The 288,358-nt window shown below is 37.1% G+C and overlaps 3 protein-coding genes and 1 pseudogene across 32 annotated transcripts; 2 read left to right on the forward strand and 2 right to left on the reverse strand.

Annotated features, from left to right (window-relative positions):
- The first annotated feature begins 5,858 nt into the window (after positions 1–5,858).
- Positions 5,859–67,266, forward strand: Mfsd6 (major facilitator superfamily domain containing 6). 7 transcript variants are annotated; one of them, XM_078017730.1, is made up of 8 exons: positions 5,859–6,162; positions 23,712–25,323; positions 47,583–47,680; positions 60,079–60,240; positions 61,129–61,227; positions 62,866–63,146; positions 64,952–64,976; positions 65,112–65,255. In XM_078017730.1, the coding sequence occupies exons 2-8, from the start codon at positions 23,765–23,767 to the stop codon at positions 65,120–65,122; spliced, it is 2,235 nt and encodes a 744-aa protein (XP_077873856.1). In that variant the 5' UTR covers positions 5,859–6,162; positions 23,712–23,764; the 3' UTR covers positions 65,123–65,255. The 7 variants fall into 7 exon arrangements, with proteins under 7 accessions (XP_077873856.1, XP_077873853.1, XP_077873858.1 ...); XM_078017729.1 differs by lacking the exon at positions 64,952–64,976 and adding an exon at positions 20,589–20,688 and having other exon boundaries at positions 6,045–6,162; positions 65,112–67,266; XM_078017728.1 differs by lacking the exons at positions 5,859–6,162; positions 64,952–64,976 and adding exons at positions 6,319–6,725; positions 20,589–20,688 and having other exon boundaries at positions 65,112–67,266.
- A 3,402-nt stretch (positions 67,267–70,668) lies between these two features.
- On the reverse strand, positions 70,669–191,724 carry Nemp2 (nuclear envelope integral membrane protein 2). 22 transcript variants are annotated; one of them, XM_078017742.1, is made up of 14 exons: positions 190,472–190,630; positions 173,466–173,501; positions 163,290–163,440; positions 161,225–161,385; positions 160,361–160,424; positions 158,405–158,473; positions 84,507–84,622; positions 81,345–81,576; positions 81,152–81,224; positions 79,922–80,015; positions 78,976–79,090; positions 77,051–77,276; positions 73,625–73,801; positions 70,669–72,826 (listed from the first exon to the last, which is right to left on the reverse strand). In XM_078017742.1, exons 5-14 carry the CDS (start codon positions 160,395–160,397, stop codon positions 72,688–72,690), a joined length of 1,278 nt encoding a protein of 425 aa, XP_077873868.1. In that variant the 5' UTR covers positions 160,398–160,424; positions 161,225–161,385; positions 163,290–163,440; positions 173,466–173,501; positions 190,472–190,630; the 3' UTR covers positions 70,669–72,687. The 22 variants fall into 22 exon arrangements, with proteins under 22 accessions (XP_077873868.1, XP_077873867.1, XP_077873862.1 ...); XM_078017741.1 differs by having other exon boundaries at positions 161,193–161,385; XM_078017736.1 differs by lacking the exons at positions 161,225–161,385; positions 190,472–190,630 and adding an exon at positions 191,594–191,724.
- Positions 191,448–236,914, forward strand: Nab1 (NGFI-A binding protein 1). 3 transcript variants are annotated; one of them, XM_005324370.5, is made up of 8 exons: positions 191,448–191,585; positions 201,180–202,017; positions 212,955–213,088; positions 215,969–216,020; positions 227,592–227,681; positions 229,502–229,664; positions 231,032–231,148; positions 233,526–236,914. In XM_005324370.5, exons 2-8 carry the CDS (start codon positions 201,199–201,201, stop codon positions 233,612–233,614), a joined length of 1,464 nt encoding a protein of 487 aa, XP_005324427.1. In that variant the 5' UTR covers positions 191,448–191,585; positions 201,180–201,198; the 3' UTR covers positions 233,615–236,914. The 3 variants fall into 3 exon arrangements, with proteins under 3 accessions (XP_005324427.1, XP_005324428.1, XP_077873881.1); XM_005324371.5 differs by having other exon boundaries at positions 229,505–229,664; XM_078017755.1 differs by lacking the exon at positions 191,448–191,585 and adding an exon at positions 192,780–192,914.
- A 17,185-nt stretch (positions 236,915–254,099) lies between these two features.
- On the reverse strand, positions 254,100–254,356 carry LOC106144861 (cytochrome c oxidase subunit NDUFA4 pseudogene; annotated as a pseudogene).
- Positions 254,357–288,358: the final 34,002 nt, after the last annotated feature.

Raw genomic sequence — 288,358 nt, forward strand, 5'->3', positions numbered from 1 at the left:
TATCCTGGACCAGAGATGGAATTCCTGTGTTATGTGGACTATTCATCTACTTCAGGAGTAAATGAGGAAAAAAATCTCTAGTTCTATTTAACTACTGGAACTTTGAGTCTCCTTGTTATAATAAATGAGGTCTTGGATGTGTTTTAAGAAGAGGAAGCAAGGTCTGCTGGTAGCATATTCCAGACACACCTTACAATGTGAAGGGTGCCCCATGGTGTTACACAACCCTGAAGAATGGCAAAGAGATTACATGGCCAGATGTTTTTAAAAATTACTTTGGTTGCGGATTGCCGCAGTCTGGCTGGGCACAAATCACGAGCCACTGAAGCAAGAACAAACTTTACTTTTGAACTGCAAGAAAACACTTCACACACACTCCCAGGGAATTCTCCCGAACGCCAAGCAGCTCGTCCAGGAACCCGCAGCTGGAAATATCTCTCCTGGAAATCCCTCCTCCTGCACTTCCCCAACCAATGGGAACTCCCCAGGAATCCCCACGAGAACTCCAAAGTAGCACAAGAACTCAAAAGTAGTGGTGGAGGTGGATAGTAATGACTCGCCTGTCAACCAATACTGTTGGCAAAATGCCAGAGGGAGTGGTTTGTGAAGTAACTCCAGCGAGCCATTAAGTGTGGAGATTTCTTATTGGTTGACTGCTGTATCTAGTTTATGTTAATTAAGATAAGCTGTGTGGAATGTATAAACACCTCTGTTGTCCTACAATAAACGGCTCCCATTCCTGCTGTATCAATCTACACAAGTTGCTCGTCACCCCCCAGTTATTTTGGGGCAGCCGGGCTGCGGCAGCAGATGGAAAATTAATTGAATGGATGAGCACAATGAAGCAGATAGGTCAGAGAAATGGTTGTCACAAGGAAGAGGTGAGATAACCTCATGGGTTAGAATAGCACAGGGATAGAGAGAGGAGGATGGGCTCCAGAGATTTCAAAAGATGGATCTGGGAGAGTTTGGCGTTTGACTTGGTGTGGTCAGAGCACCCAGTGATGTCCAAATCTCAACCTCAGGCACCTATGAATATGCTACTCCATGGCAAAAAGGGACTTTGCAGATGTGATTAAGGCTCTGGAAAGGAGGAGATTATCCTGGGTCATTAGGGTGAGCCCAGTGAAATCATGAGGTTCTTAATAAGAGGGTAAAGGGGTCAGAGTCAAAAAAGGCACCATGAAAACTGAAGCAGAAATTAGAATGGTGTGCTTTGGAAGTGGAGGAAGGGGTCATATGAGGCAAGGAATGTGCCTAGCTTCTAGAAGTGGGAAAAGTCTAAGTTATTGATTCTCCTGTATAGTGTACAGAAATGAAGCTATTATAGACTAGATCAGAAATGTCCCCCAAAAGCTTATGTGTTAAAGCCTTGGCCCCCTGTGCAGTAATGCTCAGAGGCGGGGGCTTTTGGAAAGTGATTGAGGGCTCTAATCTCATCAATGAATTAATCTACTGATGGGTTCACAGTTGGACTGACTATTGGGAGGCAGTGGAAATTGTAGGAGGTGGGCCTCAGTGGAGGAAGTAGGTCACTTGCATCATATCCCAGGAAGAGCATATCTTAACCCCAGCCCCTTTCTTCTCCTCTCTCCTCTCCACTTCTCTGCCCCACATTCCCAGCCAACATCTTGAGGTTGTGCCTTCACAAAGGCCCATAGCAATAGGGCCAACTGACCGTGGACTGAAACGTCTGAAACCATGAGCTAAAATAAATTTTCTTCCTTTTAAGTTGTTTACCTCCAGTATTTTGTCACAGTAACAAAAAGCTAACTAACACAGCAGCCCTGCAGTCACTAAAACTCATTTTGGACTTCTGTCTCCAAAATTAAGATAATATGGTAACTTGTTTCAGCAGCAATAGGAGATAAATATACTGTGTATGGGGGTACTGGAGAGGGGGAAAGATGGATGGTATTTGAAGTAAGAACAGGGGAGGAGAGTGGGGGAGAACAGAAGATAATGAAGCATTGATGTGGGACTTAGTGAGGTTGGGATGCCTGTGACGCATTCCACTGGACAATGGCCATATGGATCTGGTCCTCAGGAGAGAAGCTGCCTCAGAGAGAAGGATGTTAAGTTATGTTCAAACATTCTGTGATTGAAGCTAACAGAATGAGAAGGAGCATTCACCAAAATAACAACAGCAGCAGTTAGGAGAAAGAAAGATCTAGAACAAAATCCAAGGAATTAAAAAAAAAAACAACCCACATGGATCATACAAAGGGGAGTGGCCTGAGGGAAAGGGGAAACACAAGGCTTATGGGTCAAGGAAGTTAGAGGAGGAGTGAGTTTCAAGGAAGAAAGTTTTAAAAAGGAAACACCAGGGGCTGGAGTTGTAGCTCAGTGGTAGAGTGCTCACCTAGCACAGGTGAGACCCTGGGTTCAATTCTCAGCACCATATAATTTATATAAATAAATAAATTAAATAAATAAAGGTCCATTGACAACTTGAAAAAAAAAAAAAAAGAAAAAGAAACCATCAACAGTGTCCAATGTTCCTGACAGGTGAAGAAAGAAGTGGTTGAGTGGTTGACACTCTGGGGTTGTGGCTCAGTGATTGAATACTTGCCTCGAATGTGCGAAGCACTAGGTTCAATCCTCAGCACCACATAAAAATAAATAAACAAAATAAAGGTATTTGTTCATCTACAACTAAAAAAAATTTTTAAAAACTCCAACCCCTCTGTATGATTAGACATGTTTTGAAGTATTTAAATGAGCAAGGAGGAATGAATAAGAGCCAGAATTTGAAGCCAGACTATGTGGGATCGAATAAAGATTCTATCACTCACTAGTGGTGTGACCTTGGTCAAGCTGTTTCACTTTTATATGAAACAGTTGGTAAAATCATGTGATTACTGTGAGGGTTTTCTGAATAAATATATTGCAAATTGCAGTGAGCCTTGCCTGGCTCATGGTGAGTCCTATATAAATGTTATTTGTTATTATTATTGCCCAGTGTAATGTGTTTATTTTCTTATTTAAGAATAAACAATTCTGTCAAAGGAAATACAAGAAAAAACATTATGAGGAAGGTAAATGAAGCAGAAGAAAGTAGTTTGTGAGAAAAAGTAGTGAATATATGAGTTGGACATAAAGAGGAAAGAGGAAAGGTTGGAAGGACCAAGTAGGCATCATTTTTTTTTTTTTTTGGTACCCAGGATTGAACACAGGGGTGCTTAACCACTGAGCCACGTCCTCAGCTTTTACTTTTTGAAACAGGATCTCACGAAGTTGCTTAGGGCCTCGCAAAGTTGATGAAGCTGGCTTTGTGATCCTCCTGCCTCAGCCTCCCAAGCAGCTGAGATTACAGGCATGCGCCACTGAACCTGGCCAAATATTCTTTTTTTTAAAAAAAAAAAAGCTAATTCTCCAAGATTTACCATTAGTCTTGTTTTTTTAAAATATTTTATTTTTTAGTTGTGGTTGGACACAATACCTTTTACTTATTTATTTTTATGTGGCGCTGAGGATCGAACCCAGGTCCCCGCACGTGCTAGGCAAGCACACTACAGCTGAGCCACAACCCCAGTCCCCAAATATTCTTGATATACTAAATATTCATAAGTCAATCAATATCCAGGAAGTCTTAAAAGGACCACCCACTGGTGATACCCTTGCAGGCTGCACTCCTCTCTGCCTGAGAAATGTAGATAAAATCCATAGCAACTACCAGATTAATTGGTGAGCTAGAACTAGAGCCAGGCATACTTGTTCCTATGTCTCCTGGAGCAAGTAAGTATGTGTTGGGTCTGGCACCAGGCACCTTTTGTCTACCAAGCCTCTTTGTTTAACCTCCACTCTGATCCTTGTAACTATTCTATCAGCGGGAAAGAATGATGTAGCTGAGACTGGAAAAAGAGTATGAAGCTATGCACATTTCATAAATATATCACCCATTTGTACTCCATCCTCTCTCTCTTGGCTTTCATGCTGTGCATTCTTCCAATAGCCTTGTGATTTCAACATCTGAAGTCTCTCTGTGCAATGACCTCTGGGTTAGCCTGACTGGTTGTGTACTTGGAGGCTAATTTCCCACACCACACCTACTGGTTAGCTCAGAGACAGTGGGAAGGTGGGAAGGAATAGCAGATCACTATTTCTTCATCCATATTTGTGTGTTCTCCTTATATTGATTTATTTGTGAGTTTTAAAAATTAAGAAAATTTAAAATTTTGTGATCTTTAGTATGTGTATGAGTTGAATAATGACCTACTAGACAGAGCCAAAAACCCTGACATATTTAAAGGATTGTGGCCGTCAGGAAAAAATTCTTTCCTTAACAAGGTCAACTGGAACAACACCTTTTCCCTGTGCTGACCCTTGAGCCTACCCTGTCCTATTTGAAATACAAACACCAGCTTTGATCTCTGGGATGACATGGCTTCACTTTTCAACATGGGGCTGACTTTATAGATCAAGATCTATCTAATATTTCTCCAAGTTTTTTTTCTGTTGTCTTTTCTCATAAAGGAAAGGACCTGAAAGAAGAGAGTCTGCTTTTTTCCCTTATGTTCTCTTTTAAAAAGTTGTTTATTTACTAGTTTGATAGATCAGAAAAATGAGAATTCTCTTGTGACAGCTACCAACTGTGCACTCTATGAACCATTTAGTTTAAAATAATGCAGTAGTAAGCAGGTATCTCCAGGCCACATCAAACAACAATCTGTCATTCTTAGAACAATAATCTCCTTCATCATTTTCATTTAAAACTTTAGCACTCACTACCTTTTGCTTTTATGTGTCGATATTGTAAATGGATCTATCAAGAGGCTGTGTTGTAGGCTTCAGGCACATTTCATGGGTTCCTGGAGAGGGTCTAGCAACTTAGTATTTCTTATTGTTTTAATTCTCCCCCAAAAGGGACTCCAAATTCTGAAGCTCCAAGACCTAAAAAGTTCTCATGAGTATGGTTTCATGGTTAGGAGGTTAACAACTGGATCTAAAAGAAGTCATCTTTTTCTTTTACTACCAGTAATTTTGGATAGATTACATTAACTTTCAGCCTCAGTTTTCTTAGTTGTAAAATGGGAATATCATTACCTATACCCATAAGATCATGAAAAAGCTTAAATAGTACTTCATATATAATAAACATTCATAAATGTTAGCTTCCATTATTTTCTGCTCTTGCCAGAATAAACGCTGAGACCAGGATATGGCATCCCCTAGAGCCAGTCACAAGCTCACAAAAATTCTTGTTGAATGAATACTTTATGCAATCGACTACACTCTCCGCCCTCGCTGTACGTTTAACCAGAAATACAATTTAAATTGCATTCTTAGTGGGATACCCAGGATCTCTTCAGCAAAGCGCCAGATACCCCGCAGTGCCTTGCTAGGAGGGTGTTTTAGCCTCTGTGAGTTGGTGAAACTCACCACGTTCTTTCCCTCCCTTCTCTCCCAAGTCAACTGAGGACAGTCGATCAAGACTGTGACTTGAGACACTGTGATAGAGCCTTTATAGTGTTAGCCTTGTGTCTGGCTCTTAATAAGCGCTCAATAAATGATGGCTAGTACTATCTTCAGATCAGACGTCCCTCTACTCCCCATCTCAAGTCTTCTTCCTCGCCGTGGCCTGAATTTTTTGCATGGGGAGAAGGGGTCTCGGTCGGAAGCCTGTGTGGGTGGGTGGGTAGGTGCTGGTGGTGGTGATAATGGCCGGGCGGGCTGGAACCTCGACCTCCGCTTTCCCCTTCTTAGTGCGCTTCCCAGCCGGGTCGGGTCCCGGGTCCCCCGGGGCCGCCAGGGCGGGCGGGAGGCCGGGAGGAGGAGGCCGACGCATCCGCCGCCGCCGCAGGAGGCGGAGCGCTGCACCTGGCGGACGGTCCTCGGCGCTCGGCCCTGAATCGGGTCCAGCCGGTAGTGAACGACTGCAGCGACCGTGAGGACCCAGCACCAAGAAGAGCAGCTGCTGGAGAAGGTCGCCCCGGCGGGCGCGCTCGGCCCCGGCTGTCGGTCGCCCCACCCAGCCGGCATCCCTCAGCCCCGCCGCGCCCCGCCCCACCCCGCCCGCCGCAGCCCCCAGGAACGAGCGACTCGCCAGAGATGGTGCGCACCGCCCCGACAGCCGCCGCCCCGGCGCCCGGAGCTGCCGCCCCGCGCCCCGGGGACAGGGCTCCCCGCGCCCCGCGCAGCTGAGCGCCGCCGCCGAGGCAGGTGAGTCGGTGCCGGGTGCGCGGGGAGGGGGCGCGCTCGGCGGGGGAGGCCCCGCAGCCCCGCCCTGGCCTCCCCCGCCGGGGACGCGCCGCGCGGGAGGGCGGGGACCCTTCGCCGCGCACACCTGCTGTCGGGGAGGGGGCTTGGGAAGGGGCCCGAGGGAGCGCGCGTGGGCGTTTCCGCGCCCACCACGGTCGCCAGCCGCTCGCTCCCCCCCTCCCCTGGGCTCGGGTGTCTGTTGTCATCTTTGTAGGGTGCTGGGGGAGGCTGCCGTCAGCGCCCCCCGTGTGCCGGGCGCCGGCAGCACTTCCGCAAACGTAATTGGAGTCGGGAAAACAAAGGCGCTGCCCAGGGAGCCCTCGCCCGACGCCAGTTGCCGCCGGAGAAGGGGGATGAGGGATGGGCCCGGGTGTCCAGGCCCTTCTCGGCCCAGCCCCACTTGCGTCCTTGGCACAAACGTCTCTGGGAGAAAGGCGGAGATGAGAACCTCCACACAGTCCCAGTGACAAGGACATGGCCCTGCTTTGGCAGAAGGAGGAAATTGATATTGTCAGTCTCCCCAGGTGAATATATACGGGGGAAAAAGCCTTTTCTCAGGCCTGCTACCTAGGAGAAATTCTACCCTTCGCGCTTCCTTCTGTACTTGAATTTAGTGATATGTCCCTGAAGCCCTTTTGAGATGGTAATGGGGGTTGCTAGTTCTTGTGAGTCTTATTTATTCCATACCCAGTAATTTACCTGTAAATTTAAGTAGTAAACAATTCCAAATGCACCTCCCCCTTTCTTTTATCCCCTCCTCACGTGGACACACACAGGTGGATTAATAACCCTTCAAGCAGGCACACGATGCATTTTGCTACTCCCACATGCATTAGGAACAGCAAACATTTCCTTTAATCAAAAAATGTTTAATAAGTATCACACAGTACAACTGGAACCTATGATACCTGGCCTATGAATAATAGAAAATAATCTTTAAGAGTGAAGGCTCAAATCCAAATAGTTTGATGCCCTTGGGTTCTGGGTCCCAGTTTTCTCTCACTTGTGGAAAAAAAAAAAAAAAAGATGGTTGGGTAGTGTAGTGACTAAATTTTCCTTTGCCTTTTCTAGAAGTTTAGTGATAATCTAACCTTTTTAGTGTAGATGGATGTGAAGAGTAGGTGGACATATATATAGTTGACTAACAGCATGTTATGAAAAGAGATGACTATTTGGTAGGTCCCAGATGTGAGCAGAACATCTCTTCCCCAAGACCTGTGCATTAGCCAACTAAAGGTGTAGTATCTCTGACTGCCTTGTTAAACAAAAGGAGAGGTTAGAGTTTTCAATGGGAAGCTTGACTTTTGATACTTGGTCACTGGCAGACAAGGGGAGTGTTTTCAGTTATTTCGTGGTAGTTGATTGGATGGTATTTATCACAACTTATAAGTAAAATTCAGCATTGCTTGGGAAAAGGTTGGAACATTAATGAGCCCAGTGCAACAAGATGCTCTGGGGGAATAGACTATTTCAAAAAAATTTAAATAATAGTGACTAAGGGTGTTTATAATAATTTATTTTTAAGGTACCTTCTGTGTACAAATAAGGTAAGTATAAAACCATGAAGGCATACTGAAACAAAAAGACAAAATAGTAAGGTTTTCAGGTATTTGGTCATGTGAATATTGGACTGTGAGTTTCATCATGTATAATTACTGGATTATTAACAGTAGTAAGGCACTTTTTTTTTTCCCAGACCCAGGATTGAACCCAGAGGTGCTTAACCACTATGCTACATCCCCAACCCTTTTACTTTTCATTTTTAGGCAGGGTCTCACTAAGTTGCTTAAGATCTCACTAAGTTTCTGAGGCTGGCTTTGAACTTGTGATACTCCTGCTTCAGCCTCCTGAGTTGCAGGGATTGCAGGCATGCGCCACCACACCTGGCAATAAGACACTTTTGAGTATTGATATTCAACACACCATCTTAACACCATTTATTTTTAAATATCTGAAAATATTTTTCTCTAATTAAAAGGAAGCTCAAAAAATTTAAGTAATTCTATACTAACCACAATCAGGAAGAGATGCAATTAGGTTTGGACCCTGTGTGTCCTGGCTCCAAAGTGTGGGAAATTTCCACTTGGTGTCTCTCCCTACTCAGGATCATTAAACCTTACTACCTAGGCAAATGCTTTCCTTTTCTTTTTGCCTTTGAAAATTAACTTTATTTCAACATACATATATTACATATGGTAACATCCATGTAGGATAATCTACGTATTTATAATGGAAATATCTATATCTATATATATAAATATATAGAGATATATATCAGAACATGAATATTTTACCATTTGTTCTAGTTTTAGACTTCAGTCAATGTAAAAACTAATTTGTCAGAGAAAAATTTAGTATTAGACCAGTAGGGTTTTTTCTTGCTTCTTTTGATATTCATTAATTCTTTTAAAATTTTATTTATTTATTTATTTTTTTTATTAATTCTTTTTTGGGGGAAGGGTACTGGGGATTGATCAGGGGCATTCAGCCACTGAGCCACATCCCCATCCTATTTTGTATTTTATTTAGAGAAAGGGTCTCACTGAGTTGCTTAGTGCCTTGCTTTTGCTGAGGGTGGCTTTGAACTCAAGATCCTCCTGCCTCAGCCTCCTGAACCGCTGGGATCACAGGAGTGTGCCACTGCACCCACCTTTTTCATTAAATCTTGATAGAATGTTCTCATTATGGGGAAAGGGAGAAATACAATAAATGCATAGTCAAATGCTAGTCACTTTGGTACATTGGCATGGGAAAAATCAAGATATATTAAGTGAACAAAGCAACTTGCCGAAGAGATTTGTATACATTTACTTAAACCTGCTTACAGGTACATACATATCTCCTTGTCCCCAAACTGTCAAGAGTGGCTATCTTAAGCAAGTGGGATGGGGTGGAATAAAAGGATGTTTTCCCCTTTTTACTTATAAAGTTAGGTTTGGGCTTTAAAATTTTAAAATAATCATATGTTCTTTTATTATGTAAACTAAAAAGGGAAACAAAGAATAGCATCAGTTCACTTTATAAAAATCCAAAGTGAGAGGAAATTGAGTGTGCCTAAATTCTATAATTTAAGCAAGTGAAATGAATCTCAGGAGATCAAAGTGGAAGACAGTGGTCTTGGAACTGCAGATGTGGGAGCAAAGAGTGAAGAGTCTTATAACTGATTTTTACTTTTTCTAAAGTGTAGCATATTCTGCAGCTCCCCAGTTTTCCTCCTCTGTATGAATGCTCTGGTGCATACCACAGTTCATCTGTTTAAGACTAGAGGGTAAGAATTCCTTTCTTCCTGGTCTTGCTGGTGGCTACAACCATGGGAGCATTATTGTTCCCTACAGAACAACCTGCTTGAAGCGGGAGTTGGAGGAATCAGTTTACCTGTTGTGTCATCTTATGAGATTGACACTCCAGATGACTTTAGATGTAATTTTACTAACAACTTCAGGAGCAGCAAGTTATCAAGTTAATTTAATCTGATGCATACATATTTATTTAATACAATCCCATAATTCTGCTCAGTTCTATGTAAAATTAATAAAAATTAATGCTTAGAATCTTTAAAAATTCATAGAACCAAATATATTCAGACTTTCCAGAACCAAGAAAACACATGCTTCTTATATTTTATATGTGAAAGAAATCTGAATAAACTTGGTTCATTATAAACATAGTAGAAGTCCTGAGAAAGATAATTATAAAGTTATTTTGCAGAGGAGATATTGACAATTTGAGGTGATATTGAACATTTTAAGGTTTTTCTTGATTCAGGAAACTCTAGGTCTAGTGTACAATTCAACCCTAGCACAGATTCCATTTGTGTAAAACTTTATTCCTCAAAGCAAAACTACCAAGGCATTTCCCAGGGCACAACATTTTGGATTCCTAGGAGAAACATATATACAACTGACATGAATTCTCTGTGGGACAAAGAAATAACCTTAGTGCCTTCACCAAGAGTGTTCGATTTGGATTTAAAATCCCTCCATGGTTAGTTTTCCAACATTGCTGTCTATGGGAATTTACTATACTGGCATTTTTGGGGTGAAAGGGATTTGTATCAGCTTGACTTATTCTCCTAAATCTTGAATGACAAGTTATCCAGTACTTAGCTCCATTGTTGGATTGAGTAACCTTTGCTTTGTAGCTGTGTTTGGATTTTTATATTTGGAAAATATCAATTGTTTTGTAAAGTGACACTGTCTCAAGTTCATTGGCTGGGCAACTTAGTCATTTGCTAAGACACATGATGTTTGATTTGTTGGTACAGAGATCAAAACAAAACTTTCTTTTAAAAAAATGTGGAAAAACTAAATCCGGAGTTTAGGTGATATGTATTAATATGTGTCTGCTATAGATATTGCGACTCTGATTGCTAGTTTGTGTCTCTAAAGAGCACATGTACATCCTCTACTTCAGCACCAACAGAAACTAAGCCTGACAGCCAGTTGTTTTGTACATTCAGAGGAGCAGCCATCTGCCTTGGTCCAGTATGTAAGTGTAACTGAGCCATGGATATGCTGACAATTGTGTTGAAAGCAGGTTAACATTTGAAAATGTAAACGAGAGCTCTCTGTTACCTCATGACCTTGTGGTCCTGCTGCATTTTAGATGCGGGGGCCAGGGTGGAATGAGAGAGAATTCCAAAGATAGAAGAAATTCAGACTAGTAGAAAAGCCATATTTAAAGAGGTGAAAAGGATTGAGTTAAGGAGGTCAGGGACACCTTTCTTGACACTTGTTGGAGGAATCCAAAACAAGGAATCCTTGACACTTGAGAATGGGAGACTAATTCAGGAAACATTCTGCAAATAGAAAATAGGAAAGTCCAACTTTGAATGACGCTGACAAACTGTTTAATAGTGTTTTGATCTGAGACCAAGAGTGAGACTAGGGAAACAGACAGAGAGATGGGAGCACCATGAGTCAGCTGTGGGCAGAGGAAGCTCTGGTGTGGCTTTGTGGAGGATAAAAAGGAGAATTAGAAAGAGGAACTGGTGCTGTCTGAACAAGCCTGATTTGCGGGTTAACCATGCCAAGGGAAAGTGAGTAACGAGTCTGGACTAGTAGTTGGCTGCCTGTGTAGGGTTACTAGAGCGAAGTCAGGTGCCCTCTACTTTCCACATGGCTAGCAGCATCAGCTTCAGTAAACCTATGCACTGAATGCACCCTGAGCCCCTCTGCCATGGTGGGTAAAGAGGGAAGAATTACCTTGGAGGAGTGGGTCCTTGTGACTCGTGTTGCCCATTCTTTTCTCATAACTGTTCTGGACACTTTTAGGGACAGAGGTTCAGATAGACTGTAGTAGGTTCATTGAAAAATGAGGTTCCATTCATATAGAGCAAAGCAGGAAGCCCCCATACTAAACAAATAAAGCCAGACCATACAAAGTGGCATGCACACTACTTGGAACTTTTAAGAAATGCACTGCTTTGATAAGCAGGACTTGATCCGGAGAGTCACACTTCGTTAGCTATTATGAGGGCCTTTAATTCTGTTTAAAATAATGTCTGTGGAATTGTGTTTCATGAAAAATCGTGTTCCTTTATAAGAAAGGAACCTTTATAACCCAATTCACCTTTTAAGAAAGCTTAAATAAAAGACTTTGTGATATTTTCAAAAGGATAAAAATGACACACATTTTATTATTCATATAATGAGTCTCCCTATCACAGGTGTAAGATCTTTGCAAAGTTCAGAGCCTTTGTAACTGTCCCTTTCAGTCATTTCTACTAAGAACCACAAGGCATTGGTGAGTAATCACACTTTAGCCAGAACTCCAGGATAAATGATGTCCCAGATGTCACTAAGATGTCTCATATTTAACAATGACTTTTTAAATATGCATTTTAAAAGAGAGAAGTGCTCACTGAAGAAAAATCCAACCCAGTATAAAAAATATTAACATAAATTCTAGTTTTAATATACAGAGTTAACACCTAGTAACATTTTTATATTATTTCTTCAAGTTTTTTTTTAAAAAAACATATTTCATTTGCAGTGCATAAATTTACAGGTATAAACTCTCACTTTACATGGAGGATTGTGTTCTGCTTTTTTCACTTAGTGTGATACATTTTCTTGTGTAATTAAGTTATATTTTCCCATCATATAGATATGATTTTAATTTTTCTCTAATATGGATCTACCAAGATTCATTTAACTTCCCCTATTATTAATTGCTTACTTTGTTTCAGTTTTGATTATTATACAGGTCTGTAACCTTAAGGTTCTTAAGGTAAATATGGTTACCTTGAATCTTTGCTTCCTAGAAAGTTTATACTTCTATTCTTAGTGAATGAAGGTGCCTATCAATCCTCAACCTCATTAGCACTGAATACTTTTATTTTAAAAAGTACCAATATAGCATGTATGTTGAAGTATATTTTTTATTTAGTAGGCTACATAATAAAACATTTTTCTGAAAGTAATTATGTCATTAGAATTGATGGCACATTTCAGCTCTCAATTTATCAGAACTCTAATAGCATAATAAACAAAATTAAACAATGTTAGATTACACATATGGAATGTTCTAAGGATATAAATTATTCTCTTAGACTGTTGTGTATTTAGGGAGTGAAGGTAAAGATCATTGACAGTAGCTTCTTATCTATAGGAAAATGTTTTTAAACTTTGAAGTCTATATTCTGATTTAAATGGTGAACTCAAAACAGTTGTGTCTTTCTTCTAAAGCTCCTGTACATTTCTATATAAAATGTCTTGTCCTATGAGTAGATTATGCTTTCCTTAAGCCTCTTAACTTCCTCAGTGTCTGGTATCAGAAGAATCAAGTGATAAGACCTGTCTTTTATTGAACAAGCATTTATTAAGGACCCATCATAAATACAGTGTTATAATAATATGTAGGGTAGTACTATAACCTAGTGTTATGTTACTAATACTTAGAATTATGTTTTTATTTCTCATTATAATTTTTATTTTTTTACAGTCTGAATTTTCTATGTTCCTAGTATTTCGTGTTCCTGGACCCATAGTCTTATAGTAATTGTATTTACTGAAGTCAGTCCTTTTCTGAAGAGATTTGAGGAAAAAAATTGTGTGTTTGTGTATGAAAGAGGGATTCACATAACTGAGTTTAAAAACAGTCCCTAAAATCATTCAATTGAATTGTAATTTGTCTTTTTTAAAAACAGATATACATTCTATATAAATTGTTTTCACTTTTAAGATATAACAAACTTATTGAGGAAGGTATTCCTGTAAAACTTTAAATAATGTTTTTCAATTTCAATGCCAATCTTTAAAAAACCCTTTGTTTTATATTATGAAAAGACAAGAGGTGCTGGGGCAGTAGCTCACATGGCTTGCATGTGTGAGGCACTGGGTTTGACCCTCAGCACCACATAAAAATTAACAAAGATATTGGGTCCATCTCCAACTAAAAAAAATATTAAAAAAAAAGACAAGAAATCTAAGGTTTTCCATGTCAGTTTACTAGCAAAGAAAGAAATTTATATTCATTAAAATAACAAATAATTTGGTAATAGAGACAACTTTCAGATGGTCCTTGTAAACTTGCTGGGCTCCTGGTTTTGCTGTGGCCTGTGATGGTGCTGATCAGGTTTCATCCTTCCCCTTCCTCTCCCAACCTCTTGCCTGTCTGATTACCTGTGAGAAGTTTGAAGACAGCATCCTGTGGATTTTCCATGTGATCATAGTTGCTCTCCTAGGATCCCCTGAGAAAGTACATGATGGTAGAAAGATAATAAGATTTGCATTAACATTTATTAGAGAAATAAATATATGAAGGTAGCATGAATAAACATTTGAAAACAAATAGAACGTGAACACGAGATATGCTTTTTTAGGGCTTTCAGAGATCCCTGGTAATAATTCATGGCTGCCACAGGTTGGTATTGTCGTCCTGGGGGAAGCAAGTGGCTGGTGACCCCAGGCTCATTGCTGTGACTCCTGGCTGGAAAGGAAGGAGTAGAATCTCAAGCTCTGGGTGGAGATGCCTTGGAGAGATGTGTTGGTAGCATCCCAGATGGAAAAGTGAAAGAATTTCCCCTTAAAAATTATGTAGACTTTAGGTTCTTAACACTGTTAATTCAGTAACCTGAGCACTCCTATTATTTGTAATATTGGTTCAATGGGGAAATGGTTTCTAAGCTTCAATAATTGAAGTACAATGAGTTTTTGAAACCCTGCCTGTTCATTTAGTTACCATGAAAAGCCATTTCATTGCCCACCTGGCTATTGATCTGTGTTTAGGAACAGATGATGAAAATACATTGCTTCTACATTCACAAAGGCCTCTGTGTGCCCCTTAAATCCCTACATTGTTTTCCATCTTCAACAAATGCATGCACAGTATCAACTGCAAATTCAATTTACTATCTTGAACATCTGTTGAATTTTTTTGGCTAGAGAAACTCACAAGATATAAATACTTTCCCTTTTTTGTGGTGGTGGTGATTGAACCCAGGGTGTGTGCTAGGCAAGTGCTCTACCACTGAGCTACATCCCCAGCCTCAATAGAGGTATCTTTTGTAAAACATTTTTTTTTTCATGTTATAATAGGAACTGTTTCTTGTTCCTCAGGCTGGTCTTGTTTTAAGACAGGAAGTTTATTTGAAAGTACAAAGAAATGTGATTCTGGGGCCTATTTCAGATTTATGTATTTTTTGGTGGGGGTACCTGGGGTTGAATTCAGGGGTACTCAACTGAGCCACATCCCCAGCCTTATTTTGTATTTTATTTAAAGACAGGGTTTCTCTGAGTTGCTTAGCACCTTGCTTTTGCTGGGGCTGGCTTTGAACTTATTATCCTTCTTCCTGAGCTTCCCAAGCCGCAGGGATTACAGGCATGTGCCACCTTGCCTGGCCAGATTTATGTTTTAAACTGTGGTATATTGATACAATATTTAATCAGAAGCCTAAAATAAATAAATAGGAGTCTGTTTCCATGATGATTAATTAAGTCTAAAGGGCCCAAGTTGTAATTTTTAACATTGGCATTTGATTATTTTTTTCAACAAAGTTAAAGTGAAAATCCACTTGACTTTTATTCCTAAAGCCACCATTACACTTAAAAGCTATCTTTCAGCCTTAAGAGATCAAAACAGTTCATTCCTTTTTACTCTCTCAGCAGATTGAAGGGAAATGTTAGGGAGGGTTTCAACTCCTTTCTTGCAGATTTGTGATGTTACAAATGTAAGTAAAATGCTTCTACAGACGTTTATATTTTAAATGAGTAGTTATTTCTGGCCCAGAGGTACTCAACTATAATTCCAATTAATAACACAACAGTGTGTTTTCTAGCAAGCAGTGACCTCACCTTACACTGGGCTGTGGACTGGGAGATAGACAAGAGCACAAATCTGTGAGCATTGACAGGTCAGATGCTAGATGGTGCCAAAGAATTTTAGAATACTTCCTTGGGAGAACACTTTTGGAATAATTGCAAAATAAATAGCATATCCTGGAATAAAACCACAGTGACGACTACCACTACCAAATGTTCATATGTTGCTTTTGAATTAACAAAACACTTTTTCATATATTATTTCATTTAAGCCCAGAATTTCTCTGTGGGTCAATTCACTTAGTTTTGTGTTTTTTAATCACCATTTTATGATGAGGAAAATGGAGCTTGAAGTGGCACTGATCTGTCAAGACCAGGAGAAATACTGAAACTTCTTTCTCCTCTATTTCCTAAAATTACTCTCTGATCACATTAAACTTTAATAAAAATCCTATATTTTCATCAAATGCTTACCAAAAATAACCAATATTTGCAAGAGCTTACAGAAGTAAATGGAAATATGCAAAGCACTAGATTCCTCTCTCAAGGAGTTTATAATCTTTTTGGTTGGATAAAAGATATCCATAAAATGGCCAAGTGTGGTGGCCCGTGCCTATAATCCCAGCGACTCAGGAGGCTAAGGCAGGAGGATCACGAGTTCAAAGCCAGCCTCAGTAAAAGCAAGGTGCTAAGCAACTCAGACCCTATCTCTAAATAAAATACAAAATAAGGCTGGTAATGTGGCTCTGTGGCTGAGTGCCCCTGAATTACAAAGTTCTGGAAGTTTTTCTTGCCTTTAGAATTAAGGCCACACACTTAAATAAGAATTTGAATGTCAGGGAATTCTTAGTAGGTGTTGCAGTAGCAAAACCCTGCGGTCTGTTTTCTGTAAATGTGGTCATGCTCTTCTCCTGCTTCATTCACATCAGTGGCTCCCCATTGCTCTCAAAATAAAGAATACCTAGAGGTTCTCAGTGTTTATCAAGCACTGTGCTAAGAGTCCAACATGCATGATATGCTTTCACCCTCACAGCTGTCGAGAAGGAAAGGTGTTCTGATGAGCCTCACCTGTAGGTGAGGAAACTGAGATGTTAAAAGCTTTTCCAGAACCTCAAAGCTAGTCAGTGATTCCTGTCTCTGCCAGTCTCTTCCACTTCTCAGGAACCCCTTGGCATTTACACAGGTCTCTGGATCAGCACCCTATTCTTCTTCTGGGTTGCTCTACACATCCTGTAAGGCTTCCTCAAGATCCCACCCCAGGGACTTCTGCATTACAGTGTCCGTTTCTGGTTTAACACATGGCATGGTATGTTGTGGTTCTTTGCCTTCAAGTCTCTCACCATTGGGCTTGAGAGTAGGAATTGCATGGTCTTTGCCCTGTGAACTGTGGGTCACCAACAGCATATGCCATCTAATGGTTATTGCTACATTTATAGCTGTTGGGTTAAAAAAAAATCTTCATTTTCAGTGTAAGTTACTAACTTTGTGCTTTGTGTTGAATCCTCTTTCAGCCTGACAGTCAGACCCTCTGTCATCTGTGGCTGTCTGGTGGTCTCAGAGGTCCACAATCCTAATATAAATCTTTTAAAGAAGCACTATTTCTTCTTCATTTCCCATCTTGGAATAATTTCCCCACTCCTACTTGCCTAAGGAAAACCCTTTCCATCTTTCAAGGTCAGTCTAAGTCCCTCTTTCTGTTGCCACCCCCTGTTTGAAGTATGGACTCTTCACTCAAGTCCAGAAGTTCCCACGGTCTGAAGCACCTTTTTTTCTGTTGTTCATTACACAGTGCTAAGTGGCTGGCTTCTTTCATTATTCCTCTGATTCTAGTGATTTAACTTTTTCCACATCATTAAATGTTTCCTTCTATTTTGGATTCATCTTGTCTACTATAAAGCAAGTCATTGGGACCTCAGACCAAGTATTTTGCATCTCTGCCTAATAACTGTGTAGTGCATAGAGAGGTAGTATCTTTTAAAAGCATAGGCTATATGGGTTTGAATCCCAGCTCTTCTACTTGTTTCCAGTGTAAACATAGGCTAGTTATTTGCCTTTTCTGTACCTCTATTTCCTCACCTGTAATGAAGCACAGTAATCATATCTACCCTGGGGAACTGCCGTGAGAATTAAATGAGTTAACATCTGTTAAGCCCATGGTGTTAAGTGTTATGCTGTAGTTAGTAATAATAATGATGGCAAAATAGTGCACTAAATCCTTATTCAAATACAAATATTATGAAAATGGAGCAACATTATATTTGTCATCTGTTTGTCATCTAGCAGACAAGTTTGACTAGGAGCTTAGGAAAGGTCCTCCAGGAGTGACAAGTGTGACAGGTTCTGTTTCTGGGAGGAGTTTCAGTCCCAGTTCAATGCTATTGGTAGCAGTTAGGGAGAGTCTGGGGGCAGCACCAAGTGCCTGGAGGGCTCAGGCTGAAAACTGGACTGACAGAAGTAGGACCAGTTCTGCCCTTCACAGTTTCTCTCAGCCATAAAGAAGCCTTGTCACAATGCCTGGGAGGAAGAGGAAGATTCCAAAATAGCCACTTGTACACTTTGATGTCTTTGTACCCTGTGTGACTGTTATAAAGCCAATTTTTAATTTTTTTTTTCATGACATCAGCCAAATGTCTAGCAGATGCTAAAGCAATCCTGATTTAAATAAAGATCTGTGGGGTTGATATTGCATTCTGTACCTCTGAAGAAAGCTCTGTTCTAGAAAATGCTAGGGGTTGAACTGAATGTTCAGGAGTGTTGTGTGTAAGTGCCAGGACTCTTACAGTGATTTCTCATAGTCTGTGCTGATAATAAATTACAGTGGTTGTTAGAGTCCTGCTCTGGGACTCACACTGCTCCTAGACATTGAGAATGGTCAGTAATGGTTGGCAAGGTAGAGCTAGCTCCTAGGGTTCAAGAAATACTCTTCCCTGTGTTGCAGCTTCAGTTATGGGCAACATTTGAGTTATGATGGTAGGGGCACAGGAAGAATGCCCCTTGCCTGTTCCCCATGGATTGTGTCCTTTATATCACTGTTATCTCATTGCTATATCATAGCACATGTTATCATTATGTTTGTAAATCTGATCTTTGCAATTATTACTTTAAATAACATATTCAGGTCTAAGGGGTTTTTTTTCCTTTCAAAGATTTAATCCATTTCTATACTCATATATTTATGGATCACAATACATGTTCAAGTCATTTTTAATTTAAATACCTAATGAAGAAAGCTATCAATCTGAACAAGAATGGTTTTATTGTCTCTCATCAATAATTCAAAAATACTTGCTAATTGAATGATTCACAATAGGTACTGGTAGGATGACTTTTCAGGTTTTAAAAGGCTGTGTTCTATTTTCACAGTGGTGGTGTTGATGAATATCATTCAAGTTTGCTGGATGAGAAAACTTTTCAGGTTATCTAGAAAATAAACCAAAGTCCCTGTTACCAATTAGGATCAACTGCAAATTGGCAATAGCGATTTCCCAGAGAGATTCATAGATTTCTGAATATTTGAAATGTCTTCTATTTTTAAGGCCTTATTTTTTTTAAGCTTCATGATTAGAAGTTTAAAATACAAGCTGAATGGATTCATGTTTATTGAATCAGTCTGCTCAAGCTGCTCTAACAAAACACCATACATGGTCTAGGTGGCTTAAACAACAATTTGTTCTCAGAGTGCTAGGAGGGACTAAGAAGTTAAAGATCAAAGTGCCAGTTACTTAGTTCCTGGTAAAGGCCTATTTCCTGACTTGTTAGATGTCTCTCTCTCACTGTCCTCACATGGCCTTTTCTTATCAAATGATGTGGAAAAGAGAGATCTGTCTGTCTTCCAGTTCTATAATTGCACTAATTCCATCATGAGGATCCCACCTCCAAGACCATTTTTAAAATCTAAGGTCCTATATCTCCATATAAAGTCACCTTGGTATACTTATAAATTTGGGGGGACATGGACATTCAGCCTATATCAGCCTCTTAATCTGCCCCCATTTTGTAAACATGTGAAGGATCTTGTTCAGAATATAAATATTTTACCATTCCTTATACTTGCTTTATCTGTACTTGACATGACGAGTTAAATTTTATGATTAAATTCAGCAAAAGATAAACTACTTTGGAACATATTTTAGTCTCATTAAAATACAGAAATGTTTTTGGTTTGTTTCTTTTGTCCTTGGTCCTGTGATTATATGGGTGACTATAATTACTCTTTATTTTATTACTATTTAAATATGATTTCCCCATGTTTTGATTCCTTTTCATTAAAATCTAAATGTGAAAATATCAAGTCTAAAAATTAATGTCCTGAATTTAAACTCAAGAGTTTTTGTTTGTATTTTTGGATTTGAAATTAATATAAAAGTTACCAAGTGTGACTTTCATATAAAAAGTACTGAACATTATGTTAGGGGACATTACTTTGCAATTGTTGATACTTTGAGAACTAACTTAACATCTGGACTTCTGTAACCAAAGAAACCTGAATAACTCTGTGATGGCCAAATTGAAGAAAGTAGAGAGGAAAGACTGTTTGAGAGAATGTCATTTGTCAAGGTATAAACTGACTTCCTAATGTAAGGTATCTTGCAGCTTCAGATGAACATTTGGGCCTCAGTTCTTCATCACCACTTGAACTGTTTAAGGAATTATGCCTCTTACGAGAACTTTGTGTCCTTCTCTGACCTACTTGGTAAAGTCTCAACAGTTGATTGATGAGGGATAAATAAAGGCCACCAAAGGGCCCCTGATTAGAATTCATGTAGTCAGATATTTTGTGCAATTCTGAAAAATATTTTTAGTCACTTTTGGAAAGGTTTTCTTGTCTCTTGCAGGGCCAAAGCTCATATAACTGGAGATTTCTTTTTCTTTTTTAAATTAAATTTATTTTTAACTGACCCTTAACAACACAAATGTTTACATATCAATGAGTACTTTGGGTCACTTGATACCTGTGTACATTGCCTAGTTCAAGCATATATATCTCATTTATCATTTCGTTTATTTTTTCCTTTTTCTTTTCTTTCTTTCTTTCTTTTTTTTTTTTTTTTTGTACTAGGGATTCAACTCAGGCACACCCAATCACTGAGCCACATTCCTGTACCTATTTTGTATTTTATTTAGAGACAGGGTCTCACAGAGTTGCTTAGCACCTTGCCATTGCTGAGACTGGCTTTGAACTCATGATCCTTCTGTTTCAACCTCCGGAACCCCTGGATTACAGGTGTGTATCACTGTGCCCGGTTCATTTATCATTTCTTTATGGTGAAAACTTTCGTTATATTTCTACTTTTTTAAAATGTACAATTCATTGACTTTTATATTTTAAATGGGAGTTATTCATGCACAAAAGTTTAAAAAAATGAACCAGTTTACAAAGTTTGATTTTTTTTTTTTTAAACTTTGACTCAAACCAGTCATGAAAAACAAAAAGCCCTTCAGACTTATGTGCCTTCCCTTCTGGTTTATCCTTCCAGGAGCTGCTTTCTACCTGTTTGGGGATTGTCTTTATATTCCTGTTTCTCAACTTTTGGATGTGAGGATTATCTGTTCTTGCTGTGGAAGGTTGTGAAGTTGACTCCCTTCCTGCCCTTAGAGCTTTATCTGCCCAGCCATCTCATTTCCTGCCTCTCCAGTGTAGTTGTGTGGCAGATTTGGGTTGTTTAGTATTCACTGTTTACATAGTGTGACTATAATCACAGTGGGAGATGTGTAGTAAACTATGATTGTTTTTTCTGTGCAATTTTTTTGTTTTCTTGTGCAACTTTTTTTTTTAACTTTATTTACCACTGATTCATCCTTGAATGCATCAATTGTCTAAATTGTCTAAATTACCCTCTAGGACCTGCTCAGGTGTGTTGGTGTTCCACACCAGTGTTATTCAGCTGAGGGTCTGTCCTGGGCCCCAGTTAGATTCATTGTCTCTCATGTCTGGCACATAGTTGTCATCTGGGATCTTCAATCACCATCATCCCTATTCTCCCTTTGCTTGTCTTCCTGTTTCTAGCTCTTATTTGCTGCATTCTGTTTCTTACTCTCTTGATTTATCCCATTGGTGTGCTAGAACATAACCTTGAGAAAGGGAAAAACAAGAGATCCGTTTTGTGAGAAATCACTTGTATAAAATATCTCTATTTCATTGATGTTATGTGCTCCTTAACTCTTCCTAGCTTAGGTTATGATTATAATGTAGGTATAGGTGTGCACCTGCACATTTTCCTTTCAGTGGGTTTAGGGAAGGAGCCAAATTAGATGTGTTTAATCTGCCCAGTTCACCCAGAAATGCCATATAACTGTATAAATTTGAAACACAACAAACATTTCTTTTGGTTCCGAGCTCAAGAAATAAAATAAACTAGGAAATAGTTCAAAGGGGAATTACTTCTCATTTTGAGGTAACAAAGTGGAATTGGAGCTGATGAACTGGGAAGGTAGAGGCACTGATGATGGAAGCCAAGTCACCTTAGAGTGTGGAAGAACTCGTCTTTCATAGCTGTGCAGCAGAAGCTGGACTTTGCTTTTCTTCATGTCTTCTCAGGGTGGGGAACTTTTCCTTTTACCATAAAGAAAATCAAGATTTGGAAACTAGGTAGAAGTGGTGGCTGTACAATACTGTGAATAGACCAAATGCCCCTGAATTGTTTATTTTAAAATGGTTGAGTTTATGTTATGTGAATTTTACCTCAATTTAAAAAAAAAAACTACCAAAATGCAAGAAAATTTTCAAAGCTAGAAACTATTTGACAACTCACTTCTGAGAATAAGATAAATGGACTTAATTATACAGACCTCATTAACTTGTGTTTCTGTTGTCTGCTGAAGGGCTTTGTAGACATTAAAAATGTTTACATGCATTATTCTGGAATATTTTCAGAATGTTAATTCATTTGAGAAAATAGAAGGCAAGATATTACAAGGATTGTCAAGTAAAATTGGTATTTCTCTATCAGAGAAAGTAAAAGGAGTTAACAAAACTTTAGTGGATATGCCTTTTAACTTCAGAAGTGTTCATTGAACTAGAGGACACAACTTGTGAGGCAAGACCTCTTGACTCTTTGACCATTTGTCTATCAGAAGAAAGTGGAAATTTTGGTGTAATATGATGCAGTTCCTATAAATTTATACCACTGTACATTGCTGATCTTTCATATGAAACAACTGTGTCCTAAAAAGGTTTAATAATATTATCTAAAATGTGTCATTGAGCATTTTGGCATTTTGGGCACACTAGATCATGTGACCTGAAGCCATAATCTCAAGGTTCAAATCCTGGCCTTGCCAATTATTAATTAACTCCTCAGGTTTTATTTTTCTCATCTGTAAAACAGACAGAATGATAGGCCTGTTAGGATGAATGTGAATTAATGCATTTAAAGATCTTAAAATGTTACCTGGCACAGAGAAAGTACCCAATAAATGTTCCTTTTTAAACATTAGCAGATTGAATTTGCTATGGTTGGTTGAGTGATTGACTGATGGTGGTAAGGTCTAAACCCAGGGCCTGATGCATATTAGGCAAGCACTCTGCTACTGAACCAGCCTTCAATAAATGTCTGCTACTGGCCCACAATGAATGTTATTACCTATTTTTGATGATGTTCCCTTAAACTGCAAACCCTAAAAGCATATCGGGACTGATGTCTGTAACATTAGCAATGCTTCCTTACTGCTTACTGCTTCCTTACTGCTTACCACTTCCTTACTGGGATGTCTTCTCATGGTCCTTATAACCAACTCCCATTACAGAACACAGTTGGCTTCTTTGTTCTCATTGTGTTTGTCCTGGTGATTAAACACTTGTTTGTTTTTCTCTGAAAACTGAAGGTTTTTAACTCTCTTTAATTACTAAAGATTTTTAGACTCCATAATGCAGTGGTTTTGTAAATCAAGTGATTGTAAAACCAAGAAACTATAAATAGTGTTTATTTTCAGCTCCCTGTATTAGGTTTAAACATAATCCCTATTACTTGTACACTTTCCCTGGGAATCTGTGAAAAGATTGAGAATGATCCTGAGCTATAAACCTGCCACTGAAAGATGTAATGAGTCAGTAGCCATGAAGGGTATTTAAAATTTTAAAGCTATCTTTCTGTACCAGTATTATATGGCTGTAAGTAATAAATGCTAGTTCTCTCTCCAGTTATTTTGTTAGCTCTAATGTGAAACTCATCTTCCTGCATGATGAAGTCCTAAGCTTCCATGTTATGATTTTCATGACTAAGCTGTCTTTAACATTTTGCTTTACAGATCAACAGTCAAGATTTTAAAAGTCATAAGCCTTCTGATGGTGGTGGTGAGCCATGGCGGCAGATGATAAAGTTGCTATCTTAACTGATGATGAGGAGGAGCAGAAGAGAAAATATGTGCTTGCTGATCCCTTCAATGGAATTTCCAGGGAACCAGAACCACCTTCAAATGAAACGCCCTCGTCCACAGAAACATCTGCTATTCCTGAGGAGGAAATAGACTGGATAGAAAAACATTGTGTTAAAATAAACAACGATCTTCTCATTTCCAAGGTTTTTTATTTTTTCTTTTACTCTGCCTATGGTTCTCTTTACCCACTTTTGCCTGTGTATTATAAACAGCTGGGAATGTCGCCAAGCCAGAGTGGACTGTTGGTTGGTATTAGATACTTCATTGAATTCTGTAGTGCCCCCTTTTGGGGTGTGGTTGCAGACCGCTTCAAAAAAGGCAAAATTGTCCTTCTCTTTTCTCTTTTGTGTTGGGTTTTATTCAACCTGGGCATTGGGTTTGTCAAACCTGCTACCTTGAGATGTGTACCAAAGATTCCCCCAACAGCTCACCCCACCAATGCAAGTCACCTGTTAACCGTCTTGCCAACAAATTCTTCTGCTATCTCTTTCCTTACTATATCACCAAAAACGCGTGAGAAAAGGGACTTGTTTCCTCCCAGTGGGCCCCCAGTGTTAGAAACGGGGCCCAACATCTTAGATGCTGATATCCTTACGACAGCTTCAACCAAGGTCCATGAACCCACTCTGCAGCCCCAGATAGATGAAATCACTGACCTTGTGGTGGACTTGAGTCTGAATACAAGCACAGCAACCCTTACCCCCACGGGGAATGTAACCAGGGAGACAACCACTGCTATTGTCACTACCACCAAACCTTTACCTTCTGACCAAGTCACTCTTGTTTATGATCAGCAAGAGGTTGAAGCTATATTCTTGGTGATCTTGGTAGTTGTCATAATCGGAGAATTTTTCAGTGCCTCTTCTGTCACGATTGTAGACACAGTAACCCTCCAGTATCTGGGAAAGCACCGAGACCGCTATGGACTGCAGCGCATGTGGGGCTCCCTGGGCTGGGGCCTGGCGATGCTGTCCGTGGGCATCGGGATTGACTACACCCACATGGAAGTTCTGGTGGATGGCAAGGGGTGTAAGCCCCCTGAGTACCGGAACTACCAGATCGTCTTCATCGTCTTCGGAGTTCTCATGACGATGGCCTTGATTGTGGCCACCCAGTTCCGTTTCCGATACAACCACTTCGCAAACAGTGACAGCAAGGGGAAAGAGGTGGAGATCCCTCAGGTGGAAAGGAACAACTCCACCGAGTCCTCCGAGGAGACACCCACCACCACGAGCCACTCGCAGACCTTCAACTTTTGGGACTTAATCAAACTGCTCTGCAGCGTGCAGTATGGCTCAGTGTTGTTTGTGGCTTGGTTCATGGGTTTTGGATATGGCTTCGTGTTCACCTTTCTCTACTGGCATTTGGAAGACCTGAATGGAACTACGACCCTCTTTGGGGTCTGTTCAGTCCTGAGTCACGTGTCTGAGCTGACAGCTTATTTTTTTAGTCACAAGCTTATTGAATTGATTGGCCACATCAGGTAAGAAAATGCTTACTGTTGATGCCCTCAGCAGTGGAGCTTTGTCATTTTATAGTCTAGAGCTCCTTTTAACATATTTAAGGTATTCTGATTTGGTGTGGGGGTAGGGTTGGGTTGGCAAGGAAGCTATCTTTTGCTCTTTCTCTTTAAAATGGAAACCAAAGGAAGCCAGGAAGGAATAACCTAGATGGATTATTATAGACAAGCAGGCAAACAAAAAATGGCTGCCTCCCCTTGCCCACCACTCTGGAAAGATCAGTAGGCTGTTTATCTGTGTGCTAAGAGATGCTCAAAATAAGTGTTTTCAGGCGTGGGAGCTTAGTGAGCTATATTGTTCCATGGACTTTGAGGAGTCTACCTGAATCAAACATTTATATAGGAAAGTTTCTGTAGATTATTTTTCCAGCCTCCATTTATTCTGAATCAGTTAATGACAATAGGTAAAGCTTGAATATGTGGTGTGTAAAGATGACCACAAGGCTGGGGCTGTAGCCCAGGGGCAGAGCACTTGCCTAGCACTTATGAGGCCCTGGGTTCAATAAAAATAAATAAATAAATAAAAGTATTGTGTCCAACTACAATTAAAAAATATTTTTTAAAATAGACAAAATAAAGGCATTCAGTCCTACTACAATGACAAAACAAAACAAAACAAAACAAACAAACAAAAAACAGGGGCCAGGAATGTAGCTCAGTGATAGAGCGATTACCTAGCATGCTGAGGTTTAGTGCTGTTAAAAAAAAAAACAACAACAACATTATATTTAATAAAGTATGACATGACCCACCATAATCCCTAATCCATGATGTTCCACAGAGTAAATCTTTATGTAACTTTTTTCCTAATTGTTACATGGATCTTTGTATCTTTGCCACGAAGACATGGACTATTTAAAAATCTTTCATAATTTCCTTTTATTCAAACAAACAAAAGCTTTGAATTCCTCTAGTTTCTTTGTTTTGTAGCGTTTGTCACCATTGATGTTTACCTAAAGCTGATCAAATCACACCTTGCTATCTATAGGTTCTTCTGCTCTATTATTGACTCCAAAATATGGAACCAGCTGCATTGAACCACTGCCTTGTAGAAAAGTATGACATGTCTCTCCCTAAACTTTAAAGTTACCATAATCAAAAGAAAGCAACTGTATGTGTTTGTGTGTCCATGATGGTCTTGAAACCTGCTCTTTCTGTAAGAAATTAAAAAGAAACAGTGACAAGATTTAGAAAATATTAATCTTTACTCCTTTCATTTCCTTTCTAACTGAAGAAAATATTTTCTAATTTAAAGTTCCAACCTAGAATCATTCTTTCCCCCAAACAATTGTGAATATTTTCCCTTGTGTGGTTTGGTTTTGTCCCTTCTTTCTCAAATCCTTTGATGCCTTTCTTGTCACTAAACAAAGGCACAGTGTGGATGATTCTCTGACCTATAGAGTCCCTGAGGCACAACCAGTGGGACCTTTTTGTAAAAGAGCCTTATAACATTAAGGACTTGGAATGTCCTTTAGCCTTTTCTAGGCCATGTTTACATTCTCTGAGCTATGTGGATTGACCATGATGATTAGATACTTCTCTGCAGCCTATGGATCTTACCTCTAATAGGATTTTAAAAATCTACCAGGCATGGTGGTACACACCTGTAATCCCAGCAACACAGGAGGTTAAGGTAGGAGGATTACAAATTCCAGGCCAGTCTGGGTAATTTAGCAAGACAGTACTTTAAGGAAAAAAAAGATGCTGGGGTTATAGCTCTACACTATAGCTCAGTGGTAGAGCACTCTAGTATCCCTCCTCAAACAATCAGGGGTTTGTTCCTTAAAAAGTGCCCATTTAGGTGTTACCAAGAAAGGGAGTTCCTAGATAGCATATTATTTAATCAGTCAATAGCATCAATTGAGCACAGACTCAGTACAGAATATACAGATAGGTTCTACTTTCAGAGATATTAAGTTTTTCTCATGCCTACAAAAGACAATTCTTTTCCTCCTTTGCGTTTTTTTTGTTTGTTTGTTTGTTTTTGGTAATGGGGATTGAACCTACGGGTGCTTAACCACTGAGCCACATCCCCAGTTCAGCAGCCTTTGCCTTTTGTCTGAGGTGTATTTTCATGACAAATCCCTAGTAGCTTCACTACTATTTATGTTAGTGAGTTTACATTTCTGTCTTCCTTTCCTGAGTAGTATTAGTCACTCTTACTTAAAAACCTATAGTGCACATAACCTTAATTATTTGGTATTATGTTCACACACACACACACACACATACACACACACACACACACACACATGCATGCGCGCAAAAGCATCTCTCTTTTTTTCTTACTCAATGATGTGATGACAGGAGGTGGCCCCTGTGGTCACCTTGTTGCTTCCAAGAGCCTGCCAGGATTTCATCAATATGTGGTCATTTGCCTCTTTCAAATATTCTGTTCACTAAAGTAATATTAATTATTTTAAATATATTTAAAAGATTCTGGTTGCTAAAGTAAGATTATTCCTGCATTTGTACTCAGGCAAAACAGATATGCTTCTCTTGATAACAATTTTGGGAGCCCAGTCAGGTGGTGATTGTTGAGATTTGGTGGCTTAAATATGTAGTGGTGACAGTTTAAACTCAAAAAAAATTTTTTTGTGAGTTGTTTGTGGACAGAATAGTCAGAAATCTATTTTCACAAAAATTTTTAATATAGATTTAGAATGAAGAAAAGTCCACATCATAAAACAGTTTTTAACACAACATGTACACTTTTGAACCATTTAGTATTTCAGGCCCAGTTTTTCAGAGAATAACTTTTCAGTCTAAACACACACATACACACACACAGTCAATGGTTTCTGATTTTGACTTTGGCTTTTGTCCCTCTCTAAACAATGACTTTTTCTAGCAAATAGGATAGTATATATTTACCCTAAAAAACTAAATTTCTTGTATTTGAAATCACAATATTTGGGGATTTATAGCAAGTTTATTTTTAGGTCCATATATGTCAGGATGGTTAACTAGAGATATAAATGTGTCTTAAGGGTGCATTCACCTTGCAGAACATTTCAATAACTGTGAGTAGGGTCATGACCAAAACAAATTGCAATAGACAATCTGTAAACTTATAAATTGTTATTATCTAAGATTAGGCCATGACTTAAGTTATTTGATTTAAAATTATTTCCATTTTAAGGGACACACATAAATCTAACACACATAAATCTACTCAATCTAACACTGAAGTTCTTACATTTAAGGTCAGTTTTGCCTACAGCTGTTATCCAGAGAGAGTAATATATTTATTATCCATTGTTAGCCATAAGTTACTACTTAATAGTACCTATGTATCCAAACTAGCTAGTCATTTTGGGAAAGAGGGAAATACATGATGCAAATAGCAAGAAGAGGAGGAGCAACAGGCTCTGCTGAGAGGACGTTGCAGGCAGACCCAGAGCAGAGTCAGCTGCTGGGCTACAGCTCAGCTGAGCATACGCTTTGGAGAAATAGCAAAAAGCATTAGAAGAAGGAGGAAACCCCACAGCTGGAGTGATCAGTTTGAGCTGGGTGGCCCTGAAAGACCCAGAGAAGATCATGTCTGAGTTTTTGTGGTGGTGGTGGAGGTGGTGGTGGTGTTTGGAGCTTCCCAGGATTTGGTCTCCTGGGCTCAGCTAATGTAGTTTCGTCAGCAGTGCTTTGGAGGCTCCTGATGCCCAGGCTGTACCCAGACCAATTACGTCACACTCTCCAGGCAGCTGCACTTTTTAAAGCTCCCTAGTTGATTCCTGTGCCCAGCCTAGGTTGAGAAACACCAACTAATAAGCGGCGTAGGCGAAAAGAGGAGTAGAGGGAGGGAGATGGGAAAACCGAGGGCATTTTTCTCTTTCTAGCTCATGCAGCATATTTGTATGAGTTTCAGAGACAGCTCCCTCTCATCCTTCCAGGTGATTCTTTCCTTGATCTCTGGTACAGTTTCCTCACATCCATGTGTTGATTAGTACCCACCTGGAGGCTCCAAGGGAACCCCCTGCAGATCTCTGCAGCTCTCTCTTCGGATCTCTCCACTACAGTACTCTTTCCAGCTTCCCAGACTCTCTACCCTGACTCTTCAACTCAGGAGACCTCTCAGCCTCATTAGGCAAAGCCTCTGTGAGCTGCCACATCTTGCTTGTGGATCCACCACTGTGGATCATCATCTCCTCCCAGTGTCCTGCTAACTTGTGTCATAGAGAGGCTGTTGAGTAGTACCCTGGCTTCTCCACTTTTTTGTCACTTCTTTAACAAGTCCCTGAATTGAGACAGATTGGTGACTATTTCCCTGTTTAGATGCTGACTTGGGCACCAACACTTACTTGTTTAGGAAGACTTCTGATGGCAGTTGCCACAGTGACACCCCAGCATAGAAATAGAATAACTCAATTATTTATTGGGGAACAAAACGAGCTAGGGGTGGTGTTGCATGCTTGAAATCTCAGCTACTTGGAAGGCTGAGGCAGAGGGATTGCAAATTCCAGGCAAGCCTGGGTAATTTATTGATACCCTGTCTCAAAATAAACTAAAAAAGGGCTAGAGATATAGCTCAGTGGTAGAGTGCTTGCCTAGCATGTGGGAGGTCTTGGGTTCAAAACTTAGCACTGCAAGGAAAATAAAACAATGGTGGACCTTAAACAACTTTTTCCCTTCTGATTTCTTAAAGGAGAATTAGTTCTTTAAAAATATTTTCATCCCATTAGAAAAATGTTTTGAAAGAGTTCATTTTCATAGTAAATTTTAAATTACATGTGCTCTAGAGACACAAATATTATTCCACATTATTTAAAATCAAAACCCTCCATATTTGTTCAATTTTGTTGAACAGTTACTTAGACCTAGAGAATCCCAGGTTAATAGGATGCAGAGAATAGGCACTAAAGAAAAGGACAATAGAAAATACAGGAGATGTTGAAATCTAGATGGATGCTAGGATCAGTGAACTTTCTCTGGAGGCAGTAGGGAGTCATAGCAAGGCTCAAAGCAGGGTAGGGCCATTGATTTTCATATGGGATGGTCACTCATGTGCAGTGTGCAGGGTAACTTTGAAGCTGGGAGCCCATTCAGAATATTCTTTATATATACATAAATTTCTTTTTTTTAGGTGTAGATGGACACAACACAGTGCCTTTATTTTTATGTGGTGCTGAGGATCAAACCCGGATCCCGCCCATGCTAGGCGAGCGCTCTACCACTGAGCCACAATCCCAGCCCCTCAGAATATTCTTAAAATAGTTCAAGTGACATGTGGTACAGGCCTGAACAATAGCAGTAACAGCAGAAATTGAGGGAAAGGATATATTTGGGAGTTAAAATTCATAGAATAGTTTGGATATAGGAGATGAGGTAGAGACTTCCACATTTCCGACTTAGGTATGGTAGTTTCATTATTCCATAGGAAATTCAGAAAAGAGATGTAGATTAGGAAGAAGGGGCACATAATGATTTGTATTTAGTGTTAGGTTAATCTGAAGTTGAAACATTTAGAGAGGTCAGATGGGGGATGTCTGGCAGACAGTTGGCATGTACTGACATAAGCCTGAAGCTTAATGGAGAGGTCAGATTGGGGGTACATATTTGGGACAGTTAGAACTGCAAACATGTATAGGATCAGCAAGGAACTTTTGTGGGCTAAGAAGAGCAGTGGGTTGAGGGAAATCAATTATAGTTATCTCCAAAATAGCATTCTAAGTTTCTGATCTTATTGAAATATTGGTCTGTACTTTATTACTCAAAGCATATCACTATGCTCCAGAATATTGAGTGTTAATGGGGGATTGCGTTGTTTGTCCACCAGTATGGGTTGAGAGCTGGCTTTCCTGGTTCTGGGTCCATATCTGTACCTTGGAACCATGTGGCCATCAACAATTTACAGAACATTTTGTATCTCTGTTTTGTCATCTGCAAATAGGCATAGTATTAATACCTGTCTCTTACCTTTTTTTTATGAAGACTAAATGAGATAAAATGTGGCAATTGTTGTGACTGGCATATATTAGGAATTTAGCTAATTTTTGTTATTTTATGTTAATCTTCTGATATATTACATTGCTCATAACTTAAGATCCATTGAATCTAATAAAGATACAAAATGACAGCAATATCATAAGTATATAAATCATTAAGGCTGCCAAGTCAAGTCATTTGAGGTTTTCAAAATACCCAGCATTCCCCCTCAACAAACATCTTGTGCAAATTGAGATCCCACTCCAACAATTTATAATGCTTTTCAAATGTAGATTGACCAATTAAATGAGATTATATTTAATTGGAATCATGCTACCTGGTGTAGCCTTTGTATTAGAGAATGTTTTATTCTCCTTAAAACATAAGATGGTCTTAAAGATTAATCTAGTCTAGTTAATCAGTACTTGTATCATTTGAATTTGTATGGTATGTATCTAAAACTGGTGATTTGATGTACTCTGGCTAGTTAGTGAAATGGTATGTGAAGACTCTTAGCACTGGTGAAATGAGGCGCACTGGCCCCTATCTGCTCTGCCAGAGTGGTATGTGTCATTGGTCGTGGCTTCAAACTCAGTATGTGATTGTTCTTGTCATATATAATACAGTGGAGCCACAGCATCAGCTCTACAGTGTCACCAGTCTGGGTTTTTAGGATGTGAATGAATGCGTGCTCTCTTGCAGCAGGTTGGGAGTTAACTCGAAAGACCTCAGGAGGGTGATTGCAGACCAACAGAGACTGTGTCTTTGTTTTTCGTGTAAGGGACACTTCATGGTTCTTTGAAGTTGCCATTATACACAACTCAGTTTTCTTATTTCTGGCATATTTTTCATTCATTATATAAAATGTACGAGGAACCATAAATAAAGAAGTAAAGCCACAATACTAGTCCTAAAATTGGTTATCAGCCAGGTATTTCTATAGAAGTTAACAATTATATTGTTATGTATTAACTCTGTATTTTAATTTTGAAAGGGAATATTCAGGTATGATAAGTAGGTCATCTTTCAAAAGAGTTGTATGATAAAAGACAGTGTTTTGTGTTCTGTTTTAAGTTCTGATCTTTTTGTACAAAATCATATAGTGGAAAGAGGTGATATCCATGGTTTCTCTCTCTTTTCTATACTATGTATTTTGATAAATACATGCTAATTTGAAATAAGATTCAGAGAGACTATAGTTCAGACCCTCATTTTAAGCCTTCCACCCTTCAGGGTTGGTCTTGGAGCCTTGACCTGGCTTCTGTCCTCCCTTTGCTTTTTTACTTAATTGGGCAGTCTTGCTAGAGAGAGTTCAAGAGAATTTATGAAAGCTCGGTGGAATCAGGCATTAGCAAAGATGCAGGAAGCAATAGGAGCCACTGCTGCTGTTTTTGGTGGTGGTGGTATTGGTATTCCATAACCCTGACAACCCTGAATGCAAGTTATTTTAAATTCATCAGAATATTTGAGAGAATGTAGACTCTATGTATTTCACGTATTGAAAGTAGACTCCAATATGTTCTATGTTCCTTCAACACATTATGCCCCATTTAAAGGAGTAGAATTTTTTTTCTTTTGTGCCGCCAGACTTTCTCAACTGATATTTCTCAGAACCATAGAATACAGAGAACGGTTTGAGTAACTGGTTCTTCAAGTCTTCCAAGGATGGTACATAACTAGTACCATGTGGATGCATGAAAGAGAAAATAGTTCATTTCCTATGGTGGATGACTTGGAATGTAAGGTCTGACTCTTCTCCTGGTGTCTTGGTTTTGAAATTTTATTTGCAGAGTCAGTTGGGAAAAAAATGATAAATCCTTCTCTTTTCCATCAGGATAACTTACAATTATTCATAACATGGTAGTACGGAAGGAGTTAATGCTTCCTATAACTGATTGACTGTGTGGACGAAAGAAAGATTGTTTTTCCTCTTTCCCTTTGAACTGTAAGGATTAGAACTGATATTTCAAAACAACCTGCTTTTTCAAGTGGGTAAGTAATTAGCCAAAGGAGATAGAGCACATATTAAGCACTGGTGCCAGGGAAAAAATAAAGTTATCCTGCCTCCCTCTTGATCAATCAAAGGGTATGAATTTTAATATTTTTAAAATTTCTTTGTGACTTAAGTTAAAATAAAAACACCCACACAATAACACTCTCCAGAAGTAGTACTGCTTTTGCCACTATCCAATGACCAAGATTTTCCTGTCCTGTGACAAGATCTACTTCCTGAGATCAGGCTGAGATTAACATCACGAAGCTTCATCTGAGTTCTAATCATCACAGAATTGTTATAAACTCTAAAGAATATGCTGTTGTATCAATAGGGAAAGCCAGGTTGAGCCACAGCTTTAGTTTAAGGGGTGCTTCTAGAACTCTAGACTCTTGAGCAGAGTATTCTGCCCTTCAGAAAGACATAGACATTGAACTTTGTTTACTGCTATAGGTATAGTTTGGCTCCTTAGCTTCCTGAAAAAAAACAACCCAGCTAGATGGTGGAGCTAACTGGGAGACGTAGGTATCAGTAGTAAAATATTCCCAGTGGCTCTTTGGGATATAAGTTTGAAAGAAAATGATTTGGCAATGCCAATGATGTTTCAAAGTTGAGGAGGGGTGAGGGTACATTCCATTTATAAAGAAGCTAATGAAATAGACTATGAACTGGAAATTCCAAGTTGGCCAAAGATAGGAAAGCTATAGCGGCAGGACATTTATTGATGCTTCTGGGTCTGCCCAACCCGCTGACATTGGTGGGAGTATAAGAGAGAAATAATTGGTTCTGGTCTATTTGGCATTTATAGAGCGACATGAAGACTGTACTGGTTCAAATTTAAAATGAGCCAGGTTTTAGGAGATGAGAAACTTTGGAACCCAGGAGTCTTAGGTGGGTGGGGATTTAGGGACTCCCCCTGCACTGCTCTCTGAACATATGGCTGGCCTGTGTGAGCCACTAAGGCAGGTTGTGAGCCATCACCACAAGCGTGAAGAGACCTCCTGTTTAATGCAGTCCTGAAAACTTCAGAAGAAACTACACAGATGTTCACTCACTCTCTCCCTGATTTACAGGCACAGTAAAAAATAACTCAAAAGGATGTCTTGACATACAAAGTATAAAAATTATCCTGCATTTAGAGGGCTCTGAGGTGGAATTATTATGTCAACACAATGACTATTATAGAGTGGAGCTGATTAGAGCTTTTCTAGTTACAGAACATGAAGCTGGTGACAAAATCTTTTTTTTTTTTTTTTTTAAAGCTCAAAGTGCAATGGGCAGCCTTCTCTTAGACATGAATGATTGGTTGAGAACATAAGAATAGGCCAGTGTGAGCTCATCACCACTGGATTTTGTTTTTCATTTTGTACAAACTGGCAAACTTCAGAGTTGTTAAAATATAAGCAATTATGGATTATTTTTGTCTCAGTTAATACCTGTAGGACATATCTCACACATGTAGTCTATATCATAGCGCTTACCAAAACAAAATCAAGAAAACATCTGTTGATAAAAATAAGCCATATAAAAAGCAAACTGTTGGAGCTGGGTTTGTAGCTTAGTGGTAGAGCACTTGCCTACCACATGTGAGGCATGGGGTTCCATCCTCAGCACCACATGAAAATAAATAAATAAAATAAAGATATTGTGTTCATTTAAAACTAAAAAAAAAAAATCTTAAACTCTTTATATATTCCTTAATGCCATTTCTTAGGGCTTGGTGACTGTAAACTTCCATCTATCATTGCTTACATGCAAAATAATTGTAATTGTAGCTATTATTATTTATATGTGGGTAGATTACTACTTTTCTATTTCCCACTTGACCTTCAAAGATGTTGATACCCATTTTCATAGGAAAAGCCTCTTAGAATTATTTCAAGTATAGATTCTTATTATTGAATTATAAATTACAGAATATAAAAAATAGATGAATTTATGATCAGGAGTTAAGTGAGTAATTTGGTCTTTGTAGTTCCTTGAAAGAACAGTTTTGCAAAGAAATTCATTACCATATAATATCATAGCTACCAGGATGACTTATAACAACACTACCTATAATCGAGTTATTCATAGCTCAGAACAAAAGGCCATTGTTGCCAGGCAGTACAACTGCATCCAGGGCTTTTAGTTAGTTGTGTCACTTTTGGTTTCTCTTTATCTTCAATTTCTGGGTCAATGAGGCAACTCCCTTGGTTAAAAAGAGCAGGACTAACTTCACCTGTGTCCTCATTTTTGTGGTTGCAGACTGCCCCAAGAATACTAACAAGGGCCCCTAACAGGCCAAGGTGATGGTCAAGGTGTGCACTGGACAAGAGCAAAGATGCTCTGACACATTCATTACCTAGGTGGTCACTGTAGAGGCCAATTTAGCAGTCTGTATTGATTCTGAAGTTGGGTGTTACTTGTGGCCTGAAAATTGCATTTGAAGATAAAGACTCTGTGTGGGAGATCAACCTTGCATGTGACTGAGTCACACTCCCCAGCTGGGTGGTGAGGTGCTCAGTCACAGAAATGTGGCAGAGCTTTCCCCACCCTTCTTGGGTTCAAGGGTCAGTGTCTCATGCATGGGTGTGTCTTGCTACAGCCCCAAGGGTGAAGCTATGCTCACCTGTTCCTTTGTAATATAACCCCTTGCCCTGTTTAGGATAGAATCTTCCATGGAAGTGCCTTGTGTGTGTCCCCTTCTCTTACTGTGCCCTTAGGTGTGGCCTACCCAGGTGTCAGTCAACCTGCTGACAGTGGACATCATGAAGATAGACTGAAACCTGACCCCTTGCCTCACTTGAATAGCTTCTCCTCAATAAAAGGGGTCAGCGCGTGTGCTCTTGCTTTCTCTCTTCCTGCAGACCCTTAAGGTCAGAGGAGCCTTCACAGTGACCCCCCAAGAAAAAAGTATTTGTGTCTCTTGTGTAGTTATTTCATGCAGCCCAGTCAGCTCAGTTCAACTGGAGTAAACCCTGAGCCTTTTAGTCTCGAGAACAGAAACCCAGGAGACTAGAGGAACTCTCACACACCTGCAGTAAGGCATGCACTTGGCTTACTCTGCTTTTCTTATGGTAAAAAACAGAAACCATTTTAGCACCCTGTTGTCTGGTTTTCAGGCTCCAGAAAATTTGGGAAATAATTGTTGTTTAAGCCACCCAGTCTATGGTTTCTTGCTGTGGCAGCCCAAGCAAACTAATATACATCTCTAAACAGAGAGTCAGCAAGAAGAGGCTAAAGTGGGTGTAGAGCCTTTGGATTCTCAAATATTCTTAGAGTCAAAGGTCACTAGCATAGGAACCTGTGGCTTAACCCAGTAGGAGTGAATCCAGGACCACCCTTAATTGTTCCTGCATGTGTGTGCATTTCTGGTAGCATGCACCTTGGTTGGGCACATCCACCCTGCAAGCCTAAGAAAGAACCAATTTACTATAATTTGTCCAAAATTTACCTTTCTGAGAGGAAAGTGGGATATCGGCTCAGGTTCTCTGGCTTACAAATCTCATGGTCTTTTATAGGTATCAGACACTTATATTAGTGTCATTGAAGTACATGGAGACTAGTATCATTATTATTTAATTACTATTAGTTGAATTAATATTAATTGCTATTAATTCATTACTATTAATTATTTTATTCTTGGCTCTGTTAATGATTTTTTGTAAAAATATAATATGTTTCAAATATAGGTAGAATATTATAGCAAATCTAAGTGAAACAAGATTTTAAGGTAAAGTGATCATTAATGTATAAGAAAAAGATCACCTTTTAAATTTCCCTAAAGGCTTGTGATCAGGATGGGAAGGCTTTGCCAGTGGTGGAGAGGCCTGGGACAAGGCAGCAGAAGACCCAGCTGTGCTGTTCTGTGATGTTTAGCTACATGACTCTGGAAATTTGGTTCACTTTTCAGGACCTTAATTTCCTCTGCAATAAAACTTCCAGGAGATTCCACAGGAATAAATAGGGAACTAACTGGGAAAATGCTTTTAAAAAAAGGAGAATATGATAGAAGATTGAAATATTGGTATGAGGGGTATAATTCTGTAATGTTACAAAAAGAGGGACAGGAATGCTTTGAACAAAATTTATTCAGTTGGAGTTCCTATTTAAAAAAAAATAAAAGCAGAATTTCTTACAAAAGTTTACTAATTGACAGGCTTAGGGTAGGAGTTTATTATGTTATTTTTTTTCCTACTTGAAAAATGCACACCTTAAATTGTACCTCAGACAGAATATGTTTAGCATAGTTAGGATTGCATTAAGTTTGAAAACTAGAGCAAGTTCAAGAAAAAGAGGAGGTGACTCAATACCCAGTGTGGCCTTTGGGGAGTTAAGACTCTTCACAGTGAGTCATGTGGAACTGCATCAGGAATCAGGGAATGGAAGAGATCAGGACTCCTTTCAGTCCCCTGATGGAATGAGGGGTGAGCCCAGCTCAAGCTACTTCCCAGCCTGCTATAGAGGCCTATAAGACCTAGATGATGGATGCAGCCTGCACCTGTGGTTAGGGAGACTCCTATCAGACCCTGCCTCTGCCACTCTTAATACAAATGCACAGCTGTGTCCAGAAGTATATCCACACTAATGCTGCCAGTCTTCTGCATAGGGCCTTACCTTAGAGAAGAAAAATACTCTTCCCTTGGCTATGTGTATGTAAGCAGTGTCCCTGGTTTCTGCTTCTTTCCCAGCCACGCAGTCAACTCTGATTATTTCATCTCAAAGTTCACCTGCTAGATGCAGCCCCCATTTGGCCTGCAGGTAGGGGTGGAAACCCTGGCCCACCCTTTATTCTGGCTCAGCATTGACACCTGTGATTTCTGTGGATACTTCAGCAGAAATGGTCTTTTGGCCCATTTCATCTCATAACACATAATTTTGCCTTTGGGTAAGGTTTTCTTTTAAGATCCAGGATATTAGACAGCTGCTGCATGGCACTTGCTTTTCTAATTTCCTCTTAGCCCAGTCTTTGCAATGATTCATCAAAGTTTAAAATGTTAGCCATGTTCTAAAGCCAACACAAACATCCAGCCAGCATCCTTAATCCAAATGCACAGCTGTGTCCAGAAGTATATCCACACTAATGCTGCCAGTCTTCTGCAATAGGGCCCTACCTTAGAGAAGAAAAATAGCACATTGCTATTACCTCCAATAGAGTGCTGTGATACAAGGGGGACAGGGACCTGGATCTTCCACTGGTCTAACACTGTGGCCTCTCTTTTCTTGAGCTATGAAATGAGAGGATTGGAGGTAATGCTACGGCTTCTTTTAGTTCTGTCTCCAGTAATCTAATTTTCTGCTTTATTTGATTTTAGTATGTGAAAAACCATCCATCAGACCTTCCCACTCCCTGCCTACTTTCACCCTTTACCCCAGTACTCAGACTTCAAATGGTTTTTGCTGTTAAATCAAAAATGTGCACAAAGCCATCCATGCAAACTTATCTATGCCATGCTGTGACAGCAATCTAGCCAGTGACAGGGGATGTGATTTATCATAGCAGTGCTTGGATTGCTGTACAATTTTTTTTTTTTAATTAATTGACCTGAATGGAAGTTGGGGCCTCCAAATCTTAGGCACTTCTCTATGTACTGGCTCAGGCAGAACTTGTAAAAGGCATGATTGCTCTTGCTGAAATAGCTGTATTTTATTTAATGGTAGCTTATGCATTTGTACAAGGCTTTGTAATTTTTCTTTGCGTGCTAACTTGAACTTTTCATAAGCAGAAAAGCTATAACCACTTCTAAGCGAAGCCCACTTCAAGGGTGCCTTGAATTCCACCACCTCGGCCCAATGCAGCAATGTCACAGTGCTGCTCATTGTGAAAAGGCATTCATTAGTCATGTTTGTACAAGCCTTTTGTTTTGTATCAACCACTGGAAAAGTAAATAGCAATCCCCCAGATAAAATAAATGAGTAAATGTGACTAGATTAGGTTGTGCAAAATCCTAAACAAGCCTCCACTAAAGATATAGCTTCAGCTGACTGCAGAGGCCCAGGGAAGGTACCATTGCTATCACATCCTTGATGGGTAGTCCATGGAGTAAATAGCTCTTTACTAAATTTTGCTCTATGTTGGGGTCAAAAGTGACCTTGGGGAACATTTTATGGGCTGAATTTTGTCACCTGAAAATTCTTATGGTGGAGTCCTTACTCCTAGAACCTCAGAGTATGGCTGTATTTGGAGTTATGGCCTTTAAGGAAATGTTTAAGTTAAAATGAGGTAATTAGGTGGGACCTTAATCCATGATGACTGATGACCTTATGAGAAGAGGAGATAGGGCACAGACAAGCATAGAGGGAAGACTTTGTGATGACAGGGAAAAGATGGCCATCTTCAAGCCAAGGAAGGAGGCCTCAGAAGAAACCAACCCTGCTAACACCCTGATCTTGCACTTCTAGCCCCAGAACTGTGAGACAATAAATTCCTGTTGTTCAAATCACTCAGTGAATGCTATTTGTTATGGCAGCCCTAGCAAACTCATGTAGTCATGCAGGACTAGCTCCATTCCTATTTATCTTCCCTTCTCTCTAATCCTTGACTCATGGTTACCTAGCCTTTGCTTGGCTACTTCTGGTGATATTGAACTTGCTACCTCTCAAGGCAACCAGGATTTTGTATCATTTAGGACTCTCGGTTGAAGTGGCAGAAAACCTTACTCAAAGTGGATTAAACAAAACAGGGAATATATTGTCTAATTGAGAAATGCAGCACATGGCCTTAGGTGCAGCTTTAACCAGGTCTCAAGTGACATAACCAGACCCTGGGTTCTTCCTTCTAATAACCTCATCTCCTGTAGGACAGGCCAGTGCTGCAGGTCCCAGGAATCTCCAGGCTCAAGTTCAGCTGAAAAGAGAGGCAGCTAAGATAGTAGCTTCTACCGTATTGCCTGCTCCCAGGTGTGACTGTGGGCCCAACTTATCTTTAGCAGGAAGGCCCCTCACTATCTTGAAGGTCCCAGTTCCCTCAGGGATTTCTTCTAGATCATCTTATTCAGCACCTCTGTTGTCTTTCCCCTCCATATTCTGGCTTTTTTCTTTTCTCTCTCTCTTTCTTTTTGTCAGTGATCTCTTAAAATCTGGTGCCTTTAATTGTATTCACTTCTGCCATGGTCTGGCCAAAGTCAGGATGGTGGGATTATTGTCACTTTTTGATTTGGTCATGATATTCTTTCAGCTTGAATTGTTTTTTTTTTTAAATAGATTTTAGTTGTAGATAAACACAATACCTTTACTTTTATTTATTTATTTATTTTTATTTGGTGCTGAGGATCCAACCCAGTGCCTTATCCGTTCTAGGCAAACACTCTACCACTGGGCCACAACCCCAGCCCCCTTCAGCCTGAATTTTAATGAATTTATTTAGTTCCCTCAGATTTAGTTTAGGAGCAGCTGAAACTCTTGAGGCCTTCTTCAAATTAATTGCTATGCCAAGTGTCCATGTATGTGTACTTAGGCCTTATCATGAACAATTTTTAAAGAAAATTGGGGGGGGGAGTTATGTTTTTAGTCATTCAGCTTTCACCTAATTGAAAAATATAACAATGAAATAGCATATTCTGTCTTCCAAGTGGTTCTGTTCCATTAGTCAAGGTTTTATTTGTTTTTCAACATCATTAATTTTATACCAGGATGATGGACACACCCTAAGAAAACAGATAAATTAAAAGAATAATGGAGAGATGTAACTATGTCAGGGAACCAGCAATGACCATGCCGATGGTGACAATAATTATATTCTTAGTTTGTCAATCATTTAGAGAGGAGATTTCTGAAGGTAGCAAAATAAAGAATGAGTTAAGAGCATCAGAGACTCAGGCTTCACTTTTACCTTTTCAGTTTCTAGTAGGAACAATAGAGGGAGCGATTAATAGATACAAAAAACACACATAGCTAAATGGCTGTTGTGTCTTTCCCTTTTACTCTTTTGTAGACCTTGTGGTTCTTATGCTCAGTTTTACAAGGGTGGTTCAGTGGCCAGCAATACCTGTTGGTAATAGAAGCTTGATGGCCTCTGAGGACTCTAGTGGAGATCCCTTCAGTTGTGCCAGGGGCATGCCATTGACTCTATGCTTTGTGGCTTGTATGCTAGTTTTTCTTCTTTTGGTGAGATAGGCCTGTGGGGAGCAGAACTCTGTTATCTGCTTTTTGCACATTGCATGGAACTTCAGGATGCTCCAAAAAAGTAAACCATAGCCAGCTCTTCTTTGAATTACTACAATGTTTATCTTCAACAAAGCCTATTAACTTTAGTCAAAAATGTTGCCAATTGTATACATCTGTTTTTTTTAATGAATTAAGTCAATTCATTCTTTCACAAACTCATAACTTATTCCTGTACCATAACTAGGAATCTTAAAATAAACACACACGTGTAATTGTAAGTACAATATGTGTATAGTATATATCTTTTCCACCACTGTATCCCTAGCACTTAGCACAGATTGTGTTTGTTACATATTTGTTAATTGGTGTTTTATTTAGAGCATTCATATTTTCCCTCTAGATCATGAATATTTTATTGACTGCCTGCTGTGTGTCAGGCACTGGGGATAAAATGGATATAACATAGCACCCTCCATGGAAATGCTTTCAGGTTGTGGATGTGTAGTCACAATGGAGATAAGTGTTATGTGGCAAACCTGTGATGCAGTGATCACAGGTAAAGGACATAGAACTGGTATGAGATGGAGCTGAGTGATGGCTGGAGGAGGATTAGGACACTGTATGCCAGTGGGTCCTTTTGGCATTCCCTTAGGCCAGAGGACAGGTTGCTAGGCAGAGCATTGTGCCAGATAGATTGCAAGGAAGGATGATTTAGAATAGAATCTTGTGTGTATCAGCAGTTGTTTTTTTAAATCCAGATGCCCCATTGTATTACATATGCTTTCTAATGATCTGTGTGGCAAACAAGTGCTTTCCTTAAGCTATCTCCAAAGGCCATCAGTTTCTTTGTCTAGAATGAAAATGATTAAGGCATCACTGGTTATGTCATGTGCCTTTTAAAACTACTTGGATAACCACGGTTTACTCACATCCATCCTCCTAATGTATTATTTTGTTTATTTTATGTGGTGCTGAGGATCGAACCCAGTGCCTCACATGTGCTTGGCAAGTGCTCTACCACTGAACCACAACCCCAGTTCCCTCCTAATGTATTATTAATACAGGAATGATATTAAATATGAATTTAGTTGGATGTTGCACAATTTTAAAGACAAAGTAGAAACTCAGATAATAATCCTACTGGGTTGGAGAGCCATAGGGCCAGCATCATTCCTTATTTACTTGTCTGCTTATTGAAACACAGTGATGGACCTCTGTTCCTTCCCTGAGAACGGAAAGAGGCAGATGAGCAGTGTAGGGAGGCCTGCTTAGGCCTTTCTTTGCTGCTTACACCCTGTGCTGTCTCTGGAATAATTTCCAGAATGGGCCTGGACTAGAATCATTCACTGGTACCTCTTCTTCAGTCCTTAGCTTAGGACCCCTTTTGTATCTTTGAAACACCCCTCTAGCTGTAGACCCAGGTGGCTTTATAGTTAACCTCTGTTCACTTTGTTTACACTTCCCTGGGGCATTCCCCATCTTCTGTCTCTAGCTGCTCCTACCCTGGGTGTCCCTGAACTCCTGTAAGCTAAGGGCCTGATCTTTGTGTTCCCATGTACTCTTAGAATATTTTATTTTGTATTTATTTTTTAGTTACACAATACCTTCATTTTATTTATTTATTTTTATATGTTGCTGAGGATCGAACCCAGGGCCGCCGCACATGGGTGAGGAGAGCGCTCTACCACTGAGCCACAACCCCACCCCCTCTTAGCATATTTTATTTTACTTGTATTTAACTTTCCTGCTTATGTGTCTTTTTCCCCCAGTAGACTGTTTCTTCTGGCAAGGAAGATTTCTTCTTCATTTTTATTCCTCTTGGGTCCAGTACAATGTGTACTAGCACATAGTGGTGTCTCAATAAATGTTTTTTGAGGAAATTCATACACATTATAGTTTTGTATGGTTCCTATGGGGCATTCAGCCACACTATAGTTGGTTAAATTTAGAAAAATAGGGCATTATGTCTAATCTACATTCTGTAAGAAATTCCAGAGTGACTTCACAATTAATTGTTATCTACTTCTTGAAGACTGTTTTTAAAAGTATCAGTTTTATTATCAGATTATTACCAACCAACATGTACTGCTAATACTGTGAACTGTGGTTGTATAAGAAATTAGAATTTCATAAGTACCTTTTCTCATACTTTTATACTTTGCACAAATATAGAATCAAGATATCTAACAAGCGATTTAGGTTTTCCATGGTGTAGTTATATATCCCCTCTTACTAGTTGTGTTCCTCTTTGTAGATAACTTCACTTATACCAACCACCTGTTTTAAAATCGCCTTTGTTTCTTGCCTACTTTTATTACTGACTTCCTGTTATGAAAAAGGAAAAGAGTGACGTTATTACTGACCTTTATCACTATAGATGTTTAATAGGTATCTGTGTCTTATCGAGAAGCATTTTTTAGGTTGTTCATCTGTGTTTCCAGACCTTAGAGCCCAGGGATATTCTGGGACTCTGAACATGTGCTCTACACCACACATAAAGAAGCATTTGGTGATCTATAAGATGATCTAGTAAAACACATTATAAATTTCATTTTATCAGCAAATCCTTAATTTTGTGAGAGTGAATGTATTAGTTTTCTAGGGCTGCCATAACAAAATCCACAGACTTGTTGGCCTAAAAAAACAGAAATTTATTTCCTTATGGATCTGGAGTCTCAAAGTCCAAGATGAAGGTGTCATCAGGGTTGATTTCTTTTGAAGGCCCCTCCCTGTGGCTCATTTTCCAGTGTCTTCACAGCTTTCCCCCATGCCTGTCTCCTACTCTCTTCTTCTAAAGACATGAGTCACATTGAATTAGGACCCACCAATACAACCTCATTTCACCTTACCTCTTCAAAACCTTTATCTCCAAATATAGTCATATTCAGAGATTCTAGAGGTTAGGAATTATGAATTCTGGGCAAAATTCAGTCTATAAAATGGAATAAAATGGCAGCTTAAGTTCAGATATTAAAAAAATTCTTTAGTTGCACTTTTCAATGACTATTGAATAAATATATATATTTTTTATCTTTGCCTTTTCATAGATCCAAATGCTGCCTTTCTTTATGCTCATAATTTTATCTGTGCTAGTTTCTTGAAACCATGGTCTCCCCAAAATAGTTGGTGAGGAAGAATGCTGGGCTCTATATTCGTCAGCTTTCTGTCACTGCAACAAAATACCTGAGATAACAAATCAAAAGATGAAAGTTTGGACTGGGGATATAACTCAGTGGTAGAACATTGACTTAGCATTATAAGGCTCTGGGTTCAGTCCCCAACATTGAAGGGGACAAGGTGCGGGTGGGAGATTGGGCAGATAGATTTGCTTTGGCTCACAGTTTTCAAGATATCAGTCCATGTTGTCCTTGTTGCTTTGGCCTGCAGCAAAGCAGTCATGGTAGGGAGCAGGCCACGGAGTAAAAGTGTTTATCTCATGGCAATCAGAAAGCAAAGAAAATATGGAAGGGGCCAGGGTCCTAATATTCCCTTCAAGGGCAGGTCCTCAATGACCTAACTTCCTTCCACTTGACCCTATCTCCTAAAGGTTTCACCACCTCCCAACAGGGCTATCACTGGGGACCACACCTTCAACATATGAGACTTTAAGGGACATTTGCGATTCAAATACTAACAGGTTCCTCTTTTGCAATTCTGGGATAGAGTTCTTTTAGAAAACCAAAGGGAATTTCTTGGATACTTTCCTCTAAAATAATGAAAATACTATCATTAATTGAGTGATTATTTTGGGTGAATCATTGTATTATAAGTGTCTCCACAAATTTGCAGAAGAGATACTGTTATTCTACTTGAGATATGAGGAAACTGAGTGTCAGAGAGAGAGTACCTTGCTGTGGATACTTCTTATTTTGCTTTTCTTTTTTAGGGCACCTGTTTGGTGCTAAAGGAATATTAGTTTTGACATTAGAAATGTGGGAAAGAAGTGAAGTCTATAGCAAGCTCTTGGTGGCAGTCTGAGACCTAAGAGTCCCAGAAGCTATGGATCAGTAGCTCTAATGAGTGAATTGCACATGGGTAGAGGTTTGAAGGCATAGCATCCTCTACTTCCTAAAATGGGTTAATTGACTTTGGGTTACTTTAGCCAGGAGCTTTGTATTATGGCCCACATTGGATTGCATAGCAGTTGTCATGGCAACTCTGATTCAGAGTCAGGCTTGAAAGAAAGGTTGAAGACAGGCAATGTGAACCTTAGGAAGGTGGATTACCAAATATACTGTATGATAGGATTATGGGAAAGTGTTACTGAAGACAGGGTGGAATGAGTTACACCAGTGATTCTCCTGGCTGACTCGGTTATCAGAACCACCTGGGGAGCTTTCAGAAGCACCACACCTGCATTTCAGCCTAGAGATCTTTATTGAGATGGGTAGGCCTTGACATCTGTGGTTTTAAACAATTACCAGAGTAAACCTGATACATAGCTAAAGTTAAGAATTAACAACTTAGGCCAGGGGTTAGGTCTATGGCCTAAGGGCCAAATCTGGCCTGCTGCCTCTTTTTGTATGACTCATGAACTAGGAATCATTTCTACATTTTGAAATGACTGAAAAAAGTCATAAGGAGAATAATATTTTTTGACACATAAAAGTTATATGAATTTAAATTTCAATGTTCATAATTAAATTTTACTAGAGTGTAGACAGGCTTATTTACTTACGTATTATCCGCTCTCCTTTCACACCAGCAGAGCAGAGTTGAGTGGTTGTTATAAAGACCATGTGGCCCAGGAAACCTAAACTATAGAGGTTATGACCCTTAACAGAAAATGTTGCTGGCCCCTGAGTTAGGCTAAGTAGAGGCTATCCTCTTACCCTAACTTAGAGTTGGTTTAGAACTTTAAAAAGAAGCAAAAAGAGGTTCCTGGATCTTGTTTTGTGTTTCTGTAGTGCATTTTGCATTTTAATTTCCTGTGAGCTTTTTTCCTGCCTAGTTGAGGGAGTTTGATAGATGGATCAGTAGCAAGCATGTTCAACAAAATTTTTATGAAACAGAACTGAAATATACTTATTTCATCAAATCACACAAGTATAAACAAGTATAAAGAATATAATATTCATAGAACTAAGTGACCCAGGCCTTTTTAATAATTCACGGAGGATCTCCTAAGTTTTTTCTAATATCCATTTCCTAGCCCTCCTCAAACCCAATCCTTTTTTTTTCTTTTGTCTTTTTCCCATCCTTTTGTTCTACATTTAATTAAAATCAGTCCCAGCTGGGCACCTGAGAGCATAGTCTATCTTGTGATTGATTCAAGGATGGGAAAAAGAGGACAATTTTTATAGAAATGATTGTAATATAAAAAGTTAGCGGAGAAAGATTAGGAAAATACCACTGATTGTCATGTTGGCATCAGAAAACAAGAAAAGCATTAAGGTTAGGAAAATGAAAAATGACTGAGAAAGAGAAATTCCTCATCAGGCTGTTTGTTTAGTACTGAGAAGCAGGAACCATTTGCTTCCAAACCAGCCTGCCCAGTTCAGAATGGGAGAGAGTGTAATTTTATGCTTGGGTGCACCACTTTAGTCCTTTGCTTATTTTGTTTTTACTTATATTTTTTGTAGTAATAATGAATGGGGGTGGGGGAGTCAAGAGATTAATATATATTAGTTTTGTAAGTGTGTGATGTCATGGATATTTTTTAAAATAGTGAACGTCTATCACTTGAACTGACAGGAAAAATATTTGATTTCCAAATAGTTTATTATCCATCATTAGATGATCATTTTTAGTGACCTTAAGAGTCTCCCTGTGACACTGCTTGATGTCCTGGGTATTATAAGTGAGACCACAATCATGTTCACATGTTCTGATTTTTATCCTGCTCTTTCTCCGTCCTTGTGAAGTGGCTACAATCCCAGGCATATTTACCCTCCAGCCACCTGGAAGGAAGCCAGTAATGTCATTACAGATGGGAGTGTGCCCAGGCTATCTTAAAAAAACATTGTCTCTGTTACTAATTAAAGTTTTAGGAAGGGCGATGTTCGCTTTTATATTAAGCATTTGGGAAAGGCTGAGGGCAGATATATTAGAAGCAGTATTCTTGTTCCTAAATCATGGGTAAATTTAATTGTCCTATAGCTTACCTTCCCCTAGGTTTGGAACCTTATCTGTTCAATGACGGAGGGTAAAAAGTAGGTAATATTTGTAGATTTTGTGTTTAGTCTTTGGGGCTTAATTAACTTTCCTTTGCTTTTTATAGGGTTCTGTACATTGGCCTGGCCTGCAATACAGCTCGCTATATTTATATTTCCTACCTGGAAAATGCCTGGACTGTCCTCCCCATGGAAGTTCTTCAAGGTAAGTTAACTGCTATAATTAGAATTATTTCTCTACTTAACCAAGCAATGTGGCCTTCAGCATCTGACTCTACAAAGGAAGGGTGGACCTGCTGTTTTGAAGTGATTGTTAAGGAAGAGATGACGTCAAAGGGCTGGCTTTTCAGTTACCCTGAGTGCAGTGCTGCATTGAGTCAAACAGATCTGGATTTGACCCACACCCTTGTGACTAAACAAAGAAAGAAGAACTCTAGAAAATAATCCTATATATAATTGTTAGGCACAGGCATCTAAAGGTGGTTTTAAAATGTAAAAGTATTCATTTTTCAAAAATTTAGGTGTCTTTGTTTTTTTAAGTTAACTATGTTTATTGAAAAAATATTGTCATAATTACTTATCTCTTCCATTATTTTTATTATATCTAGTGGTTTATGTCTAAAGCTTTATAGTCACATTATTGTTTTTCCATGAACCTCCTAAGTCTTTGCTCAGATATCCTGACCTGAGTTCCTCCCTGGCTTCACTACACTGTTTCCTATCAAGATAGAACTGAAAAAATTTCTAGGAGACTCATTGTCATGTTAGCTCATATAACTGGATTCTGAAAACCACTGTTAGTACCTTGGCTGTCCTATTTATTGATTGGCATTGTGATTAAAATACAGGCTCAAGACAAGATCATTTGGAGTTGAGTCTGCTGTGACAGCCCAGGTTCCTAAATCAGTAATTGGACCAGACAGCATGGGGTTATATATAATTTCGTTAGCTTTATTAAAGATTTCCATTATCTTTTTTCCTAACTTGAAGGATGTAAATGCATTTTAATATAATTAATTTCTTCTCATGATTTTGATCTTTTAAGATGAAAGATTTACAACTATATGTCTAAATAGAATGTATAAAATGGGCTGGGCATGGTGGTGCCTACCTGTAATCCCAGCTACTCAGGAGGTAGAGGCAGGAGATCTCAAATTCCAAGCCAGCCTCAGCAACTTAGTGAGGCCCTAAGCAACTCAGTGAGACCCTGCCTCTAAATAAAAACATTAAAGGGCTGGGGATGTGACTCAGTGGTTAAGAGCTCCTGGATTCAATCCCTGGTACCAAAAAAAAAAAAAAAAAGTAAGCTCACTCATTCATCAGATTACACCATAGCAATGAGAAAAGAACATCCCAATTTAAATGAGATATAATTTATATTTATATTAAAATTATAAAATTTAAAAATATATATATTAAGGATAGGGAATGTAGCTCAGTGGTATAGTGCTTGCCTAGCAAGCATGAGGACCTGGGTACAATCCCCAGTACTGTACCACCAAAAAAAAAAAAAAAATTTTAAAGGTGCTTTTAACTCAGGAAATTATACTTCTATGGTATAATTGGTAAAAGGAGATTTATATATAAATATATAGAAAATTGAGCATATAAGGAATTATCATATATAATCACTAGAATTCTAGAAGGGTCTTGAGGCATACTTGTATTATATCATTGAAGAATAACAAAGAGCTAAACATGAGCTACAGGAAGGAATCTTGCAATAATAAGCCATATGCAACCCAGTTCTTAGTATCTCACTTCTATTTCCTGTTCTCTCCTTGTCTGGCTTAATTGCTTTGTTTATTGGTATGTCACAGTGTACAGACTCTATAAAAAAGATCTGTGTGCCTATGAAAATATATTTTGCAATAACTATGTATATACTTTCTTTCTCCTTTTAATTTAACATGAATTAGATAGAAAAGTTTACATAAGATACTGAAGAGAAAAGAGCATTCATGAAATGGTTTAAGGAGCAACGGAAGAATTTTATAAGAAGGAAAAACAAATGCTATTTTGAACTTAAAACCTCTTTTCCTGTTAATTTATCAGATGTATTAAATGGCTACTAGGAACCAGGCAGCATGTGGGGTACTAGGAATGTAATAAAAAAAAAATTAACTCATGCCCCAAGGTCTCACCATCTGTTCTGGAAGCCAGATGTGTAAACATATAATTACTACACAGTGTGTTAGATGGAATCATAGAAAAATGTGCTAGGTAACAGACAAGGAGCTTGGTGGAGGAAATAATTGGCTTTGTGAAGTCGAGAGTGGGTGGATGAGGATTTTATTGAAAAATTCCCTAAGGAAATCACATACAAGCTGGGGATTGAAGAGCTAGTAGGAATCCACGCGGTAGCCTAAAGAAAGCCAGCATTCTGGGATAGGGAAGAGTGCTGTATGCCAAAACACAGAAGTAGAAAGCACAGCAGGACCTCAGGAGCACAGGTGGTGTGCCACAGCTAGGGCTCCATGGAGTTATCATCCCAAACTGTGGACCTGGGCTGTGTTTTTACAATGCCTGTATATACCTCGGGGTGTATCATCCCAGGATTTGGGGGCCTGGCCATGTTCTGAATCTAAATAGGAATTCTGCTTCGTGTCACCAGCTACAGTTTATACTTAAATATTTCATTTTATTCTCTCTTGTTCCAGGAGAAACTTAGTTACTGATTGAAGCAAGAGAAAAAGGGAGATCTGTAAATGCATAGTTTCCTCCTCCAACAGAGGGCTCTGTGACCAGTTTCCACAGAGCTCATTGTTTCTAAAACTGGAGGAGATCATTTCATTCCTTGGCAGACTGAATACTGAGTATTTGGCTGTACAACAAAACCAAAATTCCTTCCTTTATTTGACCCATGCGCACCCCACGGAAAGCAGTGGATCATCCCTGTGGAGTCAGTCTTGCATCACAGGATACAGTTTGGGCTGAAAAGATTTGTTTGAGTGGTCTTGATTATGTTGCCTTTACATTGTTTGTCCAAATGACATTAAAGTCCCCAAAACAACATGGAAACTAATACTGCCTAATGCGCAGCTGAAGTGGAGAAGACAAAAGCTGTACTGTGTTCTGTATCACCAGCTACCCATCTATTCCTCTTTGGAGTTGCATGAAACTCATGGTAGAAAAATCCCTTGTTTTCCTTGATTTCTTGAAGTTCTTAATCATCCTGTCAACATTCTCTCATTGGGCTATATTAACATTAATTAGCATTTGGGATGCAGAAAAAGGGAAATTTCTCCTCTTTAGACCCATAGGGAAGAGGCTGCGCAGATCTATTTGGGGATCAAGGTATGACCATTATGGAAATGTGAGGTCATTTCTTTCTCTAATCTTTCTCACATTCAGTGGCCAGTGTTATCTTGCAGCCTTATCCTTTTAGCAATTCAGCTAACATGTTATTCAGTAGGCAACTAGTGGCATAAGGCATATTTCCTGCCCATAAGGAGTCTATATTTTTGTTTTTTAAGTTGGATCTAAGTACCATCCCAGAGGTGGCAGGATTAGTTTTTTATTTCTCCAGATCTTATTTTAAAAATTCATGGAAATTTTACCTTTACTTTTGCATAAGAAACATTTGAACATTTATGGTTATGATCAGGAATGTAAACATTTGATAAAAATAAAGCTCAAATTTGTTATACTTCTTTCCTATGTGGGTACTGATTTTATAGTAAATCTTTGCAAAACTCAGAAAAGAATGTGATCAAAATTATTCTGGTTATTAAAATATATTTAAGGAGAGTAAGTCCACCCCAGGGAGCTGCTATAACTAAAAGGTTACTTTGAATTACTTGAATTAATGACTTTAGTGTTGACAGAAATGAAGTCCAGGTCATCTCCTCTCTGTAGGATATTTTCCCAGTAGGGGTTGGGTTACATTTTTTATGAAAGATGGTTTTTTAATGTCACCAGTAGGAGGGCCTGAGCTGACATTTATGAAGCTTTATTCTGTTTATATAGCATGCCTCTTCTGCTAAGTAAGACCCATGTTTTCCTTCCTCTTAGGTTCTTGAAGAACATAGAAAATTATAAGAGGATTACTATGTAGTCCTTATCTAACAGTAGGAATTCTAGACATGATCCAATCTGTTATTATCAGGTTGAAAATTTTCTGTGTGGCTTAACCCTTAAAACACAGTAGTTTGCTACATGAACACCTAAGATAGACAAATATTCTAAGTTAAGCATTTCAATTGATAATTGGCACACAAAAGTCGTTGGTATGACTGTTAAAATTAACTTTTAATCAGAATAGTTTTAATGATTTTTTTGGTATCAAGGAGTGAATGCAGCAATGCTTAACCACTGAGCCATCCCCTAGCCCCTATATATAATAAAAATATAATTTTTATGACATTATATATATATGTACATATATATGGATATATTTTTAATTTTGAGAGAGCACTTGCTAAGTTACTCAGGGCCCTGCTAAGTTGCTGAGGCTGGCTTTGAACTTGAGATCCTCCTGCCTCAGCCTCCTGAGCCACTTGGATTACAGGCATGTGCCACCACACTCAGCTAATAATTTTATTCTTTGTTGCCCTTGTTTTATAGTTGATAAAACTAAAACAGTTACAAAAACATTTTCTTCAAAAAGAAGTTATTTTTTCCATTTAGTATTCATTTGATGAAATGTCTTTTGGTCCAATCATCCTTTTCTGGCATCTGTATGCCCCACTGAGCTCTCTTTTTCTGAATTGTTCTCACATTTATGGACTATGTTGTGTAAGTTAGCACTTAATAGCACTCAAGTCGTTTTGCAAATACTAGTTTTGTTGCCTTGTTTAACCCCTTAAATACAAAGTCCACGCCTTACACTTTATTTCTCCTAAGAGTTATGCTTATACAAAGATATGTTATAATTGCTTGTGATTTATTGCCCCTGTATCTGGTACTGTACTTGATATTTTCCAGTTTTTAACCCTTGTGAATAATGAAGTTCTATCTGAAAATTTACAAATATCTGAAGAGATTTTGAAAACAAAACTTAAATCCTATATTTTCAATATCATATTTCTTTCTAGAATAACATCTTGCCATCTGTGGCATATCTGTAAAAACACTGGTATATTTTAATCATTTACTCACTTACACTCCCACCTCATTCCATAGGCTTGTTGAGGCAGTTTACAAAAATATACAATAACCTGGAAACCATAAAGTACTTAGGCTTGAATTAGACCATCTGGGTTTGAATTCCAGCTCCCTGACTGTAAGTTCCATGTCTTTGGCAAGCTGCTTAATCTCTCTAAGCTTAAGACTTGAATTATAGAAAAGATTAATATGAGTACTAAATAAACTAATTTATGCAAAGTATTTAGCACAGTATTTGACACATAGAGTACAGTGAATGTTAGATAAAAAACAATAACAATAAGGTAAGTTAGAAACAAACAAACCCAAGTACCAGAAGAAATATAATTGAAAAGATTCTATCCTAGGAGGTTAATCTGCAATTATACATGAAAGTCTGGCTATAAATTAGAACCTGAGGCCTGATGACCAAAACATAGTGGAATCAGGACCATCTTTGGGGAAGGGATATATTTTACTGGCTTTGATATAAAATTAGCCCCTGTGTGCAGCTTCATGTGGAAAAGCATGAGGATGTAATATACAGTGCTGCCAAGTCTTGACATTAAACACACTCAGCGTTAGGTGGTAGTCTCCTTAAACTTGTTTGAAATGTGCCAAAGGCATAATATAAAATTCATGAGGGCTCCAAAAACAATGTTACATTAGATATAGACTTTTCTAGAAACTCACTTTTTTTAAACATGCAAACTAAAGTTTATAGAAGAGATCTGTTTCTTCTCTATTTTTACACAACATGGGATTTGGAAATTCTCTCCAACCTTATCTAGAATACCTTTTATCCATAAATGCCTTCTTTCTCATATGCCAGCATACAGACCACTTCCTGCCTAGTTTGAATTAATCATCCTTTTATTCAGCTGCCATTAGATGTCAGGCTTTGTGCTGGATGCTGGGTAGGTCTGTTCTCCACAAGGAGCTCAGTCTGCTCCTTCTTCAGGTAAATCTTGACCCTTTTGACCCACTGGACATTTCTTAGATATCATCCATATTCTTCGAACCTACCAGGTATCTGGCCCATAGTATAGACATCAACATTATCAACAGATAGTGCTAAGTGGAGGCATGAAGGAGATTCTTGCAGTGCTGTGTACTGGTAGAAGTGGAAATGTTTGGCCTATAATAATAATTGTTGCCTGTCCTATATAAAATCTCTTTTAAGTTCCATGCCACCTCTGCTAAGTACATTACTCTGTCAGATTCTCTGCTATTTTTGGAAAGTCTAAGAGGGATAATAACAAGCCAGGCTCCCTGCTATAGTTCATCTGCTATCTGGCTTTCTTCTTGCACAAACAGCTAGAGCTAGATTATATTTTCCAATATCCCTTGCAGTTAGGTATGACTGGATAACTGGTTCTGACCAGTGAGATAGGAGCAAAAAAAATGATGTATATCCCTTCTAAACTTGACCCATAAAATTTCCTGTGTGCTTTGATTGCCTCTCCTCCTTCCCCTGGGTATTGAAACCTAGGGTACCAGGCATTGAAGAGTGGAGAGTCTTTGCAGCCTGGATCCCTGAATGAGTGTATGGAACAGAGCTGCTACTCCTCCCGCCTCCTGCTAGTTGGACTTCATTTATGATCAAGAAAGTATCTACTGTGTGAAATCAGTATTATTTTGAGGCTTATCTATTACAACAGCTAGCATTACCTTAACTGATAGAGACTCCTCTTACTGCCTATCCAGTGGAGGCCTTTACTTAGGGAGAGCAGTCTTATGGATGTTCACAAGTTTTATCTTTCAGAAGCTTCTTTCATCCCTGCATGAGAAGTACAATGAAGTAATTGAAATGTAAACTTTGGTCTGTACTCGGAAAAGGTTTGTGACAGCTAATTCTGTGTGCTGGTGCTAAAGGGATAATTTATATTTTGTTTGGTAAGCAATACATCAGTGGTAGAAACAAGAAAAACAAAACAATTCTAGTTCTCAGTACTTTGTCAGTTCTCTCTCCTCCCAGCCATTATGATGTGATTTCCCCAAGCCAAGCAACATTTAACAAAGAATAGCTGTCTTCTTGAGAAGAAAGGATTTTTTTTTTCTTGCTCATACATGCCATTTATTGCAATAGAGCACTCTTGTGGGCCAGGACTGAACAGTTTTGAAATACATATTGCAGAATGAGATACCGGTGTTGAATATTATAAGGTAAAGAGTCATTTAGGGTATATGAAAGACTTGATGCTATATGTAATAAATCAGCTTTTAGGGAATGAGGGGGAAAAGGCAGAGGAATAGGAATTTTTTTTCAAGAAGGTAGATTGTTGGGCATGTTTGGAAATACCAGCAAAACCTCTCAAAGCTGACAACTACATTTTCTGAGGAATACTGAAATAGTTGTTATGAGGACATACAGTGCAACACATAAGCACTGAAGTTCTGAATGTGGATATCCACGATTCATACTATGTCCTACTACTGCCTGTCTCTGTGACCTTGAACATGGCACTCTAATCTCTTAGTGCCTTAGTTTCCTTTTTGGAAAATGAAGAAAAACATACTACCCAAGAATAAAGGAAATAATCTGTGCAAAATAGCACAATTCCTTGTGGAATAATTTGCTGTGATGATACTATATTATTAATAAAAATTTTATTATTAATCACAATTATTTTTAGTGATTCAAGGTTATCCAAACAGTATATTGGCACTATATATTCCATCCTCATGCTTTCCCACATTCAAAGCTAATGCTGATGAACCTCACTAGAAGTAAGGGAGGACTGAGACACTAAGTTTATGTGACCTGTTTGGTCTTTGTGAGTCATGCAGTATTCGTTGAGCACCTAGTGAGTTGGTGATGAATTACTACTGAAGGCATCTCGATAGATTTATGACAAGTGACTAAGGAAGGGTTAACAGGTGTGGCTAGGTGTCAATTTGTGTGTTCACTGTTAGCAGTCAGGGGTAACATCTTTTGATTTTCACCGTTGGCTCTTCCAACATAATTATCTCATACTTAAGGGTTTGAAATTTTGTACCTCTGCTGTACACATTTACCCATGTCACAAAATAAATGTTCTTATTTCATCACATAAAGAATAATCATCTACTCTTTTGCACAGATCTCTAATAAAAAGTAAAGAAAGTAGAAATATTTTCTTTTCCTAGTTTATGATAGTATTTTACCTCCTAAATTTTACAGGAGAGTTGTTTTAGGTAGCACAATTGCTAAGGCTTCTTCAATCTTGTCATATAAATATGGAAAATGGTGGAAAGTTTTTAGATTTCTAAGGTAGCTTTTTATATTATTCTGAAATTAGAAGACCAGAACACAATTGTAATAAAAATATTGGCCAGAGTTTGAGATTACTAATAAGATTACTGGAGAGTTGTGTATTCAAATTTAAGCATAAGAACCATAGCTCTACAAATGCCTTTAAGGTGATATTACTAACCGGTCCCTTCTATGGATTGCTTAGTTTTGCTAGTTTATTTTCTAGGAAGTGGGGTAGGCTTAATTGATTCTTCCATTGCCATGATGTTTAGAAATAGTTTTTTGTTGTTGTTGTTTGTTTTTTTGAGAGAAATCAATTCGTCTTCCCTAGAAAATGTTGGCTTTCCTTCTTCTATCTTTAGTACCAGAGAAGACATTTTTATTGTACACTTTACTGTTTTTCTCTTCAGCTAATGCCATTAGTTACTTTACAGGCTGTAGTTCCCAATTATCTAATCAAAAACAATAAGGAGACTCTAGAAATCTAACTCAGGAGAATTTCAGAACTGCCACATAATACTAGCCAGCCAGCTCTAAAAATAGTTTAAAAGCCTTCAGACTGGAGTCACCCTGGTGGAAAATGGTTTGATTACCTTAGATTACCTTGTTGTCTAAGTTTTAGACAACACCTAGAATTTTGAAGTGGTGTAAAGAGAGAGGCCCTATTATTGCAAGATTTTGTGTATGCCAAAGCCTTCACACTTGAGAGTAACTTCAAGAATTATATTTAATCTAAAATATCAATGAGATCAAATACATTTGATCTAAATTATAACCAAAAAGCATATTTTAATACAGTCCCATACACAAAGAGGCTCATCTTTGTCTACTTGTAAATCCTGCAATTGATTGCAGTTAACGTGCAACCATGTGATGTGGTTTCAGGTCTTGGGAAACCACTTCTTAAAGATGGATCACTAATTTGGATTTTGTTATTGAATCAAATCAATTTTGAATGAATTAATTGTATGTGTTGGAATACTTTCGAATTTTATTTTAGTGTTAGTGGAATTCTAGCGTACATCTTGAAAAGAAATAGAAGTAACATCACCTTTAACGATATAAATGAAACTCTTCCCATTGTGTACCTCTGTATCAACATTCACAATGAAGACTCTATCCAGACATGATTCATTTCTGAGAAATGTGGCACTATCTAGAGAGCATTGCAATTGTTTAGCTAAAGTAAATACTTTATTTGACTTCTTTGGAAATTAATTAAGTGTGCATGCTACCACTGATGATCTAGTCTGACTTTTTAGTTGAAAAATAGTCTGGTTAGGGCTAGGATATAGCTTAGTGGCAGAGTGTTTGCCAAGCTTGTGGGAGGCCTGGGTTGGATCTGCAGCACTAGGAAAACAAAACGAACAAAAAAAACAGTTAAAATGATGACTGAGGCATATATAAGGGATAGGAAAATTGTTTAGATGTTTCTTAGTCAATTATGAGACATGTGAGATAATGTGCCCAGTAAAAATGACATTTATTGCATTATGGATCTACGTAAGTAAGGTTATCCCAGTGATTTTTTTATTATATGGCATACTTGTGACTTTTCCCTTTTTGAGTGCTGGATATTTTCATATTCCTAGAAACAAACTTGAGCTTTGTTCTGGGACATAGCTCAGTTACTTGGAAATAGTATCATCTTTTGGGGTCTTGCTTTTAAGATTACTCAGGTGAGACTAGAGTAGTGTTTAGGGATTATTACTAACACAAGACCCTCTTGAGTACTTGACAAGTCCCAGAAATCCTGAGGTTTTCCATCTTGGCTGGTGGAAGCAGGTACTATTTCCAATCTCATATGGTTTCCAGAATTGTTCTCTATCACACTCTTGGGTGGTTCTTTCCTTGGCTTTGAAAAATTTCTATACATGCATTTGTTGAACAGTTAGTTCTCTGCTGGGAGCCCTCTGTAGATCTCTGGAGTTTTCTCTTTGAAGGCTGTCTTCTCTCTGGTGTTTTGCCCCAACACACCAGCCACCTTGTCTCTTTAGACTCCTGGCTAGAATCTTCAACTCAGTGATTCTTCTCTGTGCCTGTACCTCTCAGAATATCTCAGGCTTTGAGCTGGGGCTACTCATTTATTTCTCATGTCTCAGGTATTACTGGTTTTGTTGATGATGCACAGTTTCTCAAAAACCATCGATTTATATATGTTGTATAGCTTTTCAGTTATTTCAGTAAAGAGAGTAAGTCTACACCCTGTTGATCCATTCTGGTCAGAAGCAGACAAAAGTTAGATCAAATCTTAAAGGAATATTGACTCTGTAGTTTAGTAGTCTAAAACTTAGGGTGAGTTTCTGAAGATATTATCTCCAAAAGAGATCATTTTTTAGGGAAGGAGCTCCTGACTTAATCAAGGCAGAACCAGCTGATTTCTTAATCTCTCTAGCTATAAAATCTGTTGTGATAATATATTTTTTAAAATAATGCAAAGTTACCATGTATTAAAATAATTACTTTTAAAAAACCTGTTACTTCTCTCTCCCTCCAACAGATAATGAAGATAAAATACAGTTGTTATGAGGCATTGTAAGTTGTCTCTACACTCTTTTGGAAAACTAAAACTGTATATTCACAAGCATAAAAATTGTCATCTCCAGCCAGGTGTGGTAGTGCACAACTGTAATCCCAGTGACTGGGGAGAAGGATCACAAGTTCAGAGCCAGCCTTTGCAACAGTAAGGCACTAAAGCAACTCAGTGAGACCCTGTCTCTAAATAAAACACAAAATAAGACTGAGAAATCAATGTAGTTCAGTGGTTGAGAGCCCCTGAATTCAATCCTTGGTACTCCCCTCCCCCAAATTGTCATATCCTCTGAACCATTAACCTCAATTGTGGAATTATAGCCAGTGTAAATAATCTAAGGTACATAAAAAGCTTTATCTCCAGCTTTGTAAATTATGGTGCTAATCATAATGGGGAAAAATGGAAATAATCTTAATGACAGAGTAGGTGCTCACTAAGATATGAATACACAGAACATATAAAGAACACTTCCAACTCAACAGCAGAAATCAACTTAATTTAAAAATGGGCAAAGGACTCAAATAGCCATTTCTCCAAAGAAGATACACAAATGGTTAAAAAGCATCACTAGTGCTCAGCATCATTAGTATTTAGGGGAATGCAAATCAGAAACACAAAATAATACTTCACACTCATTAGAATTGCTATTATTTAAGAGGAAAAAAATTTCAAAAATAAGTGGTAGAGAAATTGGATCTCTTGTTCTTATCTGATGGGAATGTAAATGGTACAACTACTGTGTAAAATAGTTCAGTGGTTCCTCAAAATGTTAAGCATGTGACCATGTAACCCAGAAGCTCTGCTTTGAGCTGTGTATATCCAGAATAATTGAAATCAGGGATACAAACAGGTACTTGTATACCAATGTTCATAGTAGCATTATTCACACTAGCCTTTAAAAGGTGAACATATCTGGGTGTGGTGGTGTACCCCTGTAATTCCAGTAACTGGGGAGGCGGAGGCAGGAGGATCATGAGTTCAAAGCCAGCCTCAGCAATTTATCGATGTCCTAAGCAACTTTGTGAGACCCTGTCTCCCAAACGAGAGAAAACTAAGAAATAAAAAGGGTTGGGTATGTGCCTCAGTGGTTAAATGACCCTTATTATTTCAAACTCCAGTACCCAAAACGAAAAAACAAAATAGGTGGACACAACTCAGATGTCTACCAATAGAAGAATATATGAGCAAATGTGATATATACATATATTGGAGTATTATTCAGCCTTTAAAAGGAAGGAAATTCTGAAACTTGCTACAACATGGATGAACCTTTAAGACATTATGTTAAGTGAAATAAGCCAGATACAAAGAGGACAAATATTGTATGATTCTAGTTATGAGATACCCAGAGTAATGACCTTCATGGAAATAGAAAAGGGGTTGCCAAGGCCTGAAGGGGAGGGGTTATAGAATGGTACAGTTTTTGTTTCAGGTGAAAAAGTTCTGGAAATGGGTGTTGTTGATGGTTGCAGAACGGTGTGAGTGTACATAATTCCATTGAACCTAATGTATAAAAATGGTTAAAGTGGTGAACTTTTTGCTATGGATACTTTACCAATGTACGTGTGTGTGTGTGTGTGTGTGTGTGTGTGTGTGTGTGTGAGAGAGAGAGAGAGAGAGAGAGAGAGAGAGAGAGAGAGAGAATGCATATGTTTAAAATTTAAATAATTCACTTTCTAAATGGGGTAACTGAAGGAGTTCTAAGCAGACATTTGATGCCTCCTGTTTCTCTGTTTCTTTCCTTCTCCAGGAGTGACACACGCGGCCATCTGGGCAGCATGTATTTCTTACCTCAGTGCAGCTGTTCCCCCGGAGCTGAGGACGTCTGCACAGGGCATCCTGCAGGGCCTTCACCTGGGATTGGGGAGAGGATGTGGTGCCATGATTGGAGGAGTGTTAGTCAATTATTTTGGTAAAAAGGACTTTCTTTTTTCCTTTGGTGAAAACATAATTTTTCAACAATACTTCATGAACACTCACATTATTACTGAATATTGCCAGAAGCTAAATTCTAGTATTTGTATTCTGTTTCTAAATTTCAGGTTAGTTTTAATTCTAAAGCATGTGGTTAGGTTGTTAAGATGATTAAAGGCAGCCTATAATTGTGCACACTCCTCTGACTAACAGTTTAATGAGATGCTACATAGATTCTTCAAAGGAGCCAAAAAAAAATGAATAAGCACATATGTTTTTGGTTTACAGTGTGGTACCCCAAACCTGATGATGATAAAGCTAAAGAAAAGAAAATTCATCATTTGAACCAGGAGAGACTAACTAACTGTATACTGACTTTGATCATGTTAGTACATCTGTATTAACACAGCCTGTCTGCCTCATCAGATCTCCTTTATTGGAAATATAGAGGCCAGGGTGGAAATGAGATTATTCTGCTCTAGGGACTGTGACTGCTCAGTAATGGTGAGTTGGGTTCAGAGACATGTGAGTTTATAACACTATATAAGCTCTGCCATCCCACTACAGATTTATAGGGCTGTTAGTAAAAAGGTAGGTAAATGATGTTTACAAAGAAGAGAATGCCATTGAATATTAGATGTTACAATGGAAGGCAGTGAAAAACAATCCCTTATAATCCTTTAAAAATGCAGTTTTATAATTGACAAACAACAGAACCAGTGCCAGCGCCAGGGGCACCTTTAGGGAAAGCTAGCGGAAGGGCACTGTCCTCTGATTAACTGAAAGTAGTGCTTTCTGTGCCTGAACTTTAGAACATTGACAGTTTGGGAGGAGGGCTATCTGCTTTTCCTGGAATTCTTCTACGGTCCTCTGATTGTTTTCACAGGGGCTGCTGCAACCTTCCGAGGCATTGGCATGGCCTGCCTGGTGATCCTCCTGCTCTTTGCCCTGATCCAGTGGCTGGCAGTGCCAGATGAGGAAGAAGGTAAACATTTCCATTCTTTCTTGATGTTGCTAATGGTCCAGACCATGAGGAATTCCACAGGTGCCCCTCAGAAACCTGGAAGTAGTCATGGTATACAATGGGCCTACCTGGGTGGATTTCCTCAGTGGTGTACCGATGCACTCGTGTGTGCCATGTTAGAGAGAAGCCTCCTTCTCTGCTAAAAAGAATTATATTAGGAAGCTTGAACATTCTTGTTTTGTTTTATGGTACTGGTTTAAATTTCCCTGGTATTCTGGAGGGATTTCAATAGTCAAATACATATAAGACTATAGTAATTTTACTTTTAGGGGTAGGGAGTGGTATTACTATCTATGCCTTTATCTTCATTTGAAGAAAATGAAAGTCTAAACCTGAAATTTGAAGTTTTCCCTGAACTGGATATGGCCTTTAGTAAAATTGTTTTGTCAAGTATAATGTATAGATGAGAATTTAAATCAATCTTTTTGGCAGGGACAAGGATTTGGCAGTACTGGAGATTGTACTGGGAATTGAAACTAGGGGCACTCTACCACTGATCTGTCCTCAGCTCTTTTTATTTTGAGATAAGGTCTGCTAAATGGCCCAGGCTGACCTGGAATTTATGATCCTCCTTCCTCAGCCTCCTATGTCACTGGGATTACAGGCATGCACCACTTGTTAAAGCATTTTTTTTTTTTTTTTTTTTTTTTGGCGGTGGAAGGACCAGGAATTGAACTCAGGGGCACTTGATCACTGAACCATATCCTCAGCCCTGTTTTGGATTTTATTTAGAAACAGGGTCTCACTGAGTTGCTTTTGCTGAGGCTGGCTTTGAACTTGTGATCCTTCTGTCTCAGCCTCCTGAGCCACTGGGATTACAGGTTTGTGCCACCACACCCAGCTTAAATCAACTTTTTAATGAAAAGGGTCAACCAGTAGAATACAAATAACTCTTGCTCAGCTCCTTGGTCCCTGTGCAGGGATAGTCTTCTTTGGCTGTCCTATCCTTCCATGAGCCCTGGCTTCAATATCCAAAGTACTTCTGTCAGGACAAAAACTTACTTATTACAGAAACCTCATAGGTTGATTTTAATCTCTTTGAGTTATTCAGAAAAAAGGAGCAATATTGGGTTTCTTACTTTTGTTCTTTATAATCTCATGTGGATCATACCTCTTACAAGTCTCAGTTTGAGCCTTCAGTAAAAGGCTTCCAGATAGCTTTTGCTGTTTTGATGCTACCTTTAAAATTGCAATCCTACAAGGGGACCTAAAGCACATTAACTGTAACCTATGCTCCATACAATGTTATATCTAAGTTAAATTGAAAACTAGATTTCTTAAATAAATATAAGTTAATATCTATTAAGTCCTATGAGGAGACCAAGCAAAGAAGTTGTGCACCACATAAAGAAATCCTTGGTAAACAAAAATTTATTAATGTTGCTAAACAAATTAGAATGGGTTTATAGAATTGTCAGTATACTTATTTAGTTGAGCCAGAGTCTCACTCTGTTGCCCAAGCTGGTCTCAACCCCCTGGGCTCAAGGCAGCCATTCAAGTAGCTGGGATTATAGTTGTGCACCACTGCACCTGGCTTATTTGCCTTTATTTAAATATGTAGAAAACTGAAAAATAATTTAAACATTATTTTCTCTCCAGACAAGACAATGTTGGCAGAAAGGATTCCTGTTCCCTCCAGTCCTGTTCCCATAGCAACCATCGACTTGGTACAGCAACAGACAGAAGATGTCATGCCACGCATTGAGCCCAGACTTCCACCCAAGAAAACCAAGCACCAGGAAGAACAAGAAGATGTGAACAAACCAGCCTGGGGGGTCAGCTCCTCCCCCTGGGTGACTTTGGTCTATGCACTCTACCAAATTAAAGAGATGATGCAACTGACAAGAGACAACCGTGCTTCTGAGATACAGCCTTTACAGGTATTGTTCCTCCAGTGGGCTAGCAATGTCACCTTCACTGGAGACACTTCAAGTGGGCTCACTCATTTTAATTATTCATTTTACATTCATTAAGATTTATCGAAAAATTGGTGGGAAACAAGAGACATGCAAACAATTTCAATACTCTGATAGCTGTTATGGCATATTTACATGGTCTCGTAGAAGGAAAATTCTGCCTTATGAAGTTTAGGAAGGCTTTACAAAGGGGATGATAATTCTTAATAAATTCCAATCTTATATACTCCTTTAAAATTTCAGTGTTGATGGATAGCAGTTACAGCAAGAGTATTGTTCTTTCATTCAGGGACTGTATTTACTAAGCTCTATAGTTCCAACATTCTAGTGGTCATGCCATATCATAGGAATGCAATAAATATCTGTTGAATTAATTAACTAATAACTGAGCCACTATATGGGTCTGACAGGACCCCCAACTCAGGGGATGATGGTTCTGCAGTGGCCTCACCTGAAAAATAGAAAGTGCAATTATTCTTATCCCTAGATAATCTCTAGTGTTTCTCCTGAGAAAAGTCAAACCATGCTGATAAAGTTAATAGCTGTGTAACTAAAAGCTGTTTCCAGACTTTGGAAAATGAGTATGACTTCTACAAACAGTTTGACCAAAGGAATGAATTTTCTTCCCTTTTTTATATTCATCTCTCCCACTTACTTGATAAGTTGTGTCAGCTCCATATTTAGAGTAGCTTCAGAGGACCCAGAAAAAACAAAGAAATAAAGGAGAAAGACTTAAGGATAATTTGGGTATTTTCTTTTTATAAAATCTGTTGAATTACCTTCATTAAATGTATCTTGACTTTGTAAACCTAAAATCTTTATATAATTTATGCAAATCTGATTCTTGACTGATAACCATATGCATGCCAGTTTGTGCATGATCCTCCTTAAGATAATAAATCTTCTGCTAGGTCTGAACTCGACATTGGGGTGGGAGGAGCACAGGGAGGATTTTGTACCTTACAGCAGGGAGGGGAGTGGGAGAGCAGGTGAGTCTGCCGCCAAGGAAGTAGCATTTTCATGTCTGTGCTCACAGAAGCCCATGAGGGTTACGCAGCACTAATTTTTTTTTTTTCTGGTGTCTGTTGAGATCAAGAACTAGCAGGTTTGGTGTAGTTCTTATGAAAAAGTCATTATGCTAAGGGTTTTTTTTCCCATATATTTTAAAATTAACAAAAATGAAACTTTTTTTTTATTATTCAGCTATTAGAAGTAACCCTTTTTAAAAATCATGTTTCCTGGGCTGGGGTTCGATCCTCAGCACCACATAAAAATAAACAAACAAAATAAAGGCATTCTGTCCATCTATAACTACAAAAAAAAAATCATGTTTCCTGACCTGAAAACTAATATGGAATTTTACCAAAACATACTGGAGTGAGTACACATACTTATTGCTACCCACCACTGGTTACATAAGTACACATCCCTTTTTTATGTAGAAGTTCTTTCTCATTTAACTTTTAGTGATTATTTTTATTTTGAAATTGCAAATATACATTAAGATTTTTCATTACAGAAAAATCCCTCATTAACTTAATATTGACAAAACATCTTCTAGCTCTTGAACACCCTGGTCTTGGCAAGTGGCCTGCATTTCACTTATTCCTTGGTACTCATCCAGTGATTTACAGTGACTGGGGAGTCATTAAAATATTTGATGATATAAATTGTTTACCTAGTAGTGATGGGTATTTTGGTAAAAATGTTCCTTTATCCACAAGATATGTCTGCTTATAGTGTTTGTGTTTTTCATGCGGCTCTGGCAGTTGCACATAGGAAAAGAAATGAAAGGTAAGACATTCTATACTTATTCCTCTATTACTTGGTCCCTGGGCACTTCACGATGATCTCCCCACGTTTGCTGTGTCTTACTTGAAAACATATATAAAGGGTTGGTTTCACATTCTTTCTGTTTTTTCCTCCCAGGGGACCAGTGAGAATCAAGAAAATTCTCCAGCTAGTGGAGTCCAACCTGTCCCTAGTGAGACTCACCCTGACCCACCTAGAAACCAGCCATCCCCTGACGCAGCAGCATCTCAGACGCAGATTAGCTCTGTTCACCCCAGTGTGGACCCACGTGCGGAGGAGAGTGGGGAGCAGCACACTCGGCCTGCCACTGGAGGATGCTGAGGGACCGTGTCTTGCTCATCTCACACCCTGCATGGAATTGGGTTCCTTGGCCAGACCCCATCACAACTCCTGCGGAGGAGCCAGCACCGCATACGCTTCTAAATATCTAAACTCATTAACATGGAAAACACACACACATAAACACACACACACCTGAGCTACAGTACATATGGCAAGAGAAGGTGAACTTCCATAGTCCCATTGGAGTCACAGAAAGATAATAGCATTCAGTGAGGACTTCCGTTCTTGGTTGGTTAGGTGAATGACCACAGAACATTTTTGCCAATGCAGGAAGGCTGGAAACCAGCTGTTACACTAAGTAGAGGGAACACAAGTATTTCAAGGTGAATATTGGTATAATTTCCCTCTTCTGATTATTTATTCTAATTATTGTGTTCTTAATGCCCACTGTAAAGAAATAGAGAACATCTATAATTTTTTTCTCTAGAAGAGAACCATTTAAAAAAATTGTAAGATATATTAAAAGGTAATCACATGAAAGTAGTACTTATACTTTTTTGTTTAAAATTTTAAAAAGTTAAGTTTCATCATAAGTTTTGCATATCTCCAACAAAATATATTTTTATATACGTATGGTATATATTGAAAATAGTACTGAGCAGCAAAAGCTGTCATTGACTACTGCAAGCTAAATTGAGCTTTAAAATGCCTTTTGTTTTAAATGGGCTTTGAGAATGACTAGAAATGAGGGAATATTTCAAAGAAACTGACCAAGTCAGTGTCCTATGGCTTAACAGGTAAGGGTTTACTAAATATATTATACTGGAAATAGCTTCCATCACTATTTACTATTTTAGAGGGATTTGGGCTCTAGTTAGCTTATATAATAAAACAAAAATCACTGGATTCCTAAGGTTCCTTTAATTACACAGTACTATTTACAAAGAACAGTATAAGATTTAAGTGCCTGGGAGAGGGATACAATTTTTAAAACTTACCTAGTAGGTCAGTTTTGTTTGTGAGGTGGTAAATAAGAAATTGGGAATAGAAAGGGTGTAACAAGAGGTACTTTCTAAAGAATAAAGAAACAAATCTCAGTGTGCTCTTTCCCAAGAAGATATAGTCAGACACTGGACAATTAGATCTGGGTATGGGACTGTACATATTCAGCTATCTTCAGAACAATGGTTTGGTGAATCATGCATAACGCTTGCTGCTAAAAATGAAAGTGGAGGACTAGGGAGAGAGAGCCACTGCTTCAGCTGAATGAAAGGCAATTGGGAGAGAGGAAGGAACAATTAGAAGCCAGCTCCCACCTTAGCCTCTGGTCATACAGGATCACGGTAAATCCAGGGCCTCCCCATGACACAGCTCTGCCCAGTACTTTATCTGGGAGAAGAAATTGTACACTTGGATATCTAGCTTCACCACAAAACATAGCTTAAAAAGAAATAGAGTTAAGCAAATAGTTATTTTTGCACTTGAACTGAAACGTACTGTACTGTAAATTATCATGACTCATTTTAAGTGACCTTTAAAATCAGATGTATTTATTATGCTTGTGTAATTACAGAAATAAAGAAGTGGGTGACAGGCTGAACCTCGCCTATGAATGTACAGTATGTAGATTTGTGAAACTGACTGTAGGAAGTCAAAAACTTATATTGTATCTTGTGTTTACAGTTCTGATTTATTTCTTTGAAAAGCCTGCTGTTTTGGAAATGCACAGTGAACATGTTGAAGTAAAAATAAAACACATTTTTAAATATTTCTTAAATGATAAAGATGTGACCAAACAAGTAAAAGTCCTTTACTCTGTAATGAATGAGACCAAATGCAACACACCTTTGTCATGAAATGTTTACTGTGGGAATTGATCCAATAATGCAGTAATTTCCAGCCTTTTGAGCTGACACCTTCATGAGTCTGTGGACTTTGTGACTTTTTCTTGTCTTCAAAGTGCCATACATTAAAGTGAATTCAAATTAAATCTTGATTTGAGAATTTTATAACCCCCCCTTGAGATCCCTAGAAATACTCAGGGGTGTCACAAAACCCAGGCTGGTAATCACTGCCTTAATGACTTATTTTCTACTTTTTCCCCTATGATCATAGAAATAGCAGATTACCCCAGGGTGCTGAGTTCGTCTGGATGCAAAGAGGCTGGTTGCTAATTATTAAACTAGTCCTCAAAGCCTTAAACAGAATAATAACTTATAATACATCTCAATGGCAGTCACTTCCTGAAAAACTTAAGGACTCATAGGGAGGACAGTGCTCCTCTACTGGCCTGTGAATTTTGCCATGGCCCCAAGAAGCAGTTAGCTGAAAACTTCCGACGGTTTTCCTTTTAGTACTTCTAGTGCTGCTGGGGCCACTGTTTAAGCAATATTCCTCTCAGCCAATCTGAGGTTAAGCTGCCAATCTGGGAAAAGAGGAGCCACATCCATGGTGATTGGGTGCTTGTTATGTGCTAAAGAAATTATTATTTTGTCCTTACAAAATTCCTCTGTGGTACATATCACTGGCCTCATTTTAAATATGAGAATTCTGAAGCTAACAGAGCTTAAATTATAGGATTACAGTCACAAAACTAGGATTCAAAGTCAGATCCTCCTAATGTCAAAGTCCTGGTCCACCCAGCACCTTCCTCCATCCCAAGGGGTTGGGAGGCCATTCCCCACCTAATGTTATGGTAGAGCAAGCCTAAAGCAGCCCTGGCCTGAACCATTCCACATGTGCCTGAAACATACATGTGTGTGGTTTTATTTCTATTTAAGGATTTCTAGATATTTCCAGATAACCAGAAATCTAGCATCTTCAAACTCCTGGTGCTAATTATGAGAACACAAGGTCCTTTACACTCTAGATGGTTTGTCAATGACAGAGAAAACCCAGATGTTGGTAGGAACTCTCCAGACCAGAGCCGTGGGAGCCAGTAAGGGCAGATACATACATAGATCAACATCCTGAGACAGTGGTATTGTACAATGGCTCTGTCCAGTAGAACTTACTAGGAAGATGATAAATTCTCTATTTGTGCAGTCTAGTGTGGTGACTGTGAACTTCATGTGGCTATTAAGCAGGTGGAATGTGGCTATGCATTTGAGGAATTAGATTTATACCATATTGGACAGTACAGGAAGAAATCACCTTTGGGAGATACATGGGCCTCAGTTTCCTCAACTTCTGCATGAGAGGCTGACCCTAAAGTTATGTTATTCTGTGAGGATGAGGCTTGTGACAGAGATGAGCATATGGATTAAAAAAAAAAAAGGTGATTTTCCATTTAGGAATTCTTCAGCCTTATGATGCACTAGAAAAAGACAAAGGCTATCTGAAGCCCTAAACCACTTCTGTGTTATTTCAGTGAAGCTTTAAGAATACCTGATTCAAGAATTCTGAATCATTAGGCACTTGGGAGAAAGACCAATGCTTGGATGGGGACAAAATCAGAGAAAAGGGGCATGTTTCCTTAAATTGGAAAGTAATGTACTTTATACAAGAACAAGCTGTGGCTTCTGATAAGTGTGTAACTGAAAGCGTACTGTTTGTCCTGGATGGGAAATGTGAAGCAGTAAACACCCACTCTGGACCCAACTCACTTGGCTCCTCTCTACTTTGGGCAGCTAATTAACACAGGACTACTTGCTCCCCAGGGCTCTAAGAAAGTCCCAGTTTTTACATGGCAATTCAGGGACCTTAAAATGCTACAGTTGGGAATATGGACTCTGGATCCAGAATGACTGGAATTAAGTCCCAGTTCTGCCAATGAGGACTTAACATATATAATACACACACACACACACACATATACATACAATACATAAGTTCTCTGGGCCCCAGGGCCCTCCTCTGTAAAACTGGGGTCATTTTAATTAGTCTGCTTTATAGATGGTTCCAATATTTAAAAGAGATCCCTGACACAATGTATGTTCCATGACAACACCATTATGACTGTGTGACGAACAGCCTGGGAAAGAGGAGTACTGTCTCCTTCTCTAGGGCCTTGCTTTTAGTATTTTGTTGACATTTAAATCTATAATCATTATGTTCCTTCAAACAATATATAGTACCATGCTAAATATATTTACCTGCATGTAGTAAGCTGTACAATAAAGCTTTCAGTTCTGATATACATCATAAACACTAAATGTCAAAGATATGACTTAGTTAAAAGATAAAATTAACTAAAACACAAGTTGAAGAGGATGGGAAAATGACAGGTAATGACACTGCATAATATGCAAGGTCTGCAGAAAGGAGTAGGTTATAATACATTTGCTCCATAATTTCCATTTTTTTCTTAAGAGGTATCAACAAAATAAACAAAAACTGTATAATCACTTAAAAAGTTATGTACCATGTTTTCTCCACTAGTCATCTGAGGATGCTACTCTTTTATAATGTAAACTTATATTTCAAAAAGGTAAGGAATTTTTTGTTAATGGAAAACATCAATGGGATCTCAGAAAAATAACATCTAGACCAGTGCTAGGGATGATGTTACATCTGAAGTATTGCTGGAATGTGACAAAACAGAATTGAAGCTTTAATGGTTTGGAGATGAAGTGTCCCCAAAAAGCTACTTTCTATATTAATGAGATGAAATTGTGAGAGCTGTGGCCTAATCAGTCCAGATTGGTGTTTACTGTAGGTAGGTGGGGCATGGCTGGAGGAGGTAGGTCACTGGGGTTATTCCCTGGAAGGGTGATTCTTACCGTGGCTCCATTTTTCTCCTTACTCTCTGCTTCCTAGTCACCATGAGGTGAGTTGCTTTTCTCCACTGCACCCTTTGGCCCTGATGTCCTGCTTCAACTTAGGCCTAGAACAATGGACTCTGCTGTCTATAGATTGATACCCCTGAAACCATGAGCCCCAAATAAACTTCCCTTCCTCTAAGCTGTTCTTGTTAGGAACTTTGGTCACAGTGATGCAAAGCTGACTAAAATAAAATCATTTCAAAATATGTATAGCAATTTGAGATTATCATGACAGCCTGGCACTTGGTTGTTGGCCTCATATTTTATGTCTTTTTAAAAAGATTATTTCATTTTTCTAATAACTTATTTTTGGTGGATCTTACATAAGTATTACTTACGATGAACTGGGCAGACACTTTGAGAAGCACCAAGTTGAATCATAGTCTACAGTATACATAGCTACAAAGGACAAAAATTGGCAAATTCAGAACATCAACAGATATAGTCATTGCTCAACTGCATTATCCTTAGGGACATTTCCTAAGAAACAAGAGGAGGGGAGATACGACAGGAAAAGGAGGAAGGAAGGCAAGGAGAGAAAAACCTGTACATTGCTTTATGGGAATTAAAATTGTGATCATTACTATAAAACACCAAAGTAAAAGAAAAAAAAATAAATACACCAAAAATATCATGAGTAATACTTTTAATTGTTTAGCTTCTCACAGTATTCACATAACAGAAATTGACAAATCCATAATTTCCTCTAAAAGTGAACATGAAGAACAATATCCTGAAGATTATTGGTTTTTTTTTTCTCTTTTGTTAGTAGTTTTTTATTGTGATGGTTACACAGGCTTGTTGGCCCACTTGGAGCTGCTTCTTTCCAGTGAAGCCTCTCTCCAACCTGGCTCAGGAAGGGCCCAGCAGCTGTCCAGCTGAGACGTGCCCTGGCAGCCCCAGCAGATGTTCGTGATTCATACACACATTTCTGTACTATAAAAACTGCCTCTTGGGAGGTGAACTAAGTGAGCACAAGAATTGATACATCTGATATATTTGTAATACATCATCAATAAAATATAATTATAAAAAATAAGATTAAACTAACAAAAAATATTTTTATCCCTTATTAATACTTATAAAATAGTTATCATAAAACAGAATGGATATGTTTTTTAGTTTTTAAAAAATCAAAGTCTATATAAAGGCACAAGTTGAATCTAGTTTTCTTTTTCTTTATTTCTTTTTTCTTTTTTAAGAGACAGTTCTTAATATTTTAAGATGTCTGGCAAAAACAGACCTGTAAACACTGACATACTGCCTCACAGAGGAAATATCATTTGAAAATTGATCTAGAAAATTCCAAATAGATAGCTACATTCTTACTTGATAATTTAGAAAAGCTTTACTAAAGTTACAGTAACAAAATTCTCTGTCTCTTCCCTGTTATCCTTTTCCTGATAATCTCATCACAGTAAAAATGGCCAAAGTTTGATTTTAAGAGAATCAACTTAACAACATCTTAACCCATAAATTATTTTGCTGTGTTCAAATCTCAAACTTGTTTTGGCATCATTCTGCTAGGGTCAAGGGTTAGTTAGTTAGTTGCTCATTTCACTCATGAATCAAGAAACAAACATTTGCTCACTGTAAAAAATATTACAAATCTGTTTGTACAAAATTATTACAAATGTATACAGCTGAACAATTTTTAAAAATGAATCTCAAATTTCACAAAAGGTTTTCTTCAACTTCAACATACAAAAAATACAGAAAGTAATTCTAATTTCTAATCCACACATATCTAAATCTTATCAAAACTTTAAATGTTTATCTTTATCACAGTTATTAAATAGATACATTATTTAAAAATAAAAAAGATGTCAACATTGTGAGAACTAGACTGTAGGCCCCTGAGTTTGTGTCTGAAGAAGTCTTCTGAGTCAGGACATACTGGGGCTGGAGCTCTACCAGCACTGCCTCAAATAGCTTTGTGGTCTTGGATGAGTTATATAACCTCCTCAAACCTCAATTCTACCATCATTAGCATTTTACAAATATGTGTTCTAAGGAATATTAGTCTCATAAAAAAGGGTTCTGTGACCAAATTAAGGCAGAAACTGCTACACAATTTCTCCTTGTTTAGGAGATTCACAATGTGCATTAGTATTATTAAAGGCCCTGGAGAAGCCCTACAATATATTTGTCTAACTTTGTATCAATCTTAGTTAACCTCAGAATCCTTTCACTGACTAAAACACTTGTTGCTATCCTGTGGATCACACTTTAGAAAGCACAGGCCCAGTATATTTCAGGTCTCTTCCATCACTGGTATTGATAGAATGCAGGAAGAACAATAGTCTTTTGGCCCAGGTTGAGGGGAATAAGGATTTAGTGCCTTGGTTTTGACAAGTCACCTGTTCATACTTGCTGGTCCCTTGAAGAACAACATGATTCCCTTGTTCCTAATGAAAGACTTCAAGGTAAGTGGCAATGAACTGTCACAGAATCTTGCTGGCTACCTACCGTACAATAAGTAGCAGAACTTACTAGGAAAATAAGTTCCCTTTAATATAGATAGGTTAGTCTTCCTTTCCAGCATGGCTTTCCTCCACAACACATGCTTTTTCCACTGTTCCTTAAAACCCTTTTGCCCAACTTTAACTGCATCTTTGCCCTTTACTCACTTCCTTGCCAAAATGAAGTCAACTTGCAGGTAGACTGTCAGTCTGTAGGTTAAAGAGCTGCTCTTCCAAGAAAGCACCGCCAAGGCCATATTCTTCTTCATGCAGACGGATTTCTTCAGGTGACAGGTGGCTTGCTCCAAGAACAAACTCTGCAAATCTAGTAAGTGTTTTATGTTGTAAATAAAGTTAGTGGTATAACAAACAGAAAGGTTTATTTCTAAAATAACATGCACCCTTGCCTCTTATCCCTTTAATTAAATTGGACTCTGTGTCACTAGAGGATGGCATTTACACTCTTGGTATAAACAGGGAGATGGCTTATGCAATCCTCCTAGAGACAGCTATCCAGGGAAACAGTGGAGAAGTAGACAGAATTATGAGCACCCAGGGCAGTCAAATGCAACCAACCACTCCTGTTGCTAATTCCATCTGTTGTTCTTCTTATTATTATTTTTGTAGTTCTGAGGATCGAACCTGGGGCCTTATGCATCCTGGGCAAGTGTTCTATGACTGAGCTATATATCCCCGACCTTTTTCCTATTTTTTTGTAAGTTTAAATTTATTATTCATTATTTTAATGTCAATACCTCTCATCAAATCAATATTTATTCAGACAATAGCAGCTCTATTGCAAAGTCATAGTACTGAGGAAAGAGAACTGCTACCAACTTCATCATCTGTGATCCAGGGAAGTAGTCTGTTTCTAAACTAAAGTGCCTCTCTCAAAAAGGCTTTTTTATTTTTTAAACCAGAGATTGAACCAAGGGCAAGGGCACTTAATCACTGAGTCAAATCTCTAGTCCTTTTTATATTTTATTTGGAGACAAGGTCTCACTAAGTTGGTGAATCTGGCTTTAAACTTGCCTTCTGCCTCAGTCTCCCAAGATGCTGACAACCTTATGATTTTAAAATAATTTGGACCAAGCTGTGGCCAAAGCAGCTGAGCAGAGCTTACTTTTTAGGAGCCTGGAGTCTGGAGATGGCTATCCAGGATGGGAAGTCAGGCCGGCGACAGGCTCTGCGCAGTTCCTCCAGGGCACTGGTTGTTTCAGCATCAGCTTGTTCCCTATATTCCTCTTCAGTAAGACACTTAACCACTGGCTGTCCTGGTGTAAACCACGGCTTCATTTTCCTAAAACATGTGGCATTTGGTTGCTAGATTCCTGCCCAAGTCAATTCTCAGGATTTAGAAAACTATATATCTTAGGAATAGTAATCCCTCTCTTAAAGCCCTGTAGACCATACCTATGCTCTTCACTGTCCTTAATGATTGAGGTATACAGAACATGTGGTTTGGGCCTGATGTTTGCTTTTTTGCTTCCTGAACTATCCAATAACGTCCTAAGACCCTTCAGAAGCAATTTCTGACACAGAATGTTAATTGTCCTTTTCTTCCTTGGTGAATTCTACTTACACAATCAGACAATTACAAGTCGGACTTATTTATGCTTGGCCTGCTGATTTTCTTGCACACTGACAGAAGCCAGCCTTTGAGATGTCCTTTTAAGGAGACCCAATGGTCTCCTTTAGTCTTTAGACAAAGAAGCTGCATTTGTGGGTTATCACTTCCACCTAGTGGTGGTAATTCTCACTAAACCTAGAGAAAGAGCATATATCGCACAAAGGTCTTTTATGTACAATAATTTATATTAGTTCTTTCACAACATGCCAAGAGGCTCATGACTGGAATTTTCTTTTTCCAACCAGGAAAGTCCCAAATCTCATAAAATGTAGTCATATAAACACTTACATATCTAATAATCTCATAAAAAGGACAATGATATTTATCAATTAGTTTTTAAAAATGTTTTGAGGTGCTTTTAAATTTAATTTAATCAGGGGTTTCCAAATCTAAATGAACATCAGAATTATCAGGAAGTTTTAAAAAACATATTTTAAGGGTTGAGATCTCAAAAATCTTTTACCATTTAAAAATCATCTGATAGTGAATGAGCTAGATTGAGGAACCACTGACATTATTTCCTTCTCCTTTTCTGAAGCCCTGGCCTGGTTTCCCAAAGGAAAAACCCTGGATTCAGCCAGAAGACTGGGGCAGATTCCTGGCTTTGAGGTTACTCACTGCATGAACCTGGGCAATTCCTTACCAATTCTGAGTCTACTTTGCTCATATAAAAATAATAAGAGCGGTAACATCTACCTCATGAAGTCACTACAGACTAAATGACTATTTGGGGTAGTAAAGAACTTAACATAGTAAGTGGCCTATAGTAGTATTCAATAAAGATAATCAAAAGAGTAGTATCATTTATCATTAAACTATATGGAAACAACTCTGGAAACTAAAAAGTACTATTAAAAAATCAGGGTATTATTTCTGGTTTATTTAACCTGAAATCCACTAATTTTTCATATAATAATTTACTAGGAGAATTTAAAGTTGAGAGTCTGTTGTACATTTTTATCATTATTGAACACACAGTAAGTGTATAAAAGAAGCATTGTGCAGGGACACACTTTGCTCTTGGCAGGTGGGTGGACAGTTACAGGGAAGGAAGAAGGAATTTCATCCTGGGTTCCTTAGGCCACAAGCCCGACAAAGGGCCAGGGATCTGGAAGCTATAGAGTGACAGAGGGACCTCTGGTCATCCCAGACACTATCTGCCTTGGGCAGATGGGCCGAGAGAGCCACTCAGTGTCAACCCCTCCACTGGCACTGCTGCCTTTTGGCCTCCACCACTCTATACAGGCAGCCTGTCCTGTCACTGGAGCATTTTAACCCTGTGACACTGCCACACATGCAGTCACCACATATATAAACTAAGTATCACCATAGAGTCCCCTTCCTTGTGGCCAATTTGGTAAACATCTATTAACTTCCTCTTCCAGTCCAGTCTCACTTCCTACTCCTTGTCCTCATCAGTGCATGCCTAGCCACTGTGATACCTGAGGACGGGTTTCCTACCACAGAGTCCTCCCCTTTTATCTACCCTCTGTCCCAGAAGATACATGGGCCACATCCCACTAACACACGAGTACATTCTGGTTATTTATATATATATAGTATTTATTTTTTAGTTATAGGTGGACACAATATCTTTATTTTATTTTCATGTGGTGCTGAGGATCGAACCCAGTGCCTCACACATGCTAGGCAGTGCTCTACCTCTGAGCCACAACCCCAGCCCTGTTGAATATATTTTTAATTAGATTAACTGCCAACATTTAAAAATCCTAAGAAGTCACATTTAAATCCCAAACAACACTTCTAGTATTTCTAGAAGTGTTCTATTATTTCTAGAATATCTTCAATGTAGAATCCATATTTTCACAAGGCAACAATCAGCTCAAGCTGAGTGGTAACTGTGTACCCTTTTTGATAAGGGTACACTGCAGAATTTCCCACCATCTTCAGGGTTACCCTACTGCCTCACCTCTGTCTGGCACAGTATCTCCCTAGCCTCAAGCATTTAACTTATAACTCCTGGTTAGGCAACAGAGATTAACTAAACCACATATCAGTAAACCCTTCCACAATGTACAGAACCAGACTAGATTCCTTGGCATGGCTTGCTGATGCCCCTTAATCTGGCCCTTGCCCACCTCACTAACTACCCTGATAGCTACTGCCTCATGATGACACCAAATGGGACTTTCTCTATGTCAGGAAAGCCCTGCACATTTATTCACTGAGCTATTTTGGCTCATTATTTAAGATTTAGTTTAGTGATATTTCCTGCAGGAAAGCATTCCTGAACTTTCTTTATATCCCATTAGTCCTTGGGCAAGCTCTATTTTGTCACTTAAAAGGCACAGAGACATACATCTATAAAGGGACCATCCCCATCTGTGCACCTGACATGAAAACAGATCTCAGACTCTATGACTGAAGACAGACATAACAAAAGCTTTGACAACAGAATTTGCCATGTCTTTCCTTCTATACTTTGAAAAGCCTTAAGCCTTAACTTAAAACCTAAGAAAGTCCTTAATGCAATCAACTGAATAACACCTTTCAATTATTTACAATTCATTTCTTTTTCCTAACTCTTATCTCACAAGCACAAATAATACATTAAAACAGTCTTTGGCTTTAATGAAAAGAAATGCAGAATAAAAGTAGAAATCTTTAGTAACCCAGAGCCCAAGTAATTTTGCCAATGATTTTAGTAAATTTCAAGTGAGCTCTAATTACTTTGTAAGTGGTGGTGCATCTCTGAAAGATTAATGAAGACAAGAAATGGATATGGGATGAGATGATTAGAGCTCTCTATCCTTCTCCTCTCTCAAAGTGTTATCTCCAGAGTAAATGTAGTTAATTATGAAATAAAATATCACATGTTATAAAAACAAATCCCCCCAAACAACAAAACCAGAACTCAATTTGTCAAATTTATGGGGGGAAAAAAAAAAGATTACACACCACTTCACATAACTGAATACTTTCATTAGGTAGTGCAGACTCCCAGAGGACATAAGAAGGATCATGACTACATAAGCAAATTGAGGCACGGCCACACCAGCATAGATTAGAACCAGGGAGAGAAGCCGTAGGGTCCACATGAGAAGACTTCTGCTCTTGTCATCAACAAGGGGTCCATGTTTGTAGCAGGCAGCAAAACTGAAAAATCCAACTACCAAAACATAGCCTGGAAAAGCAGAGGAAGGTATAATAATGTAAATCTGAATTTGAAATCTTATGTAAAAATATTGGCAAAGCCTTGACTTAAAAGTAAAATCTGTGAGATTTTAATTTTATTTTTTCCATTAAAGGTTGGGGCAGGGCAGGGGTGGAGTATACAGCTAGTTATTAGCCTTTTTTTTGCAGTGCTGAACCCATGGCCTCATACATGCTAGGCAAGCATGCTACCACTGAGTTAAATCCCCAGCCCTTAGGTTGACTTTTAAAATAATACAGGATGTATGGTCATTATAATAGTGATATATTAAGCATGTTTTATTTTAGCCCAATGTCATAGATGGGTAAATGTTATCATGGTTGCTTTGGTCAGAAATAAGTTACAGTAGAATTCAGACTGCTATAAACCCTATTTTTAATCTTCAAGTCACAAAAGGAAAATGTGATTTTTTGGTGAAGGGATCAGATGATCACTCGACTAATCTAGTGCTCAGTCCATCATTGCCTATGTGTAACTATATAATACTATGTTTCCAGTTATGATCCAATGTGAAGTGTATATTGCCTCTTATGTATCCCACCAAAAGCATTTAATTTGTATGTAACCAAACATTCACATCTAACTTCTAGTTTACAGGAAATATGGGAGAAGAAGTACAAGTTAAATTATGCCTCACAGGAGTCATTAGATAAATCCAGAAAGTGGACATTCTATTGGACAACTAGCTTGCTCTCTTCAGCACACCACTGTGATGAAAACAGGAATTGCTATGAATTAAGAGATTTATAAACATAACTGATACAAACTGTGGTTCTGGACTATATCCTGGCTTATACAAACCAGCCATCAAGGTGACTGGGCAATTTTAACATGGCCTGAGTAATAGATGACTTTTTGTAATTATTAATTTTTTTAAAAAACCCATAGTAGAACTAAGAGTAGAGTTCAGTTTTAGCCTGCATAAGGCCCTGGGTTCAATCCCCAGCAACTCACCCCAAAATGCCCTTTGTTTTTAGAGATGAATAGAAAAGAATTTAGAGGAGCCTACCATGTTATCTGTAATTTACTTTTTAAAATATCTTATTATGTTAACAAAGAAAATGAGCTAAAAACATAAATTTCAAGTAAAACAAAATATTAATTGCTTTTTTCTTAGGGGTGATAAACATGTGAGAAATTTGATGCTAAGGGTTCTCCTACTGTCCATTATTTCCTAATAAAAACAAACAAAACGGGGTTTTTTTTTGTACAATGAATAAAGAAAATAAATGTTGTTTTTAGCTTTTGTTTCCAAAAAGTCCATTTTTTATTCGTCATTTATATTAAGGATTTCTCACCTTTCACATTAATACATTAAGAAAAAGTGTACACAGTCAAAAGGGACACTTTGTGTGTGTGTGCATGTGTGTGTTTGAGTGTGTGTGCGCATATTTTTTTAAATTTGTACTTTTTAGTTACTTTTTTTACTCTTTCGATCATTAGCATAGAAAATTAAGAAAGATTATAGGAAAAACTATTTAATATGGGATCCAAATGAATTTCAATTACCAACTATGGGAATAAAATAAACAAAATATTATTTTTAATGGTACCTCCTTTAGTTCAAAACGAAAATTCTGATGCTGGAAAGAAACATAGGTTAAAAGAAGGCTTCTAGTAATTACAGATTCACCAGTAAGAGAAAGTGCTGTTTTTAATTCTTACATACCAAACATATATGTTCTGTTTTCATACCACAGCCACTTGAGATCTTCCATCAGTTGGCACACAACATAAACTGAAGCAAACCAACAACCAACCATTAGAGCCCCAAAGGTGCTATACTGTGTGTGGAAGAAAATAATAACACATTTTTTGGTTCATTCATTCTTGTAAAAATAGAAGAAAACAAACGCTTTGTATTACATCTATATCAAACTGAGATAAAACCAATCTCAAGATTCTCTCTAGAGTCTTGCTACTCAATATGGTTCACAAAACAGCGTAATTGGCATGACATGGGAATTTATGGGAAATTTAGGCTCTCAGACTGCTGAAACTGAATCTGCAATTTAACAAGGTCCCCAAGTGGTTTTGCACATAAAATTAGAGAAACACTATTAAAAAGAACAAATTTATCTCAAAATACAGCTGTTATTACAAACTTTAACCAGAGTAATAGCAACATTACCATCATGGATTATTATTTACTTATCCTCAACTAAGTTCAGGGCAGTATGCTTTTGAAGGTGTGCTGTAGAAATAATAATAAAGAATAAATCCCCAGATGCAGCAATGCTATTAACAAGGCCCCCAAGATTCAGCATCATGAGAGTCCTAAGTTTGGCCAAGATAAAATTTTCTCTCAATATAGAATCATAGAATCAGTCTCCTGTCACTCAGAAAGCCAACCAACCAACCACATACATACTACCTAGAAAAAAAAAAAAAGGTCTCAAAAGACATATTGCCATAACCTAATACTTAGGTAAATCTATATAAAATAATAAATAAAATGAACTCTCCAGAAATATTATATTTTAAAGTCAGGTAATATAGTGAAGAAACATTGTTTGAATTAGGAACTGTCAATAACATAAATAAATTGATTAGTATTTTACACCTATCAGATTACAGTTTCCATTTTTTTATTTATTGACACATATCATGCCTACCTTTGGAATGTATCTTTTCACCAACAGCAGTATAAAGACTAAAGTCATTACAACACCCAGCATAGTCCCCGAAGAGTAATAGAAAACAGGGCTTCTGTCAAGACAAGCAGATAAAAGTCAGTTTAAATGCCAAGAGCACTTTCAATATGAAAAAAAAACATGTTCAACATGACAACAGTAGCCATGAAGAATATCAAGAAAAAAAAACTCAGAGGGCAACTCTAATTAAATCCTGTTCTTACAGTCTTGTAATTTATAGTAAATAGCTTGAAATCAGTCTTCCAATTTATAGTATATAGCTTTCCATTAACTCAAAACAGGATGTCTGAGTTATCTTATGTATTTAGAATGTGATCTGACAACAGTAATTGAGCACCTGTCAGGTAGCAGGCACTTATCTTAGAGTTTACATGTATTTTTAGTTATCTATGTCTAAGTTTTATAGAGGAGGAAAGGCATCAGGAAGTTAGAAGACCTTCCCAAATATACACTAACTGGAGGATTCAGGATTGCAGCCCAGCTCCTTGGAGTCCAAGCTTTACTCTTCCTGCTCTATACGAGTTGTCTGGTTTATAAAGCTTGTAGATGACATTAAGCCTATTTAATTGAACCAAGGATAAGCTCAAAAATGAACAATGTTAAGAATGCTTGAAAATGTTGGATATTAACTAGCATGAGAAACTTAAAAAGTGCAATATTGGAAAGAGATTGATTTTTGCACAAATGAAATTGCAAGAAATGAAAATGTCAGAATAATATGCTTATTCAAGAGTCAGATATTTGTTATATTCAACTTTATATATCTGAGCCACAAATCTAGGAGGCAGCTCTAATGAAATAGAGTGAGGCACTTGGCATCAGAAAACCTGAGTATGAATCTGGGCCCTGATAAGAACCAGTTGTACGATGATGGATGTTGTTTTTCTCATTGATAAAATGAGAATATACAGAGTTTACATAGCTGTTATGAAAATCTAATAAAATATGTTAACACATAAAATAATGCATATAAAAGCACTTTGTACTTTACACATACCATGCTATACAAATAACTGTTGCTGTCTTTAAAGATCTTTCAAACACTATGTTCAGACCTACTGTTTGCAAAACCTAAAGCAAGAACAAAAATGCACAATGGTGTAAAAATATTTACAATAGGGTCGAAAATGACCATTAAATAAAATAACCCATTTAAGTCACAAAGCCAAGAATGTAAAAATGAATACTCACTGACTCAAGGTCTTTGCATAAAAGAAAAGGAAAATGCCTGCCACAAATACAAGGAAAAGTTTGAAATCCACAACTGAAATAAAAAAAGACAAACACACAAAAAACATTTCGTGACAATATACTTTTGTTGTTAAAAGAAGAGACATGTCACTTAAACTGAATCCAAAAAGTCAAATGTAACTAACAAACTTACTCTTTCGATTCACTCTTATTGTATAAATAAATATTTCCCTGACAGGATTCACAGAGAAGCACTTGGTTTCCTCGTATGGACTGATGATTATAGTTATTTCATTAGATTCTTTTGGTGCCCAAAACTTATGAATAACACATTTGATAAAAGTCAGAATTGTTTCTGGATACTGGCAATTACGCATTTCTGTGATATATACAATACTGAGCAGGCCCGGACTGGTAATTTTCACCTATAAAACAAAAGCAAAGAAATTCATAAATACAGAAGTAAAAACTTCTCATAAACTTCCTAAAAACATTAGCAGAGGAGTAAGAAGAACCCAACACTTGTTTAAGGAAGAACACACAGATGCACATGGTCATGTACTGAGCCCAGGATCCAAATGATGGATCCTACACATCTGCATTTAATCCAAACACACGTTGGCATTTTTGAAAGTGGATATTTCTTCCTCTCTTCTAGCAAGTCTTTGTGATCAAGAGACACATAAGGGACCTTAAAGGCTCCTGGAACCCTATTTTATGTATACTGTTGTCCTCCACCCTACCTCAGCTAATCACTTTTATAGTCACACCCTGGTTCTGTCTGTACCAAACTGTAGCCCCTCCATGTGCTACATTTCATGCTTCTTTCAATGCCCTGACTATAATACAGACCAGAACATCTTTCTCCTGATCCTTACACCTTGGATGTACTCAAGTCCCTTCTTACCCAGCAAAATTCCATGCATAAGCCATTCCCTTCCATGTATCCTTAACTCCTTTGTATCCCTCTTGATTTATCATACTCATCTGGAAAATCCAACTCTGCATCTATTCCACTCTTGCATTTGTGCCACAAAATATGCTATGGAAAGGCACAGTGGTCTTGATTTGAATACATGACAGTGAACTTGAAGTAGGACCTAAAAGCTACAGTCATTCATACACACATCCCTCTGCCTTCACATCACCCTCCTCAATTTTCCAACACCTCTTCCCCATGCTCATTCTCAGATGATGATCCTTCCTACTTCACTAAAAATGGAAGAAATCAGCAGTGAATGTCAATCAGCTCCTATTCCCCTATCTACCCATCTGTCAGCATCTGTGGGCACATGCTCTGTTTCTCACCAGTTGGGAGAAAATTTCTGTCAGAGGAAATTAATACACTCACTTAACGGCAAGCCCCTGACTTGTGCACTAGATCCTATCTATCCTTTCCCTACTCAAGTACACCTCACGAGCACTTCTTCCCTCTTTACTAGGTCATTTCTATGAACATGCCACATGCTGCTATTTTTTCCATTTAAAGTAGAAAAACAACTTCCTATGGACTCCACTTTTCCCTTTAGCAATCCATTATTTTGCCTCTCACTGCAATAAAATTCCTTTAAAAAGTTGCTTATGCCTGCAGTCTCCAGTTCTTCTCTTCCCATTCTCTCTTTAACCCACATCAACCGGCTTTCACCCTAACAGGTTGTCCTAATTACGTCACTAGTGCCCTCATATGTCTCAACTGCTTACCAATTGACTTGTAGCCCTCTTATTGGACCCACCATTGGCACTTGGTGCTGCTTATCATTCCCTCTCCCTATTTCACTTTCTTAGGGCTTTCAAGACACTTCTTCTTCACTTATTGTTCCTTCTTTCCCCTCTGCTAGCTCCCTTCTTCTTTCTGACCTCCTAATATAAGACTGGCCCAGGCTCATCTCTTGGTCCTTGCTACCGTCTGGATATGGCTTGAGTGTATTTACTAGAGTTCATGTTTTGGGGGCTGGGCCCCTAGTGTGGCAGTGCTGAGAAACAGTGGGACCTTTAAGGGATGGGGCCTAATAGGAGCTCAGTGAGAGAGAAGCTCTGTATGGGGTTAAGCTAGATGTCTTGTGGGACCCCTGAGTTCTCTCCAGAGCAAGTTTTTATAAGAACAAACCTAACCCCTGAATCACTCACATGAGTTCTGATATCTCCATGTTTTATATTTTATAGTTTTAAGTAGATCGGTAGATAGAAACAGATTTATGTGCAGGGATATAGGTGTGGATGCATACACATGATGGTGATATTCTAGTAGTAATGGACACACCTAGTGCTGAATGCACCCTGGAAAAAATTATGACTGCAGGGTTGGGTCTAGGAAACTACAACATGAGCCTGAAACATTTTTGTTTGCTAGAAAATATGTAGTACTTGGGCTGGGTTGTAGCTCAGTGGTGGAGTACTTGCCTGCTGTGTGTGAGGCACTGGGTTTGATCCTAAGCATCCCATAAAAGTAAATTAATAAAATAAAGGTATTGTGTCCATCTACAATTAAAAATATTTTTAAAAGAAAAAGAAATATGTAGTACTCAAAGAGATGATAGGCACAAGTTAAAAAAAAACACTGAGATGGTTTGAAAGAGCACCATATTCACCAAATCTAGGACAATTTGAGTATCAAAAGAGGTAATGGATTATAGTCTATTGAATGAATTTGACACTTTATGAGAATACCTGGATATAAATAAATTAATAAATAGAAGGAGGAAAAACTCTTCCCTAGTAGAATGACAATGAATGTAAAAAGAATAATGGAATTAGAAAATCATCTGATAAATATGATGATGATAGGCAAGCATCCCTAGAGGCTAGAAAGTTGATGAGGAACAGAATATACACACAGTCTCAAATTATCTCTTCGAAAAACTCGTTCATTAATAAAAGAAAAACAGTAAATTTAAAGTGGAAGGTCTTGGCAGATACCACCTTAAACAAGTGATCAAAGTGTTGTATATATTTGTAGTATAAATCAATATCATGTGCCTCCTGATAAGAATTTTCCAGTTATCTCCTCAGTCTAGAACATTCTTTTCTCAGATACCCTCTTGGTAACTCACTTCACTGAAATCTTTCTTAATGATACCTTCTCAATAAAACTATTCTGATGACTCCCTTTAATATCATAGCTTCAACACTATATTCGCTTGGATGGTATATTCACTGAGAGTGGTCTAGAAAGGGGCTGGAGAAGTAGGCAGAGGAGTTAACATACTCTTTCCACACCACTGCTCCTTGAGCGGCTCTATGTGATCTTCGAATCAGCCTCATCCTAACACTCGGCTACATGCCATACAAAATGTACTTTTTATTCTTACATTTTAACACCCTGTCCTTAAGACATGATTTAAAAGTAGGCTCCTACCTGCACAGATGACCACAGAGATGTCCACTCCATTTGGGAATTCTGATTGTAGCAATAACATTTTGACTCAGAAGTTTGAATAAAATCCATCTCTTTCAAAGCTTTACATCTTGGAACTAAGAGAGGAAAAAAATGTAATTTCTTAAATATTTAATTGCCCAGAATCTTTTTTTTTAATTATTCGAAGAGAGATAGTAACAGTTTTAACATTCTGTGACTAATAAATTTTTCTATAAGGTAATTTTAGTCCTTTGGTCTTCATGACCTAGCAGGACACAGAAAATATCCTAGTCCAGTATAAAGGCTCTTATGACATGGAGGGCACTACACAGGCATAGAGAGTAACCATGTCTTCAGTCCTGAAGCAGAGGCCAGCAGTTAAGGGTGGCTTCCCAGAAAAAGTGAAATACAAATGGATGATTGGAAGCAACAAGACAGTCAGGGGTTGAGGGTGGCAAATATGTAGGAAATCATGGGAGTAGTTCAGTTGAGGGATATCTAACTGATATATTGGCATAGGAACAAGAATCCTGTGGAGGGATACATGGAAACATCTCAACATTTGCTGTTGGAGAGGCGAGCAGTGCTTACTTCACACAAAGAATGTGAATTGGGCTGGGGATGTGGCTCAAGTGGTAGCGCGCTCGCCTGGCATGCGTGCGGCCCAGGTTCGATCCTCAGCACCACGTACAAACAAAGATGTTGTGTCCGCCAATAACTAAAAAGAAATAAATATTTTTTAAAAAAAGAATGTGAATTCATCCTGAAAGCAGAGCACTGAAAGATTTTAGGAAATATCAGAGTCTCAGCAGGAAACTGCTGGCAATCAAAAGGAATTAAACAGTTCAGTAAGGGTTAGGTAGTGTTAAGGCACCAATCATAAGGCATGTGAAGTTTCCAGGCACCAACAACAGCAGGAAGCACCTGATACAGCAAAGAAGAGCCCATGTTACTGGAGCTCTGAACTAAGTGAGGAGGGAGAAATAACAGATTCAACAGCTCTTAGGAAATGAAACCAACAGGCTTTGGAGGTTCATTGGGTGAAGAAGTAAGATAATATGAAGGTATCTTGTGACTGGAAAGATAGTGAAGCCCTTTCAACAGAAAACAAATACTAGAAAAGAAGCAAAGTTTGTGAGAGGATTGTGGGATGAGTTCAATTCTAGACACATATGTACCCAGTTTTCACTGGTGGAATTAAGTGAAAATGGGCAGATCCATAGCATAAGTGAAATTTGTCTGGAGATGGCTATAGATACAAAAATATGAGTATGCATGTACACAAATATATGTTGCATACCACATATAATAATTACACACTTATGATACTACATAACTATACGAGAGAGGGGAGGGGGAAATAAGTGCTATAATTATTGAAAGTTAATGTGGTAAATGCTAAAATAAATAAATAAATAAATAAATGGGGGTCATTCTTCTGTGACCACTGCTGTTTGGATGTGAAATTTAGTAAGTTCTTCTGAATCCAAGACAGAGTATCAAACAGGAAATATCTCCCAAATAGGAAACAGCTATAGGAAATATTCTTGGTTCCCCAGAGAAATGGGTCTGATATCCAATACCTAACTCCTCTGAGGAAAGTATGGTCTGCTATTTCTACAGAAAAACCTAAAATGAAGCTAGAACATCCTGCTATATCAAAGCTGGCGAAGGAGTGGTTAACCAGCAATAACTAGTCAACAATTATACCTATTTAGGGAGTAATCTTGAATAAGCTCTGATAGTTTTCTGTTCTGGTTTGAAATATCCTTGGCATTAAAATTTGGACCATCAAGTTGGGGAAGACAGACTTGGGGAAAGGACCCTGAGAAGGTCCTGCCTCCTGAAACAATAGCATGAATGTCAGAGTTCTTAGGAAGATACATGAAATGGTAAAATTGTATGAGGACCCACGATATTCCCCTGTGACAGTTATGTTCTTTCATTTTATTCTTAAATTTATGATGAAATGCATGGATCTTAAAATTTATCAATGAATTTTGGAGTTTAAGAGCCTGAGATGTAAACTCAGGAATCCATGTTAAGAGCTGTTTTAAAGCAGCACAAGAAGGAAGCTCAAGAAGCTCTCTGTTAAATACAGGAAAATAAAATAAAAATACATTCTTGTATGGTCTATCTGTGCACAAGAGCCCAAAGGACAATACTAGAACACTCAGAGCAGCCTATGCTGAAACATTCTTGAGCATGTCTGAGATGTACTCATCTCCTGGCCAAGGGCAGTGGCAGGGGAAGAGCAGATTGGGGCAGGGAAGGGCTGACAGTTGGGTATAGGCAGGAAGACAGCGCAAAACTGCAAGAACTTAAGCCGTCAGGTGAGCAGCAGAGGAGGGAGAGGGAGGTTTCTGGACTGGCCTTCCCCATCCCACATTCTGCCTCTGCACAGCATCCTATGGGGTCTTTTAGCCAGAACCAGGGTTAAATGGGGAAGCTAGAGTTAAGAACTTTGTATTGGGAATCATCAAAAGATAAGAGAGGATCTACTGATGTTGGAAAAAGTATGTTCAGCGAGGGAAATGAAGGAACTGAGGTCTCAGGAAACCCGGAACATTACAGAAATATTCACTTCTAGCCAGTTATTTCAACATCACATGTACTCAATGCTAGGGGCACTTTTCTTAGGGATGCCTCCAGGACCCTCCCTATAACTCCTCTCTTAGTGAAGCCTACTACTTCAAGGGCTGAATCAATTCCCATAGAAAAGTTCCCTTTTTTTAGAGGCCTGAAAAAATACTCATTGTGGGACCTAAGCTTTGTAAATAAGTGCTACCTTAAAATGGAGTTTTTTGCATTTGATCCTAAGACTATCTTCTAAATCATTTGATACCTGTAGCTCTTTAACCAAGAGCAACATAATGCTATTCAAATTTAATGCAATAGTTTGAATTTGGGAGTAAATATTTCTGTTATCCATGTCACATTTTATCTTGCATTTGGATTACAGTAGCAGCCTCCTGCTTCCAGAAGGAGCCCTACTATTTCCTCCACAAACTATTCTACAAACAGCATAAAGATCTTTTATCTCCTATTACATGATAATAAAATTTAACCTCCCTTCCAGGGACAAAAGTACCCCTATGACCTTCTCTCCTCCACCTCTCTCCCACTCAACTGCTCCAGCCACATCAACCCACTGATCCTCCTCTAGGTGCTAGTTCACCCTGCTTCAATTTTCATTTGCAACCAACCTTCTTTCTCCAGATATTGGCAGAGCTTGTACTTTCCAATAACTGATGTATTTGTTCCAATATCACATTCTTAGGAAGGACCTCTCTGATCCACTGTCTAATCTTGCACATCCAAGCACTTTTACCTGCAGTCTTCTGATTCTGCTTTGTTTTCATAATACAAATAGACTTATTGGCTCACACTGTCTTCCTGTGGACTTTGGGACAGCATGCATTTCATTACTATATCCCACAGCACTTAAGATATTTGTTGTGTGAGTATGTGTGTGTGTGTAGCAATTTAAGAGGATAAGAGGATTATTTGAATGGGTATAGTCCAGCCCCAGAAAGTCCGACCAGTTTTGGTTAAGAGCTTGGCCAGTGCCAGTTAGCACTCCTGATGCAGCAGGACACCCTCTCCAGCCTTGTTGGAAGCCACAGGCTACACCTCCCTCTACCTACTTTATTATTGGTGTACCCTTAAGGAGAGGGTTGAGCCTATAACTCTTAATAGCCTCTGGTTAGGGAACATCTTCTTGCTCCTCATCAGATACTTGAGGGTAGAGGAAGCAAGAAGTGGCATTAATCTTGGCTTTGTTTTCTTCATATGCTGTCCATCAGTGTACTCTGTGTAAGGGACCTCCTGGTTAGAATAAAAGAACTTGCTCTGAATTTTCCTTCCACCTCCAGATTAAGAAATGTACATTACTTAAAAGTATGTTGCCTCCCCAGAAATTCTCAGGTACCCTCTGGCCATAGAGATGAAGCTGATGTGGAATTCACACAATGCCCAAAAGAGTAGAGACAAAGTGTCAGTATTTCATGGTGTCCTTTGGCTGCCCTCCATTCTTATCACAGGTCTCCTGAGGTGAATGTACCTTAGTCAACCCACACAGAATGTCTAAACATCTAAGCGACCAGAAACTCAGCCACAAGAAGCTACAAACCTAGCCTGAAGTGAGTTCACCCATGTGAACCATAGGCATGGGCTAACCAGTCAAGACATGAAATGGGGGCTGTGACAAGTTTACTTTCATAGCTGGTCCACTGCCTTCCTAGAGAGACCAGATTCTTCCACCTTAGATTGATTATAAAGGTCATATCTTTCTTAGGCTTCTCTTCCCTTCTGTAAACATCTTCTAGAGAAATTTCATTGTTTGATGATATGAAATAGAAAAAACAGCCAGTTTGATTTATTTGAACTCTATTACCAATTAAGCCCTAACACTGAAGATTATGGTGCTGCTGCAGGTGCCTTCATTAGCACAGCCCTAACCTTTGCTGGTTTATTTTGCTAAAACAGAACCTCCTGAGAGCAAATATATACAGTCAGATCATAAAAACAATCCCTTTATAATGAGATCCAGGAAAAGAAAAAGAATTTCTAGGAATTTAAATATAAAATGTGATGATAATCATTTAATCAGAAGGGAACAATATGTGCCTCTGACAGCCACTGATTACACTTGAGATTGAAATACATTCTCACTCTGGAGGGTGCCCCATTACCGAGATATTCATTTCCTCAAACCTGATTCAGATCAGGAGAAAGATATGGCAGCATGGGCCAACCCAGCTCTGCCACATCTTCCAAGCACTTGGGAAGGTCTGTTGAACCAACACTGAAGGTCATCCTTCCTATGGCAAGGCTGGTCTCTACACCCTGGAATGAGCACCATCTTCCTTAACTCCCTGCAGTTCTCAGCAGGTTCTCTAGGGATTAGTTATCTACATTAGCACAGCATTCAAGTCAGGATTACCAGAACCAATGAGATAGATCCCTCAGTTCATTTTAAATACCACTCAATTTATAAACATCCAACGAATATAATTTTAGGACATTAATGGTTCCCCTTCACCTGTGGTTTCACTTTCAAGTCTCAGTTACCTATGATCAACTGTAATCCAAAAATATTAAATAGAAAATTCCAGAAATAATTCATAGGTTTTAAGTAATTTTTGTTATAATATAGTTATAATTTTTCTATTTTTCTTAGAAGCTATTGTTATTAATCTCTGTGCCTAATTCATAAATTAAACTTTACTGTTAATATTATGTATGAGGGAATATTATGTATGAGCACATATGGGTTTTAGTACTCTTTGCAGTTCCAGGCATCCACTGGGAGACTTGGAACAGTATATTCTCCCTCTGGATAAGGGGGTACTATTATACATATCTGATATTAAAAAGGGACAGCTACATATACCCCATTTTTTAAAATATTTTTTTAGTTGTAGTTGGACACAATATCTTTCTTTTATTTATTTATTTTTATGTGGTGCTGAGGATTAAACCCAGTGCATCACATGTGCAAGGTGAGCATTCTATATTCTATCTCTGAGCCACAGCCACAGTCCCAATATCCCCCATTGTAACAAGTTAAATTTCAAATTACTCCTTAATACTTTTGTCCTTTATTAGTTTTTCTAAACAACTACATATATATTTAAGTTAAAGAGTTTGTCCATACATAATGGTAAAAATATTCATTTGAATCTTGAGAAAAAAACAAAGTGTACTTAAGCCTACTTACAGAATATTCTAAGAATAAAAAACACAAACACTTCTCAAATCTTAGTGGATCTTAAACCGCCTCCCATATAAAAAATATTTCACCAATGTTTCTCCTAACTTAACCTTCCATGGTTCTCATATGGAAAAAAAAAAACTATCCTCAAATGCAATTACAGCAGAATAATAATATATATAAATGTACTTGTCACATTATGCTGCCATTTTCTCCATTTTACCTGAAATTATTGAGGGGGGGGGGTGCTAGCAAAGAAGGAGAGGGAGAAGAGCAGAAAAAACAAAAAGTAAAAAGTTCAAATGTGAGCTAGGGTGTAGCTCAGTTGGTAGAATGCTTGCCTAGCAAACCCAGAGGCACTGGGTTTGATCCTCAATGTTTTTTTAAAAAAAGTGTGCATTTACTATAAAAAAAAAAAGTTCAAATGCAAACAGTTACAGATGGAGCTGGGGATTTTTTGCTTAGCTTTTTATTTTTAAATTTTTTAAATTTTTAATTTTAATTTTTTAAAATTCACATTTTCAAAGGTGTTAGTTGAAAAGGTAACTTCTCTATTCTATTAACCCAGTTTGTTTTTCAAACATGAAACTGAAAATAAGAGTTGATGATAACGTACATTCAGGTTTGGTTTTAACTGCCAGGTACAGATTTTCCTTTGCATGGATGAATGTGGAAGCTGTGACTATGAAGAGACTTACTGGTATAATCTAGGCCTGGGGAGCCATTTCTATGACCTGAACTTCATTTCAGGAAACACATGGTTTCTTGTGACCTCACCCACTGGTTATAAATTACGGATGACTGTTAGCTTGAAGTTTTTTTCCTTCTCAGCCAGACAACTACCTACCTATGCTTCCTGTGCCAACTGCCTCTTTCTTCCAAATGGGGTGACAGAAAGCTGGTTTTAGTCCAAATGTTCTCCATTTCATAGATGGGTGTGTGTGTGCAGACAGAATTTTACAATAGGAAGGAATCTTAAGTATCATCGAATACAAGCTTCTTGTGTTATAGATAGGCCCTACTTTACAGAAGAAAGTACAGTAGTCCTCCCTTATCTGCAGTTTCACTTATTGAGGCGTCAGTTACCTGTAGTCAACTGTGATCTGAAATTATGAAATGGTATAAATGGAAAATTCCAGAAGTAAACAATTCATAAGTTCAGATAACTTTTATTACAGTATATTGCTATAATAATCTATTTTATTAGTTACTATTGTTATTCTCTTTCTGTGCCTAATTGTATAACTTAAACCTTATCATAGGTATGTATATATAGAAAAAAAAACACAGTACATAGGGTTCAGTACTGTTTCGAGTTTTAGTTATCCACTAGGGTTTTGGACCATATCCCCCATGAACAAGGGTGTTTACTATACCAACTATTTCGTCTTGATGTTCCTCATAAAACCAAAGTCTTTTAGAAAAGCAAGGTTGTTTTTTTTTTAAGTTGTAGATGGACATAATACCTTTATTTATTTATTTTTTTATGTGGTGCTGAGGATCAACCCAGTGCGCCTCCTACATGTGAGGCAAGTGCTCAATCACTGAGCTACAGCCCCTGGAGCAGCAGTGATTCTTAGACTTAGTCTAATGCAGCACAGGACAGTGGATGCTTCTTTATTCACATTGAAAGCCTATTTGCAAAGACAAGCCTCACTAGATAGCAACAGAAGTAGCCAATTTTCTTAGTTGCAGATTAAAATTTAACCAACTCAGTGGGCATCCTGAAAGTTGAAGGTAGAATAGAAGCCTTGGTAACCCTTTATGTATGTCTTTGATTAGTAAAATTAAGAACCCTTACCACCAAGTATGACAACACAAGAACTTCAAAAACATTGGTTTCATTGAGGCAAATAAAAGTGAAGAAAATACTGAAACTCTCCAGCAATAAAACAACTTCATTTTACTGTTGAGAAAACTGTATAAAGACCATGTGCCTGGATCAAGACAACACACCACAATTGTTGCATGAAATGTAATAACTCAATTAGAGCTCAAGGTTCTGGGTGTTGGTCTAGAGCTACTTCTAATTTTCTAGCTGCTGCCATAACAAGAAACTCTCCTCCTTAGACAGAAGTTTTATTTTTTTTCATTTCCTAATCTGTAAAATGGGTATATAAATGGCAACTACCCAAGGGGACTTCTATGGGTATTAAATATGGTAGACAATGCAGTTTAAGCACTTTTAACACTATCTAGCACAAAGAGAACTGGTATATATAGTTCCCCAAGGTGTAACTCACTGAAAGATACCTACCTACCGTTAGACAGCTGTGAAAGATGCTAATAAATACATAAATAACCCTGATCTTGAGTGGTTGGAGTTCAGCTAAGAGAACATACTTGGCAGCCTCCCTTGCAATCAGGAATGGCCCCAACGCAATGAGGGGAAGTTGGTGGACAGTACATCCAGGAAATCTTTTCAAGGATGTTAAATGAAACAAACATTGAGCTCAGGGCAAATTACTAGTTATAGAGACAGAATTCGAGTTTCTAACTTCTGTGCCAGGATCCTCAGAGCACTGTAACAACACTGCGTGCTGCTGTCAGTTCTTTCTCCCATTCGCCAGGCATACATTAAACACTACCATGGGCTGTCATCGTCCGTGATCCAGGGTCACAACAGTCAGGGCAGGGGGATTTCGGCCCCATTCTAAAGCTGAAGCTCTTTGCTTCTCTAGTCTTTTGAGTGTTAAAGAAATGGCTATAACTATAACAAGATTTTAGACATAAATTGAAGTACTGTACAAAAAGCCCCGTATTGAAAATAAGGAGTCTAGGGCCAGCAGTGCCAGTGAGTAGCTGTGTGACCCTGGACAAAACATCTCTGAGTTTCGTTGCTTCTGTAAAATGAAGACCTGAGCCAGGCTTTGAACCGCGCGGCTGCTTCTATTCCTCAAATCACAAAATGTCCAAATGGCAGCAGAGAGGGCAGGGGAACCCAATACGGCGGGAAGGCAGCCCCGCCCTAGTGTAGGCCGCGCCCGGGAGTGACCCGGAGGCCGAGGGAGGAGCGTCCACCCGGCCAGGCGAGAGCGCGCCCTTGAGCCGGAAGCGTGCGCCCGCCTCGTGTGCCCGCGGTTACCTGACAACGCCGCGTCCTCGGCGCCCGCAGGCAGCGTGGCTAGGGGCGGCAGCCACAGCAGCAGCCACCATCGCCCCGACGGCGGCCGCATCCCGCCGCGGCCCCGGCTCCGCGCGGCCCTAGCCCTTGGGGGCCGGTTCCGCCCAAGGCGGTGGAGACGGCGCGCGCCCCTTAGGAGCCCGAAGGGGCCAAGGAGGGGGCCGGAAAGGGGGCGGGGCCGGAGAGGGGGCGGGAAGTCGGCAAGGGGCGGCGGCAGAGCCCCGCCTCCTCGGGTTCTCGCGAAGCCAGCCACCTCTCCCTTCGCCCCAGGCGGTGTCGCCTCGGCGTCTAGTACCCGGAAGCAGGCTGCAAAAAGGGAGCCGGTTGTCCGTGAGTGTTTCCTAGGACATGACTGATCCATGAACTGTGGAATTTGGGGGCCCAGGTCTCCAAGAGCTCATGCGTGACAACCCAGAAAAGAGAAGGCCCTAGCAATCCTCTTTTTATAAATAAAAGCCAATTTATTTTGTTTTACCTTTCAACGTGTTAAAAAAAAGTATATATATATATATATATATATATATATATATATATATATATATATATAAATTGTGATTGGTCTTTAAGAACAGACCTTCAAGGCCCTAGAAACCCACTAATGTAATTTAATATCCCACACAAGTAGAACAAGAAGTCATTTTCTCTTTAATTCTGGCCTACTGCTGAGATTCCTTAGAGAACCCAGTGTGTCAGAAATCATCTTCTTAAAAACACTTAAAGCTTCATTTTTTCTAAAGGTCTGAATAGGGTAGATTAGGCTTCCCTGGCCTAAAGGAAGGTTAAGCCAACTGCCCTTAAACGTTTCCTTGGCACCATGTGTATACTATATATGACGTTCAAAAAGTTCAGAAATTTTCTTGTAAAGGACTCTTCCAGGGATGATTTTTTTTTTTTTTTTAAGCCATCATTACTTGAATTCTCAGTGTCTGGCCCTTAGGATCTGCCTCCAGATAAACACCAGAGACCATATCCAGTTCTTAAATCCTAAAGTTCCCTAGTAAGGTATGCACTTGGCTCATGCAAGACAGCGCTTTGACCTAACCACATTCATTCTGATTTGGCTTAATTTTGTATGGCACTATGCAAAGTGATTAAAATACCATTGATCCAGAATTCTGTACCCAGCTACAATATCTTTTTAAAAAACAAACAACAAAAAAGATAAATGTTGCTTTTCTCCCATGCCCAGAAGACATTCAATACAAGAAATGTTAAAAGAAGTCATTTCCACAGAAGGAATATGATGGCAGATGGAAATTTGGATTTATAAACAGAAATAAATAGCTCTAGAAATGACAAAAATGAAAAGAAATAAAACTTTGAAATTATTTTAATCATTTTCAAAGACAACTATCTAAAGCAAAAGTAGTTGCAATGTGTTGAGATTTATATCTTTAGGATTAAAATGTATGACAACAATACTTCAAAGGATGAAAGAGAAATGTATGTACTATATATAGTAAGGTTCTTATACATGAAATAATTTTATAGTACATGAAACTATATTATAATAAGTAAAAGATTTATATTGTAAACCTTAGACCAGCTCTCTCTGCTTCCAGTTGCCATGAGCTGAGCAGTTTCCTCTGCCATGCTCTTCTGCCATGATGTTCTTCCTCACCTGTGCCCCAAAGGAATGGAGCCAGCCAACCATGAACTGAATGCTTTGAAACCATAAGCCAAAACACACTTTTTCTTCTTATTTGTTCTTATTAGGTATTTTGGTCAAAGTGATGAAAAGCATGGAAGTAGTCTTTATTTTCTATAATACTATTAAATAAATTGTGTTTTAAATATTTTATAAAAACCTAGACCAAACACTACACTATCTTAAAAAGCAATGTAATTCATCAATTAATAGTGAAGATAAAATGGAATAATAAAATGACCTAAAAGGAAGCAAGAATACAGGGGGTGAAGGTTAGAGAATAAATTGACAAATAGAAAACAATTAAAAAGATGGTAAATTTAAATTCTACTATATTTATAATCACATCAAATGTAAACGGCCTCAATACCCCAATTAAAAGGCAGACGTTGTCAACTAAGTGTATTTATGCAATCTACCAAAAAAAAAAAAAAAAAGGTCTACAAGAAACCCTGAAATATAAGGATTTAGACAAGTTAAAAAGAAAGGATTGGGGAAAGATATGCCATATGAATACCAATTAAAAGAAAGATTAATTATTATATTAATATCTAAAGGTAGATGCTGATGCCAAGATAAGGAATATTATTTATAAATCAGTGGATCAAGGTGGGACCTGAGAGTCTGTGTTTCTAATAAACGTCTGGTCCAAGGATCAATCATAACTTGGTCAGCAAGTCCTTAAAATCCTAGGTGGATATATAAATTGGCAGCATAAAAACAGATGGAAGGACTTTAAGTTAGAGTTTGAAAAGTATAACTTACTGCACTATGCCCCATAGATGTTTACAATGGTAAACTACATATTAAATACAGTCATATGATGCAGAGTGATGTTTTAGTCAATGATAAACTGCATAAACAAAGGTATATAGATATAGCCTAGATGTGTAGTAGGCTCTACCATCTATATTTGTATAAATACACTCTTAAGATGCTCACACAATGACAAAATTACCAAATGATACATTTCTCAGAACATGTCCCAATTAAGTGACACATGACTGTATTTTAAAATTCCTACAGTAAAGAAACATTATAAGGCAGCCTCTAAGATGGCTTTCAGTGATCCTCTCCACCTCTTGGTTATCGTGCCCTTATATAAGTCCCTCCCCTTAAGTGTAGGCTGGAAATATTGACTCACTCCTAATGAATAGTATGTGGAAGAAATGATTAAATGTCACTTCCAAGATTAGATTATAAAAGATTGTGGCTTCCAACTTCAATATACGCGCTCTCTCTCTCTCTCTCTCTCTCTCTCTCTCTCTCTCTCTCTCTCTCTCTCTCACACACACACACACACACACACACACACACAATTTCTTGCACTGAGGAAAGCCTGCTAACATGCTGGGAGGGGCATCCCGGTGGCAAAACCTAAATGTGCAAGTGGGTTTTCCCCAATAAGAGCCTTGAGATGATTTCAGCCCTGGCTGACACATGGGTTGCATCCTTGTAAGAGACCCTAAGACAAAACAACCTATTTTATCTGCTCCTAGATTCCTAACCCTCAAAAAGTGTGAGAAAATATGTTTATCATTTTTACCTAAGACTTAATTCGTTATGCAGCAATAGCTAGCTAATACAAAACTAGTATAACTTTCCCAACCCAGTGTTTAAAACCAAGGATTGGCTTGTTTTACCCTTCTAATTCTGTATCATTTCCACTAATAATCTTTCTTGGGTATTGAGAAATTATAGGTGAAACATTTGGCTTTTGTTTGTACTCCATCAACGTTTAAGCCATAATAATTATTTTTCCCAAATAAAATCTCTGAACATCCTATGCACACAGTTTAGAAAAACACTATACTTAATCTTTAATAAAGATTTTGAAGTCAAATTTCAGCTATATAAAGAGTTACAGAGTGCTTAGGCCAGAATATCAGAGGTGTTAATAGGTGTGCAATATGTCTAAGCTTTGTGTTGACAATGGCAATGACATAAAAAAGACACTGAGGAGGAGGAGAAATACAGGAAGAAAGAATCGAAAATGTAGTCAGCTTTAGGGAGGCTCTGGGGTCCATTGACACCATCATGTATAGTTGCTTCCTTCCCATAAAAAATTCATTCTTGCTGTTTATTGTTTTTAAGCTATACTGAAATTCATGTACCTTTTTCTAGGTGATAAACTATAGTGATTAAAACTAAATTTTAAAAAATCTACATAAACAGGGCACCTGCAGAATCTTCTGTTCAGAGTCTTCTGGGGTATTATTACAGGCTTTCTTATCTCCATTAGAAAACATAAAAATTTGTCCATCAGTGATTCAATATGGTAATTGCTGGAATAATCACTAAATTTTCCAGGATGATGTAAAACAATTGTGAGTGGATACTGTCACTAGCTCATACATTTCTACACCAAAGAGATGGTTTTAAAAGGATAGAATTCATCCCTTCTTTAAAGCAGTTGCTTACTTGTGCTTATGGATTCTAACTGTTGACTCTAATAAATTCCAAGAAAGGATGAAATATGGCATCTTGGAGCATCTGCATCTCATAGCTAGTGAAGACCTTGGCATCCTTGTCAGAATGCTGGCAGCAGTGTACAGTAATAAATGTTCAGCAAAGTACAGATTCCTAGGATATGTTCTCCAGAGATTGAGTCCCCAAGTAATTCAAAAGTATTAGGACCATGGACTAAACTTTGAACTTTTACAAGTTTCATGCTTGACAACATGTAGCAGTTTGGGCAAACTTGTAATCAGAAATAAAACATTATATGTACAGGTTAATATAATTCATATTGTAATATGAATTATAGATATTGATGAGAAAACCATGTATAATAAAGATACTCTTAAAATATTATTTTAGTGACCTAATTTCTTTAGTTTTGTCAGACTATATTCATGCAGTATAAAAAGATGACAATTCAATTTTCAGCCTCTGCATTTTTATTTCTAGAGTTCTTGTTCTTTATAACTAATTAATTTTCTATAACTGCTGTAGGGTTATAATCAGTCATTATGAATCAGAAGAAAAATCCAGTTCATGTCAGAAATTATTTAGGAGCTTTCACTTGGTTTCTAGATAGAACATTTAATTAAATGAGTTGAAACAAAATAGGAAAAGTTCTACTATTTTTGTGTCCTTTCATAAAGATTTAATCTATAACTGCAATGGTACTGGCTAATGCCATACAGATTATAGAGGCTGTATGTTATCATTTCTTCCTAAACAAACAAATACAACCAATAATAGACTGCCAAGTCTTCTAAATAAAAGGAAAGAATAAAAGAATGAAAATAGACATTGACTTGTTGAATCATGTTTTTCTTAACATATTTCATTTAGGAAATGTTTTAGCATTGACTTATTATATAGTAATTGTCTAATTTTAATAACAACTAAGTCATATTAAAACTAAAATAATTTTTCAGCATGAATGAATAATATTGAGGAGTAAAATAAATATGATTTATTAAGAAACAAGTACTATAAAGTTGTGAATGGTGGTACGTGCCTGTAATCCCAGCTACTCAGGAGCGTGAGACAAGGTTCACAATGTTGAGGCTAGCCTGGGGAACTCAGTGAAACCCTGTCTTCAAAAAAAAAGCCTGGAGATGTAGCTGCATGGTAGAATATCCTGGGTTCAATCCCCAGTACTGAAAAATATATACATATGGAATGTATGTAACATGTATGGTAATATATTGTATAAATCACATATAACACTCACATATATCTATATATATGTGTGTGTGTGTATATATATATATATATATATATCCTCTATAATAAATTGCTAGAGCCCTTGGTAAAATAATAATAATAATAATAATAATAATTGGTAACATCTGTAATTTGAGAGTTGGAGAATTCTTTAAAACAGTAGTTCAAATTTTGTTTTGGACAGGAGTTCTATTTCTAAACATTTTTATTCAGTGGGTCTCATATGTGGCCTAAGAATCTATATCTATGATAAGGCAGTCTTCTGATTACTTAGTGATGGGGAAAAAAATTCAAGTGACAAGTAACTGGTGACTAGTGGCTAAAAATATGGTATCAATGAGAATAGAAAGGTATAATTTGTTAATCTGAAAAAACCAAAAGGTTGAATAGTTACAGCTTTGAATGAATATACTTAAAGAATTAGGATACAGAATATTGGTCATTAGTTATCTGTTAAGTTTTCAAAATTTAAAAACTAGAGAAAGAAATAGGGTTAAATTGAAGTAAGTTTAAGATTGCACTATAAATACATTTTTCCAGCATTAGAACCCTCATTTATTCCTTGCCTGGACACCATCCAATCCTGCTCTTTCACCTCATTTAATTCTTATGGAGCTTCTGCCAAATTTTCTTTGCATCCAGCACACCCTTAGGAAGTATTTTTCTTAATCAGCCATTCTGCATAATCTATGCTGCTGCTGCTTATGGTTTTGTTTTTTGTTTTGTTTTTTTTTACACTGGGGAAATTTCTGTTAAAGAGATTTATATAGACAGAAGGTGAATCATAATGTAAAGTTTTTTTCTTCTTTCAGAGAAAGCTAAAAATAACAGATATCCATTTAATTTACATTCTTTAACTGTCTTTATTGACGTTTATTTAAAATGAAAAATATTTATGTATGATTCAGGAGATCTTCAATTTAGTTACAAAATAGGAGTTTTTTCTTCTAGTTTTCAGTTCCTGTTCATGCACGTCAGAGTATCCCTAATGGTCACATTCTATCCAGAAAATTCTTCAATCTACTTTCACTCACATGGTTTTGAAAATAACTCAGATTTTTTTAAAAGGGATGGGGGGAGCTTGGTAAATGCAGATAAATACAAGTTTCACATTTTCTTATATGTTCCCTCTCTCTTCCTTTTCCTTTCTTTTTTTTTAAGTTTAGCCTTTATTTCCAGTTTTACGTCACTTTGTATTCTATATCTGGCTAGATCCAAGCATATCTTAGAGTTGTTGTATGGATTTTCTCTCCTTATATTTCTAGGATGTTAGTATTGATCATAGGAGTGCAATGTCCAAGAAAATGTAAGAAGCCTTTGGGAAGAAATTTATAACCTGGATGTACCAAATATTTTTTTTTATGAAGAAAACTGACACAAGAGAGTCTATCTGTTGAACTGTTTCTATAACAAAATCATAATTTCTAGATTAGTCATGTCTCAAAACAGGTCATGGGAAGTGAAATGTATAAATAATTCTCTTAATATATTTCTAATTTTTGCTAATGTGATTAATCACATTTTGCCTATTAAGTATATCTGTCTACTTGAAATTAGATATATTTTTGCCCACACTAAAATTAGGTGAAAAGAATAATAATTATTATTTAGTACATTTCAGTTACTTTTCATCTCCTACTATGACCTATCAACAGTCAATAATTCTACCTGTATTACTAGGATATGTATTGTTAGGATGTTTCCAGTTACAAGTCACAGAACGTACAACTAAAAATATCTTAAGCAATGAAACATTTATTAGTCACATGGAGGTTAAGTCCCAAAAGAAATTGATCTAGTAATTTAAGCATGTCACCATGAACTCTGGCTCTTTTTAGTTTTCTATTTCATTATTCTCAGTTTGTTGAACTTTGTCCTTCAGGTTTTCTGTTTGTAATTTAAAAAGTGTGTCATGGGACTGACACTGGGTCCTCATACAACTGTGACCAAATGTGGGGGTCTACCTCTGCTTCCATATCTTGCATATAAAAGTGAAGCCTTTCTTGGAAATTCTCGCCTTCATCATCCCAGCAGACTACTTTGCTGGTCCCACTGGCAGGTTATTAGCCCATCAGTACCTTTACTCAGTGATGGAGTGAGTTATCTGGCATATGGTGGGAAGAGCTTTCATAAAAAAACAAAAACTGGAATAGCAATAGATGGGGGAGGGGGAAATCACTATGGTGATATTTTTGACAGATCCCAAAAGACTTCATAAATATGTGAAAATAGTAATCTGAAATTTGATGGTGATTTAACAAATGAGTTTTATTCATTATTCTAAACTCTGATAAATGTGTTTTCAATTTTGAAATTTACACATTGACTCAAGAAGGGAATTGTCTCTGCACCATTTATGTATTTTTCTTCTATGGATCTTCTTTAGTAGATTGGCAGAACATCTTTATTTTGAATCATTCCATTTCCTAAGTAGCAAATATTTTCTACTCTTACAATGAAAGAGAAGAAAAATTAGACAAAGGAGAGTGGGTAATAACGAAAGAAAAGGAAAGGGAATAGGATTTGCTGAAAGAGAAAAAGGAGGGGTGGAGTAGAATGAACAGTGACTAATCTGGATGGTCTGATGTGAGGAGTTCAGCTAACTAGGTCACTTGCCACTTGGAGTGATGGGCAGGATAAGCTCAAAAAGCAGAAAAGAGGGAGGAAGCAGAATCCTTTTCAGAGCATACGTTTTGCAGGTTAGAATCTGTTCCTCTTAATCATGGGGCAGGAAATGCATGTTCATAGAGCTTGGCATTAGGATTCTGGTGGCACTCCTTTCCCCCCACACACTTAGAGATAATTTACCCAACAATGACACTTAAACAAGCCATCTAAATATTTGGTTCTTATCTTTCCTTGGCAATAAATGAGGTTAGAATAGGCCAAGGAAATTTGTTGTTGTTGTTGCTGCTGCTGATTGAACTTAGGGCCCTCCACATGTTGAGCACATATGCTACTACTCTCCCACAGAGCTATGCCCCAGCCCTAAAGTTGGACACTTTTTTTTTTTTTTTTTAAGGGCTGGGATTGAACCCTGGGCTGCATGGCAGGTAAACATCCTGCCACTACATCTCTAGAAGGGACATTTTTATGCCCTGAGTTTCAAAAGGACCAGACCTTCCAAGTAATGGGAGTTTTATAAAACTTTATTCCTCTGGATAAAATATAAGCACATTTTAGAGCAAATAGCTTACCAAATGCACTGAAGATTCCTTGGATTTGTGTTAGGATTTAAAGGCTATTCTTTCTTCCTTCCATTTCACTATTTCACCTGGTTCTTTATTACCTTTTCTTAGTTTCTTCTCTAGTACTTTTTGTAGATACTGGAAATATTATCGGTACTTACTTTTCAGTACTTTCAATCTTGAGTGATAGACATGAGAGAATCTTGTTGAAATTCTCCCTTTGTTGTGACAGCTATCATTTATGTTTAATAGATTTTTATTCCTTTTAATCTTTACATCTACTATGAATAAGTATATTTGGAAAGCTGTACAAAATAAATGTATACTCTAATAACTTATTACACAGCAAACATTCTCTTAGCACTTAAATCAAGAAACAGAATTTTCTAGCTGCTCCAGAAACCCTCCATGTGCCTAGTCCTAATGCCATACCTCTCCTTTATCACAACTGGTTTTATCCCTTTGGATGAAACTATAGGTTGGATGTGTTCTTTCCTCAGGATGCATATCACATCTGGCTGTTTTTGTGATTGTTGATGTCTAGATCCTTTAATTCATTAAAGGTTGCAAGATGGCAATAATAAAATTCTACTATTTCTTTTTCACTTATTAGTTGGAGTATTTTTATAAGAAGGCATATCTCCCCATCCACCATTCAGTCATCTAGTGATACAGTTCAAATAGAAAAGGCAAGATACTGCTAAGTTCATTTCCCTTATTCACCGGTTCTCAAGATAATGAATTGGTTCCTTATCCCCTGAAGCTAAACAATACTCTATATTTTCAGAAATATTATTGTGAGCCAAGTGTGGTGGCACATGTGTATAATCCCTGCTACTCAGGAGGTTGAGGCAGGAGATTGACAAGTTTGAGACCAGCCTGGACAACTTAGTGAGACTCTGTCTCAAAATTAAAAGAAAATAAATAAAAAGGACTAGGAATATAGCTCAGAGGTAGAGTGTACCTGGGTTCAATTCCCAGTACTACCAAAAAAAAAAAAAAAGAATAATCATGAACTCATGGATTTTGACATACTTAGTAAGGTTTCAACTTATTACTTTTTTTTTTTTTTTTTTTTTAGTTCAAACTGTTTTCTTTGGCCAGTAGGGTTTTCTTCAAGTTGGCCTCTGAGTCCTTTTGGCATGGTTTAGTAATTTTTACTAACTTTCTAAATATCTGACATTCTAGGCTTATTGTATGCCTCCTGACCCAGACATGGAATTGGTCATGTTTCCAAATGTCTTGATTTATGTTAGTGGGAAATAAAACTTCAAGACCACAATCTGGGTACTATTGCTTAGTGCTACTAAATTGGTTAATGTTTCTGGAACTTTTAGTAGCAGAGTTGGGAAATCTATCAATTGATAAGTATACATATAATTTTACAGGAAAAATTCCTAATCACAATATTAAAATTAAAATTCAGGATTATGGTTTTGTTTTCTTTTGCTTTTTTATACTACCTCTGAATCTCTTTGCCTCCTTATTTAGATTCCTAATTACAAAAGATATAGGAGATTACAGTATTTTAGTTCATTCAGACTGCTATAATAAAATACCAAATACCACAAACTGAGTAGTTTATAAATAACAGAAAGCTTTTTCTCATAATTCTGGAGGGTGGAAAGTCCAAGATCAAGGTGTTAGTAGATTCAGTTTTGACTGAGGTCCACTTACTGGTTCACAGATGGCTCCTTCTCACTGTGTCCCCACATGGTGGGAGAAATGAGTGAGCTCCATTGGGCACTAATCCCATGAGGGTAGAACTCTCAAGACCTAATCACCGCCCCCTCCAAAGGCTCTGCCTCCCAACAGCATCACCTGAGGGGTTAAGAATTCAACATATGAATTTTAAAGAAACAAAAACATTCAAACCATAGTAAATGGAATATCCCATAATTGCTCATTTACTTTATTCCACATTATGTACAAAACAGGTTTAGAATAATAATACACATAATATCACCAACAACATAATTACAAAGAACACCTTGAAATATTTTTCATATGTTCTTACCTCTCTCACCTCATTTTTTTTATAGCTATACAATTATGTGAGAACATTGCCTTTAGGTATTATGCTCTTTTAACTGTCATTCCGTATTAGTTCTGAATGACACAATGACACTGTGTTGTGGTTTTAACCTGGAATGTTCCTCAGAGGATCATGTTTTGAAGGGCTTGATCCCCAATGCAGCAGTGTTCAGAGTTGGGGCTATCAGAAGGTAATTGGATCATGAGGGATCTGACCTCATCAATGACTAATCCAAATGATAGATTCATGATTTGATGGCATTATTGGGAGGTGACTGGAACTGTAGGAGGTGGGCCTACTTGGAGGATCTCTATTTATACCTCCCTACTTCCTGGCTGCCATGAGATAAGTAGGTCTGCTCTTCCACATCCTCTGTATCATAATGCTCTACCTCAGCAAAGGCCCATAGCAATGGAGACAGCTGACTGTGGACTAAAACTTTTGAAACTATGAGCCAAAATAAATCATTCCTCTGTTGTTTTTCTCAAGTATTTTGTCACAGTAATGAAAAGCTGACTAATACAACCTATCTTTAATATATACCAACAGTTTTTATATTTGATATCTGATCATTCTAATTATTTGAAATTCATTCACTAGTCAATTCTTCAGGAAGGACTAATAACAACAATATTCTCTGAGTTCTTGCATATTCACAACTATTGTTATGTGCCTTTTGTATTAACCTTTTAAAGTTGGTTTATATTTTATTCCTTGAGTCTCTTAAATCTGTTACTACATTTTCTTCTGGCCTAAAACATTGTTGTAAAAGAAATCTGATGATAATTGAATTTTCTTACCCTTACAAATTGCTTGCTCAGTTTGACTTGATATCCAATGAAATACTTGCTTTTTCCTTAACGTTTATTCATTTTTACTGGAAATATATCTTAATTTTGGTTGTTCTGTAGTATTCTCAGCTACACAGTATGTTTTTTCAACATGTAGTTTCATTTTTTTTTAATTTAAGGAAAAAATTTAATATATTTTGGTATCTTTTTGTCTCTTTGTTTTTCTTCTTCAGGGATTCCAGTTTTTTTGTGGCTGAATCTCTTTGTCTTCGATATATTCACTTTCTCTCAAATTTTTGTCTTTATCTTTTATTGAAAAATTTCCTCCATTTTATCTTCTATTTCTCTTATGGGGTAATCTGTCTTATTTTGTTTACTTTTCTGTTCCTTCCAGCATATTTTTATATTTCATATTTTCCGAAATGATTTTTCTTTTATCTCTAATTACTTACAAGTTCTATAACCTTATTTCTGAGTTTTTAAAATTTAGATTATTATTTTCATATCATGTATCATTTTCCTAATGTATTTTAGGTTCTTTTGAAGTAAAGAGTTATGGTTTTATTTTTGTGATCACGTCTTTCTAGTGTAGGGATGTTTTAGTGCCTTGTTTTTTCTCTTAGAAATGACTTTGTAAGAGAGTTGGTCTCAATGTTTTTCTGTTTCTCATTTTTATGTGAAAATTATTTTCCTGAATTTTTATTTAGTTTTGAAACTTTTAAGTTCCAAAACATGTGTTTTGGGATAGCTCTTCTTGAGAAACTAATGTGACTCCATTTTTGAGAAACCAGCCTCTACCTCAGAGCAAAGCCTGTCCAAGGAAGGGGGCATGACTCTTGTCCTTGGAAAAACCCACAGAGCACTCCTAGGTACATACCCATCCTGCTGAGTTGTTTGTCTGGAAATAACAGGAGAGGTCTGTGGCACCAGGTATCCCTGACTCAGTTAGGCTAGGTGAAGATCCATAGCAACCCCCCTAGCAACCTCCAATCAGCATGACACAGGGAAAATACCTGGAATGCCAGATGACCCCCAAGTAGTTTATGGTTGTTGATAACTTGTTGGGAAACCATGTAGTTTAGCACGTACATCCCTCGTGGCCTAAACCAATCAGTTCAAACGAATCCCCCTATTGTACTAACCAATCACCCCTACCCAACTTGTTCTCCGCAGTGAATGTGCTAATCCATCTTAAGAGTTGTTGTTTGATTTTCCCGTGGTATGGAATGATTTGTTGTGTGATGTTGTGACGCAAATAGTATCCCCCCAAAACCTATAAAATCTCAGTGAACAAAGGACGGGGACTCATTCCCTGGGACCGCTGCATCGGGAACGGTTGTGAGTCCAGGTTCGAGCTTGCAATAAAGACTCTTGTGTGCTTGCATCAGATTCAGCTCCTGGAGGTGTATTGGGGTCCCACGAATCTGGCATAACATTCTGACTTCACAAACTCCCTCTTCTGTTGTTTTTATGTTCAGAAAGGTCAGGTTGCTTTATGAGACTTTAAGGGTTCTATTCTCTCCCCCTACCTTCTCCCTACACACCCCCCTGCCAAACCCCTTCCCCCAGTGCTGGAGATTGAAATTGAACTCAGGACTCTGCATATGCTAGGAACTTTTGGTCTTCACAACAGGCCCCTTGTACTCAAGACCTATGACTCGGGCAGAACCTACCCACATGCTTTGCAGTGATTAGCCATTGCTATTTGGGGCTTCTCCCTTGCTCAAGTCTGTTAAGCTTGCTTCTTTCTCTTTGCTTTCTCCTGCTTAGATACAGATATGGGTACAATTCAGGGCTGGTTGTTTGTTTTTGCTTTTGTTTTATTTTTCATACTCCCATATATTTTGAAGTTTGTGTAGATGCCTTGTTCCTAGTGTCATTGCAAATGTTGTCTATGGGCTTTGGTTTTGCTATGTATTTACTTTGTGTTTTTATGGCAAGATTTGGATTTTAAAATATTAAAGATGATGCTGCCACCATCATCTTCCTAGAACCCACTAAATAAATCTGAAATGTTCTTGAAATAGAATCTCCATTGTTATAAGAATTGGAAATGGCAAGTTGCTATTAACTTCTTAGGTGTTGATAGTTTTATATAACTCCATCCAGCCTCAGGGAACACATTCTCAATGTTACAAAATCTTCTAAAAACTGTATGACAGTGTATTCTTTTCAGCTTAGTTCTGGTATGATTAAAGAGATAATATTTGTGTGTCCTATAACTAGTTTAAAGATATTAGATGTTCCAGGCACTAACAGAAACCAGCTTTTTATTTTTTAAAAAAGAAAACTTTGTATAAAGCTGTTTATAATGTAAATATTACAAAAGTAATATTATTGTTCATATAAGAGGAGGTCTATTTACACAGTGTTTTCACATACATTAGCTCACTTAATCCTCAAAATAACCCTCTTGGGATTATTGTTATTATGAGTCTCATTATTCAGAATAAGAAGTTGAGCCTGGAGGACATAAGTGACTAAGGTTTACTGTATCTACAAGAGACAGTCTTATTGTCTTTATCTGTAAGGATTTACCACAGTATGCTTAGCTTTGGTGATATCTCTGTGAGGTGTGGAGGAAGTATAAACCTGCCTACGTAGCTCCACACTCCCTGAAGTCCCATGGAGTGACAGGCTCTGTGGGAGGATCACTCTCAGGGTGTAGTGAAGTACCTTAAAGACTAAGGGACAGAAGTATCATCTGAACCTAGGTTTCCTGATGCTGGCTCCTGTGGTCTGATTTGTCTTGCGATAACAGCTAGTAAAGCATGGAGCTGCCAAATTTCCATGGGGCCTGTGGCTCTGTGTGGCCCCCATGATGCCTGCATGTTTTGGGGACACAAGGACTCCCATGCACAGTGGATGTAGGAGGAGGGTGTCAGAACATTTCTGGTGATGGTGGCAGTGCTTCTCATATGTCTACTCCTTAATGCTCTGTGAAGCAGAGAGAAGCCTGTCTTCTATCTCCAGGGAATCTTTTACCACATTTTAATACTTTACCTTCAGATTCACACAAATTTTAAATTCTATTTTGTGTTTCTGTGCTATTTGAATACAAAAAGAATATTTTTGCACTATTTACCAGCAGATAAAATTGTCGTAGGGAGAGAAAACGTTTATCCAGGGCTCTTCATACTTTTTGATGTATCATTTAGCCCTAAAAGATTCTTCATTTGAAGGCATGAGAGGAAGTGGAGAGGGGTAGGTTGCAGCCACATGAGCAGAATTTGACGTCTCTGATAAACATTTGGAATTTAGAAACAGATGAGCCCATGAAATGGTTCAAGAGCAAAGGAAATGGATCACTTGTGTATTTTAGAGTAATAGTTTTTGAACTTCTTTGTGAAATATATTCCACATGACAATTCAGATACAGATTATGTATACAAATATATATGTGTTTGCACGTGAATGTATATATGAAGTGAATAGATGAAATTTCACTCACCCTTGTATTTTTCATTCTAATCTATTGCATCTAGAAAAGATAATGCAACCCATTAAATTGTTTGAACAACTCTTAAAGGGATGCGCCTCATTTTTTTTTATTACTTTGGAGCCAGTATGAAGAAAAGATGGTGGAAGGGAGACATTAAGACCACTCAAAGTATAGACATACAAGAATATTTAGAATATACAGAAAGACAGTGGCAGTAGTGTAGAGCTAAAATCCACAGGAACTTGTTACCAATTGCCCATGAAGATGACTGCTTTTCTGGCATGAATGAATGCTTATTATATTTACTGATAGAAGGAATGCAGAAAATACACATTTGAAAAGGAATTCCAGTTGGAAGTGACTTTGTAGGATATGTAAGACATCTACTAGGTAGCTGGATAGAAGAGTAGTTGGAGGTCAGAAAAATGTGAACAGGAGAAAGTTAGGACTTAAGCATATGGGTCCTAACTGAAGACAAAGGAATGAAGATAAGGTTGCCAGCATGAGTGTTCTAAAGAATATGTTCATTTAAGAGGAGGCAGAAAAAGAAGAGCCTACAACAGAAACTGAGAAGCAAACCAGGAGAGTAGAGTCATGTAAGCCAGTGGAGACCTTCCCAAGGAGGGAGTAGTCAGCACTGTCCAATGCTAGAGAACGTTCTAGTAAGATAAGACTTAGCAATTAGGAGGATATCATGTCCTGGGAGTTATCAACAAAAAGAAGTGGTAGTTGAGACAAGCAGTTGTGGGGAGAAGGTCATGGAAAGTCACAGTTGTGTCTGGGAGGTGGTAAGAGATGAGTAACCTAACACCTGACAGAGCACTCAGGAGCAGGGAAGGTTTGGGTGTCCCAAGGAGGTAGGTGGCACCCAGGAAATCTGTCAGCATTTCGCAATTGCAAACTTTACTCAGCTTCAGAACAGGTCTGCCATTTCTGTAGTGGAGGATGGTGAGAGTGAGCTGGGAGCTCCATCCTAAGGTGGTGGCAGTTCTAGCCAGATCTTCAAAGCTGCGCTCTCATGGCACAAGGATTAAAGCCGGTACCAACTCTGGTATGCAAAGAGCAAAACAGACTCCGGACATAAGGCAGAGTGCCACTTATGTGAACAGGTAAGATGCTGCAGTTCCTACTGCTGAGACAGGAATGCTTCAAAGAGTTTGGATGACTGCAATAGTCTACAGGCCAATAGCCACCACCAAATTACAACTCTCCTTCCTTTTTCTAAAGTGCCTCTACCCACTCCCTCCATGGCTTCTCACAGGCTCACTGAACTAGTTTTGATGTCTTACTCTTCTTTCACTTTCAATGCATTGAAAAAAATCTTTATACATTTTCATTTTTGTTTGCTTGTTAGTCATTTTAGCCTTTTTGAAAATTAAACGCTTGCAGTATTTATATTTCAAAATTAAAGAAAATGTGATGCTTGCCCTAATCATTGATTGCCTTCCCCCCCCCCCCTCTCTCTCTCTCTCTATATATATATATATATGGCTATCTGAATTAAATCTTTGAACTTCTGGATAAATATGTCACTTGATTTTAGGCTAAAAATTATTTATTGAGTGCCTACTTTGGGCAAGGAGTTTATAGCCATTAACTTCCCTATGAAAAGAATGTGAAATGTGTCTGTTGTTTAATAGTGTCATAAATTTATTGTAAATTCAGTTCATTGGCATAAATAATCCCCAAGATGTGTAGGAAGTTTAGTCACTTTGACTTAATCCTGTAAACTCTAAGCTTAATGGGCTGAGTTCTGAGTAGAATTAGGAAAAATGAAATAGCAATACCTAAATACTATATTTGTTGGAGATAATTTATACACTGCATTAATATTTCAAATGGAGCAGAGGGATACTCACTAAAAAGCTTTTTAATCTTCTTTCTGGAGAATAAAAGATGATATTGGGCAACCAGAGGAAGGGGAGTTTCTTAGATTCTATTACCCTTACTCCCCCAGGAGCCTGCCTACTCCTTTCTCTGTACTCGAGCCTCTCTGCTCCCCTCAGGACTATCCATTCCTCTGGCCTGCCCCTCCTTCCATAGGACAATTTATTTCAAATAGGACCCTCTTCTCCAATTATCCTGCCTGAGAAGACTCAAAAAGTGAGAGAGGGAAATCTTTTATCTTGGCTGAACTTTCTCTCAGAGAGCAACTGAAGGCATTGTGTAGCAAATTAATAAAAGTGTGCATTATTCTGCTTAGGCTGCCAATAAAAAGAGCCACAAAACTGGTGGCTTTAACAACAGACACCAATTCTCACAATTCCAGAAGCTAGGAGTCCAAGATCAAAGTGTCAGCAGGTTTAGTTTCTTCTTAGACATCTCTCTTTGGCTTATAGATGGCTCTTTTCTCTCTCCACCTTCACATGGTGTTTTCCAAGCACTCTGTTTCTGTTTTGTTGCTATGATCAAAATACTTGACACAAACAACTTAAAGGAGAAAAAGATTTTTTGGTTCATGTTTTCAGAGGTTTCAGCCCATGGCTGGCTCGCTCCATCTCTTTGGGCCTGAGGTGAGGCAGAACATGATGATAAAAGAGTGTGGCAGAGGGAATGTTGCTCAGCTCATGGCGCCGGAAAGGAGAGAGAAAGTCAGGAGAGAGAAAGGAGAGAGAAGATATAGTCACCAAGGGCACACCATCAGTGATCTACTTTCTCTGACCATGCCCCACCTGCCTATAGTCCATTCTATTATTAATCCATCAAATGGATTAATCCACTGATGAGGTTAGGGCCATCATGATCCAATCATTTCCTGAAAGGCCCAGCTCTGAGCATTACTGCATTGAGACCAAGCAGACTTTATGGGATATTCCAGAAACAAACCATAACAGTGTCCTATTTTAATTAACATCACAGATATTTTCATAACATCATGAATTCAGTTACTTAATTGTACTGAGAGCAGAAAAATTTTGTATTTCAGTGGCCCCTGGAAGAGTCTCAGAGGCTACCAACATTTTTTTTTTTAATAAGAGCATCTTAGTTTTTATTTTACTGTGTAGTTACTGCTGTCTGTTTGAAACACCCTTGACTGGGTGTACTCAATGCCCAGAAAACGTTTACATACATAGTTTTAATAGGGTAAAGAAAGTTGGTAAAAGAGGAAAAACAAGAAATCTTTGATTCATTTAGCTGACAGAAAAGAGAAAATCTAAATATTCCTTTCCTTCTTTTGAGTAAGAAGCAAGCTCCATACATTTGAATTAGCTCAAAGAGAAAGACTGCTTGAGACTGACAGAAACTGAATAGGAGCCACTTTAGCTCCTATTCTGGTCTCATAAGGCTATTTCCCAGCCAGGAAGCTCTCAGAGTTACACAGAGGACTAGGGGTCCCCAGCCCCCTTCCCAGCTGTCTGCGGCTTTCAACAGTAGTGCCAGAGTAGGGCTCTTTGTATTCTGAGTCCAGCTGTGCCTGCCCAGGAGGGACTCGCTTCTCTATGGGGTCAGCAACACTATCCAGTTCTGCTTCCAAGCTTCCCCCACATCCCTTTTATCCCAGGAGGCTGCTGTGGATGAGGACCGGTACCCTTACATTTATTTCATCCGTGGTTGCTTTACCATTGATTGATTGATTGCTCTATCAAGCTGTTCTAGACTTCCCAACTGCACTCCTTGGCCAAGTCCATTTATGCTCTCTGAGTCTAAATTAATCTGAAAAATGTGGAAATTCGTCAAGATGATCTCTGTGATTCCTTTTCACCTTAATAACTAATGTTATTGCTTCCATTTCAGACTTAAATGCAGATTTTTAAAATCCCCTCCATAATTACAAAAGAAAAAATATAAATGCCTTTGACTAACAGAAAAAGTACCTTTCTTCCTAAGGTTTTAAGGCTTTATTTCCTTCCTTGGAATTCTTTAAAACAAATTTTTTTAATTGGTGCATTATAATTATACATAATAGTGGGGTTTTTAAAGGCTCATTTTAGATGGAAAATTTAAGCTTACCTCAATGTTGAGTCCTCAACTTATTCCCCTGCTCTGCCTTGAGCCACTTTTGTTTATAAAGGCAACTTACAACTACACAGAAGCAGAAACGATCTCTGTCAATGACAACAGTAGGTTCACTACCAAGTATCAGGCTAAAAACTACATAGGTAGGTCTGAAAAACACGAGTGAAAAAATTCAAAACGGCTACCTGTAAATAGCACTGTCAACAGAGCTTTGCTTTCCCTTTTTAAACTAGAATTGGTACTTGTTTTCTGATGCTCTTTGTTCAGTCCTGGGGACTATTTCCCTCAGACATTCACAGGCGAAGTGGCTTTGCTGCTTTTGCCTGTCGCCCACTCCTTGCCCACAGGTGCCCGCCCTCCTCCTCCTCCCGATGACTCAGCTGCCCAGCCTCCGCCCACGCAGGCTCAGGGACCCACAAGGCTTGCCTCCTCCAGCTGCTTCTCCCACAAACCCACCCACTCCTTTTTCCTCCTTCACACAGGTGGAGGTATTCACACTCCCACTGCTTAGCAAACAAAGCACAATACTGTTCTAGGGAGATTTTTTTTTTCTAATAGCCCTTATGGGTTTTTAGAAATATATTAACAAGCTTTAAAGCACAATAAGCAGTTGATAAAGTTATTTTATTCTTAGATTCTTTTCCCCAAACTTCCTCATACATAAGAATTGGATTTTCTATATTTAAAAACTCTACCAAAATGTATATACACTTGGCGTGTTGTAACTTTTTTCATTGAGAACAGATGTCCTATCTTTTTGTCCAAATTAAAATATTTTACTCACATTTTGAAGTGAATGGCTGCACCGATGAGACAATGGCTCATTGGGATGGTTATTTGTGATGATGGTGTCTGAGCTATAGCTGGCATCAACAGTCTGCCTGACAAGATTAATTGGCTGTGAATTATGCCGGAGCAATTCCAGAGCCAACACCAGAAACAAGGACCAGCCCACTCATCAGAACCCTGCCAATGCCTTCCAGCTCTGTGGAGCTGCCCCAGGGGAGGCCCAGGCCAGCCTCTGTTGCTTTTATGCATTTTTAAGGCTACCAGAATGGCCCTTCCCAAGTCATCCTGGTGTTGCTATGCCTGACATTCCAGAAAGAGAGATTCAGTCCTGAAACCTCTCAGTATTTAAAATGTGAAAGATTAGAAAGATGTTGCTGGAGTTTCTTCCCATTCATGGCAACTATTTTTATCTTTTTGGGGAGCTCAGATTATATGCCACATGGTGTGAACAGAATCAGTTCTGATATATTACAAATCTACTCTTAAGAGGAAATATGAGCAAATTATGGATTCTGAGAATTTACCAACTGGTTTGCGTTTACATATATATATATATTTTTTGTTTTGTTTTGTTTTCTTTCTCAATCATAACATGAAGTCTTCAAGGAAAGGCTGAGACTATCTGGCCTCCTTGTTAATCTCTCCAAGGTCTAGCACAATGCCTGATGTGTAGTAGCACTTGATCAATAACCAAATATTATTTCATATTCCTGATAATTTCTCGTTAGCCCTAAACTGTAGAGCCAAATTTATTCCACCAGTCTTTTTAATTTTAACATAACTATTCTTTCCTTTAAATTTCCACAAAACTTTATGGAAAGGACAAGTGGGAGCTAAAAACTTTATTTGCTCACATGTATTTTATTACTTTCTCTCCTGTAATACATTTAATCTTAAAACTCTTATTGGCTTATCAGGACTTTTGAGACAGATCTCTCTATGATTTAACTTTATATACTCATGAAAAGCAAAGTTTCTCACTTAAAAATTTCCTTATATAAAAAGATGCAGGAGAGGTAGAAAAGCAAAAAATGAATACCTTCGGCCCATTTCATAGTGGTGATATGACTGCCACCAAGTCTCAAGTTGTTAACTTATAACTAAAGATCACACAGTGAGCACCGTATACCTTTCTTCTTAATGGAGATCAGAAGAGGGGTTATGAGTAGGTAAAATGGTTCAATAAATATGCTGTTTTGGATTTGGTTTGCCTGTGTCTCTGTAAGGGCTCATATTTTGGAAACTTGGTTTTGAGCATAGCAACCTTAGGAGGTGGTAGAACCTTTAGGAGGGGGAATTTAATGGGACGAAATTGTGTCATTGAGGATACTGCCCTCAGAAGGAATTAATGTACTGGTCATGAGACCCTAGTTAGTTCCCATGGAATGGGTTGTTATAAAAGAGTGGACCTGACCCTTCTCTGCTCTCTGGTTTCCAGTATCACCAAGTGGTCTCTCCCTCTCACACTTGTTTCTGCTATCCTGCTATCTGCCATCATGTGATATAGTTTTAGAGCAAGTACCAAGCCTTGAATTTCCAGAACTGTGAGCTAAATAAACCTCTGTTTAATACATTACTAAGCCTCAGCTATTTTGTCATAGCAACAGAAAATGGACTAATTTAAACTGTTTGTTGGAAAGAGAATGGAGGATGGTTATCATTACTAATTGGAGAGAAAGCCGCAGCCTAGAATGTGTAGTAGGCATAAGCAATGTATTTTATAGTGAAGAACCTGAAAACATAGCTCAAGATTTGGAGTTACCAGTTTTGGCAGAGAGAGGGGGGAAAGTATGGGTATAAAGTTTGAGATAAGTTGAAAGCTTGATATGGAACAGCCTACTACTCATGTTCCCCAGGCAGAGAAAATCAGCAACCAGGTTACTCCCACCTGCCCCAGGAAGCTTGTGCAGCAGAGAAACCAGGTCTTATAGACGAAGGGCTTAGCTACGGGGATGTAAACAGTGAAACAGACTGTAAGTGTGCATCAGGAATGGTTGGATTTTCTATGCTGTCTCCCCGCCACACAGTCAAAGCTCTATTTGTCGGGCAATTAACCCCTAGACCAGCATTTTACAAACTGAGTTATGAAATAAGTTATGATTAATGGATTATGAAATCAGTTTAATGGGTCACAATCAACATTTTCATGCTTTAGTTCCCAAAGAAGCAAATTTTGAGACAGAGAGTTCAGAATGTCTGTTAGGGGACGCCATTGGGATCAATGTCTGGGAAGCTGTAGAACTGGACAAAGGGAAAAGCATAGCTGTGATGCCAAGTCCATGACTGCTTCAGCCAACAGTGGAGCACTGGTGGCTCTCTGGAGTTGTCCCAATTGAGGCTAATATGGCTAGGCTTTTTCCCTTGTTATGAAATGAATTGTATCCCCAAAACTCTTATGTTGAAGTCCCAACACCCAGTACCTAAGAATGTAACCTTATTTGGAGACAAATTCTTTTAAAAGGCAATATGGTTAAAATGAAGCTTTCGGGCAGGGGAGTCCTAATCCCAGAAGACTGGTTACCTTCTAAGAAGAGAAAGCAACAAACACTGGCACAAAGAACACATACAACCAAAACCAAAACAAAAACAAAAAAGGCCCTGTGAGAACATAGTGAGAGCCAAGGAGAGAGGCTAAACCTCTGAGAGCCACCGTAGCTGTGAAAAAAATAAATTTTTATTGTTTAAGTCACCTAGTCTGTGTTATTTTGTTTTGGCAGCCCTAGAAAACTAGTCCATCCTTCTTGATGGATATGGCCATAGAAAGTGTGACCCTAGGCAAGGCAGGTCTGCATTGAGGCAATCCTCACCAGGGATGACAGCTTAACAGACCCCCAGCAGCACTCTCAGACCGAGGTGCTTAGTCCTTTCACTGCAGAGTGGCCTATTGGTGCATCATAAGGTCCACCACAAGCATGAAAGAAAATAACACTCAATTGACATACAGAAAATGTCAGCATATGTAACAGAAAAAGGAAATATTGTTCCATGAAACCTTTTTCATATATATAAATATATGTGAATGTGTATTGATTGGGACTTGATAGAAAATAATCTTACTGACAAAAATATTCAAGAGTCACTTCCCTAGGCAAGAAACTAGAGAATGTTTTTCTTCTGAAAGGCTAAACAGACCCAGAAAAGAGACAAAATGTTTTCTTCCCTACCATGCAAAGGGAAGCCCAATACTCTACAAACCCCACCCACCCACACAGAGCTCCTCTTAAGCTGTTTAGCACCATCATTAACATGAATAGACAAAAAGGACCACCAGATGTGTAAGGCACACCTCTAACCTAAAAGAGAGGATTCATTGAACACAAGGGGGAAACTATAGAGAACAGAAAAACTCTCTTTAAATGCTCTTTTATCTTCAAAATTATGAGATTTGTATTTATAAAATGAAATCAGAATCCATGATAAAAGATCAATTAAGAAAAAAGAGAGGAGAAGCCGGAGCTAAAAATATAATTTTTAAAACTTCAGTAGAAATAATAGAAGATAAAGTTAAGGAAATTGGCTAAAAATAGAGACAAAAGAAGAGTAGATGAGCAATAAGAATATATGAAACTTAAAGAATCAATCCAGTAGGTATAAAGTCTGACTAGAAGGAGCTTCAAAAACAGAAGAAATGGAGGGGAAAATATATAGGAAATTTCTCAGAGGCCATATTTTAAAATTGAAAATGCCTACCAAGAACTCAGCACAACAAATAAAAATGGGCCCACGCTAAGACACATCTCTGAGAAGTATACTGGGAATAATGACAGAAAGCTTGCAAAAGCTTCCATAAAAAGAAAAGAAGAATGAGTCTTATGCTAAAAATAAAAATCAGAATGCATCAGACTTCCCAACTTCAATATTGAACTAGAGAAAGCAATGAGCAATGCCTTAAGAATTATAAGGAATGAGTATTTTTTTTTAACCCTAGGATGCAATACCCAGCCAAACTATCAATGAAGTGTTTGAGGTTAGAAGGGAGGTTAACTTGAGCCCCACAGCTCTTGGGGTAGGTTCCCTCCTGGGTCAGCATCCTCTGGCCAAAACCATCCAAACTTTTTTTACCCAGAAATGTACAATTACTATGATTTTCTTGAGTGTCATGCCATAGAAAGGGTTGGAGAGCACTGTCTTACATGGGTACCATAAAAAAATATTCATAAGAATTCATAGTCATTTAGGTACTCTTTTTTAGTTGTTTACTTACTGAATTAATAATAGAAGTATAGTCAGTCCTTGGTGTTCACAGATTCAAGCAACTCTGGATCAAAATATTCAGAAAAAATTCTGAGCATGTACATGCTCTTTTTCCCTTGTCATTTTCCCTAAATAATAAAGTGTAACAAGTATTTGAATAGCTGAGTGTCAGGTTTTATAAGTGATTTGAGATGATTTAAAGTGTATGGGAAAATATGAGTAGGTTATGCAAATACTATGTAATTTATATAAACAACTTGAGCATCCATGTTGTTGGTATCTGGGAGGTGGGGATGGGTGAAGGGATAAGGTTGGAAAGAGGATTGCTGTTAAATTTGCACGTCTTCAAATGACTTTTTATGTTGTCAAATCTGAATGGAAATCACATAATGTTAAGTTTATGAATGAGTTTGGATTAAGTTCATCTATAAGTAATTAATAGAGACCCAAGAAGGTAGTTTAAGAAATTAAATCAATACTCTTCCCTGCAAACAGACCTCTAGCTTCATTGTCATCAGAGTGCCTGGCTACCTTTAGCTTTTACCCTTGCACTGCTAAGGAGTGAGGCCTCTCCTCAGGGAGCATAAGCCAGCACATCCACACCCCAGGGGCAGGATGGAGGAGTAAGTGCCTTTCCCTTTCAGAGACTTCTAATTCCATTGGGTCTTAGTGTGTGGAATTAGTCACATGGCTACACAAAGCTACAAACATGGTTGCAAATTGTGGACTTCAGCTCAATGGCCACCTTAAAATAGAAGTTCTGTTAATTTGAGAGAGAGGGGGAGAATGGATATTTGGTAGGCAACCAGCAGTTTTCACAACATGTTTTAGTAACTGCCATGCAATTCCCTTCAAACAAAACCAATCTGTCAATTAGATGTTTTATATATACTGCTAGGCTAACATACGCACTAAAGAGTACCACTTTGCAAATCCTTTATTTGGAGTCTTAATTGCATATTTTTATAGGATTTAATAAATTATATTCAACACAGGTAGGGAGTAAAAACTCAGATTCTGAAGTTGCCTGCCTGGCTTCCATTTTATTAACTGTATGAACTTAGGAAAATTACTTAAATACTCTGAAATTTAGTTTTCATTTTTATAAGATGGTGATAATAATAATCATACCCATCTAATAAGATTTGAGAGGACTAAGTACATTAATATATTTAAACTATTTAGAATAGTGTCTGGTAAATCATAAATGTTCAACAAACGTTAGCTATTAGTATTTTTGAGTATTTTTGCAGGGGAGATATTTATGGAGATTCAATCCAGGGTCACTTTACCACTTAGTTGTATCCCCAGGCCTTTTGATTTTTATTTTGAGACGGGGTCTCACTAAGTTGCTTAAGGCCTCAGTAATTTGCTGAGGCTGGACTCGAACTGACAATCTTTCTGCCTCAACCTCCCAAGTCACTGGGACTACAGGTATGTACCACCACACTTGGCCAGTATCTTTTTGTTTAATTAAATCTTTTTCTTCAAAGTTACAGGTAGCCATGATGATCTGAGTCTCTATTAAGAATTTCCAATCAGACTGTCCACACCAGGCTGCACGGGACCCAGGCTCATAGTAGAGCCCGTCCACCCCTCCACCGGTGGGGCAGAAACCCGCCAGAGGCTAACCTCGGATGCAGGACCACCCCTTCCAACCAGCAGACTACACTGGGAGGTCAAGCCCAGCATCCCAGATCCACCCAAGCTGACTTGTGCAGGACCCAGGTCCAAGATGAAGTAGCATACATTGAGGGATACCAGCAGGGTCTGGAAGCTCAACATCAAGATGAGGTATAGACAATCTGCACGGGTACTATAAGAATATAGGGAAGAAACTTTAATGTCTCAGATCCACACTGCAAGAAAGGAAGACACATAGACAACATGGAAAAAAAAAAAGGAGGAAAGTGCCCCCAACCAAACCAGGACACTATAATAACAGAACCCATGGACAGTGAAGTTGATGAAATGTCAGAGAAGGAATTCAGAAGGTTGATAATTAAAATGATCTGTGAACTAAAGAATGACTTAAAGCAGCACAGCAAATACAAGCAAAAATTGATCACCCAACAGTGAGATAAGAGAGCAAATACAGGTTGCAAAAGATGAGAGAGAGAGAGAGAGAGAGAGAGAGAGAGAAACTCTGAAAAAGAAAAAACAGAAATCCTTGAAACGAAGGAAACAATAAGTCAAATAAAAAACTCAATAGAAAGCATAACCAACAGACTAGATCACTTGGAAGAAAGAACATCAGATAATGAAGACAAAGTATACAATCTACAAAATAAAGTTGATCACACAGTTAAGATGGTAAGAAACCATGAACAGAACATCCAAGAATTATGGGACAGCATCAAAAGACCAAATATAAGACTTACTGGGATAGAGGAAGGCAGAGAGTTTCAAACCAAAGGAATGCACAATCTCTTCAATGAGATAATAGGAAATTTGCCAAGCATGAAAAACGAATTGGAAAACCAAATACAAGAGGCTTACAAGACACCAAATGTACAAAATTACAACAGATCTACACCAAGGCACATTATAATGAAAATGTCTGGGGTACAGAATTAAGATAGAATCTTAAAAGCCACAAGAGAGAGGAATCAGATCACATATAGGGGGAGACCAATTTGTATCTCAGCAGATTTTTCAATGCAGACCCTCAAAGCCAGGAGATCATGGAACAACATATACCAAGCTCTGAAAGAAAATGGATGCCAACCAAGAATCTTATATCCAGCAAAACTAAGCTTTAGATTTGATGATGAAATAAAAACATTCCATGATAAACAAAAGTTAAAAGAATTTACAACTAGAAAGCCTACACTACAGAATATCCTCAGAAAAATATTCCAAGAAGAGGAAATGAAAATCAGCAGAGGGAGGTATTACATACACTAAAAGAACATCTAATCAGAGGAGAAACCAGGTCACGTTAAATATAACAAAAAATAAATAAAAATGGCTGGGAATACAAATCATGTCTCGATAATAACCCTGAATGTTAATGGCCTAAGTCAAAAGACATAGACATAGACTAGTAGATTGTATTAAAAAAAAAAAAGAAAGACCCATCAATATGCTGCATCTCATAGGAAAAGACAGTCACAGACTGAAGGTTAAGGGTTGGGAAAAATTATACCATTCACATGGACTGCGGAAGCAAGCAGGGTTTCCATCCTCATATCAAATAAAGTAGACTTCAAACTAAAGTCAATCAAAAAGGATAAAGAAGGACACTGCATACTGCTCATGGGAACCACACACCAACAAGACTTAACAATTATAAGTATATATATGCCCCCCAAGTGGAGCATCTACATTCATCAAACAAACTCTTCTCAAGGTCAAGAGTCAAATAGACCACAACACAATAATTTTGGGTGACTTTAACATATCTCTTTCATCACTAGATAGATCTTCCAAACAAAAGCTGAACAAAGAAACTATAGAACTAATAATACAATTCATCCTTCAATGAGAGAATACACTTTCTTCTCAGCAGCACATGGATCCATCTCTAAAATAGACCATATACTATGCCACAAAGCAACTCTTAGCAAATATAAAAAAGTAGAGATACTACCCTGCATTGTATCAGATCATAATGGAATGAAATTGGAAATAAATGATAAAATAAGAAATAAAATCCACTCCAACACTTGGAGACTAAATAGTATGCTACTGAATAAACAATGGGTTGCAGAAGACATCAAGGAGGAGATTAAAGCATTTTTAGAGGTGAATGAGTACACAAATACAACATATCGAAATCTCTGGGACACTATGAAAGCAATTCTAAGAGGAAAGTTCATTGCATGGAGCTCACCCCTTAAAAGAAGAAAAAGTCAACAAATAAATTAGTTAACATTACATCTCAAAGCCCTAGAAAAAGAAGAACAAATCAACACCAAAATCAGCAGAAGACAGGAAATAATTAAAATTCAAGCTGAAATGAATGAAATTGAAACAAAAGAAACAAGTGAAAAAATTTACAGAACAAAAAGTTGTTTCTTTGAAAAAATAAATAAAATTGGCAGACCCTTGGCCATGCAAATGAAGAGAAGGAGATAGGAAACTCAAATCAATAACATACGTGATGAAAAAGGAAATATCACAACAAAGACTACAGAAATACAGAAGATAATTAGAAATTATTTTGAAAAATTGTACTCCAATAAAATAAAAAATATCAACAGCATCAACAAATTTCTGAGTCAGATAATTTGCCCAAATTGAATCAGGACGACATACACAATTTAAACAGATGAATTTCAAGTGATGAAATAGCAAATGCCATCAAAAGTCTACCATCCAAGAAAAGCCCAGGACATGATGGATACACAGCCGAGTTCTACAAGACCTTTAAAGAAGAACTAATACCAATACTCTTCAATTTATTTCAGGAAATAGATAAAGAGACAGCACATTCAAACTCATTCTATGAGGCTATATCACCCTGATTCCAAAACCAGACAAAGACACATCAAAAAAAGAAAACTTCAAATCAATATCTCTAATGAACAGAGATGTAAAAATTCTCAATAAAATTCTGGCAAATCAAATACAAAAACATATCAAAAAGATGGTGTACCACGATCATGTGGGATTCATCCTAGGGATGCAAGGTTGGTTCAACATATTGGAAATTAATAAATGTAATTAATCACATCAATAGACTTAAAGAATCATATGATCATCTCAATAGAAACAGAAAAAGCATTTGACAAAATACAGTACCCCTTTTATGATCAAAACACTAGGGATAACAGGAACATATCTCAACATCATAAAGGCTATCTATGCTAAGCCCCAGGCCAACATTATTCTAAATGGAGAAAAACTGAAGGCATTCCCTCTAAAAACTGGAACAAGGCAGGGATGCCCTCTTTCACCACTTCTATTTAACATAGTTCTTGAAACACTGTCCAGAGCAATTAGATAGATGAAAGAAATTAAAGGGATACACATAGAGAAAGAAAAACTCAAATTGGCACTCTTTGCTGATGATATGATTCTATACCTAGAAGATCCTAAAAGTTCCACCAGAAAACTTCTAGAACTAGTAAATGAATTCAGCAAAGTAGCAGGATATAAAATCAAAGGCATTTCTGTATATCAGTGACAAATCCACAGAAAGGGAAATGAGGAAAACTACCCCATTTACAATAGCTTCAAAAAAAAAAAATACTTGGGAATCAACTTAATAAAAGAAGTGAAAGATCAAGATAGTGAAAATTACAGAACTCTAAAAAAGAATTCAAAGAAGACCTTAGAAGATGGAAAGATCTACTTTGCTCTTGGATAGGCAGAATTAATATTATCAAAATGATCATACTTCCAAAAGCACTATACAAATTTATTGCAATTCCAATCAAAAATTCCAATGAATTCCTCATAGAAATAGAAAAAGCAATCATGAAATTCATCTGGAAAAATAAGAGACCCAGAATAGCTAAAGCAATCCTTAGCAAGAAGAGTGAAGCAGGTGGTATCACTATACCAGACCTTAAACTATACTCCAGAGCAATAGTAACAAAAATAGCATGGTATTGGCACCAAACAGACTGGCAGACCAATGGTTCAGAATAGAGAACACAGAGACTAACCCACACAATTACAATTATATTAGACAAATGTGCCAAAAACATGCATTGGAGAAAAGATAGCCTCTCAACAAATGATGCTGGGGAAACTGGAAATCCATATGCAACAAAATTAAATTAAACCCCTATCTCTTACCATGCATAAAACTCAACTCAAAATGGATCAAAGACTTAGAAATAAAACCAGAGACCCTATGTCTAATAGAAGAAAAAGTAGGCCCTAATCTCCATCATGTGGGATTAGGTCCCAACTTCCTTAATAAGACTGCTGTGGCATAAGAACTAAAATCAAGAATCAATAAATGGGATGGACTCAAACTAAAAAGTTTCTTCTCAGCAAAAGAAACCATCTGTGAGGTGAATAGAGAGCCTATATCTTGGGAGCAAATCTTTACCTCTCACACATCAGACAGAGCAATAACCTCTAGGGTATATAAAGAACTCAAAAAGGTAAGCAACAAAAAAAAAATACAACCCAATCAATAAATGGACCAAGGACCTGAACAAACACTTCTCAGAAGAGGATATACAATCAATAAACAAATATATGAAAAAAAGTTCATCATCACTAGCAATTAGAAAAATTCAAATCAAAATCACTCTAAGATTTCATCTCACTCCAGTCAGAATGGCAGCTATTATGAAGACAAACAACAATAAGTGTTGGCGAGGATGTGGGGGAAAATGTACACTCCATACATTGCTGGAGGAACTGCAAATTGGTGCAGCCAATATTGACAGTAGTATGGAGATTTCTTGGAAAATTGGGAATGGAACCACTATTTGATCCAGCTATCCCTGTCCTTGGACTATACCCAAAGGACTTAAAAACAGCGTGCTACAGGGACACAGCGCATTATTTTTTTTAATATTTATTTTTTAGTTGTAGTTAGACACAAAATACCTTTATTTTATTTATTTATTTTCATGTGGTGCTAATGATCAAACCTAGGATCTCACATGTGTGAGGTGAGTGCTCTACCGCTGAGCCAGAACCCCAGCCCCACATCAATGTTTATAGCAACACAATTCACAATAGCTAAACTGTGGGACCAACCTAGATGCCCTTCAGTAGATGAATGGATTAAAAAAAATGTGGCATATATACACAATGGAATATTACTCAGCAATAAAAGAGAATAAAATCATGGCATTTGCAGGTAAATGGATGGAGTTAGAGAAGATAATGCTATGTGAAGTTAGCCAATCCCAAAAAGCCAAATGCTGAATGTTTTCTTCAATATAAGGAGGCTGATTCATAGTGGGATAGGGTGAGGAAACAGGGGAGGAATGGACAAATTCTAGATAGGGCAGAGGGGTTGGAGGCAAAGGGAGGGGGCATAGGGTTATTAATGATGGTGGAATGTGATGATCATTATTATCCAAAACACATGTATGAAGACACAAATTGGTGTGAATATACTTTGTATACAACTAGAGATATGAAAAATTGTGCTCTATATGTGTAATAAGAATTGTAATGCATTCCGCTGTCATATACATAGACACTAGTATTGCTGTATGTATATACGTGACTGTATAACCAATGTGATTCTGCAATTTGTACACTCAGAAAAATGAGAAATTATACCCCATTTGATTCAAATGTATGACATGTCAAGATCATTGTACTGTCATGTGTAACTAATAAAAAAAGAAAAAAAAGAAATTTTTAAAAATAAAATTTAAAAAAGAATTTTCAATCACAAAGAAATGATAAATGTTTGAGATGGTGGGTAACCTAAATATCCTGAGTTGATTATTACAAAGTGTATTCATATGCTGAAATATGACACTGTATCCCATAAATGGGATATGTACAGTTAATAATTTTCAATTTAAAAATAAATATATCAATAAGTAAGTATAATTTACAAGAATACAATATTTTCCATTTTTGCATTTGTGAATATTTAAAAATGCCAGGGGACTGAGAATGTAGTTTTATGGTAAAGCAGTTACCTAGCATTCATGAAGTCCTGAATTGATCCCAGCACTGCAAAAACAAAACAAAACAACAACAAAAGCTTGATCCCTGAGTTAAACCATGAGGTTTTACTTGAGATAATAAGTGTTTATCTTCCATAGTAGCATTATGAAAGGGAAAGAAGTTAGGCATTGGTAAACTGAATAAAAATTAGTTTTTATCTTTTCCCCCCTTACTCTCACTTCTTCACTTTAATAAACTGCACCAATGTACGTATAATAAAATACACACACACACACACACACACACACACACACACACACACACACACAAACACAGGGTGACAGTCTTCTGTTGCCCAGGGCATTATGGGATCTTAGTCTCTCTACCCCAACACTGTAACATGCCGTGACCATAACCCTTCTCAATCATTTACCTTAATGATTTCTAGGTATTCAAAATGATAAAGTGCCCAAAATGAAGAAAAAACGTCATTTTTATGTGCTTCTTTATTATTTTCTGTTTTTATCCCCACAAGTTTTCCTTTAACACCTCCACATATGTGAGAAGATCTACCTTCCTTTTATAAAAATGATATTTGGGGCTGGGGGTATAAACTCAGTGATAGAGCCCATGGACCTAGGTTCAAACCATGACACCCCCCCTCTCCCCTCCCCCCACACAGGAAATCAATATTCAAGATTAATTTTGGTGATAATTAATTGCATTAATTGTAGTAAAAACAATTCTCACCTTATTTATATAAAAATTGGATTAAGGAAGTTTAAAGAAAAGAAAAATTTATCATTTCCATAACTCATGGCTTTCATCATTAGAATTAAGACAACTGCTTTGGTCAGTCCTGTTTTCTTTCTTTAAGGAAGGGGTAAATAACTCATATGAACATGTGCATCATCATTTTTTTCTGGATAAAATTAGAAAGTTACATACATTCCTTCTGCTTACAATGTGTTAGCAAGAATTTAGTTATGTGGCAGTAGATTCAAGAGAGGCTTGGAAATGTAGCTGGGCACCCCTGTAACCAGCTGAAACTGGAGGTGTGGGTTCTAATATTAAAAGGAGGAACCCGGGCTGGAATTGTAGCTCTGTGGTAGAGCACTTGCCTCGTACATGTGAGGCACTGCATTTGATTCTCAGCCCCACATATAAATAAGCAAATAAAATAAAGGTCCATCAACAACTAAAAAAGTATCTATTTTTTAAAAAAGGAAAGGGGTGAACAAATATGGAGTATGCTTGTCACACAAATGTATGACACGGTTGCATTAGAGTAAAACACTTTTATTTCACTTTTACCTAACTTTATATCAAGAGTATTATTTTTAAAATATTACTTCATGGTCTTCATAATTATTAAGCACTGGCTTTACAATAATTCATTGAGTGTATAATCAATAAATTATTTAATATTTCCTATTACTGAAAGAGTAGATTCTTTCCAGTTTTTCAGTATTATAAACAATGTTACAATAGGCCTTTTCATGAGTATAATTTTTGTTTTATCTTTTGGGAATGATTCCCTTAGGATAAATTCCCAGAATTAGGGTTACTAGGTCAAAGGGTGTGTGAACATTTTATGATTCTTAATGTTTTTTTTTTTGTTGTTGTTCCAAATTGGTTTCTGAGAAGGCAGTTACCAAATTGTTCCCAACGGAAATGTGCACATATTTTTTATAAATGTGGGCTGGGAGACATATTCACATAATCTTGTAGGTAGAATATTTTCAGAGTCTGGCTAGAAATAACACAGGGAAATCCAGGATTTGAGTCTGAATCCTTTATGTTGACAGTTCTTAGCTGTATAGCTGCAGGCAAGTACTTATTTTTCTTGTATCTCCAATTCCTTGTTTATTTCTTGTTTTAAAATTGAGGTTACAAATGTTTCCATCATAAGATTGTATGGTAATCATTAAGGCCATTGAAAAATATCCTCTTTTACCATCTTCTATGCACAAGATAGGAATGTAATTCCATGCCCACTTGAAAATAGATATGCCCTTATGACTTGTCTTAGCCAATGAAATGGAAGCAGAAGTACCATATGTCATTCCCAGGCACATTATAAAAGTCTGTGCCATTCTCTTTTCCCTCTGCCACATGAGTGGAAAATTTCCAGAAAATACCAGTTCTTTAAACCCACGTCTTAGAGTAAGGATGGCACAGAATGGAGCCCCAAGTCAAACTTTGATGGATCTGTAAACTGAGAAATCCATTTTGGGGTTTTTGAAGCTTCTGAGACTTTGGGGTTTTTTTGTTACTGCAACAGAACCTAGGCTACCCTGACTGCTGCAGGTTTTCTCAAGATTAATGACAATATGTATAAGATGTTGGATCAGTGGAAAACTTCAAATATATATCCTTTGCAATAATCAATGCCCTCATTGTGCCAGGCATTTGTATACATTATTGTTAATCTTCAGAACAATCTTGTACACAGAGTAGTCTTTTCTTATCTGCAGTTTCACAATCTGTGATCCAAAATTATAAAATAAAATATTCCAGAAATAAACAATGGATAAGTTTTAAATCATGTGCTGTTATGAATAGAGTGACAAAATCTTTTGTGCCACCCTGCTCTGTCCCATCCATGACATGAGTCATCATGTTTTCCAGTGTATACATGCTCTATAGACAAATCTGCCCGTTAGTCACTTCATAACTGTCTCAGTTGTCAGATTATCTCAGTATTACAGTGATTGTGTTCAAATGAACCTTATTTTACTTAATAATGCCCTCCAAAGGAAGAGTAGTTATGCTGTAATTTTATTGCAGTATGAACATACACAAATGTACATATAATGTAACATATATAGGGATTGGTACTGTCCATAATTTTAGATACCCACTGGAGGTATCTAAACATATTAGAACATATTCCCCAAGGATCAGTGGAGAACAACTGTAGTATAAGACCCTCCATTTTCTAAAGGAGAAAAACAAAGCTTGGAAAGGTTAGTGTTCTGCCTCATGCCATCTAACTAGGAAGCTGGAAGTTTGTAGCCTATTTTATTATTGCTATTTACAACATTGTGTGAATTTCTTATCATTTAAGAATCTTACATTTATTCTTACAACAAAACCTCTATTTTCTTAAACTTTTTGCAAAACAAAAAGAAACAAGTTCATTCCAAGATACAGTGGCCTACAGTTCAAGAACCTGCTTGTTCTCCAGAAAGCTCATAAACTGGAGTACCTTTTTCATTTTCTTGGCTCTGATATGCTGGGGAACAGTTCAAACTCACGTGCCTATGAAAGGATAAAGTCGTTTCAAAACTGAAGTGGAACAAATCAGAATGAGTTAGATTAGATTCAGGAAATGGCTCCAAGTCCAAAATTTACTGACTTTGTCCCTCTTTCTGTGTCTTTTAATAGCTTTATTGAGGTATAATTCACATACTATACAATTCACCCATTTAAAGCATGCAATTCAATGGCTTTTAGGATATCCATAGAATTGTGAATCCATCATACAATTTTTAAAAATTTTCATTACCTAAAAAAGAAACCCCATTCCCTTTAGCCATAACCCCCAACCCTCTTGCTACTCCACCTACCTTGCTACCTCACCCACTTCCTAGCCCTGGGCTTCTACTAATCTACTTTCTAGACTGTCTACAAGGGCTCCCAGAATGTCAGTTTTTCACCACCCTCATCAAATGGTTCTTCCTCTCTCCCACTCTAGTTCTACCTGCAACTCTGCAAAGTTTTTCAGTTATTTTGGCTTCAAAACCCAAAGTTTCTGGTGTAGTGTGCTAAACCTAGAATTTCCTTTTAACAAAATATTAAAATCCGATTATTTTTTCACATTCTCATCTGTTCATGATCTGATTATCCAATTTATGAAGTGTTCAAAATCTTTTCTTCTCTTTCATTATTCTCTCATGAGCCATTCCACAGCTTGTTAGTACCTCTAACTGATTATAAAAAGTGGTCAATAGATGAGATCAAATTAAAATTGCTATCTTAGATAACTCTAGTTTTTTAAAAAGCATAGCTTGGTAGAAAGGCAGGAATCAAAATTCATAGTTAAAATTGTTGGGTGCAGAGCAGGCTGAACAGATGTTGGCTGCAAGATAGCCCATGCACTCAAACCCCCCTCTATCTGATCCTTTATCACCTGTTTGCCTCAAGTCTGAACATTCAACCCCGCTCAAGGCTGAACACTTAACCCCCCTTGGGCCAACAAGGCAGCTTGCAGACCCAGGGGCCCCATTAGATTTGGGCTATAAAAACTCCCTCCTGCCAGGCCCCCTTCTCTCTTGCTCTCTCTGTCTTGCTCTCTCTCTCTTGCTCTCTTTGTCTTTCTTGCGTGCGCTCTCTGTCTCTCTCTTGCTCTTGCTCTCTCCCTCTTCATCTCTCCTCTTCTCTCTCTCTCCTCTCTCTCTCTCTCTCTCTCTCTCTCTCCTTCTTTCCTTCTTTCTTTTCTCTTTGTTGCACTGCTGCAATAAAGATCTTTTGGTGGCTCCGAGTGTTGTGGTCACTTTTTTTCAAAAATGAGTGTGAATTTTAATGACCTATGTCCATAATTAGTGTGGAGAGTTTCCGGTTTACTTTTTTAGTTTTACTTTTTTGGTTTACTTTTTATAACATTCACTGCCATGGAAAATTATTGACAACGTGTTAAATCATGGATATTTACTTTTACCAGACTCAAATTATCTGAACCATATGACTGGAAACAATGATTTCTAGACCTAGCATCCACTTTCAAGGTTCGTTGATTGAAGGGGAGTCCATAAGATAATACATTTCACTCATGTGAAATAAAACATGAAGCAGCAAAATGCAGCTAAGCATTAAGAAGGATGGAAGAGATTAGAGAACAATTGTTCCTTAGGAGAGAAGAAATCAATGAAATATGTAAAACTTTGTATGTTCCCAATGAGAGTTGAATTAACTGGTCTAAACAGGGGGAGGGTTGGTGCCAGTCTCTACTTGTGCCACTGACTGGTTTCCCTTGTGTTTTGGATACATGTGGTGATAGCAACTTGTTAGCCTCTGGTAAAACCCAGTCCAGAGGTAGGTGAAGCCTGGACATGAGATGTTGAATAAGCACATCCTAGAACTGTGAAATGCATTAACATTATTAGGCAGTTATGGCAACGGAAAAACACTTTTGATGAACAAGAATGCTAAAAGGGCGATGGCCTACTATAGGGATAAGGTAAGCACTTTGTAGGCAAAAACGACCTGTCTTTTCTTTATTCAATGAGCTTTGCTAATTCTAACTCCACCCGAATCTTAACTGCCTTGTTCTCATGAAGCTTGCTTTCAGCAATTGTTTACATAGCAAGTCAACATCATGCACTGGGCTAGGAACTGTGAAGGATGGAATGCAGAAATGACAATACCCCTGACCTCAAGATTCTGTTGAAAAGCACAGATTGTGTTTGGGAATCAATGAATTCGGTGGGCAAACTGCAATGTTAGTAAGAAAATTGGAAGACAGAGTTGAAAAGATGTTAGAATCTTATTCTTTGGAGAGTGGAAACCCACTGAATTTACCTTAACATTAAAAGAAAATGATCAATGCTACTTCTGATTATTATTTTTTAATATATATTTTAGTTGTATACAGGCACAATACCTTTATTTTATTTTTATGTAGTGCTGAGGATCGAACCCAGTGCCTCACATGTGATAGACAAGTGCTCTACCACTGATCATACAGCCTCAGTCCTACTTCTGATTATTTATTCACCTTTTTTTGCTTCATTGCTATGATTGTTTTTTTTTAGATAGTAAATTTTCAGTGAGCAAAAACAGTATTTTGCTTGTTTAGTGTCCAAGGGTAATTTTTGTGGAATATGCTTAATATCTAGTTCATGTAATAGCAGCTGTTATTAAAAATCCATGTGTTCTTAGTATGAAAGGAATAAAGGACCCCTGCTATTCTTATTTATTTAGCTAAGCTATTACCCACCTCACCAAGGAATAACAAGAAACTCAGGTAACTGTGGCAAATAATTTGCCCAAGATCACTTTTTCAATCCTGTGAAGCTGTCATGTATGATGGAGCATCAAGATACTATAAAACAAAGGTCCTATATTTTATTGATTCAGCATTTTATTTTCAGGGATATGTCAATTGATAGAGTCCAGGGAATTACTGTCTATTTAAATTATCTAAGGTCTGGTTAAACATGGAGCCTTATACCCTCTTTCATTGCCTTTTATATTCTCTCTGGGGTCTCTTGGCCTTGAATGACATGTCATCACGGACAGTATGTGAGGGACCCACTGAAGACAGACACAACATGTTGACTCTGAAGAATGGACAAGGTGAAACTTGCCACTGAGTTATAGGGAAGGAGGAATGGTGGTGACTACTGCAAGGTTGGGATGGTTCCTTTAGTAATTTAAGGAAGGAAAACAAGGGTTTTTCTAGTCTCCAGAAATAGAACAGCCTGCCAGCTCCTTCCCATCCTCCACCTAGCCTTGCTGCAGGAGAACAGGCAGGCACATGCAGGCTGACAACTTTCCTGCTTGTGACAGATTACAAATGTGCAGAACAAGATTACAGTGCCAGCATTCCCAGGCCCAACGAGCAAAGGGGAGTGGGCTGGGATGAGGCAAAGGAAAATTACAGTAATAATAAATAGAGGAGATAATGAGAAGAGGAAGTATTGGGTGGTAGATACAGTGTTAAGGTACTCTGAGAAGGCTGAGTGAGGGATGACAGAAGGAGACAGAAAGCCTGGTGCTGCCTGGGTGTGTGTCTGAGAGATGTGTGGGTGTGTTTGCAGAGGAAGCTGTGGGGGCATGTGTGTGTGCAGAATGTATGTTAGGGAGGGGTTTTATTGATGAAGGCGTGGGAGGGTGTGTACAGTAGGGTGTGGAGTGTGGAGGTGGAGAGAAAAAGGAGTGCAGAGGGAAGGGGGAAGGACTTTCATGGAGGGCCAGGAACACCCAAAGGAAAACTGCCAGCTGCCAGGGAGTCAAATCTCCTTCGTGGGAACAGATCAGCTCCCCATGGTGGCTTCTGGCTTCTAATCTGACCCCAGGATGTTTGCCAAATGTGAAGGGAGGGAACATTTCTGGATTTTTACCACACCCTATTCCATGATCTTTCCCAGGGACTGATGTTTTTACTTACACTATTATCATAGTGTTGGTCACAAAGCAGTGTTTCTTGGGAAGTCTAGTGAATAGAACTATAAATTAGAAATACATATTTTCTAGTCTTGGTTTCTTTGTGTGCTTTTTGATTCCCTCTGGATTTCTACTGTGAGATTTCTGTGCCTTGGTTCCTGATTCTTCTAGTAACAATAAAGAACACATCAGCCAGCTAGGGAAATATTGTACAGAATTAATTACTGCAATGAATAGATAATTACAAAGATTAATGGGTGACAAATTTTAATCTCAAATTTTCAATTTGAGAAAGAACTTTTACTAACTATAGTTACTCAAAACCAGAAGAAATTGCCATGGGAAGTGGTATATGTTATGCTATTATACATATTCAAGTGGAGGAAAGATGACCATTTATTGTATGTTTAGGGAGAATTTCAGCAATGAATAAAGGTGGACTTAAGATAGTCTGAAGAATTTTAAGCAAAATTTTGAGACATGTTATGGACTCTACTAAGCTTTAAGCAATACAGAATTATTTTTAATATTAAATGTCTTGAGAAAAAATATTAAATGATCAACTAATAAACTATCCACTGCATGAGTAGCACTGTTATCGGACAATTTATATGTACATCATATAAATGCAGACAGAACTTGAGACCGACAGTGACCCCAAGACAAACTCAAATGTAGAGAAAAAAGGTTATGCTATGTTTTGGACAGAAATGTTTACTAAAAACAGACCTGAACTCTTATCAATCATTGTAAATTGTCTCTATTGCTATGGGAGGTCCAGTCCAATTTTGTGTGGTATTGAGAGTACTAAAGTTTTCAGTGATTAATAACTTTCAGATGCTTGCTAACTGTCCAGTTTAAGCACATCCCAGGAATTTGTTTGAGAGGTGGTACAGCAGTTCTCAGAATGTTACACTGGAATCACCTGGGGATCTATTACAATGCAGATTCTGATTCAGTAGGACTGGGATTCTGTAATTCTAAGAGAAGCTGATGGTGCTTGTTCACATATCACTCAGAGAAGCAAGTCTGGACACGAAAGACATTAGGAAATTAGGAAAAAGAAGTTAGGAAATTCAAGGTACTCACCTATATTTTCCCAGACAGGGGTACAAAATGCCTCTGGGAAATGAGATTCAATACTGTCCCATCCATGGAATCACAAAATTAATAGATTAAAAGAGAGAGAGAGAGAAGATTTGTGGTGCCGTTAAACAATTAATGATTGGTTTGGCTCTGTCCAGGGGCATACGTGAGGAAGTAGAAGATCTGCCTGGACTGGATTGGGGTTGCCCTATGGTGGTGATAATACAGTCTTTTGGGTTAAATGTTAGTGACTTCCTGGGAATTCCAGGCTAAACCATCAAGTAGACAAAGCTGTTTTCATTCCTTCCTTACCTACTTGTCTCATTCTTGGTAAAGCATGCCTTTTCCAAGAGAGATCTTCATTTTTTTCTCTCCAGACTTTGACCTCAACCAATTGTCCTAATCGCCTCAAAGGAATCAAAGAGTAAGGGTTTTAAGATGTGACCTTTCCCAGGGAGCTCTTTTAAGATTCTCGATTTCCAAGATGCTGAGGGAGAAAGTTTTATCAGCAAAATGTCCAAGTCTGTGATAGGTAAAGTATATTATGGTGGGAGGGTTTGCTTAAATGGCCTTCTGATTCCTCCAGACTGATACACCCAGTGTCTTGAGAAGAAATATTAAATGATCAACCAGTAAAATATCCACTGCATGATTAGCACTGTTATCGGACAATTTAAAGAAACGGGAAGTGTTAGTGTTGGGGACAGTGGTAAAGATCTCAGTCTCATTCTAACTGACAAAGATTGAGAAGGTTGCAGATGAAAATCTAGGTTCAAAGGAAAGACATTTGAGGACATGGAGTAGCTAAGGTTTTTAACCATTCTCCAAATGGTTACTCAATTATGTGTCTTCAATGAATCAGAAATAATTGAATTCCACCCTGTTTCTCATCTCAGAACAGATAGTAACTAATGTTGTACCATATATTTTAAACCATACTAAGAATATAAGAATTTCTTGCTTTAAACCATCCACAACTTAGCTCTCCAGCAGCGTTGTCCATCTGGAACACAACTAAAAACCAAGAATTATGCAAAAAGTTCCCTGAGTGGGCAAAATAGATGTCATTAAACTCATGTGTTAAAGCTCTTAAGAGCTCAAGGTCTTGTTATTTATATAATCACATATCTCACAAAATGTCAGTAGTCTATACTGAAAACCAGATGTTCTACATGGAAAAGACTGACTAGAATTCTATTTCCCACTATTTTAAATGGGCAAAATTAGAGTATGTAACACATCAGCCTTAAACCAGTAAATTTCTTAAATGGTAATTAAAACATAGTAAAATGCATATATGGAAATAACAAACTACCATGTTATGATGTAAAATGACTAAACAAAGCTTGCTGATTATCAAAGAATTGATATAATTGTTAAGAACTCTTATATGCTACAATGTCTGTTCGTATCAGTGATAGAAAAACTTACTCCTTGTAACCAAGTAATTTTTTTTTGATACCAGGGATAGAACCCAGGGGTACTTAACCACTGAACCACATCCTCAGCACTTTTTATTTTTTGAGATAATATCTTACTAAGTTGCTAAGGCTGGCCTTTAACTTGCAATCCTCCTGCCTCAGCCTCCTGAGTCACTGGAACTGAAGCACATACATTTATATGTGTGTATGCACATGATTCTGTTTGCTAATTATATTTCTTCTTTAATGTATTGCTTCATTTAAAATATTCCGTGTGTTTTGAGTATATAAATATACATTGTTCCTATTAAAACAGAGCCAACAAATGATATATTAAAAGAGATATGTGTTATATTAATTGGGTGCTTAAAAGCAAAACATGTCCCATGAGAAAAATATATATTTGTGATGTATGTTTGATGCTGTACTGGAGCCCATTTTTATTGATTTATAAGAAATTGTTACATTTGCAGGAACTTTTCAAGCCAGTTACAATCACATCAGTAATTTGAAATTGAACATAGTAGAAGTATTTATACCAGAAAAATAGTCAAATACTATAAATCAGGGACTCCCTCCATCTCCTCCAGAGCTGGTTGTTAAGCAATATCAGCACACTGCTGAGTATTCTATACTTTATTTAATCAAAAGGAAGATGTCATTGGATATTGACTATATTTGGGACCTCTACTCTACTTAGTCACTTGGGAGCCGTATGCTGATTGAGCAGCCATCATTTTGCTAAGAGACTTCAGGGTTTATTGTGGCATGAGAAGAGACCTCTGGAAGTTAATTTTTTTAATGCTGTGATCCAGAAATAACACAAGTCGCTTTCTATCCATGTCCCTCCAGCCAGAACTAGTCACAAAGCACAACATACCTACAAAAGCATGAGGATGTAGGGAGGAGCAGATGGACTGATGGATGAGCGCCACTGTTCCTGTTATACACACACACCCCATTGTTTTATGTGTTTCTGTGGAGACATGTCTGAAAACATTCATGGAAGGTTAGAGTTGTTTCTAAGGCTGAATGGAGCTGGGCTGGGCTGGGAAATAAATAGGCATATCCATCCATAGGAGAACTCAGGTTGGGTCTGAACCTCCCTGGGTTCAGGGGTAAGCTCATCTGTAGTCAAGTCCAGCAGTGATACCAAAATGTGTTTCTCTTCTGTTATTCCTTAATCTTCAGTTAAGCATGTAAAAAGTGCAGCCTGATCTTGGGTTGGGGGGCTATAATGAAGTAAGGGAAGGTCTGTTACACACTGAGGTGACATGACAGAAGAGAACCTTCCTCTGAAGTCAAAGAGAGAGAGTGAAAGGTTTTTTTTTTCCTCCAAGCCCATTCACAATAGTGAAAATAGAGGCCTGAAGAATGAAGGAGATTTTATTCAAAATAAGTTCAAATGCTGAAAGAAATGAAAAGGGAAACTACCATAAGGTCACTGGGATCATATTATGATTAACCGGTGCTACGCATCTCAACTGAAATCCAGGGTCCTAAGAAATCATTCTCTCACAGCCCAATACAATAATGGGTGTTCCTCATGACAACAGTTAAGTGCTCAAAAAAAGTTAGTTTGGCAAACTCCATTTAAGCTCACTTAAAAGCCCATACCACCATTAAGAAAGATTTTTACACAACTTGCTAATATAAAGAAAATACTTAAGATATAGTAATTTAACTTCCAGTTATTTGGAAAACTTGGTCTTTGTGGCTGCTGATTTCCCTGAGAAACCTGCATAGCCAGAGACCTGCTGTGTTCAGTTCATGGCCCCAACACTGCAAGGCACTTTGAAGACAAACATGGTATTTTCCCTGAAAGCATTTGGACATGTTCCCTGTGTGTTTCTAACAATGCTCTAGCAGCTCATATGAATCTAACAAGCATGAATTTATCTAAATCTTTCTTCATCCTATTTATATTTGTGGACTATGCAACATCTTGAGGATAATGAGTTCCATATGTTTACTACCCACTGTAAAAAAGGAATGCCATCTTTTATTTATCTTTAAAGTACTTTCATAGAATTTCAATGGGTGCCCCTGAGTTTTAGTATTGCAGAATTTGAGGATGTTCCCATTTCAGAGCTATAGCTAGCCCACAAAGCTTTTATGCAGATAAGAAATGGCATCCTCTCTGAGCCCTTGATTTAGGAATGGGTGATCCCTCATTCAGACAGATACATCTCTGTGCCAGGTGCATGGCCCTGCAAGTGAAACGGGAGCTAGATTTTAGCTCCAGCCAGGTACTCCCACCCCTACAACACGTCCTTGGCTGGGTGCCCTTGCAGTCTACAACTAGTATAATGGTATACAGCAGCTCTGGGCTTCACCTAGAGGGTCCTTCAAAGATTTGACAAGTAATAGTAATTTCCTTTCTAATGGATCATCTCCCTAAGGGATCTTCTTCTTTCTGTTAATTTCTGATTTAGAGTTTATTCACCTTTCTGTGCCTTTCCAGAAATGTGGGAATCAGGCTGAAGAGTAGCCCAGGCACTCTGAGCTCTCCTCAGGCTCCTCCAGGTTCAGTCAGTGATAGCCAGTGGGCTATGGTCTTAGTGATAGTTACGAAATTGGGGCCAGAAGAAAAAGTCAATAGTGGATTCCATTTTGAGGGTTTCAAATAGATATTCTAGAGATGATGATTTTATTATCGTAGTTTAGGCTAATTTGCCTCAGACTCTGTCTTTTCATTGGAAGACAGTTGTCAGATATTTTCTATACATATTCTAAGGTTGATGCAGACTTTCTTCATATTATCTTCATCAGTTAAAAACTGTACCAACTGTACCTGTCACCTTTCAGATTTCATTCTGTATTTCCTCCCCCCAAATGCATTCAAATCCTGAATAATTTAAGAACTAGCAATAATATATGGATAATATGACATTTTAAAAAATACTGAAGATCATGATTTTGGAAAAGAATTCTAAGCCTGTTCTCTCTTTAGCTATGCTCACCTTAGTGCCAACACTTAATTGATACTCAATGGAAAAATGAATGGCTATAGTCCCTTTATGACAGTTTCATTTTGGTTTTCTTTGTTATATATAAATAGTATCTGTTAGAAATACTTCCCAGACCTGTATTCTCCTTGTTCTCAGTGAACATTGGAACTTCAATACTGTATGGGTTATGCATTAGATCCTTCTAGTACTTTGGACACAGCAGTCATCCAGAAATTTAATTTGATTGTCCAACTTTCCTTCATCCCATATCTTTCCCCTATATATACAATATATCAAGTATTTCTAAAATTAAAATTCCCATTTCAGTTATTTATAGATGTAATTCTTATTCTTATTTTCTTCTTTTTATTGTAGTTGAGGTCTTCCAGAGGAGAAATGGTCCATACCAACCACAGTCAATGGAGGTTCTTTTCCTATGCACCTTCTCTTCAATGGAGAATTCTGCTATTTTAAAATATTTAGTTAAACTGTTTTAAATTTTATTATAAACATTTTTAGATACATAAAAATAGAGTATCTAAAAAAGGGAAGCCCCAAATACCATCATACTGATTCAATAATTATCAATAGCTCATGAATTTAATTTATTATTTTTAACATGCCTTGACCTCTATTGTCCATTCCGAGGTGGAAATTCTCAGGTTCTCTCTCTTCTTGTGGAGATGTTTATTTAACCTCTTGGAGAAGGCTGGACATTTATTACTGTAATCATATCTTACCAGCACCTCTCTATATTGTTTACAAAATCATGAGATGCTCATTGACTCCCAGTCACCTGCTATCTGAATGCCATTCCCATGGTATACCTAGACATTTCTCTGTCTTAATGAAGACACTTCTCCACTGATCTCTCATAATTCTGCATATCCTGTGAATAAAGCACTGACTTACCTTTGGTCTTTTAAGAAGATGTTTGTATAGTGAAAAATGTTGGAAGTTAGAGATAGGGTATCTCCCTGGAGAAAAAGGTGGCATACTTACTGATCATTATAAAAGATGTAGGTTCCCTAAGCTCAGGTCCTTCTCTTATAACTCAACCTACTGTATGAACAGATGTCACCTGATCCTTTTGAATAATGCTGTTAGAACTGGCACTTGAGGAACAGATGCAAAAACCCTGATATTCTGAATATTGCTATTGATGTGAGTAATAAAGCTGTTCTTCATCTCTCATTTAGTTATCTTGGTTTCTTTACCAGTATCCATAAAACCACAACAGGTTAACTTATTGGTTTGCAAACAGAGTCAAAGTCAGACCTTTTGTGATTTTAGTAATGATGATGAGATTCTGACAAACATATGGCTTTCTGGAAGAGGAAGGATGAGTGCCTCACAGGCCAACGATCAGGATTTAGGGGAAGTCCATGGGTATCAGTAGTGAATTAAACAAATGATGTGGAAAATATACTCTCTGTACTTTATTGCTTGTTATGTTAGTCAGCTTTCCATCACTGTGACAAAAATACCTGAGTTAAGTTCTAAGGAAGAAAGGTCTATTTTGGTTCATAATTTCAAAGGTTACATACCATGATCACTTGGCCTATTGCTTTTGAGACAGTGGCAAGACAATAAATACATCATGACAGAAGGGCTTGGGCAGAGGAAAACTGCTCATCCCCTGGTGGTTGAGAAGTAGAAAGAGGTGGAGAAAGGGGAAAGCTTGGCTTCCCTTTTCAAGGGCATGCCCTCATTGACCTGCACCTCCAACCAGGCCCCACCTTTTAATGTTTCCATCACCTCGCAATAGCACCTTCAGCTGGGGACCAAGACTTGAACACATGAATTTAAGATCTGAAAGAAATTGGAAAGGTGATTGCAGGTTGAGTATGAGGAAGTAAACTTAGATTGTAAACTTAGTTGACTCAAAGGTGTCCTGCTTGTTGCTAACCCTCCTCTGGGCAGGGGAGCTTCCTCACTGAGAGTTCAACCTCAAATCTACTCCATGTAACTGCCATTATTGAGATTCTTCCTGGTGGCAGATGGCTCCATTCTCTTCCAGACAAGTTACAGGGATACATATCTAGACTAAACAAGAAAGGAGGGAATTTGCTACCAATATGGGCAAAATCCAGGAAATTATTAGAACTTTGACTGGTTTGCTTAGGAAATCAGGGGTAGAAGAATGACAACAATGGGCGTTCTTACAGTTCAACCCCTCCTGCAATCTATAATGTTAACCTTAAATCCATTTGAAGATGACAGGAAAAGGCCTCAGAAGTTTTTCACAGCAAGTCCTGACTGCTAAGAGGGAGTTTTGGGGAAATTCCCTTCTTGGGGAGATTTTTTTTGGAAGAGGAAAATTCCTGTGGGAAACTGTAGATGAGACTTTGGTTAGGATGCAGGCCATTAATTAGGTTTATAATGCTGTTGAATGAAAATTTAAAAAAAAAAAAGATCTCTCTGTCTCTCTCTCCCTGCTCCACTGACCTCATCTATGTTAAGGACAAATGATTAGAGCTGGGGTTAAGGTCTTCTTGTTCCCTACGAGGGTTGAAGACCATAATCTCCATCTCAGTATGTTGGGGAATAGTGTAGAGAAAACTTTTCTGACTGTTGGATACAAGAACCTATCAGGACCTGCATGAAGAAAAGACATGCAAAATGGGAGTTCATAATCCAGTTGAATCAAATGTATGAAATATGATATGTCAAGAGCTTTGTAATGTTTTGAACAACTAATAATAAAAAACCATTAAAAATAAAGAAAAGACATGCAGATTCAGCTAATGGTGTTTGGGCAGGGTTCAAATGAGGAAAGGAAGCCAGCTTTCTCTACCTGGAGACCTTTCAGTCCATCCATGTTCTGCTGTTGCTGCATCTACATCTCAGCCTAAACAGGAATCAATGCTTGTATTTGCCTTGTGGCTGAAAGGATTCTCCAAATTGAGAAGAATGCATGTACAGAATATAAATGGGACACATAAATATTAGTGAATGCCTGAAGAGTTCAATGATGCCTTGAAGGAATACTAGACAGCCTTCCTGCAGGAGTCTTGATCTTTAAGTGCCAATCCTAGTTTGCCATCAGTCTGCAAAATGGGTTCATTTGCAATCGGTGTCTGGAATAGTTGGTGCTATGGGAGCAACAAATGAATTAATTGCCAATGTGTGCATAAGGATTTAGAATGTACCTCCACCCTCTGCTGTCAAAAGCTTTCATTACATAGATGATGGCTTTCTTGGCCACTGGAAAATTGAAGGCTTCAACTTAATCACCCTAACCACAGTATTATTACCATACCTGCATTATCACATATGGCTGATAAACCCTAGCAAAATTCAGGGATCTGTTGATCAAGTGAAGTTGCTTGAACTACTCGGTTGCATTCACAACACTCAACTTCTTTGGCATTCAAGGAAAAACTGCTATCTCTTTAACCCCTATCACCAAAAAGAAAGCCCATATTGGACTCCGAGTATTAGAAACAGTATATGCCTCACTGGGGATACTATTTGATTTTTTTGATGAACTAACTTGAAATTCAAAATTCTTTCAGGGGTATCCAAACCAAGGCTGCATTGTAAGCTGTCCTGCAAGTTATACCACACTGTCTACACTAGGGTACCATGACTCTAATGACCCCTCTGAGCTACAAGTCTTGGTGACTGATGATTTTGTTGTTTGGAGCCTCTGCCAGCAGGAGATAGCCTCTATTCAGAGATTCCCCCATGGGGCTTTGGACTTATTACTGCCTTTATGTAGCTACCAGGAACACCCCTTTTGAAAAAGTAACTTGAGATCTTGTCAAAGTTGAATGTCTGACCAAGTCTTCTTGTGATTCTCCTGTATGACATCCCTATTTTGGGGTGAGTCAACTTGGCTGAAGTCAGGAAGGGCCAAACAAGTTTCACTTGTTAAATGGAATGGTACACTCAAGAACACAGCCAGCTCAGCCTCAGGAGCATCCAGGTTCCACATATAAGAATTGTACCTATGCCTTTGCTAGAAAACTCTATCCCTACTATGCCAAATGGAGCAAAGGCTTCAAAACAAGGGCTTCCCAGGGCCATTGGTTCAAGCAGTTCCCCTTTGGGCCTCATTGTTTGGTTAAGCTGAAATATGACAGCATTCACTAGGCACAGTGACTGCTCAACCTCAATGACAAAGATACAAAACCAAAAATGGATGAGGTTGCTCTGCTCAGGAGGCAGAACTCAAGGCTGTTCTCATATCTCTGGTCAATACTATCCTTGAAAAACATTTGTTATGTTTTTTACTGATTGCTGGGCTGTTGCCAATGTGAATGTAGGGTTTGCCACTTAAAGACTGGCAGATTAAAAACAAAAAAATTAGGGAGATAAACTATGGAAATAAATTGTGGTTACTGATGGAACTCTTCAGATTAAGCCCATGGCAAGAGTCCATGATCTAATAAGATCAACTGGACTCAAGCTGCTGGTCAAGCCAGTACCACACAGATTGCCATCATTGCTGCCTGGGTCAATGGTACAAGACCCATCACACACTGGGCATAAAGTGAAGGTCTGTATGTTCCTGATGCAGAGGATACTGCTGCCCTGCTTCAGTTGCTTGAACTACTTGTTTGCATTCACAACACTCAACTTCTTTGGCATTCATGGAAAAACTGCTATCTCTTTAACCCCTGTTGTAGGAACAGACAAGGTCAGACACCAAAGGAGTACTAGGAAGCAGATTTATTTGGCTGCAACTAGGTACAGAGGGAAAAGCTTTCGCTATATCAATCAATTCCCCCGAACCCCAAGTTCAGGATGTTTCAAAACTTTATACTCAGTGTGTAAGGAGAGGAACTCAGAAGTTCACAATCTACAGAAGTTCACACAAAAACAGCTTTTTCTTTCAATGTTTTGGGCAAGTTAACTCTTAAAGGACAACGCCTCAGAAGGGAGAGCTTCTTTTCCCCTCTGCCAGCAATTTCCTTGGAACCCAATTAGTAACATTGTCTCCTATCTTTGAAATGTTAAATATCCCTGTGAAGCTCGCTGGCTCAAGTCCAGAGACCTTGTTAAAAGACTCTGTCTTCCTTATCACACTCTGCATTTGCAACACACTTCCAGCTTGAAAACTTTTACAAACTATTATACATATATCATTTTAGATTAGAGAATCTACAACACTAGATAGCCCATAAATGTTGTGAAAAACTAGTAAAGGGGTGTTCAGCACCTGGAGTGCTGATTTCCTTCATCCCGTGGCCAAGTAGGATAAAGCAACAGGAATTAGGAAGCTTAATTACATTGAACTCTTGCACAGAGCCTTTTGCTGCTAGTCCTAAGATCAATTATGGTGAAGATTTCTGTAGAAGCTTAATTAAGATTTTGCGAGTGGTGGTGCCACTACAGAACCAAGGCCCAAAGACCTGTTTGTGCACTGAAGTGAGAACCCATTATATGAGGCATTGACCCCACCCACTATGGCAGATCATCTAAAATTGACTTTTGATTCCTTCTCAGGGATATCCAGGTGCTAACTGCTGTTGACACTTTTTTAGGTTTTAATGTTTCCGTTACAGTTTGATCAGCCCTTGACACTAATCCATGCCATGTTTTTGGCTATCTGGACCTTTCACAGTCTGGAAATAGTATGCCTTTTACCACAAAAGCCACTCAACAGTGGGTTCATAGTCAAGATATTTGATGAACCCTCTGTGCTCCCTGTCATCCATGGGCATCTGGTGTTGTGGGACACTGGAATAGCCTCCTCAATGGGATTTCCAATTCTACCTCCCTCGTCTCCTCCTAATCCCACACACCTTAGTTAGATAATTCTATCACTGAATGCAGCTCCTTCTCAGTTGCCTCCTGGGTAATAATTAGGATGAAGGGGGTAGGGAGACCAATTTTGAAAATTCAGGACTTTGCCTAAACCATTTGATAAAAGCATGATGGTTTTATTTTTCTTTTAATGGCAACCTCAGGCCAGTCTGGTTGGTTTACCTACTATTGCTATAAGTTATAAATTTTCCTTTGTATTTCTTCCTATTTTCTTATTTCTTCTACAAGAATCCATAAACTATTCCTCTTCATGTTTCTTGACACTATCCTACAATGAAAAATAGTCTGGATTGTAAAACAATTTAAATATAGATCCCTACAGAATGATATTTGTTTTTATTTTACCTTTCAACTAGTATTGCCCAAACCAACAGTGATAATTCTGTTACATGCTTTTATGGACTCAGCAATCTTATGCTAAAAACATTTTGACAAAAAATGGAAATGAGTAGGATTTGGGCACTATTTGTTCCCCTTGTATTATCATGCAGGGGAAGAAATGTTGTATTTTCTTTGCTTGTTACCATCATACTTACAAGGTCCAGGGTGTGATTACCTATGGGAGAGTGTGCCTTTTAATGATGTTCCTTGGTGGTGACACAATGTGTACAACAAAGAAACTAATTACAGTAAAGATTGTATGCTGCTCAAATCAGGGTTGCCTAATTGAATCCAATATTACTGCTGATAGCTATGAATATATTTAAAGAATTTGTTGTGAAATTTCCTCCAAGGTTTACTATTATGACTCAGCCTCCATGCTGTGAGATTACAGGTCAGGAGGTTCTTGGTACTAAAGGGATAATGTTAGCTTGCAGTGTGAGTGTATATGTGTGTATCTGTGTGTGACCCTTCAGAACCTTTTCATGAGCTCAAACCCAAGCAGGTGAAAGCCGTTTTCTCATTTACTAACAAAGGTTTCTGTGGTTACCATAAACCACAACCTTCAAAGGTCCTTGTTTACATTAGTTGATATGCAACAGTTCTGACACACAGTTCTTCACTTGTCTTCACATGTGTAGTAGCTACTGCTCATGGAAACTGCGTGAGGCTTAGGACCTGGAGAATGAAGAGAGCTCAATGATATACCTGGAAAGTGTCGTGGCTAAATGCTCAGCAACTGCATTATGACCTATGACTGCAGTAAGGGAATCTTCGGATGAGTATTGTTGAGTGCAAGGATTTTAATGGACACAAAAAATACATAGATGCTAAAATGTTTGCCTACGGAAAACTAGCAGTTTAATTGGGGGCAACCATAAATAGGCCTATTCACCAAAAACTATTTGACATGTGGATGTATGCACAAAATGTTAAGTGGGAATGCAGAGAAGAAAATGATTGATTTTACTTGGAATTAAACCAGAAAATTGAGAGTGGAACATGGTTTTGTAATTCCAGTGACTCAGGGGACTAAGTCAGGAGGATTGCAAGGTTGAGGTCAGCCTCAACAACTTAGTGAGATCTATCTCAAATATAAGAAAGGATTGGGAATGTAGCCCAGTGATATGGAACACCTGAGTTCAATCACCAGTACTGGAAAAAAAGAAAAGAAAAAAGTGTCTTGGGAGTCCACTACTATGTACAAGAATACTGCATATAGCCCTATAGTCTATGCTGTATGAGGCTTAGACCTCCCCAGAGGTGTACAGGAAAGGTGAGATTTAGAGTTACAAAGCCTTGACCTTGAGTTTCAGCTCTTCCATTATCAGACACATTAGTAAAGTAATAGAGAAACGAACTTAACCTCTGTTGAGACCCAGTTTCTTTACTGTCAAAATAGGAGTGGTGGTGCTACCTCACTGAGCTATGAGGACCAAAAGAGAAAACCAGTGCACATAGTGCTACACAAATGCCAGTCTCCCTTCCCTCCTCTCACCTCCATCCCTACGTTGAGAAATGGGGAAAGGTCAAGTTGTCTGTTTACTGGGAATGGTCATTTGGTCATACTTTCAGGGATTCAGGGCAGATTTCAGAGTATTTTGAAATTTGAAAGCCAGATAATCGTCCAAGTAGGAGCAAAGGAGAAACTAACAACAAAATTTTTTAATTTTTTTTTTTTTTTGGCACCAGGGATTGAACCCAGGGGTGCTTAACCACTGAGCCACATCCCCAGCTCTTTTTTTTTTTATGTTTATTTTGAGACAGGGTTTTGCTAAGTTGCTGAGGGTCTTACTAAATTGTTGAGGCTGGCCTTGAATTTGTGATTCCTCTTACTTCAGCCTCTGAGGTGCTGGGATGACAGATATATACCAACAATAGGCTTAATATTTTTTTTAATTCTCCCAAAAGCCCTATGAGGGAAGTAATGTTCCCCATATTCAAATACTATTTTCTTACCTACTATAATAGTTAGTATGACTTAATTCATTTTATCATGCAAGTTTGGTGCCTTTCAAAACTCTGAGACACCTTTTTTTTTTTTCCTTTTAGTAAGGTTTCCAAATTTAGATACACTGCCATCAGATCAGCCAACTTGGCTGCAGACACCCAATACAGATGGAGCCACAAGGCCTGGTGTTCAAATGTGCTTGATTGACTTAAAGCTCAGTATATTTTGCATATTTGTATAGAGAGGGTATACTGCTTCATTAAGAGTAATTTTTTGTAAAGTTTCTTAAAAATAGAGGAGTAAAGAAAACAATCTGTTATCTTTCTGTTTCTTTTTAATAAGCATATCACAAACTATGTTATATAGAGTTCAAGACTAGAGTGTTCCTTTATTATGCATTCTGAATCTTAGCTGGGGGTCAAAACTCTTCCAAGACTTGGATATGCCTCAGAGCTTCTGACTAGGTTAGTATGGAGATAGTTTTTCTCTTGGTTGGTTGTGTCTTCTTTCCATCTTTGGAAAAAAGACACTGAAAAGAAGACTTTTTTATTTATCTTTTTAAAACCACAGATCAGCCGCCTGCCATGCTTTAGCTTCTCTGTTTAACGTTTCCATTGGCTTCCCCTCATTACCCCACACTGGATATAGGATAAGTGGTTCTAAACAAAAGACCCTAGGATGCACCATGACTCTAAAAAACGGGAAGTTAATTTTTCCCATGTGATACAGATTGAAGGTGAGCATTGGCAGTCATCTAGCAGATTGTGTCCTATAGGTCATTCAGGGAAGCTAGTCCCTATATCTGGCTGTTCCACCATGATGTTGCAGACAAGCAACTCAGCAGGGTTAGCACTCTGTCTGATTTCCAGCCCAAGGGATGTGTGAAATCTTTTCTTTTGTCTGTGTCCTTAAGGAGATAACCTAGAAGCAGTACACATTACTCCTGTTTATTTCCCATTGGTTTGAACTTATACATGAGATCACTCCTTGTTGCAAGGACAGCTGGGAAATGTAGTTTATAATCAAATGGCCCTGTGTCTAGCTATAACTTAGGGAACTCTAAAAAATAATAAAGGAGAATTGATACTGAGATATAGTTAACAATCTTAATCCTATTCCATTAGATAAAAGTTGAAAGAGAAAGGTGGCTACTTAAGGGAAGAACAAAACCTCCGCCATTGTGTTTTTGTTCATTCGTTTGCGTTTTGTGGTGCTGGGGATTGAATCCAGGGCTGCATGCATGCTAGGCAAGTGTTCTACCACTGAGCTTTCCTCCACTTTTTTTCGGTCCCCAATCATGAGGCTTTTCCCCAATTTGAGTTTTTAGTATTCCTCTCCTCTATCATCCTCTGCATCCTCAACAGCATTTAACTGATATCCCTGTCTACACCCTTGTCTTCCACAAAGGGATCTTTATCAAATGTAAACTAGGCAATGTCACTTCTCTTACTAATAACTTACTGATGACTTCCCAGGGCAATGAGAATCAAATCTAAACTCTCTTTCATGGCTTGCAGGCTGCCCTGTTAGCTTCTGCTTACTTTTCTTTCTTCTCTGCCCTCTGTTACAGTCTTTTATTTGTCCAATTTATTGCTTGAATATACACCTTGGTCTTTCTGTCTTGCTGTTCCTTCTGCTTAACAGCCTATCTTCACAAATTGCCTCCTAGTATTCAGGCCTCCACCCAGATGTGATCTCTGCAGTGAGGCCTTCCATGACTACCCCAGCTAAGGCAGCCGTACCCTCCCAATCACCATCTGGGACATGACCCCAAAGTATTGAAAAACTGATGTGACTCCATTTTTGAAAAAAGCTTCTACCTCAAAGCCTGTCCAAGGAAGAGGGCATAACCCTTGTCCTTGGAAAAACACACAGAGCACTCCTAAGCACATACCCACCCTGCTGAGTTGTTTGTCTGCAAATAACAAGAGAGATCTTAGGTACTAGGTGTCCCTGAGTCAGTTAGGCTAGGTGAGGACCCATAGCAACCCCCTAGCAACTATCAATCAGCATGAGACAGGGAAAATACATGGGGTGCCAGATAACCTCCCAGTAGTTTATGGTGATTGATAACATGTTGGGAAACCATGTAGTTTAGCACATACACCGCTCGTGACTTAAACCAATCAGTTCAAAGGAATCCCCCTCTTGTACTAACCAATCACCCCAACCAACTTGTTCCAGCCAGTGAATGTGCTAATCAATGTTAAGAGTTGTAGTTTGATTTTCCTTCGGTGTGAAATGATTTGCTGTGTGATGTTGTGATGCATAGAGCATCTCCAAAAACCTATAAAATCTCACTGAACAAAGGACAGGGCTCACTCCCTGGGACCGCTGCTGTGTTGGAATGGTTGTGAGTCCAGGCTCGAGTTTGCAATAAAGACTCTTGTGTGATTGCATCAGATTCTGCTCCTGGAGGTGTATTGGAGTCCCATAAATCTGGCATTACTATATCACCTTCATAACAAACATCATGATGACTATTACTTATTGCTTGTTTTACATATTTATAGTATGTAAGCTCCTGGAGTCAGAGAGATTGTCTTCTTCTCCCCTGTATCCAGAGCTCCTGAAAAATAGCTATAAGTGTATAATAGGCATTTTTTTTTTACTTATCAATGGACCTTTATTTTATTTTATTTATATGCAGTGCTGAGAATTGAATCCAGTGCCTCATACATGCTAGGCAAGTGTTCTACCACTGAGCTATGACCCCAGCCCTAATAATATGCACTCTTTGGTCTTAGTGAAACATCAATACTATTTATCTAACAGCTATTAGCACAAGGCCTTGCACATGGTAGGCATTCAATAAATATTTATTAAATAAATAGAACTGTGCAAATTCCAGTGAATCAGAGGGACAAAGAGTGCCATTTGATAAATTGTTATAAACATTTTGTGCTTAATTAATACTTTTTCTGAATATTAAAGAAATAAATAAGCTTTGTAAAAAATATAGCAGATAAGGCTGGGGCTGGAACTCAGAGGCAGAGTGCTTGTCTCTCACACATGTGAGGCATTGGGTTTGATCCTCAGCACAACATAAAAATAAATAAGTGAAATGAAGATACTATATCCATGTATAACTAAAAAAAGAAAAATTAAATACAGTAGATAACTATAAAGAAAAGCCCTACCACTGCAAGAAAATAATTGTTATCATTTTGGTAAGTATTCAAATAGACTTTTTGCCTATATGCACACACACGTTTTTAAAAATTGGCATCATATTATATATGCACTTTAAATAGAAAACTTGCCAAGCACACTTGCCAAGAAATAATGCTTATTTTAAAGTATGAAGATGAGCATTAAAATAAATTAGGTTGGGTGCTTAACTTACATATTTTAGGTGGTGATTATAGGAAGTACAGAATAAGGTTTCCATAGACATTCCTATCAGCAGCTGTAACTATGCCCTGTGCCAGGGACCCTTTGTAGAACAGAAGAAAAAAATTCCCTAGCAGTTTGTCAAGTCTTAAATAGTGCTTATTTTTATTTAGGTCAAAATCTCCTTCATTTCCAGAGATACATTGAGTACTTCTCTGTTAATCTTTTCTAGTAAAAGATGATGAATATTACTGGAAGGAAACTATCAAGAAATATATTTTGTCCTTTGCCATAACTTGTGTCCAATTCAAGTTCCCATAATTGAATTGTATTTAAAGCTTGGATACCAAAATGTCAGGGGTGTGCCTGGCTCTCAGGAAGGGAGGGAAAACAACTAGATTTGGAAATCTGGGATGCAAATGTATATGAATATACAAATGACATTTATAGATCCCAATACACCATGAATATACATAGTTGGCATGAAGTCACTAAGCATAAAAATGTTGTGGGTGTTTACAAGTTTTTAAAAAAGGCATTATTTGCATTAAAAGAAAGTTTTCTAATTTCCAAAATAGTTTATCCAGGGAGTTGGGAATTTGAGCTAAGAGAGAAAGGTGAGAAAAAGAAGTACTGGGGAAAAAATGGGAAAACCTATGAATAAAATAGTCTTTGTGCTTTGGGCCCTTTATACATAAAGAAGAAAAATCTGTGTTCCCAGTTTTAACTTTGATTCTTTCCCTGGATGAGTCTGGCCAAGTTGTTTGCCTTCACTGAGTCTTTATTTCATTTCTTCATCACAAAAATAAAGCAAGAGAGAAAAATAAAACCCCAGAAAGAGTTTACTCAGTAGTGCACCTAAATAGTACAAAATGTTCTATCTGGCCCTAGTTTCCTACGATTTTTTTTTAGTTGTAAATGAACACAATACCTTTTTAAATTGATTTTTTAAAAAAATAAATGACAGCAGAATGCATTATAATTCTTATTACACATATACAGCACAACTTTTCACATCTCTGCTTGTATATACAGTATGTTGACATCAATTCGTGTCTTCATACTCGTACTTTGGATAATGATGTCCATCACATTCCACCATCCTTGCTAATCTCCTGCCCCCTCCCTTTCCCTCCCACCTCTCCGCCCCATCTAAAATTCATCTATTCCTCCCATGCTCCCCCTCCCTACCCCTCTATGAGTCAGCCTCCTTATATCAGAGAAAACGTTCGTTCGGTATTTGTTTTTTGGGATTGGCTAACTTCACTTAGCATTATCTTCTCCAACGCGATCCATTTACCTACAAATGCCATGATTTTATTCTCTTTTATTGCCGAGTAAAATTCCATTGTGTATATATGCCACATTTTTTTTTTATCCATTCCTCCACTGAAGGGCATCTAGGTTGGTTCCACAATTTAGCTATTGTGAATTGTGCTGCTATAAACATTGATGTGGCTGTGTCCCTGTAGTATGCTGTTTTTAAGTCTTTGGGGTATAGACCAAGGAGTAGGATAGCTGGGTCAAATGGTAGCTCCATTCCCAGATTTCCAAGGAATCTCCATACTGCTTTCCATATTGGCAGCACCAATTTGCAGTCCTATCAGCAATGTATGAGTGTACCTTTTTCCCCACATCTTCGCCAACACTTATTGTTGTTTGTCTTAATAATAGCTGCCATTCTGACTAGAGTGAGATAGAGTAGTTTTGATTTGCATTTATCTAATTGCTAGAGATGATGCACATTTTTTCTTATATTTGTTGATTGATTGTATATCATCTTCTGAGAAGTGTCTGTTCAGGTCCTTGGCCCATTTGTTGATTGGGCTATTGTTTTTTTTGGTGCTTAGCTTTTTGAGTTCTTTATCTACCCTAGAGATTAGTGCTCTATCTGATGTGTGAGAGGTAAAAATTTGCTCCCAGGATGTAGGCTCTCTGTTCACCTCACAGATTGTTTCTTTTGCTGAGAAGAAACTTTTTAGTTTGAGTCCAACCCATTTATTGATTCTTGATTTTAATTCTTGCACTATAGGAGTCTTATTTAGGAAGCTGGGGCCTAACTCACATTATAAAGATTAGAGCCTACTTTTTCTTCTATTAGATGCAGAGTATCTGATTTAATTCCTAGGTCCTTGATCCTCTTTGAGTTGAGTTTTGTGCATGGTGAGAGATAGGGGTTTAATTTCATTTTTTTGCATATGGATTTCCAGTTTTCCCAGCACCATTTTATAGAAGAGGCTCTTTTCTCCAATGCATGTTTTTGGCACCTTGGTCTAATATAAGATAATTGTAATTGTGTTGGTTAGTCTCTGTGTACTCTGTTCTGTACCATTGGTCTACCAGCCTGTTTTGGTGCAAATACCATGTTATTTCTGTTACTATTGCTCTGTAGTATAGTTTAAGCTCTGGTATAGTGATGCCACCTGCTTTACTCTTCCTGCTAAGCATTGCTTTAGCTATTCTGGGTCTCTTATTTTTCCAGATGAATTTCATGATTGCTTTTTCTATTTCTATGGGGAATACCATTAGGATTTTGATCAGAATTGCATTAAATCAGTATAGTGCTTTTGGTAGTATGGTCATTTTGATAATATTAATTCTGCCTATCCAAGACCTCTTTTGTTGATTCCCAAGTATCTTTTTTTTTTTTTTTTGAGGTTATTGTAAATGGGGTAGTTTTCCTCATTTCCTTCTCAGAGGAGATTTGATCTACAGAAATGCCTTTGATTTATGGGTGTTGATTTTATATCCTACTACTTTGCTGAATACCTTTATTTTTATTTATTTATTTATTTTTATGTGGTGATGAGGATCCAAACCCAGTGCCTCACACATACCAGGCAACTGCTCTACCACTGAGCCACAACCCCAGCCTGCTTTCTATGATTTAACTGTTATAAAAGATACTGTGTCATTTTGTACAGGTTAATTGTATGGATTATTGCTAGGTTTTCTCTTGCATTCTGTTTGTTTGGCTGGCAGGTAGTTTTGCTAAATGATGTTTTATTTGCTTAAAATGTCTTGCTTGGTACCAATATCTTTTTTTTTTTCTTTCCTTTTGGTAGCAGGGATTGAACTGAGAGGCTCTAAACTATTGAGCCACATTGCCAGCCTTCTTATTTTTCATTTTGAAACAGGGTCTTCCTAAGTTGCTTATGGTCCTGCTAAATTGCTGAGGCTGCCTTTGAACTTATGATCCTCCTCACTCAGCCTACTGAGTTGCTGGGATTACAGGTGTGAGCCACCGTGCCTGGCTATAACTAACTTTTCTAGTATCTAACAGCTGTACTTTGAAAGCCTCTGGCATTTTAATTGAGGTAAACCCTCCTCAATTGGTTGACCACAGTAGACTTGTTCATAAAGGAGTGGTGGGCTCCCTGAAGAAGACTAAGGTCATGAGCACAATCAGTTCAGAGCTTTGGTAGGCAGGACAGGCAACTGGCTGGGGAATAAAAATGTGCTATATGGTTTTCAAGAATGGAAAGATACTTGCCATAACTGACTCTTAGTTTGTGAAAATAAAATTATACTGAAGTCCCCTAGAGCTTGTGAATCATAAAGTCTCCATTATTATCCACAAAACAATTTTCTTGAAACTTGTTACCTGAAAATTACATGCTGTCTTAAACGAAGGCTTGGAGAATGAGAAAGAAAAAACAAATAAAAACCCAAATAAAACAAAAAGTGCAATTGAATGATGTGGAATAGAGAATTTCATGCAGCATTCATTTTTAAAATAGACAGTAAGAACTTTCAGGACCAAGGAGAAAACTAACAGAGTGTCTACTATGATTGCCAGAAATCCCAGGCTAAGGCACAGGCCACACTTTGAAAAACTGTGGTATAAAATAGACAATCCTGATTATTTACCATAATGTTTCTTTTAGAATTTTACTTGAGAAGATGGGGTAGGACAAAGAATCAAAACAGTTCTGAGATTTCTTCACACATCCAATTTGAAAATTGAATTTCTTTGCTGGAACTGCTGATCTGCAATTCCCCCAGCTTATGTGGGTTTCAAAGGGCTGTTGTACCTTTAGACCAGTGTTTCTCAGTCTCTGAATTATTGATATTTGCAACCAGATAATTCTGTTGTGGGACTGGCTGGTGCATTACAGGATGTTTAGCAGTATCCCTGATCTCTTCCCACTAGATACTAGTAGCACCTTCCTTTTAGCCTTGTCCTCACCTTCCATGTGTCAACAAAAAATGTTTCTAGATGTTTCCAAATGTCTGGAGGGTGGGGTGCTAAAAACCCCCCACTGAAAACCACTGCTTTCCTCTGGGTTGAGGACCTTTAGTGAGATTTAAGAGAAGACTGAGAGAGAGAGAGAGAGAGAGAGAGAGAGAGAGAGAGAGAGAATAGAAAATGATTCTTTCTCCATATATTTATTCTAGAAATTATTCTATTTATGGAATTTAGTCAAAGATGCTTACAAGTGTTTTTTAGGAAATTGATCTTATTCCAAAGCAAGCCAATATTACCCATATTATTTTAAACTGTAATTGATAACTGCTTCTCTGTGGTATATTGTCAATGATTTGAGCCTTTACCTTGAAGAATGTTAGTGATCCATTCATTGTTTTCATAACGTGTAGCCCTGCTGGCCTTCCACTGAATATTGTATCAGGTGGTATTTTTTTTCTTCCCCCAAGCTTTGCAAACTGTTTTGATGCACCACGGAAAACACATTTTAGGAGAAAAAGTTATATTTTACTCCAGTTCTCAAATTAAACTAGTTATTAGAGCAACTATTTTGTTTGTATTTTGAAATTGTCTAGATCCATTTTACAATATTGTCACACAGGCATAAAGCATTTTACTACCTGCAAATTGTAGTTTGCATACAATACTGATTTTACCAAATAACCTTATGAGCAAACCTCATATTTATTTATTTATTTATTTATTTATTTTTAATTTTATTTTAACCTCATATTTAAAGCGTAACTAGAGGGGCTAGGATTGTAGCTCAGTCATGAAGCCCTTGCCTAGCATGTGTGAGGCACTGGGTTCCATCCTAGGCATCAATCAATCAATCAATCAATCAATTTTAAAAAAGAGTGGCTAGAAATTAATATAGTTTAATCTGAAGCTTAGGGACATAGCCTTCTTCAGAGTATACATCTTATCTTGACTTGTATTTTGCTCCGAAAAACAGAAAAAATATTACAATTGGTGGGTTTTGTTAATAGAGTGCAATTTATTTCAAATAACATTTTTTGGACACTATAGGCCAGGAGTTGGGCCCATTTTAAGCAGGCTGGATTTTTATAAAGCAAAACCTCTGACTTATATGATTCAAATATGGTGAGAATTCCATTTTCTCTCATTTTACTACTTGGCATCGAGTAGATGAGAGAAAAGCTGAAGCTCTGGGATAACCTTTTATTTTCTCCTTGGCAGTTCTGGAAGAATCAGAGGAAAACTCATGAAATGTCTGTGATTTCCGATGAGATCTGGACAAAATATATTCTTTCTGGCCCATAAAATTTTCATCATCTTTCCCCAAATTTCCTACTGATTTATTAGTAATATGTCAAGTATCAGTAGTAATAACATTGTTAATTCATTTAAAACTTTATTTATTTATTTTTTTTTTAGAATCTGTATCTTTTATGTAGGTGCTGGGCCTCTAATCTGGTACTTATTTACTTGGCTATATAGGAGCTACATGCTATTACCCACTGCAACAAGCCCGGTGCTCACGAATCTTCATGAACCAGGGACCATGCTGGAAATTTTCAGGATTAGGGGTCAGTCCCATTATTATGTACAACTATTACGTACCAATTTAAAAAATGTGGAAAGAAAAAGAAAAAAAAAAGAGTAGGTGACTGACCTATAGCAAGCATGACAGAGATGGCATGTGGGACTGTTGTCAGTGTTCCTTAGTCAAATTGTTTACACACAATCACTGGCTTTCTTGAAGAACCCCATTCCCCCCATCTAGGTTCCCTCTCCCCAGTCACTTGGAAGAATTGTCTTTGGCAAGAGTCAGATGCACTGGCTTCCTCCTGCTCTGGTACAGAGAGTTTGCAATAGCACAATGTTCCTCATGCTCTATGGAGCACCATTCTGTCTGAGTGATAAAAAACAACTGGAACCTGAGAAAATTACTTTTTGTGTTTATCTTGGTTCTATATGTCACAGAAAACAATGCATGTGTCATTTTAAACACTGTTATTTAAAAACACTCTTTCTCTACTTCCTTTCTTTTTCTGTTGTTTCTAATTCTTGTTTCTTGGTTATTTGCTCTTTAAGGAGAAGGAAGCAATAGGTTAAAAACTAACTAGAAAATATGGGAGAAGGAAAGAGAACTCACTAGAGTGGGTTGCAAGCCTGGAGTGCCAGAGTAGAAATCGTTTGCTTAGGGCTGGTGTATAGCTCAGAGGCAGGGCATGTGCTTTGCATGCTGGATCTGATCTCTAGCACTGCAGTAAAAATAACAATAACTGCTTGGCATAGTAATCTACAGCAGTAACTATAGGGCAGTAAGTGAGTAGTCCTAGCAATGTATTTCCTAGCTCTGGAGACCAGTGTTCCTTCCTCCTATCACTCGCTCAGCTCTAGTGCCCACCTATGAATGTTGCTCTGAAGGTTAAGGAAATACAAACATTGTCATGAACCGAGTTGTCTCCCCTCAACATTCATGTTAAAATCCTGATTCTTGGTACTTCAAAATATGTCTCCTTATTTGGACACAGGGGTGTTGCAAGTGTAATTAGTTAAGATGAGGTAATGAGTAGGGTGGGCCTGTAATACCATATGAATGGTGTCTTCATAAAAAGGGGAAATTTGGAGATTGTCACATATGCAGAGAGAATGCCACGTGAAGACTGAAGTTATGCTTCCACAAGCCGAGGGACTACCAGAAGCTAAGAGAAAGGTCTGGAAACAATACTTCCCTAGTGCCTTCCTTCAGAGGGAGTATGGCCCTACCTTCAACCTTGATCTTGGGTTTCTGGCATCCAGAACTATGAGGCAATGGATTTCTGCTGTTTATGCTGTGTGATAGTCACCCTAGCAAACCAATATACAGTGTCTGTGCTAATTCTGACCAGTGTCCTTGGAAGGGTGCTGGTTTGGTGGAGCTAAGAAGTGTGTACTATCCAATCCAAACATCCAGAATGAAACCTGTGTACATCTATAATAGACATATACATATAAGGACATAAATAAAGTCACTGCAACAACCTCTGAACAATTCTATAACAATAATGCAATTGAACCTACTTTCTATGGTTCTTAATACAAATGATAAAACCTGCAGTCACTGTTGGATTTCTTCAATGTCAAAGGATATTAATCTCTAAATAAAAGGGTAATCCCAATAGGTGAGCATTCCAGGCCACCTCATTCTGTAATTCAGCTCAGTCAACATTTATTAGCCTGATCAAGTTTCAAGGAATTTGAAGCAAAAAAAGCATCAGACACAATTGTGTCCTTAAGTAGCTTGTTACTTGTAGCTAATAAGGAAGGCAAAATCCTGGGAAAATCTTTCATTAATTAACCTATAGGGGACTCCATCCATTTATACTCTGGACTGTTCAACTCTTAGTTTCAGGTGATGGCAACTCTATTCAAGCTGGCTAAAACAAACACAAAAGTAAGACACTGGATAATTCAAAGATGAAAGTACATTGTCAGTGCATTAATTGGGGTTCTCCGGAGAAACAGAATCCATGAGGGGTGATATTTTAAGGAATTCACTTGTGCTTACGAGGGCAACTTACAGAGTGGGCCAACAGGCTGGAAATTCAGATTAACAGTTGATGTTACAGTCTTGAGTCCAAATTATGCAGGGCATTAGGCTCAACCAAGGTTCTATATTGTACTCTGTAGTACTCTGGGAAACTTCAGTCTTTGCACTTAAGGCCTTCAACTGATTAAATGAGGGCCTCCTACATTATGGAGAGTAATCTGCTTTTCCCAAAGTCTACAGACAAATGTAATCATATATAAAAACAAACAATAAAAAAAAAGAAACAAAAAGACCCCCAAAACCCACAACAACAGGTAGAATGGTGTTTCTGAAACATGGAATTAATCATGACAGGGAGAGTGGAATCCAAGGAGTAACATAAAATCATCAGGAAGTTACCTCTCCTCATCTTTACTACTTCTTTGCTATAGACTTTGATTGACTTGTCTTCCAAATGTTTCCATTCCTGAACCAATCACTGTGGGTAAGGGAATGCAGTTTTCTGGCTGGGCGGAAAATAAAGAAATAGGCTGTGGTGTTAAAGAAGAAGGGCTGTGGGTAGCTGAAATCAAGGACCTTTCATCAGATGGATCCCACGGACCAGAGGGTAAGGCAGAGGGAAATGCATTTTTCAAGGGAACTGAAATATTTTGTGCAAAAGCAGTCCTTGGGTACTTAAAGGTAGGAAGGATAAGAGATAAAGGAAAGAATATCAGGAAAGTCCTATATACTCCTGCTGCAGGAGGCAGCTGGGACATCAGTAATCACCAGAGACCACTTGTAACCAATGGGATTAAACTCATTACACTTAAACTACCGTTGAATCTCATGAAATTTTCCTTTGAGGAAAATTTAGTTTTTTTCATTGATTTAAAGTAAGTAATCTCTGTTCTTCTGAGCACAGAATTGCTTTTAATTAGAAATGCATGACATTTAAAATTATTTAAATACAAATATTTTTACACCAAAGGGTATGGAATTTGGGGTGTGGGATGAAGGGATGGAAGCAATGAAATTTTTCCTGTGCAAAAACCCTGCTGGAAAAATATTTTCCCTTAGTCATCGTTCTGAAAATCATCCCTCTCAGGGATGCTTGTTATTTAAAATTAAAAGGAATTGGCATTTGGAGATTTTGAATAATTTATCTGGACTTGTTTCAGTGATTACATAATGGCTGCAAATAGGTCAAGACTCCAGTCATTCTGGGGAATTTGTAAATATACTTGTTAATGTGGACATCACCTCCCTCACCCTCATCTTCTATATGCACCCCTTAGCCACCTCCAAGTCTCCCATACTGGAAGCACACTTAGGGCTGGGCTACTTTTATTCATCTCACTCCCTGGCATCTTGGTGGTGTGTGGCATCTTGCATACAGTGCTATTCTGTGTGTTGAATTGCACTAATGTCTGGGAAGCTCTGGCATTTTGGAAGGTTCTGAAACTCTCAGAGAACAAAGTTCCTGGGTTGGTTCTAGGATGGTTCTGAAATTCTCAGAGAACAATACTCATTTAGAACAAAGTCAACATAACAACAGTTTCAAAAATTTCTAGATGTATAGCTGCCAACAATGGCATCTTACAACAAACATCTTACATGTAGTTAATGTCAGTCAAATATTGGAAACCCACTCAAAGCCAAAACTGAAGTGCTTTCTATATACTCATTCTTCACTTTTGTTTTAAACTTCTCTCTTTCTCTCTCTCTCTCTCTCTCTCTCTCTCTCTCTCTCTCTCTCTCTCTCTCTCTCTCTCTCTCTTTGTAGTTGTAGATGGACAGAATGCCTTTATTTAATCTACTTTTATGTGGTGCTAAGGATTGAACCCAGCGCCTCACACATGCTAGGCAAGCACTCTACCACTGAGCAACAGCTCTAGTGCTTAACTTCTAATTTTAAACAACTCTCCCAACTGTTTATCCAATTTCAATATTCAAATCTCCCCTACTGTTTTGATTCCTTCATCTTTTCAAAATAGGAAAGGACATCATTTTAATCATTATAATTTAATCAACTGGTTATTAGTTAGGAATTAATGAATTTCATTGACCTTTTGCTCTAAAGTGAAAGGATATGTTATACCTGCAAGGAAATCCAGGTATGAATAAGCTGAGAGGGATGGTCCTTCTGCCCATTGTCCTCCCTTCTCCTCTGGAAGGGGTTGGAAAAGAGCATGTATAGGGTTAGTATGAAGACCAGTGCGAATACCATAGGGATTTTACTCCTTTGAGAGTGATGATGGTATGAAATGAATATGGTGTATGGTTTCATTCCTACCTGCCAAGCATTTACTTCTAGAACATAAAAAATCCCTTTAGGAATGGTCATTCCACTTTGCCTTAAGCCAAGCACTTTGAGGAAATAGTCTTTCCCCTTGTTTCTTTTCCTCTTTTAAACACAGGTCACTGTCCCTTCCTTATCCTCCTCTAAGTCAATTATTTCTGACCCTGTGCTTAAACAACAAAAACTACAAAATGCCAACTTAGTCCAGCAGTGCTCAGAGCTTGCATACACTATTGCTGATCTGAACACAACCCCCAGTTAATATTGTTTCTATTTTGTGTGTGAGATTCAGAAAGGATTGGTCCCATCCTCAAGTGTTCACAGAATTAAGTGGCAGTTGGGGAGCTTTGGTCTCTTGAGTTCCAAAGCCATGTCCACTATACCACTTTGCCCCCAGATGTATGGCATCTTGGATCACATCATCATGCCTACTATATGATTTCTGCTCTAGTTAAATGTCCCTAGTACTTTACATTCTATGTGATAGGGGAGAGGAGGGGATGTGGGGATAGGAAAGATAGTAGAACGAAATAGACATTATTATTTATGTATATATGCATGACCACTATGATTCGACTGTATGTATACTCAGAAAAATGAGAAATTATATCCCATCTATGTATGATATATCAAAGTGCATAAATGTATTCTATTTTCATGTATAACTAATTAAATAACAACAAATAAAAAATAAAGTAAAATAAAAACAACTGAATGTTAACCTACTTCTATGTTCTTAGTTTTATTAATTCAATCAAGTTGCCTAGTTGTTTAAACTAGAAACCTGGGATTCTTGGTGATATATAATAATATTTAGATAATTATAATTAATAGTCTTAAAATAATCTTTACAACTTGGTGAGCAATTGAGAAAAGGGAGTGAAAAAAGTGAGAAAAATCAAGATTCCCAGGTTTCCACGATGTCAGGTTAGGGAGACAGCAGAATAACATATTGTTGATTTTTTTTTAATGAATGCCTGACTGCCAGATAACATTAAAGCACTTCTGGGAGGCGAAGTGATGCAGTGGACATAGAATCTTTGGAGACCTGAATGAGAGAATAAAGAGAACTCTTACAAAAGGAAAACTGAAAATCCAGGGAAAGATCTCTCTCTCTCTTTTCCCCTCTCCTGCCTCTCTTCCCCCATTGCTATGGCTTCAGTGTGTCCCTGAAAATTCATGTATTGAAACTTAATCCCCAGTGCAATATTGTTGACAGGGTGGACCTTTCAGGAGTGATTTAGTCATGAGGGCTCTGCCTTTTTGAACAGATTAATGCTGTTTTCCTAAGAATGGGCTCCTGATAAAAGGAAAAATTCCCTCTTCCTCCTCCTTCTCCTCCTCCACCACCACCTGCTAATGCTCTTGCCTTTTCACCTTAAACCATTGGATGATGTAGGAAGAAGGCCCTACCAGATACATGACCCTCAACCCTGGACTTCCCAACTTTCAGAACTATTAGAAATAAATCCCCATTCTTTATAAATTATTCAGTCTTAGGGATTCTGTTATAGAAGCACAAAACAGACTGAGATATCTGCCACGATAATCCTGACTCAGTGGCTAGTTTTTAACCTACTAGTTACACTTTTGCAACTGCTAAACTTTACATTTTCACTTTCCACATGATCTTCTATTCATTCACCAAGTTCAAACGCCAGTTCTATTGTGAAACCCTCCCTGGTTTCTCTGGAAAACTGAGTTTCTTTGTATTTCATAATTCTTAACACATACGTTGATTATAAGAATACATACCATTGGGATGGTGATATAGCTCAGTGGTAGAGTACATACAAGGCCTTAGGTTCAACACCCAGAACTGCAAGAAAAAATAAATATACCATTGTACATGGCATATCTGTTGATAGTGTACCTCTCATCCTCACTAGAGTGAGAACTTTGTTGGCAAAGATCTTGTGTCATTTGTGTGTGGCATTAATGTCTTGCACTGTTTCTGGAAACCACAGAACTTCAATAAATATTGTTGGGTTGAATTTAGTTGAATTTATCTGAGGAATGAACTTCATAGTGCCCACCTTCCAGTCTGTGTTTGTGATTTAAATAACTACTCAATTAATCTGAAGGCTGAGCAAAATAGGGAAAATGTTAAAGTTTGTCTTTTCTGTCTGTGGCTCTTCTTCTTTCCTATCAATAACAAGAGCCCCTCACCTCCTTTTAGATTCCTACTGATCTTTAACATATTTCCTCTGTCCCTTTCCCCATATTAGGAACCATCACTTATATCCCCAAAGAAATTCCCAGCTCTGCTGCACACTAGCTGGGATCCCAGACAGATTCTTTACCTGACTGAATATTTTCTCTTCTAATATGGAGCTAATACTATCTGCTCCTAGGGTTGCTGTGGAGATTCAATAAGAAACTCCAAGTAAAGCACTAACACAATCCATGAAACATAATAATGGTTCAGTGAATGGTTTTTAAAAACCGCCTTGTTTATACAGGCATGCTAATTCTTCCCAAAGCATTTTCTTTAAAAATACTATTTAATTGCGAATGAATGATCTCTTATTAAAGAAATCTGTTAGATAAATATTTATTAACAATTTTCTTGGTGCCTGGCTCCTACCTTGTACTAGGAAAGCAGGTAAGCAGACTCACTCGCTGCCCTGTGAGGTATGCAGATCCCCACAAAGTTTCCAGGATGGGGGCTGCCACGTGAAATGTTTCCAGAGTTCAGAACAGAGGCACACATGAGGATGCTGAGGGAAAGTTTTCCAAGAAGGGGTCCACTAGGGTGGCATCAATCTGAGGAAGGCGGTCTCGTCAGAGGAAACATGAACAAAGGGATAGAAGTCAGATAGGGTTTGACAGGAGAGAAGTGGTTCAGTTATAGTTTGTCTGTGTGTAGGAGGAAGGAGTCAGAAAGATGAGTCTAGAAAGATAAGCAGGTGGCCAAATCCTCAGGGCAATAGTAGCAACTGAGCAGGGAAGCTATGGCCTATATTCTTCTAGCCCAGTAAATCTTAACTGTGTTTATATATTGGTATCACCAGCAGCTTTTAAAAGTACCAAGGCTTAGAGACAATCACATATGAATCACTATGGTGTAGTCAAGGCATACTCAAAAAAAAAAAAAAAAAAAAGCTTCCAAAGTAGTTCTAATATACAGCTAATAATGACAACTGCTATAATTAAACCCCTGAAGTCCTACTAACCCAGATTTGGCTGCAGAGGTATTTAGTGTAATCATGGACCTTTAGAATTACAAGGAAACTGAAAGCACATGTGGTCCTAGGTGCTATTTTTTTTTTTTTTTTTTTTTTTGCTGTTGGTGATTAAACTCAGGGGCACTCTACTACTGAACTGCATCCCAATCCTTTTTATTTTATTTTGACACAGGGTCTTGCTAAATTCCCAGGCTGGCCTTGAACATCCTTTTCCCCTAGCCTCCCAAGAAGCTGGGATTACAGGTATGTACCCTACTCTTGTATTTTTTAGTTAAATAATTATTATTGAAGCAAAATATACAAAAAACTTTTTGTTTTAACCATTTTTAAAAATACATTTTTTAGTTGTAGGTGCACACAATACCTTTATTTTATTTTTATGTGAGGATCAAACCCAGTGCCTCACGCATGCCAGGCACTCTACCATTGAGCCACAGCTCCAGTGCTGTTTTAACCATTTTTAAGTGCACAGCTCAGAGGCATTAATTATACACACTGTTGTGCAACATCCATTTCCAGAAATTTCATTATCCCAAACCAAAGCCCTGTACCCACTGAACACTAATTCCCTATTCCTTCCTCCCCCAACCCCTTGCAAATACCATTCCAATTCATGTCTCTATGAATTTGACTTATCTAGGTTCCTCATTCAAGTAGAATCACACAGAATTTGCCTTTTGTGATTGGTTATTTCACTTAGCCTAATGCCCTCAATGTTCATCCATGTTGTAGGATGTGTCAGAATTTCCTTCCTTTCTAAGGCTGAATAATATTCCATTGTATGTACATACCACATGTTGTTTACCCCTCATCTATTGATGGTATTTGAGCTACAGTGAATTATTTTGTTGTAAAATTGGTGCACAGATATCTGAGTCCCTGTTTAAATTATTTGGAGAATATGCTCAGAAGTGAAATTGCTGTGTTATACACTAATTGTATTCTGTTTGTGGACCAGATGTGCTTTCAGTTTCCTTGTAATTCTAAAGGTCCATGATTACACTGAGTACCTTTGCAGGCAAATCTGGGTTAGTGGGACTTCATGGGTTTAATTATAGCAGTTGTCAGTATTAGCTGTATATTAGACTTACTTTGGAAGCTTTTTTGGTTTCCACAGTAGCAGTACCATTTACATTCTTATCAGCAATGCATAAGAGTTCCAATTTCTCTATATCTTCACCAAAATTTATTTTCTGGCCATCCCAATGGGAATGAAGTGGCATCTCTTGTGATTTTGAATTGCATTTCCCTAATAATTAGTGATGTTAGCATTTTCTATGGGTTTACTGGCATCTGTATATCTTATTTGGACAAATGTCTATTTAAACCCTTTGCCCATGTTTTGATTTTTTTTTTTGACCACTGAGATGTAGAAGTTCTTTATATATTCTGGATTTTAATCCCTTATTAGATATATGGCTTGTAAATATTTTCTTCCATTCCACAGGTTGCCTTTTCACTCTGCTGATAATGTCCTTTGATGTGTGAAGGTTTACCTTTTGAAGCTCAATACATCTATTTTTCATTTGCTGCTGTGCTCATGTTCTGTTTTATAGACATGCACACTCAGTCCCACAGGATGGGGCCCCAGGAGGCAGACTCTGGAATGGAGGCTGGTATGCAGGTCGTACCTCCTGGCTTCACCACCTGTTGAAGGGAAGGGAAGAAAGCATAGATAGAGGGAGGAGCTAGGCTCAAAGAAAGCCTCAGCTGACTCCAGTGAACTCTGAAGATGAGGTGGATTTTCAGAGATGTCTCTTGTTGGAGTGAAGGAGCTGGTCTTTATATTTAACTAGTCATTGGATATAAGATGTTACAAGAAAGAAAGTGGTCAAGGGCCAGGCAGTTCAGTTCTCCTGATCCCAGACAATTTTTATTTTAATTTTGATATTTTAGTTGTAATTGGACACAATACCTTTATTTTATTTATTTATTTTTATGTAGTGCTGAGAGGATCGAAGCCAGGGCCTCACCCGTGCTAGGCGGGTGCTCTACTACTGAGCCACAACCCCAGCCCCAGACAATTCTTAAGACTGACAGCTGAGTGCTGTAACTGGAGAAAATAACGTTTTCATTCCTGGAGCGGGTCTTGGTGATCTTTGCAACTATTACAGTTACAAAGAGGTCTCCTGCATAACAGGAAAATAAACCAAGTGTTTTCTCCTGCTATACTCTCAACAGAACACTTCAGGTCATCAAAATGTATATGGGTTTTTTCCCACATTGACCAATTCTCTAACACCAACTGGGAGTCCTATAATTTAACTCTATTCTGGCACTAACCAAAGTTAGTGTGGATTCTACAGGTCAAGGGCTCAGTTCCACAAGACTTTCCTCAATTTCAGTTGCCAATCACAAGCTCAGATTCCAATCTTGCCTCTGACTAACCAGCTATAAATTAGAAGTTCCAGAAACCCCCTCCTCAGGTTTGATCATTTGCTAGAATGCCTCACAGAACACAGGGAAATTTGTTTACAAGTTTAGAAGTTTATTATTTGTTATGTTTAACAGTTTATTATCAAGTATGTTACAAAAGATATAGATGAAAAGCCATTTGGAAGAAATGACTAGGGCAGTATGGAGAAGGGGCACGGACTTTCCATTCCCGTTTTGACTTCTGCCACTCTCTTAGCACTTCCTAGCAATCTGGACTTCTCCAAACCCTCTTTGGGTTTTTGTGGAGGCTTCATTACATTGTCAAGATTGATTAAACCATTGTCCCTCAGTGATTAACTCAACCTTCAGCCACAAACCTCTCCCCTCTTTGAGAGTCAGGGGGTGGGGATGAAAGTTTCAACCCTCTAATCACACTGTTGGTTCCCCAGGTAACCAGCCCCCATTTAGAGTGTATCCAGGAACTCCTAGTCATCAGTTATTTCATGAGCAAGCAAAAAGACACTTATTGCTTAGGAAATTCCAAGGGGGTTCGGAGCTGTGTGCTAGGAAACAGGGCAGGGTGAACGCACAGACTAGTTGTATATTTCTTATTGTTTCACATCTCCTCTTGCTTGTTTGCTCTTGCAGAGAGGGCATGTCATTGGTACTCCAATACAATTTACAGAGGAACCTAAATTATAGGAATCCCACTTCCCTTGTCACCTTCCATTTGCCATTTCTGATCTTTTTCTTTCCCATCTACAACATTGTAATGTTACTGTTGCCCTTCTGTTGATTCTGCAATTTTATTTTATGTCCCAGGATTCCTGCCACATTAAGCCTTTCCTTGCCTAAGTCATAAGTAGCAGGAATGGGGGCAAAAATGCAGCTGGCTCAAATCTTCAAGAATGAATGAGATGAGGGAAGAGCAGAGACATGTTGGGATAAAATACTTAGATACAGAAATCCCCGACTCAAGGGCATGGGCTCAGGTACTGAGGAGAAGAAATTGAATCACATAGATGACTAAAAAGTTATGGGGGAAAAAAGGATAATAATGCTATTGTTTGGATGTGGTCTGTCTCCCAGCAGTTTATGTGTTGGAGCCTTGGTCCTCTGTGTGGTGGTAAAGAGGAGGGAGGACTTTAAGCTATTGAGCTTAGTAGTGGAATATCACTGAGGCAACTCTCCTCTGAAGAGATTAAAGCAGTTCTCAGGGTACCCTTTGGTAAGTTTGAACAGTTGCTTAAAATTAACCAGACTAGCTGTGCTCCCTCTTTTGGCTTCCTGTCTTGCCTGATTACCTTTTACTCTTGCTAGTGCTCCTGCCATTATGATACCCTCTTCCAAGATGATGTAGCTAGGGGCCCTCACCAGAATTGGTGCTGTGCTCTTTGGATTTTCAGCCTCTAAAACTGTGAGTTAAATAAACTTCTTTTCTTTTTAAATACCCAGCCTATGGTATTTTGTTATGGTAACAGAAAACATACTAATATAGATGGTTAAAAGGTACTTGGCATCAGGAACATAAACTGACCTTGGTTTTAAATGTTCAAGAAATGACAAAATGAAAAGAAAAAAAATAAGTGTAATATTCATGTCTAATTACCATGCAGTATAATAATTCAGTATGTAATAAAATATGTTAAAACTTAACTGGTCAAAACCATTTAAATTCTCTGTTGAGTTGATTGGAACAATATACTCTTACATAATAAATAATGAGCTGCATAAATTGTGGCTCACATAACATGGTGCTCTTAACACAACCCCACAATATCAGCGGAAATGATCACTGCAGTGTATCCTCTTCAATAGAAGGAAACTATTTTTGGATACCTCTTGCTTCCCCTTAGAGCTCACAGATACAGAATCCATGTGCTGAGTTCTTGACCCTAAACCCTAAGACTAGTTTTTGATAAAAATTTCTTGTTAGTCAGGTGTGGTGGTCCATACTTATAATCTCAGCTATTTAGAAGGCTGAATGAAAGGACCTCAAGTTTGAGGCCAACCTGAGAAATTTAGCTAGACCCTCTTGCCAAATAAAAAATAAAAAGAGCTGGAGGTGTTGATCAGTGGTAGAATGTTTGCCTAGCATGAGGAGCATCTGGGTTTAATCCCCAGTACCTCAAAAGAAAAAGCAAAATCTTACTGATAATCTTAATGGTATACTATAACTATATTTTGTTATATGTGTTCCTAAAATATTGAATTTTTAATTTTCCTAACATGTTGAAATTATTGCATTTATGGACACTTCTATTCCTACCTTAGGTAACCCACTACTCCTCAGTTTTAATTAAAGTCCATTACCCAAGAGTCTTCCCAAGGCCTTTATGTCAGTCATCTGAAGTCAGGCTCTATTTGGAGCCTGAGTAATCTTCCCCCAGCCCCCCACCCCCGAGAAAAATTCCTGAGAAAGTATCTTCTGTTTGGAAATGGTTCAGGACAATCCAGATGGAAGAACAAAAGATGAATTTTATATTCTTCATTTCCCTCTCTAGTCCATGGTTTTAAGGACATTAGAATTTCCTTCAACCTCCATGCTACCATATCCCACTCCCTTCCCTACCTCAAATTAAATCAGATTTTCTATCAGAGAGTTTGGGAAGATTCACTGAACTAAATAAGCAGTTCACCTGCACAGACTTTCCATTTGACCCCTATTTTATTTCTGGGTGTCATTTTCATTTCTCATGTGGACCCTATTTATACACTCTACATCCTCACATGTTTCTCTGGGGAAATTTACTCAGAATAAACCCACAAACGCAAATTTCCTCAAAAATAACTTAATAAGAAACAAGTCTTGACATTTCCTTTGGGTTACAGCCTCATTTTTCTCAGGACACCCATGTGAGAACTGAAATGACTTTTTGGTTGCAGTAAAGTCTTCTTTATTCCCCTCTCCTTGATCATTGCTATTAAGTATTTAGCCTATGTTTTTATGGTTCAATCTTGAAAATGGCTTTTAGAGTTTCGTGATTATTTCCTTAATTGTTTCCATTTTTCATCTTTTACATGACATTAGCTACTGCCCATTCTTTAAACTGCCCAAAAACTAGGACCTGACTTGTATTACCAAATAGTAAAATGGAAACTTCCTCTCCTAGGATTCTTAACTGGTCACAGGAGAAACCCTGAGGATAGTCTCACCACAGAGCCAGCTCAGAAGCCCAAGACCTGAGCAAGTTCTCTACTTTGTTTACAACTTATCAGTGTGAAATCTCATCAAGGCTTAGTAAAAATCATCCTGCCTTTTGATTGTTTTGCTTCATTGTTTAGCATAAGACAAGTTACAAATCAAGTCTCCTCTCCCTTTGCTTTCAGTTCTTCCTTTATGCCAAGTGTTCCAAGCAGCTCCTCAGCTCTTATCCTCTGTTTCTAGTGGTTCCTGGACTCTCCAGGCCAGGATGAACAATATATCTCTATGAGGGAGATATTGACATCAATCAGTGATCAATGGTACTTGATGAAAATCACCCAAAGACCTGACAAAGTATAGCATTGTTTGTCAGTGTATCCCAATTCTTCCTGTTTTCCTATCCCTTCTCTCCTCCCTTCTACCAGTCATTAGTAGTTAGGAATAGATTATATCATTTTGGGGAAAAGGAGATAATTCCTAATTATCTAACTTCACCTTACTGTGTTACTGGGTTACAGTTTCACCTGAAATGGAGGAAGATCCTTTGTTCTTCTAAAGTTCTTTTTTCCCCTGTAAATTCTTGCCTGAAATATTAGAGTTGGGGGAATGAAAGTAAACCAAGAATAATTTTTTTTTCTATCATAAGTAGTAAATCTAGTTTTCAAGTCAAAGAGGGGAACTATTAAGACTCACAGCAACCCATTTATTACTTGGCTTTAAAAATCACGAGATGTTTTTTTGAAAGATTTTTTAAAACATTATAGTTTGCTTTTCATATTGTGTTTGCCATACACAAATAATGCAAGAATGAATCAAACCTGGGGTGTGTGCAGGGTCAGTTCCAGAAAACAGGGGACATGTAGTGTTTTTATTCTGCCATCTAAGGGAGAGATTCATGGGGTAGCCAAGGGCAGTAATTATTGATCCCTAGCCTTTACATAAAGCTAAAAGCAAAGTGCTAGAAGTTGAGAGTGGGAGATGAATACAGTCCACTGGGGAAAATGGCAAGCTACCAGGCAACAACAAGTTAGAAAACAGTCACCAACACCATTCAGTTAACTCTACCATGCTGTGTTTTCCTTGGCTGGGACTTTTTTTTTTTTTTTTTTTTTTTTAACCTGGATGGCCAGTCTTCATTGGCTTTTGGGTCTCAGCTTCTTAAAGGTACCACTTAGCATCCGGCAGTATATTGGTGAATTTAATCATCATCAAATCAGTAATTCTTTTTCAAGAATGCCGACCAAATCCTAATATGCCAATTCTTCTGGGAACTAAATTGTTGGTAGGATTTGATAAATGTCTTTTCCTTTTAGAAGTTTGTTAAGGTACTTTTTCTGGAGTTGACACCTTTCCTGACTTCCTGCAGCTTATTTTACATAACACCCATGGCATATGTATGATAGAAATTCATGCAAAAATGTACTGCATCCTACAAGCATAAGGATAGAATGGTAAGAAGCTATTATATTTACCCACCACAATTGACTGTTTGCTTTTCATATGGGTAGCAATTAGGGAAAATACTTGGGAGAGAGGAAAAGAGAGAAAAAAGAGCTTCTTCTGTAACATCCAGTCTTTTCTGGGGGTGGGGGGAAAAGAATACCCACACCTGTGTTTAGTGGGCAATGTTTCCAACCTTATTATAAATAATGGAGAGGACATGAAGTCCTAAAAGAACTTTCACAAGTCATTCATTTTGACACTACAGCCCTGTCCACCAAAGCTATTTCAAGAGAAATACTCAGGGGAACTTCCTGAACTGATAAAGTTCATCTACAAAAACCGCAAACTAACATCATACACAATGGTCAAAGACTGGATTTTCCTCCTTATCAAGAAAAAAAAAACAGAGAGGTCACTTCTTGCCTCTTCTAGTCAATACTGTACTGGAGATCTGGATACTCAGGCAATAGAAAAAATAAAAGCATCCACACTAGTGAGGAAAAAAATAAAACTGTCTTTATTTGTAGCTTATATTGTCTTTTATATAGAGAAAACACTAAATAATCTATTTAAAAAACTACTGGGAACAACTAAATTTAGAAAGTTTGCAGGACACAAGAGCAATATACAAATATCAATATATATATATTTATACTTTAGCAATGAACAATGTGAAAATAAAAGGTAAAAACTTTCATTTAAAATAGCATCAAAAAGGGGTTTGGGGATTTAGCTCACTGGCAGAGCACTTGCCTAGCATGTGGAAGGCCCTGAGTTCGGTCCTCAGCCCTGGGAGAAAAATAATAGCATCAAAAAGAATAAAATAGTAATAAATTTAACAAAATAAATGCTTCCATTCATACACGGAGACTACAAAACACCATTGAAAAAGATAAAGATCAAAATAAATGAAAACAGGGATACAAGTTTAGCTCAACATACGAAAATTAGTAAATATAATTCATCACATCAATAGACTTAAAAGAATCATATGATTATAACAATTGATGCAGAGAAAGCATTTGACAAAATATAGCACCCTTTCATGTTCAAACTACTAGAAAAACTAGGTACAGTAGGAACATACCTTAACATTGTAAAAGTTATTTATGCTAAACCCAAGGCCAACATCATTCTACATGGAGAAAAATTGGAAGCATTCCCTCTAAAAACTGGAACAAGACAGGGATGCCTTCTTTCACCACTTCTATTCAACATACCCCTTGAAACTCTAGCCAGAGTAATTAGACAAAAGAAATTAAAAGGATACAAATAGGAAAAGAAGAATTCAAACTATCATTATTTGCTGATGATATGATTCTATACTTAGAGGATCTAAAAAGTTCCCCTAGAAAACTTCCAGAATTAAAAAATGAATTCAGCAAAGTAGCAGGATATAAAACCAATACCCATAAATCAAATGAATTTCTATACATCAGTGATAAATCCTCTGAAAGAGAAATTAGGAAAACTACCTCATTCACAATAGCCTCAAACAAACAAACAAACAAACAAATGGAATCAATTTAACAAAAGAAGTGAAAGACCTCTATGATGAAAACTACAGAACACTAAAGAAAGAAATTGAACAAGCAATCCCTCTCCTCTGTCTATTCCCAAAGAACTTAAAAAGAGCATACTATAGGGATACAGCCATATCAATGTTTATAGCAGCATAATTCACAATAGCTAAACTGTGGAACCAACCTAGATGCCCTTCAATAGATGAATGGATAAAAAAATGTGGCATATATACACAATGGAATATTACTCAACAATAAAAGAGAATAAAATCATGGCATTTTCAGGTAAATGGATACGAGTTAGAGAAGATAATGCTAAGTGAAGATAGCCAATCCCAAAAAACCAAATGTCGAATGTTTTCTTTGATATAAGTAAGCTGATTCATAATGGGATAGGGAGGGAGAGGATGGGAGGAATAGATGAACTCTAGATAGGGCAGAGGGGTTGGAGGGGAAGAAAGGGGGCATGGGGTAATTAATGATGGTTGAATGTGATGATCATTATTATCCAAAGTACATGTATGAGGACACAAATTGGCGTGAATATACTATGTATACAATCAGAGATATGAAAAATTGAGCTCTATATATGTAATAAGAATTGTAATACATTTTGCTATTATATATAAATAAATAATAAATAAATAAAAAGGAAAGAAATTGAAGAAGACCTTAGAAGATGGAAATATCTCCCATGTTCTTGGATAGGCAAAATTAATACTCCCCAAATGGTCATACTACCCAAAGTGCTATACAGATTCAATGTGATTCCAATTAAAATCCCAAAGTCATTCCTTATAGAAACAGAAAAAGCTATCATAAATTTATTTGGAAGAATAAGAGACCCAGAATAGTCAAAGTAATCCTTAACAAGAAGAGAGAAGCAGGAGGCATCACAATACCAGGCCTTAAACTATACTACAAAACTATAGTAACAAAAACAGCATGGTATTAGCACTAAAATAGACATTAGACCAATGGTACAGGATAGAAGACAGAGAAAAACCCACATAAATACAGTTATCTCATACTGGACAAAAGAGCCAAAAACATACATTGGAGAAAAGATAGTCTATTCAACAAATGGTACTGGGAAAACTGGAAAGCCATGCATATCCCTATCTCTCACCATGCACAAAACTCAACTCAAAGTGGATCAAGGACCTCAGAATTAGACCAGAGACCCTGCGTCTAATGGAGGAAAAGGTAGGCCCAAATCTATCACATTGGATTAGGTCCCAACTTCCTTAACAAGATTCCTAAACAAAAAATAAAATCAAGAATTAATAAATTAGATGAATTCAAACTAAAAAGCTTCTTCTCAGCAAAAGAAAAAATGAGGTGAAGAGAGAATCTACATTTTGGGAGCAAATTTTTGCCATGTGCATGTCAGATAGAATCTCCAGGATATTTAAAGAACTCAAAAACTTAGCACCATAAAAACAAACAACCCAATCAATAAATGGGCTAAGGAGCTGAACAGACACTTCTCAGAATCGATCAACAAATATATGAAAAAATATTCAACATCTCTAGTAATTAGATAAATGCAAATCTCACACCAGTTAGAATGGCAATTATCAAGAATACAAACAACAATAAGTGTTGGTGAGGATGTGGGGGAAATGGCACACTTATACCTTGCTGGTGGGACTACAAATTGGTACAACCACTCTGGAAAGCAGTATAAAGATTCCTCAGAAAACTTGAAATGGAACCACCACTTGACCCAGCTACTTCACTCTTCAGTCTATACTCAGAGGACTTAAAACAGCATACTATAGTAACACAGCCACATCAGTGTAATAGCTCAATTCATAATAGCTAAACTGTGGAAGCAACCTAGATGCCCTTTGAAAGATTAATGAATAAAGAAACTGTGGTAAATATACACAATGGAATATTACTCAGCATTAAAAGAAAATAAAATTATGGCATTTGCAGGTAAATGGATGGAGATGGAGAATATTATGCTAAGTGAAGTAAGCCAATTCCCCAAAACTAAAGGCCGAATGTTCTGATAAGTGGATGCTGATCTATGATGGCAGGCAAGCCATGGGAAAAATGGAGGAACTTTGGGTAAAGGGGAGAGAGAGGCAGGGAGAGGAGGGTTTATGGGGGCAGGAAAGACAGTGGAATGAAATGGACATTATTACCCTAGGTACTTGTATGACTGCATATATGGTACAATGCTACATCGTGTACAACCAGAGAAATGAAAAGTTGTGCTGCAATTGTGTACAATGAATCAAAATACATTCTGCTGTCATATATACCTAAGTAAAATAATTAATTAATTTTAAAAATAAAAATAAATGAAATGACACCCCATGTTTGTGGACTGGGAGATTTAAAATTGTTAAGATAGGAGTACTCTCCAGATCTATAGATGCAAATGCAATACGATGCAATTCCAGCTTGATTTTTTATTAAAGTCACACTCCCCCCCCCATTTTTAACAATTTATTATTTTTTTGAGAGAGAAAGAGAGAGGGGGGGGGGAGAGAGAGAGAGAGAGAGAGAGAGAGAGAGAGAGAGAGAGAGAGAGAGAGAGAGAGAACTTTTTAATATTTATTTTTTAGTTTTTGGTGGACACATCTTTATTTTTATGTGGTGCTGAGGTTCGAACCCAGCGCTTCGCGCATGCTACAGGAGAGCACTATGCTTGAGCCACGTCCCTAGCCCCTCCAGCTTGATTTTTAAATAGGAATTTCAAAACTTTCTGCAAAGCTGCAATAATCGAGGCAATGTGGTAGTGGCATATGTAACAACATTTAGATCAATGGAATAGAATTGAGAATCCAGATACAAACCCCCATATTTGTGGCCAACTGATTTTCTACAAGGGAGCCAGTCGAGACAGTTCAAGGAGAAAGAGTGGTCTTAGCAAAGAGTTGCTGAGACAACTAGATATTTACATGTAAAAGCAAGAAGCTTGATCCTGTTTATGTATCTTATATAGTAATTACACAAATCAAAGATCTAAATATAAGAGCTAAAATTATAAACCTCTTGGAAGAAAACGTTAGAGCAAATTTTTGTGGCCTTGGATTGGGTAATCATATAACACCAAAATGCAGGCAACAACAAAAATTGGATGCCAGTAACATTAAAAAATTTTTGTGCTTCATTTCAAGAAAGTGAAAAGACAGAGCAAGGGTGAAGCTTAGAGACATAGGGCTTACCTTGTATGCACAAGACCCTGGGTTCAATCCTCAGCACTGAAATGAAAAAGAAAATATTAAAAAAGTGAAAAAGACAAACTACAGAATGGATAAAATATTTGTAAATCAAGCATCCCTAAAAAGGAACTGCATGAGAATATGTAAAGAATTCCTAATAATTCAAATATGTGAAAGAGAAATGACTCAGATAAAAAATGGGCAAAAAACTTGAACAGACATTTCTTGCAAAATGATACAAATGGATAATAATCACATGAAAAGATCCTCAGCATCATTAGTCATTAGAAAAACGCAAACCAAAACTCTTGAAGTACTATGTCACATCCACTAGAATGGCTATCATCAAAAAGATGGATGATAACAAATGTTGACAAAGATGTGGAGAAATATAAACACTCATTCCTTGTTGGTAAGAATGTACCAACTTGAGAAACAGTATGGCAGTTCCTTGAAAGGCTAAGAATTGAGTTATCATATAGTCTAGTAGTAGTAATTCTAGTTAAACACCCAGAAGAACTGAAAACATGGTTACACACAACACTTGTTCACCAATGTTCACAGCAATATAATTCATGGTAATTAAAATGTGGAAACAATCCAAACGCTCACCAATTGATGAATAAACAAACACAGTGTGATATATCTATACAATAGGATATAATTCACTCATAAATGTTCTGAAATTAATGCTGATAGTCGTACAACTTTGTGAGGAAGCTAAAATCATTAAGTTGCACACTTTGAAAGGGTGAACTTCTTTGTGAATTATATCTCAATAAGTCATTATTTTAAAAAGTAAAAAAGAAGGAAGAAAAGAAAAAGTAACAGAGCCAACAGAAACTTATCTAGGATGGTTTAGGACACAATTGCCATAACTGGTTGTTTTAATGCTATCAGGTATGCATAAATATGCAAATATTTATTTCTCATAGTTCCAGAACTATGAGAACTTTGAATCTTTTTGTGCCTTGATCTTGGACTTCTCAGTCGAAGTGTTTGGGGACCCACTTCCTAGTTGACACATTGCAGTCTTCTCTCTGTGTCCTTACACAGTGGAAATGGGTAAGAGAGCTCCTGGGGCCTCCTTTATAAGGGACTAATCCCATTCATAAAGGCTTTGCCCTCATGAGTTAATCATTTCCCAAAGACTTCACCACATTGTGGGTTTAGGATTTAACATATGCATCTAGGGGTGGGCATATGCAACCCATGATAATGACATATCAAACTGATGATGGGTTCTCTTTAGTGCCAGGTTAACATCTTGGAAATATTCATTTTAAAGTTAAAATGAATAATAAATGGAATAAAACACATATAAAATTAAGTGAACCCTGAGGAATGCCCTTTTATATTGCCATATTAATAGTGTCAAAAAAAGAAAGAAAGAAAAAAGAAAGAAAAGCTGTACCCGTAGGTGTATAATGATTTTGGGTAGTTAGGCAGCAACCCTCCTTTTGAATTGCTCACAATGCTTTACAGCATTTACTTCAGCGATTGTCACAACACCCTTGTGGGTGGCAGGCACTGTGCTAACAGTGAAGTACAACTGCAGGTCAGACAACTAAGGGACACACAGTTATCACATGAGCCATGGAGAGCCCAGGTAGGCGTGAAACCCAGATGGTCCATCTAATAATGCCTCATCCACATCTGACCAAAATGGCTTCTTCTTGTACTGATAAACTCCCTAACAAATAATAGTTTTGAGTTTCCATTATTCTGGATTTTCCCAAGTGTGTCTGCCATATCTTAAACAGATGGTCAGTATCACACAATACGACTGTTTTTGATGGTAATAGGAATCACATGGCTTAACACTTCCTGAGAAAAACTGGATTAGATATTGAAAACTGAACCCCAGCTTTTGAAAAAGTTTTGATTTCCTGTTTCATTTCCAGAAAAGCACAGAAATACTGAAAGCCTATAAAAAGAATTTTGAAATAAATTAGTGTCTACATTTATTATGTCATACAGTTAGAGAATTTTAAAAGAAAGTATAAGACAAAAAAAAAAATACAACACTATACTATTTCCTTCAGAGATCAAAAATCAGCCAAGAGCACTAGACAGCTTCGTCTATACAATATGTGGGGCCTCAGTTCCTTCAATGTAAAATGAATGTTTGGACTAACCAATCTTGTAGACCCCATATATTATCTGCTTAATCTGGTGATTATGATATTTTCCCTGCTCCAGTTGGACAAGGACAAGCATTGCAGGGACAGTACTCATTTGTTTCATTTTAACCAGTATATTCCCCCTACTTAGCACAGTGCCTGGCACATAGCATGTGCTCAGAAATATTTTTCTGAATAAATGAATGTCATAATATTTTGTTTTATACGATTTTTTTCTTTGGCACACTCACAACTCAAGTTAAATTTATCATAACAATCCCTCTCAGAAACATATTTGTTGGATTGGTAATGTGTATTTTTCCAGATTTTTAAATTCCTAATTTATTGACGGACCCTTCACATTAAGATATTATGCTGGAAAGATTTCCAAACATCTCTGGTGAGGTAATTCTACACATGTTCACAGGTTTCTTAGCTAAATTTTAAATGTCTATTTATATCTGCTATACTTTTAGCATTTAACAAATAATAACAATATTACATCAACTCTTACTTCATTGTTTATCCTCTCGAAGTTTTTTTTTTTTTCTTTTTCTTTTCTTTTCTTTTTTTTTTTTCTTTTTGACATCTTTCCTGATGCTATTACTCTCATCTCATCTTACTAGTGCATTTTTTTTTCTAGCATCAAGATTCCTCGGGAAGACAGAGGAGATGACCTATTTGTCCTTGATTTTTGCTTCCAAGACGCACCACCAAATAGGAACTTCTTAGAGAATGCATACGCTTTAGGGGCATCTGTCTCTGCCTTTAACTTTACAAAAATAAAATAATAAAGTTATGTGTTTCCTTCACACATTTAAAAGCCAGAAATAGATTTAGACGTACATGTTTCAATTTGTGTGCCAAGCTAATAAGCAGAGCGCAACAGACTGCGGGAGCAGGGCCGTGCCGCCCCCGCCCGCGCCGCGCTCTTCCTCCGCCGCCTCCCAGAGCCTCCCGGCAGCCAGCAGCCCTCAAGAGCCCCACCAGCTGCTCTCCTGGCAGCTGCGCAGTTGCCTCTGGGTCCTTGGTGCCGCCTCGTGTTCCTGATCATAGAACCGCAATGTTTTAGAGCTGAGTGATTCTGGATTGCCTCCTTGTACTCCGAATTTCTGCAGATTGTTTACCAGTTTTAGACTCTTAATGCTTTACCTTCAAGAACGGCATGGAGAGGACATTGGGACCAGCTGTCAGTCTGATCTGCTGGGGTATCTGTTCAGAGTCCTCCTCTAGAAGCAGAGGTCAATGAGAAAGATTCCAGGTGCCCAGAGATAAAATAAGCCTGAGGGAGAACACCCGATATGGCTTAGTCTTCCTTCAAGGAAAAAAATCTCCGAAACCGCTTCCTACCCTAGTCTTAAATTCCCTTCTCTTATGTGCAAGGAAAGTTCTTTCCTAAAACAGTGACTCCACAAGGTTTCTGACCACATGACACAGTCATAATCCTTTCATCGAGTGTATATATCCAAGAATCTGAACTATATTTAAGAACCAGAAGTAATCAGATAATAATATCCAAATAATGGAAGCTGTTTTTAGTCCAGAATGGTACACACATGGTTGTTGGCTGTACTTCTGACCCTGCTATCTCCTCAAAAAACAATTCACCAAATACCTATAGGGTAGCCGCTATTCCCTTTGTTAAACGTTAAAGTTGAAGGACAAGTGAAGTCTTGAAAGCCATGAAGACAGCCCCTGCTTCCTAGAAGCTTTCAACCTCTTGGGGAAGCTACCCTAAAATAATTCAACCATCTTATGTTACTCTCCATATAAACTCAGAGTTGACTAAGAAATGATAATATTATTTATTTAATGTTTCAGGAAGCCAAGCATGAGCATCAGCTACAAACATTTCAAGAATTTTTAAGACATAATGGGCTTGCATTGCATTCTCTTGATGATGTTGGACCAGAGCTTCAGAGTTCTAGATGAGGAGGCAGCAGTGTCTTCTGATGCTTACATATTCAACCAGATGACGTATATTAGAAACTAGCTGACCTATCAAACAACCTAACTTCTTTCTGCTGGTTGTGTGGAATAGGTCTTACAGGATCACATTGACTTTGAAATAGTCATGTTGAATTTTTGATTGAGCTTTCTATGTTGACAATATAGCAAAGTCCTTTTTGATCCAAGAAACAAAACTTAGACAATGTCAGAGACCAGTTATATTATCAAGTGGCTTTAAGAGATTTGTGTGTTGAAATATCTATATTAATACTTTACTAATTTTGTATTGATTATATATTAAAGAACATAACCCATGTGTTTTAAAGTTAATTTGGCATTCAGAAAAGGGTTTATAAATATGCTGGACACAGTGGCACATCCCTATAATCCCAACATCTCAGAAGGCTGAGTCAGGAGGGTCTTGAGTTCAAAGCCAGCCTCAGCAAAAGCAAAGTACTAAACAATGCAGTGAGACCATGTCCCTAAATAAAATACAAAATATTTTATTTTGGCTCAATGGTTGAGTGCCCCTGGGCTGACGCACTGAAGATACCCCCCCTAAAAAAAAGAACAGGGTATATAAATAATCATATATCTATTACATATAAGATTCCAGGTACTACATTTATAATTTCAAACTTAAATTTAATTTGAAAAATTTCTGGTGACAAAACTTATAAAGAATAATATAAATACATATCCACCATTTATATTAAGAAATAATATAATAAAAAACCCAAAAACAAAAAAAATAATATATTATTCATATAATTAAAGGTCTATGTACCCCATCCTGAAAGCATCTATGTCATAGTTAAGAAAATCTTGAACTCTTCTCAAGCATTTATTTAACCACATGTATTTTGTGTTAGCTTTTTGTTGCTGTGACCAAAAATGCCTGACATAAACACCTTACAAGAGAAAAGATTTATTTTGGCTTAACAGTTTTAGTCCATGTTCTGCCAGCTCCATTGCTATGGGCCTGAGGCAAGACAGAAGTCAAGGTAGAAGACTGTGGCAGAAGAATTATGTTCACTTGAAGGCAGCTGGAAAGCAAAGAAGTGAGTCCTTGGGGACATACTCTTGACTCACTCCCTTCAACTAAGCCATATCCTGTATAGTTTCTACCATGTTCCAATAGTCCATTCAAATTATTAATTCAAAAAGTGAATTAAATCACTGGTGAAGGTACAGCCCTCATGATGCAATCATTTCCTAAAAGCCCCACTTCTGCACACTGTGGGTGACCAAGCCTTCAACACATGAGTCTCTGGGGAATACTAAATATTCAAACTATAACTCATTTGTAATGTATTTTTGCTGAGTTATTTAAGAATATTCAATTCTGCTATAGAAAATCAGAGAAATTAACACAGGGAGAAAAATGAAAGTAAGAATCCAAGGAAGTGACATACAAAGACAGGCGAAATTTGTAAAATATGTTAAATGAGAACAAGTTAGTAACCTGTGGGACATGTTAGACATATATAGAGTGGAGCATTTGTATAAGGAACATAATAAGAAAGAAATGGAAAGCGCAAGGAACATCTAATAGTCATGATACACTAAATATACACAAGGCCTGAATCATCAAATTTTCATGACGCACTGAAGATAATTAAGGCAAAGGAAATATTCGCTATTTTCAAGGTCTTAATTTGGCCAGCCATGGGTTCCTCACATGAGGAATGAATCTTCTGCACAGGAATGTAAATAAAACCCATGGTTGCTCATGAGGCTAATTGTTAAGCTCCAGCTATCAGTTAGGTGCACTTGCTACGAGGACTGTAGAGCAAGCGTGTGTTTTGACACGAGCACCTTCTGCCTGTTAGGTTACTTTGCTTAAATCTCAATTCTGGTCCTTGTGAGCATACCCTCAATAAAGTAGGCTGATGTGGGAGGGAGGGAAAGAGGGATGGATGGGGGGATGTGACCATGGATTCACGTAGAGTCATTTTTCTATCCTGCCAATACCAGATCTTCAATGAGTTAACCTACCCCATAGTCTCTGATTGATTTAACTAGCCATGTGATTTATCTTGTTTTGGTCCATGAGCCTTTCTGTTCTATGATCTCTTGAACAACCTGTCTGTTAGTATGCTACAGGCTACCATTGCAGCAGGGTAGCTTCCCACACAACTAGAGTATTTACAAGTTTTAAACTGAATATATCCATAAATATATTCTACAAATTCATCAGCAAGTTGATTTTTTAAATTAAGGTAATATTTGTGATATTTTCCTATGTAGATACATAGATCTACTTTATTCATTTTCATGGCTGTATTCATTTATATTTCACAATTTATTCATGAATTCTATTGCTTTAATAGAGGTTGCTCCCGATATTTTACCAGAGTAATCAACGTTGCTGTGAATATTTTTGTATATATCTCCTTGGGCACAGGCAAGAAAACTTCCTAGAAAATATATCTAGGATTACAGTCTGAGTCAAAGAGTATGTATACCTTTAACTTGACTATTGCCAAATTGCACTCCAAAGTGTTTTCACCGATTTATACTTTTACCAGGAGTATGAGTTCCAGTGTTCTTAATCTTAGCCAACACTTGGATGTCAGTCTTTAAAATTTTTGCTGATGTGATAAATAGAAGCACTTTGCTCACAGAGAAGTAATAATTGTGGCAACTGAAAAAAAATCTATGGCATATCTTTAGTACTTTGATTATGAGGAAAAATGTGCAAATTTATGTCATATTTTTGGACTTTTTCATCTTCTATTTAAGTCCAAATAAGGTTTCCCCTTTCTACTTCCAACACTGTCATCACTAGAGGAAAAACAACTCTGCACACAATTTGTCGTACTTTTTCATAGGGATTAGGGTTTGGAAGAGTACCATGTTGGATGCTTTATGTCACAAAAATATCCTGTGATTATACAGAGGCACCAGAAAAATAATTTAGCTCCATCTATGCAAATCAATCATCACTAAGAACATGTCATAATGATATTGGATCAGTAGCTGAACTACTATTACTCACAGGCTGAAAATGCACTCATTTAAAAAATTCTAGAAAGTTGTTCCCTGCTCCAGAATATCTAGAGACTTATTCCATGCTTAAATTTGACCATTAGAAGTTAATGTGCTAGGGTAAAAAAACTGTTCATATTTAAGAAAACTCCAAGAGAAAACACATTTCTAAAAATACATTTAGTACTGAAAAGTCAGTAGTACATTATTCACCTCATCTTTTTCAAAAGTACAAAAAAGAATGGGACACAGACCTGCTAGTACTAATAGGCTATAAGATGAAGGCCATCCTCAACTTCATCCTTTCCCTTTACTCTGCCACATTTAGGCAGGCAAATCTCTGTTTATAACATCTTGTTTACATCTTTTGGAGCACTAAAAACCCTAACAGTATCCTCAAGGTGTGGCCTAGGGAGTCTGCTGGCTTCAGATTCCTTAAGGTAATTGTTTTAAAAAATGAAGATTCCTGAGTTCCACTGAAGGCTTTCTCAATCAGTAGTCTGAAAGTGAAGCCCTAAAATCTTCATTTTCACCAGATAACCCAGCTTGATGTTTCCTTTGTTTTTTCTAACAATTGAGAAGTACAGCACACAACAAGTATAGAAAAATAAATGTGCAATTCAGTGCATTATTACAAAGTGAACATCCACATAACTATGGCCCAGAATAAGAAGGGAAGCCTTGCTAGCATGTCAGAAGATTCCCTTCCATTCACCTCCCTCTTTCTTAACAATACCTCCTGTCTGATGCTCCCAGCATGCTGCTTCTCACCCCCCCAACCCCCCCACTCCTGCCCCACGGGAGATGAGAACTACAGGGGCTGGGTTTGTGGCTCAGTGGTAGAGTGCTTGCCTCACACGTTAGGCACTGGGTTTGATTCTCAGCACCACATATAAATAAATGAATAAGATAAAGGTCCATTGACAACTAGAAAAACAAATGGGGAAAAAACAAAAAGATGAGAATTACAGCAACAACATAAAGTCCACACTCTTAGCGTGTCAGATGAGGTCCCTGAATAATTTGGTCTTTGCAACCTCATCTTCTGCCCTCGTCACATCTCATTCTCAAGTCATTTTGAACCAGTCAAGTTTCACTTTGTAATTATCTCCTTAATTCACTGCTCATGCTGTTTCACTGCATTTGTGCTTCTGTACTTGCTAAGCAGTGCCTGCACTTCCTGAGTCTTTCTATTAAATCCATCCTTCAAGAGCTGTTCAATTGTGGCTCTCTTGTAAGACCTTATGATATTCACCCTTCTGCCCCACCCAACAAAGAACCGTTACTTTTTTTTTTTTTTTAATGAGTATCATTAATGTGTGCAACTGCTCATTTATGTGCTTATTTCCCTTTCCAGACCAGGAATTAAGGCAGATAATTTTTTTTTTCTTTTGTAATTCTCTTGTGCATGCATACAGGCTTAGTGTGTCTCCCTCAACTAATGCTTAATTGTCGAACTAGTGAAATCTCCAGGTAGAAACGTCTTTGGAAAAGAATCACACTGCAATCCTAACACCTCTAGGAATATTTGGATCAGATCATGTTCTTCCTTGTCAGGAAACAAACTCAAGACATCAGGAGCACACTAGGTGCCTGTAAAAAGAGGTAAAAGCAAGTGAAGGAAGAGGGATGGAACACTGTAGAAGGGGGAGGAAAGAGCTAGCAATGTTGCCCAGAGCTCTGCCAGAGCCCTGCAGGAGGAAGCATGTAGGAGTGCTCCAGGCAGCACCACAGAGCCCTCCCCCTCCATGCCCAGAGGACTCCCAGTTGTCAGATCACTGTGCGGTATAGACAGCATGGACTATTCTAGTTTTTTCATCTTTTCTTGACTGTAATTGTGTTCATTGCCTGCATCTGCTTCTCTGAGTGTCCATTCTTGCCTGAGAAATGCCACCTTATAAGTCAGTAACCTGCCTATTTCTTTGACCCTAGCATCAAAACTCCTACCCATCCATAGTATGTGTGAGTAGGAGTGGAGGGCGACAATGAGCCACACAGAAGGGCCTTGTGTAACTGCCTGGGTGCTCAGAGGATCTGATCATAAGCATCTGGGCAGCTAGCCACAGGAAACTTTGCAGCAGTGTCGACAGTCCTTGACGCAAATGAACTCACTGTTGGGCAGACTGAGAGGCTGGAAGGACAGAAATAGGAGGAAAATCTTAAAATTCATTAAAGTCCCAAAAGATATTATAAAAACTACAATATATAAACAAGTAGTCAATAAATTTAAACCCTTTCTATTGTGAAAGTCTGAAAGATTTGATTCCTGGGACAGGGGGAGGTGGCTTTGGGTCTGGAGATGACCAAGGTTGGGCTGGAGCCAACACTCTTGGGTGGGAGATGTTTGTATTTGTGAAATGAATGCTAAGCCTACAAGCTGCAGTTTTGGAGGAAATAGGCTCCTCTGTTATCCCCTAAAGAAACACAGTGGCTTACAGACAGGCTCCACTTTGGTGCAGCCAAACAGGGCAAGAAACAGAGGCATCAGGAGCTTGCCTAGAGGCCAATTCTGTCATTGGGTATAAACACCCAGTGAACATCATTTTATGAACTGTAACAGCCCTGGGAGTGCATAGGTTCCTGGAGTAGGAGGATACTCAAGAAGGAATACAAGCAGATACATGCTTGAATGATGAATCAGGAAAAAAAGACTATGGCATCATATTAGAGCAGTTCAAGCACGATATACACATATATAGGTATATGACACATGGTAGACTCTTTAAGACAAGTAGTTACATAGGTTGAATATATACTAAGTACTCAACACACACTTGTTGGATAAGCTCCTGATGTTTGTTTTCCTCTTCAATATTCAATATTGTGGATAAATACAGTATAATTTTTTAAAAAATATTTTTTAATTGTAGATGGACATAAAACCTTTATTTTATGTATGTGTGTGTGTATATGTATAAATATATATATATATATATATATGTATATATATATATATATATATTGCTAAGGATGGAATCCAGTGCCTCACATGTGCTAGGCAAGCACTATATCACTAAGCTACAACCCCAGCCTCAATTTTGTTTTCATTTTTAGTTCTTTGTGAACTGCTTTTGAAGCAGGATCTTTGTTAAAGTAAAACATTTAATGTTTCCCCAAGGTAATGCATATTTATTGTTGAAATTTTGAAAAATTGAAAAAATATAAAGAAGAAAACAAAAATGATCTATAATGCTATCACTCAGAGAAAACAACTGCTAACATTTGGTGAATTTCCTTCCATGTTTATTTAGGTAAAGATATTATAGACTTATTTTGATCTATTCTAGTTTTACCTATAATATTATTTAATATCAATTTATATTAATTGAATATTTTCTACCAGATAGATGTGCTATAACTGGTTTAACCAATTCATTAGTTTGAATGTTTTCATGTTTAAAATTTATAAATAATGTGTGGTAGATATTCTCTTTAATGTTTATAAATTGTATAATATCCTAGAAGTGAATGTTTGGTCAAATCCTATTAACACTTTGAAATGCTTGTTTGCTTTGCCAAACTGTTGTTCTAAAGGTTGGTTACTTTTTATCAGCAGTTAAAAGCCCCTAACCTTACCAACACCAAGGTGATCTGTAATATTGTATTTCATGAATGTATTTTCTAGTTGGGATAAAACTCTCTTTTTGCCATTATGAGAGATTGTTGTTACAGTAGGAAATGAAGCAATATAGCAATGGATAGAAAATGAAAAAATCTGAGTCCTTAAAATTTTTTACTACTACATACCGTTGCCAATCCTGGGCATGTGGGAGTCATGGTGTACAAATTGGATAAGCACAAAAGTATAATTCAAACTGTAATCATATAACTTCACAATGGTATGTGAACAGAATCATGTTTGATACTCCTTTATTTCAGTAGTTTAAGATCTCTTATTGTAGAATATGTGCATTGTCCTTTAAAAGTGCTCCTAGTCACTATTGTGTAATTTGTTGTGACAAATATTTGGTTGTACTTATTGCCTAATATTATACTTTTCTGCTCTTCATATTATCAGTGTTTAGTATAAATTCCTAGGTTAGATGACTTCTAAGATCCTATGTAGTTTCCCCAAAGTCTATTTATAATAGACTATTTCCTCCATCATTTTATAAGTATCTGTGGTTCTCCTAGGAATCTACCATTTCATTTGTTGCTTTTTCTTCTTCTAATAAGGACTATATTATCAGTTCAAAATTATCAATTTACATATAGATTACTGGAAACTAACCAAGTTGCACATTGAATTTCTGCAAAGTAAACATACTTTGAAAATAAAAAGATTGAACTAAGTGGACTTTATGATCTTTTATATCCTAAAATTGTACAGCATCTGTAATAAAATGCAATGTATAACAATTTGCTTGACTTTTTTAGAAGTGCAGCTATTTTTAAAGTCTTTGCTCTTGAAATAATTATTACATATTCCAATTAATTTATCTCTAAGAAATTTGTTTTTAATCTTCATACAGTTAAAAGATATAAAAATTTCTATACACTTAAAAATCTATTTTATCTACAATACAATTTCAAAGTTTAAACTTCATACTACAAAATGAGGGAAATTTTAATTATATTTCTGGCAATATGAATATTTAACATGACTCAGTTAATTGTAGGGCCACCACCACACAGAGTGGAAAATTTGGTAAGTACAGAATTGTTCTAAGGCAATAAAAAAAGAAAGTGGTGATAGAATTATATTGTATCTTAGAACTTGTAGGTCATAAGCCATGTTATTCTCTCCTCTAAGAAACTTTTAAATCAGTTATACTTTCTTTTGTTTTAAATCACCGAAGCATTTTAAAGCAAGAAATCTTTATGAAGTAAAAAATTAATGCTACTCAGTGAAACTTTCACTCAAATGTCAGAACCACTACTTTCTACATTTTTTTATTAACATTTTAGTTTCACTACATGTAAATATTTTTTTAGAAAGAATTTATTTTTGCAAATGAACTAATCATATACATATATACATTTTTTTGTACTGGGATTGAACGCAGAGGCCCTTACCCCTGAGCCACATCCCCAACCCTTTTTAATTTTTTATTTTGAGACAGGGTCTCACTAAGTTGCTGAGGCTGGCTTTGAACCTGTGATTCTCCTGCCTCATCCTCCCAAGAGTGCTGAGATTATAGGCATGTGCCACCACACCTGGTGACTCATTAATATATTTTTAATGATAATTCTTTAAAAATTCTGTTAAATATGTGTTCACTGAATTCAAGAGTATCATAGTTCTTCCTAAAGGATTTATACTATACTTAGGAAGCTGAACACCAATGAAGCAACTAAAGATGCATAAACAACTACGAGCTTCCTTGTGGCACAAAAGTTAGTAACAATAGGAATAAGGAAAACAACATCTTGAGGGACATGGTGGCCAGGAAAGGTGCGTCTGGACCTTCAAAGACAGGAGAAAAATGTGAGATAGTGTTTCTGAAACATCAGCACGGACATTTTCGGACCCACTGGCATAATAGCTGACACACATGCTTTGGGACAGAGTGCTTGGTCTTATACCCTGGCTCTCCCCTGTGACTTTGACAGAATTTCAGTAGCCTGTATTTCAGTTTCCTGACAGCTATTAGAGATGATGATGGGGGTAATAGTATGTGTTTCAAGTACAATGTTTACATTATATAATGATCAAATCTAGCTAATTGACATATGTATTATCACACATAGTTATCATTTTTGTAGCAAGAACCCTAAATCTACTCTTGTTTTTCAAGAATACATTATAATGTTAATTATAGTCATCAAGTTGTGCAAACTTGATCTTAAAACTACAAAATAAGAGAATATCAGACTTATTCCTAACGGAAAGTTTATATCCTTTAACCAACATCATTTCACCCCTCAACCCCCAAACATCCCAGTCCCTATAAACCACCATTCTATTCTCCATTTCTATAAGATCAAATCTTTTAGATTCCACATGAGTAAAATCACGTGGTATTTGTCATTCTGTGCCTGGCTTATTTCACTTAATGTTCTACAGGTTCATCAATATTTTTGCAAATGACAGGATTTTGATCTTTTTAAAGGCTGAATAGTATTCTATTGTATATAGACCACATTTTCTTTATCTATCCATCTACCATCCATCCATCCACTGGACATTTAAGTTGATTCTATATCATGGCTGCTGAAAATAACGCTGCAATAAACGTGGAAGAACAGATCTCTCTTCTACTGATTTCATTTCCTTCAAATATATACTCAGTAGTGGGATTGCTAGATCGTATGTTGTTGCATTTATGATTTTTTGAAAAATTTTTACAGTGTTTTGCATAATGGCTATACTAATTTACATTCCCACCTTAGTAGTTTTCTTTTAAACATTCATGTTTATTTTACTTAAATAAATCTATTTAAAAGATATTTTGATATCATTATTCTAAGTATGTAATTAATCTCACTTGCTTCAATAGAAGAAAACCATAAAAGCAAATACAAAGAAACAAAGCTATTAAATTCTAGCTGTATACTGAAGCCTTGAGCAGAAGCTTGTTCTCCCTGTTTAAAAAAAGAAGAATTCAGTACGTGTTAGAGGGATTAGAGACATACTGGCACCAACTATATTTCTTCCTTTGGAAGGATTGAAACAGAACTTAAAAGGGAATAACTTGCTCAGTATGTGATCTAGTGCTATTTAATGCCACCATCCATTTCTATCTTGAATCATCTCAGCATGTTTCCCATGCTTTGGGAGGGCCATTAGAAGAAAAAAGAAGGAGCACTGTTCATTTAATATTGACCAGTCTTGTTTTTAAAGGTGTATTATATGCACTGATTGTCTATTTTCAATGGAACACATTATATTTTCTTATCAATTTCAACTCTCATTCAGAAGGTCTAAAAAAATATTATTCTTTCACTCCAATTTTTAAATTCAAGAGGGAAAATTTGGTTTTCTGAGAGGATAAATAATATCATATTTGGTTGTACACCATGACACATTCTACAGTATTGGTTAAAATTAGAAACAAAAACTGTAAAATAAGCTTCTCCTAAATCCATATCTATACGGTGAAAACAAAACCTACCATAACCTGGGAAAAGGCCTTCCAATGTTTAAAAATCGAGTTTCAAAATTTAAAACTGTACTAGTAATATTTGTTTAAGCCATCAGAAGGAACTATGTATTACCCTTGCTTTTAAAGATAATAAATTAAACCTGGGATAATATTTCCAAATGGTGTTCCTAGGAATAAGCATACATTAATAACAGATGACAAATAATTTGATATATTCTTTAGGTCACATCTCAAGTGGAGTTAAAATTGAAAACTTGGTATACTTATTTACCCTTTCTAAATTATAAAAATAAATAAATCTGTGCTTGAAACATAAAGTGAATTACTTTAGTAATATTCTAAAAGCAAAACTGCAATTTATATACTGCTTTTGAACATACTCTATTCTCAGAACTTTATTGGAAATGTTATATATTTAGTAAGAAGTAGATGTACCACACATTTTAGAGACTTCTATTAGGAAATATAATTCATACCAAGAACATAAAAAAAATACAAAAACTCAATTTGCTAGGCAATTCATGTTGTCCATTTTGTTCAGTTATTCAACAAATATTTATTGACTACTATGTGTCAGCTACTGCTCTAGACATTGAAGATAACAGCAATGAATAAAATAACATAACATAATAGATAAAATCACCTACCCTTTTAGAAATTACATTCCAGTGTCCTTTAGGTTTTTATTGAAATGTAGCATGAAATGTGTGTGATGTTTCCATTTTTAAGAAAATTTATTTTATTGTGATTTCAACTTAAAGGAGTTTTATGAGAAGAACATTATCTTACTCTTTAGTTAAAATAAGTATTGTATGAAAAAAACAATAAAAGCAGTAAAAAGAAATAGAGCATTTTCCTTTGCCTTTTACATTTCCTTTTGTCTTCTTTATTGTCACTGTTTTATAGAAAAGCCCTGGGAACAGAGAACCATGATGTGTCTTTTTGTCCCCAAAACCCAACCTTAAGCCTAGCACTTAACTGGAACTCAACAAGCTTACTGGATAAATGAATAACTTACACAGGTATTTACAGTTTAAAATCAAATCAGGAGTAACCAAAACCATTGCATGAATGTTTAACAAAAGATACCCAAATGGTCTGAGTAAGAACTATTTTTGTTACCATATTCTCTTTCACCTGTCCAGAAATGCTTCCAAGAAAATTCTAAAACCCTGAAATCTTTCTACCATTGGCCTTCAGGCACCATAATGTAATTGTTACCTTACAGAATGAATGTGAACCTTTTCAATCTTCCTTAACAAATCACTAGGGCCTGAGAAGGGGGAAGACTACGTGTGTTCCAGTGGGGAAGGTGGTGTTTAGGGATGATAAAAAGTGGCAAGGTGCAAAATAAGAATTAGTGCTTCACCCAAATTGTCTCATATGCAGGTGAATGACTTGATTCTTTGGAGCAATCATGTTGACTAGTGTTGTCATACAGACAGAACTGGATGCCTAAAACCTTAAAATTTTATATTTTCTTCATTTTCCTTCCTCCCACCAACTCCCCCAGCACCACAGGGCATTTAAGCAAAGCAAAGTGGGCCCAAAATGCCATTCTTAATGTGGGAAGAATACACTATCTAAATGTGCCCAGAAAACAAACAAGGAAAGATTTCAGTGTTGAAACAACCAGTTGCAAGTCAGAGGAAAGAGTATCTGCCCCAACACATTTCCTTTCAGCATCAAGTTCAGCCAGACATATTCAAGGTTGGATTTAATGTCGTTTCTTCCAACTCTGGAAACAATTCCAGTGGAAGGCTCAACAGTGCAGGTAAGACCACTCATTTCATGACTCATAAATCACTAATTGTACATCTTTACTGAAGAAAGGTCTTTTTCTCTAGCTGTTCAGAAGCAACAATGTTTGCAAATCATCAGGATTCCAGAGAGGAATTAGAAGAATTCTGCAGATTTCATTGCCCAACATTCATTAACCTCTACCTTTCCCAACCAGCTAAGAAATTGCCTAGTCTTTACTGTACCATAAAAACCTAAGTTAACTTTCTCTTTAGCAGAACAGGATCTACAGCAGGGAAAAAGAAAAGAAAAAAAAACTCTCACGATTATAAAAACAAAGAGAAATGTTCAGCAGTGATTTCTGCAGTTAAAGAAGAAATTGAGAAAGCAAGCAGGTTTACTAATTTGAAATAACAATTCAAACACTCCAGACAGATCCTGTCACTAACGTGAAGAAATTTAACTTTAATGATATATATTCCATTATGACATTACTCATTCTTATTTTTGCAGGTTTTAAAAAAAAACAACAGGTTCTGTACTTTAATAAGGTCTTTTTCTTTCAATATTATCATCATCCTATCCATCACTGCAACATAAAGATGTGGTTTGAAGAATTTCCCATCTCAAAGAATGCCTTGTATCCCCATCAGCAAAGTAGGCATACTCTGGGAGGCCAGCCAGGATGTGGGAAATGCCTCCTATATAAAACTGGATTCTTAATATGTATTTTGAAACTGGATTCTACCTGTATGGCAGTTCTTTTCTATTAACTAGTACTCTCAATCCTTCAAGAATACATTAAAACTTGAAACCTTTCATTTTTCCATTCTTTTGGAAAAAAAAAAGGAAAATAAGATTTAAAAAGTTTTCTAAATATTTTAGCAATAGCTCAAGTACATTTTTGGAGGTGCCTGAGTATTTTTTTTTTGGCTAAATAAGTTTATGCAAAATAAACTCAAAAATTCTGTATTGTGCCTTAGGAATTCTATTTTGACACACTCCAAGACAGAACCGAACCTTCTTTTTTTCCTACACTATGGTAATAAAACAACAACAACAACAACAACAACAAAAGTTAACCAGTAAAATAGCAGGTTTTTAGGAGGTGAGAAGGTTGGAATTAAAGTAACCGGACAAGACAGTTGTCAAATCGCACCTCTGGCTTGGTGGTTCCCTTTCCTCCCCTCCCCCTTCTCTCCCAACGCCAAGGCGGTGATGGAGAGGGGACAAGAAGGGCGAGGCAGAGATTTGTTCAAAACTGCGGGTTTTCCAACTCAGCGCACCTGCCGCCTCTCTTCGGTCGCGGCCAACTTCCCGCAGAATACCCAGGCCCACTGCCTCACCTGGCCCACCTGTCCAGCCCACCTCCCCGGCAAGCCAGAGGGGGGCGGGGCGAGCCCAGCGCCCAGATGTGTGGGCGGGGCGCGCTATTTTTTTTTTTTTAAGTCTGCCTCCTGGGGGATGTTGATTTGGCGGGGTATGCTCTTTGAAATACTATATTGGGAATCTCACACTTAAAAAAAAATATATTTTTTTTTAAAGAATCGCAAACCTTCTGCTCCACTCCGCAGCTGGAGAGCAGGCCCGAGGCGGAGTCCCCTCCTTCTCACCGCCCCCGTCCCCCTCCTTCTCCACAACCCCCCCCTCCCGCCACTGCCCGGAGCGGGACTGGCGGGAGCCGCCCCCTCCCGGGCGCCCACTTGGTTCCTCCCAGCTGCCCTGTGAATGGGCCGCCCTCCGGATTCTGCGGAGGGGGGCGGTGGGAAGAGGCCGAGTCCCGGCCCCTGCGGCCGTCGCCCCCGCCCCCGCCCCGCGGCGGCCCACGCCTGGATCTGCGTCACTCGGCCGCGCGTGGGCGGGAGCCGGAGCGGCGAATGTAGCAAGAGCGGAATCTCCCAATGTGACAGCGCGCGGGGGGTGGAGGCGGCGGCGGAGGCGGGCGGGGGAGGGGGAGGGTGCAGAGCGCGAGGGGAGGGCGGGGGAGTCGCCGCCGCCGCCGCCGCCCGCGCGTTCAAGCCCGGAGGAGCCTCCGCCACCGCCACCGCGGCGGAGCGAGCGCCGTCGGGGCGGGCGGGCGGGCAGCAGCGGCGGGCCCGAGCCGGGGGGAGCAGGGAGAGCGCGCCCACCACCTTCCCTTCCCCCCTCGATGGGAGCGGGGGCGTCCCGGCCGCTGCAGCCGCCTGAGGGAGAGCCGGGGGCTGCCTCTTCGGAGTTGGGGCTGAGCTGTCCACGGGGGAGAGCGCGCCAAGACTGCTGCAACTGCGGGCCAAGTACGTACCCCAGCCGACGTCCGCAACTCGGGTCGGCCGGGTGCGGGACGCGTTCGCGGTCGTTCGGCCGCAGGGCGGGCGTCTTGGGGGAGCTGGCCCTGTGCGTCCGCCGCCGGAAGGAGAGGCGGCCTCGGGCTGGAGTGGGAGATCCCGAGGAACGCTGTGCAGGGGCGCGGGGTGGGCGAACGCGGCAGCAGCCCCGACTGGTGCGTTTTCCCACCGAGGCGAGGAAGCTTGGGCTTGTGTCCACTCTCCTAACCCGGCCTGGGTCGTCTCACGGTGCCCTCGGGCATCGTGGGTCTGTGTGGGGTGGTGCGTCGTGGGTGCACACGAGGGCCCCAGAGTTTCAAGCCGCCTTCGCCGGGGGGGCAGACTCTTTTTTGTTTGTTTACTTTACAAAAGTGCTGCACTTAGTGTCTTAATTTTTTCCGGTATTCCCTTCTTCCGAAGGTAGTTTTCTTTTTTAAAAGCGGAAGGAGAGTTTTGTTTGGATGAGGCTTTCAGAAACTTGGCACCGAAGTGCAGGCATTGGAAAGACTCAATGTGCCCCTAAAGCCGAGTAAGGAATCTGCAAACGATGCGGGGCGTAGAAGTCTTGGATGGAGAGGTGTTTTGACTTTATCAGTGAGAAATACTGAAGTAATATCAAATATTTGTGATCTGCAATCTTGGGGTTCACAAGATATGAAACGACACTTAAGTTGCAAGATCTTGTAGAAAAGTATAGCCGGATTTAAAATTTGCATATGTGGATTGTGCAGACCAAGTCTTGGCAGCAGGTGATTTGGAGTAATCCTGGATTTGCATACAATTACCCCTAGTTCCCTAAGATTCCAGAGGCTTGGGAAATTTTGGGGTGACCGTTAATTTTCAGTTTCATCTGAGAAAGCCGATTTGGAGTAACTTGTCACTTGCCATTTGGCTTGCCTGTGACGTGTCTGGCAACTCTTAAGGAGTGCAAAGATCGGAAGCTGAGAGGGAAGTTTTCAGGTCTTGTTTAAAAATATTTTGGCAGTTTTAATAGAGAATATTAGATTGCATAGGAACAGAGGAACCGAATTTAAACTAGATCAGTCACATACAAAATGTCTTAGTTAGAAAAGTGTACCTACAGTGAATTACCTTCTTAGATTTTCACTTTGTGAAAACTATCTTGGTATTACATTCCCAATTATGACTTTTTGTGATTATCAGTGGGTTTTAAGAAATATTGGAGAGAGAATGCAGAGGACTTGTTTTCTGTTTTGGATGGAGGCTCTCTCCCTGAAGACCTGAAGAGCTGCTTCCAATCCAATCTGAGTTCCAGTAAAAGTGTCTCTTAGATTCAAGGTATACCCTTTTTTTTTTTTCCATGTTTATATCATTTGAGACATTTAAAATTGTTCTTTCATTAAGTTTAAGAGGTTATTTTGTCTGGATAGGACATATGGGGTTAATATGCAAATAAGGATAGAGTTGAGAATTTCTAAATGACTGACTGGCAAGGTCAGCCTTCTTTATTTCTATTTGGGGTATTAGATATTGGAACTTTATCTTGAAAAAACATGGTTTTGAAAGAAAATTTCAAGGAAACTTTGGAAGATTTAAAAAAAAATTTACCATCTTTCACTAAAGCTAGTTTGCCTTCCCTTTTGAAAATACTTTGTTTTTCCTGGCTGTGGTGGTCTCTTTGTATACATTAATTCATCATTAATAACAGTAATAATAAAACATGGCGGTACTGTAGATTTTTATTTCATTCTGTAATTTGTGGTTGTAATTCAGATGACAAAAATCCTTAGGACTACTATAGCAGATACAGGTGATTAAGTGCACTTATATGTCTGTATAATCGAATACATCTAATAAATACTTTGTTATTTTAAAAAATTATTAATACAGTTGCATAATTTTAGCTAAACTAAAATTACATCAAAAACATCCACCGTACTGTTGGAGAGTTAGTAGATTTTTGTTCTGGTTATCATTTAGAGAATCAGTTAAAGCATTAGATATTTTCTTGTAATCACACTTTAAGAACATACCGACTTATTAAGATTTTGGGGGTTTGTACTCTGGGTACTTTGAAGAAATTATAAGATCAGGGAAACCTTTGAAGAATTCATTGTTTGAACTTCAAATTTTAAAGTAAGAGACTCTTGGATACTCTTGGATAGAAACAGAAGTATGTTGGGTTTTTGAGTCTGTTAACTTAGACTCTGTCCTGAAACTTACATCTTATGTATTCAGTTATAATAAGCCTGTAGTATTTGTTGTTGTTGTTGTTCATATGCATTTTCGTAAAGAGAATCTCTGTAAGATTTACCTTTCAATATGAAGCTGTGTTCTGGATACCACATAACCATCATATATGTTACTTTCAAAGAAGTGACCATTTTACAAACAGTTTAGGATCATGCTAATGTGTAATCATCTTGTCTATGCAAATATGTAATATTAAATATATTACAGAATAAATAAAACCCACTTGAGCATGTAATATAAGGTTGCTAGCTCCTTTGCTTTGAATTTATGTCTTACCTGATCTTTTCTTTTGAGTAGTAGAAAGAAGAATAGTACAGTTATACTAAATGCAAATTTCTTTTCTGAACTGACATGTTCAATAACTCATACAATAGTAGAATGTACTCCCTTAAAATTAATAATGGAACAAGTGGGAAATTTCAGAAGTTGATGCTGGGAAAAAATATTAATCCTCATCTTGTGAGAATTCTCACAGCTAAAACATACCATTAAGCTTTCAAATAGTTTGTCATTTCTCAATACTTTGTGTTTATGAGACTGCATGTCAATTTGCATGTTATGTTAATTTTTACAGAGAAACTTGTAAAAAGGTGGCAGAATTTATATATATTGCCTATGAAGTATATCTCCAGAGTGCTTTTAATACCTGTTGAATGGTTTGACTGTTGGTTGATTGAAGAATTTGTAGGCATTATATGAAATGCTAGTATTTGCTTATAGGTATTAAATTAATGCTGTGATCATCTAATAGCAAAATAAATAAGATTTACTTTTTAAAAGTTCAATAATGCATTTAAACTTGCCCATTAAATATTTTTATCCAATCATAAGAGTGAGGATCTTTAAGGCTTTTTTCCCAGCTAAAGAATCAAAGTTTCCCAAAGTATCATTAATTCATTAGAAACCATGTATTTAATTCAAAGTATCTTGATTTAAAATATTATTGCATGCTTACTAATAAGTATGCCTAGGTAAAACTTTTGGACTTTGAAACGTACATAGGAATTAGTGCCCAGGCCATTCCTGCAACATTAAGTAACCCATGAAATTCAATCATTTTAGCTTGAGTTCTGGGTTGTAGGACTAGGATAGAAGTGTGAATTCATTTCTTGGAATCTCGTCCTTTCCTAAGCCAAATTCTATTTTTGGCTTTCTTTGCACCTTTCTCTCAGGCCACTATACCTTCAAGCTACACTCCTTCTAAACCTGGCTTACTTCAGAAGTTTTAAGTGTAGTCTCTGTCCTCAAATTTACTTCTTCCTTTGTCCCCATTTCCTATCTTAATCTTTCATTCCCTTAGCATGCAACAGATCTCATCTAGATGTTAAGAGAAAAACAGTTCAGTGGAACTAATTCACCTTAATCTGTTAATGATTCATGAGATCTTAACCAAGGTTTTTCACATTTTTGGGGTATGTTTCTAAGAGTCCTCTGTATAAGTCAGGCCTTAACTGGGATTTTGCCTTTGATTTCTTTCTACTTAAAGAGCCTTTTTCTCTTTGAATGTCACGGACTTCATAAAAAGTGTACATACACACATATACACATATGTGGTAAATGTTTGGGTATATAGCAATGGTTCCTATAGCAGGAAAGGGAAGTTTTCAAGAATAGTGATTATGAATCCATTTAAATATAATGATAATTTATAAGATATTTATTATTTGGGACTAATTTACATTAAATTTAATTTTAGAAACACAAAAAGACCTAAGGTATTATGAGTAAACTTGAATTCTTAAAAATGTTGGTCTTAACTGGTCGTGGTAGTACACACCTGTAATCCCAGGATCTCAGGAGGCTGAGAGAGGAAGACCTTGAGTTCAAAGCCAGCCTCAGCTAGCACTGTGGCTCAGTGGTAGAGTGCTTGCCTAGCACTGGTGGGGCCCGGGTTCAATCCTCAGCACCACATAAAAATAAAGGCATTGTGTTGTGTCCATCTACACCTAAAAAATAAATATTAAAAAAAAAGCCAGCCTCAGCAAAAGTAAGATGCTAAGCAACTCAGTGAGGCCTTGTCTCTAAATAAAATATAAAATAGGGCTGGGGATGTGGGGTCAGTGGTCAAGTGCCCCTGAATTCAATTCCCAGTATCTCCCCCCACCAAAAAAAAATCTGGTACTAACCACATGCAGTTCCTATATTTGGGAGCACATCCTTTGATCTCTTGGGAAAATAGCCATATTATGAGAGTCTACCAAAAGGCCTTCTAAGAAAGAGAAAGTATTGAGGATGAGAGAATGAAAAGAATTATAGGTAAAGTAGCAGAATGTACCATTATTAGATTGACATTTCACTGGGACGCCAATTTACCCTGAAGGTGTCCCTTTTGAAATATGAAAGGAGGCTGCTGATCATATTCTGAGTCAAATATTGGGTTTCATTAAACAGTCATTATAGAGATGCTATTCTACATAGAACACTTTGCTAGGAATAAAGGTGAATAAAAGATTAATGAGATCTAATTCCTATCCTCTGGGTGCTTATAACTACAAGAACTTGTTCTACAGAGATAGGTTAAGTCATCTTTGTTCTGTGGATCCTTTGTATGACATGTTGCATAGCATTTATCACAATGTTTAACCATCTGCTTCTTGTCTATCTCCTTCCCCTTAATTGTATTCTTTATAAAGGACAGTCTTTACTTTGTATCCCCAGAACTGACTCAAGTGTGTGGCATACTTGAATAAATTTTAAAAAAATGAGAAAGATAGGAAAAATTGTGGGGTTCCAAGAAGGGAGAGGACAGTGTTTGAAAGGCTTTATGAAAAAGGTTGTAGAGGAAGGATGTCTGGCATTGGGCAGAGAAATGGAAGGCACGTTTGAGGTATGCCCAGGGGCTCTTTTTGGCCTGAGTACAGGGTCATGTTAAGAAACAGATTTGAAAGGTTTGGATCTGAGATGCCCATGTAAGTAGTTTGGGTTTCTTTTTCTAAGCTGCAGGGAAATTTGCATAGATGAGTGAAGATAGTCCTATGGGAAATGAAGTTAGTATTGCAGTGTGGGATGTATTAAAGGTGAGAAAGCTATTTTCAAAATTGGGCAAGAAACAATAAAAATCAGAATTAGGTGCCTTTGAAACAAAGAAAAAGGGTGGCATGGTCTAAGGACATGTAGATTTGGGGACGGAAGAGGAAAAAACAAAGATGGAATCCACATTTTTATCGATCCAGGAAATCAGAAAAGTCATAGTGCAACTAAAATTGCACCAGGAAAGTGTGAATAGTGAAACTGAGAATCCAGAAAATGAGACAATGTCCTTGCTTTTGGACATACCCAACTTGAGGTTTTAACAATCCCTGGGTGAAATTCCATATTAAATAATTCACAAGAAAATTTGGTTCTGATAGTTCTCAAACTTCTCAGATGTAAGGATCACTTTTTAAATTAAAAAAATTGCAAATGTGATAATTTTGCTTTTAGCATTTGTTTATTGAGAATACACATTCTACAAAATTTAATTACACTTTTAAATGAGTTTTTATTTCATTATATCACAGAAATATTATTTTAGTTTTATATATAAGGTGGACATGTAACTCAGCAACCAGAGCTTGATGTTCATTGGATTTGAGAACACTTTGAGTAACTACATAGCCCTTGGTTTTGAACATTTGGTCCAAGCTGTAGATAGAGATTTGGCATTCATTGCCTATAGTGATAATTGAAGCCATCAACGGGTCAGATCATCAGGGGAGAATATGGACAGACAACAGAAAAAAGACCTAGTGTAAAACCTTGGAAGCTGGGTTCACTGATGGACATCTGTAGCCTCAGCATTGAGGTGAGAGGATCACTTGAGCCCAGAAGTTCAAGATCAGTCTAGGCAACATAAAAAGACCCCCCAATAAAACAAAACAAAACAAAAAACCTTGCACTTAGAACACATTCAGAGAAGGTAGGGAAAACAAAATGATTCAACATTTACCAAAGTCAAATGAAAAGCATTTTAAGGAGTGACTTGCAGCAGAGAGATTAATGAGAGAGGAAGAGACCAGGTGATAACTCAGTAGTTACTAGAGATTGATAGGTTGATGGGGTCAGAAAGCTGGCTGGATTGAGACCTCTTTGAAGGAATGATTTTTCTTTTTCCTAGGGACCATGAAAGAGGCCTCTGTCCTCCCCTATATCCTCACATGGCAGCTTGGAGAACATCATATAAAGGTTTTGTTTTCCACAGCAAAGAAGTTGTTCAGTAAAGTCTTTCTGTATAAGATAGCTCCTTATGTCACTTAGCATAATTTGAATCTTGCAATTGACTGATGCTCCTTACAAGGAGCCAAAGTGAGACATATTTGTTTTAAAGATTTGGGACAAATCATAACCATTTAAAATGGATAAATGAATAAGAAACATCATCAAATGGTCTAACTAATCTGTTATTTAACTCTTCTTCTTTAATACTGGTCTTTTTATTGGACTGACCAGGATGAGGAATGTATAAGCTCCTGTAAATGGAAGTTTGTTGTGCAGGAGTAGCAAGGCCTCCTATTATCTTTCAAATGTAACAAGAAAACTTCTTTCTCTTAATTGTGGATTTTTCATGGAAAGGTCAGACTCAGCATGGGGTTCCAGGATGTTTTGCAGAAGCCTTGGTAATGCTTCTCAGCTGAGTAGATTTACTATACTATAAGCTATCTGAGTATAACAATATACCCTTTATATTTACTTCAGACCAGAGAGATGCAGGTTGAAATTTGCTTGTAACTTATTTAAACTTTATGTTGAAGCATGAATTGTTACAGGTTTTATGAAAACAGAGAATCCCATCTTATAAAAGTTTTCTTTTAAATTGAATCAAGTTAATGTATGAAGTGGTGGGTGTTTAAATTATCACAGCAGGCTTTGGAAGGAAACTGAAACATTCTCCTAAGGTAAAGGCTTAGGGAAAAAACTTTCCCGAGCAGTAAGTATGGGTCTTTAGAAAGCCTCCTGGGACTTTGAATAGTTTGCTTACTTATCTTTCAACTCTTACCTTGACTTTGGAAATGTATAGTTGGTCCTATCAGTCCTTATGGAGTTATTATATCCATAAGTACTACTTCCTGGTTTGTGAGTGCTTCTCTAGGAAGTAGGGAGTTTTCTTTTTTTTCTGTGTCAATAGGAAAAAGTAAAAGTTGAAAATTATTATTTTCTAAAGTTACTGCCTTAATAAGTTTGGGTCTTTTAGCTCTCCTTTTATTGTTTCTCTTATATTTGTCTACCATGTATTTTTTTTAGATGTTAATTAAAAATATTTCAAAACCCTATTCTAGATTTTTGTCATATTCTCTATTCCATAACATAAGGAGTGAGTGATGGTAATTGATCACTCCATAAATACTGCATAATTAGTTCTTATTAGAAAGGTTATCTATGTACATGTTTATTTATATGTGTATGTATTGTGTACTCCAGTTGAAAGCATGTGGAGCAATTATATTAGGTGTATGATGAGAAAGTGAATTTCTTCCACTTTGGACTTTTTTAGAAGCTTTTCTATTAGGTTTAATGTAAACATCTGTAACTCCCAAGGGCTGTGTTTTTGTGAGCTCACATCCAACAGGAAGATAGACTCTTCCTGAATTGGGAGGACAAGCAGATCCTTATTTAGGTGATTTAGAAAATGCTAAGATATTTTTATCCAGACAGCTGAGATGGCATGAACCCTAAGGTGAACCTAAAGAATGTAGATGATCACAAAACCTGTATAGTGTCTGTGTTGCTCAGAGGAAATACTAAATAGAGATCTTCTTGAGCAGTTTGCCTCATTTACTGAATCCTTGGAGGGACCTGGGAAACTGTTTTTCAATAGCATCTCATGGAGAAGTTATTGAACATTAATTTGCTCTTTTTTATGTCTTTTTGAATGTCAACAGGCCATGTCCATACTAGCCCTTGAAAATAACCATCAAGTTTAGGAGATCACTAGTTGATCCAAACAGATTGTGGATGGTATAAAGGTTCTTGGAGATGGGGCTTCTCAGCTGTTAGTCTTTAGAGTGATAAGGAGATGTGTTCTCTTTGTTGTGGTGAGTGAAACTAGAATTTTATGTAGCATTCTGGCTAGTGGCATTTGAAAACATGTACCAGGTTTGGTGACTCTTGCTTTCAGGAGTGTTCCTTATATGCCTTTGCTTGCATTATCCCTTAAGTTAACTATTGCTTCATACCATTTGAGTTGAGAATAGACTTCTATTTTCTTCTGATGTATGTATTTTTTTAGCCTTCTATAATTTTCTCCACAGAGGGTTCCAGGGTCCTTTAATCCTAAAGGTGCATTGACTACAGCAAGTTTATTTTTCTTAAATGGAAATACTTGGCCAACTCTTCTTTGTATGTGGGAGGTCTCCAGACAACTTTTGAAGCCTGCTAAGTGGTCAAGAAGTACTTTGCTGGATCTTGTTCTGTTTCTTTAAAAACAGGTTTCTCTCTCTTGCTTGGACTCCAAAAGTATTTTTCTTCTATATGTTGTTTCTGCCCTGGGCTCTGTGCTGCTGCTTTGGAGAGCTCACCTATCCTCTAGGTTTCATCCTACAGCTTTATCAGTAATACATACTTAGATCCTGTTCTATTATTTTCCGTGAAGGGTAGTTCTATAAAAGCATTCCATTCTACATTTCAGTGCCATGCATTTGAAAAGGAATCCCATTATCCTGATTTTTCTGTGTGTTAAATACCTGTCATAATTCTAGACTCTCAGATATGTAATTACATAGTTACTTATAACTCTTCTTAAAACCACAGAAAGTATCAATAAATGTTAACTTTATCTTCTTTATCATTTATACTTAAGTGATCACAAGTCCTGACACTTATTTGAAGTCTTTTCTTGGTTCCTAAATATACCACCTTCTATTTTCTTACCTCCAATTCCTATTGAAATTTATCTTTCTTTACCGGCCAGACTAATCTTGGTAATTTTTCTTTATAAAATAGGAGTAATTATTCCTATCTCACAGAGGCTACTATGAGGATTAGAAATAAGGTAAGGTAAAGTGTTTATCATGTGGTGTACTTCTTACCTCCTGCTAATTTTGATTATCTTTGCATCATGGAAGCAGCAAAGTGAATACCCTAAAATATGGGAGATAGAGCCCTGTGAGCCTTGGTTTGAGTCCCCAGTCTCCTGCTTACTATTTATTCTCCTTTAGAAAAATAGGTCAGTTTATTTTTTACTGATGGTTATGATTGTTGTAAGTGCAAAATGGGATAAAGATGTGTAAGGAAGAACAGTTAGTTGCTGTGCAAATAGTCTCTTGTTTTTGTTCTTCCTGTACTTCATTCTTAAATCCTGTAATGTCTAATAACATATTTGGTTTAAGAAGTTTGAAGCAAGTGTGGTAAGTTTTTCCTGTCTTCTTTTTGTAGGTTAAACCAATCTACAGTAATGGCTGCGGCCTTACCCAGGACCCTGGGAGAGTTGCAGCTATATAGAATATTGCAGAAAGCCAATCTGCTCTCTTATTTTGATGCCTTTATCCAACAAGGTGGTGATGATGTCCAGCAACTGTGTGAAGCTGGAGAAGAGGAATTTTTGGAAATCATGGCACTCGTTGGCATGGCTAGCAAACCCCTACATGTTAGAAGATTACAGAAAGCTTTGAGAGACTGGGTTACAAACCCTGGCCTTTTCAATCAGCCACTGACTTCCCTTCCTGTCAGTAGCATACCTGTCTACAAATTACCAGAGGGATCACCAACATGGCTAGGAATATCCTGCAGTAGTTATGAAAGGAATAGCAATGCCCGGGAACCTCATTTAAAAATTCCCAAATGTGCTGCCACCACCTGTGTGCAGAGTTTGGGACAGGGGAAGTCAGATGTGATGGGGAGCTTAGCACTGCAGAGTGTTGGCGAGTCCAGACTCTGGCAAGGCCACCATGCTACTGAAAGCGAACACAGTCTGTCCCCAGCAGACCTTGGCTCCCCGGCTTCCCCTAAGGAAAGCAGTGAGGCACTGGATGCTGCTGCTGCCCTCTCTGTGGCAGAGTGTGTGGAGCGAATGGCCCACACACTGCCAAAAAGTGACTTGAATGAAGTGAAAGAGCTGCTAAAAAACAATAAGAAGTTGGCCAAAATGATTGGTCACATTTTTGAGATGAGTGATGATGATCCACACAAAGAGGAGGAAATTCGAAAATACAGTGCAATATATGGCAGATTTGACTCAAAGAGAAAGGATGGGAAACATCTCACACTTCATGAGGTAAGAAATGTGTGTGTGGTGTGTTATAATTCCTCAAAGGGAAATTTGGTAGTGGTTTTATTTTATTTATTTTTGCAGTGTTGGGGATCAAACCCAGGGGCTGTGTATACTACGCAGGTGCTCTACCACTAAACTACATGCCAGCCCAAGTTTGTTGAAAGCTTGCAGAAAAAAAAAAAAAGATATACTTCCTAAAAGTGATATTAAAAACAGTTCAGGTATTAGCAAAATAATATTAAATGAGTCTGAATTTATGGTTTAGGGGTGTTTTGTGTTGCACTCAAACATGATTTAGCTTTGAAACAACAAAGTAAGTTTTAGAAAAATGTCAGAATTTAAACAGTGAAAGAAAGCCTAAAATCTTTGCATTTTTAAGAAGTTTGTTTTTTACTTATGAAATAAAGTAGGATTTTAAATATAGTGACATTTAAAAAAATACCTTTATAGGTTTCTACTATAGAATTTGTTCTAACATACAAAAATTACTGAATCAAGGAATATGTAAATTTACTATTTCAATATTCTGCTAAAATGTCTTCTAAAAAAGCGGTGACAATTTATACTTCTGCTATTGTGCAAATAAATGTTTAGTTCTCCACATACTTGCTAATAGTGCATTTTACATTATTTTTCATCTTATATTCAGTTTAACAGATGAAAACTTTTTGTTGCTTAAATTTACTTTTCTTAGTGAGGATAAGTATTTTATATTTACTGTTTATATGCTTAAGAGGCATTTAATTTTATGTTCGTATCCTTTGTTTTGGTATTATAGTTGTCTTACTTTTAAAAAATTGGTAAATATTTTTTATATTTTAGGGATATTAAGCTTTTGCCTGACATTGTAACATTTTTCCAAATTATTGTTTGTCCTTTAACCTTTCAGAGTGTTTTACCATGTGAAATTTTAATTTTATATAATCATATTTACTGATCTTGTTCTATATGGCCTCATTGGTCTGTTTCTATTTCTTCATTTTTATAGAGTTATTTTAGTTAATGTAGCTGTATAATATGGCATGCTCTTTGGAAAAGGACGTATTTCTTCATTAATTTAGTTTTGTAACTTTTTTGTTTTTGTTTTTTGTAAGATAATGTACACAAATAAAATTTTAGATGCATTTGTTAGGTTTCTCAAAATGTTATTTTGATTATAAATGCCTTAAATGCATAAGTTAATTTGATAAAAATTGACTTATTTACAGTGAGACCCATACAGGAATATAGTATATGTATTTATTAATATACTAATGTATTTATTAATATATTAATATAGTATATTAATTAATACATATATTATATTCCTGTATGGGTCTCACTGTAAATAAGTTTTCTTTTGTTTTCCTTAGTTATATTATATTGTTTTTTATTTATGATACTAGGGATTTAGCCTAGTTTGCTCTACCACTATATCCGCAGCCTGTTTAATTTTTATTGGCTTCCTAAGTTGCCCAAGCTGACCTTGAATTTGTAATCCTCCTGCTCCATTCTCCCCAGTTGCTGGTATTATAGGTGTATACCATGGAGGCCAGCTAGAATTCTCTTATTGATGTATATTTTGTACATTTATTGTTAGGTTAAATATTAAATGTCTAGTATGTATGTTTTTAAATTTCTTTGATTTAAATAGGACATACAAATAAAGGGATATAATCCAAATGAGTTTTCCCCCGTTTTTTTTTAATGACTATCACTGGCTGAGATTTGTATATTAATCTTGTTTTCAGCAATTTAACCATTTGATCTTTAAAATAAGTGATTTTAGATATGAATACTGGAGCTTAAGATCAAAGAATTGGTTAGCAGAATGATTTAAATCACAATAAGTTTGTGACTGTTTTGTATGTGTCCTTTTGCAATTGTTAGGTGTCATTATTTCTACACAAGTGCCTCACAGAAACTTGTGTAGAAAACATGCTTAGCATTATAGTTCAGTTACACTTTGATGCTTTTTTTTAATTACCTATGAACCAGTAGAGGAATCCAATTAAAAAGCTATCTGGCTGTTATTAATGAAAAACAAGAGGCAAGCATGTTGGCAGTTTTAGTTTCATGCTTTAATGCAATTTTCATAAAATTTTTTAAATGTAGCACATGAAACACAAAGATGAATCAAAAGACTTGTATTTTTATCAAGGTAAAATATTTTCAAAAGATTACTCAAAACAATCCAGTCAATCTCACTATAAAAAGTCCCCTCTGCTCCGTGTGTGTGTGTGTGTGTGTGTGTGTGTGTGTGTGTGTGTGTTTGTGTGTGTTTGTTTGTTTTGGTACCAGGGAATAAACCAGGGGCACTTAACCACTGAGTCACAACTCCAGCCCTTTTTTATTTTTTATTTTGAGACAGGGTCTCAGGTTCTTACTAAGTTGTTTAGCACCTAAGTTGCTTTGAACTTTTGGTCCTCCTGCTTCAGCCTTCTAAGCCACTAGGATTGCAGGTATATGACACCAGGCCTAGCAAAAAATTCTATTTTAAAAAATACTTTAAAAGTTATTTTTACACTTGGCTTTTGGTAAGGGGCTCTTTACTTGTTTAGATAAATAAGTACAGGTGGTATTTAAATAATGAAACCATCCTGGGTTTCCTGAAATAAGGGAACACTCAAAATGAATGCCAGTAGGCTGAGATATGGAGGTGGGGTCTTTGAAAAATGTGGCTTATGTTTTCAAGATTTAACTTAGGCCACTGGTTACTTATAACTCAAGTTTGTGAATCTAGTCCAGTAATATAGGATAGATGTTTATGAATCATTAAGCTTTTTTAAACTAGTAACTTTTTAAGACTTTGGATAAAATTATAAAATCCTGAGGGAATTTAAAGAAAGTATTAAGTGTAACTTTGAGGTATTATAAAAATTTCTCATATTTTCATTTATTTGAATCAGAAAAACTTTTGTTTGTTTTTCTAAATTCCTTAAGATTAAAAAATGTTACTAGTTTGCCTTCAACTTCCAAACAAGGAAATGTATGACTTAATTCACTGTTGGCTTAATCTCATTGTCCTGAGAATTTTCTTTATAGAAACTCTATGGATACTGTTTTTTATTTTTCAAGACAAAGTAACTATATGTAGGTGTGGATGGAAGTTATCTACATCTGAAATTTTTTTTAACTCTCCTAAGTACCTGTGATTTTTTTCTTATAAACTTTTTATATTTATTTCCAAATGTATCATATACTGTTTAGGAAAGAATTATAGTGTGAATCATGTTAAATGCTTAATTTTTTTTTTTTAATTTGGTAGCTGTAGATGGACTGAATGCCTTTACTTTGTTTATTTATTTTTATGTGGTGCTGAGGATTGAACCCAGTGCCTCATGCATGCTAGGCAAGTGCTTTGCTGCTGAACTACAGCCCCAGTCCCTAAACGCTGTTTTTTTTTAAACTGAAGTTTTTTTAAACTGAAGTTTAGGACCTGGCTAGACATAGTCTGGTTTATAGGAATCAGACCATGAAGTTAGTGTCAGAGGATGATGAGGTTTAGAACCACACAAGTAGTTGGTATGGGACAAGTAGGGCAAATGTACCCGGATGTAGTACTATAAAGAATTTCCAACACCCAGAATATTTTATTTATCCAAAGAGATGTTAGCAGACAGTAGATGCTACACTAGGCTAAACAGTATGCCTCAGATCTTCAGAGAGAGGAATGGTTGGGAACAACAAGGTAGTAAAGAATATATATCTCTTGAAATTACATAGGAACTGGGCTGCACACTGATTACCAAGACAAGGACCCAGGCCCATAAAGTAAACAGTGAAGCCATGCTTGCTATTGTAATGTTGAGAAGTCAAGGCTGAGATGTTTCAGAGAAAGTTAAGTTTGAGCTTTGAGAGAAAAGGAGTACAGAATCTGGTAGACCCAAAGACTGAAAAACATTATTAATAAGTTTTGATGCTGTATTCTGAATTCTTGGCTTAGAATTGAGAGTTTTTAGCATCTAATACTTCAAAAGAAATGTTGGGCATTTCCTTCTAATTATTATTTATTTATTTATTTTTTGTTCAGGGATTTCAATCCAGGGACACTTAACCACTGAGCCACATCCCCAGCCCTTCAAAAACTTTTTGTTTTGAGACAGGGTCTTGCTAAATTGCTTAGGAACTTGTAAGTTGCTCAGGCCAGTGATTTATTTATTTTTTTTAAAATATTTTTAGTCATAGATGAACATAATACCTTTATTTTGTTATTTAGTTTTTTTATGTGGTGCTGGGGATGGAACCCAGTGCATCATATGTGCTAGACTGCTAGGTAAGTGCTCTACCACTGAACCACAACCCTAGCCCAGGCCAGTGATTTTTAAAGTAAGTTATAGGACTACTAAGGTACTCTGTTTCTTAAATCACTTGATAAATTTACAGTTTTTCTTACAATATGTCCGTTTCGTCTGTTTTCAAACTTGCTGGCTTGAAAGTTGTTTATGGTTTTTAAGAACTAATAGTGTCTGTGACTCTGTCTTTTTTTTACCCCTGGATCAAACTTGACAGAGGATTCTCAATTTTATTTTATTTTTTTTCAGATATCTGCAAACTAGTATCTGTGTTTTTGTAAATAAATTCTTTTGTGGTTCTGGGGATTGAATTCAGGGCCTTGTGCAGGTGGGGTTAGCATTCTACCAATTGGGCTATATCCCCAGCCTGTAAATAAACTTTTATTGAAACACATGCCATGCCTATTTATGTATTGTCTATGGTTGCCTTTAAACTGTAATGACAGAATTGAGTAGTTGTGACATAAACTAGACTGTGAAGCCTAAAATATTTACTCTCTGGCCTTTTATAGAACCATCTTCCCAACTCCTGATCTTTATGAAGAAGCTTTAACTTCATATTACTGATATTTCTGGTTGTGCTATGTGTTTGTTTTACTTTCCTGTATTTTATTGTTCTAGCTTAAGTTGGGTATTTAGTTCATCAGTTCTATCATTCTTATATTTTTTAAAAATTTATGTGGTGCTGAGGATTGAACTCAGTGCCTCATACATGTGAGTCAAGCACTGTACCACTGAGCTACAATCCTAGCCCCTTATATGTTTAATATAAGCAAGCAAAATTATAAATGTTGATTTAGTCTTATTCCCACCAAAGTTTTATATGAGGTTATCTTGTTATTTTTTAGTTCTGATTATTTTTTGTTTTATGATTTCTTTTCTGACCTATGAGTTATTTAGAAGTGTTCTTCATTTCCAAATAGAAGTGTCCCTGCCTCCATTATTTTTTGTAATGTTTCTTAATCGAATTACATTTTGCTTTGGAGAGCATAGTTTTCATGATGCCAGCTCTTTAAAATTTTTTGAAATTTTAATTATGATCCAGTATGTAGTAAGTGTTTTTGATATATATGGAATGGTATCTTTGGCATTTGTTGGTGGAGTCTTCTCTGTGTGTCTGTTTTAATAAGCTTATTGACTTTGTTATTCAAATCTCCTATATTCTTACTTATTTAGTGGGGGGAGCTACTTGCTATATCAGTAAATAAAAGTTGTGTTTTAAAATCTAGTGTGTTAGTGGAGTTGTCTTTTTTTCTTTTTGCATTGTGTAGTCATTTTATTAATCATTTAATGCATTTTGCTATAAAGTCCATTTTATGCTATGCTTTTCTGAATTCATGTTTTCTATTGTATCTCCTATAAATACCAGTGGTTGAATTTTAAGGAATCTAGTCTAACAATCTTTTTGTTTTTTAACTTAGAAAATTTGGTTTATTTACATTTATTATAATTACTAATATTTTGGATTAATTTCCATTATTTTATTAGTTTTTCTCTACTTCTTCCTCCCTCCACCACACACACATACTTTATTTCTCAAATTTATCATCTAGGACTAGTTTCCTTCTGTCTCAGGTGGCTTTAATTTAACTGATTTCTAAATGAAATCAGTAGGATTTAAAATTTTTCTTAATGAAATTCTATTGGTGAAAATCATTCTGGTCTTCTCTATCCCACCAGAAAATATCTTTATTTTGCTTTCTTTCTTAATTACTGTTTATACAAGGTAAATTTTATATTGTCTATGGTTTTTCACAGATACCATTTTATTGGCTTTCAACTTTTTTAGAAGTTAGTGGTTATTGTGTTATTTATTGTCTGTTTTTTAAATTTTCTATTTGTTTCTGCCCCAATTTCTTTCTTTTATCCTCTCTGATGATTAATTTTACTATATTGCTTTTTAGTTCCATTTAGTCACATTTTGTCCCATCACCTCAGATGGGGAACACATAAAAACGTATAGTAGATAATATATAATTGTATAATTATAGTAGTTATAATAATACTAGTTAATATAATAACATATAAGCCATAAATTATTATTTCCAACCTATTTTAACGCACCTGTGTCAATTTAATTAAAATATGTACAGAATTGAAAACTTGAATGTAATGGGGTAAATCAAGTTTTTGAGGGTCTGATTCACCTGTTTTTCTAGTAGTTTTCACTTTTGATGCTTATTTTATGATTTCTGTCTATGAACTTATATTTCTTGGTACTTTAACTATGGGACTGTTTAGAAGTGAACTTCCTTAGAGGTTGTTTGCTTTTATTTCTACCAGGCAACTGGAGACACTACAACTCTAGGACTTTGAGAAAATAAATTCTCATCGTACTTATTGTGAGTTAAGGCCATAGATCTATATAAAGGTGGGTTTGTTTTTATGAAATCTCAAGAGCATATTTTCTGTTCTATTAGCACCAAAGTTCAAGACAGGTAATTTTCCTTGTACTCCTCTGGGGCTACAGATGATTTTCTTAATTCATCCATACATTGGTGTTCAGTGCTTTGAGGTTTGAGTTTTATTGAAGAGCTGTGGACTTTGCCTTTTTGTCTTTTCTCACATTCCCCAGCCTCAGACTATGAAGTTTGAAGCTCAAGTTCATCCAGTTTAGCACTTGTATTTAACTTCCTCCTTTGAGATACTGTCCTTATTCTTTTTGGGCCTTATTCTTTTTCCAGCATTTAAGATGTTTTTCCCCACCCCTATTTTATTCAGCATTTTTGGTTGTTTCTTTGAAAGGGGATGCAGCAGTAATGGTACCTAGCTCTCTGAATACTAGAAGTAGAAGTCCTGATTGCCTTTTTTTTTTTAATTAGTTGCTCAAAACATTACAATGATCTTATATCATATATTGTACATGTGATTCAAATAGGGTATGAATTTTTATTTTTCCTGCATGTACAGATTGCAGGATCACATTGGTTATACAGTCACGTTTATACATACTGCCATACTAGTGTCTGTTGTATTCTGCTGATTGCCTTTTGAACTCCCTATCACACAGTATTTACACAGTATTTTTGTGCCAACAGTACTTAATCTAGAATTATCATTTGATTAAGGTTATAATTTTAACTAATAATAAAATGTTTTCTTAGAATTAGTTACCTTCTTTTCTGAAAATAAAGACATCTGTGGTTCAGTTTTTAGGTCCAGTCATAAATCATACAAAGCTAACTTTAAAAAGTCTTTTACAAGATGATACAAATGGAATTTTGGTATTTTGGGCCATGAAAAGAGGAAGTGGGAGAAATAAGTAAAACAATAAGGGAGAATATTTTGTTACTTTATACTTTAATAAAATAAGAATATTGGCATTTTTGAAAAACTAGCATGGTGCTACAGCTGGCAACTACTACTGTGTTCTAGTATTTTTATTATTTTTTCAAATATATTATTGATTGTTAATTAACCACTAGGGGCCATGAAATCTAGATAACTTTTTTTTTTTTTTTAGGGAGATACTTTATAAGTCAGTTTCTTCTTACTACTTGAAAGTGAGCTTAAATTATTTCTCCAGCCTTAATTTTCTACCAGAAGTTTCCTGAAGTAGAGAGATTTCAGTATAGTTTTTCAGTCTGTAGAGCATGAATGCAGTGACAGTGAATGTGTTTTGTTTTTTTGGTTTTTTTTTCTTTCCTGGTAAGATGATGGAAGGCATACTAGAAGATTGCTTACAGATTATGTTAAAAAGTTGTTTTTTGTGGCTGTGCATAGCTGATACTTCTGAAATGTTGTTAATTCAGAAGTTTTCATAGTAATCTAGATTTACAAGTACCAAAAGCAATTTGAGAAGGGTCTTCAAGATCATTGTAGCTACTACCATGCTGAAATTGCAGTGTACTTAGGATGTCATTCTTTAAAGTATATTTTACTTTTAGCTCCAATAACATTGCACCTTTCAAAAGAACTTAGAGAAGGAATTGATCTTTGATGGTTCTTTGGGAGGAGGGGAGAAGGCTGAAAATAGATTTCTTCCTTCAGTTATACTTTTATATTCAGCTACAAGCTTAAAATAGGAAGCCTGGTCTTATTATAACTTTGCTGTCAGTAGCCAAATTAATTGTCTCAGAACAAACCAGTATGGATTATAGTTGGAAATTTAAGGATAAAGATGTTAGATACTCTATCATGCCATTTACCATAACACATTCTAGATGGATTACTTAGTTAAGTGAAAGGTTTTAACTATTAGATTAAGTATAGGAGAACATCTATGTATTGTTTGGGTGGAAAGAGTATTTCTAAGCATGGCACCCAAGGCAAAACTAATAAGGCTAATGCCAGACTGGGGGGGAGGCACCATATATGATGGAGAATTAATAATTAATACTCCTAATACATTAAATAATTCCTAAAGTCTGAAATTCGTAAGAAAATGAAACAGACATTATAAACTTTAATAATTCATATTTTCATACATGTACTTTGGATAATGATGTCCATCACATTTCACCATCACTGCTAACCCCCACCCCCTCTCTTCCCGCCCCCTTCTGCCCATTATTCCTCCCATGCTCCCCATCCCTACCCCACTATGAGTCAGTTACCTTATATCAGAGAAAACATTTGGCATTTGGTTTTTTGGGATTGGATAACTTCAGTTAGCATTATCTTCTACAACTCCATCCATTTACCTGCAAATGCCATGATTTTATTCTCTTTTATTGCTGAGTAATATTCCATTGTGTATATATGCCACATTTTTTTTAACGATTCATCTACTGAAGGGCATCTAGGTTGGTCCCACAGTTTAGCTATTGTGAATTACAATTGTAATAAGAATTGTAATGCATTCTGCTGTCATTTATTTAAAAAATAATTTCAATTAAAAAGACAAAAAAGAAAATTAAACAGACAAATTCCTTAAGCAAGCAGATTTTAAAATAAGGCAAAACCATAACAAAAAAGTTCAGTTTTATAGTCAAATAAATGCAAATTATAACCAAATGATATTGGTAAACTTTAAAAAGATAATAACCAGTATTGGGCAAGATTCTAAGAATGGGCTCTTCATAAAATTGTAGTATGATGTGGAATAACTTTTCTAAGGAGTAATTTGGTGGAAGGCATAAGTTTCTTAAAATTTAGTTCTATGACCTAACAAGTCTATGTCAAAAAATAATTAGATATATGTGAAAAAATGTATATTTAAGAATACCCTATGTAACTGTGTTTGTAGTATACTGAAAACGAAGGTAGTTTAATTTCTGGAGTGAGATTGTTCAAATAATGTATTATTCTTTCCTATAATGGGATATCATATGACTAGTGAAAAATTATATTATAAAGTACTTTAAAATTTATTTATTCATCAACAAATATTGAGCATCCAGTGCACACTAGATGTATCTGGCAAGTCTCTGCCTTAATATATGATTAAAATATAGCATACATTAAGTGAAAAAAGAATATTACAAATCTGTATTTACATATATACTTAAGTTTATATTGTGTACTGAGAAATATTATTAGTCTATATTAAAATATCAGTAGTCATTCTAGATGGAAAGATTTCATGCTTGGTTTATTTTCTTCACTTGTATATTTTCAAAAATTTAAATAAGAAAAATTATTATCAATAAAGGTGGCATGCCTGGAGAAAAAATGAATATCTGATTTTCTTTTCTTTAATGAAAGGAAAACAAGACTAACACTGACAACTTGTGCCAGGTGTGTTTCCTCATTTCTTGTTAGAGCCCTTTATAGTAGTGCTATCCTCCCATTTGTCTCTTAGAAGGCTCTGAGCAATTTTTGCTTGTCCAAAGTCACAAAGCTGGTAAGTGATGAAGCAGGACTCATCTCAATCTGTCTGACATCAAGTCCTATTTTCTTTTTTGTTACTGATCCTGTCTTGATTGAGTACATTTCTTGCTTTTTAAAAACAATCTGATATATTTCTTGGTAGTTCACTATATCTGAGTAAATGACAGAATTTTCTAGTTTAAAGAATTAAAGATTTTGAGTTTAGGATGACATTTACTATTTTAGTTTAAGGTGTTTGGTCAACTAGCGACTATCTTGGCAGTGACTAAAAATTATTGAATCATGGAAAGGTAGAATTAGATTACTCTTACTAGCGATTAGTCTCCAAAACCTTGATTTTTTCAGGATAGCCTTAATTTTTAATAATTTTGTTTTACTTAAGTGATTTGATTATAAGTTTAACTAAAATCATTTAATTTTGAATCTAAGAATTTTCATTTCAGTTCACACTTAAAAATGCTGTCAGACCAGGTATTAACTTTTAATTAGGAAAGTATTTTCACCATATCATATTATTAAATCCTTTGGTTTTTCATCAGAAAAATGAGATGTGAGTTATATAATATTCTTTACTTTTTCAAATTATCCATAAACTCCATTTAGCCCCCCTCTCCCCCCTGCAAAAAAAAAAAAAAAAGAGAAAAGAAAAAAAGAAAACATATAAATAAGTTAAGTAAAACCATGATGACTATTTTGAATAGTTTGGGCTCTGCAGAATGGTAAATAAGTTGGTTTTCTTCCAAAATTTGGCAATTGGAGTAACCATCCTGATTTTTTGTGAATATGGTTTCATTATACAGTGATATGAAATATTTATATTCTTTAGTGATACCTTTTATGTGTCAATGAAATATAAATGCTTATGATTTTTATAACTTTATTTTGGATATCTAGCTCACTGTTAATGAAGCAGCTGCCCAACTCTGTGTGAAAGATAATGCCCTGCTTACAAGAAGAGACGAACTTTTTGCTCTGGCTAGGCAGATTTCTCGAGAAGTCACCTATAAATATACTTACAGAACCACCAAGTAAGTGTTAACTAATTGGCGATATTTTTGCATTGCCTGATAGAAGTAGTTTGAAACACCATCCATTGATTGAATATAAGCATTTTTGAAAAGATGAAAGTGTGATTATGATGGTTTTTCAAAACACTATTGTTTAAAATTACTTTATAATTAAATTTAATCTTTTAACTTGCACATAAAAAGATAAAAATTGTGCATATTATGAAGTACCTTATGAACATTATGTTTAAATCAAGCATTTATCATTTTTTAATGATGAAAATATTTAAAATCATTTTATTTTTTGAAATACATAGTACATAATTGTTATTCATGTATTCATAATTGTGTGTATCACCCTACTGTGTAAATACACACCAGAACTTTTTTCTTCTAACAAAGTGATTTTTGTTGTTTTGTTTAATTCTCCTCTTCCTTTCTTTTGAAAGACATAGTTTCCCGGTATGTTAATGTTGTTCTTACAGGTAGTTTAAACATTTTTCTCATATTTATTTTGGGTTTGGGGATGTTGATGCAATTCAGAAAAACTTTTTAGACTTATTTGCATACCTACAACTACATGAACTTTTTGAACTCTCTGAGGAAACAAAGTGATTCCTTTTGCAAGGTGCTTGCAATCTTGAGATTGCCTGAATGTAAAAAAAGACGATAGACTAGTATTTTAAGGGAGATACTTTTAACAAATTGAATATAAAATGTGAGTTTGAAATAAAAAACAAAGTTGAAAAGAATGATGATTTCAAAATTTATTGTAAACACGCCATATTCTTCTTTATCTTATCTTCACTTTAGTCTCTAAGCATTGTCTGTAGGTGTAGGATCATTTTTATTTTGTTCACTTGGTACTGCCAGTTCATTGTTTGCTTGTCTCTGTGGATGCAAATGAACACTTGTATTAGAGTAACTCTGGTTGTTTGTTAAATTCACATCCTGAACACCCTTCCCAGCCTTAATAAATCAATCTGTGGATATGGATCCTTGGAATTTTAAATTTTTACAGGTATTGCAAATGATTATTGTACATACTGAAGTTTGAAGTTTACTACTATATTATAGGCATTTGCTATCATTTACCATTGTTTTCTCAAACTCACAGTGGCTTCATTTTCTGGGCATCTACATATTTGCCAACATATAGTAAGTAAAATTATATAGAGTAACAGGATAAGAATATACAGCAATATGGGATTATTTCCAAGATTTTTTTTGAAGTTGGATAATCAAAAACTGATTTTAGTGATTTTTCATTTTCAGTGCTGCATTATACAAAACTTCGAGTATTTTATTTAGATGATTTTCTTTAATCAAAATAATACATATATATGATGTAAGAAGTCATATAGTACACAAGGTTTATCATGAAACAACAGTTCCTGTCCTCTGCCACCTTCCCATTTCATGCCATAGAAGCAACTGCCTTCAATAATGTTAGCTGTTTTTTGTATATTTTTAAGTTAAATCTATTTTATTTTACTTTTTTCTTAAATATTTATTTTTTAGTTTTAGGTGGACACATTATCTTTATTTTTTATTTTTATGTGGTGTTGAGGATCGAACCCGGCATCCCGCGCATGCCAGGCAAGTGCGCTACTGCTTGAACCACATCCTCAGCCCAAGTTAAATCTATTTTAAATATATTAATACTTTAATATAATTTAGAAGCCCAAACTATAAAAAAAATAGTAAAAAAAAAGATTCACTTCCATTCCTGACTCTTACTCTATTCTAACCTTCCCCAATCTAGGAATTTTAATTGTTTTATTTTCATCCTTCCAGTTTGTTTATGCATTTGTAAACAAATACAAGTAATGCTATCTTTTCACCTCTTTTTTTTTTAAATAAAAGCATATATCTATAATGTTCTTTATTTTGCCTTTATTTAACTTAAGAGAACTGTCTATATTAGTACATACATACACACACACACATATATTCCTTATTTTTTACAGCTGTAGGCATTAATTATGTGAATGTACCATTTAATTGGTCCAGTGCCCTACTAATGTACACTTGAGTTGTTTTTGGTCTTCTTTTATTAGAAATAATAACATTATAACACCATACATATTTTGTTGATTGTGAAATATATTTTTTTCATGTTTTCACATCTTTTATATTAAGGTATTAACAGTTGAAGACTATTCATAGTTTAGTTGGCAAGAATATTTCAGGGTGGTATATGAAATAATTGTGTATCCTAGAATTGAAGAAGTGACATTTCATATATGTGTTTCTACCTCTGGGATAGATTCCCAGCAGAGAGATTTCTGAGTTAAGAGTAAGTACATCTGGGCTGGGGATGTGGCTCAAGCGGTAGCACGCTCGCCTGGCGTGCGTGCGGCCCGAGTTCGATCCTCAGCACCACATACCAACGAAGATGTTGTGTCCGCCGAGAACTAAAAAATAAATATTAAAAAAAAAAATTCTCTCTCTCTCTCTCTCTCTCTCTCTTAAGTATATCTGTAGTGTCGGTAGGTAAACAAAATGCACTTTAATCTCATATAACTTTAAGCATTCATCTTAAATGGTCATTTTTTTTCTTTAATTATTTGTACTGAGTCATAAAAGGATATCTTCTATTTTTAAAAAAATTTTGGTATATAATCATCATGAAATATTTTTTGAGTGCTTTTTCTGTATACATGTATACATTTTATACTTGAAATGTGAAATTAATAATGGTGTCTATATAGTCTCAATATTAATTTGAAAATGATGAAAAATCTTTTTTTCATTATTTGAATGTTTGATATAAGTATGTAATTTCTTATATTGGGGCTTCAAGATTATGTGTTTTGGGAGAAGGTTCTAGACTAAGATGCCTTAGGAATGAAATTTCTTACTTTCTGAAGTTTTTCTCTTCTCTCCCCTTCCCCTTAGGTCAAAATGTGGTGAAAGAGATGAATTATCCCCAAAGAGAATTAAAGTAGAGGTATGGTTACATGTAATGTTTTCAAATACTATTAATGTTTACTTTTGTTTTAATATGCTTAAAAATAAGAGTTTTACTAGTTCAGACTCCCCCCCCAAAAAAAGTTGGTTCCAAAATAATGCACTGAAAAACAATATATAATTTTGTTACTCTGAAGTATCTACAGTATTTTGAACTAGCAAACCAAGCAAATTTTTAAAAGGAGACTATATTGTCTACATTGATGTCCATTCAGTTTATCAAAGGATGTAAAAAATTTGTGTCTTACAAATTTAAAACTCTTTGTGGGTTAAACAATTACTTTTATAATCTTCCTTATATCATTAGTCATCAAATACATTCAGAAGAGCTGACTTTTTAGTTTTTTTATATTAACTATCTGAGGAAAATAATTCAGTAGTTGCAAATCATAGAAACTTTACTATAACTAATGGCTTTTGTAAAGGACCATGGTTGAGACTTCTTATTTTAGACTTGCAAGTAGTAAGGCGGGAATTAAGCAACAAGAATGTATTTTCTTCTTAGGGCTCTCAGAAATATAGAATGGTTTCGGAACTATTTTTCTGAAAATCTAGTCTATAGCAGAATGGAAATTTGAAGTCAGATGGCTCCGTCTTTCTTCCTTTTTTATGGGATTTTGTGCACTCTTAGCCATCATATTTTAATTTCAAGTTAAAGCAAGTGAGTTATGCTTGACTGCCCTAAATTTCTATCATAACCTAATATTTTTATGGCAATGATCCTTTATTTATATCATAGCCAGAATTATTCTATAAAAACATGCATTTCTCTCTTGCTTAAATCTCCCCAGTGGCTTTCTCATGTATTTAGAATAAAATCTAAACTATTCTGGAGGTGTCTAAGATCCTATATGATCTGACTCTAGCTTGCTTCTCTTACTATGTTTGCTTCTATATTTTTCTACTCTCTCTTGTGTTCTAGCTATGCTGATCGCTGTTGTGTTCCTGGATTGTGCCAATCTGTTTGTGTTTCAGCACTCTCCTTTGTCTTGCCTGTTATTTTCTCTAAGCAGCTGTATGTTGCATCTGAGTTTCTACTGACTTCCCTGCCTCCTTTTCTGAAGGGGTTCCTGAACTTCAAAAATCATACTCAGGCTATTATGGGTTTTGTGCTGGCTTTCATAGCACTTAACTACTGTTTGGTGGAATGGTTACGTGTTTGTGTTTAATATAGTATCATTTGTGTCATTGGATGAGAACAGGGCTCTTTTCTTGTGTGTCCACTACGTATACTCAGTTTGCAACAATGCCTTGCACTTAATAAAATCTGTTGGATGAAATAATGAATAGCTGTGAACAAGCACCTTCAATTTCTAAAAACTATCTTAAAGCAATAGTTCACAAAAAAGGGAAGTATTTTGTTCCCCAAAGGGCACGTCTTTTAAAAAGTTGTTTTCATGCTTGTCATGTATTCACTGTTAGCTGTGGAGTAATGTTTAAGACGAATTAATCTCAAATACCTGTCAGAAAATTTGTTGAAATTGTCTAAAAGATTACATTGAAAGATAGTCTAACCAGTGTAACAGTTTTATCCTATTGCACCCTGGGATGAGAGTTAAGAGATCTCTGTGCACTTAGCTGTTAATGACTTATTGCTGCTGTCAGAGAAGGAAGGTGAACATAGTAAACTTGTTGCTGCTAAGGTCTGTGCCGTCGGAGAATTTAAAGGAAGGAAGTATTAATCCTACTTAGTGGCCAGGAAGAATAATCATCTGCTAGACTAGAAATACATCTACATCACTTTTTTAGTTTTGACCTTCAGTGTGATTGTGATTCAGGCTGCTCTCACACTTAAGCCCTGCTTTCCCTTTTTATCTAGCCATAGAGATCATTACTGAACACTGAAATTTGTAGTTTTGAATGGTTTAAGCTGCTTTTTTTTTAGTTGTTGATGAATCTTTATTTTATTTATTTCTATGAGGTGCTGAGGATTGAACCCAATGTCTCACACATGCTAGGCAAGTGCTCTACCACTGTGCTACAACCCCAGCCCTGCTGTTTTTATTTGACTGTATTTAGTCTTATTCTCTCAGCAGCCCTGATCTGAAATTTAAGCAAATGGTTTCTTGCAGTGTTTTGAGTTTCTTATTAGAACTCGAGAGTGTTGGGTTATAGCATTAAATGTGAACCTTCTATTTCTTTGAAACATTCTACTAGAGACCATTCAGAAATCATTACATATGATGTTTGTTGTTTTATTAGAGTTCACAAAGCCACTTGAACAGTTCTGGATTCAAATTTAAATAATCAGTGTTTCCTTTTCCTGTGAATAACAATTCTATTTCTTCCTAAATAAGACATGTAACTAATCAGTAGCAAACTTCTTGCATTCTTCTATAAACACTGTACTCTTGATTTTGTTTCCAACATATAAAGGCTTTAGCTTTGAATTTAGGACAGTGATTCACTTTTAGTTGTAGTTTTGTTTTTTTGTTTTTTTTTTTTTTTGAGAGAGAGAGAGAGAGAGAGAATTTTTTTTAATATTTATTTTTTAGTTTTCAGCAGACACAACATCTTTGTTTGTATGTGGTGCTGAGGATCGAACTCAGGCCGCACGCATGCCAGGCAAGCGCGCTACCACTTGAGCTACATCCCCAGCTCCATGTAGTTTTGTTTTTGCCTAGTTTTTCAAAAGAATTTATGAGTCATCAATATCTCTTTAAAAGTGTCTTTTGTGTGTGTGTGTGTGTGTGTGTGTGTGTGTGTGTGTGTGTATAACATATATAGTGTAATCTTTTTCAAAATGTGCAGTCTTGGTTTAAACCCTTGTCTAAATTCTGTTGCAATGTCATCTGAGAGTTTTAGGTACTAGAGTTGATCATTTGATTCTGGAAGCTAATAATGAGGTGTAGCTAGTGTTGGCTATAAAGGTTTCTACTGTTTTATGACTTCTCACTGAATGTGACTGGTTTATTTATGTCTATCTCCTAAGTGACTAATGAGGAAAAGGAAACTTTCTGACATGAGAAGGGATATGTGTAGGGTTTTACTGAAGAGGTATTTGAACTGGGTTTTAACGGGACAGAGGATTTAAGAAGTTAGGGATACCCTTGGGGGTTTGGGGTAGTGTTAACACCAAAGGTAAACTTAAACTATCATGGACAATATACAGAGGTAAGAAAATACTAGGTATGTTTAGAGACAATAAGTAGAATAGTTTGTTTAGATATGTAATTGACATAGGGTACCACATAAATAAAACTAGAAAAATTTTAGAACTTTTGAAATACTTTTACTCTTATTTCATTTTACTGCTCGTTTTTGATTCTCAGCTTATTATTATTTTTTAAAGAAAGTAATATGACAGATTCCTAATTACTAGGTCCAAATTGAAACAAGTTCTTCTATAATCTGTCAACAACCAGTAAACATACATGCCAAGTTGCTCATTTTTTCATCCTAAAAAGATAATTTTTGCAGTAAACAAAAATAAATTCATTGTTCAGTAGGTAAAATAGAAATGATATCAAAATAATATATATGAGAAAAAGAAACATTTTCTTGCTTGCTATTATCAGTGCATTAAAGTACACAAGTAAAAGTAATGTATTGTTCAAGTTCAGTATGATCTTTCCTTGTTATATTTCCCTGGTCTGTACTTGAAGAGTTGGATGGAGTGAAGCTTTAAAAATACTTCTCTGATTTTTCTTCCTGGAAAGCACTTATGTTGTATGTTTTTCTCTCTTGAGGACAGCTACTGTTTGATTTTTGTCTTTTTAATATTAGTATGAAATATTAGTATATATTGTATAGAAGTACTCAGGATAACCTGTTGTCCTTAAATACTACTCTTCCTTACAGGGTATTTTAGACATTTTAAAAAATAGAGTCTTTGATCTTTATTTCTTTAATTCCTATAGTAAATGAGATAGCCACAAAGGAGAGAGGAAAAAAAAAAAGAAGATAGCCTGCTAGCTTATGTAGGGTTTATGGAAACTACCACTTGTAGGGAACTTCTAGGGAAAGTACCTCTTCATCCTTATGTGTTAGTTACTAAGGCTTGGGAACACTTCTGCCCAGAATAGATGAGCAGCTTGTGTGAATCCATTTTAAGCCTAACTGAAAACAAAGTATGTGTATTCTTATTCTTTTTTATCAGGGACTCCAAATCTTGTTGTGGGGCAATTATAAAAACAATTACTTTTTATTCACTGTTATGTGCCATGTTCTACTAGGCATTGAAATTTATTATCACAAAACTTCTTTTCTGTCCTCTGTAAAAGCTTTATGATTTTTCATTTTATAGCCAATACTGACCCAGAAAGGTCCAGTAACTTGCCCAAGTTGTCACCTTGCTATCCAGTAGCAGAATTAGGGTTTCCAAACTTTGTTTCACTTATCAACTTCAAAGGAAAGCTACCTTTCTAGTTAATAATGAGTATTCTCAAAGTACCTCAGGTATGCAAAAAAACACTATTGAGTTTGGACCTGTCTAGGGTATGAAGGGCAAGTACAAATAGAGGACTAGTGGTCTCTGAAGAAGAGGAGGAATGGCAGTTATTATTTTCTAATCCAGGGAAGCTTATGTAGTAAACATCTGTAAGATTTGAGTGGAAAATTTTAACAATGTAAATGACAAAATGCATTATATATAAGCTATATGATTTGCTCATTGTTTAGAATGAATAAAAACTGTGTTAGGAAGATATAGTAGATCAAGAAAAAATAGTCCAATTGATTTATACACTCCCTATGACAGGACATTTTTAAGATGGCTTGGCAGCTAGTTAAAGGAATAAAAAATGAAGAGCCAGAGACCATGACTCTCTTTTTTTATTCTAAATTTTTAAAAATTTTAGTTAAAAGTAGATTTAGTTGGTGCGTTTTTCAATAACAAGTTCCATAAATAAACTCATTACCTCCAGTTTTTCAAGGAGCATCTTAGAAGGGATGAATGGTATGTAAAGCCACCAGTCTCAGGACTGGTGATGGCAGCTGACTAAATGAACTAATACTTGGTTCATATCTCTTCAGTAAATTTTCTTCACTTATTGGAATTGCTAGAAATAAGGCAGAGATAGGAAGTGACAGCTTTTTTGACTCTGTGGGGTTAGGAGAGCAAGCAGTTAGAGACAGCCAGATGATAGAAATGAAATTTGTTAATAGAACCCAGAAAGAGAACTGGGGATTGAAGAAAGACTTAGAGGAAACATCTGCTAGTAGGTTCCAGTAGGGCGGGGGTGGGGCTGTGAGAAGCAGGAGGGAAGAGGGTCAGAATATCCACCTACGCTGTTACTAAGCTTGTTGGGAAAAAAAAAAAAAAAAGCTGGTCTGATTTGATGAAGACTCTTCTCTGGATCAGAAAAACAGAAGCTTTACAATCTGCTATTCATACAGAAAGTATGAGTAGAAAAAAGGAAAATGCACATGTGGCGTTGAGAACATCTGCTGTAACAAGTCATTTAAAGATAGTAAGTAGTTACTTTAAAGCAACTTGCTGGTGTTTGGTGGAAAAGATGAGGAGAGTGAGGGTAGAGACCAATGGTGTGAGAGTAATTAGGTCACAAACAGCATTCCATCCTATATCTTTTATTTTCTCAGTGCTGAGACCTAAACTCTCATCATGATTAATGGCAGCAGCCAAGAATATGACATGGAGATAAATTGCTCATAGCATGTTACAGCTGGTGCCTGAGGAAAAACGCTTAAAATTAAAGTCCTGCACCAAACATAATGTGAAAGAGACCAGTTTCTTGGGAATGTTCTCATTTTTATTTATTTACTTAGTTTTTGATGGACCTTATTTTATTTATTTATATGCAGTGCTGAAAATCCAACCAGGGCCTCAAAACATGCTAGGCAAGTGCTCTACATTGAGCCACAACCCCAGACCCTCTCACTTTTATTTCTAAGTCACATATTTTGAATAGCTTAAGCCTACTATACATCTCATGAAGTGATAGCTACTCAGTCCTAGTTTTCCCATCTATGATGAACTGTCAAGACTGGAGGAAAAAATGAAATAGATTAATGTACTGATTGTGGATATTATTGGTTACTTGGATATTGTAATTTATGATTCATTGTAAGCTATTATTTCTCTTTATTAATGATTGAGCAGTACACATTTTCGAAAAACTATCACTTGCGGAGTTTGGAGTTCCACTCTTCCAACCTCTCAGTATTCTCTTAGCTGAATAATCCTGACAGTAGTAATACCATATATTTGTATGGCACAATTTGCCATTTGTGCTGCTGTTGAATCATTACAAACCTCTCCTGGGCAGGAGGTGGTGTAATCCCCCCCTAAAAGTTGGGACCAGTTGAAAATAAGTTAATTTTATTTCCTGAGACCACACATCTGGTACTAACATGCAAGCTCTTCAAAAATAGTATTGAGATATTGAAACATTTGGGGGTTTCTGGCTGGGTACACTCTGCTCAGAGACTGCTAATGATCTAGTAACTCCACAATCTGGATTTCCAACCCTGATTTTGCCCTAAGCTCCAAATTCATTATGTCTATTTAGCTGGAATATATGTGTGTGTGTATGTATATATGTCTCACCAGCCTTTATATTCAGTACGTCCCTAATTGAAAGTTGATTTTTTTCACCTCACCTCAGACCCCCTGGCCCAGAGTTTCATATTGTAGCAGACGTTGCTACCAGACTCCCAGTTGCCTAATCTCAGGGATTTATATCTTTGCCACATCTGCTACTGTTCAGGACTAGGGTGCTATTCTCCAACTCCATCATAGCCCTCTAACCAGTCTCCCTACCACCATCTTTGACACCATCACATTCAGCCTGGCCTTTCTTAAGTGCAGATTTTACAGTTTCTTCTCTAAGACTTTTAATCACTTCTCTTTGCATTTAAGATAAAACCTAAAGGATACAGTGCCTTTATTTTATTTATTTATTTTTTCAATGGACCTTTATTTTACTTATTTACATGTGGTTCTGAGACTCAAACCCAGAGCCTCACATGTGTGAAGTAAGCACTCCACAACTGAGCTACAACTCCAGCCCCTAAAATTCTTAATGTAGCTTAAAAGTTCTCACCAAATCGTCTCTAGGTTTTTATCTAAGCTGCTCTCTTTCTAGAAAACTCTCTTCCTTCAAGTCTTAACCTTGACATCATGCCCTCTAAGGAGCCTTCTCTGCCATAGTGCCTCAGCTGGGCCCCAGATCTCTGTCTGTTTCCCTCTCAAGACTGTTTGTTAAGAAAGCAGAAGGTGTGTCTCTTTTTACCATTGTACCCCATGTCAGCAGTGTGTGAACCAGTTACATGGCATTTTTGTTGAGTCAATAAGCATGTTTTTAGATTTCCAGAGTGCTTTTCACTAAAACAGTCCCTGACAAATCTGCTCAACATTCTCCTGCTGATTTTAGTATAAAATATCTAGTTCATATGAAATATCTATTCATACTCATTCTATGATGTCCACACTATGGAAATATCGCTAAAATTTATCCTTTTTCCTCTGTATGATAGAGATATAATATATCACTATAGCATGATGTTTTCTTTACTCCAACTAAATCTGGTGGCTTTTTGGATAATCTGAGTAAATATTAGTACAAATATTTAGTAGGTAATACTTATGTGCCATTCATTGTGGCAAGTATTTTTCATATACTATTTGTTAGGTACTATTGCTATTTTATAGATGAAAAAACAAACAGGTGAAATAGTCTGCCCTGTATCTCAGAAATAGGTAGTAGAATTGGGTTTCGAACTCAGCATAAGTCATACATTTAAAGCCACCTCTTATAAAACAGAGCAGTAACATCAAAAAACAAACCTGTAAATAACTCAAAAATCTTAACACCAAAAAAGCCAAATAACCCAATCAATAAATGGGACAAGGAACTAAACAGACACTTCTCAGAAGCTGATACATAATCAACTCAACAAATATATGAAAAAAATGTTCAACATCTCTAGCAATTAGAGAAATGCAAATCAAAACTACTCTATGATATCATCTCACTCCAGTCAGAGTGGCAGCTATTAAGAATACAAACAACAATAAGTGTTGGCAAGGATGTGGGGGAAAAAGACACACTCATACATTGCTGGTGGGACTGCAAATTGGTGCAGCCAATATGGAAAGCAGTATTCCTTGGAAAACTGGGAATGGAACCACCATTTGACCCAGCTATCCCACTCTTTGGTCTATACCCAAAGGACTTAAAAACAGCATACTACAGGGACATAGCCACATCAATGTTATAGGAGCACAATTCACAATAGCTAAATTGCGGAACCAACCTAGATTCCCTTCAGTTGATGAATGGATAATGAAAATGTATGTGTATATAAATGTATGTGTGTGTGTGTGTGTGTGTGTGTGTGTGTGTGTGTGTGACACACACAATGGAATACTATTCAGCATTAAAAGAGTAAAATCATGGCATTTGCAGGTAAATGGAGCTGGAGAATGTAATGCTAAGTCAAGTTAGCCAGTATATAACCTTCTCTGATATAAGGATGCTAATTCATAATGGGGTTGTGGAGAAGGAGCATGGGTGGATTAGATGAACTCTAAGTAGAGCAAAGAGTGGGGAAGGAAAGGGAAGGAGCATGGGGGTAGGAAAGACGGTGGAATGAGATGGATATTATTACCCTAAGAACATGTATAAATACAGGAATGGTGTGACTCTACTTTATGTACAACCAGAGATAAGAAAATTTGTGCTCTATATGTGTAATATGAATTGTAATGCATTCTGCTGCCATACATAGCAACTTAGAATTTAAAGAAAACTGTAATTGTTATTGTTTCATGAAGGTAATTGTTATTGTTTCGTTGTAGGATTTTATAGACTGAGCATAGAGTTGGAAGTCAGTTATCCACAGCAATAAAATGAGGATAACCTCGGGTTGTTTGTGAAGAGGAATAATGTACATAATGTATAGAACATAGGAACTGGTACTTTGTATGCACCTGTAAAGTGATAGCTGCTCTTATTGTTGTTTTTCTTCCAAGTCTTCTACCACCTTATCTCATTGAACTTTCAAACTTAAATGAAGGTTTGCTAAGACTAAGTTGGATTTTTAGGAATAAATTCCTAGAAGAAAAATAGAACAGATAAGAAAAAGGGAACTTTTTCTTTTAGTCTAGATTATGTACACTTAAATAAAGTTTATTCTAGCTCACCTAATGATTATGTTCTATATATTCCAAATATCAGTGTAGGGACTTAGAAAGCTGGCTGTTCTCAATACTTTAATGATAATGATTGTATATAAAATCACCATGAAACTTATACAAGGCTATTTCAGGATGGTAAATGTATTTGCTTTTGACTTGATTATATTATTTCATGTTTCTGAATTTTAAAATAGCATATTAGTTGTTATTTAGGGGATAAATTTTGATAGATGAAATATTTGAAAATATGGGCTCTGCAATGGAGAAATAATTTTTTGAAAAGAACATGATGGAAGAAGTTTTTTGAATCACTATCTTACATCTCAAGTAATGGAAACTATTTTTTTTTTTGTTATTGCATTTAATGATTCACCCTCGGTTACATAATCAAACAACAGAAGAAATGCATGTTTTGGAGTTAATGACAGTTTCTGTGAGGAATCCAGTCCTTCAGTAGTTTTCCTTAAAGTTAGTATACACCATCATGATGTTTTGTAGTTTTGAAGTTCACATGGAGCAGTAAACAGGCAACTAAAAGAAACTTGAAAGTAGTAGGTGAATTAAGCCCAAATACTTGTCAAGTATAAAACAAATAATTTGTTGAAGCATTGTCCAGTAATAGAGTTTCTACAAATAGCCCCTATTTATTTCATTTAATCCTCACAACAACTCTGATAGGTTCTATTGTCCTCATTTTTTCATAGGCGAAAACTGACATTCAGGATTATTACATTTGCCCATGCAAAGTCACATAGCTCCTAAGCGGTGGAACTGGAAAACAAGTACAGGTCTTTCCAGTTCTAAAGGCCCATTGCCTGCTATGATAAAACAGAAATCACAAGCCAGCATGGAAGAATTCTTAGGCAATTTAGATTGGAATTATTGGATAAGACTTACAATTTTTTTTCTTAGTTTGAATCTTTACCACATTAAATATTAACAAAATTAATTTCAGATAGATTGGAGAGTTATATTTAAGGAAACAAATAAGCAAAAAACCAGGCCTGGGGTTGTGGCTCAGTGGTAGAGCACTTGCCTGGTATGTGTGAGGCACTGGGTTTGATTTTCAGTGCTATATATAAATAAATAAAATAAAGGTCCCTCAAAAACTAAAGTAAGAAGGAGAAGGAGGAACAAAGACCCAAAAATTGCCTTATAAAAACTAAGAGTAGATTTGAGTACAAAGTAGAATGCCTTCCTTTCAGAATTCTATAGCAATAGAAGAAATCACAAAATAAAACAGAAGTTCATACAACTATAGTATGTAAATTACAAATATGTAAATTAAAAAAAATTTTTGAGTATCAAAATAAAAATAAATTTACAAATTTTTTAAAAAACCTAACAGTACATGTCACATATTGCTTATATTATATAACCCAGTTAAGGTCTTTGGGCATAGTGTGTAAGAAGACATAAAAAATGGCATCTGTTTGTAGTAATTCTACTTCTCAAAACTTTTTATAGTGGCTAATCTCAACTAGAAAATGCTGTGTCCATGAAAATATTTTTTTTCAGAGTGAGAGAGGAGAGAGAGAGAGAGAGAGAGAGAGAGAGAGAGAGAGAGAGAGAATTTTTAATATTTATTTTTTAGTTCTCGGCGGACACAACATCTTTGTTGGTATGTGGTGCTGAGGATCGAACCCGGGCCGCACGCATGCCAGGAGAGCGCGCTACCGCTTGAGCCACATCCCCAGCCCCCATGAAAATATTTTTGCAGTGTTTTTTCTTGGAGGGGGGCGGCAGGCAATTCTGGAGATAGAACCCAGGGGCGTTTGACCCACTGAGCCATATCCCCGGCCCTCTTTTATATTTTATTAGTGGCAGGATGTTGCCGAGTTGCTTAGGACCTCACTAAGTTGCTACATCTGGCTTTGAACTCAAGATCCTACCTGAGCTGCTGGGATTACAGGGGTATGCCACCATGCCTGGCTTTGCAGTGTTTTTAATACCAGAAATTAAGAAAAGAATCTAAAATGTCCAATATGAGGATAGTGTACTTGAACAACTAGTTGAAGTTTTATGGAACCATTATAATGATAATAAAGTTTGCTTTCTTTTTTTAAAAAAATATTTATTTTTTAGTTATACATGGACACAATATATTTATTTTATTTTTATGTGGTGCTGAGGATCGCACCCGGTGCCTCATGCATGGTAGGCGAGCCTCTATATCTGAGCCATAACCCCAGCCCTAAGGTTTGCTTTCTGATGGAAAAAAATAGTGATGATTATATTCTTCTTCATTTTTATTTGTGTTTTTACTGATATTACAGTTATAGAATATAAGGTACCATAAAAATTAAAAATGAAATACTATTCATTAAAACCTTAACTGTGATTATTCAAGTATTGAGTTTAAGGTGGTTTCATTTGCTTTATTATCTGAGTTTTTTATATTATTTTGTTTTTTACAAACTTAAATATAAATGATATATTCTTTACCCACAGGATGGGTTTCCAGATTTCCAGGATTCTATGCAAACACTCTTTCAGCAGGCTAGAGCCAAGAGTGAAGAACTCGCAGCCCTTAGTTCACAGGTAAGTAAACTACCAGTTATCATATCATCATAATATCTGTAGGTTAAAAAATAAATGGCTGCTTCACCTACTTTCAGTTTTAGGTTTCTGAGGACTAAATTTATTTCTGGTTCTTTTTAAAATGTCATTTGATCCATAGCTGTAGCCACAGGATAGCAATAACAACTTGATTTGCTTCATTAACAGAATCTGATGTGGGACTACTTATTTATTCTTTGTGGTTTGTAGGAAGTTAGACAAGAGTATCTACTCAAGAAAATTCAAAAGAATAAATTTATTATCAGAAAATCAGTCATGTTGATGAAGGCTCCTTATAATATAACTCTGAAATAAAATGCATTAGTTCTCAATAAAATATTGGTAGTCAGTATAATAATTATTATTATAACTCATTTAAATTCAAGAAGAAGAAATGTTACTATGTACCATCATGTGCTTTTGCTATCATTTATGTATGTTCACTGAAATGAACATTAAAAATATTACTTCTGCAGACATCTTTTAGAAAGTACTATAAGTGATAACTTTTGAGCTTTTCCCTAGTGACTTGTTTTTATTCAAATTTAGTACTGCCAAATTTTATATTTTCATGGTAAGAGGATGAAAAATACATTTCCCTCTCAGAAATGTTTGCTGAATGTTATCAATTGATAAGTTTAATTGAGATGAAGTTATGATTACTTTTGGTCTGATTTATTTGCATTTAGAAAATCTGAGTGTTTATCCTATTTATTTGGTGAATTAACACATTCCACCTATTTTTTAATATTTTGAATTATGACTTATAACCATTTTATATAGCAGCTTGCTTGCTTTCTTATGTAACTAACATGGTAATGAGCATATTTGTACATATTTTTAAATATCTTTTTAGTTGTTGATAGAACTTTATTTACTTATATTTCATCTACCAAAATTTATCCCCTAAATAATAACTAATTTGCTTTTTTTAAATTCAGAAATATGAAATAATATGTTTCATGAAATAATATATTTATATGCAGTGTACCAGGCAAGAGTGCTATGGCTGAGCCACAGCCCCCCATAAAAGTACATTTTGACCATTATCTCCTTGGAAAATATCATAGATATGACATACTGCTTTGAATGTCACATACAAATAATTTAAACAGAGCATAGAGAAGGAACTTATAAGACACAGGCAGAGATAAATTTATATGTCAGCTCACTAATTTCACATTTCAAAACATGTCTCTTTATGATTGTTGGGAAATGCTGCAGTTTCATTCTCTGATGAAGGTGAAGATCCTCACTAGCATTGATTTTTTTTTGCATAATTTGCATTATTTGATTTTTAGAGGGAAGTATGTTTGTCTTGTTCTTCTAGACAGCCATTTTACACCTTTTATCCCTCAAACATACTGTCACCATATCAGAATACTGATAGTCAGTATTATAGTGCCAAATCCTAAAATAAAAATGCCAACATTTCACCCTGTGTGTTAGAAGCAGTTGATAGCAAATATTGCTGTTGCTCTTGTGTTCCTTGTTTAAAAAGTACTTTAATGAACTTGCTACACCTTAGAAATAAAGCTAGGGTTATGTTGCTTTTGAACTGGGATGGAATTCTCTTTATATGGTTGAGAAGAACCCTTTTTTCTTTTGTATGAAATCCAGTATTTTATGTTTTCACGTGATACATTTATTCATATTTATGGAACCGAGCGTACCACATAAAGAGTGAACTAATTTTAATGAATACTAAATATATTTACTGCAGTCTGAAATTGGCATCTTTAAACCATTAAAAAATCTAGAATGTTTGAATTACTGATTTTATTTTTTGCTCTACTTACTAGCAGCCTGAAAAGGTGATGGCAAAGCAGATGGAACTCCTCTGTGCCCAAGCTGGCTATGAGAGACTGCAGCATGCCGAGAGAAGACTGTCTACAGGGCTTTACAGGCAGAGCTCAGAAGAGCACAGCCCTAATGGCTTGCCTTCTGATAACTCAGATGGACAAGGTACATCTTCAGAATGGCCTTTGCCTTTAGAGCCCTATATGCATACTTCAAAGAGAAGCTGAAAAAAATTGCTGATTTTTATATCTTGATGTTGTATAGAGATTATTTTATAAATTTTCTATGAGTTTTAATTTTTAAGTTGTCTCCTTTTTAAAAAAAGAATTTCTCCTAGAGATTTTAATTTGTAATTTTTAAAAATTTTATCATTCTTATACCATAGCTGGCACATCTGATTGGTGTTTATTTTCTAAAGCGTAAGTAAGGAAGGGAGATGCGAATAGTGTGCAGATCATTTTCCCCAAGAAACAAATTCCCTTAAAGATGTTTGTGTGTGCCTCTATTTGTTGTTTTTTCTTTTCTTGCGTTGCTGGGGCTCAAACCCATGGCTTTGCACATACTAAGCAAGCACTATACCACTGAGCTATACCATCAGCCCTTACCTTGTTTGAAAAGCTCAAAACTTTTATATTTTTTAGATTTCAAAACTAGATTAGTCTGAAATTTTATAACCTTTATTTCTTAAGAGAATATGGTAGCTGCTACTGAAGTACTATGACAAAGTCTAACTCTTAAATTTAGAAAACTGATTCATGAATATTTTTACCATTCTGACTGAATAGTATTTAATTTTTTTCAAGTCCTCACATGAAGATAATTCCAAATCATTATTATCCACTCATTCAACGAATTTTTATTTTTGAAGCATTTCTTACATGCCCAGCATGCTTCTAGGCACTGAGGGTACAACAGTGATCAATACAAGTCCCTATTCACTTACACTCTAGTGGAGGGAGATGTACAGTATATAAGGATGTAAGCATATCTTCCAGTTTAAATAGTAATAAGTATTTGAAGTAAAACAATAATTTTTTAGTGTCATCATTTTTACATATTATTTTTATACCTTTCCGGAGAGTGATCACTGTTGTCAAAAAATAAGACTTCTTTCCAAGTAGAGTACCTTCTTAATAAGCATTCTTAACCAATCGAATGAAATATTACCTCTGTCATCAGTTCCAAATACTGGAGGAGAAAAAAGTTCTTCCTTCTTAAAATATATCAGAAACTTTTAATATTGTGGTCTTATTTAACTTCTCCAATCATTCTTAAGAGTTAACAAGTAAAAGCAATTACGAAAGATGTCTTCATAGAATTATATATACCTTGGGGCTAGCTTGAAATAACTTGCCATTTTCCTCCTCAATTATTATTTAAAAACTTTTTCCACAATCATTGACATTCTTCAATGCCTATTGACTTTCATCTCTTCCTATGGAGTGTTCAAGGCAATTTGTGAAAGCTTGTTTTTAAGAAAAACTATGATATTTTTAAAATATTATCTATGTATGTATTTTTATTTTTATTAGGAGAGAGACCTTTGAATCTCCGAATGCCTAATTTGCAGAACAGACAGCCCCATCATTTTGTGGTGGATGGGGAGCTGAGTAGACTTTACTCAAATGAGGCAAAGTCCCACTCCTCAGGTGAGTATGTCTTATACAATCAAAGAGTAAAACTTGAACAAAGCATCTTTAAATTTTGTTTTTCTACTCCACAACTGTCCTTCTCCCCTCCCCAACAAAAATATTAGTAGTCAGTTTTTCCTTCCCTTTGAAATTATGGATTCTATAGTTGTATTTTTGAGACTATAGTATTTCAAAGAATGATAGGGAAAACTTGTAAAGATTGAGATTATTTTTGATTAGCTGTTACATGAATGGTCTTCTTTTTGAGACAGGATCTTGCTAAGTTAGGGCCTTAGGGCCTTACTAAATTGCTGAGCCTGGCTTTCAACTTTCTATCCTTCTCCCTCAGCCTGCTGAACCACTGGGATTACAAGTGTACACCACTGTGCCCAGCTGAATCGTATCTTTTATACAAAAATTTGAATAATAAATAGCTGATATGAGTTTGGCTGGTTCTTTTTTTGTCAGTAACATAATATGAAATTGTTGGGTGGTATGTATATTTGTCCTCATACTAAGAAAGCTAATGTATCAGAATGTAATTTTTTTATGCAGATATATTTTGTGGATAATATATTTCAGAAGTAAACTGACCTCCATAAGAGGATAAGCAGCTTTCAGTTAGGTGTTTACATACTTTTACTTAAGTAAAGGGAGTTAGACACAGTTGAATTATAAGAGATCACCATTTGAAAGATCTAGTTATCATTAATTTTTAAAGTTAGAGTATCTTTGAGAGTCACTTAATCAAAGCCACTGATTTTATAGATGAGGAAGCTGAGGCCAGACAAAATAATTGATTCTAAATTTATGTTCTGAGCCAGTGGGAAAAGTAGTGTTATAAACATTAGAATTAAATATGACTTTATACCTGATAGCTTAAGTTATATATTTTCTAGGAAAAAAGTTATCAAGAGAGTCATTGTCTCTTATTTTTAGTTTATACTCCTAGTAGTACATGCTAAAAAGGTCAAAGTCCTAAATAATATTCTGTGCTGTGACTATTTCATACTTGATTTTAGATGCTTTTAATACTGTCAAAGAAGTTAAGAAATTGTTCTAAACTGGTAACACATGTGAGTCTCATTTTTTCACAACATGAAAAAGTGATCTGCTCCTTAACTTTCTTAAAAACAAAACAAAGATAAAACACTTTCTACTAATTTTTATTCCTTTGAAGACACTCTATGAAAGAAATACTCCAGTTAAATTTATTGTGTCTTACCATGATTATGTACTTTTTGTATTTCTATTACATAGAGATATAGTTGAGCTTGGATTTTATGTGGAATAGAACAAAGGAGTGCCTTAAAAAGCCTTTTTCCTTCTGTTTTAATTGAATATAAATAATATGGGTTACATATAGTGCAAACCTGGCTCCAGATGTTAGCATTATACTTGACTGAATAACTCTTGACTTACCCTATCCCTCAGTTGCTTCATCTGTAAAATGGAAATCATTTTTGCCTCATAGGTAGTTGTGAGAATTAAATAAGATGGTATATATGAATTGTATGGCTGACAAGAATTCAGTAAATGGTAGCTAGTATTTTTATTTCTCTCGTGCACAATTTAAAATTCCTTTCTGTATAGAGAAGGTGGATTCATAAATTGAGGTACCTAATTTCAGATAAGTCTATTAGCTGAAAGATATGTGTACATGCTTGTGTGTTAACATACATTTATTTGTAATTGTGTATGTATCTGCCCGTATATTAGACATTGTGATTTCTTACGAAAATAGAGTCATTATTCTTTTATCTCTCTTTCCCTACCTTAATATATCATGGTAAGAGGAAATTTTAAAACTAGTTTCATATTTAAACAGTGAAGATGTTTTTCTGTCATTTCTTCGATAGTAAATATTCTAACCAAAATAAGTGATCAGTTTTATTTTATTTGTTGGACTAAGCATTTTTAAAAATTTAACATTCTATATATGCTGTGTTGTATGAACAGTTCATGATTTAACTCTCATGCCACTTTACACTGTAAATACCATCCTCATCTTATAGATCAAGACAGTAAAGCTTAGAAAGGTGTATAACTTGCTTTTAGAACTGTATAAAACTAGTGATTGGCATAGTCATAATTTAAATCCATAATCCAAGCTTTTTTAATATTTATTTTTTAATACCTTTATTTTTATGTGGTGCTGAGGATCGAACCCAGAGCGTGCACATGCTAGGCAAGTGCTCTGCCGCTGAGCCACAATCCCAGCTCCCATAATCCAAGCTTTTAACCACACCTCTATGAACAAAATGTTACATGGAATTGCAGAATCATGCATACTATTTGCCATGAAGTTTGTGGTCTTGTTTTATAACTGTTTGACTTGTAGTCCCATCAGTTTGAAATATCAACACACGATCTATGTGTTTTCATTTTTATGCAGAGAGCCTTGGGATTTTAAAAGACTACCCTCACTCAGCTTTTACTTTGGAAAAGAAAGTCATCAAAACAGAACCTGAAGATTCAAGATAGCTGTGATTCTCCTACTGTTCTCTGGAAATGGCATCAGATTTAAGGATTAATGCTCCATCATAGAAATAAGCCTTAATAACCAATGTTGCCTCATTCAGCTCAAACAGATTTCATAGCCAAAGCATAAGAACTCCTGCAGCAGTCTGTGGAAACTGGGAAGAAACAACAACAGCCACAAAAGAGAAAAATCAAGAGAGAGTTGCAATTTATATCAGAAACATTTGATCCATTCACATTCCTGTGTAAGTCATTTTATGTGGAAAAGCTTACAAGTTAATATTGTAAGCATTCATTATTTCAGAATGTACAATGTATTTGTGTAATTTATAAAGTAAAATCTAGATGTTGAGACCCGTTTGGTCTAATAGATGTGGATACAGTTTATTTTACTTGAAATTTTATTGTCTACTTTAAGTGTATTTAGCATAAATATTATTATCAGAGTTTAGAATCTTTGCAGTCATAAAAAAGAAAGCTTAAGTAATATGGTTATTGGCAAGGTTGCAATGACTGTAGAAAAATGAAAAGCAAATTCTCAATTTAAGCCAAGGAAAATATTGTGTATTTAATATTTGATGAAACTGATTTTGTTTACCAGGAAATGTATAGCATTTATCCATTAATCTTTTTGCTGTTTTAATGAGTGCACATTTACACAATTAATTAGAGAAAAGTTAAAAAGATGAGCACTTGTACTACTAGGAGCACAAACTAAAAGTTAAAAAGATGAGCACTCAGAAAAATCTCTCTTACCTAGTTGACCCAGATGGAATTGCTATTTACATAACAAATGAATTTTACATAACAAATGAATAGGAAGCTATTCCTTGGACAGAACTTGAAACAAGTGGACTAATGTGTAAAATCCTTGATTTAAACATTGGTATTTCAGAATGTGTTAAATAGATTTAGATGTAGTACATTAACCCTAAATGTGATAAATATGTTGACTTAACAAAGGCTAAAATGATTGTCAGATTTTATATTCAGAAATTCTTCTCCAAGTATAGGAGTCAGACTAGGTGGCTCTTGCTGGGGAATGCCTTCCCACCCATCTATCACAAGTGTGGAGTCACTGATCCATATTTGCAGGCATATTTCTATGGAAGTTCAGTTGACAGGTTTATTATTTATTTTACAATTTCATTTTTGTACACCTTTCAGATTTTTGAATGCTTTTTTTTTGTAAAATTCATTTTAACTTGAAAGTATACTTATAATTTCCCCTATTTAATTAGTAGACCGTATGTTCATACACACTATTAAATATTAATATTGCATTGGCATACTTATAAGAATTTCATATTTGAATCCATAGTGGGTATTAAAAAAAAAGAAAGAAAGAAAATCCAACTCTGTCCATATCCATTTTTTTCTGCTGATTGAAGAGAAGATATTTGACAGTTTACCTACTTCCTACAGATTCATCTAAACCCAGATACTGCTGAGAAGAATATATGGACATGGAGTATATGTCTGTTTTTAGTTCTGCTTTAAATCATAACTGTGTAACAAATATTGTCATGATCTGTTATACTAAAATTTGTCAGCCAAATGTTAGATGAAATGTCTGCACTGTAGTCTCTGATCACTGTCACATATATAATTGCTTTTTTCATTTTGATTTGTAGAAGAGCTTTATGGTAGAAAACACCAGTAAACAACTTTTATACTATTAAAAGGCTTTTTCCCCTTTCTAAATGTTTTAAATGTACCCTAGTATTTTGCCCACTGAAGAAGCTTTTTATGGACCTTGCAACTTTGTTGCTAGCTTGAGGTTGATTATTGTGGTTCTATTGTTCACTGTGTGTAGAACTAGTATGAGTACAATTTAAATAGAATGTTCAGTTTTTAATATTAGCCATAGCACTGGTTAGTATCTCAGTAGTTTCATGAAACGTTTCCTGTATTCTAATCTATTTTGAGAAATTTTGTGGTTTTTTTTTAATTGTGTCTTACAGTTCAAGTTTATAGATTTTAATAAGCAACAGTTTTTAAAGATGCAATAATCTTCCAACTAGTATTTATCCATCTTTCATGAACTCACAAACCGCATCTTTAAATCCATAAGTAAGATTCCTTAATCATACTTTTCTGCTCTTTCAAGCTTAGTGATGAGGAAGCACAAAAATTTCAGTAGAAAACAGTTTTTATTTTGTAAACACTAATGTATTAAACTTGCTATACATTAAAGCAAATAATATATATTTTTATTTGAATTGTATATATGAATTGGATGTTATAACTAGTTGATTTTTTTTTTCATTGTGTTAGAGGTATTTTCACTGAACAAGGTCAATTGGTTACCTCAGTATTACAGCCAATATAGTCCAAGGGACCATTTTTCCCCTGAGTCTGTGTTATATTTTATTGTGTGAAGTCTGCATTTTTGTGACTCTTAAAGCTGTTGGTGAGGTGGGATGAGTGCACTTGTTTCCCGTGGCAATAAAGATTTTGTTTGCCTCACATTTATGTCCATAGCACTTTGTGCATAGCACTTGCCACAGTGGGTACTGTTAGCCTGCTGTACCTCCCTTATCTGATTATTTGGGCTGGGCTTGGGTGTCACAGGACAGGAGCTTAAGTCTTTAAGTTGTAACTAAATGAGATTGCCAGTTTCCTTCATTTCTAAAAGATTATTTGGGAAATGGTTGTAGGTTGATTCTGGTCTGTCAGAGAGAGATGTTAGTTTATATTGTTCTCACTCATGAGAAGCTTATAAAGACATTTTTAATAGTCTTCACCATTTTGAACCAACTAAACTAATAAATAGGAGAAACATTAGGATTTGACATTTATAATATATGTTTGTAAATGTTAATATGATTTGGCCTCAGTGTTACAGGCTAAGTATGTGAAATTGTACTAACCTGTAGTAAAGAATTTTAATTGACAAGTTTTGAAGATGAATCTTCATCGAAGAGCTTCAAGGTGATAAGCACTATGCCAGGTATTGGGATAGGGATGAAGACCACAAAATAAATATAAGATTCAATCCTTGCCCTTTGTGAACTCATAAGCTAGTTGGATGGAAACTAACACCACTCATAAAAACTACAAATTTTAGTGTTACAAAATTGGGAATAAGGAGCTGACATCTAAGTGCATTTGTGTTATGTAGTTATTATGATACTACACATTTTATAGGAGAAAATATTTCATGAATGAAATGTAGAAGAGACCAGCCAGGACTAAAATGGTTAATGTTAAGAGGTGAGATTTGATACAAAGTCACAGTGGTAATATGTTTCATTTGGAGGCTCTCTTTGTTGTTGTTAAAAAATAAAAAATAAAACGAAACATGCTCTTTTCCTCCTGTCCTTAATAAAATTACTTGGGTAAAAGCCTTACCATTTGGTGAATATGAGGTCCCTGGCTCCTATGTCCTTTTATAATTATAATTGACAGTATTAAAGATTAAAACCTAAATAGCTGGATGGGAACTTTAAGTATTATTAACAACACCAATTTTCTTATGACTTGACTTAATACTGCATTGAGTCTTCAAAAGAAAATCTGCCTAGGTATTAACATAATAAAACCAGGAGGTCTGTCTCTTAGGAAATGAATTCAAATACTAAATAGCTGAAGTTAGAATTGAGTAAACATTTTGTGTTTGTATCAACTTAAAGGATATGACCAAATATGATAGCTGATATTTAACTGAAAACCACCTTATGCTCTTAATCTCAAAAAACCTTGATGCTTAACTATTAATGACTGAGATGATTCTTATTTCCCATAGAAGTTATGTTAGAGGTAGGATTTTTCTTCCTTTCCAAATATGCAATGGTTAAATATTTAAAATTTCTTTAGCTTTGCTTTCTACCAACTTATGGAAATAGAAGAAGAAAAAAATTACCTCGAAGGTGTTTTTGCTTTTTGTGCAAAAATGCTAATCAGAAATTTGTTTTTTAAAACTTCTAGTTAACTTATTAAATTTGGAATCCCAAAACTTTCTGTGTGTATAGTTTTAAGTTCAACCTAGAAATCTTTGTAAGTTTAGCAAATTTTAACAATCATAAAAAGAACTATGATAATAATGGCTTCCATTATAAAATTGGTTTGTTAAGCACCTGAATTATTCTTTCATGTTCTTCTCATCTGTTAAGGCCACACAGTTCTTAAGTATTAAAACCATATCCTCTTGAACCCTGCATCTTCTGAGTGTGTCTGACTCTTTAGACACAATTTACAAGGTGGATATTCTGAAAGCTAAGTGAGCAATTTTCAAAAAATCACTCTAATATAATGTTGAAGGTCTAATTTTTACTATCTTCAACCAAGGGAAGTTCTTACAACATTTTTGTGACAACTAGATGAGACCATCAGGCAAGGAACACCAGGAAAAAACATCACAAAAGAAGTTTTCATTTCATCAGCCATGTGAACTGCACAGTTACCATTATTCTTCCATTCTTTTAAAATTTTACAATATTTAATTGACATAGAAATTACAGTCAATGAGGCTGGGGTTGTGGCTGGGGCTGGGGTTGTGGCTCAGTGGTATAGTGCTTGCCTAGCATGCATGAGGCACTGGGTTTGATCCTCAGCACCACATAAAAATAAAATAAAGATACTGTGTCCACCTAAAACAAAAAATTTAAAAATTTATAATCAAGTATGTGATTCTATGTATACATATAATATACATACACACACACTGTATACAGATTACCATAGTCAATAAGACACTTCAGTAAGAAATTGCAATCTAATTTTAGTTTTTACACTTAATACACTTTGATCAGTTTCTTTAAATTTAAATAGATGAAGGAAACTGGCAATCTCATTTGTTTACAACTTAAAGACTTAAGCTCCTACACCAAACAGTTCTACATTGATATACATTGAGAAAACATGAGGACGTATACTTCTAAGTTCCGGAATTTTCTGTATTTCTCTATTTTTACTTTATAATTGCCTTATTAAGAAGGGTAAATTTTGTGAGTTTCCAGGTAGTCCAAACAATTTGGTAATCAACCCAGGGTAGTTTTGCTGTGGGTGAGCACCAGTGATGGTACAAATTAGATTGTGCTTCATATTTACACATTCTGAAACCTTATGAGTCATCTTTGCATTAAAAGTTTGCACCTCATAAATTTATGTTTAAAGTGTCATATTCAACACCCACACACAATCCTAAGCAAGCAAGGCCATTCTCTCATAACTGTCACAGATATCCTATATTGGCAGGTCATTTAGGCCTGAGTATGTAGGAAGATATTTAAGTAGTACATACGTAGGTGGAATCTTACTGGTAACTGGCTCAGCAGAGGCATTTTTGAGACGACCTACTATCCTAAGCTATGAATAGTTAAACCAAACATCTGTGGTCTCACACCATACCCTACTGTTATCTTTCCCAGAACATAAAGGGATTTCTTTGGTATCATACTCTGATACTGTAGACTCTCCTCAGTCTCATGATTTTAGTTATGCTAACCCTCAAACCACATTTCATCTTCAGGTCCCTGACAACATTCGGAGATTTTTCTATGAACAGTTAAGATGGACTAGATACCCTTTAACTTTCTGAATTCAGCCAATGTTTCTATCATCAAAACACATCCATGTATTTTGTGAATTTCTCTTGTATACATCAGCTAACTGAAATTGGACAATTTCTAATTTTTATAGATAAGAAGGTAACCTGATAGCTTGTATATGAGATAGAAAGAGATATCACACAGCTAAGTCCTTAATTCCATTTCTTATATATTAAGGGTATATTAAGAAGTAATTTCCACTTAAATTAACATTGAAGGTATTATAATTGGAGGCTACCCAATTTACTCAAAAAGGACAATTTTATTTATTTTTTAAATATTTCTCTTTGTTGTCATGGACCTTTATTTTTATTTATATGTGGTGCTGAGAATCAAACCAGGGCCTCACAGGCTAGGCAGGTTCTCTACCGTTAAGCCACAACCCCAGCCCCCAATTTTAGGGTTTTTATAATTAATTTTTTTGTTTTGTTTTAAGGAAGAATTTTAATATATTGTAATATTCAAAATTGAGGAGAGAGAAGGATCCTGTTTCCCAAGACTTTAAGCATGATAGTTGTTTTATAGGAGAAGTCACTTTTTTTCTCATGGTTCCTTATTTAAAAGGCAAGATCTAGTTCTGCCTTATTCACCACCTCATAAAACCAAGACTCATTTTCTTAATCTATTAATAATTGCTGTAGTGTGTATGTCAAACCCACCACTTCCTAGCACAGGGCCAATTGCTTTACATTTAATCCTCCACAACCTCAGATTAAGTATTACCACCTCCATTTTGCAGATGAGAAAATGGACATCTCAAGACTAGTAATAGTAGTTACATGCTAGTAAGTAGGAACTTGGGCCACTATAGCCCATGTTATGGTTTCGATATTAGGTGTTCCCAAAAGCTCATGCATGAGAGAATTCAAGAAAGTTTAGAGGTGAAATGATTAAGATTATGAGAGCTTTAATCAGTGCATTAATCCCCTGATAGGAATGAACTGGTGGTAACTGTAGGCAGGTAGAGTGTGACTAGAAGAGCTGGGTAGATGGGGATGTGCCCTTGGGGTTTATATTTTGTCTGTGATGAGGGGTGCTGTCTCTTTTTCTCTTCTTCCTGGGTGCCATATTTCCAGCTGCTGTCTTCTACACATTTAGGCCATGATGTCCTGCCTCACATTGGGCTCAGAGTACTGGAGCTGGCTGTCCATGGATTGAGATCTCTGAAACCTTGAACCCCCAGATAAACTTTTCCTCTAATTATTCTTGTCAGGTCTTTTGGTCACAACAGTGAAATAACTGAATAAAACACTCTACTTGTCTGATTCCAAAGTCCGTGTGCACCCTAAACTTGAATATCTTGTAAACTGAGTGGCCTCTGTGATATATGAACATTTTACACAGTAAGCACTTTATACAGATAAAGCATAAACATCCACCAATATCAAAACAACTAAGCCATATGTGAAAATGATTGTATTAATAACTGAATGTTGATTAACTAGTCAGTAGTGGTGTCTAGAATCCACTTAAAGGACATTCATCAAGCCATTCTGAAAGCAGGGATTGAAGCAAAGAAACGGAAGGCATCACACTGCTTTGGAACTAGCATGTTGGAAAGACCCAAGTAGAGGAGCAGAAGAGTTACACTTAGATACTATCAGGAAACCAGAGCAGAGAATTTAAATAAAATTTTAACTAGAGATGAAACAATAGAGAAGACAATGCCTACAAAATAAAATCCTTTTAAAAATATTTTTATTTATATATGACTGTGGAATGCATTACGATTCTTATTACACATATAGAGCACAATTTTTCATATTTATGGTTGTATACAAAGTATATTCACACCAATTTGTGTCTTCGTACATGTACTTTGGATAATAATGATCATCACATTCAACCATCATTAGTAACCCCATGCCCTCTCCCTTCCCCTCCAACTCTTCTGCCCTATGTAGAATTTGTCTAATCCTCCCAAGCTCCCTCTCCCTATCCCACTATGAATCACCCTCCTATACCAAAGAAAACATTTGGCATTTGGCTTTTTGGGATTGGCTAACTTCACTTAGCATTATCTTCTCTAACTCCATCCATTTACCTGCAAATGCCATGATTTTATTCTCTTTTATTGCTGAGTAATATTCCATTGTGTATATATGCCACATTTTTTTTATCCATTCATCTATTGAAGGACATCTAGTTTGGTACCACAGTTTAGCTATTGTGAATTGTGCTGCTATAAGTATTGATATGGCTGTGTCCCTGTAGTATGTTGTTTTTAAGTCTTTTGGGTATAGACTGAGGAGAGGGATAGCTGGGTTAATGGTGGTTTACAGATTTAATGCAATTCCTATCAGAATTTCAGTGACATTCCTTATAGAAATAAAGCAATCATGACATTCATCTGGAAAAATAAGAGACCCAGAATAGCTAAAGCAATCCTTAGCAGGAAGAGTAAAGCGGGTGGCATCACTATACCAGACCTTAAACTCTACTACAGAGCAATAGTAACAAAAAGAACATGGTATTGGCACCAAACAGCCTGGCAGACCAATGGTACAGAATAGAGGACACAGAGACTAACCCCACACAATTACAATTATATTAGACAAAGGTGCCAAAAAACATGCATTGGAGAAAAGATAGCCTCTTCAACAAATGGTGCTGGGAAAACTGGAAATCCATATGCAACAAAATGAAATTAAACCCCTATCTCTCACCATTCGCAAAATTCAAAGTGGATCAAGGGCCTAGGAATTAAACCAGACATCCTGCATCTAATAGAAGATGCATCTTCATAATGTGGGATTAGGCCCCCACTTCCTTAATAATACTCCTATAGCGTAAGAATTAAAATCAAGAATCAATAAATGGGGTGGACTCAAACTAAAAAGTTTCTCCTCAGCAAAAGAAACAATCTGTGAGGTGAATAGAGAGCCTACATCTTGGGAATTAATTTTTACCCCTCACACATCAGATAGAGCACTAATCTTCAGGTTATACAAAGTTCTCATTTAATTTGGAAAACAATTGGAAGTATGAGGAGAGGAGTAAAACAGCCCAAAAATGTTTGGAGTATAATCTCAAAGTAATACAAGTTGTATCCATATTGTGAAGTATTCCAAGAAGGTCCACAGGGCTTGATTTGGACTATGATGTACATGAGGAGGGATGGAGTGAGTAGGATTCTGTTGCAATTGTCCAATATTCAGGTGGTCATAGTGAACTCAGTTGCACAGTGAGGAACTAGAGTGAAGGATATGCAATCATTGAATAATAATTTAGCAAACATTTGTTAAACCAACTGCATAAAAATATTCAGGTTCAGTGTTAGGAACTGGCACTTGCAAGAACATAAGTCGTCATTCCTACCCATTAGGGACACCCATTGTTCACTAGAGGAAGACTATGATGGCTGCTTATGAAATGGCAGTACTTCATAGATTAAATGTCCTCCTCATGAGAAAGGGACATACTGATGAAAATTATCCATGGTTATGACCCTAAGGAAAGGTGAGCATAGTAATGTCACTTAATCAAAGAGAATTTAAGAAAAAGAGAGTTTGGTGTCAACATTTTGTTTGGGATGGTTCAATCTGGGATTTGTATATGTGAATAGCACATATGTAAACAGGCAGTAACAAATAAGCAAGAAATAATGGAACAAAGAAAGTGTGGATCCCAGTTGAAGTTGAAGATTTTTTAAAAATTTGAAGTCATTTTCTTGAGAGACCCCCACTAATCATAAACTGACAACCTATGAGAAAACCTCAGAAAACCCTGATTAAGGATTGAAGTGTTTTTTGTGTGTTTTTTAGGGGGCAGGGAAGAAGAAGGGATTTGGAGACAGAAACAAGTTAGGTAAATATGGTTCATTTTAACTTTATTTGCTTTTCCAAATTTCACCCACAAATCATTTTTTAAAATATTTTTTAGTTATACATGGACACAATATCTTTATTTTTGTTTATTTTCATATGTGGTACTGAGGATCAAACTCAGTGCCTCACATGTGCAAGGCAAGCACTCTGCCACTGAGCCACAACCCTAGCCCCACACATTATTTTAAAATTACAAAAGGGCAAAATTAATTTTATAATTATGAACTATATTCTTTCCCATATTGAATAAAAAATTTCTAGGGACAACACCTGAAAGTTAGTTAGTTACAAGTCTGTTTATCACTGCAGTTGTGACCTAATTAATCTGATTTACAAACCAGCAAATATGGCATTATCCTTATTTTATAAAAGAAAAACCATGAAGATGTTTAGGGACTTGATGCCTAGAAAAAGAATTAGTTGCCTTGTGATATGTTGTTTCTGTTCTGATTTCTGTGTAATTAGGAAGGAAAATTAGATTAAATGTTTAAAAAAATATTGGTTGCCTCTAGCTCCTTTATGTGTGCCAGTGTGAGTCCAGTGAGATAATTGTGGGAGAGTTGAGAAGTAAGCAATATAAATACTGGTAGTTTGAGATAAAATTAAATATCAGTATAGTTCTTTATTTTTTTCTTTAATTGAGAGTCTCTCTTTTTAGATGGAAAAATAGTGATTTTTCTTAAAAAAAAACACACACACACACATTTTTAAAACTTGGTCTTAAGTACAACAAAAATTTTCATCATTAACAGTTTTCAGGCACACCTAAGGAAAAAGTGACCATAAGAATAAATGATACAATTCTTGAGCTCTTGAGCTTGAAATGTTGATAACTGAGCACAGCATTATTTGGAACAAAGATAAAGAGTAAAGATGGCAATTATGCCCACTTCCTAGACCTATCCTGTCTTCACTCAAGGATATGAAATGGGGATCACTGGGGAATGTCTTGAATGCTGTCTTCCACAGTGAGGGATAAGGGGCTGTTTGGGACAGAGTTAGCTTGAGGAGGCTTCAGTTTATCATAATAGAGCTATTTAGGATTTATTTGGAAACAAAAATTGAGATTGGAAAAGTTAGAAAATTATAGAAGATTAGAGAAAGAAGTTGAAGAAGACCTTAGAAAATGGAAAGACCTCTCATGCTTCTGGATCGGCAGAATTAATATTGTCAAAGTGGCCACAATGCACAAAGCATTATACAAATTTAATGCAATTCCAATTAAAATCCCAACAATATTCTTGATAGAACTAGAAAAAGCAATCATGAAATTCATTTGGAAAAATAAAAGACCCAGGATAGGCTAAGCAATTCTTAGCAAGAAGAGTGAAGCAGGAGGCATCAACATACCAAACCTTAAACTACACCACAGAGCCATAGTAACAAAAACTGCACGGTACCGGCACCAAAACAGACACATAGAATGATACAGAATAGAAGACACAGAGACAAACCCACATAAATACAGTTATCTCATACTAGACAAAGGTGCCAAAAACATTCACTGGAGAAAAGATAGCCTATCCAATAAATGGTACTGGGAAAATTCAAAATCCGCATGTAACAAAATGAAATTCAACCCCTATATCTCACCCTACATGAAATTCACCTCCAAATGGATCAAAGACTTAGGCACTAGACCAGAGACCCTGCACTTAATAGAAGAAAAAGTAGGCCCAAATCTTTACCTGTTGGCTTAAATCTAACTTGCTTAACAAGACTCCTAAAGTGCAAGACATAAAATCAAGAATCAATAAATGGGATGGATTTCAACTAAAAAACAAAGGAAATAATCAATAATGTGAAGAGACAGCCTACAGAATGGGAGAAAATCTTTATCATATGCACCTGAGAATATTATTCTCCAAAATACATAAAGAATTTAAAAACTTAACAACAACAACAACAAAAAACCTAAATAACCCAATCAATAAACGGGCTAAAGAACTGAACAAACACCTCTTAGAAGAAGAAATTTACAATCAATCAATAAATATATGAAAAAATGTTCAACATCTTCAACAATTAGAGAAACACAAATCAAAACTACTCTAAGATTTTCATCTCACCCCAGTCAGAATGGCAATTACCAAGAATACAAGCAACAATAATTATTGGCTAGGATGTAGGGAAAAAGGTACACTCATACATTGCTGGTGGGAATACAAATTAGTGAAACCATTATGGAGAGCAGTATAGAGATTCCTCAGAAAACTTGAAAGTTTTGACCCAGCTATCCCACTTCTTGGTTTATACCAAAGGACTTAAAATCATCATACTACAGTGATGCATCTACATCAATGTTCATAGCAACTCAACTCACAATAGCTAAACTATGAAACCAACCTAGGTGCCCTTCAACAGATAAATGGATTTAAAAAAGTGTGGTGTATATATGTGATGGAATATTATTCAGTCTTAAAGAAGAATGAAATTATGGCATTTGCTAGTAAATGGACAGAGCTGAAGAATATCATGCTAATCGAAATAAGCCAATCCCCAAAAAACAAAGGCCGAATGTTTTCTCTTATATACAGATGCTATTTCACAATGGGGAGTGAGGCTAGGAAAAAATAGAGTTATGTTAGATACAGGGTAGTGAAGGGAGGGGAGGAGGTGTGGCCTAGGGGTAGGAAGGATAGTAGAATGAATTAAGACATTATTACCCATGTATGTATATAACTGTAAGTGGGATTCTACATCATGTATAACCAGAAGAATGAGAAATTATGCTCCATTATATATAATATGTCAAAGTGCATTCTACTGTCATGGAACAACTAATTTTAAAAAATCAAAAGAAAAAGCTTGGAGGTCAGGTCAAGACTGGAATCTTAGATTTGAGAGTAATGGGAGTCTCATAAAAGATGACTGAACCCATATGAATGAATGAATGAACCTGAAAACAAGACAAGGTGGTTGAGGATAGAACCCTGGGAAATATTACCTCATATGAGGCAGGTAGAATGACAAGAGCCATCAAAGACACTAAAAGCAGTTAGTTGGAAGGACAACAAAGGAGTAGTATTCTGGAGGCCACAGAGTTGAGTTGGTCAGTAATGTCAGATGAGGTAAGATGAGGACAGGCGGTTGGAGTTTATTATTAAGGAGGTTTTCGTTTACTTTCAGAGAGTGCTGCCAAACAGAGTGACTGGGAAGAATCAATAGGGCAATCATTTAATGTAATTTGCTAAAGTAAAACACAACATACTGATAAACAATATGAAGATTAGTAATGAACTTGATATAAGGAATCTTTTATTCACATCTAAGAGTTTACCAGTTCCTTGATAAATGCCACATCCTTCCTTCTTTCACAGAAGATTAGATTTACTTAGAGCTATTTCATACATCCAAACTCATATGCAAGCTCGAATCATGCAGCACACCTAGAATATTTAAACTCCTCACCTCAGTCTCCGACAGTCTGTCCCTCAAAAGGGTGAAGAAGAATCCATCAAACAACTGATTGGATAACACCTAAATTTTACATCTGCACAGATTGATGTAAAAGAAAATATTTAGTTTTTTTTTTCTTTGTTTTCTGCATGTTTCTGCAAAATAACTTTTTATTGACCCAAGACACAGACCACTCTCATAGACATCTGGCTGGGGTTTCTTTGGTTTAAAACATTTCATTTATTTTTATTACTGCATATCTGCGGTTATTATGCCTTCAAAAATAGATAGTAGGTCCGGGGTTGTGGCTCAGTGATATAGTGCTCACCTAGCACATGCGAGGCCCTGGTTTCAATCCTCAGCACCACATAAAAATAAATAAATAAAGGTATCATGTCCAACTACAACTAAAAAATAAATAAATATTTTTTTAAAAATAGGTAGTAAAAATCAAGGCACAAATAGAATTTTTAGAACACAATAGTAATAGTGGATCAATATGTTTTTAAATTGAAAGATGTTTAAATCCCTAAAATGTATTTGTTTTTCTCATGCTAATGTCAGCTTTGTGTTATGTCTAGACCACTATAGTAACTTGAGTTTGGTCTAATCAAGTTCTCCCTGATTTCTCAGAAATAGATTTTGATGACTTAATGCCATGAAAGTCAACTTGCTGCATCTGCTCTTAGCTTCTCCTTAGAGTGACTAACCAGCCTAAAAAGGAACATGTTACCAGCCACTTATCTAGGAAGGAAAGACATGCCCAAATGCAAAGAACATCAGAACTGGGAATACTGAGTTTTGCCATTTGAAGATTTAAGTAGTGTACAACCTGGTATTCTTTTTTTTTTTTTAATTTTTATTTTTAGTTGTAGGTGGACACAATACCTTAATTTTATGTGGAACTGAGGATTGGACCCAGTATCTTGCACATGCTAGGCAAATGCTCTACCACTGAGCCACAACTCTAGCCCTACAACCTGGTATTCTTGAGCTGAAGTACAAAGTAATTAACTTTTATTAAGACTTCTGAATTAAGGAAGTTAGACTTACCCTGTTTTTGACTTAGTAAAAGTGGCTTTTAAAATTCTCTGCATTCTCTAATTCTCTTAAAATGTAGTTTGACAACAAGTGCGACACCAGAATCCTAAGGCAGAGGTTATCACAAGGGCTGTGATACATACAGATAGAAGAATCAAAGAATCTTTTTATTGAATAGCAAAGGTTGTTGAGATAATCTGCTCAATTCCCAAAATGAACCCAGGCTCCGTTGTTAAGTGACTTAAAGGTCTCATAGCCAACAGTGGCAGAGCCAGGGTGGGACCCCAGGTCCTGTCTCCCCAGCCCAGTACTTATTCTTCTCCATCACCCTTCCTGTCTGCAAAATGAGGTTTTTATTACCTACAACAATAACAAAACCATGAAAAATATCTAAGTATTGCTGGTCAGAGAAAAATTCTGGACACTTGAATTTGAGCCTTGGTTCATCTACCACTTTTTACTACCATCAAGAAGTCAATTTTTCTTTCCTCTATAATTGCATTTCTCTTGCTCAAAAAAGTGCACTTTGATAGTTCAAAGACCAAAGGACTGGGGGTCAAATAGCCTCCTTTTTGCAATTGGTTTTATTTTGGGATGATGAGGCTTTTAAGAAGTTATGAAGCCTTTTGACCCTCAGTTTTCTCATTTGTGAGACATGAATCATAAGAGATGCTCTTTGAATCCCAGGATTTTGTTTGGGACTATGGCACATAAAAAACATAAAGATGCCCTAAGATTGTCACTCCCCTTTAGGAGGTGCAAATACTTTCTTACCTGATTGCGTGCATATCTCCAAGAATCCATGAGGCTCAATCATTAACGTTTAATTGTTAGTATTCACTGAGGGAAAAAAATCAGCATCTGCAACTTTCTCCTGCCATTAAAGAGCATGCTTTGCTTATTTGTTACAATCTGTCTTTCAAGCAGTTCTTATTAAAGCACTTGGGAGTGCTATCATGCAGAGAAAGAACATTGACTAAGGTTCCAATGCTTGGATTCCAGCCCTTGGCTCTACCATTGTCTTCACAAGTGACTTTATCAAGTCTTATCTTTGCTGGACCTCAGTTTCTCCCTATATTAAAAGGGGGTGGTCTTTTACTGATTGTTAACTGTGTCATGTGCCCCACGAGAAAACTGATGAAGCACATTGATGCTCGAATGACAATGTGCACAGACTTCAACTTTTGCATAGATTTGAGGCTCACAGTCAAATTTAATATATAATGGACTTCAGGTTAATAAACCCTAACCTAGTTTATCTCAAACTAAAAATTATCTAGGAATGCTATAACTAATCAGTCTCTATCATTTTGGACAACGATGGAATTCCATTTTCAGTTAGCATTTTAATTCATTAAAGTTTAACTGAAATCCTGCTGCTGTTAGAAACTTTCTCAGGCTAAGGACAAGGTCACTTCACAGATGAAAGTCATGTGAAAAAGGATCTGAGCACCTCAATATTATTTAAAATAAAAACTGCTAAGTCTGTCATCCCATATCTTAAGGATAGACAATTTTTTGGCTCCCACATCTAGGCCTACAACTAAAATATACTACCACTTTGTAAAGCAAATTCTTTAATCTCTGTTCATATTAAAAAAGCAAATTTTAAGAAATGGAAATTCCATTTTTTGCTCTGAAAAGATACATGGAATGAGAAGAAATAAACTTAGATCATGTCTTTTTCTTGATACAGCCTGTTTGAAAATAAGATGAATGGGCAACAAGTTACATATTCTACCAATTAATGACTGACCCCCTACAGAGAGTTATAGGCTAGATATATGGTGGTTGACTGGAATAGAGTGCTTTCAAATTAATTTAAGCACAAAGGAAATTTTCTTTGAAGAATATGAGAATATCTAAAGGAACCCAAGAACAGGAAGCATAGTCCAGCCTCAGAAAGAACCAGAACCAAGAAGCTGGGAAACTGAGAAGCAATGGTTATTTTCTTCCTCTCTGGAGGAGGCTGAATGGTCCCTCATTTCCTCTTCCCTCTTCACATCTGCTTTGTTTCTCAGATGAGCAATGTCTGCTTCGGAATGTTTATTCTCAGAGCTACCCAGCTCAGCCCTGCAACGACTTTCTATTTAGACCTTAACAAAGACTGACTGGAGTCTCTAAAGCCCAATTCCAAATTTCCTGCAGGGAGTATCTGACTGTTCCAGTTTTAGGCAGGGATATGTTCCAGTGAGCTGAGAGAAGTTGGTTCATATTACTGCCTGCTCAATAGGAACTAGAGGAGCACAATTCCCAAAAAAGAGGCTTGTATGGGCAAGTGAAAATAATAGGTAGGGATCTTAAGGACTTTTATTGCTAGTATGTGGCAGACAGACTTTGAATAAAAGAAAGGAAATTGATAGCATCAAGAGCCTCATGGTGGCCAGCTGAGTATGGAGCTATGATGCTTGTTTCCATGGGATAGTCTCTTCCTGTACTTCCTCATGAACAGAGAGGAAGCCTTTACCTGGAAAAAATATCCATAGCCTAGCAACTACCACTTAGCACAGGAGGGTGGAAGTAGGTAAGTAGTCTTGGTCAGATCTCTTTCAGATCCAACACAAAAAACTTGAAGTTTCCACCACAGTCTGACGTCTTCATCATGGAAACCTAAACCAGAGTGGCAATGAACAATACAGACTTTCATAACAAAAGTTCTTGGAACATTTAACTGCATATTAATGTTAATCTCTATAGTGTTTTTCTTTGAAAGATGGCTGGGGAAAATGTAGCTTAGCTTTGAAACTGTACAACTGTATTAATTAGCATGTTTGATTGCTAAAAATATAGGCTCATTTGAGTTAGCCTAAGAAAAATTACCAATTTATTTCAAGAATACAGTGATGTTTAAGGACAGGAGCATGAAAGGGCAGCTTGAGTTGTACTGAAACAGAAAACCTAAAAGGTATCAGGAACCATGATATCCCTCTTCCCACTAGTTTCTCTGCATGTCACGGTGAGTGTTCTTCATTATTATCTCTGCATACTGGTTTCTACCTGCCCCCTAATTCATAGGGTAGGGTATGGCTGCCAGCAATAGCAAGTCTCTGGAAACACGTGTGTGTGTGTGTGTGTGTGTGTGTGTGTGTGTCTGTCTGTCTGTCTGTCTGTGTCTGCTTTGTACTTCCTACTGCTCACCCAGAACTTTCCACATTGACTTAAAGAAGACATGGATGGTTTTAGCTGGTGAGAGAAGATAAATATTCCATGCTTTTTCGTTTTCCTTTTTATTTTTTGGATTTATAAAACAGGCTCTTTTGTAATAGCCAATCAGAAACAAAAGTTCTGCGAGTCAAAACTTTTGATTTAAATGATGTAGACTTTATGGAGAAAAGAAAAGGATCACAAGGGCTGAAAGGCCTTGAAAGAAACAGGCATAGAATTTTTGTCCTAATAACACATTGAAAAGAGAAGGGGAAGAACACCCAGACTGTGACTTCCCCTCCTCAGGTAGAGGAAGCTGGGAAGCGGAGCTGGGGACAAGAGAACCAACAGCTACAGGGACTGAGGAAGAGGTGGCAACAGAGCCCCCGTGCACCCCTCCCCACGGAGGCCAGGGAAGGTAGCCCAACCCAGCCAGTTGGAGTAAGCCCACACTTTTCCCTGATCCTTTGTGCTGCAATTAACTAGGGTTTGTTGCCTTGCTGCGTGTAGCCCATCTACTGACAACACTCAGCTTTTTACCTTGACCTGTTCAGCAAAAGGGGAGTCCTAGACTTGGGAATTTGTGCATCCGCACTTGCTCTGCCCCTTGTAAACAAGGGGAGGACTCTGATTGGCTTAGCCTTGGTTAGGCATTCACTCCAGTCCAACCAACTGTGTGTGGGCAGTGAGTGCAGATTAACCCGCTTTGTAGGGGGCAGGGAGGAAATTTAGGGAGAATCCTTGAAATTGGGCAGACTCCAAAATGGGTTCATATGGAACTTACACAGTTTTAATCCACAGAAATGAATCATTTACCTGTCTTAGCTTTCAGACCTATAGAATTCAATCTTTTATGAATTATTATGTAATCTTGGATACAATGTCTCTGTGCTCCATTTTGTTGTTTTGGTTTTGTAGTTTTTTATTTAAACTTTAAAGATACTGGTAAAAGTAATTCTAAGGTTTCTTAAAACTAAGATTTATGATTCTCTTTATTTCACCATGTCTTTTGATAGTGAAGGAGTTAAATAAAATATATCACTCTGGCATATTGACTGCTTTGCATTAAGGACATGAAAAACAGCAGGTGCAAGAAGTTCCTTCTGACCTATTTTCTGTTTCTGAAATGCAGATGAAATTCCATGTGAAAGACACTCTCCCTATACTAAAAGCCAAAGTGACATTCTTATCATCAAAGACAAGAAATGAAACTGAGAGAATTTTGTTCAAAATAATTAATCTTTTAAATCTCCCAACATCATTTAGTTGTTCTCAGAATGTACTGTTCTTTGGCCAATTCTATTTATAAGAAACTGTAACTGCTTCTTTGGGTCTTCACTTCTTTATGAAGGCACCCATGCCTTGTAAAATTTGCATTAAATGAATGTGTATGCTTTTCTCCCATCAGTCTGTCATGTGTCAATTTAATTCTCAGGCCCAGCTGTAAAGAAATTCTAAAGGGGAAGTTTTGCTTCACTACAATAGACACAGGTTGATCATTCAAGGAGTTGTATTAAAAAATTAAATTCTGTTCTAAAACAACCAGTACAGGACTGGGGTGCGGTTCAGTGGTAGAGCACCTGCCTGCCCATCATGCATAAGCTTTGATCCCCAGCACTGCAAAACAAACAAACAAAAGCCTTCAATGTGTATAAACACCAAACAGCCCATACTGTAATAAATCAATTCTTTTGAACATAAAGAGGTATGCAATTTTTTTAATTGCCAAATAATATTATATATGTTATGTATTTGTGAAGAAGTATACAACTTTTGTTAATAAAAATCAGCTTACCACTAACGACATATGGAACAATATCTAAAGAATATTGATTTAACATAGAGTCAACAATCTAATTGGTGCAGGCACCAACTTTCTTAACAAAGCTCTGAAACACAAGAAGTAAACAAAGAAGCAGTAAGTGGGGTGACTTTACATTAATTGGCTCCTTTTGCATAACAAAGGAAATGACTGAAGAGAGAGCCTACAGAATAGGAGAAAATCTTTGCTAACAACTCTTCCAAAAGGGGATTGACATCCAGAATACACAAAGAACTCAAAATACTTAACACCATAAAGCAAAACCAAACCAAACCAAATAACCCAATCAAGAAGTGAGCAAATTATCTAAACAGATATTTCTCAAGAGAAGAAATACAAATGTCTAACAAATACAAGAAAAAATGTTCACCATCCTTAGCAATCAGGAAACATAAATCTAAATGGCATCTAGATTTATCTCACTTCAGTTAAAAGAGCAACCATCCGAATACAAATCATAATAATTGCTGATGAGGATGTGGGGCCAAAGGTACACTCATACATTAGTACAACCACTTTGGAAAGGAGTATGGAGAGCCCTCAAAAGACCAGGAATGGAGTTACCATTTGAACCAGCCATCTGTCTTGGTATTTATCCAAAAGAACTAAAATCAGCATACTGTAGTTATAAATATATAACAACGTTGACATCAACACAATAGCCAAGTTATGGAACCAACCTATATGCCTTTCAACAGACAAATTCATAAAGAAAATGGGGTGTAAATAAACAATGGAGTTTTACTTAGCCATAAAGAAGAATGAAATTACGTCATTTGCTGGTAAATGAATCAAACTGGAAGGCATCATGCTGAGTGAAATAAGTCAGACTCAGAAAGTCAAGGGTTGAAAAGTCTCTCTCAGAAGCAGAAGATAGAAGGAAAGAATTTTTAAAAGGGGGACCTCATGAAAATAGAAGGGAGAACAGAAAAGTAGAGGAAGGGACCCAAGCAGCAGGAGGAGGATTGGAAAAAGGGAGGAACTGCAGAATAAAACTGACCAAATTATGCTGTCAGATACATGCATTAATATATCACAATGAATTCTTTTATGTATGGCTATAATGCACCAATTAAAAAAGTAAGTAGAAGGGAGACCAGGAAAGTAGAGAAAGGGGGCGAAGGGAGGGAAGAAGAGAGGGAGAAAAGTAATGGGTATTGAAATGGAGAAAATCATGTTATATGCATCTATGAATATGTCCTAATGAATCCCACTATTATGTATGTCTATAATACACTAGCAAAAACATTTAAAAGAATGTTTATTTGAAAAATCATATATCTTGGTTGGACTCTACTTATCCTATATTTCCTATCTATTTAGAAGAAATTCTAAAAGAGTTTATTCTTTGTCTACCCTGCTTAAAATACCTGATTCAAACATTTTTATCTTATCTGCTTCCATAAAATCAGCTGTTCCCACCAAAATATGCTCAAGAAAATCTTGAAAGGGGAGTTGACAGAAAGGCCACCGACTTACATCTAACTGGTGCCAACATTTTCTCTTCAACATTTCTCTTCACTTAGACCTGAAGCCTGAGTCATTTTTTTTCAAGTTTCAGAGATTTATTAATCAGTGTAATAAACTCCAACAAATCAACATGATTTCATGCATTTAAAGGGGAAGTATTTCCTGGTTAAATGGAAAATTGTGCGGATGCTTCTCAAAGACCTTTATCATAAGCAATTTTACAGTGAAATGTTTCATTTAAAGTATGGGCCTTCTTTCTTCAGTTTGCTGTAATCGACATTCACTGAGTAAAACTTGTATTGATCATTAGGACCCAGTTTTTTCCAGGGTTCTGGGTTATTCTTCCTGTCCCAGCTGACATCTGGATTGAACAATGCCAGATGCATCACATACAGTGCTGCTCCAGTACCTCCTGCTCCAATAAATACGAAGAGGGAATCAAGCTTGGATGCTTCTTGGCCTGACCAATGATCTGGCGGAGCATGTTTGCAATAGAGGCCTGCGGCCCAAAACGAGATAAGAAAAACCTGTCAGGCCCAAGACCAAGCAGCCTCTGCACCCAAGCTGTGCCTGAGTCATTTTTGAAACTTATCTTTCTCTACTTTTCATATTCAGTCGGATACCAAGAAGACCTGCTGACTCTTCATTTGTGTTTTCTCACTCATACACACACATCCATTCCTTTCTAGTTCCCCTGTCACCCTTCATTTCAGTCCCTTTCATCTCATTCAATTTCAATCTTTTTTTTTAAAATTTTCTGATCCATTTTGTGTATTGTTTCCCAGAATTTCCCCCTCCACACCACTTTTCTCTGCTAAAGAAAAGCAAAACACAACACAATCAATGATTTCAATGGCTATTACCAATAGAATGAAATCCAAATTCCCAAAGCCAGTATTTTTTTTTCAGGCCAAGTCAGTACCATTAAGAGATTTCTCTATCCAGATACCAGAGCCTCTATCTTACTAGAAAAATTAAAGTATGTGCTTTGGCTCAGAGGACCTTCCTACCTGGTACTTCTAACCTTCTCTCCTATATCTTGTTACCAGATTCCTCATTGTCTGCCCTCTTCAGATCGATCGTGAATTCGGGCACCTGCTTGGCACCTGCTTGGCTTTGGATTAAGCTTCTAAAAAGGTGCTTTTGGAAATCTCATTTCATGCAGTGTGGCCAAATATGTCTTCTGACAAATTTGACCCAGCTGAGGAGCAACACCCTGGCCCTTACCATCTGGGAAAGAGCAAGGTAGCCTTTAGTGGTCTTTTCAATATGGCCTCCACACAGATTTTTCTAAAAATTTCTCGTTATGGTTTGGATGTGAGGTGTACCCTGAAAGCTCACATGAGACAATGCAAGAAGGTTTGGAGAGGGGCCGAGGTTGTGGCTTAGTGGTAGAGTGCTTGCCTAGCATGTGTGAGGCACTGGGTTCAGTCCTCAGCACAGCAAATAAATAAGCAAACAAGTAAGTAAGTAAATAAATAAATAATAAAGAGCATGTGTGTGTGTGTGTGTGTGTGTGTGTGTGTGTGTATTTATATAAAAGTATTTATATAAAATAATTTCTCCTCCAAACCTCCTCCCCCTCCCCTCTCCATATATATATATATATATATATATATATATATATATGAAATGACTAATGATTGTGTTTTAGCCTTAGCCTAATCAGTGAGTTGGTCATGATGGGATTAACTGAGGTGATAGGGTGTGGCTAGAGAAGGTGGGAAATGGCTTGGGGTATATATTTGTATCTGGAGAGTGGAGTTTCTCTCTCTGCTTCTTGATCACCATGATGTGAGCTGCTTCCCTCTGCCACACACTCTGCCATGATGTTCAGCCTCACCTCAAGCCCAACGAATGGAGCTGGCCTTCTATGGACTAAGACCTCTGAAACTGTGAGTTTTCAAACTTTTCTTCCTCTATAATTATGCTGGTTGGGTTTTTAAGTCACAGCAGTAAAAAAGTTGACTAAAACATCCCTCCTTGTACAAATGATTTATTTCAGCATAGAGTCCACCTATGGTACCCTAAATCTCTACAAACTCATCCTAATTCATTCTCTTATTAGAAGTCCTATTAGTCATCACAAAAGAATGGAGAGGTCACTCCTGTTAGATTTCTAAGGCTGTTTTCTTCTAACATATGGATACAATCAGGGAATCCAGTGTGACCTCTCTCTCCCTCATCATGTTCTCTGCTTCTGTAGACTGTGTTTCACCTCATCACCAGGAACATATCAGGAATGACCACTCCTAGTGATCCAGTCGGAGTCAAAGTCCCCTTCAACTCTGTCTCTACCTGACCCATTAGCCTGTCAGTCTCTACTTAACCAAACAGGGCCTCAATGAAAGTATGTGGGGTGTTTGTTGTTACAGTTGTTTCCTGAAATGACTACATTAACAGGGTGCAAATGATGGCAGGATGTAGATTCTTGTTACAGAGGTTGATTTTGATCAGAAGTAGTTACTCAGAAGCAGCATCATTCAATGTGAGTAGGGTTTTCATAGGGGCACAATAACCTTATGATCAAATTAAATTATGTAAGAAAGGCCTAGATTGCTAAAGAATGGCATTCTTGGGGGTTCAAAATGGATAAACAATAAGGTTAGGGATTTCTAACTTTGTGCTAAGAGCAACAAAAATACATCTCATTTTTGAGAAAAAATATGTTCACCTAATTTTTTTTTGTACCAGCAATTGACCCAAGGGGTGCTTAACCACGAAGTCACATCCCCAGCACTTTTTAAAAATATATATTTTATTAGCAACAGAATCTTACTAAGTTGCTTAGAGCTTCACTAAGTTACTGAGGCTGGGTTTGAACTTGAGATCCACCTGCCTCAGGCTCTCGAGTCACTGGGATTACAGGCATATACCATTACCTCTGGCTCTTCACCTAAATTTCGGTGGAGAAAAACAACTCTAGTGTTAGTGATAAGGCTGGATTGGAAAGACCTGTTTATCAAATGCTTCTTTGCAGAGCTGGTGAGCTTTGCTTGGACACATGGTGTTTCCACAAGGCTAGTAGTATAGTAGGATTTCAGCCTCGACAGGAAGATGCCTCAAAGGGTCTTCTTTGTTGCCTAAATCCTTTTGTCTCCCATACCAATGCCACTACCCAGTCTCAACTATTCTTAGTAATCCATAGAGAGGACCAAAGTTCCTCCTTCTATTTTATTACACTACAAATAACCTAAAAAGTACATCATATAAAATAGGTAAGTATAGAACAAAAGGAAAAACCAATAAAGCAAATGTATAATGTGCTGATACTACTTTAGTATTTAACTTCATTATTCATGATGGTTATTATGTATGTTTGAAGATCCATAAAATTGATTTTCTACCCATTGGGGAATAAATGGGCTCTTTAAAACAATAGGCCCACAAACAAATCCTCTGAGGTGCACGACAGCACATTTTCCTCCTTATAATCGCCCACAATTAGAGCAGATTCTTTCAGATACATAAATTAAAGCAATAAAAAGAGGTGGCTATAAATAGCTCTGCTTGTTCACACTGAAGGAATTGAGCTGTACACTACAAATCCTTGCCCAAAATAACTTTGTTCTGTAGTTGCAAGCACTGATAAGAATAGGTTATGGAATCACCAGATGGGAAGAAATCTTAGTCTAGTGCAAATCTTTTCTTCCAAACTAGATTGGCTCAAACCTCCAGAAGACAAGAATCTGTCTTGCTCTACTCGGATCATCCATATCAGTGAATGTCCACAGATTAGGCTGGAAAAAAAGAGAGAGAATATCTGTGGGTGTTTCTTATAAGCTATAAGTTTCTTATAAGCTACACAGTGTCCCTTCCCAGGGAAGTGAGAATGGGAAAAAGCTGACAGACTTCACATGCTGTAGTGGGTGCTCAGGGACTGAGCATCTTTTCTTATCTCTGGTTGAGATGCTTGAGGTCAAGTGAAGAACTGATAACGTTATCCTCAAAATGCTTCTGAGATACTAAATCCAAAATCAGGATGCCCATTTGGGGGTTTGAGGGCAGACTGAGGGCCAAAGTATGAAATTAAAATAGGACAAACAATCAAATCAGGGGTTCTGAAGGACTTGGGTGGGTGGTAGAGTCCTTTTGACAGATTTGGAGTCACAAGAACGATACTTCCATTCATGGATATTAAGTTCAGACACTTCTTCCACAGAATAATTTTTTTAACATAAACTTCTTGAAAGACAACTGGCTAATTAGGCAATGTGTTTTGCATGGCAGATTTCTTTTGATTATAACAATTATAATCAAGAAGGATCACCAAAATAATAAAAATGAAAAAGCTAGAGCTCACACAGCTGCCTATTCATTTAATCCTGCTTTCTTTTGTTTATCTCATGTCAATTTTATGTTTTGTTTGTAATAACAATGAAGGTGATAAGAATTTAAGAGGCTGCAGATTCTATCTCCATCATCCATGGAGGCAATTTACGTTTAGAATAAAGTACTCCACAGAGTACAACTAACACACAACGGCAGAATACACATTTTCATTTCTTTGCTTTAAATTTAATACTAATCATTTCAAAAATCTGAAAAATAATAAAAAGTGAATCTGGAAAGATGCATCCTCAAGAAATTGATGATAGTCCAGTTAAGATGAGACCTGCTCATTTCTCTAGCCATTTAATCAACCATATGTTTCTCAAGAAGCTGATGTTTTAAAAACCATGTTTTAGAACTATCAAGTCTTAGAGATGAAACAAACTCAGAATTCATCTGGCTCCAAGTATTCTCTAATGTGCCTTTAGAATTAGACTAACAACCAGAGAGGAATTAATGCATGAAATATGAGAAAGCATGAGTAAAGGAAATGCTGGGACTACAGAAAGCTCAAGAAGGAATTGCCAATGTTGGACAAGATTTGGTGAAAGAGATTCTCCAGGGCCTTTCAAAGGTGAGGGCAGAATGGGGTGAGCCTCTTGGTTGTTCCATTGATGCTATAAAGAAACCAATCTTTATTTCCCTAGGAGTTTATATGTGGAAGTCCCGGATTTTCAGGAGAGATGCTTTTACCAACTTCATGTGTAAATCCCATCACTTTCTGTGATGTAGTTCTGTGACCTACCTTATCATGTAGATAATCCGTTTTTAAAAAATCTTTTTACATGTAATCTTTTTATGTGTCTTTGAGGGTTTAAATTTTTGATGAAGTACAGCATTTGACTATGCATGGTACATGCTCAAAGAGCTTCAAGATGGTAAACTATGCTTGAAAATCTGAAGAACACTGAATTTTGATCTCAGAATCAAAACTGCAATAAACCATATATTCAGGCATATTTTTATACAAGACAGTATGTCTTTTTATGTGTTTCTTACCAACAAGTATAACAGGCATATAAGGTAAAGATTCTCTTAGAAATGAAGCCATGGGAGTTCATCTGGCTAAGTGGTCTTCCTGGCTAAGCAAAGTCAAGAGAAGAATTATGGAAGAAATGGTTGTTCTTTCAACTTTTATATTCATCCTAAGAGAAAATCTTTTTATTTACTTATTTTTAAAGTTCTTCAATAGATCCCTCAGAATCCTTAAAATGAAACCTGGGGAAGTTAATCTAATCATTCCTTATAAATTGAAATTCAATATTCCTATTGTCTTAATATTATCCAGAGACTATTTTATATAAAACCCTGCAAAGATAGAACATCTACAAAAAATAATTTAATCTTTCTTCATTTAAAGGATAATGCTAAATTTATTAATTTAATCATTTTGACATTTCAGAATATGAATCATCAATTTTTTCATTATAAAACAATATAACTACATTATGTTTTTTTAAAATGTTAAAACTAGAGAAGAAAGAAATGAGCTATGTGATCTCACCAGCCTAAAAAGCAACTACTTCCATGCTGGTGTGATTTTTACGTTTCTCCACATGAATAGTTTTTCTTATGCATAAAGATTAATGGAGAACTAAGATCTTTTTCTAATTTGAGTTTATGGGCATTTGAAGAGGGACAAGGCAGGAGATGCTTGAAGTCAACTAGTAATTGATAAGAACAGAAAGGCTTGCAGAACAGACCCCATGGTTGTACCTCACAGCTCTGATGGAAGGAGACTTAGAAACTGGAGTCCCCTCAATGCAATGCCTGCTGCTCCTGAGATTGTCTTGAATTGTTTTAATACCCTACCCTCCTTGCGGACCAACCAGAAAAATTCAATCATGCCTTTTAGGGTAAGTCTAGGCATTTTAATTTAAAAACTCCTCAGCAGATTGTGGGGCACTTGCCTAAAAGAAGCACCAGTATGGTGGTATTCCCAGTCATCAAGCCCATTCTGGAAGAGAAGGATACAAACTGGATGGTGGCAAAAGAATCTTCACTTGCAGCTGGTAGTCCATTGACCTCCATCTTGGACTAAATCCAAAAGTTTTTGAGGCCAAAGGGAAGACTGTTTAATGCCTTTTCTACCAAGTGTGAAAGTGAATGGAGAAGATGGGAAGATAGCAGAAGCTGGAGGCAGGAGAGGAAGAAGAGAAAGAAAACATGGGGAAATAGTAAGCACTGTGGGAAAGCAAGAGTTCTCCTGTTCTTTAAATATGTTTGTAATACACTGCTTAGGGTCTCCATGAATGAGAGAATCAGGTGAAGTCGATGGAGATGCTTAAATTGGAGAATAGAAACCATAAGGACTAGAGTAGCTGTCTTCAAATATTTGAATGGAAAGGCCACAATACCCAGTCTCCCAATAAGGCCCAACACATGCCAAATTTTAGACCAAACAGTATCTACAACTTTGGCATGAAAAAGAAATTAGACTTCTGTACTTTAGCTGCAAAGGTAGAATCAGGACTTCCAGATTTAAGGTTCTAAGTTCTTTCTATGAGAGAGTTTACAAGGACAGAAGGGCTTTAGAGTCTTAGTCTAAAGTCCTGGGCTTTTATTATTAACTATGTGATCTTGAGAAATATATTAAACTCTCTGAATTACTATTTTCTTACCAATAAAATAAAGGTAATAACATAAGATTTTGAGACTTACAAGATTATATACATATATAAAGGCTCTAGTACCATGTCTTTTGTTGGTAATTAAAGCACAATGCTCGGGGCTGGGGATGTGGGCTCAAGCGGTAGCATGCTCACCTGGCATCCGTGCGGCCCGGGTTCGATCCTCAGCATCACATACAAACAAAGATGTTGTGTCTGCCGAAAACTAAAAAATAAATATTAAAAAAAAGCACAATGCTCATGGGCATTTTCCTGTTGCTCTGTAATTGACAACTGGAACCTAAAGCTGAAGGCAAAGAAGCATCAAGGACCAAAGGGTAAGTACAGTGGTGCATTGCTTAGCAACATCGATACTTTCTGGGAAACACATTACTAAGCAGTTGTGTCCTTGTGTGAACATCATCAAGTGTTCTTACACACACCTGAAAGATATAGCCTACTGGGCATCCAGGATGTGTGGATGTGTATGTGGTATAGCCTATTGCTTGTAAGGTCATGGTGAAAGCAACATGAGATTAAATCAAGCACAAGAGAAAACGATGCGGTCATGAGCCGAGGCACACAGACACGTGAGGTTGCTGCTGGCATAACACAGCATTCTGTGTTATAGGAGACATTTTTTAATAAGTGGAAATACAGTGTAAATAAAGATAAAAGAGGGTGGCATAGTAAATGCATAAATCAGTGGCAGTCATTTATCATCATTATCAAGCATCATGTACCATATATAATTGTATGTGCTATACTTTTACATGCCTGGCAGCTCAGCAAGCTTGTTTTCACTGTGATATTACATCAGCTCTGATGTCACCGGGGGATAGGAATCTTCAACTTCATTATAATACTATGGGAGCACTGTTGCATAGTGGCCTGGCAAAGCGTTGTTAGGTGGTGTGTAACTACAATGAACAAGCAGCAACCAGACATCCCTTTGAGGATGTATCAAGAAGTGGCTGAACTTGTTCTGCTTCTCCAGCTTTCATTATTACCACCTGCTTTCTGTCCAGATACGCAGACAGGGGCTGGGAAAATTCGGAAAAGTCCTCTTCATTCTTGGGGTGCTGTGCAGTGAGGAGATACTTTTCTGCTCCCTCATCACTTACCAATTGGCTGTGGGCTTATACCACAGAAGGCCTGGTCTACCTCTGTCCAATCTGACAAGTACAGAAATGGAAAGGAAAGGCAGAGAGAAAGGGTAAGGTACCACAATTTCCATGCCCAACATTTAACAGTCAGTGATGGGAATGTGATTTTACCATGGATCAAAGAGGCGAAATGGAAGGCAGCCGGGCTTGAGCCTGGCTCGTCAGTATCTCACCCAAGAGAACTGACTGCCGAGAAAGTGGACCCTGGTAACAAAACACAGAGAATGAATCACCAAGGCTGGGAGCAGATGGTGGAGATTGTGAAGTGGGAGGTTCCCTATGGGGTTTCTGGAAAATTCACATAAGCACCAATGAGGAAGCGAGTATTTGGATGTCTGCCACAGAGAAGGCACCAACGGCCAACCAGCACTGGCCAGAGAGACCTCAAACCAGGGACAGGTAAGAAACAATTGTCTTTCTCCCTGTCCCTCTTCCCAGTCTCCTCACAGAGAGGAGAAATGCAAGTGTCAGAAGAGGAGGCTCCAGGAGGGCATATACACCACTGTGCTCTGGGGCCAGGGGAGAGGAAATATCATTGAATAGGACCAAAATTAAAGTTTTAAAGTGAACTAAACTGGATTGTGCTTGTTATTCCTGGAAGTGACTGGAACCCTAAAGGTGGCTGTACCAGAGTTTTTGTTAGGAGACATAACAGAGAGATTGTGAGCATGGCAGAGGCGAAGGCAAGAGGCTGTAGAAAAAGAAAATCTTACTGAGCTAGGATCGTTCAATAAACCAGATGTGGTAGCCACTATTTTCATTAGCAACAAAGTGGCAACAGGCGGGTCTGAATGATACCTCTTTGGGGAAATGCACTGGTGATGAATCACTGTGTGATTATGCGGGTGGGGTTTCCCCTGAAGGGACTGAATTGCTCCCTGCCAGCTGTCCTCAGGAGAGGTCATTCATGGGGCAGGAAATCAGAACTCTGGGACCCAGAGCTAGTCTGCCTAGCTCTCCCAAGAAAAGAAGAAACTCTGGGGCCCTGGAGTGCTTATTCCTGGTGGGGGCAGGGCCTTGCATCAGCACTGACTGATTTTGTGTTCTGTTTTCAGGTCATTATCCCTGACTTTTGTTGTGATTTGATCAATGTCTCAAATACATTGGCTTCTGATGTCCTGGAGGAAATTAAGAGAAAAGGTCCACAACAACTCTGAGAGCAAAGTAGCGCAGCAGAGGGCGGCAGCTGTGGACAGCAGGGAACAACCTGGCCAGGCGTGACACCTCACAACAACTGATTATAGAAGTATGCATACGTGAGGAACAGGTTCTTGAATGCACATGACAGGGTTCACTGGGAGAGTTCAAGATTCCTACGCATAGCAGAAGGCGCTGGGAGTGGGGGATTGAGGGCTGCCAAATTATGCCAATAAAACTAGTGTGAGTCAAGCCATTATCATCTTAGTGACACTATAATTAGTTATTCAACAATGGAACAAGCTCTTTGTCACTACAAGCGTTTAAAGTATAAATATTTTCTTTTTATTTAACATGTATTTATTTTGTACTTATTGTATGTCAAGCACTGTGCTAATAAGTGCTCAGACAAATCCTATTAAAAATCTGGTGCTATAGATGAAAGACCTGAGGCTTGCCAACTGAAGTAAGTTGCCTAGGAATTTATCACTAACACATAGTAGGGACTCCAAAGGTGAGTGCAGACCTCCCTGGCTTATAAATGTTGACCTTCTGAGTTTTTCCACCTTCACGATGATGTTTAATGATGTATTTGTTAATGTGAGAAAACATACCCCAATCTGGTTTTCACTTTCGCTACAGTATTCGGTAAATTACATGAGACATTCAACACCAGTATAAAAGTGGCTTTGTTAGTTGATTTTGTCCAATTGTAGACTAATGTTCACTGTTCTGAGCATGTTTAAGGTAGGTTAGGCTAAGCTATGATGTTCAGTAGGTTAGGTGTTGTAAATGTATTTTTGACTTAGAATGTTTTCAATTTATTATAATTATACTGGGAAAACCACATTGTAAGTTAAAGTGCAATTTGTGCCCTAGAACATGCTAGTCTAGCAGGGCAGCAATGACACAATTACAGATGATGACTCATTGATGCAGGTGTGCATGAACTGTTGCAGAGGCACATGAATTAGTGTCATGGGAGGGGAAGAATGGAATGGAGGGAGTGGTCCGGGAAGGCGCTATAGGGTGTGCCTCTAAGGCTGAGTTATACATTATGGAAAGGAGTTAAAGAAGCAGGGAGTGTTCTGGGGGTGAGTGACTAGCACTGACATTGCAGACAAGAGGGCCAGCGGTGATACTTAATGAGATAGCTCAGTAAATATTCACTGAGTAGTTGAATGCCAGCATGGGCCAAGTCCCTCAGTCAGGATACCATATAGCTTTGGAGACAACAGGAGGTTAGGGAGACCCTGAGCCTGTTGGCATGGAGGACCAGGGGCAAGATGGGCAATGCTAGTGACTGCAGACATCAACAGGACAAGAGCCAGGTGGTAAAAAAAAAAAGCAGCTGTGGGTGTGGCAGAAATGTTTGGAGATTGTTTTCTGAGAGCATAGTTTGTGTTCTAAGGTTTCTGAAGTGGAGCACTTCCAGATGATAAAATTCACGCCTGGGTGGGAGTCTGGACCAAAGGAAACAGGGCTGAGGGTCATCAGCATTAGAAGAACGTTCCAACATTTTGAGGCTAAGTAGACTTCTTATAACTCTGAGAATCTACAGTTCTATTAATTACTTGACTTTTCCCGAAATGAATGGGTTGGTTAAGTGCTGTAGCACACAGAAGTTGGCTGTCTCATTAAAAGTTGCTGTTTTACTCAGCTTTTTGCAAATGCATTGCCAGGGTGTTACGATCAAAACCTGTGATTTTTGTAATAGTACCAAATAAACATTTGGGGTTTGTGATGTGTGGACAGTGTTTGTTTTTGACTCTAACATCCCACAACCTGGTGCAATGAAAGCATACAGGACCAGTTCATTGGTCTGCAGGCAACTGATGAAGCTCAGATACGTATTACTGTAAGAAACAAATGGTTCACCTAACTCTAAGGGTACAGGTGAACAGCTTAGTTAGAAGACTTCAAAAGGCTTTTCAGTCACCAGAGGTATCTCAGGTGTTTATAAAAACTTTGAGAAGCTTCCATCAGTCCCATGCATCTCTTTATGTGAGGTATGTTGACCATCATCAGTATGAAAAGGCACCTCTGAGCATGGTCATGTTAAACAGAGAACTCTGGAACACTTCGGTATGCATTTACCTTGAACAACTGCCATTCTGAAGTTATGACTTCTTGCCCCATGAACTTTTAAACTTTTATTTAAAAAGCATTATTGCCAAATATAATTGTTATATCTTGGCCTTTGTTTTTCCCCAGTAAGAAGATAGCAGAGAGATACAGATAGATCATTTGAGTTGAGCTGAAAAGACTAATTTTTATCACTAGAAAAGGCAATGTGTCAGAAATTGGAGATTTGTCTTTGACAAGTAAATTGGGGTTGGTCTTTTTCAATTGCTATCTGCTTCTATGCAGCTCCATAACCTCTGGGAAAATGATCATTCTGGGCTCTTGAAAATCCCCATAATTTTTGTGTCTTTGGTTGAAATTCAAAAAGACAGCTGACAGGTATACTCCCAACCCAATTTCAGTCCTAGAGATGGAGTTCTTTATTATGTTTTATGTCTCACAGCCACGTTCCTTCCCTCCCACTTGCTGGAAAGGTCAATTGATCTCAACTCTGTCATTTGAGGAAAATGTTCCCAGTCTTTTTTTTTTTTTTAATTGCCTCAAGTTTCAGCTTGTGGTGAATTTTTCTGGTTAAATTAAAAAGGCCTCAAAGACCAAGAGGCAACATGAGAAGTTCAGAATGAAAATGCTGACTGCTTTCTGACTGCTGCTGCTGACAAGCATCTACTATACCTAAACCTCAAGGATGCAAACACGAATCTTGCACTTCTGGGTTTCTTGTAGGGTACGTGCTGGGAGTGACAACAGAAGTGCTGACTTCAGTGGAAATTCCCTTATCAAAGACCCTTACTAATGTTTTGAAAATTGGATCTCCAGGCTCTGATAGGCCCCTCTGAGTGCCATGGTGATGCACTCCTGACCAATCTAACCTGCTATAATGAACAAAAAGAAATGAATCTTTTCTATTAATTTGGCCACTTAGTAGGAAGTCAATGCCTGAAAGGAGATGGGGGCTTTCCAAGTTCCTAGTTGTCTGGAATTTAAGGGGAAGGTCTGGTGCCAACCAGGGCAAACCAAAAGCTCTGTGCATGTCCTGATATTCCCAAAGGCCTTGTTCCCTTAGACAACACTTCTTGGAACTTGAAATAAAAAGTCTCTATTATTTGCTCTTTCAGGAAATGATTCACAGTATTTCCAAAATCAACACAATCTCTCTCATACAGCAGAATATTTGAATTCCCAAAGCAGAAATTACAGACCTCCACAATCTCCTTGTTTATTAAATGTATGTCTGTTAGTGTCTCATTGCTTGCGATTGTGGCAGTCAGGCCCCAAATAAAGCAAGGTAGAAACTTTAAAAGTTTGGATTCTTTTAATTAAAAAAATTTTTTTTTAGTCTCCCTGAAGCACACCCAGGGTCCTGGTTCTACCTTCTAGGAGAGCAATTTGATGCTGATGCAGAAGGGATGTGTGAGGGGCCATGGAAAGAAGGCCAAAGATCAGACTCATCAGATCTTAGCCCAGCATCAACCGCCTAGTGGCAGCAGGACTCTGGGTTCTTTGAGCCTGCAACCTCAAAGCCTCAGTTTCCTTAATTATAAGAATGATAACATTTATTCAGGAGTTTGCATGAGATCAGAGGACCTCATATTTTAAAAAATATGAAGAAAACGAAAATGATGTCTGAATGTCATTGTAAGTATTATACTTGGAAACTGAGCACTTTGTCATTTAAATGAAGGGATGGCAGTGAAGCAGAACCCCTTGTGATGGGCAAAACATTCTAACTCAGAATTCCTCTAAGTGGCTGGGAGGATTGATAATAGGATTTAGGCAGATGTTCTTCTTCATACAGTCTCTGGAAAAAAAGCAGGGCTACTGTGTGGGCTCCAAGACACCAAATATTCGGTCCTATAAAGCCTTATGTCCTAATATACCTTATATAATCCTATGTCCTATATACTCTTATGTCATAGGGTTCAAGAGTGTCTGTACCTTATACACCCCTGAACCCTATGTACCCTTATTGTCTGTAGAACTCAAATTTCTTCTATTAGAATTCCAACATATTCAAAGGGGTTGGATCCCATTAGCAAAGAAGGAATGGTGCTATTTATACAACCAACAACACTCAATTCGTCATCCCCTCTGTGATGGGTGCTGGAGTATACTGACCACAGAAATGAAGCACTCATTGACCCAGCTTTCTGGACGGTTGCTCAATTTCTTCTGTTTTCTCCAGAAATTGTTTCAGAAGTTGCTTCCCTTAACTTGAGGGAGCTGTTAATGCCTGGTCAATGTAAAGGTAGGAAGCCTGACATCCTGGTCTCAACTTAAGACATCTTTGAGGAATCATCCAGATCCAGAGTCTCTGTGGGAGTGCCTGAGGTCGTTGGAGCATCTGCTGCATGGTTCAGTTGAACCATTTTCCTCTGCCCAGTCTTATTTTCCTGGATTCCACATAAGTGTTATTCCTAGGAGCATGCCATGCTAAGACTTAGCACAGCAGCCTGAGTCTACTGTCCTCTAAAACATCGATTACAAGTTTGACCCTTGGCTGGTGCCCAGAATTGGAATTTCAGCGGGGTTTGTACCGTTCCCAGACTGATAAGGGCAGCTCACTGTGACTAAACTATTTATGAAAACAATGTGGTTCCTAATGAACAGCCACTTTTCTTCTGGGAGTCTGGAATTTTAGTACATGCTAGGCCAAGGATGCCTACATGACCAACCCCCACTAAAAACCCTGGACATGGAGTCTCTAATGAGCTTCCCTTATAGATGGCATTTACTATGTATTGCCACACATGTCCTGTGTGACTCCACTGGAAGAAGACTCTTGGAAGCTTGCAACTGATTTCCTCAGGACTTCATCCTATGTATCTTTTCCCTTTGGTAACATTTCTTGATACCCTTTTGCTATAATAAATCATAGCTGTGAATACAACTATATGGTGAGTGCTGAATCCTACCAGCAAATCACCAAATTTCTCAATGAACTTCCTGCATGCAATATGCTATCATCTCAGAAAACTTGGCCTAGTATCCCCTCCTGACCTCTTCTCCAAGACCCAATCTTCCTTCCAGCTCAATTACAATTAATATTGACATTCTTCCAGTCCAGTCCCCCAATCTTAGAATCTTAGAATCAAAGTCAGTTCAATTGACCAAGTCCTTCCAAATCTCTCCTTATAACATCTTCAGAATGTGACCCCTGCCTTCTCACCACTGTCACTGCCGTCATCATAATTTCCATCTGGACAATTGCATCAGTTCCTTACTCGTTCTCTTCCGAGTCCCACTGGCACACAGTGTTGCCAAGTGAATCTTCCTAATGTAAACTTTGGAAAAAGTGAGTTTCTTGCTTTAAAACCAAAACAACTCCAGATTTCTTTTCACTGATGTCAGAATAGTGTTAAACTCCTTAACAAGGCAGTCAAGGTTTCTGTGAACTTGTCATAGCCACTGTGCTGGTCACCCTCCTTTCCACCTCCTGTACTGTGCCTTGAGGCCATATGAAACCTTATACTGCTCACCAAAGAACCCTGTGGTTTTTGCCTCCTTTTTCTCTTTATTTATGCTACTTCTTCTTTTTCAAAAGGTCCCTTGCTCATCTTGTGTCAGGACTTATCAATGTTTTCAATGCCAACAGTGTTTTGAGCAGCTTCTTCCATAAAACCTTCCCAGTCTGCTTCTTCATGGTAGAATTAAAATTTTATTCTCTGTTCTTCTATGGTAAAAAAATAGATTCCTTTTTCCTATTCCCTTTTGATGAATGTCTCTGAAAATGATATCCAGTCTCCCTCTCCTTTCTTCTTTCAGCTAGATCAATAGACTTGGCTTAAAGAAGAGCCAGAGGGAATTCTTGGCAAAACTTTTTTTTCCTATGGGATAGAGAACCATCATCCATAATTTGTAAACTGAGCATTCTGAACCAAGGATCTCCAAATGTCCTGGGTCCTGGTTCCCTAAGAAAAACTGAACCTGTATCTGCTTATTTGGGGAAATTTTTAAAGTAATATTTTATGAATATGTAGAGCACACAGATAAATAGTAATTTTTCAAAGGTGAGATTAAAAAAAATACATGTAGAAAGTTCTAACAGTTTTACCCCATATCCCAGTGAATTATTTCAATGAGGTGAGTGCATCCCTTCCTGGAGACCCTTTCTTCCCACTTCCAGAACTCTGTGTGTTCAGTTTCTTCCTTTATGAACTTCCTGCCTTGAATAAAAAAAGAAACAAACAAAACAAAAAAAACCCAACTTTTCTCAATTACACTCTGAGAAAAGCTAGGAAATATTACTTCTTTTTGGCCCCAGTGCAAAAAAATAAAATCATCTTCTCAAAGGAAAAAATGGATTTCGTAAACAAAGCAAGTTTCTTGTGGTTTAACTGCACCTCTATAGCCAGAAGTTGCCCAAAAGGAATATGAGTCTTAATTTGTTAAAGAGGGCATGATATCCAGGCAGTCCTGAGGACTTTGTTGTTGTGTTTGTTGCCATCAGACGGTTGTATCTAAATCATACCTTCTGATATGCCCCATGATTAGGAGGACTTTTCAAAATCTGGACTAGGCTGAAAGTAAATTGTGGCCAAATACTTCTTTCTTAGTGATGACAGATTCAGATTCATAATATAGAACTTCAAGTGGCAATGACCTTAAACAATATGAAGGTGTCACCTCACTTCTGTTGTAACAACAGACTTGAGCAAACCTAGCAGAAAAACAAAAGGACAAGAAATACGTAAAAGAGAGTGGTACAAAAATAACTATAGGAAAGTTTTGGGAAATATGATCACATGCAAATTAGCACTAACCTTATACTTGAGAATATGACCAAAGTGAGGCTCAGAAAGAAAACATGTTGCAAAAGAACATTTACCCAACTTTGCATTTAATAAGATCTTTGACTTAAATTATTGAGGAAAGAGAGCCCAGAAAGGAAACTTCTGTTGTGTAAGAAAATCTCTGGGCTAGTGTTCTGGAACATTTCCCCACATAACTTTAATGTAATTACATTAAGATTAACATCAAATGAAACCTTTGTGTTTATAAATGGGCTTTCTTTCTATTTCTGCAACACAGCTTATCAAATGAGTATTACTGGAAACCACTATGCCAGAAGTCATTGAAAACAGATTCCACAATAACCACAAAATGCAAGCTAAGCATCATTAGTTACTGTTCCACACACCACCCTCTCACAGACACAGAGACACACACACATGCACACGCACACATGGAAAGACAGCCACAGTTCATTCTGTCTCTGAGTATAATTTTCCAAACCCAGCCACCAGCCCACCACTAGAAATGGACAACGTGGGTTTAAAACAAAATGAATCTTTTTCTTGGACAAATTTTATTTCAATTAAGGTCAAAATAAACGGGACAGAAAGGGTATACAATTACTTTCTTTTCCATAGTGGTGCTGGCATATTCTGTGTACACCTGGTGCCTCTAGGCAGAAATCTTTGCTTTATACACTGCCCCATTTTCACATGGCTCAAAGGTAGGAGAAGCTGAGAAGTGGAGAAAAACCCTTCCTACTATCTGTCAGCAGCTGTAGTGAATTATGAAGCAGATGTAGTCCTTGAGGGTGCAATGTGAAGCTGCTGGTGGTGGTGGTTTTGCCCAGTGAAGCTTGGGTGCACATGAGCAAATGTAAATCAAGTTATGCAGGTGATTAGTACAGTTTTATTTGCCTTTTCTACAACCATTTGAAGAATTTAAATGTGAAATATGGTCACATGGCATTTTATCCAGTAGTCGACATTTTAAAAAATGCTACAGAAATCTTGGAATGCAACTCATCAGTTAATACAGAAATTCTGAAAAGAAGCTATTTTTATGTTTCTCCACAGTAGACATGTAATGTATATTTTAAGATTCTTTTATTCTGTTGATCTTAAATCAAATACAGATTGAAGAACCTCATTATTCAATAGCTGGTAAGCCAAGAGAAGAGACACATCAAGGCATAGGCTCTTTTCTAGTTCTTGGGATGTGACATTTGTAATTTAGGTTAAATGTCTGTGATAAATGACTAAAAGTGCCAATTAGATATGTGAATTCTCTAATGGGATGAAAAACTCTTAATAATACCAAGGAAGAAAATATCAAAACGAAGTATATATTGTAACTAATTGGCAAGATTGCATCTAAGAGAGATCAGCAACAAAGAAATTTTTTTTTCCTGACACCAAGGTAAATTTTGAAGGAGAGTCCTCTTTTAGTCAATCAAGACTTGTCAGTGGTTGATCTGTAAGCTATTTTCTGCCATTGGTTTTTTTCTTCATCCAGTGCCCATGCTCAGGGCTCTCTCTCCATGTTTTATTGAACTTCTTAATTGGAAAAAAGAGGACAATCTGAAAGTGACACCTCTTCACACATACACACATGGACCTCAACTGCCTGAGTCCTAATCTACACACCTCCTTTCTTAGGGAATACGGGGACTTTGAGAAGAGCAAAGTAATCCCCCTCACATAGAAGCCAATATACTATTCCAGATTTAGTCCGGAAAAGAGAAACTTTTGTAGGTACTTCCAACTTGAGGGATTTAACACAGGGAATTGTTTACAATGGTGTTGGAAGGACTAAAGTGGCAAAAGGAAGAAGAGATCTGAAAGCTCTGATGCTTGCTTCTAGGCTGGCACCCATGAACCTGTTCTTGGTACTGGGAAGCTACGGGTGCTGCTGCTTCAAGTACTGGAATTGTCAAAATTGACCCTCCGTGGCTCAGACTGTAATCAGAAAATTGATTTGCTGCTCCTAGGCTGCTATAGTCTGCAGCTACAATGCTTCCTGTACTGCAGCATCAGCTGGGGTTGAATTAAGAAGTAGAAAGTTTCTCCCTCCCTCCCACATTCTGATCTTTCCCAATGCCTGCAATTGGCAGATATTGATGGGAAACCCCTGGCAAGAAGTCTGAGAAGTGTAACTTGCGGAATTCTAGCCCTCAGTAGTACAAAGCAGGTTGTTAAAAATGAAGTATTAAGCTGAGAAACAACAGATAATCAAGGGTCTGACAATTTGTTGTAAACCAAAGCTTGCTAGACTTTTTATTAGGTCATGGTTCATAGTGAAATTAGGATAAACTGGAGAAGATTTGGGGGGCCTCTATGTGAGGCTTGATAAAACATCTACTAAACTTTATTTACATTATAATTTATGATGAATAAGTTCAATACAAAGCATAAGGGGAGATGTTGGGTATCAAATTTGTCTGGAATTTTCAAGTAAAATATTTTAAAATTTTAATGATAAAATTCAGCTTGCTTCCTTAACATGACTTATTTTATGTTGTGATTTGTGCTTGAAATGACTACATGTAATTCTTATCAATATTCTTCAGTGACGTTTCTCAAATTCTTCATAGTCCTTATTGATGTTCATATGTGGGTGGTAGAAGAATTTAATTCAAAAATTCACTGCCATTGAACACATATTGAAAGACGAATGGCTCTTCCTTTATTGACAAACTTAGTATTGACATTTCTTGTGATAATATGATGGCTTTTGAATTCAATCCAAAAATTGCAAATAAAGTTAATATGTTCCTATCATGCCTAATTTGTGGGTGTGGTTAACCAGCACCTGTCTTAGATGTTTCTAAAGGACACACTGCTGAAAATAGATGGAAGGTTTGAATAAATGTGAAAAATGGAGACTTAGTGCTAAGGCTGTATTGGGAGTTATAACAGTCCAAAGCCCCTGACCAGCCTCCCCAAACACAACTCTCCTGCACCTTGGCCGATCAGGGCACAAACTCCCATAGCAGGTCACGTCCTTCTCATTCATTTTTAACCATGTTGATGTGTTCTAAGTGTCCTACTGAAGGAGGTGCTAGGTAGTAGAGCACCCTGTGACTGCAATCCTTGAATTTTGGCAGAGTAGAGGTAAGGATGTGCTCTGTTTGCCATCTGCAGGAATCTTTTTTTTTTTTTTCAAAGAGAGAGGTGAGAGAGAGACAGACAGAGAGAATTTTTTTTTAATATTTATTTTTTTTAGTTTTTGGCGGACACAACATCTTTGTTTATATGTGGTGCTGAGGATCGAACCCGGGCCGCACGCATGCCAGGCGAGCGTGCTACCGCTTGAGCCACATCCCCAGCCCAATCTGCAGGAATCTTGGGGCACAGTTTCACACCTCACTCCACAATACAGGTCACAATATAATACATTCACTTGTGGCACATGAACTGGACGAGTAATTGGATCAGCAAGCTACTTTTAAGATCAGCAAGTACCACATAGTTTTATCTGCTATGGTTTTCAAAAGTGTGAGTGTAGGTGTGCCTGAATTTCCTTTCAATGATTTGTAAAAGTCTACATTCATCCTCAAATACAGAGACATTACTTGACAAAAATTTCCAATATATTTCTATAGATCTCTAGAGGAACTTTGCATTGCAGCTCTGAAATAAGAACACTGGAAAACCATTCTTTGACTAGTATGGTAGGTAGCGCTATCGATGATAATTCCCAGGGATCCTGGGCTGGTAGCCATTCAGGTTATTGTAACAAAATAACCCAGACTGAGTAACTTTGAAACAACAGAAATATAATGCTTACAGTTCTGGAGACTGGGGATTCTAAGACTGAGGCACTAACTCTTTGGTGAGGGCTTGCTGTCTGCTTCAAAGATGGCAACTTCTTCAGGGTAGAAGGGTCAAGGAAGCACCCTTCAACTTCTTTCTTAAAGGCATTCATCCTATTCACAAAGGTGGAACCCTCATGACTTAATCACTTCCAAAAGGCCTCATCTCTCAATATATTAGATATTAGATTCCAACATATACATTTTAGGGAGATATCTATATCATATCATAGCAGATGTCATCACCAAGATTAGACAGCCAAAGAACTCTGGCTTCCACCTTGCTTACCCTCTCCTGCTCTCTCTCTTACTCCTCTGATGGAGGCCTATTGTCTTATTTTGTGCTTTATGGAGAAACCCTTAGGGCAAGACACTGAGAAAGGTCTCCAGCTAACAGCCAAAGAACTGAAGCCCTTTGTCCTACAGTGTGAAAGAAAGTGAATCCTACTAACAATCTTGTGAATGAGTTGGGAAGCAGATCTCCTGCAGAACAATGAAATGACTAGAGCCCCAGCTAACACCTTGATTTCAATCAAAGGATTTTGATGAAGCCATACCCAGATTTCTGACCACAGAAACTTCCAGTAGGGGCTGGGGATGTGGCTCAAGCGGTAACACGCTCGCCTGGCATGCGCGGGGCGCTGGGTTCAATCCTCAGCACCACATAAAATAAAATAAAAGATGTTGTGTCCTCTGAAAACTGAAAAACAAATATTAAAAAATTCTCTCTCTTTCTTCTGTCTCTCTCTCTTAAAAGAAAAAAAAAAAGAAACTTCGAGTAATGTTTATTGGTTTTATAAGTTTTGGGGTAATTAATTACTCAGCTGTAGATAACAAACACAGTCAATGTCCTTCAATGAACAGAATTAAGCTCATAAAGCATTTGATAGCTTTTTATAGTATACCAAGAGCTCATTAATTCCACAATCACAATCATTTGAAGAATGCCAAATTTTGGAAGTTAGGAAGGAAACCAACAGTAACTCTCATATGACTTTTCTTCTACTTCTTTCATAGATTTAGGATTGTTTTATAATTCATGAAAATAAATGCCTTAACATAGATTTGGTGAAAAATAACCAAATAAATGCAGTCTTAGAAAAAAAGAATACGCAGACACTTCATATTGATTTGCTGCACAGAAGAACTGAGTTTTATCTTACAATACTCTCTCATTGAAAGGAAGCTAATAATTTTTAATAAAAATTTAAGAAATTTGCTTTCTCAAAACAAAATAAATTTGTTATCAAAACACTGGGAAACACAGAAGGGTCCAAAAAAGAAGGTTAAAATTTCCTATTATAACCATCAACATTTTGGTGTCTATTTCTAGTGATTTTTTTCCCTGTACAATATGTGTGTGTTTGCGGGGTGGGGGTGGGGGTGGGATGGGTATGTATACATATACATTTGTAGCATTTATTTTTTTGAAAATAGGATTATACTGTACATTTATTTTGTAAACTATTCACTTAAAATATGATGAATATTTCTGTTATCTTATAAACTTCTTCAAGTTTCTATGGCTACATAATATTCCTTTGTTTAAATGTACTGGGATTTTATTTAGCTGTTCCTGTTATTTAATACATTCATTTTTTCACTGCTATGTTGTCCTTCAGCATTTGAGTTTGTACAGTATGAAAACAAGAAAGAAAATACAAAATACATAGTTCTTTCTTTCCTTATTATTCATGATTAGTCAAAAGCAAACATAGGGATGACTAAGTTGTAGCTGTGGGGGGTTAAAAAAAATGGTTCATGACAAAGACTGTGTTTTACATACTATCACTTCCTATATTCTTTCTTACTCCCAGAACCCTGGTTTTATGAAATAGTGATTTTTCCCCCCAGCTTAAAACAAAACAATCTTATAAAGTGAGTAAAAATATTCCTTGATTTCCCAGATAGGTAGAGAGGATGCATGATTCAGTTGTAGCCAATAATGTCAGCAGTGTTTGGAGGCACATTCATGAGAACACCATGGGGTGGGGTGCGAAATCAGCATATAATCGCATCTTCTTTCTTTGTCCAGCTCCTTGTTCCTGGTTGAAATGTATGCAAACGTGATGACTGGAGTTCTAACAAACATCTCAAGAGTGTGATGGTGAGGATCTTGTTGTAATTTAGATGAAAGGTATAATTAGTATGGGTCTCAGAGAACGTCTTGAACCTTAAACTACATTTTGTGTTAGAAGAATAAACTCCTAAATTGTTTAAAGCCTGGTTTAGGGTTTTATTGTTTATAGTCAAACATTTTTTTGTTAATTGAAAAAATGTCTAAGATAATAATACTTCGATTATGTATTCACAAGATAGCTCTTTTTGATGAAATTGTGTCAGATTTATGTTGATAGCCTCTACTACTTTTTTTTGTGTGTGGTGCTGGGGACCAAGTACAGTGCAGCAGAAATGCTAAGCATACACTCTGAGATACACCAGTGGCCCCACCATTATTCTTATATTAAACAGTGAAAAAGCACATGTTGTGTCACTGATGCCTTGCCAGGTTGTGCATATGGAGTACAAGATGAAGCAGGTGCAGATTGTACCTATAGAAGACATATCCTCTACCTATCAAAGTAACGAACAAACTGGGAAGAATAACAATCTCAAGAAACATTAATAGAGAATAAATCTCTCTAGAGGGAAGATGAAACATAACTCAAGGAATAGTGGAAAAACAGCAACATGAAGAAGTGTAGCTTTAAAGAAGAATCACACAGACTTAGAATGTCAAACAGTATTTTCCTGCCTAAATTAGATATTAAACTATATTTTTCAATTGGACCTCTGTTTGTGCTATAAATGTTGTGACATTTGCCCATATATTTTGGATAGGTTTTGATATTAATAAAGGAGGAAAAAAACATTTATATAGTCTGAATGATCTTTAAGTTCCCTAAAAGAATCACAATGTATAGTCCACAGTCTTTTTATCCTCTGGAACAGATTACTGTCATTTGGAAATTAGATGCCAGAGTTGTGCATTGGAATCATATTAATCAAGAAGAATATCTGAAGTACTGGAATCATATTTGCCTTATCTTACACTGGAACTTTGCCCACACTATAGCAACTTGTGGGAACAGATATACTCTGACACGTATCTCATATGGCTCTTTATATCATTGCCAGTACCTGAGCACATGAGGGACAAAGGAATCATTCTCACTATAGGAATCGTTCTTTCTCTTTCTCATTTCTGCTCTTATATGTAGCCAAATTTACATAAGTTGAATGTGCATATTATATATCTCTTTATTTCTATATCTCTTCTACTACTATCTGACATCACTTTAGAAATCCAAGTATTTTTATTGTATACCTACATAACTAAAGACTTCTTTAAAGGGTAATAAATTTCTAAAGGCCAATGATAATTTCTTGACATTCACAATGGTTAGATGAGTTAAAGGTACTTTTTGCATTTTGTGTAGTATATGTCCTGGAAAGTGAAGCAGTCGGAGGGCCGGGATCTCCTTGTTAACAGTTGCCCAATCCACCCTTGAAATCCTTGACTATTGGCTTAGATCAATTGAGTTTTCCAGGTTAGTTCAGCTGTGCTACCTTGACCCAACCAGTAGGTAAGCTGAACTACCCAGGCACATCTGACACTTAAATTTAGGAGGAAAGAAAGTTATTTAATTATAAAGGGACCATTTAGGTGAGGCAAGAAGTAGCTCCTAAAGCATAGACCAACATCGACCAGTTTTGATCCAAATTTGGGATATAGTCACACAATGATAGGACCAACGACATCACTGATAGAGAATCTAGTCCAGAAATGACCGAGCTTTACTTGCCAATTTAAGAAATATGAAAGTGTTTACAGGTTTCAGTTTTCCCCCTTCCAAATGGAAAATAGTTTTAAGTTTCACAAAGACATGAACATTACCCAACCCATTGAATTGAAAAATATCGATAACATGAATGGCTCTACTTTTAGTCATTATAATGTTAATACATGAGCATATTTATGAAGCAGCTTACTAATGCAGCATTTTAATTCTTTATCTTGAAATTAGATTTCTAGCTATCCTGCAAAGAACCCTGGGCTCTTTTTCATCATTTAGGCAAAGTAGAACTGAGAAAAAGTACATATTTTTCCCAAGGCACAATGCTGATGATATCTCTAGGCATAGAATCTTTCTTGACTCTCTTTCCGGACTCTCTAAGCTCTTATCTTCAGGACAGTGGTTTGAGACTTCAGTGAAAATTATTTGCATATAAAATGCTCTGTGTTGGACAAACGTTTATAATTATTGCTACATCAATTACTGTTAATTACCTTTAAAAATTGAAGATAACATAAATAAAGTGGGTTTTGTTTGTTATATTTTTATCTTCTTCATGATGTTATTTTCCAAATGAAGTTAGTTCTGGATATTTTGGAAGGTATACCATCTAATATTACATTTTTAAAATAAAATATCTGTTACTGGGAAATAGAAGCAGAATTAGACACACACACTAAATAAACACTAAACATTAGTGTTAGAGCCTGTAAAAGGTTTGGGTTTGCAAACATTGAGATGAGAATCCAGGTAAAATCAGCTTTGTAGGCTAATCTCATCTACACAATGGCATGGACAAACATGGAAGAAAGAGACTGTTAAATCTAGTAATGGAATAATTATAAAATGGAGCAGCTCATTTGATATTGTCAAACAGAACCAAAAAGCATTAATATGGATAGCAATTAAAAGACAGATTGACAAAGTAGATTTTAAAGTTTTAAAAATGACCAAACCATATGCTATCTACAATATACTTAATTAAATTGAAATATAATGACACACATCAATGGAAAAGCATGAATATACCATAAAAACACAAACAAAGTAAAGATGGAATGATTGTATTGATACTCAAGTAGATTTTAGGAAAAACAAAATTAGCATAGCTAAAGAAATATGTTTCAGGACTATGGTCATGCCTCAGTGGTAGAGTGTTTACCTAGCATATATGAGGCTCTGAGTTTGTTCTTCAGCACCACATAAAAAAAATAAGTAAAATAAAGGTATAAAAAAGAAGTATGTTTCATAATTTTAATTGTGTCAATTTACCAAGAATGCTAATAAAACTTCAAAAAATATGAAATGAATACTGGCAGAATTTAAAAGAGAAGAAGGCAAATTCACAGTCATAGTTAGAGGCTTCAACATACCTCTTTCAGTATTCTCTAGGACTAGTAAAAAATCAGCTCTATATACTTATAGAACTGTAAAGAATCAGACAGTAAATGCATTAAGCTTTCCAGGCACATTAAGTCTCTGTCATAAATTCTTTGTTTTTTACAGCTCTTTCTTAGCTCAAGGGCAATATAAAAACCGGCTATCAGCCAGCTTTGGCATATGGGCTTTAGTTTGCTGACTCTGGTTATAGAAGAATTGAACAACATTATCTGCCAACTGGATCTAATTAGCACTTATAGTACATTCTTCCCCCAAAAGAACACATTCTTTTTAAGACATAAAGAACATCACAACATAATAACAATCCATAGGCCACATTCTGGGTCATAAAACAAATCTCAAAAAAATTTAAAGTAATAAAAGTCATATGAAGTGTGTTCTATGACCATAATATGATGAAATCAGTAATATGGAAAATATTCAAATCGTTAGAAATTAAACATACTTCTAACTTATCAAGGTCAGTGAAGTACCTTCAGAGAAGACAGAGACTATTTTGAACTCATCAAAATACAATGGTTAGAAGGAAATTTATAGCATCAAATCCTTATATTAAATCGACGTAAGGTCTCAAATCAACAGTCTAAAACCTTTTAAAAACTAATAACAAACAGTAAAAAAGCATAAATCAATGATCAGGCAGGAAAAGATAACAATAGGAGCAGAAATCTATGAAATAATGGATAAATTCAACAAAGCAAAATCCATTCTTTTGAAAAAATCAGTAAAATTTACAAATCTCAAGCCAAACTGACAAAGAAAATGAGATTACATAAATTACTAATACCAAGAATGAAAAAACATGGGCTTTCACTAAAGGTCCCTCATGGATACTAAGTGAAGGAATACTATATGCAACTCTGTTTAGAGTAAAATGAAGGAATACTATATGCAACTCTATATATGACTAAAACTTTATATTTGACTAAATACTATATACAACTCTATATATGACTAAAATGAAGGAATACTATAAGCAACTCTATACATATAAATTTGACAACTTTGAGAAATTGAAACAATCCTCAAGAATCCCAAACCACCAAAACTCATCCAAGAAAAAATAGAAAATATGAATAGTCCTATAAGTTTAAAGTAATTAAATTTGAAGTTTAAAAGCTTCTTGAAAACAGAAATTTCCAAGTTGTGGTGGCAAGCCAAATACTTGAAGAAATAACAATTCTCTACAATCTCTTCCAGAAAACAGGAGAAAGAATACTTCCCAACTCATTTTATTAGCCATCCTTATCATAAACCAAAATTATAGAAACACAATGTAAGAAAAAAATATATAAAAGATCATTATCTCCAATGAATATAGATGCAAAATCTCTCAATAAAATATTAGCAAACTGAATTAAGCAACATATAAACAGAATCATACACCATAGCCAAGTGCAGTGTATCCTGCAAGGCTGATTTAATATTTAAACATTAATCAATGTAATTCAACATAATAACAATCCAAAGAAGACCATATGTCATGGTTTGGATGTCAGGTGCCCCCACAAAGCTTATGTGTGAGACAAATTTGGAGGGGAAAGGATTGGGTCATATCCTCAACCTAATAGGGCTAACTGAGTGGTAACTGGAGGCAGGTGGTATGTGGCTGGAGAAAGTGGTTCTTTGGGGGTAGAGCTATGAAGTATATATTTTGTATCTGGAAAGTAGAGTCTCTCTCTCTCTCTCTGCTTCCTGATTATGAGGTTAGCTGCTTCCCGCTGCCATACTCTTCCACCATGATATGCAGCCTTGCCTGGAGTCCCTAGGGAATGGAGCTGGCTGTATGTGGACTGAGACCTTTGAAACCATGAGCCCTTAAATAAACCTTTCCCCCTTTACAGTTGTTCTGGTTGGGTCCTTTAGTCATAGTAGTGAAAAAACTGACTAAAAACCATATCATCAAATTAATTGAGGCAAACAAAGCATTTAAATAAATTCAACATTTGTTCTTGATAAAACTCTCAGAAAAACAGGAATAGAAGGCAACTTTCTCAATAAAGGATGTCTGCAAAGCAAAATAAACAAACATCATAGTTAATGACGAAAGGCTTGATAACTGCCAGGATCAGAAACAAGAGAAGAATGTTCCCTTTTCAATATCCTTCAGCTTCTATGTTTAACATGGTAGGAAATTAAGCAAGTACAATAAGAAAACAAATAAATGGCATATAGATTGGAAAGGAGGGAATAAAATTGTTCCTATTCACAGATACATGATTATCTATTTTTAAAAATCCCAGATAATCCATCAAAACATTCTTTTTCTAGTTGTTGATAGATCTTAATTTTATGTATTTATTTATTTATATGTGGTGCTGAGAATCAAACCCAGTGCTTCACACATGCGAGGCAAGTGCACTACCGCTGAGCCACAGCCCCAGCCCATCAAAAGATTCTTTTAGCTAATAAATTAATTAAGGTTACAGGATTAAACACCAGAATTTCACCATCTAAATCAGGTTGGGGTGTGTCTGAGGCTCCTCAGTTGTAGCTCTTTAAGCAGAGCTATTCAAGTATCAGCCTCTGGATTTCTAGATCTGTTAAAGTAAGGAGACAAATTGTCTGGCCCCCTCACACCCAACACACACGAGATGTGACAGGTTTAGGATAACAATCACAGACATCCTAAAACAATCTATTTAAAAAGGTGGGTAGAATCACTAGTCTATCCTGATTAGGTATCAGGTATGTGACTAATTCTCCATGATTCTCTGGGTTCTCAAGGCTCTTGGTTAGATTCTCTAAGACATCTTTTTTTTTTTTAATGAAAGATTGAATGAATTTGCAGCCTCGTGGTCTTCTCAGTATGCTTCTTGACAGTAGATTCTGGAGGTCCAGTGGTCTCATCATTTTGTACCATTTTTGTCTCTTTCATTTGAACTGGCAGTATTTTAGCAGGTATAATTCTCTCAAGACCTTATGGCCCTCTTGTGCATCTCTCTCTCTCTCTCTCTCTCTCTCTCTCTCTCTCTCTCTCTCTCTCTCTCTCTCTTTTTATTTTTTTGGTTCTACTTGTACATGACAGCAGAATGCATTTCAATTCATCATATAAAAATGAAGCACAATATTTCTTTTTTTAATATTTATTTTTTAGTTGTAGTTGAATACAATATCTTTATTTTATTTATTTATTTTATGTGGTGCTGAGGATCAAACCCAGGGCCTCGAAGGTGCTAGGCAAGCGCTATACCGCTGAGCCATAATCCCAGCCCCAGCACAATATTTCAATTCTCTGCCTGTACACGATATAGAAACGCGCCATTCATGCAATCATACATGTATCTAGGGTAATGATGTCTTGCGCATCCCTTTAGAGTTTTGCCATTAGACAAAAGCCCCACCTGGGAAACCCTTTCTATACCTTGTGCACCTGTAGAGACTTCTGAGGGACAAATTCTTAAGCCTCTGTAAGGTCCTAGTATTTGATTAAGAGGATCTGTGAGGCACACCCTTAATCCTTTTAAAGGTCTCATGGTATGATGGAAGAGTACTCTGAGTAACCTCCTTTGATCTTAAAAGGTTTTATAATCATATTCTTGGCTTTAGTTTTAACTTTTTCCTCCCAGCAGTGCTCTGAATTTGAACTTTACAGAAAAACATTTCTTAATTTGTCTTTTTTTTTTTTTTTTAATGTCTGGAGTGGCTGAGAATTTTAACAGTTCTCTTAATCTATCTTTTTTTCCCTTTTTCATTAATTATGTTTGTAGACATCTTTCATTAAGTTGACAAAGTTGCTTTCTATTCCTAGTATTCTGAGAGTTTTTGTCAAGAATAGATGGTGAATTTATTCAAATGCTATATTGCTTCAACTGATATTATATTGTCTTCTTTGGACTGTTATTCTGCCAAATTACATTGATTTTACTATAATTAGCAAGAAGGAATCATGTTGTACCTTCAACACTTTGCTCAGAAATCTCCTTAGCTAGATCATCAAGTCTATTCAGCATATGCTCTGCTTTCTACATAATCACAGACATAAATGTTGATTTCTGTAACTACATAAAAAGGATCTCCATTGTTCTTCACTTCCTTTTGAGTTTTCACCACCAGCTTCCTTAAAGTCCACATTTCTACTAACGGTCTATTTGAGGAAATTTAGATTTTTGCCCAACATTTCTTCTCAGAATTCTACAAGCCTCCACCCACTGCTTGTTTCCAAAACTACTGCCACAATTCTATTTATTAGGGCTGCACTCTACTCTCAGCATAAGGTTCAATCAGAGAAGAGGAACCATCGCACACCATACACACACACATACACACACACACACCCACCCCACAACATACAGATTTACTCCTTAATTGTGGGAGCTAAATGAGCAGTACCCATAAGCCTATTGTCTTCCCTCTTCACATCTGATGCTGAACCTTGATGTCCACAAGGCAGGCAGAATAAGGAAGGTATGAGGGAGCTCAAGAGCAAGTCAGAATCCATAAACATGAACTGGAGACCTATGAGAACAGACTAAAATCCACACTAACTCTTTGTGGTAAAAATGTGGCAGAAGCCAAGCCTCACTGTCACAGAGCTAAGCACATACATATTTCAGAAGTCATAAGTTAAAGAAGAATCCAGAGGAAGATAGAACAATTGCTGCCTTATACCAATGAGGTGAGTCAGCAGATGAGCAACCAGGTGTGAGAGTTACCAAATGGCTGAAGACCTTCAACATTCCTTCAAGAATTTCCCTGTGGCCTCCTGTGGAAACATACAAGAAAGAGAATTCTGGAAAAGGTAGTTCAGCTTGGCTAAATTGACATATTATCAATCAAGTCACCATATGCCATCATATTTGCAGTCCAACCATGGGAAGGAACAAGGAAATGAAGAGCTCACGCTTCTTTATTTGAAGACACTTCATCAAAGGGCTGCCTGTCCCTTCTACTTGCTAAAACCTAATCAGTTGACTATACTTAGTCATAGAGGAGGAGAAAATGTGGTCTTCACTCTAGTGGCCATGGGTCCAAGAATTTTATTCCCAGGAGAGAAGGATAGATATTGGGGGATGACTTACCGCCTCTGCCACAAGACACTTGGCTCTGCCTGGAATATCTTTTCTGTTTGGCAAACTCTAGTTTACCCCACAGGCCCAGCTCAATTATCATCCCTCCCACAAAACTGTCACTGTTTTCCATTGGGTTTTATGAACCCCTGCATCTTGGCACTTTCTTGTTAATTCATTTAGCAAGTCTGAGGTCCCTGTGTGTGTCTGGCATTGTTCTGGGAGCTGAAATTTTGCAGTGACAAAAACAAAAGTCCTTTCCTTTACAAAGCTTATTGTATCCTATTACTTAGTATCCTTTGTGCTCGAAGGCTATCCCAAATTGAGCTAAAATAAAGGTTAAGATTCATGAGTAATTTCAAGCGTTTTTATTCCCTACTAAATATTTAAGTCTGTTATACAGGATTAAAATTAAATAATTGAGTAAGGTTTCAAAAGCACATTATATTCCTTCTTGTTAATTGCAAAGGATATATTTGGATTTATAAATCATGCCTCTTTTAGGGAGTCATTAACCTTGAAAAACGCTTGGAGATGATTTGATTAAACCATGTCAGTGTACATGAAAAGTCTGAGACTTGGATGACTGAGATTATTTGCTCAGGATTATGTGCCAACCTGGGCTAGAAGTAGAACAGTATTAATTCTTACACTGGTGCCCTTGATATTTTGTAAGACACACAGTAAAAAAACAAATGAACAAACAAACAAACAAACAAACTTTAATTATGTTTATGAAATTAGTCTTTACAAAGTCTGTAGCATCAAAATTCAGGCTAACAATAACAACAACAACATCAATTTGTTATAGGAATAGAAAGGGGTATGTTGGGGTCCCTGTGTGTGTGTGTGTGTGTGTGTGTGTGTGTGTGTCTACTATAGTGTGTGCATGACAGTTTTAAGGGCAATTTCTAGTTTCAACGTTTAAAAAAACACACACATAATTTTAACATAAACAAAATACAGTGGTAACATAGAGTTATAAAATTTCATGTTACATTTTAAGGGTGACAGATGAATTTTCACATCAAGATCTAAGATCTACATATTTCTTTTCTAAAATTTCATGATTCTACTAGAGTTCTGATTTTTGTTAATTTGAGATCTACAGTAGTACACAAACACACATATACAACACACACACACACATACACACACACACAGTAAAAACTGAAAACCAGAGCTTTAATTGAAAACCAATATTTAAAAAGAAAGCCATCATGTAGTTTTGAGTAGTCTCTGAATTCTAACACACGTTCTTGCTCTTTGAACCTTTCCTCCCACACACTAACAGATACAGTCTAAAACACACGCCCCCACGTTCACACCTACACACTCAGCCCTTTGCACCCAGTTCTGACACATTTGTTCTCCCTCCTTCATTTATGGGCGATGGTGTGAAGGAGAAATGAAAGTCAGGAGCACAGATGTGTGTAGTATATAAAACCTGTGGGGAAAAGCCTCTGATGAAATAACGGAATTAATTTATTTCAGAAATATTTGCTTTCAGTAGAATCAGGACAAATGCATTTTTTAAATCACAATATACCTGAACAAATCAAATAAATTGATAATATCATGAGAAAAATAATATGATTGAATCAACTCAAATAGTCCAAAAAAGGATTAAATAGTTTTATTTTTTTCTGATAGAATAGGAAGATTAAATTTTACTCACTGAGTTTTGTGCTGAAGACTGAAACCTTTCTGATTCTGCACTATATTTAGATTTAGAAGGATACAATTAGATCAAAAGTCAGATTTTTAAAATAAATGAATAAGGAAAATCATCAATGCTATCACTAAAAATATACAAGCCAAGAACTGTGAAAAATCTAAAATTACCAAGTAAAATAGATGTTAGAAAATTCTTCTAAAAGCCACTGCTATTGACTGTATGTTATTGTTGCTGAAAAAAAAAAACAGTAATTTTCATGGTAAATTTTGGTTTACCAAGAATCTTAGAGGTTCTGACAAGCATTAAAATTAAGAAAAATCAGGATAAGAAGAAGCATATTTCACCATTAATGAATAGAAAAAGCTCTGCCCCTCTCTCTCTCTCTCTCTCTCTCTCTCTCTCTCTCTCTCTCTCTCTCTCTCTCTTCCCTCTAAGAACCTCTCCTTTGATATAGACTAAGACTCCAGGGAATGAGCAGGATGTTTTTGGTCATGAATGACAGAAGTACCTGACCAAAAACTGTCTCAAAAGGAGATTTATTGGTTCACTCAGGTGAAAAGTCCCATTATAGGTACAGGTTTCAAGTACAGCTGGATTCAAGCTTAACAACTCAACAGCAGTTGGGTGGCTTGTTACCTTTTAACTCTGCCTTCTGTACGGCTTCAGTATCAGGTTCCATGTGGTGAGAATAGAGTCCTTTCCACTTTTAAGCTCAAGATCAACAAGCAAGAACAAAGCCTGCTTCCCCAGGAACTCCATTACTGCAGTGAGTCTTGTGTGCATCCCTGGGTCAAGCACTATGGCTAAGGCCATGGGACACATTGACTGGCTTGGGCTTTAGGATCATGTTTCACTTCTGAAACATGTTCTATAGTCTTGCTCAGTCACATGGACTGAGAGCTGGGGAGGATAGGGAAGCAGTCAAACTCAACAATTGAGCTCTTGCTAGAAGATAGAAGAATGGATGATGTCTTAGTTTGATTTTTGCTGCTGTAATAGAACACCAAAGACACAGTTCTAGTGGTTGACAGGGAGTCCCAGCATTTGGGAAGGATGCATTGTCATGCTCCACTCCTAAACACTTAAGGTCACTCCAGGTGAACTGAGCTGACACGAAATAATCACACAGAGACAGAGAAATGCCTTTTTCTTGGGGTCTTGTGATGATTCCTCTGACCTAGGGGTCTGTGGAAAGAGAGAGAAGAGCACATGATGCATCCTTTTATTGTGAAGAAGCCATTTAAATGAGGCAAGGAGTAGACGTACAAAGGAATAAGTGAGTGTGGTTCAATCCCTGTGGGTGATACCTACACCTGGAGCCATGCCTTGCGATCTGAGCTGGGACAACGGCCAAATCACCACGAAATGTAGTAATTTGTCAGAGCATCGTGCTTCAGGACTGGAAGACGTGGTCATTCAGAGTGGCTCCCCACATAGTGTGAGATTGTCGGGGTACAACTTCCTTTTCTTATAAAGCTGCTAATCCTATCATGGTGTTGGCGAGGTCACTTTTACAACCTTACCTAACTCTAATTACCACCCAAAATTCCCACTTCAATTTCTACCAAGTATGAATTTGGGAATCCAGTTCCCAAAATATGAACTTCTGGATGACACATGCAAATGTAGCCAATGGGATTCTGGAATATATACCACATATGCCTATTATAGGGAGAATCTCAATGGAAATATGGTTTTACTGGCTCTGTTGGGATCAGCAATCCTTGATTAAAGGTGTGATTAAAATGCATAGTGAATGCACCACTTACAAAGCAGATGTGCCACTGGATCTTCAGATTCCTTGCCTGTACAATGACAGTTGTACCATTTACCACTCAAAACTCAATGTGTGTGCTATGGTCTGAATACCATCCCCCTCCCCCAGACACACATTCAGATGTTGAATATTAACTCCCAAGGTTTGGTAATAGGAGATAGCGCCTAGGAAGTGATTAGGTCAAGAGGGAAGAGCTCACATGAATGGAATTATTGCTCTTATAAAGAGACCACAGAGACGACCTCATCCTCTCTACCATATGGGGACACAAAGAGAATACATCTTCAAATGAACCAGAGAGTGGTCTGCATCAAAAATACTGAATCTGGAAGCACCTTGATCTTGGGCTTGCCACCCTCTAGAAATATAATACATTTCTGTTGTATATAAGCCACCGAGTCTATGATAATTTCTTGTAATAGCCCAAGCAGAATAAGACAGCACATGAAAGCATTGGTGGTTAATTGATGTCAATTATCTTCCCATTTCCTCTCAGCCAAATCTTCCTTTCTTAGGCTGGGAGCTTTTTAGAACTGGAAGCATACCCAAGTCGTCTTCTTTTTTAATCGAGATTCTATAACAGCACCTAAGAGATACTAGGAATTCAATGTATGATTGACAGATGTTAGATACATTTGTTAGATTATTAGTACAAGCTGCTGAAACAAAGAGACCCCAAGATACAGTGTCTTGAACAAAATAAATGTTTGTTTATTTATTTTTCTCATCAGCAATCTGGAGCTGCTAGGCAGTTTCTGTTAGGAAAATCATTTTGTTCCTGAAGATCACACGGTTTTCCTCTGTCATATTGTTCAACTTTCCCCTAGTTTCTTTGCGAGCATGATTGAAGCTTGCTGACTACTCTCACAACTACCTTCCAGCTCAAGGGAACCAGGAAGAGCAAGCAGCTTCCTTTTAAGGATGTGATACAGATATTGCACAACTTCTCTTCACAT

This window comes from Ictidomys tridecemlineatus, chromosome 7, assembly GCF_052094955.1.
Source record: "Ictidomys tridecemlineatus isolate mIctTri1 chromosome 7, mIctTri1.hap1, whole genome shotgun sequence".
Taxonomy (NCBI): Eukaryota; Metazoa; Chordata; class Mammalia; order Rodentia; family Sciuridae; genus Ictidomys; species Ictidomys tridecemlineatus.

Coding starts and splice junctions, on each gene's coding strand:
- Nemp2 (XM_078017736.1), bottom strand. CDS start 163,319: ATGAAAAATAGATGTATTGAGCTTCAAAAG. Junction 81,225..81,344: donor AATAAGAGTGAATCGAAAGA/GTAAGTTTGTTA, acceptor TTTTTATTTCAG/TTGTGGATTTCAAACTTTTC. Junction 80,016..81,151: donor TATGCAAAGACCTTGAGTCA/GTGAGTATTCAT, acceptor TTGTCTTGACAG/AAGCCCTGTTTTCTATTACT.
- Nab1 (XM_005324370.5), top strand. CDS start 201,199: ATGGCTGCGGCCTTACCCAGGACCCTGGGAGAGTTGCAGCTATATAGA. Junction 213,089..215,968: donor TATACTTACAGAACCACCAA/GTAAGTGTTAAC, acceptor CCTTCCCCTTAG/GTCAAAATGTGGTGAAAGAG. Junction 229,665..231,031: donor TGATAACTCAGATGGACAAG/GTACATCTTCAG, acceptor TATTTTTATTAG/GAGAGAGACCTTTGAATCTC.
- Mfsd6 (XM_078017727.1), top strand. CDS start 23,765: ATGGCGGCAGATGATAAAGTTGCTATCTTAACTGATGATGAGGAGGAG. Junction 47,681..60,078: donor CCCCATGGAAGTTCTTCAAG/GTAAGTTAACTG, acceptor TTCCTTCTCCAG/GAGTGACACACGCGGCCATC. Junction 60,241..61,128: donor AGTGTTAGTCAATTATTTTG/GTAAAAAGGACT, acceptor TTGTTTTCACAG/GGGCTGCTGCAACCTTCCGA.